We start from the raw sequence: 288,358 nt of genomic DNA, 5'->3' as shown, positions 1-288,358 counted from the left end.
TTCCCCATGAGGACAGAAACCACAGCATTCAGGTCACACCTCTCCCAGTCTGCTGGCACAGCCAGGGCACCCAGCTCCTGCGCTTGTGGCTGCAGCACACTTCCCACTCACCTCCTGGTTCTGGCCAAGGCGCTTCTGCCCCACTAAAGGTTACAGCATAAAATTCAGTTGGGAGCTTCTTTCAACCTGTGACCACTGCCTGAGTTAGTTGGCAGATTTCTGTGAGGTCTCCTGTGAAGCAGAATAAGGAATGGCTTCCTTGGACCATGCTGAAGATGGGAATGCAGGCAAGTTTCTTCCCACTGCCATTCCTACTTTTATATTTCTCACCACTCTCTTACTCAGTTCTGGCACAGGGTAGGGTTAAGACCTTCCCCTGTGGTCTGGATTTCCATTTTCCCGGATGGGGGTGTATATTCTGGAGGCAGTCTCTCTCCTCTCACATTCTGGGGACTTAACAGTTTTTCACCTGGCTCACGGTGTAGGTGGCAGCCTGCTGCTTCTTTAAAAGAATCTATGGATTTTAGTTTTCCTGTTAAGTTCCTGCATTGTTTCTTGGGGAAAAAAGTTCACAGTGTGAATATCTACACACTATTTTGTGTTTTCAAGTGGGAGAGGCATGCGAACATTGCCTTGAATCTGCCATCTTGGGGGGAAAAAACCCACAAGAGATTTTAATGGAAAAATCAAAACTGGACTGATAATATTTTTATTTTCATTTGTAAGAAAGACATAATATCTTCCAGGTAAATCAAAAGGAAAGAGCAATCCTCTGAATTATTCTGATTCATACATTTCAACCTGAAATTGGAGGAGAGTAGATGGTACTAAAGTAAGCCTGACTAAGAAGTTCTAAAGCTTATCAACATCAGGCTATCTCTGCATAGTGCCAGGCATGTGGTTGGAAGCTGAAATATTGAAACACCCAGATGTTTGGCTAAACAACATCAGATTTCTAAATATTTAGGAATATCCAAATTTTTAAATGCTTTGTTTTCAGTTGCACTTCACGTTTAGATGTTACATGGAATCTTAAATACAGAAAGGAAAGAGTGGAGAAAATTTTCCATACAAACCCTAGGCATTTAATTCTGTACTAAGAAAAAAAAGACCTACTGGAGATCAAGCATGAATACTGGGAAAGTTACACATGGTATAACCAATCACAAATGAGCAATTAAGCAAACAAGCAAGCAAACCCCCAGCCATACCATAGCCAAAGCATGAGTAGCTTTGCAAATACCTGTTATTGAAACAACCGAAGTCAAATTGGACTGAACCATAACATAAAAAGTCATTCATACTAATGGTAAAGTCAGTATTACATGGTGGTTAAGAGCAGGAATTTTCAAATCACCAAGACCTAGGTTTAAATTCTGGCTCTGTAATCTTCATTAGCCTCAATATCTTCACCAGTAAATAGGGATATAAATAGGTCTTGCCTCATAGGGCAATGTGAACATTAATGAGATAACGCATTTAAAGTCCTTAGCCTAGTGTTTGACATATGGTAAATACTTGATATATGTTAGCTTTAAAAAATGATATGAGCTTTTTTGTAGAATTATAACATAATAGGAAGCTAGTTTGACTATTTTCACACATGGATAAGTCTTTGTAATTATTCACGATAAACTCATTTACCTACAAATGAGTCACACACCTGTAGATAAATAGAATTTCAATAAATTAGAGACATTATAATTTTTATTTCAAACAAAAACTTATGCAACTTTGTCAACAAAATATAAATATCTAACATAGTGAGATTTTACTATTGCCTAAAACATATTTTGCAAATAAGTTATCATTCCCCATTTGTACTTAAAGAACATTTACCTGAATAAAAATGTTTTTAGAGATAGCATCATACTGTTAGATAATGGAGATTCAAAAGAGATACTATAAAGTTTTACATCTCATATTATGATAGCTTGGCTTTACAATGTCACTAAATAAAGACATACAATATAGAAGAGGGAATAAAGAATAAATTACATTTAAAGAATATGCTCATATTCGTTCAAATCAAGTAACTTGCAGGTTCAACTAAACAAAAAGTACCCTTAATTCATTTTATGCACTGGTTATATTTTTTTAAAGAGATAACCAGTAAACAATATCATACCAAAGTAATACTTTTTTAAAAAAAATAATTTTCCAAGAAATGTCATGTGGACCAAAAGAGTAATACATTCCAAATTTCTGTACTCCACCAGTTATTCCTCCAGATCCCTAGCCAATTTGCCTTCTTAGCTGTAAGGGGGAGGTTTAGTAAGGAGTAGGACTACTCCATGTTGGTTGGAACTGGAAGTCTCAATATTTAATTTTAACAATCTATATAAACTATATGGGAACACCAAAAAAAAAAAACTTATTCAGCTAATTAACTTGAATATGCTTACTTTCAACAAACCATGTTGTATGTATTAAAATTTACTATGTTGAATTAGTCATAGTAAAACATTTTCAAATTGCTTGTCCTCCTCATTTTAAAATGATAGAATTTAAAAAGCTACTATAGTAGGCAGCTTCTAAGAAGGCCCTCAGTGATCCCCACCTCCTGGTATACACATCCTTGTGTCTACTCTCCTCCCCTTGAATGTGGGCTGAACTTCATAACTTGCTTCTAACAAACGGGATACAGCAATAGCAATGGAATGTCACTTCCGAAATTAGGTTACAAATAAACTGTGACTTCCATCTTGTGCACCTTCTCTTTAACCTCTCTCACATGCTCTGAGGGAAGTCAGCTATCATATTGTGAGCATCCCTATGGAGAGGCCCACATGGCAATAAACTGATATCTCTAGCCAACAGCCAGGCAGAATCTGAGGCCTGCCAGGAACCATGTGAGAGAAGTTGGAAGCAAGTCATTCCCAAGTTGAGCTCTGAGATGACAGCAGCTGCCAACATTTTGAATGCAACCTTGTAAAAATCCCCGAGTCAGAGGCTTTCAGCTAAGCTATGCTCAGATTCAAGACCCACAAAAGCCATAACACAACTGATTGTTACTTGTGTTACAGTTGATTGTATAAGCCTCTAAGTTTTAGGGTAATTTATTACACAGCAATAGATAAATAATGTTGCTACTAAAATCAATAATACACCAATTGCAGAGATTCACTGGAGTCCAGGTTTTATTTTCACTCACTTCCATTCCATATTTTACCCATTTGTATCTAAGAGCTATGATAATGACATTTTAATTATGTTTATGTTTTGTTTCCATCATTTATTTCTGATATAGGTGGGTGCACATTTTAGAAAGCTCATGAGCAGTATCTTTTTCACTGACAACTGAATAATATATACTTTTTCTTTTTTGTCTCTATGCAATTTATAAAACATAGAGGAAAAGCTCCTTAGATCTATGAAGGTGCTGGGTAGAATGAGGAAAAGGGATGAGTGATTAGATTACACAAGATGACCTTCAAGTTCCTTTCCATTGCTAAAATTCTATGACTCTATAAGAAGGAAAATTTTTTGCCATGTTTTTCTCTTCCTCCTCCTCTTCTCCTTCTCCTGCTGTCCACTCTTGAGCAATGTATATGCTCAATATGAACTACATGGTTCCTTTTTGGAGGTGAAAGGCTAGAAGCATCTGTGCTCAGGTAGTCTCCCAAGTATGCAGCTGTCACTGTTCAGTACCTAATGTGGCAACTGCCAGAGCAACCTGGAAAGGTGCCAACTTCTACTGAAAGGCTGCTTCAGTTGGGCAAAAGCCCGGTTGGAGCAGAGAATCTCATAGAGTATATCATAGAAAGAAAATGTTTTTCTGCCCTTGACAGTTATGGTAAGCGTATTGTTGCAAGGTTTGTATTTACGAGGGGACAATCAGGGTAAATATTTTTCTATAATAATGATAACTTGCATTTATCTAGTGCTTTATGCTTTGGGGTTGGTCAAGCAAGAAAAGTGAAATAAAGAGATTAGATCAATTGCCCATATACATACACAGCTGTGACCTAATCTGTAGACCTGAGTCAAGCCCAGAACTTGTCTTTAGATTCCTGGTTCACTGACCTTTAATTATTGTGAGGCTCTGTTTTAAACACAATATTATTTTCTAGGAAGGGATAATAAGGCAATCAAACAAATTGCTAATATAAAAACATTGTACTATATTTTTTAAACAGCTAGATCATTGTATCATAGTTTTATTTAAAAGAAAATTGAATTCCATATAAACAAGACGGTAGTCAACCTCAACTTGAATGGCCATAACTCAAGGATGAAACACTAATGGTTTTACGAAGTTTTATAAAATGATGTACAAGAGTCTAAAGGTAAAATAGTAGGGCAATTTATTTAAAGGAGTTAGCACAATAATTAACTCAAAATTTATTTCTAATATTCTGAGAATATTTGCATTCTGATATCTTAGTTGGCCTCTCAAAGTAACATCACTACATCACAATTTTAAATATGCCCTTTGATTAAATGATACCGTGAAATAACAACTGGAAGAAATCTGCAGCCTGAAATACCTTGGAGCATTAAAACAAGTAAGAGGGTTTTATTGAGTACACATGGACATATGTATATTTGAGGATGAATGGTGCAAGGAGGGAGAGAATTCAAAAACTCCTTATAAGGTACTATGTTTATTACCTGGATGATAAAATAATCTGTACACCAAACCACTGTGACACAATTTACCTATATAACAAAACTGGACATGCACCCTTGAACCTAAAATAAAAATAATAAATAAGTAAAATTTTAAAAATTAATAAAGTAATAAGGTTTTGAGGTTGGCCATTTTTAATAGCCAAATGCATTCTCTCATACATATGTGTTTTTAATTCAAGAAACAAAATGCACGGTGTTAAATTTTTTAATACTATCTTTATTGTAGCAGCATTTCAAAACAAAAAAAAGCCTAAGTAATATCAAATTCTAACCTTCACTTTATGCCAAATTCACTTCTAATCATTGCTCATTGGTGGAGATTGTTTACCTATTTTTAAAAATCGATATCATATAATTTGTTATTAAAATGTAATTAGATTTCAAATGATCGGTACTAACAATTGGTACAAATAAAAATTAAATACTCAATGTTGGTTAATTTAAACATTTGCTGGGTGAGTAATTCTTTCAAAATAGCAGCTTAATACAAGATCTTATCTAATAGAAACCATACACAAAAACAACAGAGACAGCTAATCTTATCTTTCAAGTTGGTACTCAACTTGAAATTTTTGAATATTTAGATACCAAGGAATTGGCATCATTGACCTTCAGGGTTAGAGTGGGAAGCAGAGCAATAGTGGAGGATTAGAGTTGTAGAAGTAGTCAGCTCCTTAAGAAGACTAGAGAACTAGAGAATGGTAGGATATTTAAGTAGAAAGACAGAAAATGCAATGATAGTTTTTTTAAAAATTGAATATAATTCAAAACCTTTTTAAAAACACAAGTCAAAAAAATCTTTTTTTGGTCTAGAATATTTTATGTATGAATTTAAATTTAATACTACTATGAAATGATAAATATAATAGTAATAAAATATATGATATACAAGTAAAATATTTTGTCTTTAAAATATTCACAACACATCTGTGGAATGTGCATAAAGAAAATTTAACTCAAGGTGCTCTATGTTTTTAATACCTTCATTTTATAAATGACATACAGATCGTCTAGCCTATCAACAGGATTCTGAACATCTAATACCAATTAATGGCTAGTTGCCATAACACAGATATGAGAAATGGGATCAGTACATGGCATAACAGATGGCATTATTCCATACAGATGGTGCTTTGTGCTATATTAAGTAAATTTGTAGAACTGAGAAACATATATTTATGTTTTATGGTGCCAGTATCCTATAAATTGTGACGCAGATAAAATACAATACAGAATTTGGAGACAAAGGAGGGTGTCTTGTTGACTAAGAATATTTTTTGATAGCTACTAGACTAAAAAGTGATTTTTGGTTATGGAGCACCATCTAGAGGAAATGTAAGAAAATGTCCTTAAGCAAGAATGGAGTAAAATGAAAATCAAATTTGAGGCCAGGCGCGGTGGCTCAAGCCTGTAATCCCAGCACTTTGGGAGGCCGAGACGGGCGGATCATGAGGTCAGGAGATCGAGACCATCCTGGCTAATACGGTGAAACCCCGTCTCTACTAAAAAATACAAAAAACTAGCCGGGTGAAGTGGCGGGTGCCTGTAGTCCCAGCTACTCGGGAGGCTGAGGCAGGAGAATGGCGTCAACCCGAGAGGAGGAGCTTGCAGTGAGCTGAGATCCGGCCACTGCACTCCAGCCTGGGTGACAGAGCAAGACTCCGTCTCAAAAAAAAAAAAAAAAAAAAGAAAATCAAATTTGAAACAATCACATAAAAAAACCCTAAGGAACCAACAACTGTTAGTATTATATATAATTTTGAAGCGCTACCATCATCCAATCATCAATTATTTTTTACTTAAAAAGTAACTTTTTTAAATTATTTTTTCCATAGGTTATTGGGAGTACAGGCGGTATTTGGTTACATGAGTAAGTTCTTTAGTAGTGATTTATGAGATTTTGTTGTACCCATTGCACTGTGTATACACTGCACCCTATTTGTAGTCTTTTATGCCTCAACCCCCTTTTCACCCCTCCCCCCAAGTCCTCAAAGTCCATTATATCATTCTTCTGCCTTTATGTTCTCATACCTTAGCTCCCACATATCAGTGAGAACATACGATGTTTGGTTTTCAATTTCTGAGTTACTTCACTTAGAATGATAGTCTCCAATCTCATCCAGGTCACTGCAAGTGCCATTAATTCATTTGAAAAAGTAAAGTCTTAATAGTGTTTTATATGATGGTTTATTTATAATTTCTATTTCTTTCTGAGGAGTTTTCTACAACACAGTTCTTTTTAGAAGGACGGAACTGAAAAGGACTTTAGAAATCATGTGGGCCACTTTCTTCCTTTTACAGGTGAGGAACATGAGGCTCAGAGTAGAGAAATAGCTTTCTAAGGGTCTTAATTACATTAATGATAGGACAAGGGTTAAAATATGGAGAGTCCTTTCTCATTGTAACACACTACCCTTTAAACTGTATCATGCTGAATACACAGACTTTATTTTTGATTAAACAAAAGATCAACAAGACTACTGAAACTTCTCTAATCCTACTAAAATGTCTACCACAGAGTGACTATATCCTCATCCTCCTAATACAGTTTTAAAACACATCTATTTGTATGTAATGGAAATCAATCTTTTTTCCCTTCTAGTTTAGAAACCTGTTATAGCTGAATAACTGATGAGTTTTTGGTAGGTTATAACATTAAGCAACATAAAAACTGAATTGTCGAGTATAAACTGGATAAAGTTAATAACTGTTTCCCCAATTAAGAATGAGAACTTTTTGATCCACCACCCTCCACTGGTAATAATAATTAACATATAACTCATTTCTACTGGAGAATTACTGAAATGAAAGAAAGGTCGGTCCATGTGATTAGTAGAAGGTATGCTGGTTTTGTTGTCAGAGATCTGGATTTGAAACCCAAACACACCACAAGCTGCATAAATTTGGACAGGTCATTGAAGTGTCCTAAACCTCAGTGTCTTCATATGCAGAAGAATCTTTTAATAATACCAACTTCTAAGGGTTGTTATAGGAATTAAAGTGAGATAATGCCTGCAGAACCCTTAGCACGATGCATGGCTAACAAATGTTTACTTCTAATTGAAAGAAAAGCAATGCCAAGAATTAGTAAATTTCATATTAATTTCTAAAAACAAACGAAGATTTCTTGAGTATAACATTCCCTGCCTAAAAACTGACTGTTACGTGGGTCGGTGGGAGGGGTCCTCAGACCTCTGTTAAAATGCAAATATAGGGGTCCTATTTTGAATATTGGAATCAAGGTCATTGGGGTTGTTTTTAACATAAAACTGCATACCATGAATCTCAGAATAGAGTTGCAGTGGTTCTCAATCAGGGTGATTTTCTCCCCAGAGGATATTTGGCAATGTCTGGAGACACTTTTTGTTGTCCAACTTAGGTAGGGGTATGGTACAGACATCTAGTGGGAAGAGATTAGGAATGCTTCTAAACATGCTACAGTGTACAAGACAGTCCTCACCCAACATACACACACACACTAAATTATGCACCCAAAAATGTCAACTGTGACAAGGTTGAGAAACCCTGGATTAATGTATGAAAGTTATAGTTTATCAGAAACTAATAATGAATACAAGTTTGATAAATATTTGAAGCATTTGCTGTGATAGGCACTTGAACAAAATAAAAGTTTTCATCCATGAAGTCTTAAAAATCAGAATATATTATGCCATTTAATATACGGAACATATATGGAATGTTCAGGTATATGTTCCATATACCTGAAAATGTGTCCATACCACCTAGAGATATTTGTAAAGAACTTTATTGGCCTAAGACTTTCAACTGGCCATCTTGATTTTTTTTTCATTTCTAGTTACTCTAAATAGAAACAGATTCATTATAAAACTTTAGATCATGGCCCCAGGCTTCAAGTAGCTTACAATCGAGCTGAAAAGGTAAGACATGCATTCAAGAAAGTCTACTATTCAGGAGTCCTGTCTATCTCATTCACCCCTATATCTCTTGTGCTTGGCACAGCAGCTTGGAATACAAAATAATAAACAGTCTTAAATGGAAATAAAACAACTAGGGAACAAGGTCCAAGAGTATAGGTTCAAGTAAAATATTAATAAATAATTAATGTTGTAGAATTGAGAGAAGGGAAAAATTTGTATAACTTTAGTAGTAAAAATAGGTCAGGAAAGTTTCCTTTAAAGAGGTAGATGTTAAATAAAATATAAAATTGTAGACAATATAAATATAAAAGATAATTTGAAGTTCTAACGTCTGCTTGCTTAAGTTTAGTCATTCTCCCTTAAACTCTATGGTCTAGCTAATTGATCTGAAACTATATGGTCTGAACTAATTGAATTTCTCCCCAAAACATCATGTTCTCTATGACACTTAGGTTTTTATACATGTTGTTTTTCTGTCTGGAACTGACTTTCCAACCTTATCCACCCCTTCAATCTTCTTTACGTGGTTAACTCCTACTCATCATTCAGGTCTCCACTAGATATTACAGTCTCTGGGAAATCCTCCATGAGCTCCACCAAGATTAGGTTAGGAGATTTTTTTATATTCCAATAATACTTTCTACTTCAACTGCAGCCCTTGCCACACTGTATGATAATATTCTGTTTACATGTCAGTGTTCGCCATCGGTCAATAAGCTTGCCATGTGCAGGAAATGTGCCTTGTTCACCTTTGTATTTCAAATATCTACCACATTGCCTAGCACAGAGTAAGCATTCAGGAAATTTTGTTGGATCAAAAAAATGAATAATATAGAACTAAGATGAGGAGAGATGATAGGACTATAAACATAATTTGGAAGTCATTGAATCAGAGATGGTAGCTAATGCCAAGAGACTATGAGTTATCTAGAGAAGAGAGAAAACAGAAAACAGCCAAGGGCTAAATATTCACACTTCGGTAATAACAACTAAGAAACATGAAAATAAATTAGAGTAAATAAAGAAAACAGAAGGAACAGTTGGAGATTCAGGAAGACAAATGGAATGGTATAGTATAGTAGAAACCAAAGTTGGAATTTCAAGAGGATTCTGTCCCAAGCAGCAAAACCACAGGATGGAGAAAGGTGGTTATATTTCACATTTTTTCCACAGTAGCAGTAGTAATAGAAGCCTGATTGAAGGGATTAAGGAGGAAATTAAGCTAAAAAGGCATAGAGACTTCAGTATGAGTCTTAGTCCAACTAGGAGAGAGAGAAAGAGAGAGACCACACAGTAATTTGAATAGAGGGAAGTTTAAGATAAAGAATGTTATATAATAACAGCAGATGAGAATAATGAGGGATTGATTAGAAAAAAGTAAGGTGACCTCTAAAGAATATAGGAATAGCAAAAATAAGGAGCAACTACTACTTCTAGGATTGAAATAGAGTACCCAAGGAGAGCATTCCCACCCAACTCCAGCCGAGGGCTGAGATCCAGACCTTGTTGGAGTGGACACTACCATGAAAGATCAGTCACTGTGGCATTATGCTGGTGGAACTTGCTAGAAATTAATCCTTTAGGGCTTACTGGAAAATCACCCTCTAAGGATCCTGGGAAAGCTAATCATGCCAATGTGTCTCATTTGGAAGCTGTCTGCTAGAATAATGCCTGAGGGGCAAGGAGTGTCAATGGAAACTGGGAGGTGAGCACTGAAGAAGCTGCCCATGGCATAGAAGCTGGGCAATGGGGAAGCTTCCATATGCCTTAGGTGTCTTCAGGTAAAATCTCCAGTGAGAAAGACGGTAGAGAAACTGATGTCTTCGTGTGAGAGCCAGATTTTGTTGGGGTTGATAAACAGGTTTTAGGATAAAGTGAAATTTGCCTACAAAGAATCAGGGGCTTCACAAATCACCTTACTAAGAAGAAAAAGAGAAAATATAGGACAACTGAGAGTAAAATGAAGTGGGGATGTGTTGAATGAATATTTGTATCTTGAAAGGGGTAACAGAAATAAGAGACTTGCATCTTCATTGAATGGATATCGAAAATTTAAATGGAAGAAGTAATGGGATGGAACTAAAGATTACAGTCATAGAATTTTACAACTAGGAGTACACTCACTGTATAGATATTTTTTAAAAGCTTAAAAGTATTAGGTGATTTTTCCACAGTTGTACAATTAATGAAGGAGCCAGGATTAGAACAAAAGTTTTCTGACCCTCACAGTATTACTCTTTCTACTGCATCATGCTGGAAAGGGCTATTTTGAGAGAAGTAAACTACTAATTAGCTCATCAGAATTTCAAAGGATACACATAAAATGCACTTTGATGATGTTAGCTTAGGTGGGAAGCAAGGTTACTCAAACTAAGAAATTCACATCAAACACATTTGTAGAAAGATTTTAGTATTGTAATGCACTTTGAAGAAAGAGTAGGTACTTGAGGACTAGTGATTTGACTTTAACTATATCATTTAAAATGTAAAACGATTGGCTGGGCATGGTGGCTCTCACCTGTAACCCCAATACTTTTGGAGGGCAAGTCAGGAGGATTGTTTGAGCCCAGGAGTTCAAAACCAGCCTGACCAACATAGTGAGACATTTTCTCTAAAAAAATCTTTAAAAATTACTGGAGCATGATGGTGCACACTTGTAGTCCCAGCTACTTGGGATGCTGAGATTGGAGGATGGCTTGAGCCTTGGAGGTCAAGGCTGCAGTGGGCCATGATCACACTGTGCCCAGCCTGAGCATCTCTTAAAGATGAAAAACCAATGCTGTGGCCAAACTCTCTTCCTGGATGTGCAGAAGCCATCCCAAGATGAGTGGGGTTGCGAAGGAGGCCATCATGGTCCTGAAAAAAGAGCCTAAACCAGGCTTGCTAAGCCTGAATTTGGAGTAGCAGAGACTCCCATTGATGTGAGTTCCTGGAATATCACTTCCTAATTGGAGGTGAAACTCATTGAGAAGATAGATGACCACCTGACCCACCTCTACAGGCTGGCAGGCTCCAGACCTGGCTAGTCAAAAGCTTCTTGTTGACAACTGGGATTCTCCCAAGCCCAGTGACCTATGGCACCCGACAGCCTTCCCATGATCCTTCTTAACTGGAGCCTGTGCCAAAGTCACTTTCTCCAGTGTAAGACAGCTTTTTAACCACCCTAGAACTCTCTCCTAGTTGGTAGACCAAATGAAAACAATAAAACCTCTTTTTTTTTCTGCCATAAATAATACAGACAGACAGATAGGTGATTGAATAAAAGATATATATTTTAAATAGCTTTCTTAGTGCCTAGCAATAACCAATTAAAACAACATAAATTGGTGAGAGAAGACTTCTTTCAGAGGTCTTAACAGAGCCCTGATATTTACCAGCACTGTGGCCTTGAGCAAGCCATGAAATCTCTTGGAGTCTTAATTTCCTTACCTCTACAATGAGCATAATAAATGCCTACTACACAGAATTCTTGTGAGAACTATAAATAATACATGCAAAGGTCTAGGCCAATGCTTAGCATATAATGGGTACAAAGCAACATCGATCTATCTGAATTCCAGAATAATTAACATTACTGAGTGAATTAAAATTTTAACAAGGAATATGTAGAATCTTTGTAAAGAAAACTTCACTAAAACATATAAATGTGTAATTAAGTGAATCAAGAAACATGACAGTAGCCACTGAGTGGAAAAAATGTAAATAAATAAATAAAGCAAGTGGAAAACAGAAAAAAAGCAGGGGTTGCACTCTCAATTTCAGACAAAACAGAGCTTAAACCAACAAAGATCTAAAAAGACAAAGAAGGGCATTACCTATAAAGGGTTCAATTCAACAACAAGATCCTACTATCCTAAATCTCTATGCACCCAACACAGGAGCACCCAGATTCATAGAACAAGTTTTTAGAGATCTGCAAAGAGACTTAGATTCGCATAAAATAATAGTGGGAGGCTTCAATGCCCCCACTTACATTATTAGACAGACTAAGGCAGAAAATTAACAAAGATATTCAGGACCTGAACTCAGCACCGGATCAAATGGATCTGACAGACACCTAAAGAAGTGTCCACCCAGAAACAACAGAATATACATTCTTCTCATTGCCACATGGCACGTATTCAAAAACAGATCACATGATTGGATATAAAACACTGAATGACTTTTGTTTGTTTGTTTGTTTTTATTATACTTTAAGTTCTAGGGTACATGTGCACAACGTGCAGGTTTGTTACATATGTATACATGTGAAATGTTGGTGTGCTGCACCCATTAACTCGTCATTTACATTAGGTATATCTCCCAGTGCTATCCCTCCCGCCTCCCTCCACCCCACGACAGGCCCCGGTGTGTGATGTTCCCCTTCCTGTGTTAAGTGTTCTCATTGTTCAATTCCCACCTATGCATGAGAACATGCGGTGTTTGGTTTTTTGTCCTTGCAATAGTTTGCTGAGAATGATAGTTTCCAGCTTCATCCATGTCCCTACAAAGAACATGAACTCATCCTTTTTTATGGCTGCATAGTATTCCATGGTGTATATGTGCCACATTTTCTTAATCCAGTCTATCTTTGATGGACATTTGGGTTGGTTCCAAGTCTTTGCTATTGTGAACAAAACACTGAATGACTTTTAAGTAAAGAATAAAATTAGGTCAGCAATCAAGAAGTTCTTTTTTTTTTTTTTTTTTTTTTTTTTTTTTTTAATGGAGTTTCGCTCTTGTTGCCCAGGCTGGAGTGCAATGATGCAATCTCGGCTCACCGCAACCTCTGCCTCCCAGGTTCTAGCGATTCTCCTGCTTCAGCTTCCTGAGTAGCTGGGATTACAGGTATGTGCCACCACCCCCTGGCTAATTTTTATATTTTTAGTAGAGACAGGGTTTCTCCACGTTAGTCAGGCTGGTCTCAAACTCCTGACCTCAGGTGATCCGCCTGCCTTGACCTACCAAAGTGCTGAGTTTACAGGCGTGAGCCACCATGTCTGGCTAAGTTCTTAAACCACCAATGATATTCTGCATAGAACTAGAAAAAAAAAATTAATTCATGTGGAACCAAAAAAGAGCCCAAACATCAAAGGCAATTCTAACCAAAAAGAACAAAGCTGGAGGCATCATGTTACACAACTTTATATTACAGGGTTACAGTAATCAAAACAGTATGGTACTCGTGCAAGAACAGATACATAGATGAATGGAACAGAATAGAGAGCCCAGAAGTAATGACACACACCCACAATTATCTGATCTTTGACAAAGCTAACAAGAATAGGAAAAACCAAGATAGAACTCCCTATTCAATAAATGATGCTGAGATAACTGTCTAGTCATATGTAGATGACTGAAACTGGACCACTTCCTTGACTTAAATATAAAACCCAAAACTGAAAACCCTGGAAGGCAACCTAGGCAATAACATGCTGGACATAGGAATGGGCAAATATTTGGTGATGAGGATGCCAAAAGCAATTGCAACAAAAGCAAAAATTGACAAATGGGAACCAATTAAACTAAAGAGCTCTGCACAGCAAAAGAAACTATCAACGGAATAAAGAGACAGCCTACAGAACGGAAGAAAATTTTTGCAAATACACATCCAACAAAGGTCTAATACCCAGCAACTACAGCGAACTTAAACAAAATTACAAGAAAAAAAACATTGAAAACTAAGCAAAGGACAAGAATAGGCACTTTTCAAAAGAATACAGACATGTGGCCAACAGGCAAATGAAGAAAAGCTCAATATCACTGACAATTAGAGAAATGCAAATCAAAACCACAATGTGATACCATCTTGCACCAGGCAGAATGGCTATTACTGAAAAATAACTGGTGTGGGAGAGGTTGCAGAGAAAAAGGAATGTTTATATACTGTTGGTGGGAATAAAAATTAGTTCAGCCATTGTGGAAAGCAGTATGGCAATTACTCAAAGACCTAAATACAGAAATAACATTTGGCTCAGCAATCCTTACAACAAATATACCCAAAAGAATATAAATTGTTCTATCATAAAGACACATATACATATATGTTTATTGAAGCACTATTCACAATAGCAAAGAGAGTGAATCAACCTAAAAGCTCATCAATAGTAGACTGGATAAAGAAAATGTGGTAGATACATACCATGGAATACTATGCAGCCATAAAAGAGAACAAGATCATGTCCTTTGCAAGAACATGGATGAAGCTGGAAGCCATTTTCCTTAACAAACTAGTGCAGGAAGAGAAACCCAAATACCGCATGTTCTTACTTATGAATGGGAGTTAAATGATGAGAACTCATGGACACATAGAGGGGAACAACAAACGCTAGGGCCTATTGGAGGGTGGAAGGTGGAAAGAGGGAGAGGATCAGAAAAAAATAACTAATGGATACTAGGCTTAATACCTGGTTGATTAAATAATCTGTACAATAAATCCCTATGACACAAGTTTACCTATATAACACAACTGCACATGTACCCCTAAACTTAAAATAACATTTTTTTAAAAAAAGAAACATGATAGTAGTCACTAAGTAGTATAAAAGTTAAATAAATAAATAAATAGAAACATGACAGGTTGAGTGCAGTGGCTCATGCCTGTAATCCCGGCACTTTGAGAGGCCCAGGTGGGAGGATCACTTGACGCCAGGAATTTGAAATGAACCTGGGCAACACAGCAAGACCCCATCTGTAAAGAAAAAAGAAAGAAACATAACATACACAGCACAACAATTGCAGTCAACATCCTCAATGTAAAATATGAGAGTGGAGAAGAAAAACATGACAAAATTTTTCTGAAGTTTCTCTGAAAAAACAAATAGAAGATAATGGCTTAAAAATGAAAAAGAGAAAAAAATCTTATGTGTGAAAGCTAGCCTTGTCAGATATTAAAATTTAATGTAACCTACAATGATTAAATTAAAATAATATTGGCACCAGATCAATGGAACAGAATAGACAGTGAAGAAACAGACCTTAGTGTAACACTTTAATAGATGGCAAAGAGAGTATAATGCAACAATTGTGAAAGTAAAGATATTTAATAAATAATGTTGGAACAACTGCTTGGCTATTTCACAAACAATCCTCTCATATCATATAAATTCCAGCTGGATAAAAAGTAGTTAAATTTTCTTAATACAAAAAAATCTAATTATAAAAATTTAAAATAGTAGGAAAAAGGTTGATTATGTAATAAATTCAGGATGAGGGGTCACTTTCTAAGTTTAGGAACAATGGGAAATAAATTATAAAATAAAACAATAGATAGGATTGAATTTTATAAACTCTTCATCATTAACAACATAAATCAAATTTTAAAAAGAACAAAATTGGAAAAATTACCTGCAACAAATATTACAGAAAGGTGGCTACAGTCTTAATATATAAATAGTTCATACAAATTGATAAGAAAAATACAAAAACTCCAGTATATAAATGAATAAAGGACATAAGTAATTAGATGATTCACGGGAGATAAAACATAAATGGCTAATGAAAAAGTAACATGTTTAATTTCACTAAATCAAAGAACTTCAACTAAAAATAGACAATAGCGATTTTACCTAATCTATTAGAAACATATGCATGATGGTTTCGTGATAAAGCACTTTCACACACTACTGGAAGAAATAATAAAATTAGTGGGACACAGTGGCATACCTTGTAGTTCCAGCTACTTGAGCAGGAGGATTACTTGAGCCCAGGAATTCAGGGATGCAGTATGCTGTGATCTTGTGTGTGGATAGCCACTCCACTCCAGCCTGGGCAACATAGTGAGATCTTGTCTCTGAAAAAAATTAGTGGGGGTATAAATTAGTATATTTCTGAAAAGTAGTTTGGTATTATTTTTGGAGAGCTTTTAAAAATGTTCATATTAGGCCAGGCACGGTGGCTCACACCTGTAATCCCAGCACTTTGAGAGGCCAAAGTGGGTGAATCAATTGAGGTCAGGAGTTCAAGACCAGCATGCCCAACATGGAGAAATCCCATCTCTACTAAAAAATACAAAAACTAGCCAGGTGTGGTGGTGCACCTGTAGTCTCAGCTTCTTGGGAGGCTGAGGCAGGAGAATCACTTGAACCTGGAAGGCAGAGGTTGCAGAGAGCCAACATCACACCATTGCACTCCAGCCTGGGCAACAGAGCGAGACTCCATCTCAAAAAAAACAAAAGTTCATATTATTTAACCCAGTAATTTAAGTTTTATGGAACTATCCTAAGGACCTAATCCAAAATACAGACAAATATTAATGCATGATTATGTCTAATAGTGCTTTAGTTATTATAATAAAGGGAAATAAACCAACATAGAATATTAAGCTAAAGTAATTATAGTATGTCCAAATAATGTAATTCTTCACAGCTATTAAAACAAATTAATGAACAGTTTTTAATGACATAAGAAAACATTTATGCCATACTGTCAAATGAAATGAAAGCAGAAATCAGACAATTTTGGAAACAAATAAGGCATAATGTCAGGTTGGAAAGAAATGTGACAAAATACTAAGAGTGGTTCTTTCTGAGTGGTGAGATTTTTCTGTTTTTGTGATAGTGTTGAAATACTTATTTTTATATTAAAAGGACAAACATGTTTACTGTTAAAAATATATTTAAAAGTTCAGAATATAAAAATTGAAAAGTAATCAGAGCGCGGCTGAGCGGCCCCGCAGCCAATCCCGGAGGAGCGTCCGCCGCGCCCAGGAGTTGGGGATGTCCTACAAACCCATCGCTCCTGCCCCCAGCAGCACCCCTGGCTCCAGCACCCCTGGGCCGGGCACCCCGATCCCTACAGGAAGCGTCCCGTCGCCGTCGGGCTCAGTGCCAGGAGCCGCCGCTCCTTTTAGACCGCTGTTTAACGACTTTGGACCGCCTTCCATGGGCTACGTGCAGGCTACGTGCAGGCGATGAAGCCACCCGGCGCCCAGGGCTCCCAGAGCACCTACACGGACCTGCTGTCAGTCATAGAGGAGATGGGCAAAGAGATCCGGCCCACCTATGCTGGCAGCAAGAGCGCCATGGAGCGCCTGAAGAGAGGTATCATCCATGCTCGGGCCCTAGTCAGAGAGTGCCTGGCAGAGACACAGCGGAACGCCCGCACGTAACAGGAAGCGCCTCGGCCTCAGCGTCTGGACCTTTCCCGGCCACTGCAGAGCACCCGCTTCTCCCTGGCCTTCATCCCGAGTTGCATTAACCATCCTGGGCTTCCTGTCCTGTGTCCCTTGGTGGGTCCCCTCCAGGAACCAAGGAGCGGCTCTCACTCCAGGTGGCAGCACTAAGGACATCCCCCCACAACTCAGTGAGTCCCCATGAGTCCCACCCATGACCTGCCAACAGTGTTGCCCCCCGGAACTTTCTGTGGTCCCCACCGCTCAGCCCTTCCCAGCCCTTCTCCCACTTTGTCCCGAGCCTCCTTCTCCCCCAGCAGGGGCTCAGGCCTGGCACCTCACTGCCTTGTGTCCTGAGCCGTAGTGACTCTTTTATCATGCTGAATTCTGCCAAACTTCTAACTAATACCAATAATGCCAAACTAATACCAATACTACTCAAACCAGTTTTTAAAAAATAGAGCACAAGGGAACACTTCCAAACTCATTCTGCAAGGCCAGTAGTACCCTGATACCAAAACCAGACGAAGACACATCATAAAAAGGAAACTACAGGCTAATATCTCTGATGAATATTAATGCAAAAATCCTCAACAAAATACTAACAAACTGATTTCAACAATAAATTAGAAAGATAATTGATCATGACCAGTACCATTTATTCCTGGGATGCAAGGAGAGTTAAATATGTGCAAATCAATCAGTGTGATACATCATATCAATAGAATGAAGGATAAAAACAATCTGATCATTTTAATTGATCCTGAAAAACATTGATAAAATTCAACATCCCTTCATGTTGAATAAAAACCCTCAAAACCCTCAAAAACTAGGACTAGAAGAAATAAATGTCAACATAATAAAAGCCATATATGACAGACCCACAGCTAGTATCCTACTGAATAGAGAAAAACTGAAAGGCTTTTCTCTAAGATCTAAACATGACAATAATACCATTTTCACCACTGTTATTCAACATAGTACTGGAACTCCTAGTAAAAGCAATCAAACAAGAGAAAGACATAAAAGGCATCAAAATTGGAAAGGAAGAAGGTGGATCACTTGAGCTCAGGAGTTTGAGCCCAGCCTGGGCAACATAGTGAGACCCCCTCTCTACAAAAAATACAAACATTAGCCAGGCATGGTGGCACACACCTGTAGTCCCAGCTGCTCAGGAGGCTGAGGCAGGAGAATTGCTTGAGCCTGGGAGGTGGAGGTTTCAGTGAGTCGAGATTATGCTATTGCACTCCAGCATGGGAGACAGGAGTAAAACACTATCTCAAAAAAAAAAAAAAAAAAAGTACAAAAGATTTGAATAGACATTTCTCAAAGAAAACATACAAATGGCAAACAGACATGAAAATGTGCTCAACATCATGGATCATCAGAAAAATGTGAATCAAAACTACAATGAGATATCATCTTACCCCAGATAAAATGGCTTTTATCCAAAAGTCAGGCAATAGAAAATGCTCACGAGGATGTGGAGAAAAGGGAACCCTTGTACACCACTGGTGGAAATGGAAGTTTACATTTACATTTGGAATGGAAATGTACAACCACTATGAAGAACAGTTTGGAGAGTCCTCAAAACTAAAACTTGAGGTACCATATGATCCAACATCCCCACTGTGGGTATATACCCCCACCCAAAAAATAAATATATATATTGAAGAGACATCTGCACTCTTATGTTTGTTGCAGCACTTTTTAAAATAGCTAAGATTTGGAAGCAACCTAAATGTCCACCAATAGATGAATGGATAAGGAAAATGTGATACATATACACAATGGAGTACTATTCAACCATAAAAAAATGAGATCATGTAATTTGTAACAGCGTGGATGAAACTGAATATTATTATGTTAATGAAATAAGCCAGGCACATAAAGACAAACTTCACATGTTCTTACTAATTTGTGGGATCTAAAAGTTAAAAAAAAAAAAATAGATTTCATGGACATAGACAGTAGAAGAATGGTTACCAGAGGCTGGGAAGTGTAGTGGGGGGCCACCAGGGAGGTGAGAATTGTTAATGAGTACCAAAAAACAAAAATAAAAGAATGGTCTCTCTGCCCGGGTAGGTCCAGCAGTGTTGGACACACACATCCCACTAGTGGTTGGGGTCACTGGCATTGGTTGAATATCACCCCCAGCTTTGGCCATGGCCATGGGTGAGATTTGGCACCCAGAGCCTCCAGGGGCCTCAGCTTATTGTGCACTGCCCCATGTGCAGCTGTGGAACCCAGGCCCTGATGGGCACTGTGGCCTCTGCCCCAGTGTGGCCACTCATGTGGTCTAGCCCCTGGGTCTGGCCTTCAACCCCTAAACCTGTCTTCTCTCTGCAGGAAACTGATCCTCTCACACCTGAGCCCAACACTGCCAGGTCTGTGGAAAGGGGGACACTCAGCTGGCTCTGTTTTTCGAATAAAACTGTTTGTCTAAAAGAAAAAATTGAAAAAAATGGATAAAACCTACTATTTGATAACATAACAGGGTGACTATAGTCAATAATAAGTTAACTGTACAGTTTAAAATAACTTCATGGATGTAATTGGATTGTTTATAACTCAAAAGAAGGCCGGGCGCGGTGGCTCAAGCCTGTAATCCCAGCACTTTGGGAGGCCGAGACGGGCGGATCACTAGGTCAGGAGATCGAGACCATCCTGGCGAACACGGTGAAACCCCGTCTCTACTAAAAAATACAAAAAACTAGCCGGGCGAGGCGGCGGGCGCCTGTAGTCCCAGCTACTAGGGAGGCTGAGGCAGGAGAATGGCGTAAACCCGGGGGGCGGAGCTTGCAGTGAGCTGAGATCCGGCCACTGCACTCCAGCCCGGGCGACAGAGCCAGACTCCGTCTCAGAAAAAAAAAAATAAAAAATAAAAAAATAACTCAAAAGATAAGTGCTTGAGAAAATGGATGCCCCATTCTTCATGCTGTGATTATTTTACATTTAATGCCTATATGAAAACATCTCATGTACTCCATAAATATATATGTATACCTACTCTGTACTCACACAAATTAAAAAATAAAAGAAAAAGTGTAAACCAAAAATAAAGTTCTAAGCCCCCCAACTATCTAAACAGACCCCTGTTCTTAGCTGAAGGCATTCCAAAATCAACCTGATAAACTGGTTTTGGTCATGATGGGAAGTGAGGGAGGTGTGTAAGACATGACTCACAGCTGACCAGCATACACATCAACAAAAGACCTTAAGAATGATGGAACAGACTCTTTAAGTCTAATAAAAAAAAAAAAAAAAAAAAAAAAAAACAAAAAACATTTACAATCTATTTTCTCTGAAGTGTGCTACCTGGGGGCTTCATCTACATGATAAAACCTTGGTCTCCACAACCCCTTATTATAATGCAGACACTCCTTTCTGTTGATTCCAGGTCTTCATATAATAACTCTTTCAAACAATTGCCAATCAGACAATCTTTTAATCCACCTATCACCTGAAAGCCCAGTCTTCCAGTTGTCCCACCTTTCCAGACAAAACCAATGTACATTTTACAAGTATTGATCGATGTTTTATGTCTCCCTAAAATGTATAAAACCAGTTGTAGCCCAACCACCTTGTGCACACGTCGTCAGGACCTCCTGAGACTGTATCATGGGCATGTCCTTAACTTTGGCAAAATAAGCTTCTAAATTGATGGAGACTTGTCTTAGATACTCTTTATTTTACAAACTGGTAACCATGAAGGAACTCTGAGTAGAGGTTCCCCTGACCTTTGTCAAATCTCCTATCCATGCTTGGTAACAGTTTGAGCTATCGTTATTGCTCAATCTAATAGAAAAAATTTACTGGCTTTGGAGGCCCTCCTACAGAGAATCTCTGGTCTCCCAAAATTTTGTTAGAATCTGAGATTTATTTTGTTGTATGACTCCTTTTCTGGAGTTGTACTTTTTTCCAACAAGGAAGGTGAGTTTTCCTGATTCCATAACAATGGAAAGCAGGCAACTCCCTCTGGAGTTTCAGGTCGCCGCCAACAGGGAAGATGAGTTTGAGGTTTTTTTCTGCTTCTAAAATAGTACAGAGCAGTCTTATGCATGGGCCCCATTCCTAGATAAGCAGCTTAGTTCAGTTTTTCTGTCTTGAAAGTTCTCCTTAATGACTAAATGTTAAAACTGACAACCAACTGGTTTTAATTTCTTACCATTTCTTACATTGTTTGTTTTGGTTATTCTCCCATTGGATTTGGCCAACTCTACCCAACTTGGTCAAATCTAAATGAGAATTCCAAATTACGGGGAATAAGGCTTCCGAATTGGCTAAAATTCCTCACAGCTGTAGGATAAAAACAAAAACAAAAACAAATCATGTACTTGGTTTCTCCATTCACTGCCTTTCTTTAAAAAAAAAAAAAATGTTCTTTCAATTACTTTTCTTCTGCCCTATTCCTCCCTCCAATTTTGCCATCTTCAGTACAAAGTTAAAAATCTAGAGAGGGCTTCTAACACTCAGACACCTTAGAGAACTCAGAATAAAGGTGCCATTCATGCCCCTTTTGTGGTGTTCAGCTTTCTTTGTGGAGTTGCAAGAGTCATGAGTAGATTCTTAAGTCTTGTATTGCATTAACTGACCTCTTTGGGTTTGGGGGAATCAGAGATTATCTTGTACTGCGAGAATTTGACCTTGATGTGTGTAATGGCAGGCGAGAGCTACAAAGTTAGGGGATGGCTGAGGATAGTTTTCAGGAAGGGGTCTGGGCTGAGTATTTTCTCCTGGGAAGCTGCTGTTTAGCATCCTAATTCTAGTTTGAAAGTGCATTCTAAAAGGTCTTCTCCATTGCCTTTTTCCAAAGACAAAGAGAGTCATCCCCCTTTTGGGTATCCCATTTGGTTTCCAGTTCAGAGGTGCATTTCAAAGGGTCTTCTCCATTGTTTTTTCCACCTGAAATTAAGGTCAGTTGGTTTGTCTGCACATTTGCATGAGGAACTGAACTGTAATTTGCATAGACAAATGAGAGACTGAGCTACTTGGCTTCAAAAAGAAAGGGGATTTAGCCCCTCCCAGCCAAACGGCACCCTTGGGTGACTGGGGACTGAGTGGGAGTGTCTGAGGGTTGACCGCCCCGCCCCCCCGTCCCCGCCCCGCCCCCCCCCCCCCCCCCCCCCCGCCACAATGTGAAGTGGCCCTACAAGGAACCAACAAAATTTGTTTAAAAAGGCCTTGTCCGGAAAATGCATATAAGAGCTGATCACTAGGCATTTTGAGCGCTCTTGGAGGTGGTAGACCTCTGGTGAGAGAAATTGCAACATGTAAGAGGGCAGAAATGACTCAGTGGTGAAACACTGTGGAGTCCCACTCACAATCAGAACACATTAATACACACAAACACACACAGACAGACACAGACACATACACACACACACACACAGACACACACACACACACACACACACCCGTAGGCCACAACTCAGGTCCTCTTTTTTAGAAAAAGAGGTGAGAAACAATCTAAGAATGAAGAAAGAGGCTGGGCATGGTAGCTCGCACCTGTAATCCCAACACTTTGGGAGGCTGAGGCAGGAAGATCACTTGAGGTCAGGAGTTCAAGACAAGCCTGGCCAACATGGTGAAACCCCGTTTCTACTAAATATACAAAAATTAGCCGGGCGCGGTGGTGCATGCTTGTAGTCCCATCTACTCAGGAGGCTGAGGAAGGAGAATCACTTGAGCCCAAAAGGCAGAGGTTGCAGTGAGCCAAGATCATGCCACTGCACTCCAGCCTGGGTGACAGAGCAAGACTCCATCTCAAAATAAATACATACATAAATACATAAAAATGAAGAAAGAGAAGGAGAATGATCCTCTTTTTGGTAACCCATTGGTATTATGGTGCCTCTACTTGCAAGTGTGTGGGTAAAATGGAAAAGTTTGAGGGCATTTCAGGTTTTTTAGTACTCCAGTTGATTACATATTATGGTCTGCTGTACACATTTTAAACTGATGAGCAAATCACATCCAGGAAAAATTCAAAGCCCAAAGATCAACCTGCAGCTATAGAGTTTCTAAGCTCTCTATTTCTCTATTTTTTTTTCTGCCTGCTATAAATCTGTTGTTACTTTTCTACTGAGGTAAAAACCACTGTTTGGATCCAACTATTTCTTTGTGTTTATTTTTTGTTTCTGTAAAGCAATGAGTTTGTATTAATATATAATGGCTAGAGTTCTGAAGTAAAATATATGAGATCCTTGTATGAGTGTGTATGTGTGGGTTTATGTATACATGCATGTATTTTGTTATGTGTTGTGGCTACAAGGTACCAAATTGGATTAAAGTTAAGGAGTATTCATAAATTAAGTAAGTGATAATCCCAAATGCTTTTCAAGTTCATGTGACTTAAGTAAAATTTTCTATAAATAAGCCAAATATAATATTATTGGTAAAGTAATATTAGAAATGTCTTAAGAATTGTCAACATTTTTATTTTTTTTTATTTTTTATTTTTTTGAGACGGAGTCTCGCTGTGTCGCCCAGGGTGGAGTGCAGTGGCCGGATCTCAGCTCACTGCAAGCTCTGCCTCCCGGGTTTTTACGCCATTCTCCTGCCTCAGCCTCCCGAGTAGCCGGGACTACAGGCGCCCACCACCTCGCCCGGCTAGTTTTTTGTATTTTTTAGTAGAGACGGGGTTTCACCGTGTTAGCCAGGATGGTCTCGAACTCCTGACCTCGTGATCCGCCCGTCTCGGCCTCCCAAAGTGCTGGGATTACAGGCTTGAGCCACCGCGCCCGGCCTGTCAACATTTTTAGTTGCATTTATTGATGAAGCAGTTTCACTCTTATGCTTGCCAAATACTATAAAATGTCAAAATTTGGCATAAGGGTTATAAAACCGAAAACATAGCCCCAAACAGAATGATCTTTGCTTGTGTAATTTTTGGTAAGTAAGACAATTAATATTGTTGGTTCAATGAAAAGAGCTAATTTCTGAATTATTGGTAAAATACCCATATACTTCACCTCAAGTTTCTTATGTAGGTAAAAATCTGAAATTTATAGGCTATAAAAATATTTAACAGGGAAATAACTTTAAATAATGACTAACACTGTTTTCATAAATAATCTAGGTAAACCATTAAAAATAAATAAATTGGTCAAGAAAATATAATGGAATAAACACTCATAAATACACTTGTAATATAATCTATGTTAATAGATATTTATTAAATGTCTGGGTAATTTCCAAATTATAAATTTATAGGAACACATTTTTTAAAAGAATGTATTCCTATTAAAAGGTAAATAATTTTTGTCTAATTCAAAAGTTATTTAAAGGTTACATACAAAACACAGTGAAAAGAACCAGGAAGTAAGAGAGATTTAAAGAAAGTTATAGGCCAGATGTGGTGGCTCACACCTGTAATCCCAGCACCTCGGGAGACTGAGGTGGGAGTTCGAGACCAGCCTGGCCAACAGGGTGAAACCTCGTCTCTACTGAAAATACAAAAAAGAAAAACTAGCTGGGCTTGGTGGTGCGCAGCTGTAGTCCCAGCTGTTTAGGAGGCTGAGGCAGGAGAATTACTTGAACCCAGAAGGTGGAGGTTGCAGAGAGCCAAGATCGCACCATTGCACTCCAACCTGAGTGACAGGGTGGGTGAGGCTCTATCTTGAAAAAATAAAATAAAAAATAAATAAGTAAAGTTATAGATATAAAGAGGTATTGTTAGTATGAAAGGTGAAAAGAAAAATGACTTTGTATAACAGAGAAACTTGTCTGGTAAATTTCTGTCCCAAGATAAAATTACTGGTTGTTTAAGAATGGTGGATATTTAAGACAAAACAGATAGTCCAAGCACATCATAAATGTTCTGTGTAAATTGTAATAAGAGTCACAAAAAAATATATTAAAAAAGTCTTGTGCTTAAATTGGCTATAATTAAAGGAAAATGACAACAGAACAGTCTTCCTAGAAATTAGCATTTGATGTTAAAAATACACTAATGTAAAACTCAAGTATTGGTTAGAACAAGATTTGCTTAAAAACATTGACTTATTTTTTATTTATTTATTTTTATTTATTTTTTTTTTTTTGAGACGGAGTCTCACTCTGTTGCCCAGGCTGGAGTGCAGTGGCATGATCTTGGCTCACTGCAACCTCTGCCGCCCGGGTTCAAGTGATTCTCCTGCCTCAGTCTCCCGAGCAGCTGGGATTACAGGCGCCTGACATAGCGCTCGGCTAATGTTTGTAGTTTTAGTAGAGACGGGGTTTCACCTTGTTGGCCATGCTGTTCTCGAACTCATGACCTCGTGATCTGTCCATCTTGGCCTCCCACAGTGCTGGGATTACAGGTGTGAGCCACTGCACGGGGCCTGACTTAATTTTAATGAAAGATGTTTTTAATTTTAAAATTCTGTAATTTGTTATTTTTCTAAATTCTTTAGATTGATACCTTAGAAGTTCAACTTCTACTGCATCTTGCTGCCTCAGCTCTCCCTTTTGAGAAGGCCTGGGATAGTAAATCACTCCTTCAACTTTTATTGGCTCCTGTAATGCTTTTTTTAAAAAAAAAAAAAATTAATAGTCTAAAGTAAGGGAGAGAATTTTTGAAAACAGGGATGTAAAAATGTTATAAGATCTGCCTTTTTCTGTACGTCTGTTATGTCTATATGTTTTATATGTATCATGTGAAAGTGATATTTCACTACCAAACCATATGAAAGAGCTCTAATCAATTGGCTTAAAGAAAAGTAAGTACTGGCCGGGCACGGTGGCTCAAGCCTGTAATCCCAGCACTTTTGGAGGCCGAGACGGGCGGATCACGAGGTCAGGAGATCGAGATCATCCTGGCTAAAACGGTGAAACCCCGTCTCTACTTAAAAAAAAAAAAAAAAAAAAAAAAATACAAGGAACTAGCCGGGCGAGGTGGCGGGCGCCTGTAGTCCCAGCTACTCGGGAGGCTGAGGCAGGAGAATGGCGTAAACCCGGGAGGCGGAGCTTGCAGTGAGCTGAGATCCGGCCACAGCACTCCAGCCTGGGCGACAGAGGGAGACTCTGTCTCAAAAAAAAAAAAAGAAAAGAAAAGAAAAGAAAAGAAAAGAAAAGTAAGTACTTATCAGACTAATAAAAACTAGCTCTGATGCCTTTTAGTTCACATGACTTTAGTAATATTTGGTAAGCTTAATTTGGTAAATTTAATCTTAAAATTCTCTCCAGTAGTTTAAAATTTTAAAAATCATGTTATGTTAAATTAAGTAATCCTCAATTTTTTGCACTGGGAATCTGGTTTACTAAGAGATAAAATAAGAGTAAAAAGTGATTTTGGTGAAGTTTATAAAACACAAGAATGTGGTTTTTGCTAGTTTAGAGGCTAGGGGTTTTTTTGTTTTGTTTTGTTTTGTTTTGTTTCTAGTTTAGAGGCGATTCCAAACTTCTAAAAATATACAGGCAGCCGGGCGCTGTGGCTCACACTTGTAATCCCAGAGCTTTGGGAGGCCAAAGCAGGCAGATCTCCTGAGTTCAGAAGTTCAAGACCAGCCTGACCAATATGGCGAAAGTCCGTCTCTACTAAAAATAGAAAAATTTACCAGATGTGGTGGCGTGCATCTGTAATCCCAGCGACTTGTGAGGCTGAGGTAAGAGAATCACTCGAACCCGGGATGTGGAGGTTGCAGTGAGCCAAGATCGTGCCACTGCACTCCAGCCTGGGAGACAGTGAGACTCCATCTCAAAAAAAAAAAAAAAAAAATATATATATATATATATATATACACACACACACACACACACTCATATATACACACACACACATACATATATATACACACACACACACACACAGACAAAACTAAATGAATAAAGAGAAAATCAAAAGGTGGGAAGTTAGAAACCTTTGATTCCTTGGTTATTATCTGTACAGTGTAAAATGAAATTAAAGAATAATGCTGAGGCTGGGCGGAGTGACTCATGACTGTAATCCCAGCACTTTGGGAAGCCAAGGTGGGCGGATAACCTGAGGTCGGGAGTTTGAGACCAGCCCGACCAACAGGAAGAAATGCCATCTCTACAAAAAACACAAAATTAGCCAGGCGCGGTGGTGCATGCCTGTAACCCCAGCTACTTGGGAGGCTGAGGAAGGAGAATCGCTTGAACCCAGGGGGCTGAGGTTGCAGTAAACCGAGATTGCACCATTGCACTCCAGCCTGGGCAACGACAGCAAAACTCTAATAATAATGATAGTAATAATGCTGAGTTGGACCTTGATGCTAGACAGAGCTCAGATTTAAATCAGTCTGAGTTTACACCACCAGCCTGAAAGCTGCACCCCAAGGGCAGAATTATGCACGGCAACAGAAAGTAACTCTCAAACCTGTGGTTACCAAGAAGATAGTCAATGTGAGGGAAGGGCAAAACCAACCATAGAGTATAATGTAAAGAAATTGTTCCATTTTGTAGTTTTGTGTCATCCACTTCCTGAGAACCCTTTAATAGAATATAAAAATAACTACTTTAAGGGCAGTATCTTATATTTTAAATGCTACAGAATGAAAGAGCATGTTTGGGTTGTTACAGAACCCATAGCTTACTATTAGACAATCACTGATGATTATATGTGATCCAGATGAAGAGCAGGTTATTTGTGAGAGAACAATCAGCCCAGTGGATTGGATGAATGCCACTTAAGGTCTGTTTACCCTGAGAAGGGGATTTCCCACCTCTCTCTATAAAATACCAAGTGTAGCATCCCAGATGAAGTAGCTGATATTCCTTATATGCAAGCCATGTGGGACTGGCTTTATGATAACTAAGATATGTTTCCACTGAATATGCCTATTACCCAGATCATGCTAAAAGCTGTGGTTAAGGGGGCCCCTTCTATATGGGCACCCTGGATGACATTACGTCTGCAGAATCAAACAACTGTTTAAGAAGCCTTATCAAATTTTCTGTCCTTCGTGGGTCTTACAGATGTTAATAGAACATTACAGTAATTAACAACAACAAAAAAGGGAAAGGCAAAAGGGAGTCAAAGGACTCATCCCAGAATGGTGGAAATCGTTAGATGTTTATTAAGAAATGAAATGAAATGAAAATTGATGGAGTTACGGCAAAGGTCTTTACAACACTATCAAAGGTTGGGTGAAACAAAGGGAGTCCCTGCTGGGTCCCCTCTACATTAAAAGGTCCCACATCACTTTCCTACATTTGCCCCATGTTGGAGGTATTTAAGAAAAAAACAAAAGGGAAAAGGTATAATGAGCAAGCTAACATTACCTGGGGGCAAAGCTGAGTTGAGTTAAGGTAAAGATTGACAAATGAGCTTGAGTCTCTTGGCTCAACTCCATGCTGGGAACCCAAATCCTTTTCCACCAGAAATGGTCAAATGGTCTGGTAGTAGAGAAGAAAAGTTCCTGGGACCAGAACATAAAAATGTAAAGACTGATAGGATTATGAAATTTGAGACGCTTAAACAGGCTTTCTGTAAGGTAGTTGTGACTCCTTTACCTAAATTTCCTATGAAAATGGGAATTGTATCTCACTAGGGGATGTTTTCCCTATCTAGTATCATAAAACTGAAGGCATGTAAATCTGACCTTTGAGAAATGTTCATTGGATACACTAAATGGGAACTAGTAAGATTGCCTGAGCCTACAGAATATAGGGTGGAAGCTAGAGTGCTGGTCAGGACAAATCCTTCATTTGATAGCTCTTTGTGGAGCGTTTATTGGGGCTTATGACAAATGCCTGTGAGCACTTTCCAATGATAACTACTGGAAGTTTGGACTAGAGAATTTCCACTTAAGGTATATTTACTGCCTTGCTATGGAATACTAACTAAAGCTACCCCTATGCTAACAAAAATAATAGTGCCCCTAAGATTGCCATGATAAAATGAATGTGGTTTTTATAGGATCATGCTATCTGGGGATGCAAGGAGGAGGTATTCATTAGCAGGGAGCCTCTTTTTCCCTGAGGACTGGCTCTAGCAATGTGAATAGCTGCTAGATTTTTCAGTGCCAGATAAACAGCTCTCATCTGACAAGAGCTGGTTGGCTTGTGAATGGCAGTTCCAAGGTGAACAAACAACATTTTGTTTGAAAGCCTGCTGATTTGGTTAAAGGAGAGTCATGAAAATATTTTTATTTATTTATTTATGTATTTATTAGTTATTTATAGTTTAGAGCAATTGGGTAAAGTATGTTTTTATAAGCAAATTTACCTTTCTCTCTATCTGAGGTCTCCAAAATTTGGAAACTGTTCATGCATATTCTGATTTCATAACAATATAATTTGCATAAGTTTACTAAGAGTCTTTTTTTTTAAAAAAAAATAAGACAATTGGAGACTCTGGTTATTTTTCCAAGGCTTTGACTAGAATAACACATTTTTAGGTAAAGTTCAGCAAAGCCTACTTGAAAAGAGCCTATATCGTCAAACAATTCTTGCTGCACTTTGTGTAAATAATCAGGCCAAGTATAATAAGCCTAAAACTTATTTCACACACAAATTGGTCTTACTGTAATTTCTCCTTAGTAGAAAAGGAGGACTAGAGGAGAGAAATTGTTTCAAAGGAAAACTATAACACCTTTTACTAGACTACAGCCTTGAATTTTGTTTTTGAGTGAAAATTGAATCATGAATTATTTCTGGGCTACAATAATATTCTAAAGAGTATCAGTATAATTTTCTTCATGTTTTTAGTTGGCATCCTAATGGAATAGGTTCCTTTTTCTGTTCTGACACGCACATTCTCTTTCTATTGTCAAACTATTGTTATTTATTTCTCGTAGTTTTACTTCTTCTGAGAAAATCAGAATCATGTATTCAGAAGACTAGAGATGATTTTAAAAGGCCTGCAAATCTTTGTCATTTTGAATCCCACTGGATCCAGTTAGTTTTTCACTGCAAATGTCCTGCTGCTAAACCTATACAAACAACTTTCCTCTAGGCCCAGGGACTATCCCAGAAGAAGTGGGTGTGTGAGATTATAAGGGCCAGTTTTGAGGAACAGAATTAATTCAGACCCTGCAAATCAAGGATGGGTACCTGGATGCCTAAACAGCTGGCAAAATAAGGGACTTTGTCTTCTGGATAATTACATGCATGGCACCATTTCATCCATCACAACCATAAAGAATTTTCTGCTTTCTGTAGAATTAAAAGAAAATTATTACTGAGAGGATATAAAGATACCTGTGATGAAGCCTACTGGGTATAATAGTCCCAGTTATGATATTTATCCAGATAGATATATACTTAAAAACATTATCAGCCACCTTAGGACAAATTGCTAAAAGAGGGCAAAAAGCGTTGTGGCACAAGTCTCTAAACTCCTTAGCCAAAAAGTTTTAACAAGGCTTATGTTTTGTACAGATAATTGTTACATTGTAACTAAAACCAAGACCACAGTGGCTCACTATATAGAAGTTAAAAGTAGATAAATCAGTTTTGTAACCTCACATTTGACTTTTTGTTTGGTGACTTTTATATACAAAATTTTAAGGGTTAATAAATGCCTGTTGATGTCCATTCCTGTTTGGCCTAGAACATTTAAATTGGCTATAAATCTTTTTTTTTTTTTTTTAGTTTAATGTATTTTAATAGCAAACTTACAGGAACAGCACAGAAGACAGACAACATTAAAAACATGTACTTGCATGTAGGACAACTCAGTTAGAAAAGTATAGTGAATGAATGGAATCTACTGTATGATAAAAATGCTACAAACACCATTTAGTTGCCATCAATAAGAAATTTACTTGTTTTAAAAAAAATCCAAATGCTGGCATTGTCCAGAAAAATTTAACAGGTTTATTTATAAGTATTATAAAGTTGAACCGCTGAAACTTGTTCACTGAAACATTTTAACTTGCATTAATGCTTTACGCCTCTGCATTTATATTAAAAATTCACACACAAATGAAAATGGAAAAACTGCCAATACCCGATTTCTGTCCCCTATTTTTCCACTCGCAATCATATACTTAGGTACCTTTTGACCCCATGGAAAAAAAATATCTAACGTTCAGAACCACCAATAACAGGAAGAAGAGAATTTTTTTTTTTTTTTTTTAGAATGAAATGTTTCCCATCATAGTGGATTCTTAAGCACGTTCTCCACGTATGCGCCGTGCTAGCTGGATGTCTTTTGGCATAATTGTTACACGTTTGGCATGGATAGCACACAGGTGGGTGTCTTCAAAAAGGCCAACCAGATAGGCCTCACTTGCCTCCTGCAAAGCACCGATAGCTGCGCTCTGGAAGCGCAGATCTGTTTTAAAGTCCTGAGCAATTTCTCGCACCAGACGCTGGAAGGGAAGTTTGCGAATCAGAAGTTCAGTGGACTTCTGATAACGTCTAATTTCAGGGAGTGCCACAGTACCAGGCCTGTAACGATGAGGTTTCTTCACCCCTCCAGTAGAGGGCGCACTCTTGCGAGCGGCTTTTGTAGCCAGTTGCTTCCTGGGTGCTTTACCACCAGTCGATTTGCGGGCAGTCTGCTTCGTAGGAGCCATGGTACAGAGACCTCCTTACTTACTGGCTATAAATCTTTTGGCTCTAAGTCCCTTGGCCCTAGGGTTCCCACTGAGGGAGAGGATGGACCTGGGCCAGGCAGCCATGCCGCCTTAGTAATACTATGGGTCAAAACAGAAGTTTGGTGGCCATCAATGTAACTTCTGGCAAATCTTGGCCAGAAAGGGGAGGATATCAACCAAAAATAAAATTCTAAGCCCCTCAACCATCTGAACAGACCTGCTTCTTGGTTAGGGGCATTCCAAAGTTAACCTGAAAAACTAGTTTCAGCCATAATGAAAAGTGAGGGAGAAGTGTCAGACATGCCTCACAGCTGACCAGCATTCACATCAACACAGACACCTTAAAACTGATAGAACAAGGCCAAGTGCAGTGGCTCATGCCTGTAATCTCAGCACTTTGGGAGGCCAAGGTGGGTGGATCACCTGAGGTCAGGAGTTCAAGAACAGCCTGGCCAACATGGTGAAACTCTGTCACTACTAAAAATACAAAAATTAGCTGGGCATGGTGATGCGTGCTTATTGTAATCCCAGCTACTTGGGAAGCTGAGGCAGGAGAATTGCTTGAACCCAGGAGGCACAGATTGCAGTGAGCCGAGACCATGCCATTGCACTCCTGCCTGGCCAATAAGAGCGAAACTCAGTCTCAAAAAAAAAAAAAAAAAAAAAAAAAAAAAAAAAAAAAAAGACTGATAGAACAGCCTCTTTAAATCTAATAAGAAATATTTACTATCTATTTTCTCTGAAGCCTGCTACCTGGGAGCTTAATGTACATGACAAAACCTTGGTCTCCACAACCCCTTATTATAACCCAGATTCCTTTCTATTGATTCCAGGTCTTTAAGTAATAACTCTTTTTTTTTTTTTTTTTTTTTTTTGAGACGGAGTCTCGCTCTGTCACCCAGGCTGGAGTGCAGTGGCCGGATCTCAGCTCACTGCAAGCTCCGCCTCCCAGGTTCACGCCATTCTCCGGCCTCAGCCTCCCGAGTAGCTGGGACTACAGGCGCCAGCCACCTCGCCCGGCTAGTTTTTTGTATTTCTTAATAGAGACGGGGTTTCACCGTGTTAGCCAGGATGGTCTCGATCTCCTGACCTCGTGATCAGCCCGTCTCGGCCTCCCAAAGTGCTGGGATTACAGGCTTGAGCCACCGCGCCCGGCTGTAATAACTCTTTCAACCAATTGCCAATCAGAAAATCTTTGAATCTGTCTATGACCTGGAAGCCCCCACTTTTAGTTGTCCTGCCTTTTCAGAACGAACGAATGCACATGTTATGTGTATTGATTGATGTTTTATGTCCCCCTAAAATGTATAAAACCAGTTGTAGCTCAACCACCTTGTGCCCATATTTTCAGGACCTCCTGAGGCGTTGTCACGGGCATGTCCTTAATTTTGGCAAAAGAAACTTCTAAAATGATTGAGACTTCTCTCAGATACTCTTTTGTTTACCAAGAGAATATTAATTTTTAGGCTTTGTATGATAACTTAATTACTGAAGATAAATTGTGCTTCCTCAGTGACAACAAAGATAAACTAAGTCAGCTAACAAATATAATATAGGCTTTTATTTAGATTACTTCACATCATTCCCCACCTAACAATTCATTACATTTTTCCTGTTGTCAATGTGTTGAATCCCTGTAATTTGTACTGAATCCCCTCACATGTACTCTAAATCTTCTGAAATCCATGGTAAATATCTTCATAAGTTTATTAAGAAACCAGGACCAAGGAGCAAACACAGGTTCCATACAAACTGATAAAATCTCGGGCCTTTAAATTAGAGATTTAGGGTTCTCAAAACAGTCACTACAGACAGGATTAGCTACAAACGATGTTAATAACTGTTTCACACAAGCAAATATTGGAGAGATAACTATAATACTTTTCCCCTTGAGAAAGCTATGGTACATGACTAGGGTTATAAAATACTGCAATGACTACTTCACTCAAGACTTACATTATAATTTTACAGAATTAAGATAGTCGATATTAAGATAGAAAAAGCAATGTGCTGGTTACTTCACCATTTTTAATAATAAAATAAATATTATATCATACAATGCAGAGTCTGAGAAGAGGTACAAAAATTAAAATGTAGAAATTTGATTTGTAAAAGAACATCAGAATCAGATACATCCCCTCTCCATAGAGGGCTCTGCAGTGAGGCCACAGGTAGGGTAACACCCTCCTGGCATAAACAACTTGCTGGCAGTGTCTCTCAGGACTGTTGTCTGGCCTCTCCCAGGGCACAGGGAGAGATAAATTGCACTGAAAAAAGAGAGCTCAGCCGGGCGCGGTGGCTCAAGCCTGTAATCCCAGCACTTTGGGAGGCCGAGACGGGCGGATCATGAGGTCAGGAGATCGAGACCATCCTGGTTAACACGGTGAAACCCCGTCTCTACTAAAAAACACAAAAAACTGGCCAGGCGAGGTGGCGGGCGCCTGTAGTCCCAGCTACTAGGGAGGCTGAGGCAGGAGAATGGCGTAAACCCGGGAGGCGGAGCTTGCAGTGAGCCGAGATCCGGCCACTGCACTCCAGCCTGGGCGACAGAGCGAGACTCCGTCTCAAAAAAAAAAAAAAAAAAAAAAAAAGAGAGAGCTCAGCTTCCCAGAATCAGAGTTGTCTTGGGTTGGGTGGTGGTGAAGGCAGATATCAGGCAGAAGTTTTGCAGGGATGGCAGGACACAAACTGCAGCCTGGAGCAGCTAGAGGTCCTCAACCATGCAGAGAAATAGACAAGTTTACCATTTTAAGTGAGTTCTCCTTACTTAAAACACTTTCATCTAGTTTCCTGGAAAATATAACGAAGGGCTTATAAACTGCTTTCACTTGATGCATAAGGCTCAATGTTCTTGGGAGTTAAAAGGAATGTGGTTAACATTGTCCAATGCCTTGAGGAGACAGATAATAAATAGGGGAGATGAGGCACAGATAAATGCAATTGACTCTTAAATAACAGACTACTTTTAAAAAGTAAAAAAGCAACTGAGAAATGTTCAAATGATGAAGGCATCTTCAGGTGGCTTCCTTTGTCATTCCCTGTTTTGGCTTGCACTTATTTTTCCTTTTGGTATTTTTCAAATTTTTTGTTTTTGTCTTTACAATTGTGAAGATATCTGGCGTCTCCAGTGAACTGAGGACTCTCAGCTACTTAGGCTTTTGTGTGTCTGTTTTTCACCTCAGCAGTCTTCATTTTACTTGACTGCTATCCTTAAGAAAAAGCAACAGGTAATTATTAAACATTTCCGGGACATAACAAGTATTAGTAATAGCTGAGAAGCCACTAGATACCAGGTACTTAGAGAAGTATGTAGAATTCAGTAAAAAAGTCCAATCTCTTCATCAAGGAACTGGTATTCCAGGGTATAATGCTCCTGTAGAAAAATGATGTCAAAAATCAAGCTTTAAATTATGTATATGTCATTACCTTCCGAAGTAGCAATGAAAGACACATAAGAGAGCATAAAGAAAAAGAGTGCAGGCCCATGTAAAAAACCCAGAATACTAAACATCCTTCCAACCCCACTATCTTATGGATGAAGACAATTGGCATAAATAGCATTACTTTAATCTATTTATCTAAAACTTTCATGTTTAGAGAAGGTAAACATGAGAGCATACCTCACTGAGTATTCCAGGTTTGAAACTGACTGGTTTTCGGCCGGGCGCGGTGGCTCAAGCCTGTAATCCCAGCACTTTGGGAGGCCGAGACGGGCGGATCACAAGGTCAGGAGATCGAGACCATCCTGGCTAACACGGCGAAACCCCGTCTCTACTAAAAACACACAAAAAAAATTAGCCGGGCGAGGTGGCGGCGCCTGTGGTCCCAGCTACTCGGGAGGCTGAGGCAGGAGAATGGCGTGAACCCGGGAGGCGGAGCTTGCAGTGAGCTGAGATCTGGCCACTGCACTCCAGCCTGGGCGACAGAGCGAGACTCCGTCTCAAAAAAAAAAAAAAAAAAAAAAAAGAAACTGACTGGTTTTCATAATTGTAAAGTTAATTAGGTAGACACAATCTCTTAGTACACCAGTCTTCTGGTGTACAAAAGGAATTAAGTAAAAGGTAAACATGGCAAAGTCATTTGGGGACAGAACACTCTCTGAGTGAAATTAACCCAGCGTATATCACTGGAGGATTATCAGCTGGAGGATTATGTTTAAGAAAATCATTATGGCTTACTTCTACCAGAGAGGGCGGGGAGAGGAAAAGTCCACTTCATATTTAGGTTTGCTTTAGTTATCTGAAGGATCCGGATGGAACTGAAGCCTCTGTCTTACTTATTAAATAAATATGGGAACATAAACATAAATAAAAGAGGGTCCCATAATCTCAAAAGCATAAAGATTTGGAATGGCTGAAAAAAGAGAATGAGTTTGTGAACTAAACCACAAAGCATACAAATTTCCCATAGACTTTTGCCATTATTGCAGACTTGCTCCCTGTGTTTTACTATGCCTGTAGAAATACCCTGGAGGCTTTGAGTGAAAGCAGAGCCATTTCAGGAACATAACCTAGCTATGGATAATCTCTCTACACTGGTGCTACTCTATGCCCATATGGCATTTGAGTGTCCTCAATCTTTTTATTTGTTAGATAGGGTAGTAGTAATGCCAATGTCTACAAAGCAGTTTATTGGTTTTAAAAGATTCTGCTTTATTTATTATTAGATTTAATAAATATAACCACAGGTAGTAAATGCTAGAGGGTAACTAGATACGGTGAATCTAGAGAAAGAAGGGTTATGCTACAAAAAGTACTTAAAATATTATTTTAAAAAATACCTTCAGGCAGAGCGCAGTGGCTCACACTTGTAATCCCAGCACTTTGGGAGGCCGAGGTGGGTGGATCACCTGAGGTCAAGAGTTCAACACCAGCCTTTCCAAGATGGCGAAACTCCGTCTCTATTAAAAAATACAAAAGTAGCCGGGCATGGTGACAGGTACCTGTAATCCCAGCTACTCGAGGAGGCTGAGGCAGGAGAATCGCTTGAACCCAGGAGGCAGAGGTTGCAGTGAGCCGAGATCGTGCCAGGGCACTCCAGCCTGGGCGACACAGCGAGACTCCATCTCTTAGTACACTTTGTTCTAAGTCATTACAGCAATAAAAGACTGAAGTAGAATCTCCTTTCAGTAGGGCTAATTAACAAACATGCCCCCAAATGAAACTGTTTTCTTTGGAGAGAGGAGAGTTGTAATGATAAGTCTTTGCAGAATATATTCTACAATTGTGACCACATATATCTGGTCGAATATGTTTATACTGTTGGAACAAACTAGAAAAGAACTACAAGAAGGTACGGTCTAGAAAATGGAAAATGATAGGGTAATATTAACACCTTTAATTATTAAACTTAATTTTGCCATTACTTTAAAGAGAGTATGTTTAGCTTCCAAAGCTACTCATTATTTAGTGTGTTAAAGCTAATAAAAGGCCAAGTGCAGTGGCTCACGCCTGTAATCCCAGCACGGAGACCGAGGCAGGTGGATTACTTGAGGTCAGGAATTCAAGACCAGCCTGAACACGATGAAGCCCCGTCTCTACTAAAAACACAAAACTTAGCCAGGTGTGGTGGCACACTCCTGTAATCCCAGCTACTCAGGAGGATAAGGCAGGAGAATCACTTGAACCCGGGAGGCGGAGCTTGCAATAAGCTGAGATTGTGCCACCGCACTCCAGCTGTGCAACACAGCGAGACTTCCTTTAAAAAAAAAAAAAAAAAAGCTAGGCCGGGCACTGTGGCTTAAGCATGTAATCCCAGCACTTTGTGAGGCCGAGATGGGCAGATCACGAGGTCAGGAGATCGAGACCATCCTGGCTAACACGGTGAAACCCTGTCTACTAAAAATACAAAAAAATTAGCCGGGCGTAGTGGCGGGCGCCTGTAGTCCCAGCTACTCGGGAGGCTGAGGCAGGAGAATGGCGTGAACCCAGGAGCGAGTTTGCAGTGAGCCAAGATCGCGCCACTGCACTCCAACCTGGGCGACTGAGCTAGACTCCGTCTCAAAAAACAAACAAACAAACAAACAAAAAAGCTAGTAAAAATATCCTTCCCTTTCAAAGGTTTTGCTATATTCTGTTTCCATTACTAACCACCTCCCCTCATATACTTCAGCAAATATATTCCTTATATAAATATTTAGCTATTTACCAGTTTTTTATTTTTATTGAGATATAATTCAATATCATATACTTCACTTTTTTATTTTATTTATTTATTTTTGAGACGGAGTCTTGCTCTGTCACCCAGGCTGGAGTGCAGTGGCACGATCTCGGCTCACTGCAAGCTCTGCCTCCTGGGTTCATGCCATTCTCCTGCGTCAGCCTCCCGAATAGTTGGGACTACAGGCGCCCGCCACCATGCCCGGCTAATTTTTTGAATTTTTAGTAGAGATGGGGTTTCACCGTGTTAGCCAGGATGGTCTTGATCTCCTAACCTCGTGATCTGCCCGCCTAGGCCTTCCAAAGTGCTGGGATTACAGGCATGAGCCACAGTGCCTGGACTTTATTTTTTAGACAGGGTCTCTCTCTGTCACCCAGGCTGGAGTGCAGTGGCACGATCTCATCTCACTGCAGCCTCAACTTCCTGTGCTAAAGGAACCCTCCCAACTCAGCCTCCCAAGTAGCTGGGACCACAGGCATTCACCACCACGCCCAGCTAGTTTTTAAAAATTTTTTAATTTTTTGTAGAGACAGGGTTTCACCATGCTGCCCAGGCTGGTCTTGAACTCCTGAGTTCAAGTGATCTGCCTGCCTCAGCCTCCCAAAGTGCTGGGATGATGGTGTGAGTCACTGCACCTGGCCCCTACTTTACTTATTTAAAATACACAACTCTATGGATTTTAGTACATTCACAGAGTTATGCAATCATAACCACAACCTACTTTAATTTTTCACTATATATTTGACATAAAATTTTATATATTTATCATCTATGACATATTTTGAAGTCTATATACATCTGTTACCTCACATAGCATTTTTGTGGTGAGAACACTTAACATGCACTCTCTCTGCATTTTTCAAGAATACAGTATATCTTCACTAACTATAGCAATCATGCTATAAGTAGATCTCTTAAACTTATTCCCCCTAATTGTAATTATGTATTCTTTGACCAATATCCTCCCATCCCCTCTCCCCCTTAATCCCTTCAGCCTCTAGGAACCACCATTATACTCACCACATATATGAGTGAAAGCATGTGATATTTGTCTTCCTGTGCCTGGCTCATTTCACTTACTATCCTCCAGGTTCATCCATGTTGATGCAAATAGCAGGATTTCCTTCTTTGTATTCCAATGTGTATATACCATATTTTCCTTGTTCATTTATGTGTTGATGGACAGCTGGGTTAATTCCATATCTTGGCTACTGTAAATAATGCTGCAATAAACGTGGGAGTGAAAATACCTTTTGTACATACTGATTTCATTTTGTTTTGCTATATAACCAGTAGTAACATCATATAGCAGCTCTATTTTTAACATTTTTAGGAACCTCCATAAAATTCTCCATAAAGGTTGTACTGATTTATATTTCCACTAACAGTGTTATTACAAGAGTTTCTTTTTCCTTACATGCTTGCCAACACTTGTTATCTTTTGTCTTTTTGACAATAGCTTGTCTTCATTTGCTTGATGTTGCTGTAACTAAATATTTGAGACAGGTAATTTGTAAAAAATAAAGGTTTATTTAGCTCATGATTCTGGAAGCTGGGAAGTCCAAGATTGACAGGCTGCATTGGTGAGAACATTCTTGCCAGTGGGGACTCTGTAGAGTCCCTGATGGTGCAGGAAATCACATGACAAGAGGGCTAACCATGCTAGCTCAGGTATCACTTTCTCCTCTTTTAAACCCACTAATGCTCCACCCAAACACCATAGTCAGATTTCCCACCCTCTTAATACTGTTAAAATTAGTGTGAAATTTCTATATGAATTTCAGAAGGCACAAACCACCAAAATGTGACATAGCCATTCTAACAGGAGTGAGGTGACATCTCATTGTGGTTTTGATTTGCATTTTACTGATGATTAGTTTTCTTGAGTATTTTTTCATATACTTGTTGGCCATTTGTATGTCTTCTGTTGAGAAATGTCTATTCAATCCTTTTGTTTGTTAATCAGGTTGTTTTCTTGTTACTGAGTTGTTTAAGTTCCTTATATATTTTAAATATTAATCCCTTATCATATGTATAGATTGCAAATATTTTCTCTTATTCTATAGGTTGTCACTTCACTCTGTTGATTGTTTCCTTTGCTGTGCTGGAGCTTTTTAGTCTGATGTAATTTCATTTGACTATTTTTGTTTTTGCTATCTGTGCTTTTGAGATTTTATCTAAAAAAATCATTCTCCAGACCGATGTCATGGAGCTTTTTCTCAATGTTAAATTCTAGAAGTTTCATGGTTTCAGTTAATAGTTTCGGGTCTTACATTTAAGTGTTTAATCCATCTTGAGATGCTTTCTGTGTATGGTGAGAGATAAGAATCTAATTTTACAGGCGGATATCTGGTTTTTATGTCACCATACATTAAAAAGCCCCCTTTCCCCATTTTGTGTTTCTGGCACCTTTGTGAAAAATTTATTTGCTCTAAATGCACAAATTTATTTCTGTGAAGAATGTCATAATTGTCTTGATAGAAATTGCATTAAATCTAGATAGTACTTTGTGTGGTATGGATATTTTAACAGTATTAATTCTTCTAGTTTATGAACACAGAATAGCTTTCCATTTATTTGTGTCTTCTTTGATTACTTTTCAAAATTTATTATTATTATTATTTCACTAGTTTTGAGGAACAGGTGGTGTTTAGTTACATGGATAAGTTTTTTAGGTGAGGTTTCTGAGATTTTGGTACACCCATCCCATCACCTGATTAGTGTGCATTGTACCCAATGTGTAGTATTTTATTCCTCACTCCCTCCAACCCTTCCCCCCAAGCCTCTAGAGTCCATTATGTCATTCTTATGTCTTTGCATCCTCATAGCTTAGATCCCACATACAAGTGAGAATATATAATGTTTGTTTTTCCATTCATAAGTTACTTCACTTAGAAAAATGATCTCCGCTCTTTTCCTCCCTGACTGTCCGAAGATAGGCAGCCATCATGAACGACACCGTAACTATCCGCACTAGAAAGTTCATGACCAACCGACTACTTCAGAGGAAACAAATGGTCATTGACGTCCTTCACCCTGGGAAGGCAACAGTGCCTAAGACAGAAATTCGGGAAAAACTAGCCAAAATGTACAAGACCACACCGGATGTCATCTTTGTATTTGGATTCAGAACTCATTTTGGTGGTGGCAAGACAACTGGCTTTGGCATGATTTATGACTCCCTGGATTATGCAAAGAAAAATGAACCCAAACATAGACTTGCAAGACATGGCCTGTATGAGAAGAAAAAGACCTCAAGAAAGCAACGAAAGGAACGCAAGAACAGAATGAAGAAAGTCAGGGGGACTGCAAAGGCCAATGTTGGTGCTGGCAAAAAGTGAGCTGGAGATTGGATCACAGCCGAAAGAGTAAAGGTGCTGCAGTAAAGGCTACCTGTGTCCATTTTGGATTTTTCACAAGCAGATTAATAAACTAAAAACTTTCATGTGAAAAAAAAATGATCTCCAACTCCATCAGGTTGCTGTGAATGCCATTATTTTATTCCTTTTTATGGCTGAGTAGTATTCCATGGTATAACACATTTAGGCCAAGCACAGTAGCTCATGCTTGCAATCCCAGCACTTTGGGAGGCCAAGGCAGGAGTTACAGACCAGCCTGACCAACATGGGGAAACCCTGTCTCTGCTAAAAAATACAAACATTAGCTGGGCATGGTGGCATGCACCTGTAATCCTAGCTACTCGAGTGGCTGAGGCATGAGAATCACTTGAAAAAAGGAGGTGGTGGTTTCAGGGAGTCAAGATCACACAACTGCACTCCAGCCTGGGTGACAGAGTGAGACTCTCTCTATCTATATATCTCTATATATCTATATCTATATATACACACAACAGAATGAGACTCTATATATCTATATAGATATATAGATACACACACACACACACATATGTATATATAATCTTGCATATCACATTACTTTATCCACTTATTGGTTGATGGGCATTTAGGCTGGTTTTATATTTTTGCAATTGTAAATTGTACTGCTTTAAACATTTGTGTGTAAGTGTTTTTTTCATATAATGACTTATTTTCCTCTGGGTAGATACCCAGTAGTGAGATTGCTGGATCAAATGGTAGTTCTACTTTTAGTTATTTAAGGAATTTCCATACTGTTTTCCACAGTGGTTGTACAGTTTACATTCTCACAAGCAGTTCCCTTTTCACCACATCCACACTAATATCTAATTTTTTAAAAAATTTTTTACTTATGGTCATTCTTGCACAAGCACGGTGGTATTGCATTGTGGTTTGGATTTGCATTTCCCTGATAATTAGTAATGTTGAGCATTTTTTATATGTTTTTTGGCCGCTTGTATATCTTCTTTTGGTAATTGTCTATTCATGTTCTTAGCCAACTTTTTTATGGAATTATGTTTTTTTTTTCTTTGCTGACTTGTTTGAGTTCCTTGTAGAGTTTGGGTATTAGTCCTTTGTCAGATGCACAGTTTGCAAATATTTTCTCCCACTCTGTGGGTTGTCTGTTTATTCTGCTGATTATTTCTTTTGCTGTGCAGAAGCTCTTTAGTTTAATTCGGTCCTATCTATTTATTTTTGTTTTTGTTTTTGTTGCATTTGCTTTTGGGTTTTTGTTCACGAACTCTTTGCCTAGGCCAATGACTAGCATAATTTTTACAATGTTATCTTCTAGAATTTTTATGGTTTCAGGTCTTAGATTTAAGTCTTTGATCCATCTTGAGTTGATTTTTGTATAAGGTGAGAGATGAGCATACAGTTTCACTTTCTCCATGTGGCTTGCCAATTATCCCAGCACCATTTGTTGAATAGGATATCCTTTCCCCACTTTATGTTTTGTTTGCCTTGTCAGAGATCAGTTGGCTGTAAATATTTGGCTTTATTTTTTAATTCACGGTTCCATTGGTCTGTATGCCTGTTTTTACACCACTATCAGACTACATTACAAGGTAAGTATAGCCTCATAATGTAGTTTGAACTTGGTTAATGTGATGTCTTCAGATTTGTTCTTTTGCTTAGTCTTGTTTTGGCTATGTGGGCTCTTTTCTGGTTCCAAATAAATTTTAGGATTGTTTTTTCTAGTTCTACGAAGAATTATAATGGTATTTTGATGGGGATTGCACTGAATTTATAGATTTCTTCTGGCAGTTTGGTCGTTTTGACAATATCGATTCTACCCATCCATGAGCCTGGGATATGTTTCCATTTGTTTCTGCCGTCTATGATTTCTTTCAGCATTCTTTTGTAGTTTTCCTTATAGAGACCTTTCACCTCTTTGGTAGGTATGTTCCTAAGTTTTACTTTTCTTAACAGCTGTTGTAAATGGTTTTGAGTTCTCTATTTGATACTCAGCTTGGTCACTATTGGTGTATAGCAGTGCTACTGATTTGTGTACATTGATTTTGTATCCTGAAACTCTGCTGAATTAATTTATCAGATCTAAGAGATTTTTGGATGAGTCTTTAGGGCTTTCTATTTATATGATCATATCATTGGCAAACAGCAACAGGTTGATGTCCTCATTACCAATTTGGATGCCTTTTATTTCTTTCTCTTGTCAGATTGCTCTGGCTAGGAATTCTAGTACTATGTCGAATAGAAGCGATGAAAGTGGGCATCTTTGTCTTATCCCAGGTCTCAGGGGAATGTTTTGAACTTTTATCTTTTCAGTATAATATTGGCTGTGTGTTTTCCATAGATCGCTTTTATTACCTTAAGGTATGTCCCCTTTATGCCATTTTTTGCTGAGAGTTTTAACCATAAATGAATGCTGGATTTTGTTAAATGCTTTTTTCTGCATCTATTGAGATGATCATGATTTTTGTTTTTACTTCTATTTATGTGGTGTATCATATTTATTGACTTGCATATGTGTAACCCTGAAACCCTGGCATAAAACCCACTTGATCACGATGTATTATCTCTTTGATATGCACTGAATTCGGTTAGCTAATATTTTGTTGAGAATTTTTGCATCTATGTTCATCAGGGATATTTGGTTTGTAGTTTTCCTTTTTGTTATGTCCTTTCCTGGTTTTTGTATTAGGGTAATGACTGGCTTCATAGAATGTTTTAGGTAGGATTTCCTCTTTCTCTATCTTTTGAAATAATTTCTATAAGATTGGTACCAATTCTTATTTGAATGTCTGATAGAATTCAGCTGTGAATCCATCTGGTCCTGGACTTTTTTTGTTGGCAATTTTTATTACTGTTTCAATGTCATGAATTGTTATTGGTCTGTTCAGAGTTCCTATTTCTTTCTGGTTTTATTTAGGAGGGTTGTATATTTTCAAGAATGTATCCATCTCCTCTAGGTTTTCAAGTTTGTGCATATAAAGGTGTTCATAGTAGCCTTGAATAATATTTTGTATTTCTGTGGTATCAGTTGTAATATCTCCCATTCGTTCCTAATTGAGGTTATTTAGACCTTCTCTCTTCTTTTCTTGGTTAATCTCACTAATTGTCCATCAATTTTGTTTATCATTTCAAAAAACCAACTTTTTGATTTTTTATCTTTTGTATAATTATGCTTTGATTTAATTTAGTTCTGTTCTTATCATTTTTTTTTCTTCTGCTAGGTTTGGGTTTGGTTTGTTCTTGTTTCTCTAGTTCTTTGAGGTGTTGGCTTAGATTGTCTGTTTGTACCCTTTCAGACCTTTTGATGTAGGCACTTAATGCTATGAGCTTTTCTCTTAGCACTGCTTTTGCTGTATCCCAGAGGTTTTAACAGGTTTTGTCACTATTATCATTCAGTTCAAATAATTTTTTAATTTCCATTTTGATAACATTGTTGACCCAAGGATTATTCAGGGGCAGATCATTTAATTTCCATGTATTTGTATAGTTTTGAGGGTCCCTTTTGGAGTTAATTTCTAATTTTATTACACCATGGTCTAAGAGGATACTTAATATAATTTCAATGTTCTGGCCGGGCGTGGTGGATCACACCTGTAATCCCAGCATTTGGGAGGTTGAGGCAAGTGGATCACTTGAGGTCAGGAATTTGAGACCAGCCTGGCCAACATGGTGAAACCCCATCTCTACTAAAAATACAAAAATTAGGTGGGTGTGGTGGCGTGCACCTATAATCCCAGCTACTCAGGAGGTTGAGCCAGGAGAATTGCTTGAACTCAGGGAGTGGAGGTTGCGGTGAGCCGAGATTGTGCCACTGCACTTCACCCTGGCCAACAGAGGGAGACTTTGTCTCAATAAAAAGAAATAAAATAAAGTAAATAATTTAGATTTTTAACAATGTACTGAGCCTTTTTTAGTGGCCTATCATATGGTCTATCTTGGAGAAAGTTGCATGTGCTGTTGTAAAGAGTGTATACTTTTCAGTTGTTTGGTAGAATGTTTTGTAAATATCTGTTAAGTTCATTTGTTCTAGGGTATAGTTTAAGTCCATTGTTTCTTTGTTCACTTTCTGTCTTGATAACCTGTCTAGTGCTTTCAGTGGAATATTAAAGTTCTCCACTATTTTTGTGTTGCTATCTCATTTCTTTTGTCTACTAGTAATTGTTATATAAATTTGGGAGCTCCCATGTTAGGTGCATGTATATTCAGGATTGTGATATTTTCCTGTTGTACTGACCCTTTTATCATGATACAGTGTCCTTCATCGTCTTTTTAAACTGTTGTTGCTTTAAACTTTGTTTTTTCTAGTATAAGAACAGCTATTCCTTCTCCATTTTTTTTTTTTTCATTTGCATGGAATATCTTTTTCCACCTCTTTACCTTAGGTTTATGTGAGCTCTTATGTGTCAGGTGAGTGTCTCAAAGATAGCAGACTTTCTCTTTGAGACAGCAGACTGTCTCAAAGACAGCAGAATAAAAATTGGTAAATTTTTATTCATTCTGCCATTCTGTATCTTTTAAGTGAAGCGTTTAGATAATTTACATTCAATATTAGTATTCAGATATAAGATACTGTTTTATTCATCATGCTAGTTGTTGCCTGAATATCTTGGTTTTTTTCCCACTGTGTTATTGTTTTATACGTCCTGTGAGATTTATGCTTTAAGGGGCTTCTATTTTGGTGGATTTCGAGGGTTTTTTTCCAAAATTTAGGACTCCTTTTAGCAGTTCTTTTAGTACTGGCTTGGTAGTGGCCAATTCTCTCAGCATTTGTTTGTCTCAAAAAGACTTCATCTGTCCTTCATTTATGAAGCTTAGTTTTGATGGATACAAAACTCAAAGCTGATCATTGTTTTAAGGAGGCTAAAGATAAGACCCCAAACTTTTCTGGCTTACAAAGTTTCTACTGAGAAATCTGCTCTTAATCTGATAGGTTTTCCTTCATAAGTTACCTGATGCTATTGCATCACAGCTCTTAAGATTCTTTTCTTCACCTTGACTTTAGATAACCTGATGACTATGTGTATAGGTGATTAACTTTTTTTTTTTTTTTTTTTTTTTTTTTTGAGATGGAGTCTTGCTCTGTCGTCCGCGTTGGAGTGCAGTGGCCGGATCTCAGCTCACTGCAAGCTCCACCTCCCAGGTTTACGCCATTCTGCTGCCTCAGCCTTCCGAGTAGCTGGGACTACAGGCGCCCGCCACCTCGCCCGGCTAGTTTTTTGTATTTTTTAGTAGAGACGGGGTTTCACCGTGTTAGCCAGGATGGTCTCGATCTCCTGACCTCGTGATCCGCCCGTCTCGGCCTCCCAAAGTGCTGGGATTACAGGCTTGAGCCACCGCGCCCGGCCCCGGTGATTAACTTTTTGCAATGAATTTCCCAGGTATTCTTTGAGCTTCTTGTATTTGGATGTCTAGATCTCTAGCAACACTAGGGATTGTTTCTTCAATTATTCCCTCATATATGTTTTCCTAACTTTTAGATTTATCTTCTTCTTCAAGAACACCAGTTATTTTTATTTTTATTTTTATTTTTGAGACAGAGTCTGGCTCTGTTGCCCAGGCTAGAGTGCAGTGGCCGGATCTCAGCTCACTGCAAGCCCCGCCTCCCGGGTTCACGCCATTCTCCTGCCTCAGCCTCCCGAGTAGCTGGGAGTACAGGCGCCCGCCACCTCGCCCGGCTAATTTTTTTTTGTATTTTAGTAGAGATGGGGTTTCACCGTGTTAGCCAGGATGGTCTCGATCTCCTGACCTCATGATCCGCCCGTCTCGGCCTCCCAAAGTGCTGGGATTACAGGCTTGAGCCACCGCGCCCGGCCAAGAACACCAGTTATTCTTATGTTTGGTTATTTAACATAATACTAAATGTCTTGGAGATTTTGCTTATTTTTTTAATCTTCTTTTTTTGGTTTTGTTTTGTTGGATTGGGTTAATTCAAAAGCCTTGTCTTTGAGCTCTGAAGTTCTTTTTTTCTACTTGTTTGCTTCTATTCTTGAAACTTTCCAGTGTATTTTGCATTTTTCTCAGTGTGTCTTTTATATCCAGAAGTTGTGATTGTCTTTTCTTTATGAGATCTATTTCTCTGGAGACTTTTTCATCCATATTCTGTTATTTTTTAAATTTCATTAATTGGTTTTCATCCTTCTCTGGTGCCTCCATGAGTAGCCTCATAATCAATCTTCTGAATTCTTTATCTGGAAATTCAGAGATTTCTTCTTGGTTTGAATCCATTGCAGGAGAGCTAATGTGATCTTTTGTGGGTGTTACAGAACCTTGTTTGGTCATATTACCAGAATTACTTTTCTGGTTCCTTCTCATTTGGGTAGACTGTTTCAGTGGAAATATCTGGAACTCAAGGGCTGCTGTTCAGATTCTTTTGTCCCATGAGGTGATCCCTCGATGTGGTACTCTCCCCATTCCTTTATAGATAGAACTTCCTGAGAGCCAGACTGCTGTGAGTGCTATTGCTCTTCTGGGTCTAGCCACCTAGCGGGGCTACCAGTCTCCAGACTGTTGCTGGGGAATGTTTGCAAAGAGACCTGTGATGTGATCCATCTTTAGGTCTCCTAGCCATGGATACCAGCACCTGTTCCAGTGAACATGGCAGTGGAGTGAAGTCAATTCTGTAGGAGTCCTTGGTTGTAGCTTTTGTTTAGTGTGCTGGTTTTCTCAAATGCTGGTTATGTTAGCAGTGAAGTTGTCATGTGCAACACTCTGTTTACCCAGGGTGTTGCAGGTGGTGGAATTAGTTGTTGTTTTATCCTTCTTTGGCGCAGGTTTCTTCTGTTATGACTTGTTTTAATTGCTTGAGTTGGTTGGCTTTTAGCCAGGAGGTGGTGCTTTCAAGGGAGTACTAGCTGCAGGAGTAGAAGAGGGATATAATCTTGTCCTACATTGGCCTGAATGAATGCTTGGGTTTCTCAGGTGATGGGCAGGGCCATAGCACTCCAAGAGAGTATGTCTTTGGTCTTCGGGGGTTTTGTCTCTCTTGCAACGTTCCCAGTGGCAAGCCACTTCTTTCAAAGGGTCTGTGAATTTTTTGGTTTTCTTGTTATGCTCCTGCGGTGGTTCTTAGAGCAAAAGTTCACAGTGTGAGTGTCCAGATGCTGTTCTGTCCATCTAAGCAGGAGCTGCATGTTAGCCCTGTCTCCTATCCGCAATTTTTTTCTCCCCTCTTCAATTTCTTTTATCAGTGTGTTATAGTTTTCAGCATAGATCTTTTACCTCCTCGGTTAAATTTATTCCTAAGGATTTTTTTTGTAGCTATTAAAAATGAGATTGTTTTATTTCTTTTTCAGATAGTTCACTGTCTTATTTCTTTCTCTTTCATAATTGACCTGGATAGGACTTTCAGGACTATGTTAAATTGAAGTGGCAAAAGTAGGTATTCTTGTCTTGTTCCAGATATCAGAGAAAAAAAGCTTTCAGTTTTTCCCTGTGGAATACGAGGTTAGCAGATTTGTCATAGGTGGCATCTACTTTGTTAAGATACATATTTTCTTTTCTTTTCTTTTCTTTTTCCATTGAGATGGAGTCTCACTCTGTCATCCAGGCTGGAGTGCAGTGGCACAATCTTGGCTCACCACAAACTCCACCTCCTGGGTATAAGCAATTCTCGTGTCTCAGACTCCCAAGTATCTGGGATTACAGGTGTGCACCATCGCACCTGGCTAATTTTTGTATTTTTAGTACAGATGGGGTTTCACCATGTTGGCCAGGTTGGTCTAGAACTCCTGACCTCAAGTGATCTGCCTGCCTCAGCCACCCAAAGTGCTGGAATTACAGGTGTGAGCCACCATGCCTGGCCGAGATACATATTTTCTATACCTAATTTGTTGAGAGTTTTTATCATGAAAAGATGTTAGATTTTTTTCAAATGCTTTTTTTTGCATGTATTGAAATGATCATAAAATTTTTATACTTTATTCTGTTACTATGATATATTATGTATGTTGATTTGCATCTGTTGACCCCACCTTGCATCCCTGGGATGAAATCTCATTTGATCATGATGAATGATCTTTGTAATATGTTACTGAATTCAGTTTGCTCATTTTTTTTGAAAATTTCTACATCTATGTTCATCAATGATACTGGCCTACAGCTTTCCTTTTTTGTCTGGTTTTGATATTATGGTAAGGCTGGCTTCATAGAATGAGTTTGGAAGTATTTCCTCCTCTTCAATTTTTTGGAAGAATTTGAAAAGAATTGGTATCAGTTCTTTAAATCTTTGGTAGAATTCAACAGTGAAGCCATCAGCTTTGTGCTTTTCTTTAATGAGAGATTTTTCATTACTGATTCGATCTTCTTACTTATTATTGCTCTGTTTAGGTTTTCTATTTTTCATAATTCAATCTTGGTAGGATATGTGTCAAATAAATTATTCATTTATTCTAGGTTATCAAATGTCGGCATGTTATTGTTCATACTAGTCTCTTATGACCCTTTGTATTTCTGTGATATCAGCTCTAATATCTCTTTGTTCATCTCTTATTTTATTTGAGCCTCCTCTCTTTTCTTAGTCTAGTTAAAGGTTTGTTGATTTTGTCTGTCTTTTCAAAAAATCCAACTCTTCATTTTATTGATTTTATATTGATTTTTCATATTGTTTTTACAGATTCTGTTTTATTTCTGCTTCAATCTTTATTATTTCTTTCTTTCTACTAATTTTAAGTTTAGTTTGTTCTTGTTTTTCTTATTCCCCGTGATGCAACATTAGGTTGTTTATTTGAGATTCTTCTTCTTTTTTGATATAGGTGTGTATTGCTACTAACTTCTCTCTTTAGAATTGCTTTTGCTGTATCTCATAGGTTTTAGTACATTGTGTTTCCATTTTCATGGAATAATGACCTTAAGGGGTAATGCAGGTAATATCTGAAAAATAATTTTAATTTCCCTTTTAACTTTTTATTGACCCATTGGTTATTTAGGAGCATGTTGTTTAATATACATGTATTTATGTATTTTCTGCAGTTCCTTCTGTTATTGAATCTAGTTTTATACCATTTTTGTCAAAAAGATATTTGAGGCCAGGCACTGTAGCTTATGCCTGTAATGCCAGCACTTTGGGAGGCTGAGGTGGGAGGGCTGCTGGCGCTCAGGAGGTCAAGATCAGTCAGGATAACGTAGCGAGATCTTGTCTCAATAAATAAATAAATAAATAAATAAATAAATAAATAAATAGATAAATTAAAAAGTTAGGCAGGCATGATGGTATACACCTGTAGTCCCAGCAGAGGTGGGAGGATCACTTAAGCCTAGGAGGTGGAGTATGCAGTAAGACATAATCACAACACTGCACTCCAACCTTGGCAACAGAGTGAGATCCTGTCTCAAAAAAATAAAACAAATACATGATATGATTTCAATTTTCTTAAATTTGTTAAGACTTGTTTTGTGGACTAAAATATATATATTTTCTCCCAGAGTGTTGCACATGCAGTTCAGAAGAATGTGTATTCTACAGCTGTCAGATGGAATATTCTATAAATATCTGTTAGGTACATTTGTTCTAGAGTGCAGTTTAAATCTGATGTTTCTTTGTTGACCTTCTGTCTGGATGATCTGTCTGCTGTTGAAAGTGATGAGTTGCAGTCCCATAATGTTATTATTTTGCAGTCTATCTCTCCCTTCAGATTGATTAATATTTGCACATGTGTAATATGTATGTAGATGCTTCAATGTTGAGTGCATTTATATTTACAATAGTTATATCCTCTTGCTAAATCGACCATTTTATCATTATATAGTATTTTTTGTTTCTTTTTACAGTTGTAGTTGGCCATCAGTGACACAGGCTAAAAGTTGAGTTCATTTTGCAGGGGCTAAGTGTTTTCCTCTGGCATCGAGGCAGGTTTGTAGACTCAGTCCGAGGGACCAGTCTGGAGTCAGATACCATGGGGTGTGCCCAGTGCTGGGTTTTACTGTGGCAGGCTCGGTATTGGGGTCTAAGGCAAAGTTTCTCTCTTTTCCTCAAGAGGATGGTATGTGTCTCCACTCCGTGTTGCGTGAAGTTGTGGAAGAGATAATGCAGGTAATGTCACACTGTTCTTTCTACCCTCTCCAATGCATCTTTTTTATTATGCTATAACCAAGTACTGTGATCTCTCATCTGGTTCTCTTAGATTTTGTGAAGGTATTTTCATGTATGGAGAGTTGTTCACACTGTTGTTTCTGCAGGGAGATGACTGCTGGAGAGTCCTATCCCACCATCTTGCTCCAGTTTCTCTATGTCTTACCACAATCAATTTTAGAACATTTCATCACTTCCCCCCAAAACCCACATCAATTGGCAATCACCCCCATTTTACCCCAAGTCTTTCAGTCCTGGCAACCAATAATCTACTTTCTATCTTAATAATTATTCTAATCTGGACATGTGATATGTGGTGTTTTTTGAATGAATTCTTTTACTTAGTATAGTATTTTCAAAGTTCATTCATGTTTGTACCATACATCAGTACTTCTTCTCTTTAAATTGTGGAATAATATTTTATTGTGTGAATATGCTATATTTGTTTACCATTCATCAGTCGATGGACATTTAAGTTGTTTCCACTTTCTTGCTATTATGAATATTCATGTACAATTTTTGAGATGGGCATATGTTTTTAATTCTCCTGAGTATATATCCAGAAGTGGAATTGTTGGGTAACTCTGTTTAGATAATTGAGGAACTGCCAAATAATTTTCCAAAGCAGCATATGAAGGTTCCAAATTACATTCCTATCAGCATATGAAGGTTCCAATTTTGCCACATCCATGTCAACACTCATTATCTATTTGATAACAGCCTTTATACTGTGTATGAAGTAATTTTGATTTGTATTTCTCTTTTGGCTAAAGAGGCTGAGGACCTTTTCATGTAATTATTCAATGTTTTTGTCTATTTTCTAGTTGGGTTATTTACCTTTTTATTTTTAATTTCTAAGAGTTTTTTTTATATATTCAAGCTCCTTATGTCAGATACATAATTAGCAAATAATTTTCCCATTATGTCGGTTTTCTTTCCATATTCTTGATAGTGCCTTTTGACACACAAAAGTATTTTATTTTGATGAAGTCTAATTTATATATATATATATATGTGTGTGTGTGTGTGTATATACTTTTTTTTAACTTGAGCTTTTGGTGTCATATCTAATAAACCATTTTCAAATCCAAGATTATGAAGATGTACATCTATGCTTTCTTTTAATGGTTTCATAGTTTTAGCTCTTACATTTATGTCTTTGATCCAGTTTGAGTTCATTTTGTATATGGTGTGAAGTAGAGCTCCAAATTCATACTTTTTCATGTGGATATCCAGTTGTTTTAGCACCATTTCTGGAAGAGACTATTCCTTATTCCTTCCCCCATTAAACTCTTTTGAAATTCTTGTCAAAAGTCAATTTACTAGAAATGTGAAGGTGTACTTCTATACCCTCAATTATTTTCTATTGATCTATGTCTATCCTTATGCCAATATTTCACTGTCTTAAACACTAAAGCATTGTAGTAAGTTTTGATACCAAGAAGTGAGTCCTCCAACTTTGTTCTTTTTCAAGTCTCTTTTGACTATTCTGGTACGTTTCATTTACAAAATAGTTTTAGGATCAGTTTGCCAGTTTCTGGGGGGGGGGGAGGGGAACCACCTGAGATTTTTACACGCATTGTATCATTAATACATCTGTAAATTAATGCAATGCCTATAAAAGTATTGCAGTATTAACAATAGTGAGTCTTCTGATACATAAACATAGACTCCCTTTCCATTTGTTTAGGTCTTCTTTAACTGCTTTTAACCATGTTTTTGTGGTTTTTAATAGAGAAACCTTAAATGGCCTTGGTTAAATTTATTCTCAACTATTTGATTCTGTTTGGTGCTACTGTGAATGGAATTGTTTTCCTAATTTTACTTTCAGAGTGTTCATTGAAAGTATACAAAAATACAACTGATTTTTGTACATTGATTTTTTTTAATCCTGAAGATTTACATAACTTGTTTATTTGTTATAATAGATTTTAATGGATCATTTAGGATGTTCTATATAAAAAATCATGGTATCTATAAATAGAGTTTTTATCTTCCCTTTCTAAACAGGATGTCTTTTATTTCATTTTCTTGCCTAATTGCCCTTGCTAGAACCTGACGTAAAATGTTGAACAGAAGTAATGAAAAGAGACATCCTTTTTGAGTTTAATCCCTAAGATCAGTTAAGAATAAGCTCAGTCTTTACTCCATGAAGTATTATGTTAGCTGTGGGGTATTTTATAGATGCCTTTTGTCAAGTTGAAGTAGTTTCCTTTTATTCCTAGTTTATTCAATGTGTGTATGTGTGTGTGTTTGTGCATGTTTATCATGAAGGAGTGTTGGGTTTTGTCAGACTCTTTTTCTGCAACTATTAAGATAGTCAAGGGGCCAAGATGGCCGAATAGGAACAGCTCCGGTCTGCAGCTCCCAGTTAGACTAACGCAGAATGTGGGTGTTTCTGCATTTCCAACTGAGGTACCCAGTTCATCTCATTGGGACTGATTAGGCAGTGGGTCCAACTCACGGAGGGCAAGCAGAAGCAGGGTGGGACATCACTTCACCCAGGAAGTGCAAAGGACCAGGGACCTCCCTCTCCCCACCTGAGGGAAGCCACAAGGAACTGTGCTATCCAGCCAGGATACTATGCTTTTCTCACGGTTTGCAATCTGCAGATCAGGAGATTCCCTTGTGGGCCTAACCACCAGGGTCCTAGGTTTTAAGCAAAAAGCTGGGCGGCTGTTTGGGCAGACACCAAGCCAACTGCAGGAGTGTTTTATTTTTTGTACATTAGTGGCTCCTGGAACCCCAGTGACACAGAAACACTTACTCCCCTGGAAATGAGACTGAAGCCAGGGAGCCAAGTGGTCTCACTGAGTGGGTCCTACTCCCATAGAGTCCAGCAAGCTAAGCACCACTGGCTTGAAATTATCCCTGCCAGAACAGCAGTCTGAAGTCTGGGATGATTGAGGTGTGTGTGGGGGAGGGGGGCGCGGGATGGGGCGGGGGGCGGGGGAGCGTGTGGTGTCAGCCATTACTGAGGATTTAGTAGGCGGTTTTTCCCTGACAGTGCTAAGGAAGCTGGGAGGTCTGGGCTGGGTGCAGGAAAGTGGCTGTGGCCAGACTGCTTCTCTAGATTCCTCCTCACTGGACAGGGTATATCTGAAGAAAAGGTAACAGCTCCAGTCAGAGGCTTATAAACAAAACCACCATCTCCCTGGGACAGAGCACCTGTGGGAAGGGGTGGCTGTGGGAGCAGCTTTAGCAGATTTTATCATGCCTTCCCGCTGGCTCTTAAGAGAGCAGCTGATCCTGACAAGAGGGATTCTCCCAGCACAGTGCACCAGCTCTGATAAGGGACAGACTGCCTCCTCAAGTGGGTCCCTGACTCCCGTGCCTCCTAACTGGGAGACATCTCCCAGCAAGAGTCGACAGACACCTCATACAGGAGAGCTCTGGCTGGCATCCAGTGGGTGCCCCTCTGGGAGGAATCTTCCAGAGGAAGAAACAGGCAGCAATCTTTGCTGTTCTGCAGTCTCTGCTGGTGATACCCAGGCAAACAGGGTCTGGAGAGGACCTCCAGCAAACTCCAGCAGACCTGCAGAAGAGAGGCCTGACCGTTAGAAGACAAACTAACAAACAGAAAGCAACAACATCAACATCAACATAAAGGACCCCTCACTAAAATCCCATCCAAAGGTCATCAGCCTTAAAGATCAAAGGTAGGTAAATCCACGATGAGGAAAAACTAGCACAAAAATACTGAAAATTCCAAAAACCAGAATGACTCTTCTCCTCCAAAGTATCACACTCCTCTCCAGCAAGGGCACAAACTGGATTAAGAATGAGATTGATGAGGCCTGTAATCCCAGCACTTTGGGAGGCCGAGGCGGGCAGATCACGAGGTCAGGAGATCGAGACCATCCTGGCTAACATGGTGAAACCTGTCTCTACTAAAAATACAAAAAAAAAAAATTAGCTGGGTGTAGTGGCGGGCACCTGTAGCCCCAGCTACTTGGGAGGCTGAGGCAGGAGAATGGCATGAACCCGGGAGGTGGAGCTTGCAGTGAGCCAAGATCGTGCCACTGCACTGCAGCCTGGGTGACAGAGAGAGACTCCATCTCAAAAAAAAAAAAAAAAAAAAAAAAAGAATGAGACAGATGAATTGACAGAGTAGGCTTCAGCAAGTGGGTAATAACAAACTCCTCTGAGCTACAGGAGCATGTTCTAACCCAATACAAGGAAGCTAAGAACCTTGATAAAAGGATACAGGAACTGCTAACTACTATAACTACTTTAGAGAGTAACATAAATGACCTGATGGAGCTGAAAAACACAGCATGAGAACTTCGTGAAGCATATACAAGTATCAATAGTTGAATTGATCAAGCGGAAGAAAGTCTATCAGAGATTGAAGATCAACGTACTGAAATAAGGTATGAAGATAAGATTAGAAAAAAAGGAATGAAAAGTAACAAACAAAGCCTCCAAGAAATAAGGAACTATGTGAAAAGACCAAACCTACGATTGATTGAGGTCCCAGAAAGTGACGGGGAGAATGGAACCAAGTTGAAACACACACTTCAGGATATTATCCCAGAGAACTTCCCCAACCTAGCAAGATAGGCCAACATTCAAATTCAGGAAATACAGAGAACACTAATAAGATACTCCTCGAGAAAAACAACCCTAAGACGCATAATCATCAGATTCTCCAAGATTGAAACAAAGGAGAAAACGTTAAGGACAGCCAGAGAGAAAGGTCAGGTTACCTACAAACGGCAGCCCATCAGACTAAAAGTGGATCTCTCTGCAGAAACCCTACATCCAGAAGAGAGTGGGGGCCAATATTCAACATCCTTAAAGAAAAGAATTTTCAACCCAGAATTTCATATCCAGCAAAATTAAGCTTCATAAGTGAAGGAGAAATAAAATCCTTCCCAGACAAGCAAATGCTGAGGGATTTTGTCACCTCCAGGCCTGCCTTACAAGAACTCCTGAAGGAAGCACTAAAAATGGAAAGGAAAAACCAGTAACAGCCACTGCAAAAACAGGGCAAATTATAATGACCAATGACACCATGAAGAAACTGCATCAACTAATGTGCAAAATAACCAGCTAACATCATGATGACAGCATCAAATTCACATATAACAATATTAACCTTAAATGTAAATGGCTAAATATCCCAATTAAAAGACACAGACTGGCAAATTGGATAAAGAGTCAAGACCCATCAGTGTGCTGTATTCAGGAGACCCATCTTATGTGAAAAGACACACATAGGATCAAAATAAAAGGATGGAGGAATATTTACAAAGCAAATGGAAAGCAAAAAAAAAAAAGCAAGGCTTGCAATCCTACTCTCTGATAAAACAGACTTTAAACCAACAAAGATCAAAAAAGACAAAGAAGGGCATTACATAATGGTAAAGGGATCAGTGCAACAGGAAAAGTGAACTATCCTAAATAAATATGTACCCAATACAGGAGCATCCAAATTCATAAAGCAAGTTATTAGAGACCTACAAAGAGACTGAGACTCTCACACAATAATAGTGGGAGGCTTTAATATCACACTGTCATTATTAGATAGATCAACAAGACAGAAAATTAATAAGGCTATTCAGGACTTGAACCCAACTCTGGACAAAGCAGACCTAACAGACATCTACAGAAATCAACAGAATATACATTCTTCTCAGTGCCACATAGCACGTATTCTAAAATTGACCACATAATTGGAAGAAAAACACTCCTCAGCAAACACAAAAGAACAGAAATCATAACAAACAGTCTCTCAGACTACAGTGCAAGCAAATTAGAACTCAGGATTAAGACACTCACACAAAACCACACAACTACATGGGAATTGAATAATCTGCCTCTGAATGATTACTAGGTAAATAACAAAATTAACACAGAAATAAGTAAGTTCTTTGAAACCAACGACTACAAAGAGACAACATACCAGAATCTCAGGGACACAGCTAAAGCAGTTAAGAGGGAAATTTATAGCACTAAACGTCCACAACAGAAAGTGGGAAAGATCTAAAACTAACACCCTAACAGCACAATTGAAAGAACTAGAGAAGCAAAAGCAAATAAATTCAAAAGCTAGCAGGAGACAAGAAATAACTAAGATCAGAGCAGAACTGAAGGAGATAGAGACACAAAAAGCCCTTCAAAAAATAAATGAATCCAGGAGCTGGTTTTTTGAAAAGATTAACAAAATAGATGGACTACTAGCTAGACAAATAAGGAAGAAAAAAGAGAAGAATCAAATAGGTACAATAAAAAATGAAAAAGCGGATATCACAGAAATACAAACTACCATCAGAGAATACTACAAAACCTCTATGCAAATAAACTAGAAAATCTAGAAGAAATGGGTAAATTCCTGGATACATACACCCTCCCAAGACCAAACCAGGAACAAGGTGAATCCCTGAATAGACTGATAGCAAGTTCTGAAAGTGGGGCAGTAATTAATAGCCTACCAACCAAAAAACCCAGGACAAGACAGATTCACAGCTGAATTCTATCAGAGGTACAAAGAGGAGCTGGTACCATTCTTTTTGATACTATTCCAAACAATAGAAAAAGAGGGTCCCCTCCCTAACTCATTTTACGAGGCCAGCTGATACCAAAACCTGGCAGAGACACAACAATGAAAGAACATTTCAGGACAATATCCCTGATGATGGATGCAAAAATCCTCAATAAAATACTGGCAAACCGAATCCAGCAGCACATCAAAAAGCTTATTCACTACAGTCAAGTCAGCTTCATCTCTGGGATGCAAGGCTGGTTCAACATATGCAAGCCAATAAACATAACCCATCACATAAACAGAACCAATGACAAAAACCATGATTATCTCAATAGATTCAGAAAAGGCCTTTGATAAAACTCAACATCCCTTCATGCTAAAAACTTTCAATAAACTAGGTATTGATGGAATGTATCTAAAAATAATAATAGTTATTTATGATAAATACAAAGCCACTATCATACTGAATGGGTAAAAGCTGGAAACATTTCCTTTGAAAACTGGCACAAGACAAGGATGCCCTCTCTCACCACTCCTATTCAACATAGTTCTGGCCAGGGCAATAAGGCAAGAGAAAGAAATAAAGAGTATTCAAATAAGAAGAGAGGAAGTCAAATTGTCTCTGTTTGCAGATGACATGATTATGTACTTAGAAAACCCCATCATCTCAACCCACAAACTCGTTAAGCTTATAATCTACTTCAGCACAGTCTCAGGATATAAAATCAATGTGCAACAATAACAAGCATTTCTATACACCAACAATAGACAACCAAAGATCCAAATCATGAGCAAACCCCCATTCGCAATTGCTACAAAGAGAATAAAATAGAACAATAGAATACAACTTACAAGGGATGTGAAGGAACACTTCAAGGAGAACTACAAACCACTACTCAACAAAATAAAGAAGGACACAAACAAATGGAAAAGCATTCCATGTTCACGGATAAGAAGAATCAATATCATGAAACTGGCCATATTGCCCAAAGTAATTTATAGATTCAATGCTATTCCCATTAAGCTACCATTGACTTTCTTCACAGAATTAGAAACAACTACTTTAAATTTCATATGGAACCAAAAAAGAGCCCGTAAAGCCAAGACAATCCTAAGCAAAAAGAACAAAGCTGGGGGCATTATGCTATGTGACTTCAAACTATACTACAAGTCTACGGTAACCAAAACAGCATGGTACTGGTACCAAAACAGATATATAGACCAACGGAACAGAACAGAGACCTCAGAAATAACACCACACATCTACAACCATCTGATCTTCCACAAACCTGACAGAAACAAGCAATAGGGAAAGGACTCCCTATTCAGCAAATTGTGCTGGGAAAATTGGCTAGCCATATGCAGAAAACAGAATCCAGACCCCTTCCTTAAACCTTATACAAAAATTAACTCAGGATGGGTTAAAGACTTAAATGTAAAACCCCAAACCATAAAAACCCTAGAAGAAAACCTAGGCAATACCCTTCAGAACATAGGCATGGGCAAAGACTTCATTACTAAAACACCAAAAGCAATGGCAACAAAAGCCAAAATTGACAAATGGGATCTAATTAAACTAAAGAGCTTCTGCACAGAAAAAGAAACTATCATCAGAGTGAACAGACAACCTACAGAATGGGAGAAAATTTTTGCAAGCTACCCATCTGACAATGGTCTAATAGCCAGAATCTTCAAGAAGTTAAAAAAAAATTACGAGAAAACAAACAAACAAACAAACCACCCCATCAAAAAGTGGGCCAGGGATATGAACAGGCATTTCTCAAAAGAAGACATTTAGGGCTGGGCACGGTGGCTCATGCCTGTAATCCCAGCACTTTGGGAGGCCGAGAGGGGCGGATCATGAGGTCAGGAGATTGAGACCATCCTGGCTAACATGATGAAACCCCATCTCTACTAAAAATACAAAAAATTAGCCGGGCGTGGTGGCGGGCACCTGTAGTCCCAGCTACTCGGGAGGCTGAGGCAAAAGAATGGCATGAACCTGGGAGGCAGAGCTTGCGGTGAGCAGAGATCACGCTACTGCACTCCAGCCTGGGCGACAGAGCGAGACTGCATCTCAAAAAAAAAAAAAAGACATTTAGGCAACCAAGAAATATATGAAAAAAGGCTCCTCATCACTGGTCATTAGAGAAATGCGAATCAAAACCACAATGAGATACCATGTTATACCAGTTACAATGGTGATTATTAAAAAGTCAGGAAAGAACAGATGCTGGTGAGGCTCTGGAGAAATAGGAACACTTTTACACTGTTGGTGGGAGTACTAATTAGTTCAACCATTGTGGCAGACAGTGTGGCTATTCTTCAACGATCTAGAACCAGAAATACCATTTGACCCAACAATCCCATTACTGGGTATATACCCAAAGGATTATAAATCATTCTGCCATAAAGACACATGCACATGTATATTTATTCTAGCACTATTTATAATAGCAAAGACTTGGAACCAACTCAAATGTCCATAAATGATAAAATGGATAAAGAAAATGTGTCACATATTCACTATGGAATACTATGCAGCCATAAAAAAGAATGAGTTTATGTCCTTTCCAGGGACAAGGATGACACTAGAAGCCATCATTCTCAGCAAAGTAAAACAGGAACAGAAAACCAAACACTGCATGTTCTCACTCATAAATGGGAGTTGAACAATGAGAACACATGGGCACAGGATTGGAACATCACACACTGGGGCCTGTCGGGGGGTGGGGTGCAAGGGGAGGGAAGGCATTAGGACAAATACTTAATGCATGCAGGTCTTTAAGCCTAGATGATGGGTTGATAGGTGCAGAAACCACCATGGCACCTGTATACCTATGCAACAAACTTGCATGTTCTGCACATGTATCCCAGAACTTAAAGTAAAATTAAAAAGAAAAAAAAAAAGATGGTCGTGTGAGTTTTGTCTTGTATTCTGTAAATATTGTGTATTACTAATTGTTTTTCACACGTTATACTTACCTTGCATTCCTTAGATAAATCCCATTTGATAATAGTTTATAATCCTTTTTATATGTTCGAACTTATATTACTGGCATTTTGTCCGATTTTTGCATCTATATTCATAAGAGATAAATTTTTTTTTTTTGAGACGGAGTCTCGCTGGAGTGCAGTGGACGGATCTCAGCTCACAGCAAGCTCCGCCTCCCGGGTTTACGCCATTCTCCTGCCTCAGCCTCCCGAGTAGCTGGGACTACAGGCGCCTGCCACCTCGCCCGGCTAGCTTTTTGTATTTTTTTTAGTAGAGACGGGGTTTCACCGTGTTAGCCAGGATGGTCTCGATCTCCTGACCTCGTGATCCGCCCGTCTCGGCCTCCCAAAGTGCTGGGATTACAGGCTTGAGCCACCGCGCCCGGTCAAGAGATAAAATTGACAGGTTTTTTGGCTGGATGTGGTGGCTCACACCTGTAATCACAGCACTTTGGGAGGCTTAGGTGGATGGATCACTTGAGGTCAGGAGTTCGAGACCAGCCTGGCCAATCTGATGAAACCCCGTCTCTACCAAAAATGCAAAAATTAGCCAGGCATGATGGCACACGCCTGTAATTCCAGCACTTTGGGGAGGCCAAGGTAGGCTGATCACGAGGTCAGGAGTTCAAGACCATCCTGGCCAATCTGATGAAACCCCATCTATACTAAAAATACAAAAATTAGCTGGGCGTGGTGGCACATGCCTGTAGTCCCAGCTACTCAGGGGGCTGAGGCAGGAGAATCGCTTGGACCCAGGAGGCGGAGGTTGCAGTGAGCCGAGATCGTGTCACTGCACTCCAGCCTGGCGACAGAGTGAGACTCTGTCTCAAAAAAAAAAAAAAAAAAAAAAAAAAAAAAAAAAAATTTCTCATGATGTTTTTGTTTGCTTGTGACATCAGGGTAATACTGGCCTTATAGAATGAGTTGGGAAATGTCCACTTCTCTTTCATTTTTTTGAAGAATTTTAAAGAATTGCCATTAATTCTTATTTATTTATTTATGTAGAGACAGAATCTCACTTTGTCACCCAGGCTGGAGTGCAGTGGTGTGGTCATGGCTCACTGCAGCCTTGATCTCTTGGACTCAAGTGCTCCTTCCACCTCAGCCTCCTTAGTAGCTGGAACTGCAGGCATGAACTACCACACTTAGCTAATTTTTGTATTTTTTCTGTGGACATGAGGTTTCACCATGTTGCCCAGGCTGGTCTCGAACTCCTGGGATGAAGCAATATATCCATGTTGGCCTCTCAAAGTGCTGAGATTACAGGTGTGAGCCACTATGTCCAGCCTATGAATTCTCCTTTAAATGTTTGATATAATTAACCAGTGAAGCCATATACGTGTAGGCTTTATTTGTTGAAAGGGTTTTTTTTTTTTTTTTTTTAATTATTAGCTCAATACTTTTATTTTAAATATATTTAGAATTTCTATTTTTTTCCTTGAGTCCATTTTGATAGATTATGTATTTCTAAGAATTTTCCATTTCATTTAGGTTATCTAATTGGTTGGCATACACTTCTTCTCAATATTATAACCCTCTCTTGTTTCTGTGAGTTTGGCAGTAACATCTCTTTTATTCCTGATTTCAGTAATTTGAGCCTTCTCTCTTTGTTTTTCCTTGGTCAGCCTTTATTGTATTCATCTCAAAGTAATTTTCTAATTTCTCTTTTGATTTCTCTTTGACTCATTATTTAGGAATGTGCTCTTTTCTTTTCTTTTTTTTTTTTTTAAGTGACAGAGTCTCACTCTGTTGCCCAGGCTGGAGTGCAGTGGCACAATCTCAGCTCACTGCAACCTCCGCCCCCGGGGTGCAAGTGATTCTCCTGCCTCAGCCTCCGAGTAGCTAGGATTACAGGTGCCTGCCACTGCACCAAGCTAATTTTTGTATTTTTAATAGAGACAGGGTTTCACCATCTTGGCCAATCTGGTCTTGAACTCCTGATCTCCTGATCTACCCATCTTGGCCTCCCAAAGTGTTGGGATGACAGGCATGAGCCACTGTTCCCGGCCTTCATTTTTTTTTTTTCTTTTTTTTTTGGAGATGGAGTCTCACTCTGTTGCCCAGGCTGGAGCGCAGTGGCGCGATCTCAGCTCACTGCAACCTCCGCCTCCCAGGTTCAAGCAATTTTCCTGCCTCAGCCTCCTGAGTAGCTGAAATTACAGGTGCATGCCACCACACCGGCTAATTTCTGTATTTTTAGTAGAGACGGAATTTCACCATGTTGGCCAGGCTGGGCTTGAACTCCTGACCTCGTGATCTGCCTGCCTTGGCCTCCCAAAGTGTTGGGATTATAGGCATGAGCCACCACACTGGCCTTGTTATATTAATCCTATTTATAATTTCTTGTTCTCTGCATCTGTTCCTGTGGCTTTAAGGTGCCATCTGGAATTACTTCCATATCCCAATACGGCTTTGTTCCAATCCATCTTCTTTTTGCTGTTATTGGCAGATACATAATATTTCTATATGTTATAGGGTGAACCATGCATTACATACACATTGTTTCATAAAACTGTTTTCTAAATAATTTAAGAAAGGAGAATAAATACGCATTTATATTCCCTTTTATAATTACATAACTATCTTTACCATTGCTCTTTGTTTTTCGTGTGGATTTGAATTACTTTCTGGATTCAGTTGCTTTCAGCTTAAACAATTCTCTTTGGTATTTCTTGTAATGTAGGTCTGCTAGAAACAAACTTTCTCACTTTATGTGGAAAAGTTTTATTTCATCTTCAATGTTAAAGTTAGCTTTGCTGAATATATGATTTTTGTTTAATGAATGTTTTCACTGGGCACATTGAGTATGTTATCACACTGCCTTCTGGCCTCCATTGTTTCTGGTGAGAAGTCAGCTTTTAATCTTCCTTTGTAAATTTCTAAGTGATGAGTCATTTTTCTCTTGCTGCTTTCAAGATTTTCTCTTTGTATTCTAGCATTTTTATTATAATATGTCAGCTTGTGGATCTCTGCATTTATCTTACTTGCAGTTCATTGAGCTTTCTGCATGTGTTGATTAATGTTTTTCAATAAATTGGGAAGTTTTTAGCCATTATTTCTTTATTTTTTTCTGCTTCCTTCTCTTTCTTTCCTTCTAATAGTCCCCTTACACATATGTTGGTGCATATAATGTCCCATAATTCTCTGAGGCCCTCTTCATTTTCCTTCATTCTTGTTTTCTCTGCTCTTTAGAGTTAATATGCTCTATTAATCTGTAATCAAGCTTGTTAATTCTTTATTCTCCCAGTTCAAATGGACTCTTGTTCCCTCTAGTGAGTTTTTCATTTCAATTATTGTTCTTTTGAACCCCAGAATCTCTATTTCATTTTTAAAAATCTTTCCTCTTTTTATTTATATTCTCTGTTTGATTTGACATTAACATCACACCTTCTTTCATTTCTTTAATACTAGTTTCCTTTAGTCCTTCAAATATATTTATCATGGTTACTTTGAAGACTTTGTCTACTAAATCTGACATCTGGTAATTTTCATAGGCAGTTTCTGTTGCCTGCTCTTTTGGTAGTGTACAGTTTATACTTTCCTGTTTATTTGCATGCCTCAAAGTTTTTTGTTAGAAACTAGATATTTTAGATAACATATTGTAGCAACCCTGGGTACTTGTTCTTCCCACTGCAGGTCTTATTATTTTTGTGTGCTTATTAACTTCATTGTGTGAAACTGCTGATGTTGTTGGTCGGGGGGTACAGTCTTGGGTAGGCACATAATTACCCTGGGATAACACTGATTTTGGCAGGGCTCCCTTTAACTGCCTCTTTCCCCGACCACAGCCAGCTCTTATATCACTCTAATTAGCTGCTGATTGCCGTTTTGTTTTCGACAACACCCTGGGGCATAAACTGCTTCACAGACTGATCCCATCAAATTTGGGCACCTTAGTAGGAATATTTTCTTAGGTTAGTGTTTAGGACTTGCTCTGACTCTTGGAGGACTCTTTTTTGCTGCCTTTTCCCTCTGTCTTCTCTCCAGTAAACTGGCTGGCCTACAGTTTAGCCTATAATTTTAATAAATTTATCAGTTTTCTCCCCCTTCTTTGTTCTTGACAGCACCCGTAGGCTTGAATTTTTCCACACCCAGTTGCAAATAAAGTCAGTTATTTTAAGGAGAGATTCAGAGCTCTCTCTTTTAAGGCCTACCTTTCCCTTAGGGCAGAATCTCTGAGCCACAGTTCTGGTCCTGGAGACTGGAACAATGGCACAATTCTCTCTGATATCTCTGCTTGAGAATACCAGTGCTTGGTGGAGGAAGAAGACAATAGCCCTAAATCTCTTTAGCTTGCCTCTCTTAGAATACATCTACTGCTCCTTAATCCAGGGCCAGGGAGATTGATGCCCTAGTATGCTCAGTACCACCAATGCTCAAGATTTAGCTTTGTCCTATGGTTAGGGGCAGGGTGGAAAAAAGGAGCCACCACCTCTTAGCCATACCAAACCAGAACTTAGCCTCAGCAACAGGTAATTGGGGGAAGCATGAGAAATGGTGATGTCCTGCTCCTCCTAGGAAGATAGCCCTCTAACTGAGATCTAGGAGGAATAAGGAGTCTTGTATTTTTGGATATTTCAGTCTAGAGTAGAGCTCCCCTCTTCACTAGGCTGGGAGGCAAGGTTGGAAGAGTGGGTTTTGGTTCATTTACCACAAACTTTCACTGTTCTTAAAATTTTAGTAGCTTTTTCTTGAATAAATGATTTTTCATTTGTTTAATGTCATTAGAAACATTTCCAGAGACTTTAGATGGTTGTTTATATAATTTTCACCAGTTTCACTATGAGCTGGTTCACAAAGTTCCTCAGGCTGCATGACAGAAGTGGCATGTATCAATTTACATGTAATGTTAGTATTGATGTAGGTGGAATTATACTATATTAATTTGTTTTTGATATCTCATGTCTTTTTTGTTCTATTCCTCCTTTCCTGCTTTCTTTGGTACTAAGTAAATATTTCCTAGTAAAATTTTTTATTTTTTCCACTATATTTAAAAAATTTTCTTAGTGGTTGCGCGATGGTTTGCCATATGCTTCTTAGCTAATCAGAATATACTTCATTTTTTAAAATTTAATTTAATTTTTTTTAGAGACAAGGTCTTGCTCTTTTTCCCAGAGGTGAGTGCAGTGGTGCAATCACAGCTCACTGCAACCTCAAAATCCTGGGCTCAAGTATCTTCCCACCTTAGCCTCCTGAGTAGCTGGACCTACTGGCGTATGCCACCACACCTCACTATTTTTTGTTTTTCTTTGCAGAGACAGGGTTCTCACTATGTTGCTTAGCCTGGTCTCAAACTTCTAGCCTCAAGCGATCCTCCCACCTTGGCCTCCCAAAGCACTGGGATTACAGGTATGAGGCACCATGCCCAGCCTTATACTTCATGTTTCTATTATCTCTTTTGAGGTATACAAATGCTACTCTTTTATAGCTCTATTCCCTCTTGTCTCTTTTTTCCATTATTATTCATATTACATCCATGTAATATGTTAAAATATGTTAATATATTATGATGCATGTAACATATTAAACATAATACATTATTTTATTACTCTATATATTTTTTTTAAAAAGCTGAGATAATAAAAGGAAGCAACTATTTACTTACAGTTATATTAATCTTATTGATTTAACACTTCTGTTCTTCCATCTCAGTATTTCCTACCATTTTTCTTTTCTCCTGCCTTCCTAGGGAGAACCATTACGTTTTTAACATTTATATTCCATTAGAATGTGATTTTTTTCTTTTTTTAATTTGAGATAGAGTCTCACTCTGTTGCCCAGGCTGGAGTGTAGTGGTGCGATCTTGGCTTACTGCAACCTCTGCCTCCTGGGTTTAAGCAATTCTTGATTCTCATGCCTCAGCCTCCTGAGTAGCTGGGATTACAGGAGTGCACTACCATATCCGGCTAAGTTTTGTATTTTTAGTAGAGACAGAGTTTTGCTATGTTGACGAGGCTGGTCGTGAACTCCTGGCCTCAAGTGATCTGCTCGCCTTGGCCTCCCAAAGTGCTGGGATTACAGGCATGAGCCACTGAACCCGGCTTAAAATATGCTTTTTAAAGACCAAAGTAAAATAAAAATGTGTTGGTGGATTGAATTGTGTCCTCCCAAAAGATGTCCATGTCCTAACCCCAGTAATTGTGAATATGATCTTACTTAGAAATAGGGTCCTTGTGGGTGTAATTAAGTTAGGGTTCTGGAGATGAGATCATCCCGGATTAAGGGTGAGCCTGAAATCCAATGACTTATAAGAAAAGGGAGAGGAAGATTTGACATGTCATATGAAACAAGGCCTTATGAAGGTGGAAGAGGACATTAGAATTATGCGCTCACAAACCAAGGAATGCCAGGAGCCACCAGAAGCTGGAAGAAGAAAAGGATTCTCCCCTAGAGCATGGTCTTGGCAAACACCTTGATTTTGGACTTCTGGCCTCTAGAACTGTGAGAGAACAAATTTCTGTTGTTTTAAGCCACCCAGATTGTAATAACTTGTTATGGCAGCCCTAGAAAACTAGTATACCTACCAAGTAAACATTCCAGATTTATCTTCTACGTAAATCAATTTTTGCTTCAGTTTATAAAAACTTTCCTCCCTGTCCATGTAAGACTTTGGCCACAGGGTTTAGAGCAGTGATTCTTTTGTTACAAAATACTTCAAACATTAGTCCTCATTTATTAGTATTGATCTTGAACAACAAACAAACACATTTCATGGGAACACATACATTTCAATAACTTTCCTATTCCCTATCTAGGCATTACAATCAAGAAAGTAGCAGGGAAGTTGTGCCAATTCATCAATTTGTTGCTTATCATCTCCAAATTCACCATTATTGACTGCTCTGTGAAAATGGATCTGAGCCATTTAAGTATTTTTCCTTTTGTCAGCTGGCACTGAAGCTTTTCCAGTAGAGGAAACTGGAAAGATGGTGCAGAAAGAAAAGGTTTTGCTCCCTGCTTCTGGCCGGCTTACTGGGTAGGGTGTTCCTGCAGCTTGTGCAGCTCTCTCCAGTGGCTGGCTTCTGTGCTGCAGTTTTGGCAGCATCAGGCAGCTTCCCCTGGCACCCTCCCTCTTGCAGTTTTTGTAGTAAAGTTCCTCTGCTGAAATACTTCCCTATGAACATCCTTCTCAGGCACTCTAGCAGGCTAATTGCAGAGGGTGGGTTTCCAGCAAGTTCTAGAATGCAGAGTTCCAGTAATTTCCAGAGGTTGGAGTTTCAGCAAGTTCTGCCTGTAAGGAAATACAGAATCTTCCGGCCGTAGAGTGAGTGTCCACTGGCTGTGTTCTCTCCAAGAAGGTCTGGATCTCAGCTAAGGGCAGAGAGTAAACGTGGAGGGTGCTTCATCTCAGTTCCAGGGGTAGTGGCTATCATATCTACTATTATATACTTGCTATATCTATGGTATTTAGAGTTCTCTTTACTTCTTTACTTCTCTTTACTTCTTGCTAGCTAAGCCCTCATCATTCCAATTTCCTGTTATCATTAATAATTATTTATCTTAAACTTCCCTTATTCAAATGATCATGGGCTTTTTCCCTCCTGAATGAACTCAGACTGATACACAGGCGATCATGGAATCGCCACATAAATTTTGAAAGAGTACACAAATATATTTTCACATGAATTTTATAACAATTCCTTGAAGTAGACATGGCAAGTACTATTTATTATTCACATTTTACAGGTGAGGAATGAGGTTCACAGGCTGTGAGTGAACCAAAGTCATAGTCATTTTTATCATTTGTAAAATGAGAATAACAATCGAACCTGTCTCCTAGGGTCATTGTAAAGATTAAATGAGGTAAGCACGTAAAAGTGCTTAGGAGATGATAATGGCTTGTTAAGTGTTAACTGTTACATACAGGTCAAACATCCCTAATCTAAAAATCCAAAATTCAAAATGCTCCAAAATCCAAAATTTTTGAGTGCCAACATGACACAAATGGAAAATTCCACATCTGACCTCAAGTGGAGGATCACAGTCAAAAGGCAGTCAAGACTTTGTTTCATGCACAAAGTTATTGAAAATATTATATAAAATTATCTTCAGTCTATGTGTATAAGGTATAAATGAAACAAATAAAATTCACATTTAGACTTGGGTCCTATAGCTGAAATATCTCATTATGTATATGCAAATATTCCAAAATCTGAAAAAGTCCCAAATCCAAAGTATTTCTGGTCCCAAGCACTTTGGATAAGGAACACTCAACCTGTACATTATACTTGAACTATAAAAGTATTTAGTCTGGTATTTTGCCAAACTACTTGCAATAAGTTGTCTGGGTCTCATGTATCTTTTTGTATCATTTTGTTTTACCAATTATTTGTATTTGTTTTGTCAAGTTGCATAGCAATAACAACCAAAGATAAGCCTATCACTTCACAATTACCTCCTGTGGTTATTGCTTTCTGAGGAGAAAAAAAAAAATTACAAGTGAGAGCTAATCAACCTAGGCTAAGTTTGGTCAGCTTAGAAATTCAAGGCCCACTGTGGTCAATGGCAGAGCTCTGAGTGAGGAAACCCAATTCCCAAGAATATAGTCCTAAATTTAGACGAACCTTCAAATTGGAATATTTCAGTGTAAATAATACATGCAACTTAAAATGCATTTCTAGTATCATCAGGTTTAGGTGAGGGAGTGCGGTGAGGACAGGATGTTAAGGGAAAGTAGGGAAGAAAAGGACCTAGTTTACTAATCTGTGTCAATTATCATACCAACCCCTTTGATCACTGAAGATTTCAGCAACCAAATACTGAAGGTCACTGCGGTACCAAGAGTTGGGGTTATATATTAAACAGTGTAGTCCCGAACCTGTAGAAAACTATTGAAACCTTGCATAGAGATAGGCAAAAATACAGAAAGATTATTGAAAACTCTTGGTTAAAGTACTTCAGTAGTATTTGAAAACACAATAGGAAATTACCCTGTAGGAATGGGATAGATACGGCACGTGTTAAACTTTCAGAAGGGGGAACATGCTTCACGGTTGACTGCAAATTTCTCATGCAATACTTGTCAGAATCCGGGAGCATTTTAAGTGGTCTTCTAACAATATAAGCCCCGCATTTTTGACTGGTAAGTACAACATTTTCATTTGGTTACTACTACTACTACTACTAATTTTAAACAGAAACAAGTCACGACCAAATAGCGACTCTTATCCTCCCCCAGGCATAAAACCCTTTAGCCAGCTAGCCGCCTTTCCACGGGGTAGAGTGTAAACAAACAAATAAAACCGCTTTGGTGCCGGGAGGAAAAAGGGGAAAGGAGTCGAGTCAAAACACCTTCTCTCAAGTTCCTCAGGATCAACCCAGGGGGAAGGGTCCTCCACCGGAAAGGGCCGGATTGCCTTCACAGGAAGGGCAAGTCACTCCGGAGCTCGCAGACGCGAATGCCACCACAGAGTTCCAAGACGGCTGCCAGAGCGTCGGCCGTCAGTTAGCACCTCCCCCTCTTTCCCAGAGCTGTAGCTAAGCAACCATCGGGCTCCGGGAGAGTCTAGGCTCGGCTGCTGTATTAGTGCCTCTAGCGGGGAACTATGAGCACTGCAAAACCCTATCACCATTTTTACCCTCCCCTCTCTCCACCCCCTTTGCCCCCGCCCACCTCTTCGCCACTTCGGCTCCTCCCTCTTCTTCTCGCTCCGTCTATTTCTCTCTCTCTCTCCGCCCCCCCACCCCCCGCGTCTCTCTCTCTCTCTCTCTCTCTCTCTGTACTCTCTCCCTCTCTCTTCTCTCTCTCTGTCTCTCTCACTCACTCTCTCCTTCTCCCTCTCCCTCTCCTCTCTCTCCTTCCTCCTCCGCCTCCTCAGCTCTTGGGCTAGAATATCTATGGGTCGAAACGTGATGCGATGAATTCGAGAGAGAGCGAAACTAGGACGAGGAGTGCGGCGGAAGCGGCGGGACTCCCGGGCATGGGGGCTTCACCACAATAGAGGCAGCACCCCCACCCGCCCCCGCCAGCCCCTCCGGAGCGAAGCCCCCAAACCCCCTCGGGAAAAGGATGGCGGCGGCACCTACCCAGATCGAAGCCGGTGGGTAGCTGTGTCGGGGGGTGGGGGGTGCTAAGGGAATGGGGGCTTAGCGCGAAGGCTGTCAGTTTCTTTTGAAAAAGCTTCTATTTCTCTTCTCTTCATCCCTCTCAACCTCTTTTCCCCCTTCTTCCCTAGAGCTGTATTACCTGATCGCTAGGTTCTTGCAGTCTGGACCCTGCAACAAATCCGCTCAGGTAAGGGGAAGAAAGAGATCTGGGAGTCGTGGTGAATGATCCCAGTGGGGAAATCGAGGCAGCGGGACGAGCAGTTCCGCTGAGGGTGAGGGATAGGCCGGCCTTGACTAGTCAAACAGTCAGCGGCTGGGCTTTAAGTGTGGAGGGAGGAATGGGTTGTTGGCCCGAGCTGCTCCTCATATCTGTGTTTCCCTTTTGCTCAGGTGCTAGTGCAGGAGCTCGAGGAGCATCAGGTACGGAGCCCCTTCGGGAAGGGTGGGGAGGGTTGAGGTGAGACTGGAGGAGAAGGGGAGGGCAAGTCAGGGGCGGAAGACTGGCCGGGATAGAGGCTTCGATCTGGGTACCCGTTGCTGTTGTCACCGGGGTGAATTGGCTTCTTCCCTCAAAAGGGGCAGACAACGCTGGGGTCTTAACTCGTCTCCGCTTTATGCTTGTGGGAGGCGGTTTTTCAGGATTTCCTTTTCCGCGGCCCCCCTTCCCCCCCCATATACTCGTCTAGCTCTGAGCCAATAGCTATCAGGCCGAGAGAAATAAAGACGCTAAAGTGTTGAGGCTGGGACACAGGTTGGGTCCAGTTGATGGGGAGCGGAGGCTTTTCCTTCATCATTTGCCCCCCCCTTCCCCCTTTCTTTTCGTCCGGCCCCCAGCTGATTCCGCGCCGCTTAGATTGGGAGGGGAAAGAGCACCGAAGAAGCTTCGAGGATCTGGTGAGTAAAGTTTTCATTTCAACTTAACCTAACTCTTTCACCACTCCCTCCCCACCTTGTACCCCCAACCCGCTCCCCACCTCTCAGCCGACGAGGTTCTAGAGCTCAGTGCAGAGCCAAAGAACGACTGCCCCTTCCCCCATCCCTGCTAGTCGGAAAAAGGGTACCTTGCCCTCCCCTTGGCCCTGCTTGTTTCCACCCGAAAACTTTGAAGAATGTGAGTTGATTATCAGAGGTGCCGTGTTGTGGATTATGAATATGTTACAAACATTGGGGAAGGCCCATTGTAGGCGGAAAAGGGAGAGAAACCAAGGGGTTATCTTGGGGCACGTACTAAGGTCTGACGCTGGCCAATGACAGCGTTGGTAACAGCCCGGAGTTCCGGATTAGTGGAAGAAAACTGGTTTCTGGTTGGTCCTGGCCTGAAATACGGGAACTAAGGCCAGGCTTGGTCTTTTTTTGGGGGGGGGGTTAAGGGGGAGGCGTGGGAGGAAGGGGCTCTGGAGGGGAATTGACGGACCAGGGATTAGGTAAAACGACATAATTAAAAATAATAAGGAACGTCAAGCCAATTTCAAATTTTGCCGGTTAGGTGATGGTCTACTGAGTAAAAGCATAATCGTTATGTATCTCTGATTTTATAAGCTCATTCAATCACCAGTTAAGTCGCATTTTCATAGACCTGTTTTCACTAAATAAAAACTGAGTTATCACTTTTTGAGAATTGGTGAAACACGATTTTGGGTTTACAGGGAGACAACAATGGACATATTTGAAAATGGAATATACTTTAGTGAAGGACCAAAGGCATTGGATTGTCTGCGTTGTTTCTTCTGCAAATATAATTCATAGTATAAATATACTTTGTATTCAGCATTGACACACAAAAACAGGTGATCCTTTTTATTTTGCGGGGGAGGTTCCCTTGTGTTAGCTGCTGCCACAGTGCATTGGAGGGTAGTGAAAGGAGAAAGGAATGATGTTACTAAAATCTAAATTCAGCTATCTTCCCTTCAAATAAGATCCAAGTGGAGGAAAATCGGACAAAGTTAAAGAAAGTTGGAGGTGTATGGTAGACTCTAAATATAAATGATTTAAAATTTGCTTGCAATAGGACTATATTTAAATTGCTTTAGTGTTCATTTTGTTATTTTTGTTTATATTATAACAGTGAGGCCACATTTTTATCAAGTCTACCGATTGTATAGTTGTCTTATATTTTGCAAGTCACAGAAAATGGTATAATTGTGATAAGGGTAAACTCGACCATCTGTACTATTATTAGTAACAATTTCTCAGATGGAGAAAAATTAGTTTTGAAAAACTTCATGTACTGCCAGGTTAATTTGTAGTCAGTCTTTCTGTTGGACTTAAGTCTTTCCCTCCCCCTAAAAGAGGCAAAAACAACAATGCCTACTAATATGTTTTAACACTTAATGACTGTTACAGGTTTTTGTATATAGTTTCAATACTGAGGTGTATTGAAAATGTTTTCCTTTACATTTGTCCCTCTCACAGCCTATATGTGTTTTTTTAAGCAAGTGACAAAGGAGATTAAAAAGGAAAAGCTTTTTTGAAACTAACTTGACGGTGATAAAAAGGAAATGAAAATCAAAGTAATTAAAAAATAGAGTCTTCTGACCAAAAAAACCCCAACCACCCAGTTTACTAGACTTTTCCTCATATTGTAAAGACATATTTTTACATAATTGTGATCAGTGTCCATTTTATGCTTCATATTTTTCTTAACATTGAAAAATGTACTTGTGTATTTGAATACTCATCATTATTTTAATGGTAAGAAAAAATTCAGTTGTATTTAAGGTACTATATAATTTGAACCAAGCTTCCAGCTGAGCATTTGAGCTACTTCCAGACTTTTACTAATAACTTTGCATAGTTAGGTGGTCTTTTTCTGCTTTTCACTTTCTCCCCTATCCCTTCTGCCCCCAGTTATTTTCCTGGACTTTATTCCCTAAAGTGGAGTTACCAGTTCAAAGGGTCTCATGAGTTTTATAGCTCTTGTCATATATTGTTTGCTCTCCAGAAGACTGTACTAATTTATAATGTCATAATCTAGGTATTTAGAGTGAGTTTTTTAATAGTTTTAAATCATTCGGTTTCTTTAATATTTAATAGATGTCAGTAGCTCTTGGTTGACTTAGGTAGCTTTTTTTCATTACTGGTGAGGCTTGACCTTTAAGGAATTAAAAAAAATTGTTAATTCTTACATATACTCAATTTTAATCTATCTTTTAAATATTTTCTGTTTTTATATTTTCTTATTTTTTTATGTACACAGAGTTTCTTCTGTTGTTTGAACATTATAGTTTAGATACTATGGTTTTGTTTTACATGTCTATGGACTTCTTTGTAAGGGAAGATGGGCAGGGTTGAGTGATAATTTGAACAGACGTGTAGTGGCTGAGAAGGGAATGTGCAGTGTTGGTTTGATTGCTAGTTTTGTCAGTAATATTGTTGATTAAAATTATTTCACATCTGAGCTGATTTTGAGTGGCTTCTTTGTAGAAGAGATGGGATACTTTTTCTTGGGGTAAGTTTTTTTTTTTTTTTGGATGGAGTCTTGCTCTATCGCCAGGCTGGAGTGCGGTGTCGGGATCTTGGCTCACTGCAACCTCCGCCTCCCAGGTTCAAGCGATTCTCCTGCTTCAGCCTCCCAAGTAGCTGGAACTACAGGTGCACGCCACCATGCCCAGCTAAATTTTGTATTTTTTAGTAGAGACGGGGTTTCACCATGTTGGCCAGGATGGTCTTGATTTCTCAACCTCACGATCCGTCCACCTTGGCCACCTTAGCATCCCAAAATGCTAGGATTACAGGCGTGAGCCACCGTGCCCCGCCTGGGGTAGGTATTTTCTAAATTGCCATTGGAATGATGGATTTATAAAGTGTGGTCCTTGATTTAGCTGCATATTTTGGATTGAAATTTAGGGCAAATTATTAATAAATAGTATCATCTTGATTTATCTGGAATATTACATTATATAACAGTACTACAAACTTAAGGTGTATTGAGGTATGAAAAGGAAAGAAGACAAATGTACAATGAAGTGTTAACTAGGATATCAACATAGTAAATTGGGGTTGCATGGCCACGTATACTGCATATACGAGACAAAAATCCTGCCTTTTTGTTCATATGTATACTTGCATTTGAACCGATTGTCATTAATACTTAACTTATTTATCCAGAATAATATTAAGGTAATGATAAATTGGATTTCTTCAACATTTCATTACTGTTAGTAGTAGTAATGAAATCCTTACCTTCTGTTTTCTGAAACAATCATATGATTCCATGTTTACACTAAATTACATATTCTAGAAATCCTTGCCTTCTGTTTTCTGAAACGGTCGTCTGATTTAGTGTTTAGTGTTTTACTCGTAATTTTGAACACAAAGGAAGGTGCTTTTTTCTTAAAGCTGCTGGCAGTTAAGTATTGACGTATCCTGATCTGAAATGTCATTTAAAAAAGAATCTGTACATGAAGCTTCTTGGTCAGTTTATGTTGAACTGTAAGGTTTTTGAATATGGCATTTAAAATATAACACTCTCGGCCGGGCGCGGTGGCTCAAGCCTGTAATCCCAGCACTTTGGGAGGCCGAGACGGGCGGATCACGAGGTCAGGAGATCGAAACCATCCTGGCTAACACGGTGAAACCCCGTCTCTATTAGGAAATACAAAAAACTAGCCGGGCGAGGTGGCAGGCGCCTGTAGTCCCAGCTACTCGGGAGGCTGAGGCCGGAGAATGGTGTGAACCCGGGAGGCGGAGCTTGCAGTGAGCTGAGATCCGGCCACTGCACTCCAGCCTGGGCGACAGAGCGAGACTCCGTCTCAAAAAAAAAAAAAAAAAAAAAAAAAAAAAAAAAAAAAAATATAACACTCTCAATTTCCCAGAATTTTAAGTAATAATAGAGGGAAAATTTTGAAGTTGTGATTGTTTCTGAATTTTGATCTGGGCCCTTTATTTTCTGCTTCCTAGTTGGCTGTTACCATATAATAGAATTAGATTTGCTTCTTGCAATTCTTCTTAAGGTAGATAATTTGAATAATACAGACGTCCTTTCATTTGTGGTGACCCTATTGAGTTGTTGGCTAATTTATTGCTTCCTCCTTGGAGCATTATTGGGGACAACAGAGTAATCAGGGTTGTGTGTATTTAAATGAACAGTTCTTGTTAATCTGTAAGTTTTATATATTGAAATGGTGATTTGGAAACTTTTTAAAAACTACAAAGATTTTAAAATCATTTTTAGGAGACTCCTATCGTAAGATTGAACCAGGGCCTGGTGTGGTGGCTCATGCCTGTAATCCCAGCACTTTGAGAGGCTGAGGCAGGCGGATCACTTGAGGTCAGGAGTTCAAGACCAGCCTGGCTAACATGGTGAAACCCCGTTTCTACTAAAAGTACAAAGATTAGCCGGGTGTGGTAGCTCATGTCTGTAATTCCAGCTACTCAGGAGGCTGAGGCATGAGAAATGCTTGAGCCTTGGAAGCAGAGGTCGCAGTGAGCTGGAATCGCACCACTGCACTCCAGCCTGGGTGACTGAGACTGTCTGAAAAAAAAAAGAAAAAAAAAAAAAGACTGAACCAAAGTTATAAATATGTTTAGGTGTGGTATATAGTTTTACATTTATTTCGCATTTTCATCTGTAAAACTGAAAGCACCAGTTAGTGCTTACATTTGGAATGACATAAATTGTATTACTCTCATTTTATATGCAAAATACTAGAAGTAATTTTATGCTTTTTATGAAAAAACTTTTATAAAGGTTGTTTGTTATTGTCCTTAAAAAGTATACATACATCTATGATTATATGTTGTTGTAAGAACTTGCATCTGCATATAACACATTCAAGTTCAAAAGTGTTTTCACATTATCTCATTTGATCCTCACCAACTACTTTAAAACACTGTATTTAAATTCCAGATATACCTGTGTTCTTTTCTTAACCAGCTGTTGTTCTCCAATTACTAATAATATATTAAATTGTCAATGAGAACAGCAGAATGATCTTTGAGTGCTGGTAGCATAGTTATTGCATCTATAAGTGTGGAAGCAGTTTAAGCATGTGTGATTTATTAACTGCCATGTGGACATAGCCATAGTTAGGAAGAATAGGATGCATCATGGGATATCAAAAAGCATTCTCTGCTCAACCCCAGTGCAGTGTATTGTGCATATAATGCTTAACTGATAGGTATTATGACAGATAGAGGTCAATATCTGGAAATCAGTATTCCTGACTACTCCTGACTACTGACTTGCTTGAGCCACCATGTGCTTTCTGAAATATGTTGAGTTTAGTTATTTGTCTAGATTGATCCTTGGCATTTTTTTTTCCACATATGGGCTCTAAGGAACGTACTTTCAATGATTTAAAATCCTTTTGGAGATTTATCATTAATCTTAGGATAACTGGTATCTCAGTACAAATGAGATATTGTGAAAGTGAAGAGAGCTGGTGTTAGGGACTAATACTTTGGATTCAGTGAATTTGCCTTAATGAAATTTTGCCCTGAGCATCTTTGTCACATTTGAATATTAGTTTTAGTTCCTGTGTTTTAGTTTTTGTTTTACTACTGATGTTGATTACTGATTGATTAATGAACACTTTCCTTTTGGTAGGCAGCAAAATAGTATTCTAAAAAGGCAGTTTAGTGTTTGTGTCATAATTTAGAGATGACCTTGCTTGACATTTCTTACGTGGGATTTTGTGAGTAGTAGAAAAGTCCCTAATATTTAGTATTTAGTAAATATTTAGTATTTACTTGTTGAGTGACCCTAGGGAAATTACTTAAGCTCTCAGAGATTGAATTTCCTCAATTATAAAATGAAAATTTCCCATTTGTTGTGGGGAACAAGTTAGTTAAAGGTGAAAGAATGCGTTTTGTTAATTGTAAAATGCTGTGCAAATGAATTGTTCACTACATTTTAAAATTAGGGTTAGAGAGACCGAACAACCAGCATGGAAATCTGGAGAACTATGACCACAGATGTTATCTTTTCTTAGTTGATGAAATATCACCCCCTAATTTTCTTAATTTTTTAAAATTTATTTTTATTTTTTTAAGATGGAGTCTTGCTCTGTCGCTCAGGCTAGAGTGCAGTGGCGCTATCTTGGATCACTGCAACCTCCGCCTCCCAGGTACAAGTGATTCTCTTTCCTCAGTCTCCCGAGTAGCTGGGATTATAGGCGTGCACCACCAGGCCTGGGTAATTTTTGTATTTTCAGTAGATATGGGGTTTCACCATGTTGGCCAAGGCCAACATTGAACTCCTGACCTCCAGTGATCCACCCACCTCGACCTCCTAAAGTGTTGGGATTACAGGCATGAGTCACCGTTCCTGGCCCTTAATATTTTTATAAAGTAAGGGGTATATAAAACAGTACTATAAAAAAAGAATATTTAAAATGTTAGTGTCAGAATTGAACTCAGAATGAGTGAGCTGTGTCTGTGTTAACACAAACATGAATGTATGTCAAAAGATATTTAGTGTAATTTGCATAGGTGTAGTACTCACTTTTTTTAAAAACAAATAGGAAGTTTATTGTGAGTCTTTCAGATGTCTTATTGCAGGGATTCTCAACCCTTCTGATTGTATCCTGAATTTATTTTCTATATATTATTGAGATTTATTTGTTTATTTATTGAGACAGAGTTTCGCTCTGTGACCCAGGCTAGAGTGAAGTGGCAGTCACTGCAACCTCCACTTCCCTGGCTCAAGCCGTTCTCCTGCCCTAGCTTCCAGAGTAGCTGGGATTACAGGCATGCACCACCACGCCCAGCTAATTTTTTGTATTTTTAGTAGACATGGGGTTTCATCATGTTGGCCAGGCTGGTCTTGAACTCCTGACCTCAAGTGATCAGCCCACCTAGGCCTCCCAAAGTGCTGGGATTACAAGCATGAGCCACCACGCCTGGCCTATTTACTCGTATTTTAAGTTACCCTGTTTAAGGTGTTTTCTCCGCTGGGCTCATGCCTGTAATCCCAGCACTTTGGGAGGCCTAGGTGGGTGGATCATGAGGTCAGGAGTTCAAGACCAGCCTGGCTAAGATGATGAAACCCTTTCTCTACTAAAAATACAGAAAATTAGCCAGGCTCGGTGACAGGCGCCTGTAATCCCAGACTCTAGAGGCTGAGGCAGGAGAATCCATTGAATTTGGAGGGTGGGGGTTGCAGTGAGCGGAGATCTGGCCACTGCCCCCCAGCCTGGGTGGCAGAGTGAGACTCCGTCTCAAAAAAAAAAAAAAAAAAGATGTTTTCTCATGCCCTTTAGTATGTGCCATTGTGCTTTACAGTTAGCTGAGTGTCAATTATTTGTTCAGTTTTCTTAACTTTTCTTAGAAGCATGGTATATGTATTTTTGGTTTATTTTATCTGCTAGTTGGTACTGAGTTCTTTTGTTGGACCTTTCTCTGCTGAGCACCTACTAGAATGTGGGTGGGTCCCCTGTCCTTGTCTTAATTTCATCTACCCTCAGGCTATAGTGCTTTTAAGTGCTTTCTTGAGATAGTATAACCCAGAGAATACTTGACCCTAGGAGGGTCGCTTCTGGTTGTCTCTTTCTTGAGGAAATCTTACAACTAATAAAAAGAAAAAGAAATGCTATGCATAATGATTAGCATTTTCAAAGGAGAGTGATAGGAAATTTTAACATTTTGTAAGTGCGACTAGAGAAAGGCCTGCCTGCTGTCTTCTTCTTTTTTTTTTTTTTCCTGCCCGGTTTTTCACTTCTCTTTCAAATTCAGCAACCATTAAAACACAGCATTTGATTTAGGTTATTGTAGACATGAAAAACAGAAAACCCAGTTTTTTTTTTTAATGTTTTCTTTTATGTGCAAAGAGAAAAACCAGTTAATTTTTTATGTTTTCTTCCAGTCTGGTTTTTTTTTTTTTTTTTTTTGAGACAACATCTCACTCTGTTACCCAGGCTGGAGTGCAGTGGCTGGATCATGGCTCACTGCAGCCTTGACCTCCTGGGCTCAATCGATCCTCCCACCTCAGCCTCTGAGTAGCTGGGACTACAGGCGTGCACCATCATGCCTGGCTAATAATTTTATGTTTTGTAAAGACAGGGTCTCACTTTTTTTTTGCCCAAGCTGGTCTTGATTTCTTGGGCTCAAGCGGTCCTCCTGGGATTACAGACCTGAGCCACTGTACCCTGGGGTTTTTCATTAAAAAAATAAAAATAAAAAGGCCTTCTTAATAAGTATATATTATGCGCTAGCTACCATGCAAAATTTTACTGGGTTGGGGTGCCTTTCTCTTTGTTTGGAATGCCCTCCTTTCTCTTTCTGTCTTGTGAACTTTTCATATATTTTTCAAGGGTGAAACTGGACATGAACCCTTAAACCTCTACGCAAAATTAGGTGTACCTTACTTCTTTGCTTCTTTAGTTCTCTGTACTGACCTCTGGGCACTTGCAGCTTTAATTTGTTTCTACTTACTATTTTGTTTGCTCCTCTGAGACTATGGGTTCCCTTAGGGCAGCGATTTAATCTTTCCATTGCTTTCCTATACTTTAAATGGCTGAATGAATGCATGAGTGAATGACTGTGTTTGTCCTAAACGAATTTTAGGAGATAGTTATCATTACTCTTTTACAGATGAGGAAGTTCCAGCTGAGAGGCTAAGAAACTTTGCCTATGGTCACATAAGTAGTAACTGGGGATGCTGCAAAGATTCAAATCAGTCTCTCTACTAGATCATACTACCAAAAAAGAGTAACAGCTAGTAAATTGTAGAGCCTGAATAATCCAGGCTCTCAGACTTCAAAGTACCCTGCTTATCTATACTGTAGTACACTTACATTGATATAAAGCTTTGCTGTATTTTTCAAAATCCATTTTGTTTTCTGTCTCTAAAGAGCAAAATATTACGTGACTAACTTTTGTATATGCCTGTTCTGTCCTCTAAATGAATCAATCAATCCCAGGCAAAATGTTACATTTTACTTTTTGAGCATGCAATCCCAGTTTGCTTCTTCATTTAGCTTCTGTAGCCACAGTCTAGGAAAACAAATAGCTTATTCTCTGCTATATTTGTTTTTTAGAGTTACTTGTCTGATACTATTATTTTTAAAAGCCAGGGTAAACAAATACTTTTGGTGTTTGAAAATTAGTATTTCAAATGTAGCTCCTGGTGCAGTTCTGGCCTCCTGAGATTCGCTACCTTTCACGTTTTATTCAGTGCCCAGCTGGATTTCTTTTAACTAATTGTGATGAATAGTATCATCTCAGTGAGTTTTCTGGTTTTCTCAGTTGTCATAATGATTCTGAAGTATGGTAATTCAGTTATTAGATTTGCTCTTTAGGTCAGCCAGTCTAACTATCAAGAAGGTTTATAATCTAGGGTTAATTTAATGTCTTTCAGTTTATTCAGATTTACAGTTCTCATTGCTTTGCAGCTTTGTGTTAATGATCTCTATCATCAATTTTTCAACTGCCTTAAGGGGACAGTAGTAGAAAGAGCAGTGGGCAGAGAAACCCAGATTCCTGTCTTGTTTCATTGTAACAATTGGACAAGGCACTTTACTTCTGGATCTGTTCTCTCTTCTGTGAGGTGTGGAGTTAGGTTGATTATACATAGGGATCCTTTCATTTCAGAGATTCTATAATTTAACTTTTAGAGCTGTTTTATAGAATAATACAGAAGTTTGAATTATACTCTTAACAAAAACCTTTTTTAGTAGAGATGGCGGTCTCACTATGTTGCCCAGGATGGTCTGGAACTCCTGGCCTCAAAGTGATCCTCCCGCCTCTGTCTCCCAAGTGCTGAGATTACAGGCGTGAACCACCACACCTGGCCTCGTATTATACTCTGTTCCTCCCCCCCCCCGTATTATACACTTAAACTTTGTTTATAGAGAATGTTTTTCTTCTGCAAGCCTCAGAGCACTTAACTGTTTCGAGTTGGCCGTTATATTCCAGAGAGATAAATGTAGTTAAATGACTGAAATTAGAATGTTTGAGCTTTAAACAAAAAGAGTGATTTATAATATTAAGACATTAATTTTATAGGCCATTATATAACAATAAAATAAATACATTTATTTAAAAATGTAAAAAAAAAAAAAAAACTATTCAGGGTAGGTAAGAGTTCTTATGTCTGAAAAGATCACCTTTAAAAAGTTCCAGCTTTTATGAAAAGCAAATGGATTCAAGTAAACAGTTAACTACCCTTATAAGACCTAAAGTTTGATTTAAAAGAAACATTTTAAGAACTACATCGATATAGTTTGGAAGCCTGCTAAAGTGGTTTGAAGGAGAAGCTAGCTATCATGTTTAAACTCAAAAGATTGTTATTGCCATTATTTTGATCGAATCTGTTTCTCTAGTGTTATAATCATATTTTATTTATTTATTTTTGAGGTGGAGTCTCGCTCTGTTGCCCAGTCTGGAGTGCAGTGGCGTGATCTCAGCTCACTGCAACTTCTGCCTCCCGAGTTCAAGTGATTCTCCTGCCTCAGCTTCCCGAGGAGCTGAGACTACAGGCGCCCACAACCATGCCCAGCTAATTTTTTTTATTTTTAGTAGAGACGGGGTTTCACCGTGTTAGCCAGGATGGTCTCGATCTTCTGACCCCGTGACCCACCCGCCTTGGCCTCCCAAAGTGCTGGGATTACAGGGGTGAACCACCGCACCCAGCCATATAATCAGATTTTTATTGATTTTAGAGAAAAGGACATTTTCATGTAACTGCTTAGAAATCAAGCAGTTTTCTATTGTATAGAGTGAAAATCAAATTTGTTTATTGTACAAGTCTTTAAAGGGATAGTTAGGAGTAAATTGTATTTGCTGAATATATAGACCTCATTTATGACCATTAATGATCCTGTATTTTTGAATTATTACTGAGTGATTGATAAATCTTTTTATATAATTAGCTGAAACTCAAGCATCATTGTTTCAATAAAATGAAATAGACAGGGAGCTTAAGATATCAGTTTAAGATATAACTCCAGCAAATTTTCTTTCTATAGGAGGGTAATGCTAAAAATTCTAATTATATAACTCCCATTTTCTGGATTGTATATGCTAAATATGTTGTATTTCTAGGGTAGTTAAGTGAAGTTTTTATGTAACAACTGAATATCTTGAGTTGGTCCAGAGGATTAAAAAAAGTAATTACCAGTAAAGATGTCAACTACTACTCTATGTAGAAGCCCTCTTACAGCATTTACTTGATGAAAAAATAATGACTGATAACAGAAGCCCAGTTTATCTAAGACAGTTTTGGGAAAAAAGACATAAGCTGTTATAGTTGTTAATATGCAGCACTTAAGAGTTTTTTTCCAGATACATATTTTAAGGGTACTAATTATGTTTGCATATAGTCATATTTAGGAAATGCCTTAATGTACAGGGTGTGAATTATAAACTAGGATTTTAGGATATCACTCTGTAGATGACAGGAAATGATTTATTCTTATTTTTATTTTTGTTTTTTTTTGTAGAGATAGGGTCCTGCTATGTTTACCAGGCTAGTCTCGAACTCCTAGCTTCAAGCAATCCTCCCTCCTCGGCCTCCCAAAGTGCTGGGATTATAGGCGTGAGCCACCGTTCCCAGCCATGAAGTATTTTTTAGATTGAATCATCAGCTGCATTGACTTTAATATTACCTCTATATTTTTTTTAAACATAGCTCTGTATAGTTATTTGCTTGGAAGAAAAACTAAAGATGTGAGAATTAATGGATAGAATTTACTTAATCCTCTGTCCTGATGCATAAACTAAACCCTGGAGACGCAAATCTGAAATAATCTGATTACCATTCTTCCTGAGCATCATGACAGTTGCACAGGCTTCAATTATTTTGGTAGATTCAAATTGTTTTTTGAAGGAACTTACCAAAGATATATAGCAGGATATAATTTAAAACAAAAATAATCACGGGTGATACACTCATGTTACCAGAATTCTGAATACATGTTTGACTGTGGTTCTTTGACCTGTGTTTCCTAGGAAATCAAAAAAGGCAACCTGATACGAGAATTTGAGATTTTTCCTCCAGGAATTCTTACAATAACATCGATTAGGCTGGGCGCAGTGGCTCACACCTGTAATCCCAGCACTTTGGGAGGCCGAAGTGGGCGGATCACGGGGTCAGGAGTTCGAGACCAGCCTGGCCAACATGGTGAAACCCCGTCTCTACTACAAATACAGAAATTAGCTGGACATGGTGGCTTGCACCTGTAATCCCAGCTACTCTGGAGGCTAAGGCAGGAGAATCACTTGAACCTGGGAGGCGGAGGTTGCAGTGAGCCGAGATTATGCCACTGCGTTCCAGCCTGGGTGACAGAGCAAGACCCCGACTCAAAAAAACAAAAACATTGATTATAGTTAGACTTTACTTTGATTTTTATTCATTTATTCAACAAATATTTATTTAGTCCCGCTTTATGCCCAGCACTTTTTTGGGTGCTAGGAATACAGCATTGAAGAAAACATACAAAATATCTTCTCCCGTGGTGATCGCCAGAGATGATTTAGAAAATTATTCTTTTGTGTTTTATTGTTGTTCTTTTTTTTTGGAGATAGGGTCACCCAAGGGCTGGAGTGCAGTGACAGGAACACAGCTCACTGCAGCCTTGACCTTGTGGGCTCAAACAATCCTCCCACTGCAGTCTCCGAGTAGCTGGGACTACAGGCGTGTCACCATGCCCGGCTACTTTTTGTTGTTGTTGTTCTTTTTTTTTTTTTTCACTTATTTTCATTCAGAGCTATAATTTTTACATTTTTTGTAGGGATGAGATCTCACTATGTTGCCCAGGCTGATCTTGAACTGCAGGGCTCAAGTGATTCTCCTACCTTTGCCTCCCAAAGTGCTGGGATTACAGGCATGAGACACTGTTCCCAGCCCTTTGTTGTTCTTGATTGACTTGGTGGTAATACTATTGATGTGTGTCCTATTCAATGGCATATACACACACACACATGCATATGTATATATACATATACATATATACACATACATGTATAGATACACATATGTATTTGTACATATACACATACATATATGTGTATATACATATATGTGTATATATGCCACTGAATATATATATACACATATGTGTGTGTATTGTATATATGTATATACATATGTATATTGTATATATGTATATACATATGTATATGTATACATGTATATACACACACGTGTGTGTGTGTGTGTATATATATACACACACAATTATAGCACTTACAAAAATTGACATTGTAACCAGAAGTAGATTTTAGGACCTATTTCAAGATGAGGATATAAATGTTTACTTTATCTAAAAGATTTTTAATATTCTGGTTTTTCTGTTTATTGTTTTAACAAGTATTTATGAAACACCTCAGGGATTTATACATTAGCTTAATTTAAAAATGCAACACAATTTTTGTTGTTTTATAGTTTCATTCTTATCTATATGTGGTATATAATGTCCAGAATTTTACTTGGTTTTTTTAAAAACAAGTTTTTGTTTCAAGGAATTTTGGCTACATAGCTGAGTTATTAGTTATTTAAAGCATAGTATTTATAACATTCTTAGTTTTATACCCTTTTGGAAACAAGTTAACTTTAATAGGAAAAACAATTTTGCTTTATGGGTTGTGGGTTTGGTGCAAGCAATGCCTTTCACTTGTATTCTTATAATTTGTATAGAATCTAGGTATTCTGGTTTTGGATCAGTTCGTCACTACTGATTGAATCAAGTAATAGAGAGTTTACTCATCACTTGTGTGCTTTTTTGATTTTGGCATGTTAGTTGCTTTATAACACTTATTTCATAAGATTAACAGCTAAGCAAATGACTTTATCAAGACATTTAAATGTATATTAGAGTGCCATGCCATGTAAATGTTGTCATATCATTTAAATGTGCTTATTTTGTGACCGTTTCTTAAATTTGGTTAATTATTAAATATTTAAAATTTTCTCTTCCTGATTCCATATGTATATGGAATATGCACACACATACACACATATATGTATTTTTGTTTGTTTTTGTTTTTGTTTTTGTTTTTAGTCGAGGTCTTTCTCTCTCACCCAGGCTGGGGTGTGGTGGTGCAGTCTCGGCTCACTGCAACCTCTGCCTCTGGGGCTCAAGTGATCCTCTCACCTCAGCCTCCCGAATAGCTGAGACTACAGGTGCAGCCACCATACCCAGCTAATTTTTGTATTTTTTGTAGAAATGGGGTTTTGTTGTGTGGCCGAGGCTGGTATCAAACTCCTGGGCTCAAGCCATCCACCTGCCTTGGCCTCTAAAAGTGCTGGGATTATCTGCCTGAGCTACTGCACCTGGCTCTGATTCCATATTTTATTTATTTTTATTTTTTTATTTCTTTTTTTGAGTCAGAGTCTTGCTCTGTTGCTCAGATGGGAGTGCAGTCGCCCAATCTTGGCTCACTGCAACCTCCACCTACTGGGTTCAAGTGATTCTCCTGCCTCAGCCTCCTGAGTAACTGGGGTTAGAGGTGCGCAGCAACATGCCTGGCTAATTTTGTATTTTTAGTAGAGACGGGGTTTCACCATGTTGGCCAGGCTGGTCTCGAATTTCTGACCTCAAGTGATCGACCTGCCTCAGCCTCCCAAAGTTTTGGGATTACAGGCATGAGCCACCATGCCCAGGCCTGATTCTATATTTTAAAACTGTACTTTGCTCTATAATGGAACAGTTTAGTAGTAGAATAGATTTATATTTTTAAACCAAATAAATGTGTTTTTCCTGTGTACTTTTTTAGGTGGCAGCAAATGCACACATTCCTCCAGACTACCTCCTTAAAATTTGTGAGAGAATTGGTCCTTTACTAGATAAAGAGATCCCTCAGAGTGTTCCTGGGGTACAGACATTATTAGGTGTCGGTCGGCAGTCTCTGCTACGGGATGCCAAAGGTGAGATTTTCAGAATTTAGAACTGTGATATCGGAGGAAGGAGTGGAGAGTAGCTTATTTTTAGGTTGAGTAAATGTTCCCATGCTTTTCTAAATACTAGTTTTTCTTATCTTGCCAATGTTGTTTTTGTTTTCTTAGTGTACAAGTAAATTTTTAGAGACCTAAAAAGGAGTACTTTTGTGTAGAAGTGAATATATAGAGGTAAAGAATATAAAATACCTTTGTAATCATGGAATAGAGATCTCAAAGATTGCTGCTTTGATTAATACAGTATAAATACTTAACATATTCTTTCATTATAATGTTTTTACACTTTATTAGTTTTGATAATGTCATCCTAATGATATTGTGCTTTTTGTAACAGGTAAATGAAAATTATATGTACAGTTTTAATATTTGAAAATATTTAAGCAAAAATATCAACCCATCAGTAATTTTTTTTTTTTTTTTTTTTTTGAGACGGTGTCTTGCTCTGTCACCAGGCTGGAGTGCAGTGGTGTGATCTCGGCTCACTGCAACCTCCGCCTCCCAGGTTCAAGCAATTCTCCTGCCTCAGCCTCTCCGAGTAGCTGGGACTACAGTTGTGTGCCACCTTGCCCAGCTAATTTTTGTATTTTTAGTAGAGACAGGATTTCACTATGTTGGCCAGGATGGTCTCAATCTCTTGACCTCGTGATCCACCCGCTTTGGCCTCCCAAAGTGCTGGGATTACAGGTTTGAGTCACCACGCCTGGCCTCAGTAATTGTTAAATAAGCTTTTCTACTCTGTTCATTTTCAGTGTTTTACAGATTTTTCCCACGTTTTACCTGGAACTTCAATATGTCAAACATATAAAGTGGTATTTGATAAACATAAACATGTAAAAGTAGTCATTAAAGATGTCTATTGGAGTAATAAATACTTAAGGTCTAGCAGCCCATTTATGTCTATGTTTTGTTTAATTAGCATACTATTTTTAGAAATCCTAATTCTCCAAGATAAATAGTTGTGTAATGATACCAGATTTTAAGCATCTCATTTTATAATTTAAGGAAATTCTTAATTGAGTTTATTTGGAAGCTTTCAAGAGAGCTTTTGGCTTTTTGTTTTGAAGCCAAGTTATTAGTAATATTTAATATTTTCTTCCATTTTTTGACTTAAACATGAAAGAGAAAAAAACACAGCTCTTTATAATCAGTTACCGTCTGATATGCGGTGCTCTTATCTGTTATGACACAACTGGCAAGTATTTCATAGTACGAGCATGTACCCAAGTATAAATATGCCTGAATTTTCCCTGGCATACTTGTGCTATAGTTATATCCTTGCTTATACGGTTTTATATGAGTAGACATGTAAGCCTAAAGATCAAGAAGAACTGATGTAAACTTTAAAGCTTATTAATCTGTGATATATTTATATAAGATTCAAATATGTGCATAAAAAAAGCTTTAGTTCAAGGCTAGCTTAGAAATAAAATATCCAGATGATATGTTTAGGTGTTGGTGTTTACCGGTTATAAATTTAGTTTATAACATGTTCAAATAAATACCTATTATTTTCATTTTGGTTTAATAATTAAAAATGTATTCCAACAAATGAAATTAAAATCAGACATTTGCTTCTGAGACATGGGTTAAAAAAAAGAAAAAAACAAACTGCTCAATTCCTTAGCTAACCTTTGTTCTTTTTGTATAGACTGTAAGAGTACACTATGGAATGGGTCTGCTTTTGCGGCTCTACATAGAGGCAGACCTCCAGAACTACCTGTAAATTATGTGAAACCTCCAAATGTGGGTGAGTAATATACCTGTGTGTTATAAACAGGTTGTTGATTCTTTCCTTACTGAACTCAGTAGGAAGACAAAAATAGGTACCAAAATTAAATTGGAAGCATAAACAAACTGTTTACATTCCTGAGGAGTTTCATGGCTAGTCCAGATTTTTTAAACATTTTTACTTAAAGCACGTATAATGTTTTATAAAAGGTGATCTTTGTTTTCTTTATTTCATTTCATTTCACTTCTTTCTTAGCAGAAACTTTTTTTTAATATAGTATAGACGTTTTTAGCCATATGGTTGTCTATTTACATGTCTATGTGCTGAGTTTCCCAAACAAAAATACATTATTTATATGTGTTATTTTCCAAAATTATAATGATGTTATACATTTTTATATGTCTGTATTAAGACAAAAAGTCACCTTTCTTGGTTCCAGTTTAATGAAATTCACGTCTCATTCAAATTATTCTTGGGACATCTCTGGCCAGACCATTATGAAGAAATAATAGTAGTGGTTCCCAAAGAGATCTAGATACAAAACTATTTATATTAAAGTTCGCCCTCACAAAGTATGTGCAAAACCAAGGTGCTGGGTGAGTAATTGCTCCTCTGCTCCATTACTTTCTCACTCTTCTAAAAAATTACATTATTTTATATAGTGTATAGTACCTACAGAATATGCGTAAATTTGAAAGGGATGAATTTCAGATAGAAAAATATGAATACTTTTTAAAAAGGAATATTTCTTATACAATAAGCTTTGTAGTTTATCCTCAGAAGTTAAGTAAATTGAAGCTAGAAATATTTTTTAAGATGTATTTAGACAAAATCATTGATTAGACATTCATGGGACTTATTCAGGGAAATTGGATACTCTGGAGTATATTGATAAAAATACTCTTCCATAGGTTGGATGTTACTTGGAAAAGTTGAGTCTCATTGAACATGGTATTGCTAACTTTTTTTTTTTTCCTTTCAAGGGTAGTTTGTTTATCCACCAGAATTTTCCAGCTTTAGTCATAATTAATATATTGAATTGAGATAACTTTTGTTATTCATGCATTTACTTATTTTCAAAATACAATATTTTTAGCTATACTGTCAACATTATTTTGTTAGTGTGTTATACTTCATGGGTCACATGTGAAGTGCTAAAGAGCAACCATTACAGTATTAGGTTTACAGGCTTTCTTTATCCCTTCTTCCCTTCTCTCGCTTTTTTTTTTTCTTTCAACTAAGCATATACTTTCAAACTTCTGCTGGTTTTGTAAAATAAACTGTTTACACAGATTGGAATCTGTTTGTTATTCTTTTAGTAATTGCTTAGGAATTGTCATGTCCCTGGCATTGATGCTTTTAAATTCATTTTAAATCTGGCATGTTATTTGGGGAGGAGCTTTTAGAACAGAGGCAATTCAATCATGATGTATTTTCACGTAGTACCTGGTACTCAAGATGCTTAAATTTAAGTTATTTAGAATTAAAAGCCTGACAAAAACTCACTAAGATGGATATGAAATCTTCTTTCCAGTTTGTGATTTGAGGCAGTTTTCTCTTTGTGGATCATAGTTCTCCATAGCTACTTTCAAACCAGTCAGTTTTATAGGTTGCCAATCTAAACAAAACTTAATCATGAAGGTATATCTTTTTTTTTTTTTTTTTTTTTTTGAGACAGAATCTCACTCTTGTCTCTTGTCACTCAGGCTAGAGTGCAGTGGCACAATATCTGCTCACTGCAACCTCCCCCTCCCTTGTTCAAGCAATTCTTGTGCTTCAGCCCTCTGAGTAGCTGGTATTACAGGCATGCGCCACCACACCCAACTAATTTTTTTATTTTTTATTTTTAGTAGAGATGGGGCTTCATCATGATGGCCAGGCTGGTCTTGAACTCCTGGCCTCAAATGATCCACCCGCCTTGGCCTCCCAGAGTGCTTGGATTACGGGCGTGAGCCACCGCGCCTGTCTGGTATATCCTCTTGAAAGTTCTGTTGAATCTTAGAACTATAAAGAACTGACACTCTTTTTCAGGGGTGGGGGGGGTGGGTGGGAAAGGAGTTCATGGTCAAGTAAATGTGGGAAACAGCTTTTTAAAAATGGGGAAAAGTTGAATGAATGGAGGAATTTTCATATGTTAAAATGCATTGCTCACCTTAAATAGGGAGCATTTCCCAAGTAATTTAAGCATGGAAACTCTTTCCAGAATATCTGTAAGATCCTGGAAACAGATCTAGAGATCCTGTAAGTTCCTGGGAACAGATTTGGGGAACTTGGTTGAAAATCCTTTTGTTTGCAGCAGAGAAACCCAAAGCTCAGAGAAGTTATTTGATTGGCCTAAGTTACATTGCTTGTCTTCTAAATAGACTATCTATCATATTCATGGTCAGATGTCACCATATTTTCTTGGTATGACAGCTTTACAATCAGATAGCTCCAAAGACAGAGTATATAGCCATGATACTTTTTTAAGTCAACTATATTAGGATATTATTGACATAAAAGGCTGTCTTCTTAAGTGTGCAATTCAATAAGTTTTGACAAATTGTATACATTTTTGTGTAACCACCACCACAATAAAAATATGGAACATTTTTATCAGCCTCAGTATCACTTGCTTAACCCCTGGAAACCAGTAATCTTTTTGTGACTGACTGTGCTTCACGTTATTTAAAATGTCATCTAAATTAAATCATGTAGTAAGTAGCCTTTTGTGTCTGTCTGATTTCACTTAGACCAGTGCTTTTGAAATTCATGCGTGTCATTTCATGTATCAGTAGTTTATTTCTTTTATTACCAAGTAGTATTCCATTCTATGAGTTTACCATAATCTGTTTAATAATTTTGCCTATTATGGATAAAGCTATTACAAATATTCATGTACAGGTCTTTGCATGAATGTCTTTCCTTATTTCTTTGGGTAAATAAATATCTAGGTAGTGCAGTCAGTCGTTGGATCATATGTTAAATACAACTTTAACTTTATAAGAAACTGCCAAACTGTTGTGAAAGTAGCTATTATATGTTGTATTCCCACCAGCAATATATGAGATTTCTAGTCCCACATTCTCACCAGCTTCTGATACTGTCAGTTGGTATCTTTTCATGTGCATATTTGCCAGTCTATAGATCTTTAGTGAAGTATTCACCCGTTTTTTAAATTGAGTTGTTTGGATTTTTTTTTATTATTGAGTTTTGAGGTTCTTTATCTATTTTGGGTACAAATCCTTTGTATTTTGCAAATATTTTCTCTCAGTATGCAGTTGTCTCCTCCCTTCTCCCTCCTCTCCCTTCCCCTCCCCTCCCATCTTTTTTAATTGAGATGGGGTTTAGCTTTGTTGCCCAGGCTGGCCTCAAACTCCTGAGCTGAGCAATCACCTGCCTTGGCCTCCCCCTGGGATTACAGGCGTGAGCCACTGTCCCTGGCCCTATGTTATTAACAGTGTCTTTCAAAGAACAGAAATTTTTGCTGAAGTCTAATTTATCAGTTTTGTCTTTAAGATTGTACTTTTTGTGTTCAAAGAAGTATTTGCCTAACTCATGCTCACAGAGATTTTCTCCTATATTCTAGAAGTTTTATAGTTTTGTTGTATATTTAGACTTTTGATCATTTTAATTTTTATATCAGGTATGTGGTTTAGATTGAATTCCTTTTTTTAAAAATTTTTTATTTTTGCATATGGGTGTCTAATTCCAGTATCATTTGTTGAAAAGGCCATCTTTTTCCCCATTGGATTATCGTGGCACATTTGTCGAAAATAATTTAACCATGTGTATATGAGTCTTTCTGGACTCTCTGCTATCTGAGTCTTCCAACTTTGCTCTCATTTTTAAAAAATTGTTTTGGCTTTTCCATTCCTTAGCATTTTCACATAAATTTTAGAATCAGCTTCTCAATTTCCCCAACAAGAAGGTACTGGGGTTTTGCGATTGCACTGAATCTATAGAGACATTTTAGAATAACTGACATCTTGACAGCATTGAGCGTTCTAATCCAGGAACGTAGTATATCTCTCTATTTATGTAAATCTTTAATTTCTCTTAGCAGCGTTTTGTAGTTTTCAGTGTTGAGGTCTTAACACATCTATTGTGAAAACTTTCCCTAAGGATTTTACGGTTTTTATACTGTTTTAAATTGTATGTTTAAGATTTTTGATTTCCAGTTTGTTGCTAGTAGATAGAATTTTTTTTCTTTTTGTTTTGTTTTGTTTTTCTGTATATTGACCTCAGTACATTTATTTACTAAATTTAATGCCTTTTTTTCCTTGAGATTCTTTGTGATTCTTTACATAGATAACCCTGTTGTCTGTAAATAAAGATAGGTTTACTTTTTCCTTTCTGATTTTATGTGCCTTCTATTTCTTTTTCTTAAATTATTGAACTGCTAGTGCCTCTACTACAATGGTGGATTAGGCCGGGTGCGGTGGCTTACGCCTGTAATTCCAGCACTTTGGGAGGCCGAGACGGGCAGATCAGGTCAGGAGTTTGAGACCAGGTTGGCTAACATGGTGAAACCCCCTCTCTACTAAAAATATAAAAATTAGCTGGGCTTGGTAGTGCATGCCTGTAATCCTAGCTACTTGGGAGGCTGAGGCAGGAGAATCGCTTGAACCTGGGAGGTGGAGGTCGCTGTGAGCCAAAATTGCACGACTGACTGCACTCCAGCCTGGGCAACAGATCAAGCCTCCATATCTATGTATGTATATATATAGGCAAATTAAAAGGGTGAGAGTGTACAGGTTTGCCTTGTTCCTGATCATAGGGTGAAAGCAGATCATCTTTCACCATTAAGTATAATGATAAATGCCTTTTTTTCGGTTGGAGGATGTTCCCTTCTCTTCCCACTATGCATAGAATTTTTATCATAAATGGACATGTCCCTCTTTTCATTCTGCCCATTATATTTGGAATTACATTAGTAATTTTTCAGGGCATATTTTAACTGGTATTTTATATAAAACAGTGCTACTCAATAGAACCTTCTTTGACAATGGAGATTATTGCAAAGAAAGTAAATATTTATTTTATTTAATTTTAAGTAATTTGCAAACACATGTGGCTAGTGTCCTCTATATTGGATAGTGTAGATCTAGAATAATATGGGAACAGGTAAGCTACTCTGGATAGGTGCATACTTTGAAATCATTCTATTTTAAAGATACACGCACACATATGTTTATTGCAGCACTATTCACAATAGCAAAGACATGGAACCAACCAAAACTAGAAGCCATCTCATCCTCAGCAACAAACCTCAGCAAACTAACACAGGAACAGAAAACTAAACACTACATGTTCTCACTCATAAATGGGAGCTGAACAATGAGAACATATGGAGACGGGGCGGGGGCAGAACACACACCGGGGCCTCTTGTGGGGGTGAGGGAAGGGAAAACATCAGGAAAATAGCTAAGGCATGTGGGACTCAATACCTAGGTGACAGGTTAAGTGCAGCAAACCACCATGGTACGCATTTACCTATGTAATAAACCTGCATGTTCTGCACATGTATCCCAGAACTTAAAATAAAATTTAAAAAAAAGTGTCTTTAATGTTTATTTGAAGAACTAGTATTGTTGATATTATCCATCATGGTAACAATTTTAGGAATTTTCCTAATTACAATTTTTATAAAATTACCTAGAAATGGTAGCAGGATGGCTCATTCATTTGAGACTGATACACAGTTTCTAGTTTTTATAGGTACATAGTAGATGTGTATATTTGTTGGGTATGTGAGATATTTTGTACAGGGATACAATGCGTAATAATCACCTGAAGGTAAATGAGGTGCCCATCACCTCAAGCATTTATCCTTTCTTTGTGGTTACATAGATATTCCAATTATATTTTTAGTTATTTAAAAATGTACAATAAATTATTCTTGACTCTAATCACCCTGTTGTACTAGCAAATACTAGATCTTACTCATTCTATCTAACTATATTTTTTTACCCATTAACCATCCCCACTTTCCCCCTCTTTCCCACTATCCTTCCCAGCCTCTGGTAACCGTCATTCTACTGTTTCCATGAGTTTAATTGTTTTAATTTTTAGCTCCTACAAATGAGTGAGAACATGTAAAGTTTGTCTTCTGTGCTTGGCTTATTTCACTTAATATAACGTTCTCTAGTTCTATCCATGTTGTTATAAATGACAGGATCTCATTCTGTTTTATGTCTGAACAGTATTCATTGTGTATATATACCACATTTTCTTTATCTGTTTGTCTGGTGATGAATACTTAGCTTACTTCAAAATCTTGGCTATTGTGAATAGTACTGCAATAGACATGGGAGTGCAGATATCTCTTCAATATACTGTTTTGCTTTCTTTGGGGTATATACCTAGCAGTAGGATCACTGAATTATATGGTAGTCCTATTTTTAGTTCTTTGAGGAGCTTCCATACTCTTAACCATAGTGGCTATACTGATTTACATTTCCACCAAGAGTGTACAAGGGTTCCCTTTTCTCCAAAACCTCACCAGCATTTATTATTGCATGTCTTTTGGATTTTTTTTTTTTTTTTTTTTTTTTTGAGACAGGGTCTCACTCTGTCACCCAGGCTGGAGTGCAGTGGCGCAGTCTCAGCTCACTGCAACCTCCGCCTCCCGGGTTCAAGTGATTCTTTCACCTCAGCCTCCTAGTAGCTGGGACTACAGGTGCATACTACCACGCCTGGCTAATTTTTGTATTTTTTGGTAGAGATGGAGTTTTACCATGTTGGCCTGGCTGGTCTTGAATTCCTGACCTCAGGTGATTTGCCTGCTTCTGCCTCCCAAAATGGTGGAATTACAGGCATGACCCACTGCACCCGGCCCTCATTATAGTTTTGATTTGCATTTCTCTGATGATCCACGATGTTGAGCACCTGTTGATATGCCTGTTTGTCATTTGTATATTTTCTTTTGAGAAATGTCTATTCAGCTCTTTTGCCCATTTTTAAATTGAATTATTAGATTTTTGTTTTCTATTGAGTTGTTTGAGCTCCTTTTACATTCTGGTTATTTTTATTTATTTATTTTTAAATAGGATCTTGCCTTATTCTGTCACTGAGGCTGGAGTGCACTGGTTCAATCATAACTCATTGCAGCCACGAACTTCTAGTGAGCTTCCTGCCTCAGTTTCCTGAGTAGCTGGAACTATAGGCATGCACCACCACTTCTGGATAATTAAAATATATATATTTTTGTAGAGATAGAGTCTCACTGTGTTATCCAGTCTGGTTTCAAACTCCTGGCCTCAAGTGATCCTCCCATCTCTGCCTCCCAAAAATATTGGAATTACAGGCGTGAGTCACTGTGCCCGGCTATATTCTGGTTATTGATCCTTTGTCAGATGAATAGTTTGCAAATTTTTTTCTCATTCTTTGGGTTGTCTTTTCATTTTGTTGATTGTTTCCTTTGTTGTGCACAAACTTTTTTTGCTGTGGTTGCCTGTGCTTTTGGGGTATTACTCAAGAGATCAGAAATCCTTACCCAGTCCAATGTCCTGGAGAGTTTCACCAATGTTTTCTTTTAGTGGTTTCATAGGTGGAGGTCTTAAATTTAAGTCTTCAACCCATTTTGATTTGATTCTTGTATATGGTGAGAGATAGGGGTCTCGTTTCATTCTTCTGCATATGGGTATCCAATTTTCCTAGCACCATTTATTCAAGAGATTGTCCTTTTTCCAATATGTGTTCTTGGGACCTTTGTTGAATATCAGTTCACTTAAGACATATGGATTTATTTCTCAGTTCTCTAATCTGTTCCATTGGTCTATGTTTCTGTTTTTATGCCAGTACCATACTGTTTTGGTTACAATAGCCCTGTAGTATAATTTGAAGTCAGGTAAGTGATTTCTCGAGTTTTGTTATTTTTACTCAGGATAGTGTCGTCTATTCTGGGTCTTTTGTGGTTCCATATCCATTTTAGGATTATTTCTTCTATTTCTGTGAATGTCATTGGTATTTTGATTGGGATTGCATTAAATCTGTAGATTGCTTTGAGTAGAATGGATATTGTAACAATATATTTCTTATAACTCATGAATATGGAATGTCTTTCCTTTTTTGTATCTTCTTCAGTTTCTTTCATCAGTGTTTTATAGTTTTCATTGTAGGGATCTTTCACTTCTTTGGTTAAGTTTATTCCTAGGTATTTTATTTTATTTATAGCTATACTAAATGGGATTACTTTCTTGATTTCCTTTTCATATTGTTCTCCGTTAGCATATAGAAATACTACTGATTTTTGTATGCATGCTTATATTTCTAAACTGAGGCAAGGGTATGATGCAGTAAGACTGTATTTTTAAACATTTTTTTCCCAAGGAAATCTCAACTGCACGACCCCTACTACTCCCCAATTCAGCAGGAAGCAGTTAGAGCGGTCATTGGCCAACCTCCCCAGCAGCACTTGGATTTTCTTGTTGAGAGTGGGAACTGAGAGACAGGACTAACTGGATTTCCTAGGCCGACTAAGAATCCCTAAGCCTAGCTGGGAAGGTGACCGCATCCACCTTTAAACAAGGGGCTTGCAACTTAGCTCACACGCGACCAATCAGGTAGTAAAGAGAGCTCACTAAAATGCTAATTAGACAAAACCAGAAGGTAAAGAAATAGCCAATCATCTATCGCCTGAGAACACATGGGGAAGGATAGTGATCGGAATATAAACCCAGGCATTCGAGCCAGCAATGGCAACCCCCTTTGGTTCCTCTCCCATTTTATGGGAGCTCTGTTTTCACTCTATTAAATCTTGCAACTGCAAAAAAAAAAATTGTTTTTTGTTTTTTTATCTTTAGTACAAGTGGCATGTAGCAATATCCTGTAATTTATATAGTAAGCCTGTAATTTACACTGTATACAGCTCAGGAGCCTTGCATTAATTCTAAAGCCAAATTAATATTTACATGTTGCTCTAAGCTTTCATTTAGCATTGATTGACTCTTGACTTATTGGCCATTGTATCGTTATATGTCACTCTTCATGCCAGAATTCACTTGGACGTGAGGGATCTATCTCTTGTTTATATGTAAATGTAAATGGAAAGAAAGTAGTCTAATTTAAACTGTTTATCGGCTGAGGTGAATGAGTTTCTGCCAGGAATATATGTCACTCTCTCTAATTTTATGTAGTTCCTATATCTTGCCTATGTATCATACTTTTGCTAGGTTTTGCTTTTTGTGGCCTGCCTCCCTCTACTTACCACCTTCCTCCTCTTTGTACTCTCATAATTGTGCCTGAAGTGAGTTGCTTCTGAAGCCATTACTTTTATGTACCTGGAGAAGAGCGAGAGATTCTTGTCACACCTGCAAGTAATTAAACTGGAATGTAAACTCAATCTTTTGTATTTTCTACATTGTAAGTGCTCATTAAATATTAAATAGATGGAAGTGCTATGATTGTTGCCACATGGAAACTGAAGTATCCTTTTAAGATGTGTTTATGGGTTTATATAGCCTATATGTGTTTCTAGCCCCTTATATCCATTTCTGAAATCAGTATTGTAGTAATATTAGGATTAATAATTTAGTAGCTTTTTTTTAAATGAAACATTTTATTATATGAGGGCTTATTTTATTAAGTAAAATATAAGGAAAAAAAGTATTTTCTCTGTTTAATCCTAGTATGAACATGTTTTTTCTTTCCTCATTATTATTTTTCCTTTAGATTTTTCTTTCAGTATACACCAAACTATTAATCTTTTGATGTTTGTTCTATATGTTTAACTCAGTACTTTATAGAAATAGAACTTTATACATCACAAAGGGAAGAAGTAAAACAGTGCTAGGTTTGTTTAGCTGGAGGAAAAGACAGTCTAAAACTTCTGTGTATGTTAACCAAATCAAGTTAAAAAGTTTAGAAGAGGATTTAAAAAAAAATAAAGATTTGGGATGTTTATCATTCCAAATTATATAAGTGAACTTTGCAGAAAGCCTGAAAGGAATTGGAAATAATGTTTCTTTGCCATATTTCACTTAATATTACCCTAGCAAAAAGATGTTCAATGGCCATGAATATCAATAGCCTGTAGAACTTACTAGTGTTATTTAAGTTGTACTGTGGATTGATGTTATGAGATGTGATTGGCATCAACTTTGAAGACTATATACTTTTACTATTGTTGGTTAAGGTTTTAGAGACATAATTCGATCCATAGAATCAAATGCATGAAAGAAGTAATTCTATACTTTTGTAATTTTACTAGAATTATCACATTTTATTCATATTCATTTTGGTCACTTTTGTGGCTTGTTTCAATATTTTAGTCTATATTAATCTGTTTAGTTGTTGGAGCTTTTTTTTTTTTTTTTTTTTTTTTTGAGACGGAGTCTTGCTCTGTCGCCGAGACTGGAGTGCAGTGGCCGGATCTCGGCTCACTGCAAGCTGTTGGATCTTTTTTAGGAAACCCCCAACGAAGCTTCACCAAAAACTAGCTGGGACTACAGACATGCACGGCCATGCCTGGCTAATTTTTTAATTTTTTTTGTAGAAATGGGGTTTTGTTATGTTGCCCAGGCTGGTCTTGAACTTCTGGCCTCAAGAGATCTGGTTTGCTTCCCAAAGTACTGGGATTACAAGCATGAACCACTGCACCTGGCCACTTTCCAATGTTTTTGGCAGTATTTTCTTAGTCTATTATTGTCCTGTTTACTTAATAGAAATATATATGCTTACTACATTTTAACCAATCAGAGGGTTGCATACATTCTGTTTTCTTTCTTTCTTTCTTTTTTTTTCTTTTGAGACAGAGTTTCACCCTTGTTGCCCAGGCTGGAGTGCAGTGGCACGATCTTGGATCACTGCAACCTCCACCTCCCAGGTTCAAGTGATTCTCCTGCCTCAGCCTCCCGAGTAGCTGGGATTACAGGCGTGCGCCACCACGCCCAGCTAATTTTTTGTATTTTTAGTAGAGATGGGGTTTCACCATGTTGACCAGGCTGGTCTTGAACTCCTGACCTCAGTTGATCCACCCACCTGGGCCTCCCAAAGTGCTGAGATTACAGGCGTGAGCCCCCGCTCCTGACCATGTTCTATTTTCTGATGAAATTGTTTGTTTTTGAGATGGAGTCTTGCTCTATTGCTTAGACTGCAGTGCAGTGGCACCATCTTGGCTGAGTGCAAACTCCACCTCCCAAGTTCAAGCGATTCTCATGCCTCAGCCTCCCAAGTAGCTGGGATTACAGCTGTGCGCCACCACGCTCGGCTAATTTTTGTATTTTTAGTAGAGACCGGGTTTCACAATGTTGGCTGGGCTGGTCTCGAACTCCTGACCTCAAGTGATCCACCTGTCTCGGCCTCCCAAAGTGCTGGAATGACAGGTGTGAGCCACTGTGCCTGGCGAAATTTTTAAAAAATAAAACTAATGTTGACCAGGTTATTTATTTGTAAAAGAGAAAATACGAATCCAAGGTTATTTTAGCTCTGCTTAATTACGTACAGCTTGTTTTCTGAAAAACTCTGTATTTGAAGATGAGGATATTGATGATGATAGGTGTGGTACAAGAAGCCTGATCTATGAACAGTAGTCCTTTCAGCCCTATGTCTATACAGCTTTAAGACTATATTTGATCAGTAGTTATTGGCTGAGCCTTGTACTATTTTTTTTTTTTTTTTTTTTTTTTTTGAGACGGAGTCTCGCTCTGTCGCCCAGGCTGGAGTGCAGTGGCGCGATCTCGGCTCACTGCAAGCTCCGCCTCCCGGGTTCACGCCATTCTCCTGCCTCAGCCTCCCGAGTAGCTGGGACTACAGGCGCCCACAACCGCGCCCGGCTAATTTTTTGTATTTTTAGTAGAGACGGGGTTTCACTGTGGTCTCGATCTCCTGACCTTGTGATCCGCCCGCGTCGGCCTCCCAAAGTGCTGGGATTACAGGCGTGAGCCACCGCGCCCGGCGCCTTGTACTATTTTTGATTCAGTCTTAATCTTTTGCTGAAAGCACTCCTCTCCTTGCTTCATCCCCCACTGGGCCTTCGTATTCTTGACTTAAAATTGAGGTAGATGTGCAGCTACTGCTTCTTAGAAGTTTAAAACTTTGTTTTGAAGTTGGTTACAGGATTTTCCTAATCCTATAAGCATCATATTTGAACATTACTTTAATAATAATGTTTTTGTCCTATCCCCTTTAAGTCTGGCCTACTAAAGTTGGGTTGAGATTATTATTCTTTAAAATAGCTAGATTTTCTATTTTCCAAAGACTTATTGGTAACAGGCACTTTTCAACTCTGAGTTTTTTAAAGCTTAAAACACAATAGAATCTTATTTTTTACCTTGTCGTAGATGAAATGTGGCTTCTATGTTTATGAAGTTAGCTTGACCTATGGCCAAAATAATTGGGTTTCTCTTTCAATGCCATTTATTGAAAAATTGGAAACAGTCTATTTTTATATAATTTACATTAAAATTTAAAAATTAGGCTGAATGTGATGGCTGAAGCCTGTCGTCTGGCACTTTGGGAGGCCTAGGATGGAGGATCCCTTTAGCCCAGGAATTTGAGACCAGCCTGGGCAACAAAGTGAGATCGCACCTCTAGCCAAAAAATAAAAAACTAAAAAAATTAGAAAATTACGTAAGGATTTCATATATACTATGTTTAACTTTAATGATTGCAGGTAACAGATAAAATTGCCCAAGAGTTATGTGATTCATTCGTATTCAAAAAATCAGAGGCTGGCCATGGTGGCTCGTGCCTGTAATCCCAACAGTTTGGGAGGCCAGTGCTAGAGGATCACTTGAGCCCAGGAATTTGAGACTAGCCTGGGCAGCGTGATGAGACCCTGTCTCTACAAAAATTAAACAATAAAAAATTAGCCAAGTGTGCCTATAGCTCCAGCTACTCAGGAGTCTGAGGCAGCAGGATCACTTGAGCCCAGGAGGTTGAGGCTGCAGTGAGCTGTGTTCACGCCATTGCACTCCAGTCAGGGTGACAGAGTGAGACCCTGTCTCAAAATAATAATAATAATAATACCACCAATTTGTATACTTCTGGTTTTTTCTGGAACTTGGTGCCAATTTGCTGATAAACTCTCTTTCCCAGCAGATATGATAGTTACCTGGCTTTGGTTAAGTCCTATATCTCTTAGCATTATTGATCAGAATATTTCCTGTGATAATAAACAGAATTCAATGAGTTACTCATCTTTCTTGGGAGTAAAAGTCTATTGTGGTTAGTGATTTTCTGGTTTAGGCTCAGGAGGTTTTTTAGGGGGGTCTTAAGAGTGCTTTTGTTGATAGGAAACTGCTGAATCTGTAGGATAATTCAAAATGCATTTTTTTGTTTAAGCATAATCAACCAAGGACCACTAAGAATTAGCCTGTAGTCTGAGAAAATCAGATGTATTGATGTATAGTAAGTGAGTAAACTCCCAAGTAACAATGAAAGGCCTCTGGATAAGAGGGATGAGGGAAGTTTTTTTGTAAAGTTTGGTTTACATTAAAGTATTCTGAGGAGGGTCTGATGGAAGCCAGGATCACTTCTAGATTGGTGGCTGTTACTGAGGCAAATTGGAACAAGTGGGGATTAACTATGGATCGGGTATCGTCATGAAGCAAGGACCTTTTAGGAACTGGGTATCTCCCTCTGGTAATAAGTGAAAATAGCAAAGTGGGTCCAGGGTCACTGCTGGTAAGAAAGCAGTAATTACTCGAGAGGGAGTCTTCATGGTATTTTACAACTGCCTCATAACCTTGGGAAAAACAATGTTTCCTGTTAATTTAGCAGCTGGTTTTATCTATGTCTGTCTTCCCAAGCCTGATTAATTGCACGGTTGCTTTTTTCTTTTTTCAGTCCTAGCTGATATTCACTCTTTCAGTCCCAGATAGATTTTGACTCTTTAACATGTAGTCTTATAAATATTTCAAAAGCAGTGGTCAATATATAGCATTTTGTTACTGATTTTACTTAAGGACTCTCCTCAATGTTCTTAGTCTGTTGAGTTGAAAATCCTTTATTTTAGCCTAGAAACATTTTTCTGACACCACTTTAAAATTTCATGCCTGTGTGAAATAGTTGTAATGCAAACAGATTTTTTTTCTAATGTAAATAAAGACTGGACTAGTTAGTGGTCTAACAACGCTGATGTGACCATCTTGGAATACTCTTTGAATCTTGATGAGCTTTTCAGTAGAACCAAATTTATTTGAAGCCAGAGCCTTTGCTGATGGTGTTGTCTCTCAGGTGGAGGTAAGATCAAGGGATATTATGTAGAATTTTTGCTGTTAAATTATTTCTTATTGCAGGCTCACAGCAGATTACATTTTGTAAAATGTCATTAAATAGACAACATTGAAAAGCGGGAAGACTATTAAACTAGAATCAGGAGACCTAGATTGAGCCTCTGCTATTTTTTTTTTTTTTTTTTGAGACGGAGTCTCGCTCTGTCACCCAGGCTGGAGTGCAGTGGCTGGATCTCAGCTCACTGCAACCTCTGCCTCCCGGGTTTATGCCATTCTCCTGCCTCAGCCTCCCGAGTAGCTGGGACTACAGGCGCCCGCCACCTCGTCCGGCTAGTTTTTTGTATTTTTTTTAGTAGAGACGGGGTTTCACCGTGTTAGCCAGGATGGTCTCGATCTCCTGACCTCGTGATCCACCCGTCTCGGCCTCCCAAAGTGCTGGGATTACAGGCTTGAGCCACCGCACCCGGCCAAGCCTCTGCTATTTTTTGACTCTGTGATGTTAGGCAACACACTTAGTTTCTTTGGGCCTTAATTTCCTTATTTACAAAGTGAAGAAACTTGCCTTCAAATCTCACAAGACTACTGTGAACTCATGAGATGTCTGTGAATACTTTATAAGCTTTGAAACATTATGAAAATATAATTTGTAATTATGATATTGGATCACAGATGCTGATATATTGGTAATGATAATAGTGACTCAGATTAAAAATTCAATGTTTGTGTTATCTTTATGAAAAGACTTTGTAGCTCATATGTAATGATACTGGGACTCTAATATCCAAACTTTAGTATTAGACCTAAGTGCTTTGACTTCAAATCTAGTGCTCTTTGCACAAAAGTATCCTGGCAAAGTAAGAGGTGTTTTTTAGTTGCCATGATAGAACCTCTTGTCAGGTATTTTAAGTGTTCTGCAATCTTTATAATACACATATTTGCTGTCACTTTCCCAGTTAGTTTCCATCCTCTGATTTCTGTTTAGAATCATAGTTTTGTATGTGTTTTAAATAAGACATGAGATAATATGGTAGGGATTGGTAAAAAGCCATCATTTTATTCAATATAGTTTGGGCCCCAATTGTGTCAAGTAAAGCCCCTTGAAAAACAAGTAGTGGTTTTATTAAGAGGAGAATAGCCTGTTTGACATAACAAAGGCTTAGAGTTTGTGATGGGAGTTGAGACTGGAAAAGGAGGTAGGGGCCCAAATTATTCTACATCCTCTATGCCAGGAGTCTGCAAACTTTTTTGTGTAAAGGGCCAGATAATAAATGTTTTTGGATTTCTGGAACATTTGGTCTCTGTTGCAGTTACTCAACTCTGTTGCTGTGAAAACAGCCATAGAGAAACTAAGAAGGCAAGGTATAGAGAGGCAGGGAGAATCAGAAATGATATCTTGTAAGTCATAAGAGAATTACAGAGTTGATTAACATTTCCTGTAAAGCTTACTCTTACTCTATGGCATTTATTTTTATCAATGGTGTTAGAAGATTGAATAATATTACTTAATTTTCTAGAAATAAGTTTGATTTGATTCAGCAAATACGTGAACACCAAATATATGTAAAGCATTTTCCAAAGTGTTCAGGGCAGTTGTTGCTCTCAAAGAGTTTACTTTTTGGAGAAGATTAAGCAGATGCCAGAATGTGATTGTAGTATAGGACTTAAACTAAGTGATTTAAGGGAAGTATAAAGTGTAATGGGCATTACAAGAAGACCAATTTTGTTGATCTTACCAAAAACCCAGCTCCTGGATTCATTGAAACGGATTAAGAAAAACATGGGAAGACTTCAAAGAATAAATGACCTTTGAGATAACTTTGAAGGGTTCATTGTAACTTGAAATGGAACTTTCCAGGTGAGAAGATACCTGCATAGGACAGTGGAGGAGACCTGTCTATTTCAGGTGGAGAATTTATGCCCTGGAGGAGTAGGAATTTTGGTTGGATATTTTGGTAAGGGTGGGACCAGATTAATTAAAACAAATACCTGAGCGCCTTTCCAAGGGACTGAGCTGGATTAGTGCTGATAGTTACACATTAATCCTTATTCTCAAATGCTTAAAATCTTAAATCAGAAATATGTAACTAGTATAAGATATACCATGGTAAGGGCCAGAACTGAAGCAGGAGAGTTCATGTTTAGCTGACGTGATTGAGAAAGATTTCATGAAAAAGGATGCAATTTTAGCCTGTGCCTCCAAGAATAAAAAGGATATTGATAGGTTGAAATGACAGAGGTGGGCATAAGGCTAAAGGAATAGCAGAAAAAAAGGTGCTGGGGTGGTACACAGGGAGATGTTTGGCTTAAGACTCAGGAAATTGCTTATGGTCATGTCAGATATCCTCAGTTTTACCTGTACTCATTTATGTATATATCTATGTTGCATGCTAAGTTCTGTACAATTTTAGTAATTGCGTATCCACTAGCGCAGTCAAGATAAAGAAGTTTTATGTCCTCAAGGATCATCATGTTACTCTTTTATAACCACATCGGCTTCCCTCCTGCGTGACCCCCCACCCCATGTTTTCAATCACTAATCTGTATTATATTTCTATAGTTCCATCATTTCAAGAAAAGTTATATCAATGGAATTATACACTATGTAACGTTCTTTTGCGCAGCATAATTTCCTGACCATTCATCCTATTTGTTGCACGTGTCATTCATTCCTTTTTACTGCTGAGTGATATTCCATGGTATGGCTGTCCCACAATTTGTTTGGCCATTCACCAATTGAAGGACATCTGGGATGATTCCAGTTTTTGGCTATTATAAATAATGCTGCTATGAACATTTATGTAAGGGTTATTTGTGAACACAAACTTTCATTTTTCTGGAATAAATGCCCAAGTTTGTAATTGGGGATCATATGGTAATTGAATGTTTTGTGGCTTTTTTTGTTTGTTTCTTAGAGTTTTATTATTAATTTCTGTTCTTAATTACTTTCTTCGGGATCATTTTTTTTTCAATTATACTTTAAGTTCTAGGGTACATGTGCACAACGTGCAGATTTGTTACATAGGTATACATGTGCCATGTTGTTGTGCTGCACCCATTAACTCATCATTTACATTAGGTGTTTCTCCTAATGCTATCCCTCCCCCTGGCCCCTAAACCATGACAGGCCCCAGTGTGTGATGTTCCCTACCCTGTGTCCAAGTGTGCCCATTGTTCAGTTCCCGAGTGAGAACATACTGTGTTTGGTTTTCTGTCCTTATGATAGTTTGCTCAGAATGATGGTTTCCAGCTGTATCCATGTCCCTGCAAAGGACAAGAACTCATCCTTTTTTATGGCTTCATAGTATTCTATGGTATATATGTGTCATATTTTCTTAATCCAGTCTATCATTGATGGACATGTGGGTTGGTTCCAAGTTTTTGCTATTGTGAATAGTGCCGCAATAAACATACGTGTGCGTGTGTCTTTATAGTAGCATGATTTATAATCCTTTGGGTATATACCCAGTAATGGGATGGCTGGGTCAAATGGTATTTCTAGTTCTAGATCCTTGAGGAATCACCACATTGTCTTCCACAATGGTTGAACTAGTTTACAGTCCCACCAATATTGTAAAAGCATTCCTGTTTCTTCATATCCTCTCCAGCATCTGTTGTTTCCTGACTTTTTAATGATTGCCATTCTAACTGGTGTGAGATGGTATCTCATTGTGGTTTTGATTTGCATTTCTCTGATGACCAGTGATGATGAGCATTTGTTCATGTGTCTGTTGGCTGTATGAATGTCTTCTTTTGAGAAGTATCTGTTCATATCCTTTGCCCCCTTTTTGATGGGGTTGTTTGTTTTTTTCTTGTAAATTTGTTTAAGTTCTTTGTAGATTCTGGATATTAACCCTTTGTCAGATGAGTAGATTGCAAAAATATTCTCCCATTCTACAGGTTGCCTATACAGTCTGATGGTAGTTTCTTTTGCTGTGCAGAAGCTCCTTAGTTTTATTAGCTCCCATTTGTCTTATTTTGGCTTTTGTTGCCATTGCTTTTAGTGTTTTAGTCATGAAGTTTCAGCTTTCTACATATGGCTGGCCAGTTTTCCCAGCACCATTTATTAAATAGGGAATCCTTTCCCTATTTCTTGTTTTTGTCGGATTTGTCAAAGATCAGATGGTTGTAGATGTGCGGTGTTATTTCTGAGGCCTCTGTTCTGTTCCATTGGTCTATATATCTGTTTTGGTACCAGTACCATGCTGTTTTGGTTACTGTACCTTGTAGTATAGTTTGAAGTCAGGTAGCATGATGCCTCCAGCTTTGTTCTTTTTGCTTAGGATTGTCTTGGCAATGCGGGCTCTTTTTTGGTTCCATATGAACTTTACTTTAAAGTTTTTTTCCAATTCTGTGAAGAAAGTCATTGGTAGCTTGATGGGGATGGCGCTGAATCTGTAAATTACCTTGGGCAGTATGGCCATTTTCACTATATTGATTCTTCCTATTCATGAACATGGAATGTTCTTCCATTTGTTTGTGTCCTACTGTATTTCGTTGAGCAGTGGTTTGTAGTTCTCCTTGAAGAGATCCTTCACATCCCTTGTAAGTTGAATTCCTAGGTATTTTATTCTCTTTGAAGCAATTGTGAATGGGAGTTCACTCATGATTTGGCTCTCTGTTTGTCTGTTATTGGTGTATAAGAATGGCTTTGATTTTTGCACATTGATTTTGTATCCTGAGACTTTGCTGAAGTTGCTTATCAGCTTAGGGAGATTTTGGGCTGCGATGATGGGGTTTTTTAAATATACAATCATGTCATCTGCAAACAGGGACAATTTGACTTCTTCTTTTCCTGATTGAATACCCTTTATTTCTTTTTTCTTTTTTTTTTTTTTTTTGAGACGGAGTCTCGCTCTGTCGCCCAGGCTGGAGTGCAGTGGCGCGATCTCGGCTCACTGCAAGCTCCGCCTCCCGGGTTCACGCCATTCTCCTGCCTCAGCCTCCCGAGTAGCTGGGACTACAGGCGCCCACAACCGCGCCCGGCTAATTTTTTGTATTTTTAGTAGAGACGGGGTTTCACCGTGGTCTCGATCTCCTGACCTTGTGATCCGCCCGCCTCGGCCTCCCAGAGTGCTGGGATTACAGGCGTGAGCCACCGCGCCCGGCCCCTTTATTTCTTTCTTTTGCCTGATTGCCCTGGCCAGAACTTACAACACTATGTTGAATAGGAGTGGTGAGAGAGGGCATCCCTGTCTTGTGCCAGTTTTCAAAGGGAATGCTTCCAGGTTTTGCCCATTCAGTATGATATTGGCTTTGCGTTTGTCATAAATAGCTCTTATTATTTTGAAATATGTTCGATCAATACCTAGTTTATTGAGAGTTTTTAGCATGAAGGGCTGTTGAATTTTTTCGAAGGCCTTTTCTGCATCTGTTGAGATAATCATGTGGTTTTTGTCACTGGTTCTGTTTATATGATGGATTATGTTTATTGATTTGCGTATACTGAACCAGCCTTGCATCTCAGGGATAAAGCCGACTTGATCATGGTGTGTAAACTTTTTGATGTGCTGCTGGATTCAGTTTGCCAGTATTTTATTGAGGATTTTCACTTCGATGTTCATCAGGGATATTGGTCTAAAATTCTTTTTTTTTGTTGTGTCTCTGCCAGGCCTTGGTATCAAGCTGATGTTGGCCTCATAAAATGAGTTAGGGAGGATTCCCTCTTTTTATGTTGATTGGACTAGTTTCAGAAGGAATGGTACCAGCTCCTCTTTGTACCTCTGGTAGGATTTGGCTGTGAATCCACCTGGTCTGGACTTTTTTTGGTTGGTAGGCTATTAATTATTGCCTCGATTTTAGAGCCTGTTCATGGTCTGTTCAGAGATTCAGCTTCTTTCTGCTTTAGTCCTGGGAGGGTGTATGTGTCCAGGAATTTATCCATTTCTTCTAGATTTTCTAGTTAATTTGCGTAGAGGTGTTTATAGTATTCTCTGATGGTAGTTTGTATTTCTGTGGGATCGGTGGTAATACTCCTTTATCATTTTTTATTGTGTCTATTTGATTCTTTCTTTTCTTCTTTATTAGTCTTGCTAACAGTCTATCAATTTTGTTGATCTTGTCAAAAAACCAGCTCCTGGATTCATTGATTTTTTTTTTGAAGTGTTTTTTGTGTGTCTATCTCCTTCAGTTCTGCTCTGATCTTAGTTGTTACCTTCTGCTAACTTTTGAATGTGTTTATTCTTGCTTCTCTAGTTCTTTTAATTGTGATGTTAGGGTGTCAATTTTAGATCTTTCCTGCTTTCTCTTGTGTGCATTTAGTGCTGTAAATTTCCCTCTACACACTGCTTTAAATGTGTCCCAGAGATTCTGGTACGTTGTGTCTTTGTTCTCACTGGTTTCAAAGAACATCTTTTTTTCTGCCTTCATTTCGTTATTTATCCAGTAGTCATTCAGCAGTAGGTTGTTCAGTTTCCATGTAGTTTTGTCGTTTCGAGTGAGTTTCTTAATCCTGAGTTCTAATTTGATTACACTGTGGTCTGAGAGGCAATTTGTTATGATTTCTGTTCTTTTCCATTTGCTGAGGAGTGCTTTACTTCCAACTATGTGGTCAGTTTTGGAATAAGTGTGATGTGGTGCTGAGAAGAATGTATTTTCTGTTGATTTGTGGTGGAAAGTTCTGTGGATGTCTATTAGGTCTTCTTGTTGCAGAGCTGAGTTCAGTTCCTGGATATCCTTGTTAACCTTCTGTCTTGTTGATCCTATTGACAGTGGGGTGTTAAAGTGTCCCATTATTGTTGTGTGGGAGTGTACGTCTCTTTGTAGGTCTCTAAGGACTTGCTTTATGAATCTGGGTGCTCCTGTATTGGGTGCATATATATTTAGGATAGTTAGCTCTTCTTGTTGCATTGATCCCTTTTCCATTGTGTAGTGGCCTTCTTTGTCTCTTTTGATCTTTGTTGGTTGAAAGTCTGTTTCATCAGAGACTAGGATTGCAACCCCTGCTCTTTTTTTTTTTTTTTTTTTTTTTGCTTTCCATTAGCTTGGTAGATCTTCCTCCATCCCTTTATTTTGAGCCTATGTGTGTCTCTGCACATGAGATGGGTCTCCTGAATATATCACACTGATGAGTCTTGACTCTTTATCCAATTTGCCAGTCTGTGTCTTTTAATTGGAGCACTTAACCCATTCACATTTAAGGTTAATATTGTTATGTGTCAATTTGATCATGTCATTATGATGTTAGGTGGTTATTTTGCCCGTTAGTTGATGCAGTTTCTTCCTAGCCTCGATGGTCTTTACATTTTGGCATGTTTTTGCAATGGCTGGTACCAGTTGTTTCTTTCCATGTTTAGTGCTTCCTTCAGGAGCGCTTGTAAGGCAGGCCTGGTGGTCACAAAATCTCTCAGCGTTTGCTTGTCTGTAAAGGATTTTATTTCTCCTTCACTTATGAAGCTTAGTTTGGCTGCGTATGAAATTCTGGATTGAAAATTCTTTTCTTTAATAATGTTGAATATTGGCATCCACTCTCTTCTGGCTTGTAGAGTTTCTGCTGAGAGATTCGCTGTTACCCCTTTGTGGGTAACCTGACCTTTCTTTCTGGCTGCCCTTAACATTTTTCCTTCATTTCAACCTTGGTGAATCTGACAATTATGTGTCTTGGGGTTGCTCTTCTTGAGGAGTATCTTTGTGATGTTCTCTGTATTTCCTGAATTTGAATGCTGGTCTGCCTTGCTAGGTTGGGGAAGTTCTCCTGGATAATATCCTGAAGAGTGTTTTCCAACTTGGCTCCATTCTCCCCATCACTTTCAGGTACACCAATCAAATGTATATTTGGTCTTTTCACATAGTCCCATATTTCTTGGAGGCTTTGTTCTTTTCTTTTTACTCTTTTTTCTCTAAAGTTGTCACTTTATTTCATTAATTTGATCTTCAGTTACTGATACCACCCTTTCTTTCACTTGATCATATTGGCTATTGAAGCTTGTGCATGCATCATGTAGTTCTCGTGCCATGGTTTTCAGCTCCATCAGGCCATTTAAGGTCTTCTCTGCACTGTTTATTCTAGTTAGTCATTCGTCTAATCTTTTTTCAAGGTTTTTAGTTTCCTTGCAATGGGTTTGAACATCCTCCTTTAGCTCAGAGAAGTTTGTTATTACCAGCCTTCTGAAGCTTACTTCTATCAGCTCGTCAAAGTCATTCTCCATCCAGCTTTGTTCTGTTGCTGGCAAAGAGCTGCGATCCTTTGGAGGAGAAGAGGCTTTCTGGTTTTTAGAATTTTCAGCTTTTCTGCTCTGGGTTTCCCCATCTTTGTAGTTTTATCTACCTTTGGTCTTTGATGTTGGTGACCTGCAGATGGGGTTTTGGTGTGGATATTGATGCTATTCCTTTCTGTTTGTTAGTTTTCCTTCTAACAGTTACGTCTCTCAGCTGCAGGTCTGTTGGAGTTTGTTGGAGTTCCACTCCAGACCCTGTTTGCCTGGGTATCACCAGTGGAGGCTGCAGAACAGCAAATATTTTTTCCTGATTCTTCTTCTAGAAGCTTTGTCCCAGAGGGGCACCAGGCTGTATGAGGTGTCAGTTGGCCCCTACTGGGAGTTGTCTCCCAGTTAGGCTACACGGGGGTCAGGGAGCCACTTGAGGAGGCAGCCTTTCTGTTCTCTGAGCTCAAACGCTGTGCTGGGAGAACCACTGCTCTCTTCAGATCCTTCAGGCAGGGATGTTTAAGTGCAGAAGTTTCTGCTGCGTTTTGTTCAGCTATGCCCTGTCCCCAGAGGTGGAGACTACAGAGGCAGTGGGACTCGCTGAGCTGAGGTGGGCTTCTCCCAGTTCAAGCTTCCTGTGGCTTTGTTTAGCTACTCAAGCCTCAGCAATGGTGGACACCCCTCCCCCTGTCAGGCTGCTGCCTTGCAGGTGGATCTCAGACTGGTGAGCTACCAGTAAGCAAGGCTCTGTGGGCTTGGGATCCACTGAGCCCAGGTGCGGGATATAATCTCCTAGTGTGCCATTTGCTAAGATATTTGGGAAAGCACAGTATTTGGGCGGGAGTGTCCCGGTTTTCCAGGTGCTATCTCTCAAGGCTTCCCTTGGCTAGGAAACCGACCCCTTGCGCTTCCCAGGTGAGGCGATGCCCCGCCCTGCTTTGGCTTACCTTCCAAGGGCTGCCCCCACTGTCCAACCAGTGCCAATGAAATGAACCAGCTACCTCGGTTGGAAATGCAGAAATCACCCATCTTCTGCATCGATCACGCTGGGAGCTGCAGACTGGAGCTGTTCCTATTCAGCCATCTTGGAACAGAATGCCTATGTTTTGTGTTTTAAGAGTAACTGTAGCATTTGATGTTCCCACTAGCAATGCATTAGCAATCTAGTTTCTCTACATCCTTGCCAGCATTTGATCTTGTCAAAGTTTTTTATTTTAGCTTTTCTTGTGCATATGTAGTAAAATATCTCATTGTGATTTTGATTTGTATTTCCTTGCTGGCTCCTGTATAGTCAGGGTACGTCAGAGAAACAGAATCAGTAGGATTGATAGATATATTTATTATAAGGAATTTGTTTATGTGATTATGGAGGCTGAGAAGTCCCATGATCTTCCGTCTGCAAGCTGAAGACCCAGAAGAGCTGGTGGTATAAGATCCTGTCCAAGTCCAAAAGCCTGAGAACCAGGAAAGCTGATGGTGTAAGTTCCAGTCCAGGTGCAGAAGAGAGAGATGTCTCAGCTTGAAAATAGACAGAGAGGGAATCCTCCCTTAACCTGCCTTTTGTTCTATTCAGACCTCCAAGGCATTGAATGAAGCCCACCTGATTCATTGGGGAGGGCAATCTGCTTTACTCCATCTGCCAATTCAAATGTAATCACATGCAAACACACCCAGAATAATGTTTAGCCCAATGTTTGTGCATTCTGTGACCCAGTCTGGTTGACACATTAAAACTATCACAGATTCACCCTTCGTCAATTTGGCATCTACACACATTTCCTTAAATTATCTTTATTTGGAGGATTAAGCATTTAATCCTCCAAATAAAGATAATAACAAGGTCATAATTTCACTTGCCATGATACATCTGTTTGCATACAACTGAAATACATTAGACCTCTTCCCCAGGAGAGGAAAGAAAGTCCTTGAGTGGTGTTTACTTTTCTCTGTAGCTTGTAACGTAAATACAATGAGGTAAAATTAACATCAGTTCATATTATTATGTAATATTTAATTAACATTAAATATAAGTTAGTACATCTTATGTTAGATGGTAAAGGAAAGCAAAGAAACTGTTTTATACACACACAGATACATCATTACAAAACAAGGAGGAATAGTCTTTAATAACACTTACAGTAATCAGTTCTATAACTGGTCACATGGTTGTAGCTGGTATGTATAACTACCCTCTTTTACTACCCAGAATAGTAAAATAAGGTAGAGTGACCCAAACCTTCATTCCTGAAATGTCTGGGCCATTAGTCGTTCTCCCTGGATTGTATTGTAATTTTCCATTGACCTTAATCACAGGGCATGGTAATACCAAGAGATGCTCTAAAGGGTCTCTTGTATTTCAAACATTCTCTTTCTTACCTCTATTGTGGAGTAGCAGTCCTGTTTCCTCTCAGTAGTCAGTGTCAATCAATATGGTAACTACCCTCTTTGCCTGTTGACTCAGAGGCATAGGATACTTGCTTAAAGTGATTAGCTGGGCAGCAGTCTTAACTTCCAGCTTAATAGAATTATTGTTGTGTCTCCTGGTAGAAGCATTCCTTCTTTGGGAACTATAAGACCTCTAGGCCAGCAGAGCAGAAGTTTATTGGAAAAGGAAGCAAAAATTTTGCTAGTGGGTCTACTAAGTAATAGTGTTTGATGACACTCTGTTTTTACCACTTAATTCCTAGACCCTTGAATCCTGGCTGTGGGAAAAATAGAACCATGTATTGTATGCTGATGGCCCAAATTGATATATAAAATTAGCTATCACAGCTACTAATGTTGAACATCTTTTTGTATGCTTATTTACCATATGTATATGCTTTTTGGTAAAGTGTCTGTGTCTTTTTCCCATTTTCTAATTAGATTATGTTTAATTTCATTGTTGAGCTTTAAGAGTTTTTCATGTATTCTAGATACTAGTTTTTTGTCGGATATATTCTCTGCAAATATTTTCTCCTAGTCTGTCTTTTCGTTCTTTTCACATGGGCTTTCAAAGTCTAAAATTTAAAAAAATTGATGACACCCTGTTTATCAATTTTCCCTTTTATGGATCTTGCTTTTGTTGTAAAGTTTAAGAATTCTTTGCTTAGCCCCATACTCTGAAGATTTTCTCCTGTGTCTTTTTTTCTAAACGTGTGATAGTTTAATGCCTTAATTTAATTCTATGATTAATTTTGCGTTTAATTCTGTAAAGTGTAAGGTTTAGGTCAGGGTTCATTATTCTTTTACTTCTGGATGTCAGATTGCTTCAGCACCATTTGTTGAAAAGGCTGTTCTTTCTCCACTGAAATTGAGCTGTACCTTTGTTAAAAATCAGTTAAGAAAATTTATGCAAATTTTTGGGGCCCTTTATTCTGTTTCATTCATTTGTGTGTTTATCTCCTCACCAATAGAGTGCTATTTTGATTACTGTAGCTATGTAGTAAGCCTTAATATTGAGAAGAAGACTCCCTCTCATTTTATTTTTGTAAAGATTGTTTTCTATGTTCTAGGGCCTTTCCCTGTGAAGTTTAGAATACACTCCTTGATGTCTACAAACGCTCTTTGGTAGGAATTGTGTTAAACCTATAAATCATTTGGGGAGAATTGACATGTTACTCTGTCATACCTTCCAATCTATGAACATAGTATAGTATGTCTCTCCATTTATTGTGGTCTTTAATTTTTTTCTTCACCATTTTGTAATTTCCAGGATAGAGATACTGTGCATATTCTGTTAAATGTATATTTAAGTACCATTTTCTTTGGTGTGATCGTAAATGGTATTTTGTTTTTAATTTTTGTTTCTAAATGTTCATTTTTAGTGTATAAAAATGCAGTTGAGTTTTGTGTGTTGCTCTTGTTTCTTGTGACCTTGCTGGAACTAATCTCTTATTTCTAGTAGATTTTAAACATCTTCTTAGGGCCTATTCTATCCTACTTTTGTTGCTTTGGCAGATTTATGTTCTAGGTCGGTTTGAGCTAGAATTTAAGATATGGGATGAAATCCGTTGTAGTCATTGGAACATAGTTAGCTATTGGGGTATATGATAATTTTTTTTTCATTTTTCTCTCATTTTAAGAAGAGCAACTATAAAAGCAGCCATAGCAAAGAGATCAACCTTTGAAACCAGATTGCCTGGGTTTGAATCTTGACTACTACTTAATAGCTAAGGATCTTAGGAAAGTGAGTTAACCCTTCTATACCTCAATTTCTACATATTTAGAAAGGAGATAATAATAGTACTCACTTCGTACGGTTAAATAAGGTAAACATGTAATGTGCTTAGAATAGTACCTGGCATATAAAAATCATTAAATATTAACTTCTGTAATATAAAAGGGTATTTAAAAAATATATCATCAACTCTGGTCAGCAAAGTATAGGTTAATTTTTTTTTTTTTTTTTTTTTTTTTTTTTTTTTTTTTTTGAGACAGAGTCTCGCTCTGTCGCCCAGGCTGGAGTGCAGTGGCCGGATCTCAGCTCACTGCAAGCTCCGCCTCCCGGGTTTATGCCATTCTCCTGCCTCAGCCTCCAGAGTAGCTGGGACTACAGGCGCCCGCCACCTCGCCCGGCTAGTTTTTTGTATTTTTTTTAGTAGAGACGGGGTTTCACCGTGTTAGCCAGGATGGTCTCGATCTCCTGACCTCGTGATCCGCCCGTCTCGGCCTCCCAAAGTGCTGGGATTACAGGCTTGAGCCACCGCGCCCGGCTGGTAAAATTTTTGCATATATTTTATTTTCTTTGTAGTAGTGATCACTATTCATTAGAGTCACCAGGCTAATACCAAACTTTTGCCTGGTATTCCTACCCTACCCTATTCTGACATGTGAGAGTACTGAGACCCCAGAGAGGAAAGGAAAGGGTAAAGGAACTAAACTTTAATGAGCAAATGCCTACTGTGCTAGACATTCTACAAAATTCACCTCATTTAATTCTTAGATAGGGAATATAACCTGTTTTGTAGATTTTATAGGTAAGGAAGAAGCTTTGGCCACTTGTTCTTTTTTCAATACTGTATTGCAAGTACATCATTCTACCAAGGTAGGGAGAATTGGTAAAGCCAGAGGTGGTTCTGCCAGCACTTAATTGAACTATTCATCTGGCCTTTTGATTTTCCCACAGGATTGCTTTGTATTTTATGCCTTTATCCCACTCCTTTCCCCATCCCCCCAGCACATACCCTTTTGGTTTATCTCCTGCTATTGAGTAGGCACATGGCACCAAAAAAACTGAGGAGTTCACTGCTTTAGATCCATTAATATCTTTTATTTGGTGGGAGATAAACATTGCTGATATATTTAAACATGAAGCACTCAGCAGCAGCTGTGGTATATGAAAAAGAACATTTGACCCAAGTTCATGCCCCTTCTCTATCACTTATCGCTTTTAGGACTTAAGAAAACTTGCTTCATCAACATGGTCCTTAGTTTTATTATATGTAAAATGAGAGGTTGCATTAAGAATTTATCTTTAATGTCCCTTTGAGGTTTAGCACAATTCTGTAAGAGATTCTAGTTCAAAGAGAGAAAGGCAAAACATGTTTGCTTGTAAACAACTTCCGAGAGCTTCAGAAATGGTGATTAACCCCTCAGTCTTCACTAGGGTTGGTTTGTATCTTTGAGGTTTGCATCTTTTTATTGCCAAAGTCAGCTGATTTTTTTGTCTCTTGCGTTTTTTTAATCTTGAGAATTAAAGGACACAAAGCTCAGTTGCATTTTAAATGTAAATCCCCATGAAAATTTCATAAGGACATAGAAAATGAGCAGTAATATTGTTTCTAATTGTACCTGTGGGCAAATGTGTCTTCATGTGGTTGAATCAGATGCTTATGATTTCTACAAAAATGGGCCTTTCTAATGCACTTTAAATTTGGATTCTGCTATTGATATCTGTGTCCCAATAAGAAATGATGTGATGTGGAGTATAGATTTCATAAAAAATACTAATTTTATCTCTAATATGGAGCCGTTTTTCAATACACAGACAAGGAAGACCCTTAAATACCTAAGAATCTAATTCAAATTTACTCTAATTAAATATGTAAAATATTAAACCTTAAGTTTAGTATAAAATGATAACTGCTTTACACCTGATTACCACTTTTTGTCTTTCCTCAGTACTTAACAATTTTTGGCGTCTTTGCCTGCTAATTCAAATTTTTTCTTAGTAAATATGTAAAATGTTAAACCTTAAGTTTAGTATAAAATGACAATTGCTTTACACCTGATTACCACTTTTTGACTTTCCTCAGTATTTAACAATTTTTGACTTCTTTGCCTGTCATATAATTGCTTCAGTGTGTTTCAGCATAGTCTTTTTGTGGGTTTTTTTTTTTTTTTGGTCTAATAATCTATTTTTCATTCATGAAGATAATAGAAGGAAATGTGCTTTGAGGTATTTTATGCAGAAGTTATGCATTTCCAGTGATCCTTTTATTTCTTCTTATTACTGGCCTAGATGGTGATATGATTGACTGGATTTAGAACAAACTGGTCTTGAACTACAGGAAGGAATAAGTTGATGTACTAATAAGGTATCATTAGTATAACCACTCTGTAATAATTTCTTGATTTGGATTCATTGTTATTAAACATCTTTGTTATTGAGTCTTTTTTTCTTTGGTTTATCACCAGTTAATATTAAGGGTCCAATACTAACTAAGCTAACCAATAGATTTTAAGAGATGGAGATTTTTTAATAGATTTTAAGAGATGGAGTGCAGTGACAAGATCATAGTTCACTGCAACCTTCAACTCCTGGGCTGGAGGGATCCTCCCACCTCAGCCTCCCTACTAGCTAGGATTATAGGTGGGAATTACCACACTCTGGTACTAAGCTTTTAAGTCGGGATAGTAAATTAGTACATCTTGTACTACACTGGCTAAAACACTTTTTTTCTAACACTAATATTTTAGCAGATTACTGGTAATTTTTTTCTAAAATAATGGGTTGCATTGCTAATGGGTAGCACAATGAAGAAAGAAAGAAAATAATCACATCCTTATAATAGATTCAAGATGTCACAGAGTAAGGAAAGCAAATCTATTATTGAAGGCTATATGAAGAAAACCACAGTCTGGTTTGAACTTTGTTAATTTGGGTTACAATATTTCATATTATAATTTTGAAACAAAGCAATTTAAATATGTGAAATGTATTAGTATTCCAGTGCAGATTAGACTATCATACACTTCAAATGGCATTTTCCTCTGCCTTTTTTCAAAGTCCATTCAGTGTTCTTAATTTCTAAAGGTAATTCATTAGCATTTAAAGATATTAGTAGAAAAAATCGACCAATTTCAGGAGAACCTTTATTTGAATTGTATTCATTTAAATTAAATCTTTACTATGTTCTTGATATAATTGGAGGCTTTTATGGGATAACTTTATCCCTGTTACTGTTCATCAGCACTTATAACTGATGTTGAAAAAACACCGAAAATTAAGCTCAGATAAGTTTATTTTGCTGTTTGTTAGGGTCAATGGTAAAAATACCCAGTTTATAAAAACATAATGGATAGCAGGTGTAATAGAAAAGAAATCCACAAAGAAGGAGTTGGTCAGTAATTCACAAGAGAAAACATTAAGGGTTCAGCAGAGTACTTACAAATATTAAGTATAAAGTAACAAAGTAAACTAGAAGCTTTAACATGAAGAGTTATAGAAACTTGACGCGGGATTAGTGTTTAATATATAGTAAGAGTGGCTATTCTTGGTCTTAAATAAATTTAATTGGAAGGTGAGGAGTAGCAGTGCATGTTAAGTGTATTTAGGAATCTATAGACCAAAATGTGGCTGTGAAATATGAAAAACACTGGATGGGGATAAAAGGAGTGCTAAATCTATATGGGATTATATTACAGACTAGACAGTATAGATGATGATTTCCTAATAGGTAAAAAGCAGGATACCCAGATCAAACTCATGCTCGACACTTCCCTTCCCCTCCACACTCCAATTATAGCTATCATGTTGAGCCATATGAAATCACTGCTTTTGTATGTAGAAAGCAATTATTAGCTATTTCATATTGTTTGACCCATATAGAAATGCCCAAAAGGACCTTTAAAGTTCGAATTTGCATATGGGGAAGGAACCCATAGATTTTATTATATGGGAATAGATGGTATAACATTCATAGCTAGAACGTAAGAGCTGGAGAGAATAATATTTTGCTTTAATTTTCTCTATCAAGGATACTGATATATATTCAAAGGGTAGAGCAAGCATAGTTAGAGAAAAGAAAATGCAAGGTAGATTAGTACCTACCTACTTTAAGAAGCCCAAATTAGTTAAAGCCTGCTATACTGAAGTAATTTTCACTGGAAGATATTCTTTGTGAAATCAAAGTAGACAAGAGAAGTAGAAATGGCCCAGTGGGCAAGTATACAAAAAGGAAAAAAGAATAGATTCTAGAAACTATAGATGGTGAACTCAGCTTTAACCCCAGACAAAATTTTAGACAGGTTTATTCACCAGGTGTTTGTGCACTTTCAGAAGATAGTCAAACTAACTTTATTTTCTCTTTCATCTGAGCACTAGATACTGTAAGGCAGCATTTTAAGAAACCTAATGTAGCCTTTGCAATCTTAAGCTTCATTCATAGAAGTGTAGTTTCCTGATGAAGGAAAATAATACACTGTACTCTGCGCTGATAAGACCACTGGAACATTGTGCTCTTACTATTTTAAAAGGTTCAGACATTGATAAACTAGAGACCTCCCAGAAGAAAGTAGCCACGATAATATTTATGGCGAAGGAGTGTTTTTCTTGAGGGGATGTTAGGAAAGAGAAGTAACTATAAATTACAGCTGTGAGTAATGTAGAAGGGACTTAACATGTTGAAAGAAAACTTAAGGTACAAATGATAGCTATCTTTATTTCATGGATTACCATGTAACAAAAGGAATTGACTTTTTTCTTTTTAGTTTATTTTTTAAAGATGGGATCTCGCAATATTGCCCAGACTGGAGTGCAGTGGCTATTCCTACACAGATCATAGCACATCCTTCCACCTCAGCTTCTGAGTAGCTGAGACTACGGGCACCATCATATTATTTTCTTTTTTAATGTCCCTCCCAAGGGTAGAACCTGGACAACTCTCTGGAAATTACAGGGAGAGAGATTAAGTTCAATTAAAGGTAGAGTCTCCCCTAATTAGAGCAACTCTACATATGAATTGGCCATTCCTGGAAAAGAAAAACCTTATCTTTACTAGTGTTCAGGCAGAGGTCGAATGGCCATCTGCCATTTAGGTTATAGAAAGGATAATTTTGTGAGGAGGTAGTTTGGACTAGAATTGATGGTTCCCAAACTTGGCAGAGTATCACCATCACTGCAGAGCTTGTTAGAAAAACATTTTGAGAGTTGTATAGGTTTTTGTAGATCACTTTTTCCCCAATGAAGTGTTTCATTCCTGAAATTGGATAAGTGATACAAGCTTTGCAGAGGAGAATGTAAATTCCATGAGTACAGAGACCTTGTTTGACTTTTTTATTTTTTATTTTTTTGAGATGGAGTTTCACTCTTGTTGCCCAGGCTGGAAAGCAATGGCGCGATCTCGGCTCACTGCAACCTCCGCCTCCCGGGTTCAAGTGATTCGCCTGCCTCAGCCTCCCGAGTAGCTGGGATTACAGGCATGCACTACCACGCCTGGCTTTGTATTTTTGTTAGAGATGGGGTTTCACCATGTTGGTCAGGCTGGTCTCGAACTCCCTACCTCAGGTGATCCACTCCCTTGACCTCCCAAAGTGCTGGGATTACAGGCGTGAGCCACCGTGCCTGGCCTATTTGACTTGTTTATAAGCAGTATCTCCAGGATCTATCACAGTGCTTTAGTTCCTAGTAAGAGGTAAACCAATGTTATGTTTTAAAGAAAGCAGTTAAGTCCATTGATGACTGTTTATTGATCTTATGACTTTATGAATTTGTAAAATATATACAGTAAATCTATTATCCTGTTTTTATTTGAATATTTAAGAAGTATGGTCTATCATTGAGTTAGTTCATTTTGTCTTTTGTTAGAGAACAATTTAGAAGCTTATAGTATGAAATTTTATTTTATTTTTTTTATTTTTTATTTTTATCAAAGGTCATGAATTAACAATGCTTTTATTATCAAACCAGAAAATTAGATTCATCTATATATGTGTTATCCTTCTATATTACATATGAATGAGAATATAAAGTTACATTTTGTTATCAACAAGATGAGAAAAGAAAGTTACAGCAGAGGAAGAAAATTATAAAAGCTCTCCTTTATATCAAGAGCTAAGTCTGGAGAACTTGAATTACAGGGTACTTCCGGCCTTCAATGACATACAGTTCCATGTGACTATACCACTTTATTTATTTATTTATTTATTTTTATTATTTTTTTTTTACATTTTAATTTATATTTAGATTTCTTTTTTTTTTTAAATTTATTTATTATTATTATACTTTAAGTTGTAGGGTACATGTGCATAACGTGCAGGTTTGTTACATATGTATACTTGTGCCATGTTGGTGTGCTGCACCCATCAACTCGTCATTTACATCAGGTATAACTCCCAATGCAATCCCTCCCCCCTCCCCCCTCCCCATGATAGGCCCCTGTGTGTGATGTTCCCCTTCCTGAGTCCAAGTGATCTCATTGTTCAGTTCCCACCTATGAGTGAGAACATGCGGTGTTTGGTTTTCTGTTCTTGTGATAGTTTGCTAAGAATGATGGTTTCCAGCTGCATCCATGTCCCTACAAAGGACACAAACTCATCCTTTTTGATGGCTGCATAGTATTCCATGGTGTATATGTGTCACATTTTCTTAATCCAATCTGTCACTGATGGACATTTGGGTTGATTCCAAGTCTTTGCTATTGTGAATAGTGCTGCAATAAACATACGTGTGCATGTGTCTTTATAGCAGCATGATTTATAATCCTTTGGGTATATACCCAGTAATGGGATGGCTGGGTCATATGGTACATCTAGTTCTAGATCCTTGAGGAATCGCCATACTGTTTTCCATAATGGTTGAACTAGTTTACAATCCCACCAACAGTGTAAAAGTGTTCCTATTTCTCCACATCCTCTCCAAAATAAGAGACATAATGGATTCTGAATAGAATATTTTGTATTCAAATACACTGTATTCAAATCTATATTTGACTAACTTATCTACTAGTGAATTATTCAGCGTTGCTAAATTAAATATAAAGAAATGTTTTTCTGAAAAGGAAAGTTCTTCAAATATTTTAAGACAATTTACATGTTTATATTACCATTCAAGAAAAATCTATAGTTAATTCATGGTTGGAAACTGACTGTAATCTCAGCTTTCAAGATATAAAGGAGTCATAAGTATTATGTATTGTTTTTTATAAGTTGTACATTCTTAACAACAGTGGATGAAGAAGCATACATTATGTTTTCCTGACTAAAATTATGTTGATTGACTGCCCCGTTTTAATGAGTTTTTAGAAGTGTATTGTCATTTTACTTTTGTGACATAGTGGGGTTAAATTTTTTAGTAAATAGAGCCAGGGATAATGTTACTTAACTTTTAGGGTGCTTTTGAAATAATTAAGGTACTTATCAAAGTAACTAATTATATATACTAAAACTTATTACATAACCTTGAAGTATTGTAGATTTTAAAGTTTAACAGTGGGAATGTAATGATGCTATTATAATGAATGCGTCAGGCTAGGAGTATGGGTTTTTTGGTTATTTATTTGTAGTTGTTTCTTAACATTTAATACTTCATTCTACTTACAACAGAAGTTAAATTGCTCATTTCCAAACTTGCATCATGCTTATATTAAAACTAAAAAGAAACAATTCACTCAGTGTCATTTGATAGAGACATTTAGATAGAACACAGTGGTAGCCTTGTGCATGTTTGTGTGTGTGTGTGCAAGTGCGTATGTGTGTGTTCGTTTTTTAAACTGTTATTTTAGATAAAAGGAAAAATGGTTTGGAGCATTCTCCTTCCCCCAGGGAAGAGTGTGATATTCATGCTAGAAGAATGAGATCCAGTTCTTCCCAGTAAAATACTCATGAATTGGTCAGAAGGGAACACTTTTCAATTGTATCTGTATAATCAATTATCAACCATTAACATTTGGGGAACATGTTCCTAATAAAGGCTACCATAGTAAGTAAAGCAAGAATCAGTACTGAAAATTAATGGCTAAATGGAGAATATGTGCAAAAGAGAGTGGTGTTGACCTACCTACCTTTCTTTCTTTCTTTCTTTCTTTCTTTCTTTCTTTCTTTCTTTCTTTCTTTCTTTCTTTCTTTCTTTCTTTCTTTCTTTCTTTCTTTCTTTCTTTCCCTTTCTTTCTTTTCTTTCTTTCTTTCTTTCTTTCTTTCTTTCTTTCTTTCTTTCTTTCTTTCTTTCTTTCTTTCTTTCTTTCTTTCTCTCTCTCTCTCTCTCTTTCTTTTTCTTTCCTTTTCTTTTCTTCTCTTCTCTTTTCTTTTCTCTTCTCTTTTCTCCTCTCCTCTCCTCTCCTCTCCTCTCCTCTCCTCTCCTCTCCTCTCCTCTTCTCTTCTCTTTTCTTTTCGTTTCTTCTCTTTTCTTTTCTTTTCTTCTTTTGACGGAGTTTTGCTCTTGTTGCCCAGGCTGGAGTACAATGGTGCGATCTCAGCTCACTGCAACCTCCGCCTCCTGGGTTCAAGCAATTCTCCTGCCTCAGCCTCCAGAGTAGCTGGGATTACAGGCGTGCACCACCACGCCCAGCTAATTTTTGTATTTTTAGTAGAGACGGGGTTTCTCCATGTTGGTCAGGCTGGTCTTGAACTCCCGACCTCAGGTGATCCGCCTACCTCAGCCTCCCAAAGTGCTGGGATTACAGATGTGAGCCGACATTATTTCTTAATGTATAGAGACTAAGACCTGTTGTATTAACAATGACTGAGAAAAAATATATAGACACCATTTCCAGTACCAGATGAATAAGTAAAAAACTGAACTCGGAGAAGGAACTTTTAATGATATATGTCATATCTTATGTTAGATTTTTCTTGAATAGCTGTTAGGTACTATTGGGAAGAATCTAATAGAACATGTATATTTAAGATAAAAATATATTTTTAAGAGTATTAAGTGAAATTTAAAAAATTTCCTCATTCTTTTAACACAAAGCAGTTGACTTCATTTCTTTTGTTTCTTTATGGTCCTTATCCATACATTTGTGCATAAACTTACATAGTTAATAGTGTACACATAATTTTGTATTTTATATTTTTGCTGTGTAACCCCTAATTTTTTTCACATTGCTTTTTATATTATTGATTCCAATGTAATAGTCTATCAAATATTCCATAATTTATATAATTAACCATTCCCTTGATACTGGACTTGTAGGTTGTTTTTAATTCACTGGCTTTATAAATAGTACTACTTTAAATATTTTATATATGTAACTGTTTTTTGCTACTCACTTATGTCCCCAGGATAGATGCCCAGAGGTGGAGTAATGGATGTGCATATTTTCATGCCTCTTCAAATATATTGCCAAGTTATTTTCCTAAGGGATCATGTCACTGTATGGTGCTTTTAGAAATGGAGGTGTATATCAGTTTTAAGTATTAATTGCTAACATTAGGTTTTTGAATTTTTAGAAATGCTAATTTATTAGGTGTAAAATTATGCCTCATTTTCATTTAAATTTCTTTGATAACTGGCAAAATAGTTGTATCTTTTCTGTGAGTCAGCATATTATTTATATTTCATATATTGTGCCTTATCTATTAACTTTTTTTTACCAAATCATCTTTTGGGTGTTGATGGTGTTCTTATAGCTCATTAGTTTTATATGTATTTTAAAATATTAAGATTTTTCCATCTTGTAAATATTTTCACTTTTTTCTTTTCAATTTTTACTTTTTTTTGTAAAGGGGTTTTTAAAAGTAAACTAATAGCACAGCTAAAAGATAATATACCAGAGATGCGAAGATGGTTCAACATATACAAATGTATAAATGAAATACGTCACATAAGCAGAATCAAGGAGGAAACCATATAATCATCTCAGTAGATGGCAGAAAAAACATTTCTTAAAATTCAGTATTCCCCCCCTTTTTTTTTTAAATTTGATACAGAGTTTCACTCTGTTGCCCAGGCTGGAGTGCAGTGGTGCCATCTCGGCTTACTACAACTTCTGCCTCCTGGGTTCAAGCGATTCTCCAGCCTCAGCCTCCTGAGTAGCTGGGATTACAGGTTCATACCATCACATCTGGCTAATTTTTTGTATTTTTAGTGGAGATGGGGTTTCACCATGTTGGCTAGACTGATCTCGAACTCCTGACCTCAAGTGATCTGCCTGCCTTGGCCTCTCAAAGTGCTGGGATTATAGGCATGAGCCACCATGCCCAGCTTCAGCATTCCTCTTTGATAAAAACCCTCAACAAATTGGGCATAGAAGGAACATATCTCAAAATAATAAAGGGCATGTATGATAAACCTACAGCTGATATCATATTGAATGAGGAAAAGCTGAAAGCATTTCTTCTAAGAATTGGAGCAAGACAAGAGTACCTGCTTTGACTCCTCCTATTCAACTTAGTAATGGAAGTCCTAGCGAGAGCGGTCAGATGAAAGAAGACATGAAAGGCATCCAAATTGGAAAAGAGGAAGTCAAATGATCTCTGCTGATGATATGATCTTATACCTAGAAAATGCTAAAGAATCCTCCAAAGGACTCCTAGATTTGATAAATGAATTCAGTAAAGTTTCAGGTTACAAAATCAAAGTACGAAAATTAGTAGCATTTCTGTATACCAAAAATGACCAAGCTAAGACAAAATCAAGAGGCCAATGATAGCTACAAAAAAAAAAAAAAAAAAAAAAAAACCCAAAAATCTAGGAATATATTTAACCAAGGAGGTGAAAGATCTCTATATAGAAAACTACAGAACACTTAGGAAATTGTAGATGACACAAACAAATAGAAAAATAGCCTGTGCTTATGGATTGTAAAAAACAATATTGTTAAAATGATCATATTGCCGAAAGCAACCTACAGATTCAGTGTAATCTCCATGAAAATACCAATATCATTTTCACAGAAAAAAAAAAAAAACCTTAAAATTCATATGGAACCAAAAAGAGTGCAGATAGCCACAGTAGTCCTGAGCAAAAAGAACAAAGCTGGAGACATCATGTTACCTGATGTAAATTACGTTACAAGGCTCTAGTAACCAAAACAGCATTGTGCGGGTATAAAAATAGACAAACAGACCAAAGGAACAGAATAGAGAACCCAGAAATAAATCCACATATTTATAGCCAACTGATCTTTGACAAAGCTGACAAGAACATGCATTGAGAAAAGGACACCCTCTTCTATAAACAGTGCTGGGATAAATGAATGTTCATATGCAGCAGAATAAAACTGGACCCCTATCTATCTCTAACCATATAAAAAATCAACTCAAGATGAATTAAAAACTTAAATGTAATACCCACAACTATAAAAATAATAGAGGAAAACAGTGAAAACTCTTTTGGACATTGGTCTAGGCAAAAAACTTATGAGTAAGACCTCAAGGCCAGGTATGGTGACTCATGCCTGTTATCCCAGCACTTTGGGAGGCCGAGGTGGGCAGATCACTTGAGGTCAGGAGTTCAAGACCAGCCTGCCCAACATGGCAAAAGGCTGTCTCTAGTAAAAATACAAAAAATTAGCCAGGCGTGGTGGCAGGCGCCTGTAATCGCAGCTACTCTGGAGGCTGAGGCAGGAGGATTGCTTGAACCCGGGAGGTAGAGGTTTCAGTGATCCGAGATCATACCACTGCACTCTGGCCTGGGTGAGAAGAGTGAAACTCTGTTAAAAAAAAAAAAAAAAACCCTGAAAAACACAGGCAACAAAAACAAAAATAGACAAATGGGACTTATTGAAGTCCTAAAGTACTAAAAAGCTTACGCACGACAAAAGAAGCAATCAGCAGAGTGAAGAGATAACCTGTAGAATGGCAGAAAATAATTGCAAATTATCCATCTGATAGGGGACTAATAACCAAAATATACAAGGGACTCAACTCAACAACAAAACTCAGAAACAATCCCATTAACAAGTGGCTGAAGACATAAATAGATATTTTTCAAAAGAAGACATGCAAATGGCCAACAGGTATACGAAAAAATGCTCGGCTGGGTGTGATGGTTCACGCCTATAGTCCCAGCGCTTTGGGAGGCTGAGGCAGGTGGATCACCTGAGGTCAGGAGTTTGAGACCAGCCTGGCCAATGTGACAAAACCCTGTCTTTACTAAAAATACAAAAATGAGCTGGGTGTGGTGGTGGGCACCTGTAATCCCAGCTACTTGGGAGACTAAGGCAGGAGCCTGAACATGGGAGGTGGAGGTTGCAGTGAGCTGATATGGTGCCACCACACTCCAGCCTGGGTGACAGAACGAGACTTCATCTTAAGAAAGAAAGAAAGGAAGAGAAAATGCTTAACATCACTAATTATCAGAGAAATTTTAATTAAAACCACAATGAAATATCATCTTACCTCAGTCAGATTGGCTATTAATAAAAAAAAAAATTAAAAGAAACATATTGGTGAGGCTGTGCAGAAAAGAAATTTTAACACACTGTTGGTAGGATTATAAATAAGTACAGCCTCTGTGGTAAATAGTATGGCCATTTCTCAAAGAACTAAAAATAGAATGTCCATTCAATCCAGTAAACCCATTGCTGGGTATATAACCCAGAGGAAAATAAATCATTATATCAAAAAGATACTTGCACTGGTATGTTTATAATGGCAGTATTCACAATAGCAAAGATGTGAAATCAACTTAAGTGTTATCAGTGGATGAATGGATAAAGAAAATACTTTGGAAGGCCAACGTGAAAGGATCACTTGAGCCCAGGAATTCAAGATCAGCCTGGGCAGCATAGAGAGACCCAATCTCTAAAACAACAGCAAAAAATTAGCTGGGCATGGTGGCACGCATCTGTGGTCCCAGCAACTTGGGAGGCTGAGGTGGGAGGATCAATTGACCCCAGGAGGTCTTGGCTGCAGTGAGCTGTGATAGTGCCACTGCATTCCAGCCTGGGCGACAAAGCGAGATCATGTTTAAAATAATAATAATACTTAAATAAAAATGAATAAATTAAAAAAAATAAAAAAAGGAAAATGTGCTATATGTATATAATCAAGTACTATTCAGCCATAAAAAAAAGGAAGTCATGTTATTTGCAGCAATATGGATGGAACTGGAGGTCATTATCTTAAGTGAAACAAGCCAGGTACAGAAAGTCAAATATCACATGTTCTCATGAACTCGTAAGTGGGTGCTGCAAAATGTGTACATCTGGATGTAGGGAGTGGAGTGGTAGACAATGGAGACTCAGAAGGGTGAGGCTGTGGGAGGGGAATAGATGTTGAGAAATTACTTAATGAGTACAATGTATGATATTTGGGTGTTGTATGCCCTAAAAACCCTGCCTTGACCACTGTGCAATCTTTGCATGTAACAAAATTGCACACATAGCCCATGAGTTTGTATGAATAATGAAATAGTTTAAAAAAAACGCATTTTGCTTATGTACTTAACTGTGTTTCTTTGGCCATTAAGGAACTCAAATATCTGTTAGATGAATGAGTGGATTTTCTTTCTGGTAGTTATTTACTTTTCCCCTCTCTTTCTCTGGCTCTTGCTGTCCTTCTCTTTTTGTTTGTTTCATTCATTTATTCATTTTTATTGGCAAATAATTTTGTATATTCAGGGTGTACAATGTCATGTTTTGATCTATGTATACATTACAAAGATTCAACCAAACTAATTAGCATATCCATCACCTCAACAACATTTTCTTGTGGTGAGAACATTACAAATCTATTCTTTTAGCAATTTTGAAATACGCGTTTTATTATTATTAACTGTGGTCACCATGTAGTACAGTAGATGTCAATACTTATTGCTCCAGTCTGACTGAAACTTTGTGCCCTTTGATCAGCATCTCCCCTTTCCTTACCCCTCTCCTTTCCTTGTATCCTCTGGTGACTACCTTTCTACTCTGTTTTTATGAGAGCAACTTTTTTAGCTTCTACATAAATGATATCAAACAGTATTTGTTTTTCTGTGCTTGGCTTTTTTCACTTAGCATAATGTCTTCCAAGTTCATCCAAGTTGTTGTGAATGGCAGAATTTCCAATTTCTTTCCTTTATAAGACTTAATGGTTTTCGTGTGTGTGTGTATGTTTCTCTGTGTGTGTGTGTGTGTGTGTGTGTGTGTATAAAATACTTTGAACCATTCATCTGATGGACACTTAGATTGCTACCATATCTTGGCTATTGTGACTAATGCTGCAATGAACATGAGAGTGCAGACATCTCTTTGACATTGATTTCAATTCCTTTGGATATATATCCGGAAGTAGGATTAGTGGATCATATGCTATTTACATTTTCAATTTCTTGAGGAACCTCCATACTATTTTCCAAAATATTTCAATTTACATTGCTGCCAGCAGTATGCAAAATGTTTCCTTTTCTCTATATCCTTACCAACACAGATTAGTAATTGTCTTTTTGATAATACCCATTCCAACAGGTGTGAAGTGATATATCATTGTTCCTTTAATTTGCACGTCCCTGATGACTGGAGGTGTTGAGCATTTTTTTCGTATATCCATTGGCCATTTGTATGTCTTCTTTTGAGAAATGTTTGTTCAGATCTTTTGCCCAGGTTTTAATTACATTTTTTTTTTTTTTTTGCTATTGAGTTTCTTATATATTTTAGATATTAACCCCTTATCAGATAGATGGTATACAGGTGTTTTCTCCCAATCTGTGAGTTGTATCATCTGTCTGCTAATTGTTTCCTTTGCTGTGCAGAAGCTTTTTAGTTTGATACTATCCCATTTGTCTGTTTGTGATTTTGTTGCCTGTGTTTGGAGTCCTACCCAAGAAATCATTGGCCAGAACAGTGTTGTGAAGCTTTTCCCTTATGTTTTCTTCTAGTGACCTTACTCTTTGAGATCTTCTGTTTAAGTCTTTAATTCATTTTGAGTTGGTTTTTGTACATGTTGTGAGAATAGGGTTCAGTTTCATTCTTTTGCATGTGGATATCCAGTTTCCCAGCACCACTTACTGAAGAAACTGTCCTTTCCCCATTGTGTGTTCTTGGAATCTAAGTTGAATATTGTTTTATTTTAAATGCTTGGATTAATTTCTGGACTTTATATCCTGTTCCCTTGGTTGGTGTGTCTGTTTCTATGTCAGTATCATGCTGTTTCTATTAAATAAGCTTTATCATACCTTTTAAAATCAGGGAGAATGATGCCTCTAGCCTCATTGTTTTTGCACAAGATTGTTTTAGTTGTTTGAGGTCTTTTCTGGTTTCATTTGAATTTTAGGATTTTTTTTCTATTTCTGTGAAAAATGTCATTGAAATTTTCATAGAGATTGCATTAGATCTGTAAATATCTTTGGGTAGAATGGACATTTTTGACATTGAGTGGCTGAATGGATGAAAAAACGTGACCCAATAATATGCTGCCTACAGGAGACACTCATCATCTCTAAGGACACCCATAGACTGAAAATAGAGAGTTGGAAAGACATATTCCTTACAAATGGAATCCAAAAGAGAACAGGAGTAGTTTTGTTTATATCAGATATAAGAGACTTGAAAAAGTGAATAGTGACAAAAAACGTCACATGTAATGATAGAGATGTTAGTTCATCAAGAAGTTTGGCAGTTGTAAATATATATGCACCCAACATTGGAGCATCAGAGCACCTAAATATACAAGGCATATATGATAAAAACTGAAGGGAGGGAGGGAGGGAGGGAGAGAGAGAGAGACAGAGAGACAGAGAGACAGAGACACTACAACTCCAGTACAATAACAGGAGACTTCACTACCTCACTTTCAACATTGGACAGATTATGTAGACAGAAAATCAATAAGGAAACATTGTACTTAAACCACATTTCAGACTAATTGGACCTAATAGACATTTATAGAACATCTCAGCTCAAGTACATGTGGAATATTCTCCAGGATAGATCATATTTTAGGACACAAAGCAAGTCTTAACAAATTTAAGGAGATTGAAATCATATTAAGCATCTTTTCTAATCACAATGGCATGAGACTAAAAATAACAGGAGGAATCTTGGAAGGCTCACAGATGTATGCAAATTAAGCAACCTACTTTTGAAAACCATGAGTCGAAGAATAAATTAAAAGGGAAATTGAGGCAAATGAAAATGGAAACACAACATACCAAAACTTATGGGATGCAGCAAAAACAGTCCTGAGAGGTAAGTTTATAGCAGTAAACATTAAAAAAGATAGAAAATATTGACATTGAACCTCAAGGAACTAGAAAAAGATGAACAAAGTATGCCCAACCTTAGCAGAAGGAAGGAATAAGGAAGATCGGAGCAGAAATAGACAAGATAGAGACTTGAAAAACAACAGAAAAGATTAACAAATCTTAAAGTTGTTTTTTTGAGAAGATGAACAATATTGACAAATTTTTAGGTAGACTTAAGAAAAAAACAAAAGACTCAGAATCAGAGATGAAAATGGAAACTGAACAGACCAATAACAAATAATGAGATTGAATTGGTAGTAAAAAGTCTTCCATCAAAGAAAAGCTTAGGACCAAATGGCTTTTCTGTTGAATTCTACCAAACATTTAAAGCAGAACTTACACCAGTGTTTTTCAAACTCTTCCAAAAAATTGAAGAGGAGAGAATACTTTCAAATTCATTTTATGAAATCAGCATTACCCTGATACCAAATTCAGACAAGGATACTACGGGAAAACTAAAGGCCAATATGCCTTTTGAGCGTAGATGCAAAAGGCTGGGTGCAGTGGCTCATGCCTGTAGTCCCAGCACTTTGGGAGGCCGAGGTGGGCAGATCACTTGAGGTCAGGAGTTTGAGACCAGTCTGGCCAACATGGTGATGCATCCCTGTAATCCTAGCCACTTGGGAGGCGGCGGCAGGAGAATCACTTGAACCCAGGAGGTGGAGGTTGCAGTGAGCCAAGATTGTGCTACTGCACTACAGCCTGAGTGAATGAGTGAGACTTGATCTAAAAAAAATAAAAAAAATAATAAAAAAAAAAAACAACGCACAAGTCCTTAACAAAATACTAGCAAACTGAATTCAACAGCACATCAAAAAGGTCAATCACTGTGATCAAGTGGGATTCATCCCTGGGATGCAAGATTGGCTCAGGATATGTAATTCAGTAAATGTGGTGCACAATATTAACAAGAGGAAGGGCAAAACCTGCATGATCATTTTAATAGATGCAGAAACAGTATTTGACAAAATTCATGATAAAATCTCTCAACATAAGAGGTATAGAAGGAATGTATCTCAGCTGGGCAAGGCGACTCATGCCTGTAATACCAGCACTTTGGGAGGCTGAGGTGGGTGAATTATCTGAGGTCAGGAGTTCTAGACCAGTGTGACTAACATGTTGAAACCTTGTCTCTAATAAGAAGATGCCCATTCTCGCCACTTATATTCAATGTAGTATAGGAAGTCTGAGCCAGTGCAATTAGGCCAGAAAATGAAAGAAACAAAATGCATCCATATAGTAAAAGAAGGAGTGAAATTTTCTGTTTTCTGATGACATGATCTTATATGTAGAAAACCCTAAAAATCCACCAAAAGAACCCTCTTAGAACTGATATACAAATTGAGTAATGTTGCAGATTACAAAATTAACTTGACAGTCTGCATTGTTTCTATACTCTAACAATGAACTATCCAAAGAAATCAAGGAAATAATTCCATTTATGATAGGACCTAAGAAAGTACTTTGGAGTAAATTTAAGTATAGGCGAAAGAGCTGTATAGTGAAAACTATAAAACATTGATGAAAGAAATTGAAGATTCAAATAAATGGAAAGGCATCCAATGCTCATGGATTTGCTTTCTATCTCCTGCAGCTCCCCTCCCAGAACTGCTTTTCTGTTTGTTTTTTTTTCTTTTTTCCTTCTATTGGTAATGATGTTTTTTGCTTTTATACTGCAAGCAGTGATTTTAATCTGGGGCAGTTTCTTACCCTAGACAACATCTGGAGATATTTTTGTCATAACGTAGTGTTGGGGGGATCCTGCTAGCATCTAGTGGGGACAGGTGAGAGATGCTGCAAAACACCCTACAATGGAAAGTCCCCATAGCAAAGAATCATTCAACAGAGAGTATCAATAGTTTCAAGGTTGAGAAGCCCTGCCATAACCTGTCTCCACTGCATCTACCTGCAAAGTATGAAGAGACAAAAGCCAAGCAGAAGTAATGGTTAATTGTTTTAAGGAACTCAGAGCAGTAAGAAATGTTTCATTGGAGAAGGAAGTTTTCTGAAGTCCCAAATTAGGGTACCAGCCCTTCCTATCTTGGAGTCATAGATTTTCTTGTGATTGAGATGGTAACACCTGCCAAAAAGAAATCCTCTTGCCTGATACTGATGCTTATGCAGTTCCTCCCATTATTTACTCAGCATCTTGCAGTATTACATAACTACTCAGGTCTCTTATGTGTTCTAATTGTTTATATTCAACATGTCACTGATTTTGCTATTCATTATTCATTTTTTGTCATTTTGTCAGTTAAAATGGCCAGTGGATCTGCCTTTGCCTGAAAGAAAGACTTCATTGCTCTTAAAATTGTGAGATGTTGAAAGATTTAATATTTTTGATTGTGGCATGGTTCTAATCATACTAATCTAGCTAGAACTCAGTTCTTGCTTTAATCTTGCCCTGCTTGAACATGAAGCTATTTTCATTTTGTACTGTATTATTTATGCAGTGTGGTAAAATGTCACTTTGCCTCAAGGTGACCTTTGAAGTTATAGGGAGTCTATGTTTTGATTAAAATATATTGTGTGGGGTATTAAGCATTTTTAGTGTATAAGGGAAGATGAAGGTGTTCACAGGGCAAGTGGGTGGCTGTAAAGTTTTACATAGAGATCAAGATTTGTTTTTTAGATATGAGCAGAATCCACCTGGTAATTGGAGAAGAATTATGTAGACTTACGATATATTATGTCATTTTTTAAGAAAATGGAGAACAAGGCAAAGCGAACAAGAAAAAAGAAATGAGACAGGACCTAAAATGACTTCATAGGAGATGAAGCCTTTAAAGTTCAGTGTTAACTAGAGGGAGAGCCTCTAAATTCAGAAACCAAAAGGAAAGAACCCGTAGAAAAACCTAGGTTGTTTGCAACATAAAATCTTTGTAACATCATAGATTCCTTATCTTTTCACTGTATAGTTTTTTTTTACTTGTATTACTCTTGAATTTTTAGGGGCAGTCATACATGTGGTGGATAGGTGTGAGGAGGTAGGACAAGAATTTATGAAATTCCTGTATAATTTTTTAGAGAAATACACTTAACCAAGTACAGTTTTATTCTAAAATTTCTTCATGTTATAGAAAGATTTACGTATGTATTTAAAATGACAGTCTCTTTGACTATAGCATACCAAGAAAAGCAAAGTGAGAATGTGCTTGAGAAACCACAGTAAGCCAAGCAGAATATCAGACCTTTGGGATTTAATGGAAGAGTATTCTTGGTGCTTTCTTGTAGTAAACTGGAGTTCATAAAATCCTGAACTATGTAAGGGAATTTAGACTTCTCACAGGGCAGAATTGCTATAATATATGTACTCTGTTTTGTCTCATCTTAATATTTATGACTTAATTTCATGAAATCAGTTTCACTTTTAAGTTTTAAGTTAATTTCTTATTTTTTTCAGTGAATATCACCTCTGCCAGGCAATTAACCGGATGTAGTCGCTTCGGTCATATTTTCCCTTCATCTGCTTACCAGCACATTAAGATGCATAAGAGAATTCTGGGGCACTTGTCATCTGTCTACTGTGTAGCATTTGACCGAAGTGGGAGAAGAATTTTTACAGTGAGTTTAAAATTTATAATATGGTAACATATATAGAATTACAACAATTGAAGCCAGACTGCATGGCATGGCATTGCGATTTGTAAGCAGTTCACCTTTTTTGGATATATGGGTGCAGAAAAAGATGAGTGGAAATTGAAAAATTTTTCTCATTTTGTATAAGTAAACGAGTGAATGAAAATGTTTACTATCTTCTTGGAAGTTTAATTTAACAAAGTTAAATCTTCAGAAGACCTTATATTCTAGAAGTGGTTAATTGATGTGAACCAAGTGTACTCTATTTCATTTCATTCAATTTTAACAAACATTTATTAAAATGCACTTCCGTGTGTCACTTGGTGTAATTGCTGCCAGTTTTGCCTAAATAATGATTTCATGACATTTTTTTGATTAGATAGTTGAACTACACTGTAATGAAGCTTATAGCTATTTTTTATATCTTTTTCTTCGTTTTAGTACTGTTTATATTTTAAGCTGAACTTTTATTAAGCAGATAATACTGTATGCTTTTGAGTACAAAATTGTAGTACACCAGTATTTCCAAAAAAAAAAGCTTAGTCTCATTGCTTTAGTATTAACATAGAAATGTGGGTAATAGCATAATTTTATTTTTATATTTGTATGCTACAACAAATGAAGCGGAAGTTATTCGGGAAGTTATTACACCTTAGAGTTTATTTTGGACTCTTCCATTAATTACTTAATGACTCTAAATGCATCACATACGTATTTGGATGTTAGTGATCATGATGAGGATGATGAATGCTATATTTTAATAAACAGATAATTGTTAAGTAACTTTTCTACCATAGTAGAGTAGAATTGCTCTTTACAGTTCACTCTTCTGAAATTCTCAAAAGGAACTTTAATATATTTTTACCAGAAATAATCATTAACTGCTAGCCTCATGTTTACTGAGAAATGCATGTAGACTTTAGGTTAAATTCTGAATAATTTGTGGAAAAAATATTTAAAGAATTTAGAAAAAAGGCTGTCAGGTCTAAAGAAAGAAATGATGGTAAAAATGCTTAATGCCAAATCACTAAAAAGTGAGTTTAAAATATCTTGAGTTGTCAGGATTGGTGGTAATTTTGAAAAGTTCTTCATAAATGCCATCGTCACTTTGGAAAATGCTTTGTTATTGCTGTCATTTGGACATCATTTATACTTGCTACTGGATCCCTATTATATGTAGAGAGGAGACTAAAGAGTAAAGACTTAGAAGTAATTTAATAAAATCTTCTTTTTGGCTGTTTTTTGGGTGGGGGGATTGTGGTGAATTTCTGCTTCATTATAAATCTATTGTCCTTTTGTTACTATAGGGTTCAGATGACTGTTTAGTAAAAATTTGGGCTACAGATGATGGACGTCTTCTTGCTACACTTCGTGGACACTCTGCTGAAATTTCTGACATGGCTGTTAACTATGAAAACACTCTTATTGCCGCAGGCAGCTGTGATAAGGTAGTAAGAGTATGGTGTCTTCGAACTTGTGCACCCGTTGCAGTCCTTCAGGGCCATTCAGCTTCTATTACTTCCATACAGGTAAGAAAAGTGATAAAATTTACCTCAAACATATGTAATAAAGGTGAGAATTCTCTGATTTCATGTTACATTGTATAGATAATAGCCCAACTAATAGCAAGAGAAAAATGCTCTCTTCTGGACTTTGCTCCTACCTTGCAGCAAGGTATTTTTTTAAGTTCCTTTTTCATATAATTCTCTTTTTAAAAAAATAAGTAAAAAGATGATTTAAAGAGTCCTATAAATAGAGTGAGACATCTTATTTGTATTTGTTAAGGAGGGAGAAAACCTGTAAATGCCTTAAGAGCACACTCTTTCCTTTTAGAATATAAACGGGTTCTAACTTGAATATTGGCATGCCTTGTATTAATATTTAATGCAAGATGTTTGCCAGTCAGATTTAGTATGTGTGTGTCTGTTTTTAGGTTAATATGAGAGGAATTTTTATTCTTAGTTTCAGTGATTTTTTTGTTTATTTCAATTTGATGTGTTTTATTTTGTTTTGTTGTCACCCATGCTGGAGTGCAGTGGCGGGATCTCAGCTCACTGCAACCTCCACCTCCCAGGTTCAAGTGATCTTCCCACCTCCACCTCCTGAGTAGCTGGGACTACTGGCATGCGCCACCACATCTGGCTAAATTTTGTATTTTTTGTAGAGACGGGGGTTCGCCATGTTGCCCAGGCTGGTCTTAAACTCCTGGACTCAAGCGCAATTCCTCTGGCTTTGGCTTCCCAAACTGCTGGGATTACAGGCGCATGAGCCACTGCACTCAGCCTCAATTTGATTTGTAATGTAGAATATGTTGGCTGCTTTTAATACTTGTCCACATACTGGTTTTACCAGATGTTGGTAGTGAAAGTCATGGATGATTTAAAATATTTTTTATTTAATAAAACTAATGAAACTGAACTTTTGTCCTCTTCTTTGTATTGAGAGGAAAACAGAAATCTTAAAAATTTTACACTTTGGAGAAAGAGACCACTTTTGGAGGAGATAATTACTCCCATTTACTTTTGTTTATTCTTTAGGAAATCATAAGTATGCCATTTTTTGGTGTTATTTAAATAATATGTCATCTTTTTATGGGGAGCTAGCAAGAATTGTGTTCAGTGTATGTTGAATTTGAAAAAGTTCATGTCAAAATTTTGATTATTTGAAATTATTTCATGGATTTTGATTTGGGAGATTATCAGTTACTTGTGATCTCACTATCATATCTGACTGATTATTTCTGGAATTTGGACATACTGTCATATGCCACTGAAAAAAATCATTTTATTATAGTAGTCCCCCTTATCTGCAGTTTGGCTTTCCAAGGTTTCAATTACCCACCGTCAGCCATAGTTTGAAAATAGGTGAATGCAGTGCAATGACATACTTTGGGAAAGAGACCACATTCATATAACTTTTATTACAGTGTATTGTTATAATTTTATAGCAATATTATAAGGTATTATTTGTTAATTTCCTACTGTGCCCAATTTATAAATTACGCTTATCATAGGTATGTAGGCACAGGGAAAAACAGGGCTTGGTACTATTCAAGGTTTCAGGCATCCATAGGAGGTCTTGACATGTGTCCTCTGCAGATTATTTAGTAATAATGAAAAATATTTATGATACTGTTGTTTTTTTTCATAGTTTCATTTGCTAGTTTGTTTTCTCATTTTTTTTTTTTTTTTTGAGATGGAGTCTCGCTCTGTCACCCAGGCTGGAGTGTAGTGGTGCGATCTCGGCTCACTGCAAGCTCGGCCTCCCGGGTTCACGCCATTCTCCTGCCTCAGCCTCCTAAGTAGCTGGGACTACAGGTGCCCGCCACCACGCCCGGCTAATTTTTTGTATTTTTATAGAGACGGGGTTTCACCATGTTAGCCAGGATGGTCTCGATCTCCTGACCTCGTGATCTACCCGCCTCGGCCTCCCAAAGTGCTGGGATTACGGGCGTGAGCCACCGCGCCCAGACTTTTCTCATTTCTTTTACATATTGTAGTGCCTTAGAGATCGGTAGACCTTTCTATCATACTCTTTCTCTTAGTCATCTCATGGTTTTGAATTTCATCTGTAAACTGATGATTTCAAACTTCCATCTCCATTTAGGAACTATCTTTTAGCTTCATACTTGTTTATGCAACTATCTTCTTGGAATCATCACATGTATGTCTACTAGGTATTTCAAACTCATTTTATTCAAAATTGAATTAATTTTTCTTCCTCGTATCTCCCCAAGCCTTTTCATCCAAACAAATGGCAATACCCTGCTTTCAACTGCTCAGAGTAGTCATCCCTTTTATCTTTCTCTTATACTTTGTATCTAAAACTTGTCAGCAAGTCATGTTGGTTCTACCATTAAACTGTATCTAGAATCTGGCAAATTCTCATGACCTCTATTATTGCTATCCTGTTTTAAGGCACTATCATCTGTAGTCTAGATTATTGAAATAGACTTCTAACCGATCTGCCTGCATCTTCCATTCCCTTTCTCCTGCCCCTTCCATTCCCTTTCCCCTGCCCCAGTTTAGTCTCTCAGTTTAACAGACAAATTTATTTTAAAATGGCAGTTAAATCATGTCACTGGTGCTCAGGACCATCAGTAGCTTCCAATCTCAGAGTTAAAACTGAAGTCTCCACAATGCTCTGTATTCTCAGCCTCCTTGGTGCTCTTCAGTCTCATCTACTGCATGTTTGCCTTTTTCACTCTGCTTAACTGCTGGCCACTTTGCTTTTCTTGAACATTCTAGGTGTACATGGCTGCTTTGGCTTTTACTGTTTCCTGTCTCTGGAGTGGTCTTCCCTGGATATTCACATAGTTTGTTTTCTCAGTTTGTATGTGCTTTGTGCACATGTCACCTTCTCAGGGAGACCTCTGACCACCTTATTGCTCTGATTAAAATTGTAAACCACCGCCCCCTAGCCCGCTCCACTGTGTGCACAGCAACTCTGTATCTTCCCTTCTGTTTCATTTTTCTCTGTAGTAATAGTCATCTTTTGGTATTCTTTATATGTTCTTTATTATTTGTGTATTGACTGTCTTTATTAACATCAGTGATATATTATACTCCCACGTTTTGTATTTTTTTAACAAAATTTAGTTAGAATGGTATGATGCTAATAGTGGTTACCACTGAATGGCAGAATTACATGTTACTTTTTTTCTGTTTTTCCACATTTCCTAAATTTTCTACAGTAGGTATGTATTAATTTGTCAGAAATACAAAAATAAATGTTATATTAAACAATCCGTAACATGGTTTCTCATTTAAAACAATTCTATTAAGGCACATTAATGGGCCAGATCCCCCTTTGTGATTGATGAAGCAATTTTAATGCAATGGAGATAAAGGTTTCAATGTTTCTTCACTTTATAAAATTATACTATTTCATATTTAATTGTCTAATTCCTGTAAATCTAAGATCAGCAAATATACAGGCCAGATAGTAAATATTTAGGCTTTGCATGTCATACAGTCTCTGTCACAACTGCTCGGCTCTGTTCCCATAGTGCAAAAGCAGCCATAGACAGTGTAAGGTGACTGTGTTCCAATAACGCTATATTTACAGAAACAGGCAGCAAGCTGAATTTGGTGTGTTGGCTGTATTTGTGGATTACTGCTGTAGATTTTAGAGTAAGCTTTTGTTGTTGTTGTTGAGACAGAGTCTTGCTGTGTGACCCAGGCTGGAGTGCGGTGGTATGATTTCGGCTCACTGCAACCTCTGCCTTCTGGCTTCAAGCGATTCTCATGCCTCAGCCTCCTGAGTAGCTGGGATTACAACCATGTGCCACCATGCCCAGCTAATTATTTTATTTTATTTTTTATTATACTTTATGTTCTAGGGTACATGTTCACAACGTGCAGGTTTGTTACATATGTATACATGTGACATGTTGGCGTGCTGCACCCATTAACTCGTCATTTACATTATGTATATCTCCTAATGCTATCCCTCTCTCATCCCCCCACCCCACAACAGGCCCCAGTGTGTGATGTTCCCCTTCCTGTGTCCAGGTGTTCTCATTGTTCAATTCCCACCTATGAGTGAGAACATGCTATGTTTGGTTTTTTGTTCTTGTGATAGTTTGCTGAGAATGATGGTTTCCAGCTGCATCCATGTCCCTACAAAGGACATGAACTCATCCTTTTTTATGGCTGCATAGTATTCCATGGTGTATATGTACCACATTTTCTTAATCCAATCTGTCGTTGTTGAACATTTGGGTTCGTTCCAAGTCTCTGCTCTTTTGAATAGTGCTGCAGTAAACATGTGTGCATGTGTCTTTATAGCAGCATGATTTATAACCCTTTGGATACATACCCAGTAATGGGATGGCTGGGTCAAATGATATTTCTAGTTCTAGATCCTTGAGGAATTGTCACACTCTCTTCCACAATGGTTGAACTAGTTTACAGTCCCACCAACAGTGTAAAAGTGTTCCTATTTCTCTACATCCTCTCCAGCACCTGTTGTTTCCTGACTTTTTAATGATTGCCAATCTAACTGGTGTGAGATGGTATCTCATTGTGGTTTTGATTTGCATTCCTCTGATGACTAGTGATGATGAGCATTTTTTCATGTGTCTGTTGGCTGCATAAATGCCATAGGCATGGACAAGGACTTCATGTCTAAAACACCAAAAGCAATGGCAACAAAAGCCAAAATTGACAAATGGGATCTAATTAAACTAAAGAGCTTCTGCTCAGCAAAAGAAACTACCATCAGAGTGAACAGGCAACCTACAGAATGGGAGAAAATTTTTGCAATCTACTCATCTGACAAAGGGCTAATATCCAGAACCTACAAAGAACTCAAACAAATTTTTTATTTTTAATAGAGACGGGGTTTTGCCATATCAGCCAGTCTGGTCTCAAACTCCTGACCTCAGGTGATCTGCCTGCCTCGGCCTCCCAAAGTGCTGAGATTACAGGTGTGAGCCACTGCGCCCAGCCAGATTAAGCTTTTTAATGCAAATTTCTCAATCTCAGAAATGAAAATATAGTTAACCCTTTGTATCCGTAGATTCTGCATCTGTGGCTTCAACCAGCTGAGGAACAAAAGTCATTTGAAAAAAATTAATCTTCCTACTGAACATGTACAGATTTTTTTCTTGCCATTATCCCTTAAATAATATAGTATAACAACAAATCACTACAACATTTATATTGTATTAGGTATTATCAGTAATCTAGAGATGATTTGAAGTATACAGGAGGATGTACATATGTTATCTGCAAATACCATACGATTTTATATCAGAGACTTGAGCATCTGCTGATTTTGGTATCCATGGGAGGTCCTGGAAGCATCTCAATGATACCAATAGAGGACTATATAGGCATGAGTCCTGGTTTCTTTACTGCACATCAGTTATTAATGGATAATATTAATGAGTAATTTTTGTTTGAATTCATCTCTGTTGTCTTTAGAAGTTCTGTGTTTCCAAACAAAGAAGCTAAGTAAATTACTTCTAATATCTATAATGATAATTTTCTTTTGATTTGCATTCAAAATGTATTCAAACCCTATACATCTTAATCCTTAGTCATCATCTCAGTGGAAATGTTTAATTATCTTCATTTGGGATTTTAAAAACTCACTGACATGTAGGAAACTCTTGTCCAATTTTCAGCTTTTTCCTGTGTCCCAGACATCAGGAGCTCAGTTGTTCTTTTTCCTTTTCTGTGATTCTTTTCTGAGGATATGTAAAATACTGAGAGTAAGAGCCTGAGAAGCCCACATGATAAAGGCCTTGATCCTTCTGACATATTAGTAGTCCTCTATATTGACAACTTAAGTTTTTTTTTTTAACTTGATCTCCATTTTTCCACAATGATATGATATGAATAATGATTTGACCTATTTTACATTATTTATGGAAACAAATGGCTTACATCTAAAAAGGACAGAATTATATACTTCATTGAATGAAACTGGATTTTAAAGTGAAAAAATAATAAAACCAAATACTTGGATATTAACTTCCCAAGTGTTTTTAGATTTACTTCTAATCCTCTGTCCATCTGAACTATAAAAATTCCACAGTTGTTTCTATAAGTGTATATATAGCACATTTGTAAAGTTTTAAATAGTAATGCGCTTGTGAGTTTATTCTCCACTGAAAGTGATTAAAAAATCTTAAAGTGTAATATTAAATAATTTAAAAGTAATTTTTTTATAACTAAAACATTTTATCCAAAGTTCAGTTACTTTTTCTATAGTTTTTTGATATTTTAAAATTTTTAATAAGGTATTTATTAATCTAGGAAAGTAAAATAGTCCCTTGACAAAAATTTTTAACTGAATTTATTGAAATTATATTTGTTAAATGATTACAATTTAAAAATATTCTGTGTTTGATGTTAGGCTGAACATGAAAACTTTTTATTTGAATCATATATATATATTTTTTTTTAAGTTTTGTCCATCAACTAAAGGCACAAACAGATACCTCACTTCTACTGGTGCTGATGGAACAATCTGTTTCTGGCAATGGCATGTCAAAACAATGAAGTTTAGGTAAGTTTAGAAATTTTGTGAAAAATTAATCATGTTAATTTTTATCTATTGCCTTGATTCTTAATAGTCCATGTATTTAGATATATGTATATATATTTATATATGTGTATGTGTATTTGTGTATACATATCCATACCGACTTCAATAGATAAAGAGATTTTAGGATAAATTTTTTTTGATATTAATGTTGAAGAGACAATTTATATAGAAAATTCTGGTAGAATTTTATTTGTTTCATTTCTTACTTTGGTAAGAAATCTCATAATGGTAGTAGTAAGTAATATGGTTAATAAAACTGTAGTAATACTGATATCATAAATGATGTTTGCAAGGTTAAATGCATTTTTAACCTAATGGATGGGAATAGTACTTATTGACCACATTCCTTTTATTTTTTCTGTAATATTGATGCTAAATCGATCAGTATCCAGTAGTGTGCTAACATTCTGGCCCATTAGCTAAACATGATGAAACATAAAAATACCTTATTTTTCCTCTTTAGAGATCGCCCAGTGAAATTTACTGAGAGATCCAGACCTGGAGTCCAGATATCTTGTTCATCTTTCAGTTCTGGTATGTGTAAAACTAGAATGTTTTGAGCATCTGGAATATTAAACGATCCAGTTGTAAAAACAGATTATGTGATTTATGAATAAAAAGATACACATTTGAGTGTTAATTGAAGGATATCAAAAATCTGAACCATGTGTTATGATAGATAAACTCTTTTGGACTCTAAGTAATGTGTAAGGTTGATTTTTTTTTTTTTCCTTATTCATAATTTAATACATTTTTATATAATGGTGATTTTGCTTGGTAAAAACAGACTCCCTACTCTAAATATCCACTAACAAAAAAATTTACTTCCCCCACAATCAACACAAAAATTCTGCCCTGAGTTACAAAAAAACATGTACTGTTGCTCCATATTGAAAACTCTTTTACAGTGCTTTTTCTACTGCTAAGAATCCTACATTAGTTAACCTTTTTTTTCTCCTTTTTTTGATTGTGGTGAAATATACAGAACTTAAAATTTTATCATTTTAGTCATTTTTAAGTGTACAGTTTGTAACTTTAAGTATATTCACATTGTTCTGCATCTGTCACACCATCCATCTCTAGAACTTTTTCATCATCCCAAAAGCAGTTGACATTTTACACTCAACCACTATGGCCACGGTAAAGAGAATTGTAGATAAATTGTCTTTTTTTTTTTTTTTTTTTGAGACGGAGACTCGCTGTGTCGCCACTATGGCCACGGTAAAGAGAATTGTAGATAAATAGTCTTTTTTTTTTTTTTTTTTTTTTTTTTTTTTGAGACAGAGACTCGCTCTGTCGCCCGGGCTGGAGTGCAGTGGCCGGATCATAGCTCACTGCAAGCCCCGCCTCCCGGGTTTACGCTGCCTCAGCCTCCCGAGTAGCTGAGACTACAGGCGCCCACCTAGTTTTTTGTATTTTTTTAGTAGAGGCGGGGTTTCACTGTGTTAGCCAGGATGGTCTCAATCTCCTGACCTTGTGATCCGCCCGTCTCGGCCTCCCAAAGTGCTGGGATTACAGGCTTGAGCCACCGCACCCGGCCGATAAATTGTCTTATAAATAATTTTGGAACATTACATTTCTAAATAAAGAAATGAATTCCTCAAGGATGTGTTCTTTAATGTTTATGATCATAGGCCTGTATTCAGTGTATATATAGTTTGTAGATTTTGTTGGATGAATGATATAGTTTTACATTTTCTCTGAATCACTAGTATGTCTCCAATAATTAGAAGACAACCTTGTGTTTCTTGAAGCCTTTTTACTAATGCAAGGTGTAGCATACAACTAAGGAAGTAATGAGATGGTTTTTAGGGTTCCTTGGTACTATGTTTTGTTTTGTTTTTTAATCTTCTAGGCGGTATGTTCATTACAACTGGTAGTACTGACCATGTGATTAGAATATATTATTTGGGTTCTGAGGTTCCTGAGAAAATTGCTGAATTAGAGTCACATACGGTAAGAGAAAATCAGAAACAGTTGCTTTATTTTTGAATATCCTTGGAAAGTTTATTTCATTTCTTTTCTGATGTGTACCATAGTAATATATACAAATCACAAAGTTTGGTTTACACTTTACTCTTGTCATCAGTACTATACATACTAGTAAAAGTATGAGTTAATTATTCTAAAAGATTTTAAATAGCAGTCTCTAAACTATGGTACTTATAGACTGTCAGATGATTCCATTGGAAAATAATTAGATAAATGATGTGGGAAACAGGAAATGATTATTTTCAAAAATTAATAAAATTACGTGGAAAATCTAATGCAACTACTATTAAATTAACTATTTTAAGGTGTTATCTTACATTAGTGTGCTGTCTTGTTATGGAGAACGTAATAAACTAATATCTATTCAGAAGTATTTGTCTCTTGAGATATGGTTTATAAGGTTTCCCTATGTCTGGTTTGTTTCCTATTACTGCCAATAAGCAGTCCTCATTAGTTAGTACATTGTTTTGGGCCTCATTGAAATTAAAAAAAAAAAAAAATCTACTTCATGATGTTTTTACCTATGAATTTGAGAGAAAGAGCACTTAATTCATTTTACAAATAAGTCCATTTTAACCAAAAATCTGTTTTATGTCTTAGGATAAAGTTGTTGCTGTTCAGTTCTGTAACAATGGAGACAGGTAATTATGTAATACATATTTGTGTAAACAGATGTTTGATATATGTTACTACCATTCCCTCAGATGCAGCTACTTCTATGATAGATACCTTATTTCTGTCCAGTTATTTAGGTTCAAAGTCCTTGTTTGTCTTTGATGACATCCTTAGCCATCACTTCCACAATCTCATCCAAGTCGTAACCATAGCCTATCAGGTCTTCCTTTCTGAGTGCTTTCTTTTTTGTTTATTTTGCTCTATTTCTTTTAGCACCCACGTTATTCAAGCATTTCATTATTTGACCTGTGACCTGTCCATCTCTGCCAGTGTAACCTTGTTCTTTTTTTTTTTTTTTTTTTTTGGAGACGGAGTCTCGCTCTGTTGCCTAGGCTGGAGTTCAGTGGTGTGATCTCGGCTCACTGCAACCTCCATCTCCTGGGTTCAAGTGATTCTCCTGCCTCAGTCTCCCGACTAGCTGGGATTACAGGTGCATGCCACCACACCTCGCTAATTTTTTGTATTTTTAGTAGAGACGGGGTTTCACCGTGTTAGCCAGGATGGTCTTGATTTCCTGACCTTATCATCTGCCCGCCTCGGCCTCCCAAAGTGCTGGCATGAACCACCGTGACCAGCCAACATTGTTCTTTACAGAAATCTTTAGTGTTTCCTCTTCTCTGCCTATGGAGTAGAATTCAAATGTCTTAGCCTGGCATTCAGAGCTCTTTACCAAATGACTTAGATCTACATTCTTTTCTACTGTTCTCCATATGAATCCTTAGATCCGGCCTAATTGATATACCCTGCTCCTGTTCACATCTCATCCATTCCTTTGCTTATACTTTTCCTCATATCATCTCTACCAAGAAACGCCATTTCCTACTTTCCCCTAACCTCTTTCTCTTTCTCTCCTACTTTCTGTCTTTCTCTTTCCCTCTCATGTCCCTCTCCTTTCTTTTTTTCCCCCCTCTTCTTAACTAGGTCTTATCTTCCTTTTACGGTTCATGCCCTACCTGAAACCTTTCCTGAATGTTCCAGCGTTTAATTGTCTTGACTTTCTCTGAATATCTATATCACTCATTATCCCTATATCCCTAAAGTCAGAAATTATATGCAGATATCCTTGCACTCTCTAAAGTGTCTAATCCCAAAAAGATGACAGCCAAAAAGGCTCTAGCCTAAAAGTTTACCTAGCATAATAGATTTAAAATTTTAAGCACCTAGCATTAATTTGTTTCCAGTACGGGTTATTTCATATCCAAAATACTTGGTACCAGAAGTGGATATTTTTTCAGATTTTGGAATATTTGCATATTATAATGAGATGCTGGGAGATGGAACCCAAGTCTAAACACAATTCATTTATGTTTCATGTATACCTTACACACGTAGCCTGAAAGTAATTTTATACAATATTTTACATAATTTTGTGCATGAAACAAAGTTTTGACTATTTGGTGACCCATCACAAGAGGCCAGGTGTGGACTTTTTGACATCTGGCATCATGTTGACACTCAAACACTTTCAGATTTTAGAATTTTGGATTCGACTAGCTCAACTTGTATGTCTATAAGGACTTTTTTTTTTTTTTGAGGCGGAGTCTCACTCTGTCACCCAGGCTGGAGTGCAGTGGCACGATCTCGGCTCACTGCAAGCTCCGTCTCCTGGGTTCATGCCATTCTCCTGCCTCAGCCTCCCGAGTAGCTGGGACTACAGTACCATGCCACCGTGCCTGGCTAATATTTTTGTATTTTTAGTAGAGACAGGGTTTCACCATGTTAGCCAGGATGGTCTTGATCTCCTGACCTCGTGATCCGCCCGCCTCGGCCCCGCAAAGTGCTGGGATTACAGGCGTGAGCCACCGCGCCCGGCCTATAAGGACTTTATAGGATGATCATGTTCTATTTTTAAATAACTTTTGACTGCAAATAATTACACTGATGGAGTTGTTCATTTTTGTCAAATTTGAGAGTAAATAATGATGGTCTACAAAGAGTGATGTCTATATTAGGAATGAAAAAACCACCAAATAAATTTTAAGGTTGACTTGATTGCATTATACTGAGTTAGATGCTTGAACATTAGTATAGCTACTATTCTTTCATGCTAGAAGAACCTAAATTTTTAACTCCCTGTCTTTTTCTATTAAGGAAAAATTACATTATTGTGGTCTTAATTATTCGTGTGACCAATAAACACATGAGGAGATGTCCAATTTTACTAATAATCAAAGAAATATAAATTAAAATAACAGTCACTTTTTTTTCTTTCAGAATGACAAGATAATGAAAAATGATAATCCCAATATTGCCAAGGGTTTTGGGAAAATGGACACTTCTACAACTTGTGATGAGATTGTAAATTATTAAAAAAACTTTTCAGGGAAACAATTTGGCAGTATGTATCAAAAGCTTTAAAAATACACCTACTCTAACTCAGCAAATATATGTATGAGGTTGTACAAAGATTATATAGAGATGTTCATCACAGCATTATTTATAATGGTGAAGATTGGAAACAACAGTTGATCATTAAGGGATTAATTAAATAAATTTTGGTACATTCATATAGTTGAACACTTATTAAAAGTGATAGTTTTGTACTTGGAAACATAGAAATAGATCAACAAAATACAGTTAAGCTAGGGAAAAACATATATAGTTCAGTTCAATTTTTTGTGGTAGAAACTATTGAAGTGTATATGTCTGTATTTTATAAATTCTGAAAATAGAAACCAAAGTGTTGACAGTGACAGAAGTATGAGTGAATATGTATTCTTTTTAAATGACATCTTTATTGAAATATAATTTAAATAACATAAAATTCATTGGTTTTTAGTATATTCATAGGGTTGTGCAACCATCACCACAGTCAATTTTAGAACATTTTCATTGGCCCTGAAAGAAGCTCATACCCTTTAGCTGTCAACCTCCAATTCTCCTATCCCTTCACTCCCAGCTCTGGGTAACCATTAATCTACTTTTTGTCTTTATAGGTTTGCCTATTCAAGATCCATCTATGTTACTGTGTCTATCATTCTTTCTTTCTTTTCTTTTTTTTTGCTGAATAATATTTCATTGTATGAATATGCTACATTTCGTTTATCCATTTATCCCATTGATGGACATTTGGGTTGTTTCCACTTTTTGACTTATTATAAATAATGCTGCCATGAATATCCATGTACACATTTTTATGTGGACTTATGTTTTCATTACTCTTGGATATATACCTGGGAGTAGAATTTCCAGGTCATATGATGACTATGTTTAACATTTTGAAGAACTGCCAAGCTGTTTTCCAAAGTGACTGTACCATTTTACATTCCCCTCAGTAGTGTGTGAGGGTTAATGTGTTACTTATATTATCAAAAAAAAGTGATTTACATTTTGAGAAAATTAATAAAGTTATTTTAACTCTGTCTAGTTTAAGATTTGTTAGTGGAAGTCGAGATGGAACGGCAAGAATTTGGCAGTATCAGCAACAAGAATGGAAGAGTATAGTGCTCGACATGGCTACTAAAATGACTGGGTAAGAATATATGTTAGATGTTTATGTGGTTCTCATGATATATTTTACATTGAGTTTAATAATGAATATAAAATATCTTTTTACATTAGTAAATAGTTTGAAGTTAGTTGTAGACATGAAGTTTGCATCTGTACAGCCTCTAAGCAAATCATCTTTACTGTTGATTGACAGACTGGATGACAGGAATATTGCTGATTCATTTGATATTCTGGTCTGTTGTGACTCAAAGATCTCTGTGTTCTACTGATGCCTATAGAGCCATTCTCTGCCTTAGATTTTTATAGGTCATTAAAAAATATATCTATATTACTTTCTACCTTGAGAGTTGTCCCTGTTAAATGTCATCATATGTTTAACTTTTTCTTTAATTTTCTAAGGATACTTTTATAATATTTTATATTGTTAGCATTCCTACTCAGTAATATATTTACACTTAATCAGCATTCAGTTTTGTCATCTTCACTGTTCATTGAAAGATACATAATTACTTCTTTGGGACACTACAGCTTCTTTAGGGTATGGCCCTGAAATCAACTGTCTTTCCATTAGCTGCAGTATAAAAAGGACTTTTTCATCATAGCTACCTATTGATAATGTCATATTTAATTACATAAAAATGGTACTAAATTTTCTACTGCTTTTTTATAAGACTTATGGGTTTTCTAAAAAAATTCATATTTAAGAGAATAAATTGGCCATTATGTTTTCCTATTTTCTGATAACCAACATAAGCATGAATTTTATTTTTCAAGGTATTTATAGATTTCTTAGTAGTTTCATAATTTTTGGTTCTCAAGGAACTATTTACCAAATTTTTGTCATTTTAGGGTCTTTTTTTCTCCCTGAATTAAGCTAACAGGTATTGCCCTATGCAGATACATTTACTTTTTTCTTTCATGAATACTTAACAGTATAGTTTAGGATTTTTTAATCTAAACAGTTGTGTACTCCTGGAGAAATTATGTCATAATTTGCTACTTAACATGCACCTTTGTCCAAAATTCATAAGATATGAATACTGCAAATTGTTTTGTTTAGCAATAATTTGCCATCTGGAGAAGACAAGATCACTAAACTTAAGGTGACTATGGTGGCCTGGGATCGCTATGATACCACAGTTATTACTGCAGTGAATAATTTTCTTTTGAAAGTGTGGAATTCTATCACAGGACAGCTTCTTCATACATTATCTGTAAGTATTTTATTTTTAGAGTAATTAAAATGGTCAAAAAGCACATTATTTTAAGACACAGGAAATTTAAGTTCCAGTTTCCTTTCTGTGATATACTATACTAGCCCTTGGAAAAATGATTTTCTGAGAGGCCTCTTTTGACATAGCTGTAAAATAGGGATGACACGCACTATACCTGCTAAAAGCAAGTATGAAATCTTTTCAAGATCTTTTCTAAGTCTAGTAGTTACTCATCTACTGTGTTATTGTATGCAATGAGGACATGTAAGTTATTTTGTTTTTACCAGGGGTTAGCATTTTTTCATTGTTACCGTTATAGGGGTAGAGCGTACCTTATTTTGGTAAAGATATCCTACATAGTCTACCTTTAGTGATTAGTTTATGCAAGGAATAGGGGTAAGAGGAAGAAGTAGGAAAAGAAAGGTATTTTTTCCTCTTTCAGAAAGTGTATATTTGTCATTGTAAGAGGCTACAGTATTTGTGATGTAAAAAGTTGAAAGGATTAATAGCAGAAATCACATGGGTGGTGTTGATGTTTTTCAGTTTATCATAATACTGGTTGACTTCAGATTAAGTTTAATTTAAAAACCTTATTTTGTCTGTTTCAACTATCAATTCATAAGCATTTTAAAGAGAGAATGCCAAATGCTTGCCATGCGATCACTCGTTAGTAAGTGATAAGGTTCAGACTAGAAACCAATTCTTCCGACTCAACTCAGTTGTCTTTGTAGTATATCATGGTGTTTATGTATCAGAGGGATGTAAAGTTCTTCTGTTTTGCAAATGCTGTTTGAGCATCAGCTGTGTGCCAAAAGTGGGTTAGGTGTTAGATATAAATGGTAAATTAGACAGAGTCTTGTCATGCCAGAGCTTATAGCCTATTATGAGAAATACTTTTAATCAGATAAGTGCTAAGAAAGGAAAATGCGAGATAGAATGCAAACTTCTAACATGGTAACCAAATTTGATATGGGAGGCTTAGAGAAAACTTCCTGAGGAAGTGTAGTTTGGGTTAAGTTTTGAAAGATAAGTAAGAATTACCCAAATCTCAACTTAAGTGTCAACTCCTTGATTAGGCCTTCCCTGATCAAACAATCCAAGATAGCCTCCTCGTCTTTGTCTTATTATGTCACCTTGCTTTACTTTTACTAGGTTCATCACTATCTGATATTTTATTGTTATGTTTTCTTATTTTTTTACTGCCTCTACATGGTAGGGTATCAGTAAATATTTGGTAAATCAAATATGTGAGGAGACTGGGGAGTGTTTCTAGAAAGAGGGAATGGCATGTGCAAAGGTCCTGAGGTAGATAGGAGCTGAAAGAAAGCCAATTTAGCTATATCACAAAGAGCAGAAACAGAGTCTCCCCAGATACAATGGGAAAAGTGGACAGGGGCCAGACTAGGATTTTGTAGGATCTATCGTAAGACCAATAGAAAATCATTAAGGGTTTTGCTTTTGAAAAATACCTTTTAATTTTGGTCACAGAAGAGGGAATAGATTGGAATGAGTTGAGAGTGACCGCAGGTAGATTATAGGAGTCTGATAGTAGCCAGGATGAGCCAGGATGATAATTTAGATTTGTGTGGGGGTGGTGGAAATAAAAGTGTGCTTACCAAATACAAATATGGCATTTTAAGATGATAAATTGATAAATTTTAAGACATTACTTATTTTGACTAGATCTTGTTCCCCATGATCTAGTAACTATGTCCTCTCCTAAGGCATGTGACCCAAAAAAAGGAAAATCCCCAGCTTCAAAGTTCTTTTTTTTCCCCCTAATGTACATTGAAGTAGTCATGTCATTATCATTAGAGTTTAGCAAACTCACTTTATTTTTTGCTGGGTACGAACCTGAGAAAATATTGGCTATATCAAATTGATTCTTTTAGCAAGGGATTTTGTTATAGCAAAGAAATAACTTTTTCTGTAGTCGCTGGGAAGAATTTTGGTAAACTTTGAGTTGTGATGGTATTTATCATAAGGGGATTTTTCCTACTAATCTTATCACTACGTTTTGAGCCAGTCTAAAGTTATATTTTCTTTCAGTAAGCTGTATTTTTGTCCATAATCATAATATGGTAGGATACTCTATTATTCTACTTTTTTTAATAGCATGATTTGGGACAAAATGCACTTTTGAGATTTGCAGGATATGATCATTTTTTAGACGCTACTGATGTATAATGTGATAGTGTGTTCCTAAGATAAGTGCAGCTTCGGAATGTTCTCTATGCTTTTCTAAGGCCTGGAGCCTGTTCTTAAACATAAACTCTCTAGTCAGGAGTTAAGTCCAAAGAAAATGAACAATGATCTTAAAGCAGATGTTTGTAAACTTTTCCTTTCCGAGGCATATAAACATATAACATATGTAAACTTGTTATATGTTATATAAACATATAACATATGTAAACATGTTATATGTTGTATAAACATATAACATAAAGCATTGGTTTTCAAACTTATTTCTTTTTAGCAGAAAATGTATTTTCTAGATAACATCTTAAATGGAACTCCCAAATGTAAAGTAGATGTAGAGCAGAACCACTGTGCTTTATCCTTTGAATGTATCATGAGGCTTACTAAAATACAATTTGAATACCAGTAATAGAGAATAGAGTGCTGAATTGTATTGATCATTGTGTCAGAATTGGGTGTTATTGAAAGATTCTGTTTGTCATATATTCTGTGGCCTTTTAAATAGCCCAGTCCTAAATTCCACTTCAGAGCCTTGGTTAATGAGCTGTATTGTTTAGACTATATTTTAAAAACATTTCTGGATCTTCTGTTTATTGAATACTTGATAAAATCAGCAGTTTATAAGGAAATCTCACTGAGGTATATTGTTCATATAGTATCCACGTAGTAAATGCTGTTTATTATTCTGCATAAATCCATTTGAACCAGACTGATAGCACACTGAAGACCTTTTTACCAAATGAACAAGACATTTTGTGTTGCTTTTCATTTTTAATACTGATTTTTATTATAGGGACATGATGATGAAGTATTCGTTCTGGAAGCCCATCCATTTGATCAAAGGATTATACTTTCAGCAGGTCACGATGGGAACATTTTTATTTGGGACCTTGACCGGGGGACCAAAATTCGGAATTACTTTAACATGGTAAGAGACACCTGTGTCTAGTTCACATTAAAACCAACTTCTCTTATGTAATAACTTGGTTAATTAAAGTATACCTGGTACAAAGGAACCTCTTGTCATTTGTGTTTAAATTGGTTAAATAATTCAGAGAATAACTCAAGAACTGAGAATAAGGCCAGTTGAGCCTTTCAAGATGTTAGCATTTTCTTAGGTGTTAGCATTTTCCAAATTCTGTTCCCTAGCCCTAAACTGCAGATACTCAAATGTATTAAGCTTTGGAGTTAACACCTAACCAAAATCACAAAAAGATTGATGTTTAAAATGTAATTCTCATTTATGAATTATAACAGTGACTGTAATACTTGTGTCTGCCCCTGGTAAACCTCATATGATTTAGTAATCAGAAAGTTGTTTGGCAAACATGGACTTGGAGATATGGATGCTCTTAAGATATGTCTCATACAAGCCATGGAAAAATCTGGTGAGCTATCTCTCCTCTCAGAACACCCTTCTATGGTGATGGGAATACTCATATCCTCTTAAGAATAATTCTGACTAAACATTTCTAAATTGTTGGTTGGCCTTTGAGTTTACTTTTATATGCTTTATATAGACCCAAAGCAAAGACAGATCCTCTGTCTTTTATTAGTAAAATTGATTGTGTGCTTTAATTTTAGGATGGTTATTTTAAGGCTTCATTGCATTATAACTTAAGATGTGAAGATAGTATCTTGACTTTGCTGAGGTAGTGCCTTTGTCATTTTGGTTGCATTTAGTTCTATTTTAATCTTCACAGTCACTCATTTAGTATTTCATGAGGTATGTCATTGCTAGCAATGATTGATTTTATCCATTGCAATTTGCCTCTCCCTAATTTCTTTCAGGGATTTACTGTTTCAGTAGGGTTCTGGCTACAGAAGCCAGAGACTGGCTACAGAAGCCAGAGAGTACTTTGGAATGTTTGTGCATCACAGAGTCCATGGTATTAGCAAGGAAAAGTTGTCACCTATCTATTATTTGAAAATTACTCTTAAGATGACTTGAGACTCCTCTGAATTTCAGATTGAAGGCCAAGGCCATGGTGCGGTGTTTGATTGTAAATTTTCACCGGATGGAAACCATTTTGCCTGCACAGATTCTCATGGGCATTTGCTGCTTTTTGGTTTTGGATGCAGTAAATACTATGAAAAGGTTAGCATATTTTAATTTTGCTGTAGAGTATAATTTAGGATTGTGTCATTCACAAATTTTGTTTAAAGTCCTCCAGTTAATAAGGGCTGTTATGTGTCAGTAGATATAAAATAAAAGAAAGTTGTCTTTCTTAGTAAAGGTTCTCAATTGTGATCTGCACTGCCAGAACATTTTGTTTGGCTGTGCAGATCACGATTGAGATAAATTACAGGGTGATGAAGACATAAAAATTCCTTAGGAAATCCTTTTGCTTTGAACATATTTTCTACTGCCTTCCAGGTATAATAGGAGAGTAATTCTAATACATCACATCTTCTACTTCTCATGAATTGGGAATAGACTGCTGGCGACTGAATATGTTTATTTTCTTAGGTGGCTATTTTACTTATTATTGATCCTGTTAAAATACTTTGGGAGCTAACTTAATTAGCTAACTTAATTAGTTCTTTATGTTTTGTTAGCTGTGAATTTGAGAAAGTTTATAGAATTGTAGAGTTGGAAGAGAACTCAATCATTGAGGTCAGCTCAATAATTGTATTAATATCAGGTTTGAGTGTCTTTGATGTGATTGATATTTACCTGTTTTATCATATGTATTATACTGCATCTGTCTTCATTTGAATAAAAATAAGCAAGAAAAACATAATTATATAGGTTTGTGTAATTTTTACAACTTAAATACAAATGCCCAACTATATCTACTGGGTTGTTGCTTTAGTTCTTCTTATCATAATAGAAGAAATATGATATGTCTAAAAATTAATACAGATTATAGGATTTTGTGGAGAAAAGAGAATTACCATCTAGATAATTCAATTCTATTCTACCTAAAGGGGGAATATAGGGCAACAAAGGACTATAAGAGTATGCAAAAAATTATCTGATTTAAAAAATGAATGTGCTCTAGGAATGAAAACAAGTATTTACTTATAAATTCCCTGTGTATGTTAACCCACTAAAAATCTGTCATAAAGATTCCAGATCAGATGTTCTTCCACACGGATTATCGTCCTCTTATTCGTGATGCTAATAACTATGTATTGGATGAACAAACCCAACAAGCTCCTCACCTCATGCCTCCTCCATTTTTGGTGGATGTTGATGGAAATCCTCATCCCACAAAATTCCAACGGTTGGTACCAGGACGGGAAAATTGTAAAGATGAACAGCTTATACCACAGCTGGGATATGTGGCTAATGGTATGTTTCCTCTAAAAGTAAATTTAAAACATTTTGCACAATATTATACATTACTGCTGTATTCTCTATGATGTATACCTCCTGCTAAACTCTGGAGTAGGTTATAATATGTTGCATCTTCTGTTACTGTTAATTTTCAGTTGTATAGTACTTTTAACCTTAGCATAGTACTTTTTCATTGTTTATCTCACCTGGACACAGATAAGTGGGTTAGGACCAACATAAGCATATATGCTCAAGCAGATAATGTATTGACCTATTTCTTTAGAAAACCTTATATATGTATGAACCCGTTGTTTTCTATAGTATTGAGTTGTAATAAAAGCTTTTGTAACTGGTGGAATTCCACTGCTTATATTATTGATATTTTAGTTTGAGAGTTCATAGTTAATTAAACTAAGAAGGTGAAACTTTGAAAAACCACAGACTGGCCAGGAGTGGTGGCTCACGCCTATAATACCAGCACTTTTGGAGGCCGAGGTGGGTGGATTACTTGAGGTTAGGCATTCGAGACCAGCCTGGCCAAGGTGGTGAAACCCCGTCTCTACTAAAAATGCAAAAATTAGCTGGGGGTGATGGTGCCCGGCTGTAATCCCAACTACTTGGGTGGCTGAGGCACAAGAACCACTTGAACCCAGGAGGCGGAGGTTGCGGTGAGCCAAGATTGTGCTACTGCACTCCAGACTGGGCGACAGAGTCAGACTGTCTCAATAAAAAGAAAACAACCCCTACCCTGCAGCTGGAGGTAGCTATTTACCTATTCTCATGTTTGAAATGCAAAGAGTTATTGGGTGTAGAGTAAGCGGATGTGACTATTTAAATAACACTCGGTCTTGGGAGATATTGGGAAAGCAGAGATGAATGTGATATATGATGGGAAGATAGGAGAATAAAACATTGGAATAAGCTATTTTCTATCAAAGAAACTTACTCTCTTCTGGTTAGCATATTTCCATTATTTATTCTGCCCTCTACCCCCACATAAAATGCCTTCATATCTTACTTTGGTACTTGTAGGTTGTCTTCAGGTATGAGCTAGTAAGTTACTGATTTGCAAGTAGAATTTTGTATCTTTGCTAGGGAATTAAGGCTTGAACTGACCCTCATAGAATGAAATGCTGCACATCTTTTTATGTTCTTGCTCATAAAGGTTGTAGAGCAGGGAAATGGTATTACACATGTGCCTGTAGTTACTGTGATGATATATTTATTAGCCAAGGAGAAAAGGTGTGAATATTAATTAAATGGGAGATAAACTTGAAAACAAAGGAATAAGAAAGTCTAATTTATCAGACTTTATTTCTTGTATATTTCTCGTAAGATCTGATCACTTGGTTACTCTGTCAAATCTGACTAGAGGACAAGATGAAAACCAGGGCAATGATATACTTAAGAAAGAAAAAGATTTAACGTTTTCATTCAGAAATAATCATTAAGTTTCAGTGTATATAAAAAATAATTTTGTACTCATTAAACTAAAATGTTATCAAAAGACAATAATAGTTCAAAGATCATCATTTTGACTTCTTTCAAAAAGGAAATTTTCACAAAGAAGGATGCAAAGCATTTTAGGTATCTGTGGTTAAACTTGTTTAATTAAACCTTACTCAAAACTCTCATGGCATAGCTAGTTGCTGTTAGGCAGCAAACCTATACAGCATTTAACTGCACTGAATACCATAGACAGTTATAAATACAATGGTACATATTTACCTAAGCATATCTAGACAGAAAAGGTACAGTAAAAATGTGGTATAAAAGATAAAGAATGGTATACCTGTGTAAAGCACTTACCATGGAATGGAGCTTACAAGACTGCAAATGCTGTGGGTGATTCAGTGAGTGAGTGGTTGAATGTGAAGACCTAGAACATTACTATACAATAGTGTACACTTTATCAACACTGTACACTTAGGCTATGCTAAATGTGTATAAACAATATTTTTCTTTCTTCAGTAACAAATTAACCTTAGCTTACTGGAAACACTTTTTAGGTTTTTTGTTTTGTTTTTTTAACTTTTCGACTCTTTTGTAATAATACTTAGCTTAAAACACAAATACTTTGTACAACCGTATAAAAATATTTTTTATATCCTTATTCTATAAGGTTTTTCTATTTTTAAAATTTTTATTGTTTTACTTTTTAAACTTTTTAAAAGTTAAGACACAAACACACATTAGCCTAGGTCTACACAGAGTCAAGGTTATCAATATCCCTGTCTTCTACCTCCACATCTTGCTTGTCCCCCTGGAAGGTCTTCAGGGGCAATATGGAGCTGTCATCTCTTATGATAACAATACCCTTTTCTGGAATACCTCCTGGAGGACCTTCTTGAGGCCGTTTTACGGTGCAATTTTTTTTAGTAATTAAAAGTAGTACATTTCAAGATGATACGAAGTATGGTATAGTGCATACATAAAACAGTAATATAGTCGTTTACTACCAAATATTATGTACTGTGCATAATTGTGTGTGCTATGCTTTTATATAACTGGCAGTGCAGTAGGTTTGTTTATCCCAACATCACCACAAACATGTGAGTACTGCATTGCACTTTGAGGCTGTGATGTCACTAAACAAGAGTTTTTCAGCTTCATTATGATCTCGTGAGACTACCATTGTATATGTGGTTTATCTTTGACTGAAATGTTGTTATGCAGCACTTGATTGTATTTTTAAAGATGAGAAGGCCCTCATAATAATGTCTAATTTGGGAGCATTGGTTAAGTCAGACACATAAGCTAGTACATCAAAAATATTTAAAGTTTTTAATAAAATGTTTCATTTGATATATACTTTATTTTACATTTAATCCTGTTTTTAATCATTTGTGTAGAAATTTATAGGTTGTTTTTACTATGTTTAAGGTATACTAAAATGTAAGTAATTTTGGGGCTTTGTATCTGGTCTTATTAAGGTGATGGTGAGGTAGTAGAACAGGTAATTGGGCAGCAAACCAATGACCAAGATGAGAGCATTCTTGATGGAATAATCAGGGAGCTGCAGAGAGAACAAGACTTGAGACTAATTAATGAAGGAGATGTTCCACATTTTCCAGTTAATAGAGCATACTCTGTTAATGGTGGTAAGTATTTTTATACTTGTAAAGGGTGTAGTGTATGTACTGTAATTATTTTACTTTTCCCAAATAATTACATGGAAAATATTTTACCTTTATAAATAAAAACATTTTTATTAATTTGCAATTTTGATATCAGATATATCAAAGTCTCATAATCTCATCATTTGTGGGTAAAATGACTTAAGGTCTCCTGAGAAATTCAGGTGATGCATTTTAATACACTGTCTTCTTTTTACTCAGTAATTTATCTGTAATCTTTACATTTGTTTTAAGAAGTGAAGTGCTACAGTATGTCTAGCCCTCTTGTAGGGGAACCAACCTGTACAGTTTTCGAAATTAAAACTACCTTAAGTTTAGAAATTACTGCCAATTCCTCTTTTGTGGAGAGGAAAGCAGAATACCATGCTCCTCTCTTGAATTAAAAAAAAAATACACTGAAGACAAGAAGCTGTCTTAGGGAATACAGATGCAGCTTCTGAATTGACTTATAATAGTTTGATCTTAATACCAGTGGAAGTTATTGTATAATTAATTATCTTAAAATGAATATTCTATCCTTAAATGATATTAAAATGATATCCTATCCTATCTTTTACATTAAACGTGAAAATGAATATTCTATCCTTAAATGATATTAAAATGATATCCTATCCTATCTTTTACATTAAACGTGCCAGGGCATCTGAGTTTTATATAAATCTTAGCTTTTATCAAGAGCTATTAGTTTTATCTTCAAATGTAGTCATCTTATGAGATTTTTTTTCAGATTTATTTCTTTTCATATATTTGTAACTAGAGTCATTTATCTGTGTAACGTTGCATTTTAGATTTCATAGAAATGAATAAGGTGATTTAAATTTGTGGTGATTCACAGAGTATTTTACTAATTTCCTGATTTCTTCAATATCTCATAAAATTAAAAAAATTCATTTGGGTTACTTGAACACCTAACTCAGATAAGCTTTTCTGAACCTGGAACAAGATAACAAGTGGGCTGATAATCCTATCTATCCAGGCCCTTTATTCCTGACATGTGAAACTTTCTCAGAGCCCTGATTTAAATATCCATTAATGAAATCAGTATTCTGTTGTACCTTCAATACTGGGTTTCTGTGGACAGATTAGAAATGACATTAGTCAAGAGACCCCACTGACTTCTATTGGTAATATTCATTTGTTTTGAAATTTTTCTGACATTTAACAGTTGGATGTTTCAGTTTCCATTTGTTTTTTTTTTTTTTTTTTAAATATAAGAAAAATGACATGAACCTTTCTGGAGCATTAAAAAATAAAACTTCTGTTACTTTGTTTTCTTTCTTTCTTTGCTCATCAATCTTGAAAATGAAATTTTGATTTAAAAAAATAATTATTTACACTTTGAATCTTAACATTTTTGAAAGTTTTATTGATGCTTTATCTAGAAACACTGTAATGGAGAGAATAAAGATAGAATTTAGATCAAAAAGCTGCTTCCTGAACTAGCACTAATAAACATTTGTGAATCTCCAAATCATGTTGAATACATTTTTTTATATTCTGTGAGCATTTAGTCGATGTCAGATGTGAAACTACTTTGAAAAAAATTAAAATAATTATAGAAATTTTAAAGATTTCTCAATAAAAGTGCTTACTTTATTTATAACAATATGAAAAACATAAAGGAGGGTACAGAAAATATAGAACAAAGGGATAGCAATTCTTACAGCAGTACTATCTTTGAATCTACTCTTTTATTTAGAGCTGTGTTCTGGAAAACTGTGGTGCCTTTGCTCAGAAAGTGACAATTTTCCTTGTTTTTGTTTTAGCTCTGAGAAGTCCAAACATGGACATATCTTCTTCCCCAAACATCAGGCTTAGAAGACATAGTAGTCAAATTGAAGGTGTTAGACAAATGCATAACAATGCTCCTCGGAGCCAGATGGCCACTGAAAGAGATCTCATGGCATGGAGCAGAAGAGTGGTGGTCAATGAACTAAATAATGGGGTTAGTAGGTGAGTCAGTAAGGTAACATTTAGAAGAAAATTTAAAGCTTTATTCTTAGGAAGTGAATTGAAATGTACTATGTTAGCCTAGTAAATGAGGTATTTTAAAATATAGTTTAGTCATGCATTAGTTTTTCCATATTATTCCAGTGAGTTCACTCCATAACAAATAATGATTATCTTCAGCTTTGTGCTGAATGCTTTGGGGAATATTGAAAATGCAAAACATTATCTCTGTTCTCAGTTTATAGCCTAGGTTTGAAGGAAAGAATACAAGTAGTATTAAGAACTCATGAGGTCTTACGTAATTAAATATGTGAGTGATATATGGACCCTAACATTTGAGCAACCTGGGAGTACAATTATTTGCTAGATGCTAGTGCTTAGAGTATCTTTAGAAATGTCATTTAGGTAGACTTCATTGGATGAAAGAATTTCATTAGGATTAATTTCAAGCTTACAATCCCTATTCGTATTTGTAAACCCTGAAATTTGCTGTAATAACAACTTTCAGATACTCCACAGCAACTGGAAATAGATTTAGAAAAGAGAAAGGATATTTACAGAGAATATGTACAATTCATTTTAATCAAGTATCTTCCTAACCAAGCTTTTACCAGATCAACCAACAAGTAGCAAAATTAATTTGGTTTCTTCTTTTCTTCTGCTTTCTGCTATAAGAAGGCAGCAGTAATAAGAAAAAAGAAAGACATAATTAACTTGTGTCTTTGGAGTAAATGATTATTTACTCAAAACATTGAAAGCAGAATTGAAAGCAGGGACTCAAAGACATTTGTATACCAGTGTTAAATGTGACATTATTCACAATAACCAAATGGTGGAAACAACTCAATTGTCCACCAACAAATGAACAGATAAACAAATTGTGGTATATGTACAAAATGGCATATCATTCAGCTACAGAAAAGAATGTTCTGATACCTGCTACAACATGGATAAACATGCTAAGCGAAAGAAGCCAGAGACAAAAGGACAAATATTATATGATTCCACTTATATGAAATATCTGGACTAGGCAAATTCATAGAGACATACAATAGATTAGAGGTTTTCAGGGGCTAGGAAGAAGGAGAAAATGGGGAGCTATTGCTTAATGGTCACAGAGTTTATCTTTGAAGTGATGAAAAAGTTTTGGAAATGCTGATAATGGTTGCACAACTTTTTGAATGTAATTAATGCCACTGGATTATACACCTAAAAATAGTTCAGATGGCAAATTATATGTTTAAAAGTATTTTTGTTATCTGATTCTTAGATGATTGGTTTTCTTTTTGATGATTTTCTGTTACTTTGACCTTTGACTTGTTATTAGGGTACAGGAAGAATGTCGAACTGCAAAAGGTGACATAGAAATCAGTCTTTATACAGTTGAAAAGAAGAAAAAGCCATCTTATACTACTCAAAGGGTAAGTATAGTTTTACAATACTTTGGGATACACTATTTGCAAATATTTGTAGATAATAGGCTTTTGAGAGGCAGCAGTTATGTATTAAGAGACTATTTTAGTAGGTATCTGCGTATAAGGCACGTACTTTTTGAGCCACAAATTGAGATATATGATTATTATTAATAAGAATAAAGTTATAAGTCCAGAGTGTCCCCCCAAATCTAGGACATGTGGTCATTGTAGGTATAAGATATTTGTATTAAAATAACCATTTTTATATGGTCAAAGTGGAACCTTAAATATATTATCAGATCACTAATTAGAATGTAAAACAAATGATCCAGATATCCTAGGCCAGAGATTGACAAACTATAGCCCATGGGCCAAATCAGTTCTGCTACCTATTTCTGTTAATTTTTATGAGAACACAACCACGTTCACTTATTTATATCTTGTATATGGTTGCTTTCAGGCTGTAAGACAGAATTGAATAGTTGTAACAGAGATTGTATGACTTGCAAAGCCAAAAAATATTTACACTTTGGTCCTTTGCAGAAAAAGTTTGCTGATCCCTACCCTAGACCCATTCCTGGCTTACCAAATCATTTAGGAGCAAAACATGATCTGTATATTGTGATGTACTATAGAAAGAAACTGCTAAGCAGAATACTCTCAGGTACACCAAATGTATAATTTTCTTCCCAAATTTAACCATAGTTTCTGTAGAGTGTGGTAATTTGAAGAGTCTAGGATGATTTTGATGTTGTTAAACAAATCTAGGTGATGGACCCTGATTTTGAATTTTTTTTTCCATAATTGATAAACAGAAATTTAGATAAATATGAAATGGGTATCTTCAAATATTAGATCATTTTGATGTTTGCTTTCTTAACTCTTAACTTTTATTGTTAAGAAATTAACTTTATTTTGTTAGTTTTTTTTTTTTAAGAGATTTTTGAATGACTCAGAACAGTGATTTTTATTCTTTTTTCCTACTAAGCTGATTTTATCAAACATCAGACTTGACTGAGACTAATGGACAGGGTCCTTAGGTCTGTAGATATTTTTGCTTATGTTGAAAATGTGAAACATTTACATACACTTTTAAACTTGTTGGTTCCTAATTACATTCTAGGATTGCAGCTTAGCTAAATGGAATGTCAATAGTAATGTTTTGTATTTGTAAAGGTTAGAATAAAATAGTTTTCACTTCAAATTTTAGTTGTTAAAAATTAAATCTCTATTTTGACCTTTTTACTAAATGAATATACTGCCAATTCTTGTTATAACTACAAGTAAGTTATCCATAGTAACTCAATTTCTTTTCTTCTATATTGTCCACAAATAGTAGAAATAATCCTCAATGGGATATAAGGGATTAAGCATGGCATGAATTTCTGTGCGTCTGTGTGCCTTCGATGAAGAGTCAAATTCTAAAATATTTGAAGAGATTTATTCCGAGCCCAAAATGAGTGACCAGTGGTCTGTGGCACAGCCCTTAAGAGATCCTGAGACTCTGTGCCCGAGATGGTTGGGCTACAACTTGGTTGTATACATTTTAGGGAGACATAAGACATCAATCAATAGATGTAAAATGTATATTGGTTTGGTGCAGAAAAGCAGGACAACTGGAAGGTGGGTAGTGGGCTTCCAGGTCAATTTCCAATCCAAGATTTTCTGACTGGAAATTGGTTGAAAGAGTTTTTATCTAAAGACCCGGAATGAATAGAAGGGAATGTCTGGATTAAGATAAGGGTTTAGATAGCTGGGCATGGTGGTGCATGCCTGTAATCCCAGCTACTCGCAGGCTGAGGCGGGAGGCTGAGGCAGGAGAATTGCTTGAACCTGGAAGGCGGAGGTTGCAGTGAGCTGAGATCGCGCCATTGCACTCTAGCCTGGGCAACTAGAGTGAAACTCTGTCTCAAAAAAAAAAAAAAAAAAAATGACGGTTTGTGAAGACCAAGATTCTTTATTATGCATATGAAGCCTCCAGGTAGCAAACTTCAGAGAAAATAGTTGTAAATGTTTATTATCAGACTTAAGAAGATGCCAGACTCTTACTTGATTCTCTCTTGAAGGGGATCCTCTGCACAATGTAGGTTTTTCCCCACAAGAGACAGCTTTGCAGGGCTATTTCAAGATATGGCGAGAAACATTTGGGGTTAAAATACTCTGATTCCCCTCCTTATCTGTCATGTGATGTTATGCCAAAGTGAGGTTGGAAAAGTAAAGCCATGTTACATAGAGTTAAATAAAACCACTCTGATGGGACTCTATGGTTTGTAAGGCATGACTCTCCAGACGCTTGAGATAGGAATTTGAGCAAGAGAAGAAAAAAGGAACAGAGTTTAGATTTCAGTTCCGAAAATTAAATTGTTACTTTTTGTATGCAGATTGTTTTGAGTCCTTTCCCTTCTGTTGTTAGAAGTAATCTAAGATTTATTATTTCATTTTTATTTTAAACAACTCTCTCCTGGACCTAGTTTTGTATTTCAGAGGTGGGGGGTTGGAGATTGGACTAAATTTATTCTAAAGATACTTTTTAACTCTTAAGAATCTTAAGAATGCTGTTGATGAAAGAATCAAACTCTGTAAAATATTTGAAGAGATTTGTTCTGAGCCATATATGAGTGACCAGTGACTGGTCTCAAGAAGTAGTCCTGAGAACATATGCCTAAGATGGTCAGGCTACTGGTTGGATTTGTGCAATTTAGGGAGACAAGACATCTATCAGTACATGTAAGACAGTACATTGGTTTGGTGCAGAAAGGCAGGACAACTCAGGGGGGTGTGGCAGAGGAGGTTCCAGGTCATAGGTAGATTCTAAAATTTTCTAATTAGCAATTAGTTGAAAGAGTTAAGTTATTGTCTAAAGACCTAGAATCAATGGAAGGAAATGTCTGGGTTAAGATAAGGAGTTTTAGAGACCGAGATTCTCATTACGCAGAAGAAACCTCTAGGTAGTTTTTCCACAGAGAGTAGATAGCAAATGTTTCTTTTCAGACTTAAATAAAAGTGCCAGACTCTTGGTTGATTCTCTCCTGGATCAGGAAAAAGGCCTGGAAAGAGAACGGGATTCTCTACAGAATGTTGATTTTAAGACAGCTTTACCGGGCTATTTCAAGAAATGACAAAGAAACATATTTGCGGTTAAAATATTGTGATTTCTTTCTTTCTCTGTTGTATGATGTTATGCCAGAGTCAGACTGGAAAGTTAAAACATATTATATAGGGTTAAGTAAAACCCCTCTGATGCGACTTCGTGGTTTGTAAAGCGTGGAACCTCCGCTCCCATGCCCACCCCCGCAGAAGGCCTCTTAGATATTCTAGATCTTTAGAATATCTAGAATAAAAAGTATCTAAGAGGCCACCCCCGCAGAAGGCCTCTTAGATAGAAATTTGGGCAAGAGAAATAAAAGATCAGAGTTTAGTCTTCAATATTAATCTAGAATGAACAAAAGTGTAGATTATTAAATCCACTTATATATCTTAGCACTTTAAAAAAGTTTTCTAGATTTTTGAATAACTAAATAAATACATATTATATATACACAAATGTGACTGAAATGTCTTGCTTCATCCTATAATAATTCTGAATAATGTGGCATATGTAAATTATGAATGGGCAAATTCTTGCAACCCAGACATTTCTTTTTTTTTTTTTTCAGGAAGTGAAACAATTTTATATTACAGTTGGCTTTAAAATCACAAAGACACTTACTTTTTTCATATAAAAACATTAGTACAGATACCTGTACTTTCTAGAAAATGATTATATAGACATCTCAAAGAAAAATGTACACCATTATATGGTTTTAGTGAGGTTACTTAGAAAAAGCTCAAATCTGGACTGATACCTAAAACATACCATTCCACTACCATTCTACTGATGATTAGTATCATCAGTATGTTTTCCAGCATTATTACGTATTTGATAATACATACATAGGCTGGCTTATCACTTAATGTTCCATTGGTTCATCAGCCTTTTCTGCTGGTTGATCAGCAGGTTGAGCAGGCTGTGCCAGCTGGATTGTCACTCAATGTTTCATTGGTTCTTCAGCCTTTTCTGCTGGTTCATCAGCAGGCTGAGCAGGCTGTGCCTTTCTCTGTGGCCTTTCTTCAAGACCTTCCAGGAATGGAGACACATCATCATCATCATCATCATCATCATACATTGTAAACTCCAAATTTTTACCAGCATTTCCAATGGGAACGTTTTTGTAGTTATGTCCTGTTCTGCAGGAATTGTCTCTCTTAAGGCATGCAGACCATGTTTAACCAGTTCATTTGAATTGTATTCCATAAATTTGCACATATGTCTCTCCAAGTAAGTACAAGCTGACTGAGAACGGGTCCCAATGGACATAGCTCTGTAGTCAAAATAGTCAGCAGATGGCCAAGTTTGGAAAATGCGAGGCCCATATCAACATACCCAGCAATAAGTGGCCCAACACCATATGGTCTCCAGCCGTATTGTTGTGTTGATATTTGGGTCTTGCTTCCAATTAGAGATACAAGAGAAGACACAGGAAGTGGTCTATCGGATACAAATCTGGAATTGAAACACTCCTGGCACATAAAATTACATAACAGTCTACCATCATCAGTAAACCCTGCAGTTGAGATACTAATATGGTTGTCAACATGGAGAATATTTTCTGATGAGCTGCAAGCTCCGATGGTGCCCTTTTCAATGCAATCAATAGTGCATGGGTTTTTGATTTCAGACCAACTGTAGCTGAACCTTGTTTAACAGCTTCCATTGCATAGTCAGTTTGATGAATCCTGCTCCAGACAATGATATCATTGTCATACTGGTTTCCAAACGTGGTTCCGGCACAGGTCTGGTTGCAGCCTCTGGCAAAACTGAGGATCAAGGAGTTGCTGCCTAAACTATCACTCTGCAGTGTACAGAGAAGTCTGTGGGACTTTGCAACCCAGACTTTTCAGCACTGTCTTTAATTTTTCACAAGGTTTACAAAATAGGAGAGTGATCAATATTAGTGGAAAATGGGTTAAATATGTATAAATATAGTTATATGTTGGCTTTCTTTAGGGGAACTTATTCTCATCTCCTACTCACCCCTACCCCCCACCTAATTTCCTTTATATATGTTCCTTGTGTGTTTACTGAGATTTTCCTTTTTTAAAATTTATTATTATTCTCTTTTACAGAATGATTATGAGCCTAGCTGTGGGCGTTCTTTACGAAGGACACAGCGCAAACGTCAACATACTTACCAAACACGGTCCAACATAGAGCATAATTCACAACCTTCATGTCAAAATTCAGGTGTACAGGAAGACTCAGACAGCTCCTCAGAGGTTAGATATATACTATTATTTATTTGATGTAGTTTTTTGTTTCCCAGTTCGTATCATCCATTTGGGTTTAAGGGTCACTTCTTTAATAGAAAATTATTTTAATTATATTCTTGTAAGAGATTTGTTCATTAATAATACATTTAGTAGGTATATTTGGGCATATTTAATTCCTTTAGGTGTCTTCTCGGATTTGTACCTCAGATGCTGTCTTTGTGAGGGTATCAAATATGCCAGCAAGAGTTTGCCTTTGACACAATGAAAAAAAGAGTTTAAGAGGAAATCAGCCTAGAAATGGAAAGGAGCGAAATATAAAGAACTTTAATAAGTTCCACAGTTTCAGAACTGTTTGGCTATCTAATCAACATAATATACACATTTTTTGTTATTATTGACTTCACCTCTCATGGAGATCATTGAGTGTTGATTTTTCTCAGATCTACCTTTTTCATGGTAATGAATAAAGAGTGTAGCTTCTTTTCATCTTGTTCTTCTGTTCTCCAGTCTTTTTGTTCTCTTAACAGCTTTCATTGTTAAATGCATAATGAAGGTTTAATCATGCATTGACAATATATGGTACTGTCATTCGCGTGCCATTCCCAATTCTTTTTTTTTTTTTTTTGAGATGGAGTCTTGCTCTGTCCCCAGGCCGGAGTGCAGTGACACGTACTTGGCTCACTGCAACCTCTGTCTCCCAAGTTCAAGAGATTCTCCTGCCTCGGCCTCCCCAGTAGCTGGGATTACAGGCATGTGCCACCATGCATGGCTAATTTTTGTATTTTTAGTAGAGCCAGGGTTTCACCCTGTTGGCCAGGCTGATCTTGAACTCCTGACTTCAGGTCATCTGCCCGCCTCGGCCTCCCAAAGTGCTAGGATTACAGGCATGAGCCCCTGCACCTGGCCCCATTCACAGTTCTTAAACTGTTATCAAAGATGTCCTCCATTCATGCCCCACCCCCACCCGTATGAAATCTTGATCTTAAAAGAATGATCACTGTTCAGGAACTGATGCTCCCCCCCACCCTTTTAAAAAAAGACAAAAACAAACAAAACAAGCAGAAGACAGAGTCTTGTTCTGTTGCCCAGGCTGGAGTGCAGTGGCTCAATCTCAGCTGACTGCAGCCCCCACCTCCCAGGTTCAAGCAATCCTCCTGTCTCGTCCTCCGAAGTATCTAGGACTACAGGTGCATGCCACCATGCCCTGCTAATTTTTGTATTTTTAGTAGAGACAGGGTTTCACCATGTTGGTCAGACTGGTCTCGAACTCCTGACCTCAGGTGATCTGCCTGCCTTGGCCTTCCAAAGTGCTGGGACTACAGGGATGAGCCACTGTGCCTGGCCTGATGCTCTCTTTTACATGTAATGTGATAACAGCATTATGGTTGTACTTCTAAAACAAATCCTAATCTTAATACATATTTATGGTTAAAATGGTTTTTTTGGTCATGATGTGCATCAAACTAATGCTAAGAGTATAAGGCAGTGGGTGAGGGTATAGATAAAATAGGAAGTTAATTATTGTCTAAACTGGAGATTGTGTACACGGGTTATCTGTTCTCTCTACTGTATTTAAAATTTTACATAAAAAATATAATTAAAATTTTTAGTGGAGAGTAATTATATTAACTTGATAGAGACATATAGGCATTTTTAAAACAATGTTTCTAATGTATTTAAGAGGGTTATATTTGGACTTAAAAAATCTATTGAGTCTTTGAAATCATAAAAAGATGTTTTATATCAATAAGATAATGATGCCAGAAATTTAGAAATACCTAGTAGACTTAGTTGTGAGTTACAGATATACTTAGAACAATAATTATGTGCATTTTAAGGAGAGTATTTTTTGAGGGCAGAATTCAAGAAATGCTGTAAAATAGGTAGCGGTTTTTTAACTAGAAATACATTAGGTGGTAATATCCATATATCTTAATTGCTGGCTCTTTGTTATAGGAAGACGAAACTGTTGGCACAAGTGATGCTTCAGTAGAGGATCCTGTTGTTGAATGGCAAAGTGAAAGTTCTTCCAGGTAGTTTTAATGATTTCAATTTGGTCGAATTTATTGAACAGTTTTAATATGAAATTATGTTCTTGTAGGAAATTGGTAAAATCAGAATTAAAATAGTGTTTTATAGTAGAAAAGGTACTGGCTGGAAGCCGAGAGACCTGATGTGATCCTGGCTCTCCCAATATCTTTCTGACGTCACTGTGGGCCTTTTAGTTTCTTCATCTACAAAATAAGATTCTTTTTAAATCCAAGATTCTACATCTTGGCAATCATATTCACCCTCTGCATAATGATCTTTCAGCCAATGACGGAGTGCATATGACGATGGTCCCATAATGAAGCTGAAAAATTCCTGTCACCTAGTGACATCATACCCATTGTAACACTGTAGCACAAAGCATTATTCACGTGTTTGTGGGGATGCTGGTGTAAGTTAACTTGCTGAACTGTCAGCCATACAAAAGTTTAGCATATACAGTTATGTACAGTATATAGTACTTAATAAACAACTATGTTACTGGTTTATTTACTATGCTATACTTATATATTATTATGTTTTCTTCATTTCATTTTCTATTCTTTTAGAGATGGTGTCTTGCTATGTTGCCCAGGCACGCCTTGACCTCCTGGGCTCGAGCAGTCCTCCCACCTCAGGCTCAGCCTCCTGAGTAGCAGGGTGTACAGATGCACACCAATATGCTCAGTTTATGCTATACTTTTTGTTGTTATTTTAGAGTGTACTTGTCGTACTTGTAATAAATTATTAACTGTAAAATATCCTCAGTCAGGTCCTCCAAGAGATATTCCAGAAGAAGGCATTATTATCATTGGAGATAAAAGCTCCATGTGTTTTTGTCCTTGAATACCTTCCAGTGGAACAGGAAAAGATGTGGAGGTGGAAGACAGTGATATTGATGATCCTGACCCTCTGTAGGCTTAGGCTAATGTTTGTGTCTTAGTTTTTAAATCAAGTTTTAAAATAAAATTGAAAAAAATTAAACCTTAAAAATAGAAAAAAGCCTTATAGAGTAAAGAGATAAAGAAAAAATTTGCCGAGCGTGGTGGCTCACTTCTGTAATCCCAGCACTTTTGGAGGCTGAGGTGGGAGGATCACTTGAGGTCAGGTGTTCGAGACCAGCCTGGCCAACATGGTAAAACCCCATCTCTACTAAAAATACAAAAATTATCCAGACGAGGTGGCGGAGGCCTGTAATCCCAGTTACTAAGGAGGCTGAGGCAGGATAATTGCTTGAACTCGCAAGGTGGAGATTGCAGTGAGCCGAGATTGTGCCATTGCACTCCAGCCTGTGCAACAAGAGCGAAACTCTGTCTCAAGAAAAAAAAAAAAAAATACGGCTGTACAATGTGTTTTAAGCTAAGCGTTATTACAAAACAGTCAAAAAGTTAAAAAAAAGCTAAAAAGTATAAAGTAAAAATGTTACAGTAAGCTAAGATTAATTTCTTATTGAAGAAATAAAATTTTTTTAAATAAATTTAGTGTAACCTAAGTGTAGTGTTTGTAAAGTCTTCAATAGTGTACAGTCATTTTCTAGGTCTTCACATTCACTCACCATCACTCACTGACTCACCACCAGCAACTTTCAGTTCTACAAACTCCATTCATGTTAAGTGCCCTATGTAGGTATACATTTTTTAAAATCTTTTACACCACATTTTTACTGTACCTTTTCTATGTGTAGATATAAACTTAGTATTGTGTAGATATATACTTAGCATTGTGTTAAAATTGCCAACTATATTCAGTACAGTCACATGCTGTACAAATTTGTAGCCTTGGAGCGATAGGCTTTACTATATAGCATAGCTGTGTAGTAGGCTATACTGTCTACGTTTGTGTAAGTATACTCTGTATGATGTTCACACAATGACAAAATAACCTCATGATGCATTTCTCTGAAGGTATCGCCTTTGTTAAGTGACACATGACTGTATATGACTGTATATGTATTTATTTCAGTTTTAAAATAATCCCATTTCAACATTTCCAAGAATAAGATGCTTTTTTATTTTGAAGAAGCTTTTGTGATTTTGGACGGGATTTTAATTCCTTCTTGGATTTAATGAAATCCAAGAAGGATTTCATTAAAATTACTAAGATAATGATTGAAATTCTATATTGATTTTCTTTTTTTTTTTTTGAGATGGAGTCTCACGGTCACCCAGGCTGGAGTGCAATGGTGCGGTCTTGGCTCACTGCAATCTCCACCTCTTGGATTCCAGTGATTCTCCCCTCTCAGCCTCCCAAGTAGCTGGGACTACAGGCATATGCCACCACACCCGGCTAATTTTTGTATTTTTAGTAGAGACAGGGTTTTGCCATGTTGGCCAGGCTGGTCTCGAACTCCTGATCTCGTGATCCACCCACCTCGGCCTCCCAAAGTGCTGGGATTACAGGTGTGAGCCACCGCGCCTGGCTGATATTTTTTCTCTTAAGTTAGAACAAAATCCAGCCATGTCATTTATAATGCTGTTTGATTACAGTATGATCTTTCAATTATTAAGTAAAACTCCTTTTCTGTACTTAGGTATCCATAATTTTGATTTATTTACAGTGATTCATCAAGTGAATATTCTGATTGGACAGCAGATGCTGGAATAAATTTACAACCCCCAAAAAGACAAACGAGACAGACAACACGGAAAATATGCAGCAGCTCTGATGAGGAAAATTTGAAGTCCCTAGAAGAAAGGCAAAAGAAACCTAAGCAGACTAGAAAGAAGGTTTGTAACTTTATGAGTTATTTTGTTTTTGTTATTTTTTGTTTTTTTGCCTTTGATACTTAAATATTTAATAGTAACATTGACTTTTCTCTAAAAATAACATTTCATCTGAGAAAGTAAGTAAAAGTAGTTTCACTTCAAAATGTAAAGAATTTTTGAAATTTTTCTGTTACCAAAGGTAGAGGCTATAGAATGTTTCATTACAATTTGTTATTCAAACATATTCACAATCATTTGTTAAAATGTGGCAATGTCCTAAAATAAACTACTGTCTCACAAAATTATTATTCTTGTCACCTCTATCTGATAACATTTCTTATCTGACAACATTATTATTCTTGTCATGTGGTATTTTGAGTCCTAATTTTTAACATTTTTAACTTGTAACATGGAAGAGTATGATAAATTGTATAGGACTTTTCCTCCATTCCATTGTTTTTTGGTGTTTTTATTAGAGAGATGGGATCTCGTTATGTTGCGCAGAGTGGAGTGCAGTGGCTATTCACAGGCATAATCACAACACACTGCAGACTCGAACTGCTAGGCTCAAGCAATACTCCCACCTCAGCCTCCTGGTTAGCTGGGACTACTGTTGTGTACCACTGTGCCTGGCTTACCTTTATGTTTTTATTTCATCCCAGTGACAGTTTCTTTTCCCTACTATAAATTGATTTAAATGATTTAAAGACTTGGTTTATGTAGTTATTATAATTTTAACTTCAAAATTGATTATAGACACGTTCTGTAGTCTTTTGCTTTAGTAGACATAATTATTTTCTAGATTATCACTATTTTATGGGCAAAAACTTATTCTTACATTTGAATTCATGTGGTAGTCAAGAGACATATGTAAAAGTTATGGTTTTTAGGTAGTATATAGTGTCAAGTTATTACCTGTCAGTTAAAATTTAGTAACGGGATTTTTTTATTGCCAGAAAAGTTGTATGTAATAAAGCAAAATCATTCAAATTTATATACGTTAGGTTTCATTGTATCCTGAAATTTTTAATCTTCTCTGCCTACTATTTTTCATACTATTGTTTATGTGTTTTATGTATTGGAGAACTGTGTTTTATACATATACTGTTCATGTTTTTATGTTTTAGAAAGGAGGACTGGTTTCTATGGCAGGTGAGCCTAATGAAGAATGGTTTGCCCCTCAGTGGATCTTGGATACTATACCCCGACGTTCCCCATTTGTTCCACAAATGGGAGATGAGGTAATTGTTACCTGTTATAACCTTTTTCTGTGTAGCCTCAAGAGCACTAACCTTAATCAGTCTGAATATATTTATATTCCTAATTCCATTATAATAATATATACAGTATCTTATCTGCTCTGCTTAATTATATATTTCTTGTGGAAGGTGATTGAACAGTATTAATCTTTGTATCCTTCGTAGGGCCTGGCACAATAGCTTCAGTCTATTAGATGCTCATTGAATATGGAGATAAATTAATCAGCTTATGAAGTCATGAAAATAATTGGCTTTATTTTAATCTGAATTGCCACTTAGTAGAATTGAGTGGTATTTTGAGTCCTCATTCATGTTCCAATATTTTTTTTTAAAAGAAAAGTTCAACCTGAAAGAAAGTACACAAGAAGGTATTTACTCCTTTAAATGAGTAGGGGAATGTAATTTTGCAAACAGGTCTTTCTTTCTGAGTCTGTGATTGACAAGTATAGCCATATTTATTATTGGCCAAAAATTAATCAAAATTCTACCTGGTAAAAAAATTTCATTTTATTTTGAAATTTAGTATTATTTTATAAAATAATAAAATAATATTGGAACATTAGAACTCTTTTTGGCTTGGATATTGTCTGATATACTAATTTTTTTTTTATTGATTCAATGTTTTTACACAGTTTTAAATTTAAGAGTGATAGTAGAAATGTAATATTGTCACTGCAGCAGCAGAAGGAGCAAAACCTTGCAAATTGACTCTAAACATTTTGGGAACAATAAAAATTTTACAAAACTTTTTTGTAATTGCCTCATAGAGATCTTATATCAGAGTAGCTATCAAATAGCCTTACAAATAAATTATTACCTGCTGATTATCTTTAGATATTTTTAAATGTTTCTTTTGATGTTTTCTTATAGGTATTGGACTTCTGAGTAATGCTTGTTTGCATAATTATGTTAATAAATATTTTCTGACAAATGCTATACTTAAAAACAGAGAACTTGTAAAATGTTATTGGCATATCTCAAATCACTATTTCTTATAGTTATTGCCTGTTTTTATTTTCTGGAGGCAGAAGAGGAGTCATGTTTAATTACCTTAGAAAACTTTATAGAACAAAACAAGGATCTATACACTCTAGGATCTGATGAGACTCCTGTCTAAGGACCATTTTTCTCCATTCTTTGGTTGAATTCCTTTTCCTCTATGTTGTTAAACTTACTATATCCTTATATGCTTCAAGACTAATGTATATGAGGTGAAGACAGTTCTTCAGGTAATGAGGAAGATGTATGTAAATCAGACAATGAATATGTAGAGAATGTTTTTAAAGAAATTATAAAGGCAAACATACACTTTTTATATAATTCATTTCTTAATGGCAACATTACTTTTTACTTCATCTTACTATTAAGCCTTTATTGTCTTGCCTAGATATCCCTACCCACAGATCATTGCTTCTTAAAATTATCATTTTCAAGGTCTAATTCAAATACTAACTTTTCCAGGATGTTGTCCTTGTTTTTCATTGACCAGTTCCTCTGTCCTCATAAGCTTTTCTACCTCAATTATCTTTCTCTTCTGATATATAATATATTCTACCTTGCGTTATAGTTATATATCCACATGTGCTTCCATATCCTAGAGGAAATGTTTTTATACCTTATCACAGCATCTAGTGCCTATACATAGATGTTCAATGATCAGTATTTGTTGAGTTCAGGAATGAATATATAATAAAGGATATCTTAATGTCATGTGTATTATTGGTTTTTAACCCTTACAATTATTTTATTTACTAATTTTAAACCTTTTTTATTTTCTGCTCAAATTTTTAGCTATTAGAAATTCTAACTTAGTATTGATTGGTAGAGTATGTTAATGTATTTTAGAAATCTCATAATATGGTATTTTTTGTTACTTTCTTCTATTTACTTATCTCTATCACTACTTTTTTTTTTTTTTTTTTTTTTTTTTGACCGACTCTTGCTCTGTTGCCCAGGCTAGAGTGCAGTGGAGCTATCTTGGCTCACTGCAACCTCTGCCTCCTGGGTTCAAAGCGATCCTCCTGCCTCAGCCTCCAGAGTAGCTGGGATTACAGGCGTGCACCACCATGACCAGCGAAGTTTTGTATTTTTAGTAGAGACAGAGTTTCACCATGTTGGCCAGGCTGGTCTCGAACCCCTGACCTCAGGTGATCTGCCCGCCTCGGCCTCCCAAAGTGCTGGGATTACAGGTGTGAGCCACTGTGCCTAGCCTCTATCACTGCTTTTAAACTTGAGGAAAAGAAACTTTTTGTAATAAATACAGAAAACGATAGTAAATGGTGGCTTAAAGAGCTGAAGAATTAAGTAATTGAATTCATTTTCCTTCCATAATATGCCAGTTCTGACATGAACTCCTGTAACAGGCAACTTTTAATTTGCCTTGAAATTACTCCATTTACTAACCTGTGATTTATACTGTTTATATGAAATGTGTAGACTGAATATTAAAATTTTGATAGAGTGTCAGTTATAATTTGAAGTATAGTATAGCTGTCCTTTGGTATCCACACAGAATTGGCTCTAGCACCCCTTGCAAATAACAGAATCTACAAGGACATTATATAAAAGGCCTAGTATTTGCATATAACCTATGTACATCCTCCTATATACTTTAAATTATCTCTATATTATGATACCTAATACAATGTAAATGCTGTATTAATTGTTGTTATACGATACTGGTTTTTTATTTGCATCATCATTTATTTATTTATTTATTTATTTATTTATTTATTTATTGTGAGGGAGTTTTGCTCTTGTTGCCCAGGTTGGAGTGCAATGTTGTGATCTCAGCTCACTGCAACTTCCACTTCCCGAGTTCAAGTGATTCTCCTGCCTCAGCCTCCCGAGCAGCTGGGATTACAGGCATGTGTCACCACGCCCAGCTAAATTTTGTATTTTTATTAGAGACGGGGTTTTGCAACGTTGGTCAGGCTGATCTCGAACTCCTGACCTCAGGTGATCCACCTGCCTCAACCTCCCAAAGTTCTGGGATTAAAGGCGTGAGCCTCCATGCCCGGCGTAATTGTGTTGTTTTATATATCTATATCTATAGAAAATATCAAATATTTTCAACCTGCAGTTGATTGGATTTGATGATGCAGAAGCTGTGGATATGGAGGGGCACATATACTTTAAAATATGACCAGTTTTGTATACATTTTCCGTGATTCTGCTTCTTCAGCACACTTATGAAGCTGATTGAAGGGAAAGGACTGTGTTTACTGTGTTTATATGATGTGGTAATGAGCACAGGGCTACATAGGCGTGAGTACTGAATTAACATAATTTGAAACCTTTATTGTATGAAGTCTTTCAGTATTATAATTATTTCTTTCTGCAAACAGAAGAGGATGTTTGTAGGAATATATATTGGACATACAGTGTTATATAGGATGCTGCTGTTTAATACCTTATGTTTTCTGTTTTAGCTTATCTATTTTAGGCAAGGACATGAAGCTTATGTTCGGGCTGTAAGGAAATCAAAAATATACAGTGTTAATTTACAAAAACAGCCATGGAACAAAATGGATCTCAGGGTAAGTTTGCCAAATTCATAAGCTATGCAATTGAAGTAGCTTTGGAATTAAATTGCTTACCCATGGTTTTTTTCCTCAGTTTTATGAATCTTTCACTGTTGATTGTGTATCCAAGATAAGATGGTGTACTATACTCTTGTAGAACTGAATATTATGGATCACATTTTATATGTTTCTTAAAATTTGTATGCTATTTTCTATTGTCTAGTCTATACTAGTCCATAATTAGAGCAAAGCAGGAGTTCCCTTGTGTGGATATTTTCTCTAATCAGCAACTTTGTATGTTCTGGATGCTTCATAAACTGAGCGTGTAGACTATAAACACTCTCAAGGTTCTGACAGCTTTGGTATATATTAAATATGATAAATCACAATAAGCCCCGAAACTTATGGTGTTTTGTAAAATAGCTGTTTTAATATATTACCCATGTAGCTACATATATAATACCCATGTGGCTCCATACTTTATGGAGAATGATTTTGTCAATAAATATTTCATTCATTTGTGTATATATATGTGTGTCTATATATGCACACGTGCACATACAGACAGACATAGGTATACATTCACCACCATTTCTACCTAGGTTTATTTGTGTTTCAGTTTGGTTTTCTGAACAAGAGACTAAAGGGCCATTTTATGATAGTTTTCCAGGTAAATGAAGGGTTGTGTGATGATTCTTGACAGGAAGGATATAAGAGAGAATATGTATATTTATTTATTTATTTTTTATTTCTTTTGAGACAGAGTCTCACTCTGTTGCCCAGGTTGGAGTTCAGTGGCCCTATCTCGCCTCACTGCAACCTCCGCCTCCAGGGTTCAAGTGATTCTTCTGCCTCAGCCTCCTGAGTAGTTGGGATTACAGGCACATGCCACCACGCCTGGCTAATTTTTGTATTTTTATTGGAGACGGGATTTCGCCATGTTGACCAGGCTAGTCTTGAACTCCTGACCTCAGCGTGATCCACCCACCTCAGCTTCCCAAAGTGCTGGGATACAGGCATGAGCCACCATGCCCAGCTGAGAATATGTATATTTATTAAAATAAAGATTTGATTTAGATGTTTGTAAAACTTTTTATTAATGTCATCAGGTGGTAAAGTAGCTTATCACGTGAGCTTTACATAATCATCTTCTGGAAGATAGGGACAGCTTCCATCTGTTCTGCATCAAGTAAAAGTTGAGTTCTTCTTTAGATTCACAGGACTGAATAAAACATGTGATTTCTTTTTTTTTTTTTTTTTTAAAAAAAACAGAGTCTTGCTCTGTCACCTAGGCTGGAGTGCAGTAGAGCGATCTCCACTCACTGCAACCTCTGCCTCCCAGGTGCAAGCAATTCTCCTGCCTCAGCCTCTCGAGTAGCTGGGATTACAGGCGCCCACTACCACGCCTGTCTAATTTTTGCCTTTTTAGTAAAGATGGGGTTTCACCATGTTGGCCAGGCCGGTCTCAAACTCCTGACCTCAGGTGATCCACCCTCCTTGGCCTCCAAAAGTGCTGGGATTACAGGAATGAGCTGCCGCATCCAGCCAAGTTCTTTCTTTTTATCCTAACCTTGTTGTTCTAGGAAATTGTAGGAGCAGCTTATATGTGGTAAATGAGCTTAGCCTTTGGAATAAGACCTGGATTTCAATTGTAGCTCTGCTATATGCTAGTATATAACTTTAAGCAGGACCCTATACCTACAAAGATCAGTTTTGCCATCAGTTAAATGTGACTAATAATTAGTGAATGTGTATGATTATTGTAAGATCATATCCAGAATCTATAAGGAACTTAACAAGCATAAAAACAAACAATCTCATTAAAAAATGGATAAAGGACATGAACAGACACTTCTTAAAAGAAAATGTATAAGTGGCCAACAAACATGTGAAAAAATGCTAAAACATCACTTATCATTAGGGAAATGCAAATCAAAACCACAAGATACCATCTCACACCAGTCAGAATGGGTATTATTAAAAAGTCAAAACAAACAAACAGATGCTTGTGAGGTTGTGGAGAGGGGAGAATACTTATCCACTACTGGTGGGAATGTGAATTAGTTCAGCCACTGTGGAAAGCAGTCTGGAGATTTCTCAGAAAACTTAAAGTAGAACTACCCAAATTCCATTACTGGATGTATATCCAAAGGAATATAAATTGTTCTGCCGTGAAGACACATGCACACGCATGTTCATCATAGCACTATTCACAATAGCAAAGACATGGAATCAATCTAGATGCCCGTCAGTGGTAGACTGGATAAAAAAAAATGTACATATACATCATGGAATACTATGTAGCTATAAAAAAATGAGATCATGGCCTTTACAGCAACATAGATGAAGCTGAAGGCCATTATTGTAAGTAAAACAGCTAAAAAACAAAAAATCAAATACTACATGCCCTCACTTACAAATGGGTACTAAACAGTTGGACAATTGGACATGTAGATGGAAATGATAGACACTGGGGACTCCAAAGGAAGGGAGATTAGGAGAGGGATAGGGTTTAAAAAATTAGCTATTTGGTACAATGGTTACTCTTTGGAGGATGGGTACACTAGAAACTCAAACCCCACCATTATGCAATATATCCATGTAACAAACCTGCACGTGTACCCCATGAATCTAAAGTAAAACAAAAACAACAAAAAAGATAATGTTGTAGATATTAAAAAGTATAAGTCTTCACCCCAAACATGTACACGTACATATATACCTGTATGCTTACATATTGTGTTTTTGCTAGGGGAGTGATTTTTAACCAGAGCATCATACTGCACTAGGGAGTTTTTCCAAAATAGATATATTACCAAGCTGTACCCCAAACATAGAATTCGATTCTATAGGTATAGGATTTCAGAACATTAAATTTGAAGCATTTCCCCAGGTGATGTGGCTGCTCATTCTTGGTTTAGATCCTTGCACTAAACTACAACCTGCTATTAAGAGTTAAGAGCCATGTCTTATTACCTTTAACACTTAGTGTAGTGCCCGGCATTTAGAGAATCTTCAGATATTAATAAATTATTCAAGTAATAATGAAATACTATGCAAATGTTAAGTAATTATTTATATTGAAAGTAATAATTTATTGGTATTCTCATGAATAGGAGCAAGAGTTTGTTAAGATTGTAGGAATCAAATATGAGGTTGGCCCACCCACACTGTGCTGCTTGAAGCTTGCATTTCTGGACCCAATTTCAGGCAAAATGACTGGAGAATCTTTTTCCATTAAGTGAGTAGTTATCTCTGGGTCTCTGTGTTTGAGTGTGTGTATTTTAATACCTATTGTATATTCTACAGAGTACAGGGCTCAATGGGAGAGAAAACACTATAGCATTCTGTACTACAGGGTTTAGAATTATAAAGACCAGAGTTTAATTCCTAGTTTGTTTCTCCATTTTATTTATATTTGTATGTGTGTGTGTGTGTGTGTGTGTGTGTGTGTGTATGTATTTATGTTATGGATAGTTAGATAGATAGGTTCATAAGCAAGTTACTTAACCTCTCTGAATTTGTGTCTTCATTTGTAAAATGGAAATGGTAATCTCTTCCTAAAGATTGTTGTGAGGCATCAAAGATAAACCTTTATAATTCCCTAATCGAATGTTTGAAACATGGTAGTTGCTTTTTTTTTTTTTTTGAGACGGAGTCTTGCTGTGTCGCCCAGGCTGGAGTGCAGTGGCCGGATCTCAGCTCATTGCAAGCTCCGCCTCCCGGGTTTTTACGCCATTCTCCTGCCTCAGCCTCCCGAGTAGCTGGGACTACAGGCGCCCACCACCTCGCCCGGCTAGTTTTTTGTATTTTTTAGTAGAGACGGGGTTTCACCGTGTTAGCCAGGATGGTCTCGAACTCCTGACGTTGTGATCCGCCCGTCTCGGCCTCCCAAAGTGCTGGGATTACAGGCTTGAGCCACCGCGCCCGGCCGGTAGTTGCTTTTATTTCTGTTAATAATAACAGGAATAATAAGTCAGAGACTCTTTATGTGAAGCTGAGTTTAAAATGTAAGGAGATTAAAGAACATTAATTCATACTCCTTAATATAAAATACCTCATATTAATGTTTATAAACCTCTATTGGCATCTTTATATTTTTAAAGCAATATGACAGTAGGCAGGGCACTCTCAAACAGATCAGATAAGATGGTGTTTAAGTAAAGGCATTTCTAGGGACTGTGAGGTTTGCACAATTTTCTTAATGGGTCTACAATAAACATATATCCTTGGACATTTAGCAACATATATTGTTATATCTCTATATTGATTCATATGTGCTTTATTTTCTGTATAGGTATCATGACATGCCAGATGTCATTGACTTCCTTGTGCTACATCAGTTTTATAATGAAGCCAAAGAAAGGAACTGGCAGATTGGTAAGTATAGAATTGTTTTTTAATAACTATTAAGCTTATGTATAGTAAGTAACTTTTTAACTGTGATTGAACAGAAAGAAACTAGCTTATCATTTAGCTGAAAAAAGCTATCAGAGAAACTAGAAAACTTAAGTTAAAATTTCCTTTTAGTTATTTCTCATGCACATTGTATGTGGCATATAATCTCTAAACCTTCTGCAAATATCTACTCTATTAGTATACAAATAGGAATATAAAGAAAATTCGCAAATGTCAGTTGCCCTAAAACAGAGCACTTTACACTTAGGTTCTAAAACAGATGATTACTGATTGTGATTTGTTTCCTTTTTTCCTTCTTCCATCTTTGTTTCCCTCCCTGTCACCTTCCCACCCTCTTTTGCTCCTTTACCTTCCTTCCTTTTCTTTTTTGATTATAAAAAACAGTATAACAATAATGTAAAGGAAAACATTTTAAAAGTTAAAGAAATTTGCTTGTAGCTCTATTGTGTAACAATACAATACAGAACATAAGGATTTTTAAACTATTGACTTTTTTGCACACTTAATTACTTTGGCCTGAATTTTAAAAATCTAATTGTAGCCATACGTATTAGTTCATTTTCACACTGCTATAAAGATACTACCTGAGACTGGGTAATTTATAAAGAAAAAATTGTTTATTTCACAGTTCCACATGACTCGGGAGGCCTTAGGAAATTTACAATCATGGCAGAAGGCAAAAGGGAAGCAAGACTTTCTTCATATGGCTGCAGGAGACAGAGAGTTAGAAGGGGAAGTGCCACACTTTCAAACCATCAGATCTTGTGAAAACTCACTTACCATCACGAGAACAGCATGAGGGAAATTGCCCCTATAATCCAATCAGCTCCCACCAAGTCCCTCCCCGGATGCCAGGGGATTAGATTTCAAGATGAGATTATGGTGGGGACACAGAGCCTAGCCATGTCATTCAGCCCCTGGACCCTCCCAAATCTCATGTCCTCATTTCAAAACCAATCAACAGTCCCCCAAAGTCTTAACTCATTCCAGCATTAACTCAAAAGTCCACGTACAAAGTATCATCTGAGACAAGGCAAGTCACTTCTGCCTATGAACAAGTTTGTTACTTGCTAGATATAATGGGGGTACAGGCATTGGATAAATACACCCATTCCAAATGGGAGAAATTGGCCAAAACAAAGGGACTGAAGGCTCCATGCAAATCTGAAATCCAGCGGGACAGTCAAATTTTAAAGCTCCCAAATGATCTCCTCTGACTCCATGTCTCACATCCAGGTCACGCTGATGCAAGAGGTGGGTTCCCATGCTCTTGGGCAGCTCCATCCCTGTGACTTTGCAGGGTATATCCCCTTTCCCAGCTGCTTTCACAGGCTGGCGTTGAGTGTCTGCAGCTTTTCCAGGCACACTGTGCGTGCTGTCGGTGAATCTGCCATTCTGGGGTCTGGAGGACGGTGACCCTCTTCTCACAACTCCACTAGGCAGTGCCCCAGTGGGGGCTCTGTATGGGGGCTCCAACCCCACATTTGCCTTCTGCACTGCCCTAGCAGAGATTCTCCATGAGGGCTCTGCCCCGGCAGCAGACTTTTACCTGGATATCCAGGCATTTCCATACATCCTCTGAAATCTAGGTGAAGGTTCCCAAACCTCAATTCTTGACTTCTATGCATCTGCAGGCCCAACACCACGTGGAAGCTACCAAGGTTTGGGGCTTGCAACCTTTGAAACAACAGCCTGAGCAATACCTTGACCCCTTTTATTCATGGCTGGAGCTGGAGCAGCTGGCAAACAGAGCACCAAGTTCCAAGTGTGCACAGAGCAGGGGGGCAGCCCCAAGAAACCATTTTTTCCTTCTAGGCCCCGGGGCTTGTGATGGGAGGGGCTGCCTTGAAGAGCTCTGACATGCTCTGGAGACATTTTCCCCATTTTCTTGATGATTAACATTTGACTCCTAGTTACTTATGCAAATTTCTGCAGCTGGCTTGAATTTCTCCTCAGAAAATGGGTTTTTCTTTTACTTTTTCTTTTTCTTTTTTTTTGAGACAGAGTCTCACTCTGTCACCCAGGCTGGAGTGCAGTGGCCAGATCTCAGCTCACTGCACGCTCCGCCTCCCGGGTTTATGCCATTCTCCCGCCTCAGCCTCCTGAGTAGCTGGGACTACAGGCACCCGCCACCTCGCCTGGCAAGGTTTTTGTATTTTTTAGTAGAGATGGGGTTTCACCGTGTTAGCCATGATGGTCTTGATCTCCTGACCTCGTGATCCGCCCGTCTCGGCCTCCCAAAGTGCTGGGATTACAGGCTTGAGCCACCATGCCGGGCCAGGTTTTTTTTTTTATAGTATCAGTCATCAGGCTGCAAAATTTCTGAACTTTAATGCTCTGTTTCCCTTTTAAAGATAAGTTACAATTCTAAACAATATCTTTGTGAATACATAAAACTGAATACTTTTAACAGCAGCCAAGTCACTCCTTGAATGCTTTACTGCTTAGAAATGTCTTCCACCAGATACCTTAAATCATCTCTCTCAAGTTCAAGGTTCCACAGATCTCTAGGCCATGGGCAAAATGCTGCCTGTGTCTTTACTATAGCATAGCATGTGTGACCTTTACTCTAGTTCCCAATAAGTTCCTGATCTCCATCTGAGACCACCTCAGCCTGGACTTCATTGTTCATATGACTATTAGCATTTTGGTCAAAACCATTCAACAAGTCTCTAGGAAGTTCCAAACTTTCCTACATCTTCCTTGATTTATAGCCTGCCTTGAAGATCTGTAATATACAAACTAGTATGAAGAGATTTTTAAAGAAAGCTAAAAGCAAGATAGAAGAATCAATTGCATTTATGTACATATGTAATACAATAAGAAGTGTGCCTAATGATGATGCTAAGGAATTGAAAAAGTTATCATTTATTTAAGAAGACGTGGTCATATGTAATTTATTTCAGCAAGATTTCTACCACTTGGAAATCAAAATACATGAAGAGGTTAAAACGTAAAATAATCACTTATCTCGAAAACCTAGATGGAAGCTTCTGATAATGCTAGATACAATGTTACTTCTGTAGTCAACAAAAAGCAGTAATTTAGAGTGGGAACAGAGCTAATATTCTCAAGAGCATCCTTTTAAAAATTTTAAAACGTTATAGGTGATAGATTCCGCAGTATAATAGATGACGCCTGGTGGTTTGGAACTGTGGAGAGTCAGCAGCCTTTTCAACCAGAGTATCCTGATAGTTCTTTCCAGTGTTATAGTGTTCAGTAAGTATGTTTATGATCTTTTATGCCTAATATGATATTGTAGTAGTATGTGGACTTTTAAAAACCTCCACCAGGAGTAATGCCCTTTTATCTGACTTATCTAGTCTCACAATACCTGTACCTGTAAAGAAGAAATTTGATGGTAAAGTGCTCAGTTCTTCCCTTGTTTTAGTCAAAGCAAAGTTCTTTGTTTTCTTTGACTAAAACAAAGGAATAACTAAACACTTTATTTCTACCTCTTTTATTGTCTGCATTTTTTATTAACTATTTCTGCTTCAGACAAGAATTGCAACTATTTTTTAATGGGAAATACGGAAACTAATTTACTACTTAAAGTAATTGTTATTGCTGGAATATAGCAATGAATATTAGTACTTAGTCTTTTGTTTAGTCGTATGAATTCTAGGCAGAGGTGGTTGCCTCATGTTTGGAAGTACTATTTGTTTGCAACATTTACTTTAATTCTTCTTGAAAATCCAGAGTTGTAAGATTGCTAATGAATAAATCCTCTCAAGAATGATAGAAGAAATGTTCATTCTATGAGGACTGACTTTCAGTCTCTGTATTGACTAAAAGTAGGCTTTCTGCCCTCTAAGTTTCATAGAGATGGACCATGTTTTCTCTGTTAGAAGTTTATTGTTATCTGTATATAACCAGAGTTGTACTTTCAAGACAACTGTATTGCCCTTTTCAAATCTCACCCCCAAGAAGTCATGTAAAATTGTGGTAGTATATGAAAGGAAGTACTCTATGATTAATTTGATTTGCATCTTCTTATTTTTTAATAGCTGGGACAATAATGAGAGAGAAAAGATGAGCCCCTGGGATATGGAGCCAATTCCAGAAGGAAGTAAATATGCTTTTAAAAATGAATTATAATTCTTTTAAAAGTAAAATGATATTCACGTGATACTGGAAACTAATTTTTTTCTGATTTTTTTTTTAATCTTATACCTAGCTGCCTTTCCAGATGAAGTTGGTGCTGGTGTCCCTGTCTCCCAGGAAGAATTGACTGCTTTGCTATATAAACCCCAGGAAGGAGAGTGGGGGGCTCATTCCAGAGATGAAGAATGTGAACGGGTTATTCAGGGCATCAACCACCTTCTTTCCCTGGGTATGATGAATGTGAAAAAATTTTAGGAGCATGCAGAGGAGCTAGGAAAATCAGCAGAAATTTTAAGTTCTACAAAAGGATATACGGTTTCTCACTGTACACTTTAAACTCAAGAAGCACAGTGATTCTAGTTTTAATATTAACAGTTTTATATGCTTGGCCAAAGTAATAACTGATAATTTTCTTTAAGCAATCTGGGGGATAATAGTAAGGTAACCATGTAAGTGTCTATTTCCTTTTTGCATCACTTTGATTCTCTAGCTATTCCCTGAGCCTGACTTTGGATGGGTTTTTTGGTAAGGACAGTGGATGAGTAATGTATTTTACCCACGTGAATAGTTAAATTTTCTAAAACATGTCACTTGAGAAGTTTGGCATTTATCTAGGAAAGACAGAAATCTGAAGTTAAACCCAGTGCTCCTCTAATTTTGTTTTACCTGATTTGAACCAGTGTATCATGCATGATTCATAGATATGATATCCAAATATAAAGAATAACATTCTGTTTGTATAATGGAATCCTCATGGTTTTAGAAATGTAGTATATCACCCTCCCTTCTTGTTTATATATGAATAAATGTTTGTTACCATGAGATGTTAATGTCCTTTATAGCTACCTTATTTGATTTTGATGATTTTGTAGATTTTGCCAGCCCTTTTGCTGTTCCAGTGGATCTCAGTGCCTACCCCTTGTATTGTACTGTAGTTGCTTATCCAACTGACCTCAATACCATCAGGCGGAGACTTGAAAATCGCTTTTACAGGTCTGTTTTTTTTTAATCACTTATTATAAAATTTATAGCTTTATGGCTTTTGCTTTCCTTTTTGAGATCTGTGTTTTCATAGTATAACATGATCATCCAAAAGATCCACACCAAAATTTTCTTTAAAAATTTAGAACATTAGTTTCCCTTTATTTAGTAGATTCTCACTCTTGGGGATAGAGAAGAAAGGCTGAGAGGAAAATATGGGTAGTACAAATGGTGTGTAAAACAAAAACTACATTTAACTTTAGTTTATTAAAGGCAATTTAAGTGGTTTGTGGATTCATCATGATTAAGGTGCTACTGATTTGGAGCATGTTTAAATCCTCTGTTGGAGAATTTGGTCACAGTTAATTAGATTTAGTTACCAGCCCTGAAATATATACAGGAAAGGAGCCAAGTAATTTTTTTCTTTGTTTTGGTTGGGATGGGAGATGATTATGGGAAGGCAGTAGAGGGCATTTCTTGGTCCATCTCTCATCCACGTCTCCTACTGACCACAGTATTCCATGACTGGTTAATCTGCCTTTGCAATTGAGAACTGGTTATATTTTCATAACATATTATTTTGATTTGATATTTATATCATAACAGTCATTAGATAAAAATCTGTCATTTTTTAGAATCTGGTTTTTGTTGTTGTTGTTGTTGCTCTTCTTGGTTCTTCCCCTGAAAACTAAAGTAAACATTCTTTTGACCTTGTCTAATGACTCTTTACCCATAATGTCCTAGGTCAGTTTAAGTTTTGTATATACATTCCAGTGGTTCAAAATCCCTGCTTGTGCTTTAAATACTGTAACTATATCATCTCCTTTTAGTGCTCATCAGTCAAATATATTGAGTTATATGCATATTGGAACACCTTTGACATATTATGTTTAAGTACATATTTGTTCCATATTGTATAATCCTAAAATATACTCTAAATATATCAGCCAAGACTAACAGAGTATTTTTTGTTTCACAGGAGAATATCAGCATTAATGTGGGAGGTACGCTATATTGAGCATAATGCCAGGACTTTCAATGAGCCAGACAGTCCTATAGTTAAAGCAGCTAAAATTGTAACTGATGTCTTACTTCGATTTATTGGGTAAGAAGCAGTTTTAGCTTCCAGAGAATCTAACTTAAGGTTTTTAAAAAATGAATTTAAAAAAAATTAATTGAAAACTTGTAAAAATTACTGAAGCTATTGACTTGTTTCTTAGGGATCAGAGCTGTACTGATATACTGGATACTTATAATAAAATTAAAGCAGAAGAACGAAACAGTACTGATGCAGAGGAGGTAAGAATCACAGCATGATTAGTAGGAATGAGTTACTTTTCTCTTATTTGAAGTACAGTATTATGTGTAAATGTTGTAATTGGCCATGAACAGCAAAACAGATTTTTGAAAGCTGGCTGAATACCAGCGTCTTTTAAAGTGTACTTAGATGGCATATATCAAAAATAAAATAGTGCTGCAGGGTTTATTCAGAGACAGGGGGCCAGTCATCATATTTGACACAGTGGGTGTAAATGATGAGAAATCAACACTTTATTTTCAACGTTTAGAAACAAGACAAGTGCTCAATATTTTAAAAAAATGCTTAGTTGATGGAAATTTCAGTAAGGATGTTATTTTCTATATGCTGTATAGAAAATATTAAAGTATTTTAAAGTTTCAGGCTTGAAAGTCTAAATTTTCAGTAGTTTCGTGAAATTGCTACTCGATTTCCTTTCTGAAAATGTATAAAGATAAACCAGTCTCTTCTGAATGAGATGGAAGTAGCACGCAGCAGACCCTCATATTCCTGATTTCCCCCTGTGTTTCTAATTTACACAAAGCCATATTTGACTGGAGGTTATGATCGAAACAAAAACCAAAATAGAGGTTGGAACAATATTGGAAAGTGGCAATTCACAAATCTTTACTGGAAAACAATTCATCCCAGGGATGAGTGACTCACATGTGCTAGATTGTGTTGCAGTGGCATGAGATATTTTGCATGTTTATATTATTTATACTGTTAATCTCCAGAATGGTAAATCTCCAATGCTGTTTTTTAAATTTTTTCATGAAAGTGTGTCTGACAATGAAATATATTATTACAGTTAAATGTTATTTACATAATAAGGAAAACATGATATACCAATGAGATATTATTATAGTTTCTTGACACCTAAGAAAAATCTATCACTAATATTTTTTATATTTTCTTATATATTCCTTATATTTTCTCTGACCTTTCACATAAATGTATTTTAGCTCGAAATTTGGTGTAGCAGGAATTTCACCTCAGAGTAGCACTGTTTGGGTTAAAATAGAAAACTTAAGTAAAAATATAACTCAACAGCTTTATTTTATTAGAAAGGAGTACCAATATCTCATGAGCTACTTTTGATTTTCTACTACATATTACCCAGTATTTCACCATCACTAGTGGTGCTTGGGTCTTGACTCTTCGTATTAAAAAAATTATGCCTTCGAGAGATACTTAACTGAAATAGATCTCTTTCCTATAGGAAAATATAAATGCATATTATATGATATCTATTTCTTGAAATGGCAATGGAGTAATCATGAATAATTAATAATTGTATATTAAATGAGCATGTCATATAGAATAAGGTTTTTAAAAATTACTAACACTTAGGTACAATTTTAGCAAATAGCAACCACTATACTGTTCCCCTCCTTTCCGATTCTTATTTAAAGAGAAACCTTGTTTAATTCTTCTTCCAGTATATTTTCCAGCTTGTACACTGCATATTGGGAAAGTTTGGCGTGAGTCTCCCTCTATCTTTTGTTCTACTTGCTGCTTCAGTGGGGGAAGTTAACTGTGATTTTATTTCCCATTTATTTGTAAATGTCCATCTAATTTATATGACTTTGAATGTAACTTACAGTCTTTTCCCACTCTTCCTTTTTAATTTAGGATACAGAAATGGTTGATTTAGATTCAGACGGTCCTGGTACTTCATCTGGAAGAAGGGTGAGTAAATAAGTGAACTGCTGAGGAGATGCGTTTTCAGGTTTCCTGTGTCAGTGATCCCTAAGACCAACCCCATATTTGGAGAATTGCTAGAAGGATTCTTGTAACTAAGTATATTAGGTATGCTCATTGATAAGATTTACTACAGTGATGCAGTAAGGGTACTCAGTTGAGTAATGGGGGAAAAGACACCGGCAGAGTCTGGAGAAATTTATGTACAGGCTTCCTTATGCTATTAATATCTTTCCCCTGTGTGGGGTCACATATCACACTCTTTTTCCAGCATGTGTGTGATTAGAGACTCAGTCCCCAAAGATTTTACTGGGGGCTGGTTATTTGGGTACCCTCTAACTATCACATACTGAGATTCCAGATTCCCAGAAGAAATCAGGTATTCAGCACAAATCACATTGTTTATACTGTCTAGGGGCAGTAAACTGTCTTAATAATTTAGGAAGCCGTTCAAATGCCAAGTTCCCAAATGCCAGCCAAGGCAACCTTGGAAGCAAGCTCTGGCCTACTTTGTTAACTCTTTTGTGCAGACTTCTGCTCTATAATAATTAGACATGTAGTTATTTTATATAAGGAACAATATATTTTGAAATACTGAAAGAGATCGTAACAAAATCAAATGGTACAGAACAGAATTTATCATGACCTCAAAGGATTTCTGGGAAACAAAAATCATTCAAGTGTTCTTTTGAGAAAAATATGATGCCATTGTCAAGTATACTTAACTACCAGCAAATATTAAGGCATTATAACTTGATCTTGTAGAGGAAGGAAGCATTTGTTCCTCTGTACCTTATTTGAAGTTCAGATTTGAGTACTAGAATTCTTGCAATTTCCATGAATATAATGTCTAGGTTTTTTTGCTCATTAATTATTTTTGCCAGTGAAAATACTGTCTGATTTAAGCTAAGAATCTAAAATAGCAGCTGCGCTATATATATACAGATAGATATATTAACATTAGGGACTCATGAGAAAATCAATTGAGTTAAGGAAGGATCTTTTACATATAACTCTATTAAAATCTGTAGGTCAAATGCCGAGGCAGAAGACAGTCTTTAAAGTGTAATCCTGATGCTTGGAAAAAACAATGCAAAGAACTATTGAGCCTCATTTATGAACGTGAAGACTCAGAGCCATTTCGACAGCCAGCCGATCTTCTTTCTTACCCAGTAAGCATACAGTAGTTTAAATAATCATCAGTATGATAATTTCCCATAAATGTCCATGCTAAAATCTAGATAAGAGCAATGTTCTCACTCCCTGCTTTCCTTTCTTTTTTTCCAATCTTTTGATTGTGAAAGTAGTAGTGTGACTAGTTGATTTTTTTTAAAATGCCATTGTGTCTTCAGTGTGTAAATTATACAGTTGTAAAAGAAAAATTTGAATCAGAGTTCATTTGCTATTCTTTCCCACTTTTATTTCAGATGTTTATTTAATACATTTTAGTAAACTCGAATACACCTCTGTACACTGTAGATGTTTGGTGACATGTCAATCCTGTGTAATTTATACGGAACGTGTTATCAATATGGCCACTTAGAGTAGCCAGTATACCAGTATGACTTTTCTTTTCAATGAAGGTAAAAGGATGACAACTTTGATTGTAGGATTTATTTTCTGGGAGTGTATCTATTCACTGAGGTAGTATAGATAGCAAATCTATTTTAACTTTTTCAGAGAAGAGGTACAGCACTAGTTTAGAAATACATCAGACCATCCTATGAGCTTACTACACATTGGTATTCTCTGTATACTGTGAGTCTCAGTTGGGAAAAAATATCATTCAAATAAGGAACAAGATTGTGTTCAACAGAATTTGTTTGTTTGCTTGTAGGGAGTTTGGGTAAAATAAATTAGTCTTGTGTTTTTCATAGCAAAGGAGAATGACGAATGTATAATTCCTTCACCTAAAAGTACAGCCAATAAAAACATGATTCCAGTGTATGAATCTTTGAGACTTAAGTCATAATTGTATTACATGTCTTGATATTTTGTTATAGTTGTCTGGAAACCAGTATATACTCTTTACCCTAATAGGGTTATCAGGAGCAAGAGGGAGAATCCTCAGAGTCTGTTGTTCCAGAAAGACAACAAGATTCATCTCTTTCTGAGGTAGGCCTGGTAGTCTCTTAAAAGACGTACTGATTGTTTTTACTTTCTAAACTCTCCATACTGTACATGAACCTTTTATAATTTGTTAAGACTGCCTTCTAACTCTGCACCCTTTTTACCTTTGTTTGATTTTTTGATCATTTATTTTTTGTTCCTCTTTCTGAATCAACATGTGTTCTCAAGATTGTTCTTTGTGTCCTCCTTGTAAATGTTTACTTTTTAATGTAGATCTGAAGCTACTGTAGCAGAGTAGAAAACATCAATTACACAATATAATTGTGTCTGTATTGCAGCTGATTATTCCCACTGGAACTTCATTCAGCAAGCAGGCTGAGTCTCTTAAATTTTGTTCATCGTACTACACAAGTTCTAACATAAGCCATACTGTGTGTTAGAATACACTTCTTTTTTTTATGATTTAAGAAAATAAGATATATTTAGAACATTTGTGATTTCTCATACTTTGAAAAATATTTTCTCTCTGTTTATAATACCTTTTATCTGTCCCCTTCTGGCTTTTTGGCTTTTCCTAGGAGGGAAATGTGGAGATTTTACTTCTTGATGATTCTAAATACAATAAGGAATCTAATACTGAGTATGGTTTTCACTCTGAAACTTGTTTTTGAGGCTTGTAGCATATATAAGAATTAAATTTCAGATGTAACTCCATCTGATAACCCTAGGAAAATCTTTACTGGATTTAGGTTAAAATGGAATCTCTCCTCTTCCCTAATCAAAGTCAAATGAATTATGGACCTATAAGATGGAATCCCTTCGATGAAGCAAAGGTATCACATTGATTTAAAATCAAAAAGGAGAAAGGCACAAACATGACCAACTTGACTTTGTCCCTTAACTAATGACACTTAAGTAGAATGTTCTCATAGCAAGGAATCGTGGAAATATGTAGCTAATTTGTAGAGTGGAACAATTTAATGATATGTGAATAATCCCATCTTTTATCATTGTATCAGCCTTTAAGCAAGACATGGAAGCTGTAGAGATGAAGCCAACGGCTATGGATTTTCTATTCTTTCCCTTCTTAGTTATTTATGGTTATTACTGTAGTGTGAGGGCTAAGGCTTTCCCACAGACTTCTGCTGTTTTTATGAGCCACCGAAAGATGTTTTGGGGTTGTGGGGAGGTAGGTGGCACATTGAAAAGCAATGTGTTTATCTCATGGTGGATGGTAGTAGGTGATACCAATTGTAGTCCCATTGTATTCCTTAATATTGCTATGCAGTTTGAGTATTTAATAACACATTCTTCTTTGTAGGATTATCAAGATGTTATAGATACTCCTGTGGACTTCAGCACTGTGAAAGAAACTTTGGAAGCAGGAAACTATGGTAGTCCTCTGGAATTTTATAAGGATGTTCGCCAAATATTCAACAACTCCAAAGCTTATACCTCTAATAAAAAGTCAAGGGTATGATTATTAGTTGGGTTAATTATCAGGCAGTTTTCTTTAACCAGTTACTGAAATTTGATCCTCAGTATCTTTTTTGAAATATGGATTGCTTGTTAGGCATGCATAAAGATATATTTAGCAGTCATTCTGAAATTAACCGCCTTTTCCTTTCTCTTACTTGTCTCTTTACTCTTTAATAATGATTATTTATAGCTACTAGAGAAAGAACAAGGAGAGGAGAGATAGTAATTTGAGTACACTTTAATATGTCTAATAAGTGACTTAATAAATAGAAAGGGGATTGACAGTGTTAATTTATGTGAAATATTTTTATTAGCTCTGAATATGTATGTTCCATTTATTCTAACAGATAATAAACCATCTTGGGAAGTTGTAACTGCTTATTTATATTCACATTTAATATTTTCCCTATATTTTGTCAGAACTTAAAGTATATTCAGAATAGAAAAATAGTCATTATTTTTTTCTTTTGAAATCACTGGTATCTGATTAACTTTTAATCAGTTGCACAGTAAATATATACTTGCGTACTTCCACTTTGTGGAAAATGCATTTCCACTAATTTCTGCAAACATAATTTGTTTACACTTGCTTCCCCTCCCCCTTGATCCTGATTGCTAGAGTGAAATTTTCTATAGAAAGTTTGGGAAACACAGAGAAGTATAAAGAAGGAAACAAAAATCACCTGTGAAACCTATCACCTATTTTTACTTACAGTTACTGTTTACTTCCAGGATTTTCTACATTAACACATACATCTACATATGTTTATATATTCTTTATAATATTAGATTTCGTATTTTGAAGCATTTTTTGTTACTTAAGTATTATGTTTTCCTGTGTCGTCATGACTCTTTGAAAACAAGGTTTTTAATGGTATTCTGTTGTGTGGTTGTTTTATGTTATACTATAACCAGTGTTCTTTGGCTAGAGATTTAGGTTGTTTCCAGTTATTCATTTTACATGAATAATGCTATAGGTAATATCTTTAACATTCTTGAATATAATTTTTTATGTATATAATTCTGTGGTATTTCCTAGGGACAAATTCCCAGAAGTAAAATTATTAGCCAAAGGATGTGTGTATCTTTAAGGTTTTTTAGTACAGACTGTATATTGTCCTTTAGAATGCTGTTTCAATTTATATTCTCTCTTGCATTGTATCAGAGTCTTTTTTTTCTACCCTTTAGAACATTGAATACTATATTTGAAAAACATTTATTTTTAGGTGAAAATGGTATCCTACTTTAGTTATTTGAGAAGAATTTTTCAAGTGAACAAATATTTTGTCCGTAATGATGATGCTTAATGTTGGTCTAGGCATGTTTATACCTTTTTAAAAAATACAAAACTAGTTAAGACTATATAATTTCTGCCTTCTCAGATTTATAGCATGATGCTGCGATTATCTGCCTTATTTGAAAGTCATATCAAAAATATCATCTCTGAGTATAAGTCAGCAATCCAGAGTCAGAAGAGGAGAAGGCCACGGTACAGAAAACGTCTAAGAAGCAGCAGCAGTTCGTTATCTAGTAGTGGAGCACCTAGGTATCATTACATTGATACAACATTTTTTTGTTCTCCAAGCATTTTGTGTGTATTACCTAATTTATGAAAGTTGATGAATAGTTTGAGGAGATCCCAAGAGGTCTTTTTGTTTGTTTCCTAAACTCTTATGCCTATGTAGAGTTAGTAACCAAAAGAACTATTTATGTGGATTTTACTATCCCAGAAACTTTTTTTTTAATTTTAATGATTGAAATTTCACTGTCAAATTATCTACTTCAAGCATTTTACATGAACTTTAGGGCATTTCCTCTTTGGTCAGCTAATACCTGACCTTGATACCTCTTTGTATCATACTGTCTATCATAATATGTTGCTAACAGAAAAAAAAAATGCTCGTTGTTACGTATTTTTACTTCCAGTCCAAAAGGGAAGCAGAAACAAATGAAGTTGCAGCCTAAAAATGACCAGAATACCTCAGTATCTTATGCCAGGACTAGCTCTCCTTTCTCATCTCCTGGTAAATATGTCTTTTGTTTTTGGTGTTCTGTATCTCAGTTTAATTCTGATGTTAGGGATATGGAAGAGGCAGCGTGGTTTATAGTGCAAAGAACAATGGATTTAGATTTTTAAACGTTGTGTTTTATTCCCAATTCTACTTGCTAGTTTTGTGTCCCTGAGTATGACATTAGGCCGTATGATTAATTTTCTTTATTAGACTACATGAAAAGTCTCTTAGTTTTAAAATTTTATGATTAAATGATTAATGTCTATAATATCTCAGAACACTCATCTATAATATATTTACCAACGTAATATTTGAAAATTTGTGATGTGCAATTGGACAAGTTTTTCTGACATTCAACCATTTGTTCTCAAAATATTCATATCATTTTGTTAGAGAAATTTATAATTTTGGTTATAGATTTGGAATAGAGAAACTTATAATGTTGGTGTTGGAATAAAATAAGAGAGATATGGTTTTAAAAAGGAGCCTTTCCTGAAAACATGATGATTATGTTAGTATTAAAATCTTTTAAAATGCAAGTTTCAGATGCTGCTGAAGGGCTTTCACTATATCTACTTGATGATGAGCCAGATGGGCCATTTTCTTCATCGAGCTTTGGTGGATATAGCCGAAGTGGAAACAGCCATGACCCAGGGAAAGCCAAATCATTGCGGAATAGAGTTTTGCCAGTTAAACAAGGTAGGAAATAAATGCGGGACAAGACATTTATTATTTATTTCTTTATGACAGAAGATAAATCATTTAAAAGCTGACATATTGGCATAGTAAAAACTAGTGTATCCTTATAGTTAATGAGAATTTTGTCACATATGAGTCAGATAGCATTTCATATTCATAACTGGGAACAGGCCATTAATAGATTTCCAATAGCTATTTTCAAATGTATTTTAGTCATAAAATAAAATGTAAAATGGGGCCAGGTATGGTGGCTCACACCTGTAATCCCAGCACTTTCAGAAGCCGAGGTAGGAGGATCACTTGAGGCCAGGAAATTGAGATCAGCCTGGACAACAAAGCAAGACCTAATCTCTACCAAAAAAAAAAAAAAAAAAAAAAAAAAAAAAGTAAAAATTATCCACATGTGGTGGCACACAACTCTCAGCTACTTGGGAAACTGAGGTGGGAGAAGCGCTTGAGCCAGGAGTAGGAGACTACGGTGAGCTATGATTGTGCCACTGCACTCCAGCCTGTGTGACAGAGTGAGACTCTATCTCAAAAATAAATAAATAAAATAAAAGGAATTGGGAGAAAAAACTAAATGAAGAGTTCTTTCCCCAAGCACATGAAAACACATTTAGGATTTTTCATTTATTAAACCATATTAATAAGAAAGGAGAGTTTCCAAAGTCATCTTTAAATAGGTCTCATATTTTTGTGGCCCACTGCAGTAAAAATATGAGTCTGGACTGAGAAATGAGCCTTCTTTCAGTCAACAGCCGCTTCTACCACCTTCCTTAAGGTTTTCCAGTTATGTAAGTCAGATGTCCTCTTCCCTAGGGGCTTGCTGTATCACAAAGTCAGTGGTTTTCAGACTGTGCCCTGCCCGTTTCTGGGGCATCCACAAAAGTACTTCAGGCATTCTCAGAAGAACCTTCTGCATTTAACCAGACAGTTCTGTTTGTTATTTCATATAAGGAAATGCTATTTTACTTTTTATTAGGAGAAAAATGTTCACTGCTTGAAAAGAAATCACTGACCTAATTCATTATGTGCCTCTATTTTGGACCATACAAGGGACATCAATTATCATAAATATTTGAAGTTTATTGTTACCCAAACTTTCTTCTTATACTTAGTCCTATATTAGGGACTTTGAATGTATTCAAAGAAAGTTCTAACATGTTCAGCTATTTGAAGTTTGTGAATAATATTTAATATGCTTTTTCAAATAATTTTATTGGAATATACGTTTAATTTTATATACATTTTAATGCAAGATTAAGTAGCTTATCCACTGTTATTTAACTATCAAATAACTTAAAAATAGGCTTTTCCAAAGATATTTTATAGTGGCTATGTAAGAAATATTGAAACATATTTGATTACTTGAAAATAATTAGTGCCTTTGTCTTTCCCAATTTATATCTTTAGTGTCTCCTCTGATCTTGCATACTTATGCCATTGCCTTTTTTTCATTTTACTCTTCCTTCCACTGCCAAGATTAATCCATGTTTCCTTCATCTATTTTGCTTTTCCCATCCACAGAGTCGTTTATCCTTTGTAGTATGGTGTCTGTCCCGACCACTCTTCAAAAGCTGTTCTCGAACTCATCAGTACTCTTCAGTGGCCAGCTAGTGTCGTTTTTTAGTTTTTAACTTCTCAATCTCTGTATCATTGCATGTTGTTGATTACCTTCTCTATGAACTCTACTCTTAAGCTTCTATACTCTATTGATTAGCTTATATCTTTTATTTCTGTTTCTTCTCTTTGCAGAGTTTGCCACTGTTTTTTGTTTGCTTGTTTTTGTCTTCCACAAATAAAGGAATCTAATGACTGCATCCGTCATCTTGACGTGATGACTCTCCAAATGTATATGCACCGCTTAGATATCTCTTTATTCTATTAGAATAATTTCCAAGTGCTTCCTTAAAAAATTAAAAAAAAAATCTTCGGTTGCTTATCATCTTTGCATCTCAAACTTGCTTCTTTTTCTTTGCTCACTATTTTAGTTAATGGTATCACCATCTTTCTTGCCACCCAGCTTAAAATTGCAGTGTTTTTTGACTCTTCATTTACCCCTCATACCTAGTCAGTTGCCAAGTTTTGTGAATTCCACAACTCTTTAATACCACTTAAACCTTCTGTGTAGTTTCTACTGCTATCACCCTAGTCTCCAGCCTAGAGTATTAGTCAGCTTGGGTTTCCATAACAAGATACCACAGACTGGGTGGCTTAAACAGCAGACATTCATTTTCTCACAGAGCTGGAGGCTCGATCCAATGTCAAGGTGCCATATAGATGTGTATCTGATAAGGGCTTTTTCCCTGGCTTCTATATGTCCACCTTCTTGCTTTGTCCTCATGTGACCTTGCCTCTACAGAGAGACAGAGGGAAATACCTCTAGTATCTCTTCTTCTTCCTGTAAGAACGTCAGTCCTGTTGAGTTATAGTCCCACCCATATAACCTCATTTAACCTTAATTACCTCCTTAAATGCCCTAATCTCCAAATGTAGTCGCTTCAGGGGTTAGGGCTTCCATGAATTTTGAAGGGATGCAATTCAGTCCATAACACCCAGACTTATTAGATTAATCTTGTAATTATCTTCAGCCCTAATCTTACTTCTTTTCAATTCTTCCAGTCTGCTCTCTTGATTCCTTCCTACCTCACTGGCTGGTCCTCCATTTTATTTGTTGGTTCTTCTTTATCTTTAAATGTTTGAACATCTCAGGTCTCAGTCTTCAGCCACCTTGTCTGTCTTTACTTACTCATTCAGTGAGCTCTCCTAGTTCTCATTACCCTAAATATTATCTCTACTGAAAATTTCCACAATTATATCTCCAGCTCCACCCTCTCCCCTGAGCTCCAGACTGGTGTTTATTTCTTTTTCTTTTTTTTTTTTTAAAGTCTTTCCTGGGATCTGTGTCAACATCTAAAATGGAATCTTGATTTTTCCAGTGCCCTGCTCAAACCTGTTGCTCCTTCAGTGTTCTCTACCTCAAAATATCTCTACCATTCACCCACTTGCTTAGACCATAAAACCTAGGAGTCAGTCTTCATTCTGTGCTTGACACTTGACATATGGTCTGTCAGCAAGTCCCATCAGTTCAGCCTTTGAAATGTTTCTCTAGAAGGAAATATTCCAAATATAGTCACTTATCATCACATCTATTGACATATCCTTCATCATGTCTTACCTAGAATACTGCACTGGACACCCAAACAGTCTCTCCTTCCACTTTCAGTCTTGCCTCCTCTGTGATCTTTTTTATATACAGCAACCATACCGTTTTAAAAATATAAATCAGATTCTTTCTCCAGCTTAAAATTCTCCACTGGCACTCATCTCCTACCACTCACTGTTTTTCTATTCCACTATGGTTATACTGGCTTGCTTTCTGTTCCCTCCTCTGGAATGTTCTTTCCCTACATCTGACTTCATTCAGTTATTTCTTCTAATACTACCTCTGTAGAGAAGTCTTCCCTATCTAAAATACACTCCCTTCTACACATAAATACTCTTTTTAAAAATCCTCTTTATAACATGTCTGTGTGAAATTTTATTATTAATTTATCACTTTATTATCTTTCAAGGTATTCCCACTAAAATACAGATTCCAAGAGCAAGGACTGTCCCTTTCATTGCCATATTCAAATCTTCTAGCAATGCCTTGCTAATAGTAGACAATGAATAAAAATTTATTGACCAAATGAATGAAACTAATTCATGTTCTCAGATAATTCTTCCTGAAGTAGGCCCTTAAAACTTCTGCCTAAACCTCATTGCCATCATTCCACCCCCATAATCTCCTCCCCCTCCCAAAAAAGCAGACAAAAATGAACACTTTAATATCTTATATTTTGAAGAAATTTAAATTCTTACTCTGACACCCTCTGTGATTTTATTCCACGTATTTTTGGGAACTGTAGACTGTTTTTGAACCTAAATAACCATTTTGTCAATGTTGAAGCTTAACAATTAAAAATCATTTATTTTAATTTAGATCACTCCCTTGATGGACCCCTTACAAATGGTGATGGCAGAGAGCCCCGGACAGGAATCAAGAGAAAACTACTTAGTGCATCAGAAGAAGATGAAAACATGGGAGGAGAAGATAAAGAGAAAAAAGAAACAAAAGAGAAGTCTCATTTATCCACCTCAGAGAGTGGAGAGTTAGGATCCAGTTTAAGTTCTGAAAGTACCTGTGGTTCTGACTCTGACTCTGAATCAACTTCCAGAACAGATCAAGATTACGTAGATGGAGACCATGATTATAGCAAATTCATACAAACCAGACCTAAAAGAAAACTCAGAAAGCAACATGGCAATGGAAAAAGAAATTGGAAGACCAGAGGCACAGGAGGAAGAGGCAGATGGGGAAGATGGGGTAGATGGAGTAGAGGAGGCAGAGGAAGAGGAGGCAGGGGACGAGGGAGTAGAGGAAGAGGTGGAGGTGGCACTAGGGGGAGGGGAAGAGGGAGAGGAGGAAGAGGTGCTTCTAGAGGAGCTACCAGAGCCAAACGAGCACGTATTGCAGATGATGAATTTGATACCATGTTTTCAGGACGTTTCAGTAGACTGCCTCGAATTAAAACAAGAAACCAAGGCAGGAGGACTGTTTTATATAATGATGATTCTGATAATGACAATTTTGTGTCCACTGAGGATCCTCTGAATCTTGGTACATCCAGATCAGGCAGAGTGCGTAAAATGACAGAAAAAGCCAGGGTTAGCCATCTCATGGGATGGAATTATTAACAGTTAATAAATTTAGAATAACTTAAAAAATTCAATGGCCTTCTACTGCAGGGAATTTACCAGGAAATCTACAAAGCAAGTTGTGTGGGGACTTCTGCTTCCTTTCACATTGGTGCTTTTCCATTTATGCCAGTATACATTTGTTTCAAGACTTTTGATCTCCACACTTCATTTGTTCAAATAAGCCTTACTCATTAGGCCTTAAATTAAAAGAAATTCTGCCCACACACACACACACACAAACACACACACACACGAAACACAACACAGACACACTACAGATTTACTACATTAAAGGAGCATTCAGCTTCTTAAGAGTAGCATGACATTTTTATCTCAATAGAATAGCCCTCTTTTGCTTTTGTATCACAGAAGTATAGCACCTTCTTACAGAGTTTTATATAGTTTGTTTTTGCCATTTTGATTCCTATACCCAGTAATAATAACTTTTGCACAATACACCAATCCTAAAGGCAGCTATTAAATGTTTACAGTTTCTATATTGTAAGAGCGATCTGGATTATTTTACTCTTCCCAGGCCAAACTTTCATGACTTGTACTGAACTGAAGTATATATTTATACTACAGTTTTTTGGGGGGTGGGGGGATCTTGATATGCTTTTCATTGATTTGCATAATTCACGTTAAAGGTGAGAAAGGGTTGGTGCCTTGTAAATATGTAGCAGATCTTCGTGGTGTGTTCTGATGTGTGCATTAACTTTATTAAAAAAGAATACTTGAGGTATCAATCTAGACAAGGTGCCAAATGCAAAAGTTTCCTGCATCAATTTTTTTTCCTATCACATTTTATTGCATTAATAGAATTTGTGTAGCTTAAATAACTTAAACATTTGAAAAATCCTCATCCACAAAGAACAACTTCTTTGAACAGTAGCTCAGCTACCTCTTAACTACAACTACTGGAAACATTAAGGAAAATAGATGCTGTTATTCCTTACTGACTAAGGAGAAATAGAACAAGCTTAGTAGGAATGAATACCCATAAGTTATAAGCTGAGAGGTTGTTAATAATTGTATTGGCTCTCAAATTAATAATTGTAATTAACAAACTTTCATAAGTATAGTATGCTCTACCTTAGACTTTCTTAGAACATGAACATATTTGTGTAAGTAGACTTGGGCTACTGCTCATATATTTCTGCTCCACTTACCATTTAACAGCTGTGAGTTACTGGTTTTCATTTGAATCTTAAAATTTAACAAAGCACCTAGTTTGAGTTGGAATGTTTTGGCTAGCTAGTATTATGAATCAACTTATAGATTCTGCTCATATCATTCCAAAGGGTTCTTCTGTTCTAGTCTTTCAGGAAAGAACCTAATTGCACTGCACACTGATGTTGTGAATCATTATTTTATAGATAAAAAGCATCTTTAAAAACCCTTATTGTCTTGTTTACAGCAGTAGAGTGCACATGGTTCCATAAGTGAGCTTGAGTTTCAAGGTCAATTTTAGTCCCCAAATTTAATATTACAGATTTGTTGATTTGTTAGATACTTACATTTCTGAGGTAAGAGGGATAATATCAATTTATGTTTCTGTAACAGCAAATTTGTTGCACTTAGATCAGGCTCATGGGATAAAACAGACTTCTTAGTGTATACCTAGCTATCCCAGGATTTTTCTTAAGCTAATGTGTTTGTCTCATGCTTTCAATCATTTCATGCATCTGAAAACCCTTAAGTGCAGAGGAAGGTGTACACACATAAAACTTTGCTTTTTTGGTAGGGTCGGCAGTAGGGTTATTCTTGGACTAACATCTTTAAGCAGTTTTCACTTGCAGTAGAAATGATGTTCAGGCTTTAAGAGAAAGTATTGTTGTGAATTGTTAATGGCACTAACTTCTGTTACTAGACAGCAGACCAAGCTATTTTTTTGTTGTAGTCTTTTTTTCACTAAACCAAAACTACTACTGGTTGTAACTCAGCTGCCACTTTTAACCATAGTAGAGATTCAAAACGTTCCTATTTGAAACTACATTTGGTTTTTCCTAAAACGTGCTGTTTCAGTTATTTATCTCTTGGGCATTTAGACTAAATCGTGCCTGTATTCCTGAAATCAATAATACTTTGGCCTATCCTGATCTAAGTAACATAGTTACTTAAATTCCTGGATATACCCAAATATGGATCACATGTATCATTTTAGTGTGAAATTTTTTGTTGACATTCTTCTATGAAGAGCTGACCTCTTGAAATGTAGAAGAATTGACATTTGTGTGATTTTGCCTATCTGGAGCTTTATTTATAATTTATTTTGAAAAATAAAAATGCCACATTTATTTCCCAAATGTCAAGATTTTCTAGAATTAGATAATTAGAATAATAAGGCTGAAGACATTTTAAAGCATATTTTATATGTAGTGAAATACTGTGAAAATATTAGTGAACAGCACTTTGCTGTAATGTTTATTTCAGTTATTAAGATTTAAAGAGTTAGTCATCAGGGTATGTTAGATAAACATAGTTATCATTTATTAAACAAACAGATAATTTTCTGTTTGCATGCAAATTATTTTAATAAGTGTGAAAAATAAAAGTTTGGAAGATAGTATTTTTACTTTTATATCTGGACTTTTTTCCCCCCAATTTACACTTTGCTTTCTTGTAATACCACCTCCTGTGAATGTGTTGTAATTAGTATCACATTGATTACTTTATCATTTTAATTTCTTTGAGGCCCTTTAAACTTACGTGAAATCTGGGTCCAGCCATAGCAAAGCAAGTAGGAAATGAACAAAGAATTTTGAAGAAAAGCCTAAATCTTAAATTGCTAAGAAAAACCACTGTTATATTTAGGCCCATGAGAGCATATACATGTATAAACCTAATCCTATGCTAGATATGAATAGTCAGTGAGCTGTAATATTTCTCATAAATGCTAATAATGTTTAAATTCCCAGCTTTAAGATCTTAGTGTGTGTATATATTTATAAAATCTGAACTGTGTGTTTCTTCTATGGCTTACTGTGTGTTTCTCTTTCAGCAATAGGATGCTCTCTCAAACATTCACTAGCCTACTAGCCCAATTACTAAATTTTTGTATATGTGTGTTTGTGCACTTGTATATGTGTAAAGTTTTTTCCCCAACTTGACACACCTTATCTCCGACATTGAAAAAAAGAGAACATTTTGTATGGAGGACAGTCTACCAACTTTTTGCCTCTGTACAGCTCTTAGCCTGTATATTTACTGCTTGATCATCCATTTCATTATGCCTTCTAGATAACCAGTCCAGATTTTATCATGTATCTGTGTCCCTCTATTCTTTTTGTTTCCCTTTTTAATTTTTTTTCTTTTTTTTCCCCTCCCCAGAAATCAGACTTGTGTTGGAATTCTTCTCTACAACACTTTGTTTCACCCAGATGCAAAGTAACAAAGTAACTGAGTAAAATTATAAATCTCATTCTGCACAACTGTGTGCTCAGCTATTTAACTCAGCCTTCTAATGCTTTGAAGTACATTTCAGTTATTTATGTTTTTGTTGTTTTTGTTTTAATCCCATAGATTGTCATCAGACAATAATAGAGTGATTGAAAGAGAAAGATGTAAATGCCACTTCTAACTTTTTGATAAAACTTTTTTGAGCATTTTTCAAAAATTTGTGTGTTTCTGGTAATGGGGAATTGAAACACCTTTTGCTTGTTTATGTATGTTGGGAATCATTTTATGTACATTTACCAACTGGTACGTATCTTCAAGTTGGAATTTTCACATCCATAAAAGGGAGACTTGCATCATATATAATTTTCAGTATACTTTGCTGTCCAGCCTTTTAAACAATTACAGTCATATTTTGAGTTCTGAGATGAATAGTTCTAGGGGAAGGGATGGAACTTTTGACATGTAAAGTCCATTGTTTTAAATGCTAACCCCATCCCCAATATTTTTGTGGAGCGTGAGGCTTTATGAAAGGTTTATCAGAAATAGAATATTCTAAGGTCACTTTTATGGCTTGTTTCAAAAATTAGTATGAAAGTATTTTCATGCTTTTTTGTTTCTCATCTTTTAGCAAAGCTTCTTTACCAAGTTTTGATTAAATTCCAACATAAAGTTAAGTTTTTTCATGGTGCTATATTTTGTGGAATATGGGTAGCACTCAGGTTTCTTTTCTCTTTTCCCCTTCCTTCCTTCCTCCTTTCCTTCCTTCTTTCTTTCCTTTGTTCCTTCGTTCTTCCCTCCCTCCCTCTCTTCCTTCCTTCCTTCCTCCCTCCCTCCCTCCCTCCCTCCCTCCCTTCCTTCCTTCCTTCCTTCCTTCCTTCCTTCCTCACCTCGGCCTCCCAAAGTGCTGGGATTACAGGCGTGCGCCACCGTGCCCGGCCTATATACCCTTATTATTGATTGTTTCTTTTTTCATCTTTTCAATCCTGCTTACTTTTATCCTCACTTTCCTTTCTGCCATGAAAACTGCACCTAATTTACCACACTTAAGATTGGCAATTTTTGATTCATTGATGGGAGAAGTATAGTAGAAAGGCCCTGCAGTTTAGAATTAAGTTGTGTTTGTTTATTTACATGTATGCCCATTTCTTCTAAATTAAATCTAGAATATGAGACTTTGACATATAAAAGCATGATAAGTATTTTCTTAAAAAATAAAACTATTGATAACATAATGAAACCACCATTGGTAATTGAATTTTAAAATGATATGCAAAAATATTTAGAAATCCAGTTGGGAAATGTGTTTTTGCATATGTCACCAGATACACATTAGGCAGTACTTCAAATGTTAACTCTTAAACAATACTGTGGTGATGGCAATCAGTAATTTATTTCTTTGTCCTGTAACTTATCATTCTTGTCTTTTGTAATCTCTTACACAGTATTAACATAACTGTACCTTTTATTTGTTCTTGGTATCCATACATTTTAAGATGGAAAAATCAGTTCATAGTTGATATGATATTGTATATGGGCAAAATGTCCATTAAACTAAAATTCAGTAAAAAAGGTAATCTAAACTGGCTTGATTTATAAAAGATGTTTTGTTTGGCAGTTGTCAGTCATTAATAAGCAATTATCTTCAAAGACAAAAAACTGGACTAATTTGTTGCCATTCTTTATGGGATGTTTACAATAAAATTCCAAGTTGTTTGGAATCAATTGCACTCTTGCTGCTTTATGCCTTAATTTATGTACCAGAGAAAAATTAACCAGAAGAAAGAAATATGGAGTTACCTATTCAGCTTTAGAGATTGTAACATGTAACTCTTAGGTCTTGTTTCTTTGTCATAGAATATTTTATTACTATTATTTTTTAATCTGAGAAACTAGGATGCTTCTTCCTATCAAAGAAAAGGTTTTGTTTTTTGTTTTTGTTTTCATCTTAGACATTGCAAATATTCTTTGGGTCACTTTTAGGATAATAAATATGATGTTTACACTTTAAATGGGGGCTGCTTGGTGCATTCAATAACAGCCTGCAAAGCATTTGTCAACATTTTGTTTTGCAGAGCTTTTCAAAATGAATAGATCTCTAATATATTTATGACTTATGACTTTTAACAGCTGAGCTATATATCCCTGGCATTTTAAAATATATGGTCAGATTACCTATACTGTAAATGGTGCTTTAATTCAGTATAAGTGTAGGAGGGAGAGAAGTGAGGTGAAATGATCTGAATGCTCTAACAGGAACATTCATAACCTATATAGTTACCAGAATTTGTCTCCCAATGGCAAACATTCCACTAGATACAAGATAAATAAGCTGGCCAAAGACTGGACTGTATCTTTGATGTATATACTGTCTATTTTGTGTATTTAGAATAAAAAAAAATGTATTTAGGACAAAAGTAGCCTGATTTTTTACAATATTCAGAGATTGAAGTGGAGATAAGTTGTTTGGTATTTTGTTTAGTTGCTTAATTGGTTAGAGATAGTCCTCTTTAAGGATATAAAAATCTTACATTAAAAAGTTTTGGTTAAGGCCAGGCACAGTGACCCACACTTATAATCTCAGCATTTGGGGAGGCCATGTTGGAAGGATTGTTTGAGCCCAGGAGTTCAAGACCAGCCTGGGCAACATAGTGAGACACCATATCTACAAAACAATTTTTTTTTTTTAATTAGCTGGGCGTGGTTGCGTGTGCCTGTAAGTCCCAGGTACTTGGGAGACAGGTGGGAGAATCACTTGAACCTGGGGGGTCAAGGCCGCAGTGAGCTGTGATCATGCCACTGCATTCCAGCCTGAGGATCCGTTTTTTTTTCCAAGTTGAGAAGGTCAAGGAAAAGGTGCTCTCCATTCTCTCTCAATTATATGTTCTTGACAATTTAAAGCTACTTTACAAAAATGTGCAAAATAAAACCAATATATTGAGCCTGTGAGTTGATCTTTTAAATGGGATTTTTGGTGGGATAGTTAAGCCTATAAGCTTACAGTGGCTTTCTCAGGTCATTTATATAAATACTTAAGGGCTTTTTAATGCTACAAAACATAGGTAGATCAAACAATAATATTAAATGAAGTAAAATTTTTATGGTATCAATTTTTTCCCCAAAGTTTTAGGGACATGTTTTTCTTTCCTTTCTATGTTACTTTAATAGATTTTTCTTTGCCAGCTGTGACAATTGCCTTAATGAAGTTCTTATCTACAGATTATAAACATTTAATTATAATTATAAAATCTTATAATTTTATTATAATTCTAGACATCTAATTTTAACAGTTATTAATTAACAAATATTTAATTTGATGTTGGAGACTTAAAAGTCTTTCTGATTCTAGTATTAATTTTGAATTGCCGTGTTGCCTGGTCAGCATCTTTGCAGTTCTCTTCAATTTTATAAGTTTTGTAAGTAAATATATGAAGAAATAAAAACATTTTAAATTCTTTAATTTAGGTGACTAATATTAATTGGTGGAGCTTATTCATTTTTAAGGATTTTTGTGGTTGATTTTTGTCATGTTGCAATTATAGTTAGAATTTGTATAACAACGTGTTAATTTGTATTGGCAATTTTGTATAGTCTGTTAAGTAATTTAAGTCGAGGAAACTGCTAACATGTTCCGTCCTCCCTTGGCTTTTAAAAAAAGCTTACAATATGTTTAAATGAAATTTGCATACCAAATTGTGTAATCATTTGAAAAGTACTATTTTGTTACCCTTGAGTATTATTCATCTAAAATATTAATAATGAAGTGCTGGTAGTTCTGAATTATTTCCATATGTTAAATTTTAATTTATAAATTAGATTCAGTATTGTTTATAAAACAAGTGTTTTTGTCTAGTCTGACCCTATAGAGCAAAAAATATGCCCATGATATCCTCATAGTCATGAAATTACCAAGTCATCCTTTTACTTTTGTAGATTTGTGTTCATTTTTATTCTAAATGTGGTTTGTCATTTTCATAAGAAAAAGAAGTTATTAAAACAAAGCAGTAGTTGAAGGTTGTGGTACATACATTTTTGCTTTCCAGTTTTCTCAAAAATTTAAGACTGCTGAATAAAACGACAAGTTTTTAACACTAAAAATACCTTTTATAACTTTGCTTATAAGTATTCAAGCAGAAATTCTCGGAGAATTATCTGAGGTAATGAGCCACATTCTTTCTCTAAACATGTGTTGGCATCTCCTTCAAAAAAGATATTTACCAGCGGGAAGTTGTAGCCTGTTCTCTTCATATTAGTGAGAAGAAACAGCTAAAAAAAAAAAAAAAAAAAAAAAAAGACTGACTGTTTCTACCTAGATTTGTTCACTTTTTTATTCATTCATTCAGCATTTACTGAGTGTCTTCTATGTGCCAAGCACTGGAATTTTATAAAGAGCTTTACTGTTCACAGAGTCCATAATCTCAATCATCAGAATGACATTATCAGTTAATTTGATTTTTCAGATCAGAAAGATGAGTTTTAGTGAAATCAAGTAATTTGCCTAAGCCTACATGGCTACTCACTAGAAAAGCCTTGATTCATCCAGCATATCTGCTTCCAGGTTTCTAGTCTTAACTTTTATTAATAAGATGTTTTGTTCTACTTTCTTTCTTCCCAATCTCTATGAAATGGAGACTTCTAAGTCATGCATGTGTATCTTGAAAATAACCTTTGTTTTTGCTTCTGGCTCAAATCTTTTAATAAAGAGGACCTTGAGATATGGATCTTCAGACCTCTCAGTGCTTTGGAATTTTTAATACTACCAGGTTTGGAAGTAGAAAAATGATTGAAGCTCAAATGATTGAATTGTATATCTTACACACTCTTACAAAAAAGTAAATGCCCAAGAAAACTGTAGAGGATTTACTTCTATCTTATTTTGAAGATTGTGCTAATATATACAAATGTGCTTTGCAATGTGTGACTTTAAAAAATGATCTGTTATTGCAGTCTTCCCTACTCTGTGCTTCCTTGCCAGTGCAAAACCTTGAAGTTTGAGTTCAAACGGGTTTCAGGTACAGTTCTCAGAGAATGCAACAGTGTTCCTGACTTAATCCCTGAGTTTAATTTAGGGTTTTTGTTTTACTTTACATCCTTTGAACTATCTCTCAGTTTTACTCATTATTTAATGTATCACTCCCCTTCCCTTCCCTTCCCTTCCCTTCCCTTCCCTTCCCTTCCCTTTCCTTCTTCCCTTCCCTTCTTCCCTTCCCTTCTCCCTTCCCTTCCCTTGTCTTCTTCTTCCCTTCCCTTCCCTTGCCTTCTTCTTCCCTTCCCTTCCCCTCTTCCCTTCCCTTCCCTTCTTCCCTTCCCTTCCCTTCCCTTCCCTTCCCTTCTTCCCTTCCCTTCCCTTCCCTTCCCCTTCCCTTCCCTTCCCTTCTTCCCTTCCCTTCCCTTCCCTTTCCTTCCCTTCCCTTCCCTTCCCTTCCCTTCCCTTCCCTTCCCTTCCCTTCCCTTCCCTTCCCTTCCCTTCCCTTCCCTTCCCTTCCCTTCCCTTCCCTTCCCTTCCCTTCCCTTCCCTTCCCTTCCCTTCTCTTCCCTTCCCTTCCCTCCCCTCCCCTTTTTTGAGACGGAGTTTAACTCTTGTCACCCAGGCTGGAGTCACCCAATGACGCAGTCTCGGCTCACTGCAACCTCCACCTCCCATATTCAAGCAATTCTCCTGCCTTCAGCCTCCCAAGTAGCTGGGATTACAAGTGTGCACCACCACACCCGGCTAATTTTTGTATTTTTAGTAGAGACGGGGTTTCACCACGTTGCCCAGGCTGGTCTCAAACTCCTGACTTCAGGTGATCCGCCCTCCTCAGCCTCCCAAAGTGCTGAAATTACAGGCCTGAGCCACTGCAACCGGCCAGTGTCACTCTTTTTTTACACCAATCCATATACCAGTCCTTTGGAATTGTTTTAATTATTTGTGGGTTTTTTTTTTCTAATTAAGACTTTGGGACAGGAGTGTTGGTTGACAAAGGTCGAGTGGCCCTATAAATATAGTAAAGTGAACTTGAACCACTGCTGATTTAAATTTTTTTATAACTCTTCTGTCACAGTATATGTTGTTATTAGGGGCTATTAGGAGAAAATGTTTCAAGTAATTTAACTCAAAGACTTGTGCATTTTCTCTCTTTATTCTCAAGAAATGGGGTTTTGCAGTGGTCCTTGAGAAGACATTAGGCCTACTCAAGTTGCATTTGGTTCATAGCATTTATGTTAATCTCATTCATATTTCACAATGCCATCTTTTCTCCTCTCCTAAACAGCTTCCACTTGGTCTGATCATCATCCAAGGAAAAGTGTTGGCTTTCAGCAGATAGACTATTGAATTATGTCAACAAAGATCTCTGTAAAAATCAAAGAGGGAATAGAAAATAAAATAATTGGGTTTATTTTTCTAGCTAGATAAAGTACAGCAGGTTTGACTAGCTGATTATACCTACACTAATCTTTGCTTGTATTAGGAGAACATAAGCTAGAAATCTAGGTCAGAGCTTTGTTCTGTGGTTAGATACTGTCATACAGCCTTGCTTATATTCCTCACAATGTGTATTTCGATGGAAGTAGCCTGACCTGGAGTCAGGTACTGTAGTTATTATGAGAGTTAAGGGGATAAGGGAAGCCTTTGAGATCTTTCTAAGAACCATGTTAACTAGAGGAGAGAAGAGAATGGGGTTTGAAGGTTTAATGAGGAATGAAATTCCATAGTGTTCAGGGTTTGGATGTCAACGCCTTCAGTGAGCACAGCAGCCTCAGATCACTGGAAACAGGTTTGGGGAAGGCCCCACGTAAGTTTTGGGGTATTTTTTATTGTTGTGTTGTTTTTTGTTTGTTTTGTTTTGCTTTTTGGTAGAGGTGCAGGTGCATGAAGGGAGAATTTGCAGAAGGATTCTTGATAGGGATAGGGACATTTTAATGTTATAATTATTGCATTATAGTAGTTGTGTTTCTTGAGGTCTCAAACCTATTAGGTATTATTGTTAACACTCTTTTACAGATGAGGCAACTGAGGTTTAGAAAGGCAAAGGAATTGACCAGATATCACATTGCTGTTAAATGGCAGGATTTATCCTCAGATATGTTTCCAAAACCTGTTTGCTTAACTATGATGCATGCCACTTCTCATCGGGCTAGTTTTAATACTAGCTGTTGGAGACTTGCTGAGTGGCTTTAGCCAAGTTCCTTGTTCTCCTTGGTCTCAGTTATCTTTAGTTGTGTAAGGCTGAAGTTGATCACTAAATGATTTCCAAGGTCTTTATGTTTCTATTTTTAAAAAAGCTTATCCTTATGCACCTTCCTAGTCTAACATACTTCCATTGGAGATTCAATTTTCTTATAATCTTTATAAGCTCTGTATCCTACTTGTTAAAGTTATTTATTTGAAATCAAATCCCGTATGAACTGCTTTAGGTTTCCGTTTTCATAAGAAAGCCTTATCAAATTCAAGTTAGGAAGTGTAAAAGTCATTGGAAAGATTGACTAACGTCATGACCGTGAAGAACTCCAATAACTCACTCCTCAGTGACACTGACACTTGTGGAAACTATGTTTTAAAAAACACAAGCCTCTGGAGATGGTCCACAGGGCAAGCAACAAGAGAATCTGTGAAAATTTAGTAAGAAAGGTGAGAATCTGTGGTATTCGAACCAAAACTACTCTCTTTATTTTCATCGCATCCCAGACTTCACTTTAAACTGCTTCAGCCAAGAACACAAGGCACACTCTGTCCCCGGAAGCTTGCCATTGTCCCCATAACCAGCTCCAGAACCCTGGCTCAGACATTTTGCCTGGGGGGAGAAGCAGACTATAAAACATACAGCTTATAATCTCTTTCCAAAGGAATTGACTTTAGTTACAACAGGCCTTAAGAGTGCTCTTTAAGAGCAATGGAGATTGTGGAGAAAGGCGAGTGAAGAGATTCAACCTACAGACTAACCTGTAGGCAAGCTAGCTTGCCGGAAAGAACCAAGGAGTAAGACAGTTGGGAGGAGTCCTCCTAGGGTCAGAACAATATCAAACACTAACCAAAAACTATTCCTTCAAAAGAACAAGCATTTAGTTGGATTTGTTTAGAGCAATTTATGCCACAGGGCATTACTGAAAACAATTAAATAATCGGTTTGTGACTAGTGGATTCTAACAGCTGCGTGTGGGCATGGAAAGAGAGGAAGAAAGCCCTACCCAAGCCACTGTCATCCCAGGTGGGCATACCAGAAGATGAGCCTCCCTGAGGAGCAACATAAGATTCTTAACACCTGGGAGGATAAAGAAACTTCAATAAAATAATCCAGCCTTTTACTAAACACATAAGCAAATAAGAATACCAAGCATGGAGGGTTAGGAGTGTCAGTACCAAGAATTACTAAAATACATTATCTAAAAATCCAGTTTCCAACAAAATAGTCATAAGATGTAGAAAATGAAAAGGGAAAATGGCAGAAGTAAATCCAGCTATATAAATAATGAAATGTGAATGGATTAAATGATCTAATCAAAAGGCAGATTTTAATAAAAATTTTTTTTAAAAAACTCATTTACAGGAGACATTATAGATTTAAATATACAAATAAATGAAAAGTAAACGAATGGCAAAGACACATACAATGCAAGCAGCAATCACAAGAAAGGTAGAGAGAATATGGTAAATACAAGCAGTGGACTTTAAAACAAAAACTTAGAGTTCCATTTATAATAAAAGTCCCTCAGGGAGAAAAAAACAATTATGAATATATGCACCTAACAGCAGAGCTCCCAAAAAGTAGACAGAATTGAAGGAGAAATAGTTCAGCAGTAAATATTTGGGGACTCACTACCCCACTTTTAATAATGTATGGAATAGGAAGAAAATTAACAAGGATATAAAGGGCTTTAACGACACTATAATCCAACTAGACCTAACAGGCATAGAACACTCCACCTAAGAACAGCAGAATACACATTCTCAAGTGCATGTGGTATATTCTCTGGAATATACTGTAGGCAAGACCATAAAACAAAGTTTGATAGGTTTAAAAGGATCAGAATTATACGAAGTATATTCTTCCACCACAGTGCAATAAAATTAGAAACTAATGACAGGAGGAACTTGGGAAATTTACAAATACGTGGAAGTTAAACAACACACTCCTAAATAACCAACAGACCAAAGAAAAACCATAACAAATCAGAAAATACCGCAGTCCACCCTTATCTGTGATTTTGCTTTCCTCAGTTACCCCATAGTCAACTGTGGTCTGAAAATATTAAATGGAAGATTCCAGAAATAAATAATTCATAAGTTTTACATCGCATGCCCTTCTGAGTAGTGTGATGAAATCTTACACATCCCACTCTGTCCTGTCCAGGATGCGAATCATCTCTTTGTTCAGCATATCCATGTTGTATATGCTACCCACCCACAGTCACTTAGTAGCTCTTATCACATTTTATATATATATATATGTATATGGTTTGGTACTATCTGGTTTCAGGCATCCACTGGAGTTCTGGTATGCATCTCCTGTGATTAAGAGAGGATTACTGTACATTGAGAGAAAAATACATATACCAAGACTTATGGGATCAGCAAAAACAGGGCTGAGAGGGAAATGTATGGTAGCAAGTACCTATATATAAAAGGAAGAAAGTTCTCAAATCAATAACCTACCTTTCCAGCTTAGAAAATTCGAAAAAAAAAGGAGAAAACTAAACCCAAAGCAAGCAGAAAGAAGGCAATAAGAAGAGCAGGAATAAAAGAATGAAATAGGGAACAGAAAGCAGTAAGGAATGTTATACAAAGAGACTCAAATTATTAAAATCTGAAATGTAAGACAGAACATCACTACTTACCTCACAGAAATTAAAAGGCTTATTAGAGAATACTGAGAACAATGGTATATTCGTCTGGTAGGGCTGACATAACAAGATACTATAGACTGTGTGGCTTAAACAGCAGTCATTTATTTTGTCACATTCTGGAGGCTTGAAGTCCAAGATCAAAGTGCTGACAGGGTTGGTTTCTCCTGAGGCCTCTCCCCATGACATGCAGATAGCCACTTTCTTACTATATTCTTCCATAGCATTTTCTCTCTGTGCATGTGCACACACACACACAAGTCTAGTGTCTCTGCCTCTTCTTATAATAAAGACACTAGTCATTGGAGTAGGGCCACAGCCTTATGACCTCGTTTAACCTTAAGTACCTCATAAAAGGTTTTGTCTTCAAACAGTCACATTGGTGGTTAGGACTTCAACGTGTGAATTTAGGTAGAACACAATTCAGTCTATAACAGCATGCTAACAAATTCGATAATGGAAAAAAACAGATAAATGCCTAGAAAGACACTATTAAAACTGACTAAAAATAAAATAGAAAGTCTGAATAGACCTATAACAAGTAAAGAGATTGAATTAATGATTTTAAAACTGCCCCCCCCCCAAAAAAAAAAAAAACCCAGTCCTAGATGGCTTTACTGGTGAATTCTACCAAGTGTTTTTTTTTTCTTTTTTAAACACCAATTCTTCACAACTATTGCAGAAAATGTAAGAGAAAGGAATATTTTCCAACTAATTAACATGATGCCAGTATTATGCTGATACCAAATCTGACAAAGACATTACAAGAAAATTACAGGCCAATAGTCTTTGAATATAGGCACAAAAGTCATCAAAAATACTAACAAACAAAATCCAGTAACATATAAAAAGTACGTATACCATGACCAAATGGGATTATCCTAGAAAGGTTGATTTAAAATATAAAAGTCAATCAATGCCATACTAAAATAATAAAATCAAAATCACATAATCATAATCATTAGAATAAAAAAAAGCATTTGATAAAGTTCAACAGCGTTTATGATAAAACTTTGCAGCAAACTAGGAATAGAAGGAGACTTCCTCAAAAGATAAAGAGCACCTATGAAAAATTCATAGCAAGTAACACAATAGTAGAATACTGAATACTTTCCTTTTAAGATCAGGGGATCTCCTTAAGACAGGATTTCTGGTCTCACTACTTCTATTCAACAGTGTCTAAGTTTCTAACATCAGCAATTTAAAAAAAAATAGGCGGAATGGAAAGGAAGTGAAACTATTCGCAGGTGATATGATCTTATATAGTGAAAAATCTTAAAGAATGAATGAAAAAAGTTTTAGAACAAATGAACAAGTATGCCAAGCTTGCATGATACATGAGCAAGATAGAAAAATCAGTTATTTATTTACTTTAGCAGTGAAGAATACAAAAATGAAATCAAGAAAGCCATTCCCTTTACAATAGCATCAAAAAGGGTACAATACTTATAAATAAGTTTAGCAAAATAAGTGCAAGACCTGTAGACTGAGAATTACAAAACATTGTTGAAAAGAATACCTAAATAAATGGAAAGTAATTCCATGTTTACGATTTGGAAGACATGATATTGTTAAGATGGTAATATGCCCCACATTGACCTACAGATTCAACACAATCTCTAGCCAAATTCTAGCTGGCTGTTTTTTGCAAAACCTGCAGAAATTGATATGGAAATGCAGGGAACTCAGAATGGCCAAAACAATCCTGAAAAGAAAAAGTTAGAAGACTCACACTCCCCAAATTCAATCCTTACTAAAAGTTACTATAAGGAACACTATGGGGTACTGAAATGAAGATGGGCATACAGATCAATGGAACAAAACTGAGAACACAGAAAATAGCCCTTACATCTATGATTGATTTTTGACAGTGGCGCTGACAATTCAATGGGGGAAATGAATAGTCCTTTCAACAAATGTTGTTGTGACAACTGGATAACCAGATGCAAAAAAAAAAAAAAAAAAAAAAAAAAAAAAAAAAAAAAAAAAAGTTGGACCACTACATCACACCACATATAAAAATTAACTCAAAATACATCAAAGACCTATAGGTAGGAGTTAAAACTATAAAACGCTTTGAAGAAAACCCTGGCATAAATACTTGTTAGATTAGGCAATGGTTTCTTAGGTATGACACCTAAGGCACAAACAACCAAAGGAAAAAAATATAAATTGGACTGCATCGAAATTAACCACTTTTGTGCATCAAAGAACACTATCAGGAAAGTGAAAACCCAAAAATGGGAGAAAATGTTTTGCAAATCATGTATCGATAAGGGTCTAGTTTCCAGAATATATGTGAAGAACTTAAATCTCGACCACAAAAAGATAACCCAATTTACAAATGGGCAAATAATTTGAATAAACATTTTTCCAAAGAACATAAACAAATGGCCAATAGTTACATGAAAAGTTGCTTAGCATTATTAATCATTAGGAAAATGCAAATCAAAACCACAATGAGATACCACTTTTCATCCAGTAGGATGGCTATAATAAAAAAGACAATGACAAATATTGATGAGGATGTGGAGTAGTTGGAACCCTCATACCTTGCTGATGAGAAGGTAAAATTGTGCAGCCACTTTGAAAAACATTTTTGCAGCTCCTGAAAAAGTTAAACTGAGTTACCATGTACCCAAGAGAACTATAAACATAAGTCCGCACAAAAAGTTGTACACAAGATGGGCATTGTGGCGCATGCCTGTAGTCCCAGTTACTTGGGAGGCTGAGGTGGAAGGATCGCTTAAGCCCGGGAGATAGAGACCGCAGTGAGCCATAATCGCGCCACTACACTCCAGCCCGAGCAACAGAGCAGGACCCTGACACACACACATAAACACACACACACACACGTGCGCACACACAGGTGTACACAAAAGTTCACAGCAATATTATTCATAAAAGCCAAAAAATACAAACAACACAATGTCCATCAACTGGTGAATAAACAAAATGTGGTATACTCATACACGGGAATATTATTTATCCTAAAAAAGACTGAAGTACTGATATATGCTACAACATGGATGAACCTTGAAAATATTATGCTAAGTGAAATAAGCCAGTCACAAAAGGTCATATATTGTGTGATTTCACCAATCGTCCCTTGCTATACATGGGGGATTGGTTCCAGGATTGCCTGAATATAGCCAAATCCGCACATAATCAAGTCCCAGAGTTGGCCCTCGGGAAGCTGCGTATATGAAAAGTTGACCCTCCATATATGTAGGTTTTGCATCCTGTGAATACTGCATTTTTGATCCATGTTTGGTTGAAAAAAAATCCGCGTATAAGTGGACCAGAGCAGTTCAAACCCATGTTGTTCAAGGGTCAACTGTATATTAAATGTACAGAATAGACAAATCTATAGCGACAGAAAGTAGATTAGTGGTTGCCAAGAGTTAGGGTGGAGGGAGTGGGGATGTGCTAATAGGCTTTGTGTTTCTTTTGGGGGTCATTAAAATGTTCTATAATTAGATTACAGTAATGGTTGTAAAACTGTCAATATAATGAAAACCACTGAACTGTACATATTAAAGCAGTTAACTTTATGCTATATAAGTTATATCTCAATAATGATGTTAAAAATGTAAAGAGCCTCGAATAATGACAGACTAATCAGATTTTCTTTAAAATTAAATAAAAAGAGTTTTGATTAAGTTTAAACCATGATTCTGGCATCTTTTAAAATATTTTTCCTCTCCCACATGTAATTGAAATACTCAAAAGTGACAGCTTAGAGGAATGCGCTTTTCTGTTGATAATTTGTCACCATTACCCCTCTTCTACAACTTCCACCTGTTGTGAGTCAACCACCAACATAGTGTGAAGAAATATGAATGGTATTCTGAAATAGGTGTGTGGAAAAAAGTAATAGGTATTTGGCTACTGAAAATAATTTAGTGAAAGATACTTACCGCTGCATATTCCAATTATTTAGTTGCAAGATGGAGGCTATCGTAGTCTGTTTTCTGTTGCTCATAACAGAATACCTGAAGCTAAGTAATTTATAAAGAAAAGAAATTTATTTTTCACTCAGACGCTGAGAAATCTAAGGTCGAGGAGTTACATCTGATGAGAGCCTTCTTGCTGATAAGGACTCTGAAGAGTCCCAAGATGGCATAGAACATCACTTGGTGAGGGGGCTGCTAATGTGCTACCTAAAGTTTCTCTTCCTTTTCTTAAAAAGCCATTGGTTTGCCTCCCACGATAACCCATTAATCCATTAACCCATTAATCCATGAATGGAACCCTCATGACCCAGTCACCTCTTAAAGGCCCTACCTCTGAATACTGCCATATCGAGGATTCAGTTTCAACTTGAGCGTTGGAGCTGACAATAAAACCATAGATAACAGAGGTCTAGTCCCATGACTGGAAGGCTACCCAGAGCTGTGGCAAGAACTGAGCGATTTTCATCTCTAGCTTCCTGGGGAGTACAGCAGGGTAGTCACCAGCAGTAACACCAAAGCCCTTTTAGATGAGTTACTCCCACAGCCCAAACTTCAAAAATATTGGGGAAAAAGGGCGTTCCTTATTCATTATGTAATGTGGCTTTGTGAGATTGTTAATAAGCCTTATCGAAGAGATGAAATGGCAGTATTTCAAGTTCTGCACACCTCCATTATTCCTCTGTTAGATATTAGAAACTAGCCCTTTTCTAAGGTCACGTTCCGCCCTCACAACACTCATTGTTCCTTCCTCCTAAAGCAGAACAGAAAGGAAACTCGGGTAGAGGAGTGAGGACGTGGCCATACAAATGGTGAGACCCCAATAGCTATATAAATTCCTTTCATTGACTCCAAATTTTATCTGTTTCAAAGTATTAGAATCAACTGGAATATGTTAAGGCCTGTAAGCTTTGTATTGCAATTCACAAATGGTTTATCACCTCTGCCTGGCTCAAAGTTTCTAAGGCTTTACCACTAAATCCATAAAACTATGTGGTTTTAATTATTTTTAAATCAAATTCCATTTTCTCCTATTGTAATACACTTCATTTGGAAAGGTTAGAAACCAGTTTCTCTCCGTTTCATCAATAGTGTCTGAGCTTATTATTCCAACCACATGTTTGTACAAAAAAAAGATGCAGAGATATGATCACTTAATTGACTGTAATAAGATTTACTTCCAGTAGCTTGTTCTTCATCACAGGAGTGAGGAAATTGTCACTTAATTCCGTAAACTTCTGAACTGAAATGTAGAATCATTCATAGTTTAACTGTATTGATATAAAGTGAACTAAGGATGATCATGTAAACTTTTTTTTTTTTTTTTTTTTTGCCTAGGCTGGAGTGCAATGGCGCCATCTCGGCTCACCGCAACCTCCGCCTCCCGGGTTCAAGCGATTCTCCTGCCTCAGCCTCTCGAGTAGCTGGGATTACAGACATGTGCCACTACGTCCGGCTAATTTTTGTATTTGTAGTAGAGATGGGGTTTCTCCATGTTGGTCAGGCTGGTCTCGAACTCCCGACCTCAGGTGATCTGCCCGCCTCGGCCTTCCAAAGTGCTGAGATTACAGGTGTGAGCCACTGTGCCCAGCCAATAATCTAAACTTTTTACCATAAGTCACAAGACCCTAGATGATTTGGGATCTCCCTGCCTTTGTTGTTTTGCTTCATTGCCTTTGAACTTGCTGTCCTTCTGTCTGAATTATATTTTGCATGGCTGCTTCCTACTTCTTATTTAGGTTTCAGCTCAAATATCATATCTTTAGAAAGGTCTTCTCTGGCAATCCTATCTAATAAAACAGCCCTCCCCACCTTGTGTTCTCATCATTATTTGAAATTATCTTTGCTTGTCTGTCTCAATGCATTAGACTTGCAGCTCCGTGAAGATGAAGACCGTGTTTCTCTTGTTAATCTAAAAGATTACTTGGCACAAAGTAGATTTGCAAAAGAAAATTTTTTTGGTTAATTAATTTCTTGAAATTGTTACTATGTTGGTAGCATTGTCTTTTAGAAACCAGTATATCTAAGGATACTTTCTTCAAGCAAATTTATTTTTGTCATACTCACTGATATCAGCAATAATAGAAGAATTGTAGAAATGTCTTGATATCATATTATGCGTCTGCTTGATGGATCCTTTTCGTATTCTTGCTTGAGGTGACAATAAAGGCAACATTTAATCTGTACCACAGAGGCACATCAGGTAAAAGACACAATGTGATATGATAGTGTAAGTTGGTAATTTGGTTTAATTTATTAATAAATCAAGTGAAAAATTTTAGATGTTGAAAATCATGCTTCAGGGAACTTGAGAACTCGACACTGAGGTGGAGCGTTTAATTTTTCAAAAGTAACTCCAAGAAAATAGTGCGATAAACAAATTTTATTATTTCACCTTTTGGAGGCAAATCTGCTTAAATAAATGCCAGGAGTGCTATTAAATTAAAGTCTTGTCAAAATAAGTTGCAGAAGGTAGACAAAAAGGAAAAGATTCCCAAGAAGTGTGCCTTCATAGTCAAAATGGGACTTCTAGATCTCAGCGTCAACTGTCGCCAAAAACTTCAATGCCTTGTAACTTTATATGTAGAGCAAAATAATCTTCAGTATAAGCAGGAGTAAAACATCATAAGGTGTTCTTGATTAAAGACAACAAAGTTCTGTGAAAAAACATTTTAATGTAGATGGAAAATATTTTTGGTAGTGGTAAATGCATTATATGCAAATACATTGTATAAATTTATAATACAATCATTTTAAAAAGACTTCCTTATTATAGACAGCAGTTTGATAGTTTCTCAAAAAGTTAAATATAAAAATATCATATGATCCAGCCATTCCATTCTGAGGTATAAAAGAATTGAAAGCAGGGACTCAAATGAATATTTGTACACCAACTTTCGTAGCAAAATTATTCATGATAAGCAAAAGGTATAACAACCTAAATGTCCGTGAATGGATAAACAATACACGGTATATGTTCCATACAATGGAATTTTATTAAGCCTTAAAAGGGAAGGAAATTCTGACCCATGTTACAACATGAATGAACCTCAAAGACATTATTTTAGTGAAATAAACCAGTCACAAAAGGCCAAATACTTTATGATTCCACTTACATGAGGTAACTAGAGAATTCAAATTCATAGAGTATTTGGTTTTGTCAGGGCATAGTAGAGGGGAGAATAGGGAATTATTATTATTTTTAATTATTATTTTTCAATAGTTTTGGGGGGTACAGTTTGTTTTTGGTTACATGGATGAGTTATTAAGTGGTGAATTCTGAGATTTTAGTGTGCCCATCACCTAAGCAGTGTACATTGTACCCAATACATAGTCTTTTATCCCTCACTTACTTCCCAACCTTTCCCCTACATGAGTTCCCAAAGTCCATTATGTCACTGTATACTTCTTTGTGTCCTCATACTTTAGCTCCCACTTATAAGTGAGAACATACAATATTTGGTTTTCCATTCCTGAGTTACTTTAGTTGGAATAATGGCCTCCAACTCCATCCAAGTTGCTGCAAAAGACATTATTTTGTTCCTTTTTATGGCTGGGTAGTATTCCCTGGTATATACATACCACATTTTGTTTATCCACTCATTGGCACTTAGGTTTGTTTCATATCTTTGCAATTGCAAATTGTGCTGCTATAAACATGTGTGTGCATGTGTCTTTTTCATATAATGACTTCTTTTCCTCTGAGTGTAGTTGCTGGATCGAAGGGTAAATTTACTTTTAGTTCTTTAAGGAATCTCCATATTGTTTTCCATAGTGGTTGTACTAATTTACATTCCCTCTAGCAGCGTAGAAGTGTTTCCTTTTAACCACATTCTCACCAACATCTATTGTTTTTTGACTTGTATTATGGCCAAAAAGAATTATTGTTTAATGGGTATGTAGTTTCTGTTTAAGATAATGAAAAAGTTCTGGAAATAGATAGTGGTGACGGTTACACAACATTGTAAATATACTTAATGACACTAAGTTGTATACTTTAAATGGTTAAAATGATAAAATTAATGTTATGTATATTTTACCACAATTTTTAAAAAGGCCTTTGTTTTCTTGCCTATTTATTTGTTTTAGCTATCTGGATTTAATTTCTTTTATTATAACCAACTCCATTGTCTGAGACGCCAGCTTGAGCCTTGGTATCAGGCTGACCTGGGTTCCAGTCTTTACTCTGCTACTAGATAACTGTGTGACCTTTTACTCATGACATAATCTTTCTGAACTTCAATTTTCTCAGCTGTAAAATGGATTTTCAATTTTTAAGGAGTGAAATCTTGGCTCTGGACAAAACTATATGCAGAAAAAAAATTACATAGAACCCCAAAAGATAGAACATATAAAAGTAGTAAAACAGGCCGGGCGCGGTGGCTCAAGCCTGTAATCCCAGCACTTTGGGAGGCTGAGACGGGCGGATCACGAGGTCAGGAGATCGAGACCATCCTGGCTAACACGGTGAAACCCCGTCTCTACTAAAAAATACAAAAAACTAGCCGGGCGAGGTGGCGGGCGCCTGTAGTCCCAGCTACTCGGGAGGCTGAGCCAGGAGAATGGTCTAAACCCGGGAGGCGGAGCTTGCAGTGAGCTGAGATCCGGCCACTGCACCCCAGCCTGGGCGACAGAGCAAGACTCTGTCTCAAAAAAAAAAAAAAAAAAAAAAAAGTAGTAAAACAATGCTCTTAGATATAGGAGGTATGTGTCTATTGTGAGGTGGGGACAGGGGGTGCTGATGAGGAAATATCATCAGCATTATCCCTCCCCACAAGTCACCTCCGTGGAATCCTCCAGGACAGAAAGTAGCATGGTTTAAAGATGAATTCCCATCTAAGTCTACTTGCTAGGAAGGGCAATGAACATTTCTGAAATACTGATACATTTACTTAAATATTTTCAAAATTGTTAACATGTATACTTGAGATGAAGATTGAACAAAAACTTATTGACAAATCAGAGTATTTATTGATGGGAAATGTTTTTATTGACTTAAGGTTTTAATTCATGTTTATCATATGGGATTACTTTACCCAACAACTTTAATAGATATTAGCTATATATATACACACACACACACTAAATAAAAAAAGATAAAAACCACTTGGCTAGCTGTGCTCTAATAGCTTTTCCACCTCTGACATGCTATGATTATTTTCCTTAGAAAATTTGTAGTTGTTGGACCATGGAAAAGCCACCGTCAGGAACAATCTTCTGAGATGATAAGAGTGTAAAAGCACTTTGTAAACTGCAAAGACTTTCACAGCTGGGAGCTACAGTTGTCGTTACTATGGCATATTTGATCCTAAGTGTCATGAAATAGAACATTGAACAGAAAAATCAGAATATGCAGATCCCTTCCTGCAGTAATATTTAGGAATACAGAGAGATACCAGTTGATGCTAAAAAGCAAATGCAGACAGCACAGACAGAACACTAGATGGCAGCAGCAGAAACAGGTTAAAAAGTAGAAACAATAGTGTTAGATGCTTCGGCCCACCCTTCCTCTCCTTCTTTAAGATACAAATTCTCATCTTGTTTTCATTAACAAACAAACAAACAAACAAAAAAATCGTTATCGAAAATTCATTAGGTTAACTTTTAGATCTAAAAATGTTAATATTTAACACTAATCTAAGAACCCATCTTCATTGTGTAATCAGAAGAAACAAATAAAAGTAGAAACTTAAAGACAGGTCCAGAACTCCTTAAGTAAATAGTTACCAAGATTCTCCTACTTCCGTTGCTGATAAAGGCTTAATAAGGTATGGTCCATATCTGATATGGACCGTATCAGTGCTGATAAGGCTTGATAAAGGTATGGTCCATACACCATAACTTTAGTATTCTTGGCACTAGAGTATGAAGTTAATTGAACTCTTTGTAACTAATTGAAGAGCAGAAATGGGCTGAGATCAGCATATACTACACTCATACATGCATTAAGGTTAGATGTGGAATAAATAGTTGGCCAGAGGGCTTAAAGCACTTGCACATTCATTTTGCTCTTTCTCAGTACGGTTTGCCACAGTATGCTACAAATAAAGCTAAAGTAGCAGGCTAGCTTTCTTCCATTTTCTCGTTGCAAACATTTGTTGAATGCCTCGTACGTTTAGGTGCTGTGATAAATGAGGCATAGACCATCCTTAAGACACAGTCTAATGAAGAAGACAGAAAGTATTTACAGTGCAATAAGACAAACACAAACTAAAGGTAAATTCAGGATATTAAGAGAACACCTCACCTAACTATGAAAGATAACAAGTAACAGGATTAGAGAGAGAGAGAAGAGTAAGTACAGAGGCACTTCTGTTTGAGAAAGCATATTTGGCAAACTGGAAGTAACTCAATATTCCTTCAAGTATTGTGACAGCAATGGAAGGGGAATGTAGTATGACAGAGACATGAGGCTGGATGACAGACAGAGGCCAGATCGCAAAGGATCTTGGGAAAATAATTTGAATTTTATCCTGTAATCAATCACTAGTTGTTCTTTTAAGTAAAATAGTAACACGATTATATTTTAGAAAAATTATTCACTGTAGTATGGAGGCAGTATTGGGTGGTGGGAAGGAGACAGTTCAAGAGGACAGGCAGAGAAATCAGTTAAGAGGCTGTCACTATACTCCCAAGCAAGAGATGAAAGTGACTTATTTTTACTAGGGGAATTACATTGAAGCTGGAGAAAAGTAGATGGCTCCAGAGATGTAGAATAGTCAGACTTGGTGGTTTATTCAATGTGAAAACTTGAAGAGAAGAAAACATTATGAATGATGGCCTGGTTTCTGGCTTGCGCAGTATGAATAGAGAACACAGGAGAAGGAAGGAGTTGGGAGTATGACAGCAAGATGATAAATTTAGTTTTCAACATGTTGAATATAAAGGAACTATGGAACACTCAAGTACTGCAGGCAGTTGAATAGATAGGTTTGTTCGGGATGAAGACAGTGTTGGGAGTTATCAATATATAGATGGTAGCCAGAACCAGAAGAATAAATCAGATTAATCATGGAAAGTGTGTGGGTTTAAAAGTGTGTGGGTTACGATTAAAATTCCAAAGAACATAAACATTTAAGGGATGGATGATATTACAATTTACAAAGGAAACTGAGATAGACAAGGGTAGATTGAAGGTCAAGTGCTGACAAGGACAGAAACTTCTCTTAGATTTAGTACTGTGAAGCTCTTAGGTAATCTTTGTGATGGCAGTTTCTGATAAAAGGTGAGAGAAATCCAGATACCAGTTAATTGAAGCAAGAGTGGGAAGAGAATGTCTAGTTGTATAGTGGACTAGATATGTTGAGGAACTTTCTCACAATGCATCAAGTATATTCTCAATAAAACAGATGTTTAATGTATTGTTGGGCTCAGAAAGTAAGAGAAAGTTTCTAGGCATCTTCTCTGCTAGCCAAAAAGTGGGTAAGCTGAAAAAATGCAGCTAGCAACAAGTAAGCAGAAAGATGGCTTAGATATCAGGGTAAATATTATTATTAGTGCTGACATGGATAAGGACACTAATATTGAACCGGCAGAAATCAAAGGAGCTGAATTTCAGCCTGTGGGCATTAGGCCAAGATCCACCCCTGCAAAAGAGCTACAGTGGTCTCTGGTTTGTAATGTACCCTGGCACATGCAGAGGCAAAAGCAAATCTTCTCTGGAGGAAAACATCTTGAATCTAAATTCCTTGCAGTCTCACAGATAAATATTAATTAACTGTGATCTCACTATAAAATATTACCAAACACACAAGGACAAAACCATTATGAGTGGAGGCAAACAAATCAAAAGCAAATGATAGGCTTAGATTCCAACAGACTTCCTTTAGTTACTTGAATAATCACATACAGATTATAAAACAACTGTGCATCATGAACTGCACTATGGTTTGGTCATGGTTTGTTTGTCCGCATGAAAACTCATGTTGAAATTTGATTCCCAAAGGTACAGTGCTGAGAGTTAGAACCTAGAGAGAAGTGTCTGGGTCATGGGAGCATATCCCTCATGAATGGCTTCATGTTGTTCTTGAGTAGTAAGTGTGTTTTAACTCTTGCAAGACTCTATTGGTTCTCATGGGAATGAATTAGTTCTTGCCAAGAGTCGGTTGTTATAAACTCTGGATGCCTCTCAGGTTTTCCCCTTATTGGATGGTTCTGGTTTTCCTTTGATCTTCTCCACCATGTTGTGACATGGCATGGATGTCATTGCCAGAAGCCAGAGCCATGCTCTTCATTTTCCAGCCTATAGGACTGGAAATAATCCAATTTTCTTTACAAATTACCAAGTTTCAGTTATTCATTTATAGCAGCACAAAACAGATTAAGACAAACTATTTTATGAAATGCATGCCAACATCTAAAAATAAGTAGGCAACAAAATTATATACCTACATATATACCTCCAAACGAAACTTGAAACACTGAAAACAATCATTAAAAAATCAACATATGTGCTAAACATCATATTAGACAGTGTTAAGAACATATTAGCAAACTAGAAGATACATCTCAGGAAACTATGCATAATGCAACAGAGAAGGAAAAATGGAAAATATGAAGGAGGAGTTTATGAGACAGAGGATGAGAAATTTTAATATCTGTCACATAAAACAATAAAGAGAATGGAAAAAATATAATATTTGAAAAGATAATGACTAAGAATTTTCCAAACCTCATAAAAGACATGAATCCACAGATATTGGAAGCAAAAAATATACAAAGCAGGGTAAATAAAAAGAAATTCTTGTCCAGACGTTTGGTGACATACCCCAAACAAAGAGAAACTTTTAAAAGAAGCTAGAGGAAAAAATAGATGATGTACAATGGAAAGCAATTAAACTAACAGCCAACATCTTAAAGCAAAAATGAAAGACAGAAGATAAATTATGTATTCAAGGTGCTGAAAGAACATAAATTTCAACATAGAATTATGTAGTCAACAAATTATCCTTTAAGAACAAGTGTGAAAGGGAGGAGGAGGAGCGAGATGGCAGAATGGAAACTTCCAGAGAATGTCCCATCCCACAGGAACACCAACTTGGAACAACTATCCACACAAAAAATATACCTTCGTAAGGGCCAAAAACCAGATGAGTGTTTACAGTTCCTGGTTTTAACTTCATATTAACTTCATATTACCGAAAGAGGGCCTGAAGAGAGTAAGAAAGAATGTCTTTAATTGTTGACCCCACCCCACCCCCATACCCCCAGCAGGGGCTGCATGGCATAGAGAGAGAATCTATGCACTTGGGGGAAGGAGAGCTCAGCGAATGTGAGACTTCGCATTGGAACGCAGTGCCGCCCTGTCAGAAAGCAACACTGGACAGAACTCAGATGCTGTCCATGGAGGGAGCATCTAGATCAGCCCCAGACAGAGGGGAATCGCCCCCATCCCAGTGGTCAGAACCTGAGTTCCAACAAGCCTTGCCACTATGGACTAAAGGTCTCTGGGGTACTAAATAAACTTGAAAGACTGTCAAAGTCACAAGGATTGCAATTCTTGGGAAAGTCCTGGTGCTGTGCTGGGCTCAGAGGCGGTGGACTTGGGATAACATGACTCAGTGAGACATCAGCTGGGTCATTGAAAGCAGGGCTTGTGCCACCCCTTCCCCAACCCCAGGTAGCAACACCCAAGAGAGATTCTTTCTTTCTACTTGAGAAGAGGAGAGGAAAGATTAAAGAGGACTTTGTTTTTTTGTTCTTGTTTTTAATTTTTTTTTTTATTTCAATAGATTTTTGGGAAACAGGTGGTGTTTGGTTACATGAATAAGTTCTTTAGAGGTGATTTCTGAGATTTTGGTACACCCATCATCCAAGCAGTGTACACTGTACCCAATGTGTGGTCTTTTATCCCTTACCACCACCCTCCATTTCCCCTAATTACCCGTAGTCCAATGTATCATTCTTATGCCTTTCCATCCTCATAGCTTAGCTCCCACATACGAATGAGAACATACGATCTTTGGTTTTTCCATTCGTGAGTTACTTCACTTAGAATAATCGTCTCTAATTCCATCCAGGTTACTGCGAATGCCATTATTTCATTCCTTTTTATGGCTGAGTAGTATTCCATTATATATATATATATATATAAAGAAAATGTTATATATATATAATTATATATATATTATTATATATATAATATATTATATATAAAACATTTCTTTAAGAACATGTTATATATATATAAATGTTTTATTTATATATATAAAAAATATATAAATAAAACATTTTCTTTATCCACTTGTTGACTAATGGGCATTTGAGCTGGTTCCGTATTTTTGCAATTGCAAATTGTGTTGCTATAAACACGTGTGTGCAAGTTTGTTTTTCATATAATGAATTCTTTTCCTCTGAGTAGATACCTAGTAATGGGATTGCTGGATTAAGTGGTGTATCTAGTTTTAGTTCTTTAAGGAATTTCCACACTGTTTTCCACAGTGGTTGTATTAGTTTACATTCCCACCAACAGTATAAGTGTTCCCTTTTCACTGCATTCCTGCCAACATCGATTAGGTTTTGATTTTTTGATTATGGCTATACTTGCAGGAGTGAGGTGATATTGCATTTTGGTTTTGATTTTCATTTCCCTGATATTTAGTGATATTTGGCATTTTTACATATGCTTGTTGGCCATTTGTGTATCTTATTTCAAGAATTGTCTATTCACGTCCTTAGCCCACTTTTTGATGGGATTGTTTGTTGTTTTCTTGCTGATTTTTTTGGGTTCTTTGTAGATTCTGGACATTAGGCCTTTGTTAGATGTATAGATTATGAAGATTTTCTCCCACTCTGTGGGTTTTCTGTTAATTCTGCCAATTATTTCTTTTGCTGTGCGGAAGCTTTTTAGTTTAATTAAGTCTCATTTATTTATCTTTTTTTTTTTTTTTACATTCGCATTTGCTTTTGGGTCCCTGTTAATGAAGTTTTAGCCTAAGCCAATGACTAGAAGTATTTTCCCAATGTTATATTCTAGAATCTTTATGGTTTCAGGTCTTAGATTTAAGTCTGATTCATCTTGAGATCACTTTTGTTTAAGGCGAGAGATGAAGATCCAGTTTCATTCTTCTACATGTGGCTTGCCAATTCTTTCAGCATCATTTGTTGAATAGGGTGTCCTTTCCCCACTTTATGTTTTTATTTGCATTGTCAAAGATCATTGGCTGTAAGTATTTGGCTTTATTTCTGGATTCTCTATTCTGTTCCATTGGTCTACATGCCTGTTTTTATACCAGTACCATGCTGTTTTCATGACTATGGCCTTATAGTATAATTTGAAGTCGGGTAATGCAGTACCACCAGATTTATTTTTACTGCTTAGACTTGCTTTGGCTATGCAAGCTCGTTTTTGGTTCCATATAAATTTTAGGATAATTTTTTCTAGTTCTGTGAAGAATGATGGTGGTATTTTGATGTGAATTGCATTGAATTTATAGATTACTTTTGCTTTTGGGTCCCTGGTAATGAAGTCTTAGCCTAAGCCAATGCCTAGAAGTATTCTTCTAGTCATTTTCACAATATTGATTCTATCCATCCATGAATATTGGATTTGTTTCCATTTGTTTGTGTTATCTACTATTTCTTTCAGCATTGTTTTGTCATTTTCCTTGTAGAGGTCTTTCATATTCTTGGTTAGGTATATTCCTAAATATTTTATGTTTTTTGCAGCTATCGTGAAAGAAATTTAGTTCTTGATTTGATTCTCAGCTTGGTTGCTGTTGGTGGATAGCAGAGCTACTGATTTGTGTACATTAATTTTGTATCCTAAGTTTTCTGAATTTATCTACCAGTTCTAGGAGCTTTTTGAATGAGTCTTGGGGTTTTCTAGGTATACAATCATATTATCAGTGAACGTGACAGTTTGACTTCCTCTTTATCTATTAGAATTCCCTTTATTACTTTCTCTTGTCTGATTGCTTTGTCTAGGACTTCCAGTACAATGTCGAATAGAAGTGGTAAAAGTGAACATCCTTGTCTTGTTCCAGTTCTCAGTGGGAATGCTTCCAACTTTTCCCCATTTATTAGAATGTTGGCTGTGTGTTTGTAATAGATGGCTTTTACTACCTTAAGGTATGTCCCTTCTATGCCAATTTTGCTGAAGGTTTTAATCATAAAGAGATGTTGGATTTTGCAAAATGCTTTTTCTGAGTCTATTGAGATGATCACATGATTTTTGTTTTAAATTTTGTTGAAGATTTTTGCATCTATGTTAATCAGGGATATTGGTCTGTAGTTTTTTGTTGTTGCTATGTCGTTCCCCGGTTTTGATATTAGCGTGATACTGGCTTCATAGAATGATTTAAGAAGGACTCCCTTTTCCTCTATCTTTTGGAATAGTGTCAACAGGATTGGTACCAATTCTTCATTGGATATCTGATAGAATTGAGCTGTGACTCTGTCTGGTCTTGAACACTTTTTTGTTGTCAATTTTTAAATTACTATTTCAGTCTCACTGCTTGTTATTGGTCTGTTCAGAGATTCTATATCTTCCTGGTTTAATCTAAAAGGGTTATATTTTTCCAGGAATGTATCTATCTCCTCTAGGTTTTCTTTTTTATGTGCATAAAGGTGTTTATAGTAGCCTTGAAAAATATTTCGTATTTCTGTGGCATTAGCTGTAATATCTCTCGTTTCATTTCTAATTGAACTCATTTAAAACTTCTTTTCTTGGTTAATCTTACTAATCATCTATCAATTTTATTTATTTTTTCAAAGAACCAGCTTTTTGATTTGTTTGTCTTTTGTATTGTTTTTGTTTGTGGGTTTCAATTTCATTTAGTTCTTCTCTGATCTTTGTTACTTATTTTTTTCTGCTGTGTGTGGGTTTGGATTGTTCTTGCTTTTTTCAGTTATGTGAGGTGTGACCTTAAATTATCTATTTGTGCTCTTTCAGACTTTTTGATATAGACATTTAATGTAATGAACTTTCTTCTTAGCACCACTTTGCTGTATTCCAGTGGTGCTGTACACCACTATGCTGTATTGCATAATCAGAATATGTATGTCCCTGTATGGCACCAGGGACAAATCCTGTGGAGACAAAGATGTGTGACCTTTCAGACAAATAATTCAAAATAGCTGTATTGAGGTAATTCAAATAAATTCAAGATAACACAGAGGAGGAATTCAGAATTCTATCTGATACAGTTAACAAAAAGATTATAATAATTCAAAAGAATCAAGAATAAATTACAGAGCTGAAAATGCAATTGGCATACTGAAGAATGCATCAGAGTCTTTTAATAGCAGACCTGATCAAGCAGAAGAAAGAATTAGTGAGCTTAAAGACAGGCTATTTGAAAATAGACAGAGGATTACATTGATAGGTTTTTTTTGTTTGTTTGTTTACCACTTAGTTTTTTTAAAAATTTTTTTAAATTTAATTTTATTTTTTTAATTATACTTTAAGTTCTAGGGTACATGTGCATAACGTGCAGAAAAACATTTTAATCTAAAAAAAAAAAAGAAAATACACAGAGGAGACAAGAGAAAAAGAATAAAAAGCAATGAAGCATGCCTACTGGATATAAAAAATAGCCTCAAAAAGGCAAATCTAAGAATTATTGGCATTTAAGAGGAGGTAGAGAAAGAGCTAGGTGTAGCAAGTTTATTCAAAGGGATAGTAACAGACTACTTCTCAAATCTAGAGAAAGATACCAATATCCGAGTACAAGAAGGCTATAAAACACCAAGCGGACTTAACAAAAAGAAGACTACCTCAAGGCATTTAATATTCAAACGTCCAAGGGTCAAAGATAAAGAAAGAATCCTAAAAGCAGTAAGAGAAAAGAAACAGCATCCAAAAAAACTACACTAAGTCTGGCATCACACTTCTCAATGTAAATTTTATAGGCCAGGAAAGAGGGGCATGACATTATATAAGTGCTGAAAGAAAAAAATTTTTGGTCTAGAATAGTAAATCCAACAAAATTATTCCTCAAACATAAAGGAGAAATATTTTCCCAGACAAAAGTTGAGGAATTTCATCAACACCAGACCTGTGCCACAAGCAATGCTAAAGAAAGTTCTTCAATCTAAAAGAAAATAATATTAATGAGCAAAAAGAAATCAGCTGAAATTACAAAACTCACTGTTAATAGTAAATACACGGAAAAACACAGAGTATTATAACACTGTAATGGTGTTATATAAACTATTCATATGTTGAGTAGAAAGACTAAAAAATGAACTTACTAAATATAAAAACTACAATATCATTTAAAGTCATAGTACAATAAGATATAAACAGAAACAACAAAAAGTTAAAAGTGTAAGTACTCAGATAAAGTGTAGAGTTTTTATAAGTTTTCTCTTTGCTTGTTTGTTTATGCAGTCTATGTTAAGTTTTCATCAGTTTAAAATAATCGGTTATATTTGCAAGACTCATGGTAACCTCTGATCAAAAAACATACAACAGATACACAAAATATAAAAAGTAAGAAATTAAAGCATACCATCAGAGAAAACTACCTCCACTAAAAGTAAGCCAAGAAGGAAAAGAAGAAAAAGAAGACCACAAAACAACCACTAAAACAAATAACAAAATGGCAAGAGTAAGTACTTATTAATAATATCAATGAATGTAAATGGGCTAAGTTACCCAATCAAAAGATACAGCATGGCTCAATAAATTTTTAAAAAAAGACCTAATGATCTTTTGCCTGCAAGAAACATATGTCACCTATAAAGAAACACATGCTGAAAAATAAGGTATGGAAAAAGACATTATATGCAAATGGAAACCAAAAAAGAGCAGGTGTTGGTATACTTATCTCAGACAAAATAGATTTTAAAACTAAAACTATAAAAAGAGACAAAGGAGGTCATTATATAATAATAAGGTGGTCAATCCAGCAAGAAGATATCATAATTGTAAATATATATGCACCCAATATTGGAGCACCCAAATACATAAAGCAAATATTATTTGATCTATAGAGACAGATTCTAAAGCAATAATAGCTGGAGACTTCAACACCCCACTTTCAGCATTAGACAGATCAACCAGACAGAAAGTCAATAAAGAATTATCAGACTTAATTTGCATTATAGACCAAAGAGACTTAATAGATATTTAAATAATATTTCATCCAATGGCTGCAAAATATACATTATTCTCCTCAGCACATGGATTATTCTCAAGGATAGACCACCTTTTAGGCCAGAAAACAAGTCTTAAAATATTCAAGAAAATTGAAATTATATCAATCCTCTTTTCTGACCACAATGAAATACAACTAAAAATCAATAATAAGAGGAATATTGGCAACTATACAAATACATACAAATTAAACAATATGCTCTGAATGGCTAGTGAGTCAATGAAGTAATTAAGAATGAAATTAAAACATTACTTAAAACAAATGATAATAGAAACACAACATACCAAAGGCTATGGAATACACCAAAAGCAGTACTAAGAGGAAAGTGTATAGCTATAAGAACCTACATAAAATATAGGAAAACGTAAAATAAATATAATGATGCATCTTAAAGAACTAGAAAAGTAAGAGCAAAACCAGCCCAGTATTAGAAGAAAAGAAATAATACACATCAGAGCAGAAATGAATGAAATTGAAATGAAGAATACAATATTAAACATCAACAAAATGAAAAGTTGGCTTTTTCAAAAGATAAACAAAATTGATGAACGTTTATCCAGACTAAGACGAAAAGAGAAGACCCACATGAAGAAAATCAGAGATGAAAAAGGAGACATTAAAACTGACATTACAGAAAGTCAAAGGATAATTAAAGGCCACGGTGAGCAACTATATGCCAATAAACTGAAAACCCTAGAAAAACTGATAGATCCCTAGACACATACAAACTACCAAGATTTAACCATAAAGAAATCCAAAAGCTGAGTAGACTGATAACAACAAATGATTTCAAAGACATAATACAAAGTCTTGAAGAAAACAAAATATGGGGATCTGATGGCTCCAGTGCTGAAGTTTTCCAAGCATTTTAAGATTAAAAAAAAGGTGCCAATCCTACTCAAATTATTCTAAAAAAGCAGAGGAAGAAGGAATACTTCCAAACTCATTCTATGAGGCCAGCATTACCCTGATATCAAAACAAGACAAAAACACCTTAAAAAAAAGAGGAAAACTACAGACCAACACCTTTGATGACAATCTATGCAAAAATCCTCAACAAAATACTAGCCAACTGAATTCCACAATATATTAAAAATATGATTAAATATGACCAAGTGGGATTTATCCCAGAGATAAATGGATGGTTCAAGACATGCAAGTCAAGCAGTGTGATACATCATATCAACAGAATGAAGGACAAAAACCATATTACCATTTCAATTAATGCTGAAAAACATGTGATAAAATTCAGCATCCTTTCATAATAAAATAGCTCAAAAAACTTGGTATAGAAGGAACAGCCTCAACGTAATAAAAGTATGACAAACCACAGATAGTATTATAATGAATGGAGAAAACGGAAAGCCTTTCCTCTAAGGTATGCAACACAAAAAGTATGCCCACTTTCACCAGCTATTCAATATAGTACTGAAAGTTATAAACAGAGCAATCAAATGAGAGAAAGAAATAAAGGGCATCCAAATTCAAAAAGAAGCAGCCAAATCATCCTTGTTTGCAGATATAATCTTTTATTTGGAAAAACCTAAAGACTCAAACAAAAAAATATTTAGAACAGATAAACAAGTTTAGTAAATTTGCAGGGTACAATATTAACATACAAAATCAGTAGCATTTCTGTATGCCAACAGCGAACAACCTAAAAAGAAAATCAAGATATTAATCCCATTTACAATAGCTACAAATAAAATATCTAAGAATTAACCAAAGATGTGAAAGATCTCTACAATAAAAACTATAAAATATTGATGCAAGAAATTGAAGAGGGTTCAACAAAATGAAAATATATTTCATGTTCATGTATTGGAAGAATCAACACTGTTAAAATGTCCATAATACCCAAAGCAATGTACAGATTCATGCAAGCCCTATCAAAATGCCAATTAAATTATTTACAGAAATAGAAAAAATAATCCAAAAAGTATATGGAACCACAAAAGACCCACAACAGACAAAGCTATCCTGAGCAAAAAGAACAAAACTAGAGAAATCACATTACCTGACTTCATATTATACTACAAAGCTATAGTAACCAAAACAGCATGGTACTCGCATAAAAACAGGCACATAGTGAATGAACTAGAATAGAGAACCCAAAAACAAATTTATATATATACAGTGAACTCATTTTTGACAAAAGTGCCAAGAATACATTGGGGAAAGGACAGTCTTTTCAATAAAGAGTGCTGGGAATACTGGTTATTTATATGTAGAAAAGTGAAACTAGACCTCTATATTTTTCCATATACTGGAATCAAATAAAAGAGAACTAAATACTTAAATCTAAGACCCCCAACTATGAAACCACTTAAAGAAAACATTGGGGAAACTTTCCAGGACATTGGACTTGGTTTTTTGAGTAATACTGTACAAGCACAGCCAACCAAAGCAAAAATGGACAAATTGGATCACGTAAAGTTAAAAAGTTTCTTCAAAATAGAAGAAACAATCAATAAAGTGAACATACAACCCACAGAATGGGAGAAAATACTTGTAAACTATCAATCTGACAACTCTATGGGAAAAAAATATTTAATCAGATCAAAAAATGGACAAAATAACAGAAGATACACAAATGTTAAACAGGCATATGAAAAGGTGCTCAGTATCATTGATCATCCGAAATTCAAATAAAAACTACAATAAAATATTATCTCCCCCTGGTAAAAATGACTTTTTTTTGATAAGACAGGCAAAAACAAATGCTGGCAAGGATATAGGAATAAGGTGGGAATACAAATTAGTACAACCACTATGGAGAACAGTTTGGAGGTTCTGCAAAAAACTAAAAATAGGACTACCACATGATCCAGAAATCCCACTGCTACGTATATGCCCAAAAGGAAGAGAATTAGTATATTGAAGAGATATCTGCCCTCACTTGTTTGTTGCAGCACTATTCACAATAGCCAAGATTTGGAAGCAACCTAAATGTTCATCAACAAAAGTATTGAGAAATAAAATTTGGTAAAATACACAATGGAGTACTATTCAGCCATAAAATAATGCGATCTTGTCATTTGTAACAGCATGGGTTGTTAAGTGAAATATACCAGACAGAGAAAGATGAACTTCACATGTTCTCCCTTATTTGTAGAAACTAAAAATTCAAACCATTGAACTCATAGAGATAGAGAATAGAATGATGGTTACCAGAGGCTGGGAAGTGTATTGGGGTGGGAGGGAGTGAGGATGGTTAGTTGGTACAAAATATTATATAGTTAGATAGAATAAATGAGATATAGTAGTTGATAGTACAACAGAATTACTACAGTCAACAATAATGTATTGTATATTAAAAATAACAAAAAGAGTATAATTGCATTGTCTGTAACATAAAAGTTCTTGAGGTGACTGACACCCCATTTACCCTGATATGATTATTACACTTTATATGACTATGAAAATATCTCATGTACCCCATAAATATATACACATACTATATACCTACAAAAATAAAAATTAAAAAATGGGAAAAACAAGTGTGAAATAAACACCTCTGAATAATTTACCCCTAATAGACCTTTACTAAAGGAACTTCTAAAGAATATAGTCCAGTATATCCTTCAGAATGAAAGTAATCCCTGAAGGAAAGTCAGTGATGCGAGAAGAAATGATGATCAAGAAATTTGGTAAATAATTAGATAATTATAGATAAGCAGTTTGCAAAATTAAAAATAATGTCTAATTTGTGGCATTTTAAAATGACAGAAAATCAATAATTTAGAAAGCATACAATTAGAGTAAACATATTTTAAAGTTTATTTCTTATTCAAGTAGGAGGTTAAAATATTTTTTTACTGTATTTTCTTTATCTAATTCACCAATAACTGCAATTTTTAGAATGTAATGACTACTTTGGAACATCTGGGTAGTCATTTATGGCTTGATTCTGCTTCCCTACAAGAAGCTGAGTAAATAGAATGTTTGGACCACTGCGTCCTCCTACACAGAGTTAAATTGCAGGTGGAATAAGATTGCAGAGTTCTGCAGACCACCTTCGCATCAATGCACCTTCGCATCAATGAGCGGTGACTCATGCCTGTAATCCCAGCACTTTGCAAGGCCAAGGCAGACAGATCACTTGAGGCCAAGAGTTAGAGACCAGCCTGGCCATCCTGACAGAACCCTGTCTCTACTAAAAACACAAAAATAGGCTGGCATGGTGGCGCCTGCCTGTAATCCCAGTTACTCTGGTGGCTGAGGCACGAGAATCGAGAATCGCTTGTTGCAGTAAGCCAAGATGGAGATGGCACCACTGTACTCCAGCCTGGGCCGCAGAGCAAGACTCTGTCAAAAAAAAAAAAAAAAAAAAAGTCAATTATTTGCTAGAATTGAGGGAGTAGAATCACAGATAGGTAGGCTTTGATGGGACAGTGACAGGTTCAGATAGAAGCAGCTACGGAAGAAAGGCAGTCACGGCGCCAGGTCCATAACTGACTAATCTGAAGTACCATGTCACAACAAGGTATTAGTGGCTGGAAATGGCTTAGCAGTTACTTTGAAGAGAGAAGAGGAAGCTGTAGTTTAACAGGGGAAATCAATAACAGAAAATTTAAACTCAACGGAGTGAATCTGTAAGAGAGTAATTTTAGGCATTTTGTCAAGAGATGCATGAGAGATAACTGAGTTAGGAACAGTAGCTAGAACATCTTTGCTAGAATGGGGCCCATCAACAACCATTCATTATATTTCACTTTTTTTCATCTTTCCTCTCTCACTCATTCTATTCTGTTAAATAACTACATTTCTATAGTTTCAAGTGAAGAAGGTCATAGTCACAGCTTAAATTATATGCAAGCAGAAAAGGTAACTACCTCCAGGTAAGTGAGGGGCTTTGGTCAATAACAGAAAATTTAAACTCAAAGGAGTGAATCTTTTAAAGGAGTAATTTCAGGCATTTTGTCAAGAGATGTATAGGAGATAACTGAGTACAAAATTTATGCCAAAACCCCTCAAAATATGATTTTTTTTTCTTATTAAGTAGAGAACTTTCATTTTTTCACTTAAGGGAAACACTTTGAGGCTTCTCTTTGTCATATTCAAATAGCCATCATTACTACTCTTGCAACCTGTGGCCACTATTTAGTAAAACTTGGGTTACTTGAAAATAAGCACAGTGATATTTAGACAGTTAATCCAATAACTGACATGGCCACTAAGTAACTAATAGCTGGGTAGGATATACAGTGTGGATTTTTATCATGTTAACTGGATCCCTACCTATGACTACAGACAAAAGTAAACTCAAAGTAGATTATAGGCTTAAATGTAAGATACAAAACTGTGAAGTTACTAGAAGGAAACATAGGGAAAATACTTCATGACATTGGACTGTACAATGATATTTTGGATAAAACCTCAAAAGCACAGGTAATAGAAGCAAAAATAGACAAATGGGATTATATAAAACTTAAAAGCTTCTACACCACAGAGAAAACAATCAGCAAAGTGAAGACAACCTACCACATGGGGGAAAATATTTGCAAACTATACATCTGAAAAAAAGGTTAATATCCAGAATATATAAGGAACTCAAACAACTCAATAGCAAGCAAACAAAAAATCCCCAAATAATTGGATTTAAAAATAGGCAAAAGGCCTTAATAAACATTTTTCAAATTAAGATATAAAAATGGCCAAGAGGTATGCCTTAGTCCATTTTGTGTTGCTGTAACAGAATGCCTGAGACTGGGTAAATATATATAAGGAAAAGAGGTTTATTCAGCTCACAGTTCCACATGCTGGGAAGTTCAAGGTCATGGCCCAGATTTTTGGTGAGAGCCTTCATGTTGTGTCATAACATGGCAAAGAAGGTCTAAGGGAAAGTGAACACATGCAAAGAATAAAAATTCAAGGAGTGTCCTGGCTTTAAAGCAACTCACTCTTGTGGGAACATTCCTGTAAAAACTAATCCAGTCTCAAGAGAGCAAGAACTCATTACTATGAAAACAGCAGCAAGACATTCATGAGAAATCTACCCTCATGACCCAAACAATTCCTATTAGGCACTGCCTCCAAACACTGCCACACTGGGGATCAAATTTTAATATGAGTTTTGCTGGGGACAAGCTTAAACCACAGTAAAGTATATAAAAAATTCTCAACATCACTAATCATCAGAGAATTACAAATTAAAACCACAATGACGTATCACCTCATTCCAATGAGAACTGCTAATATAAAAAAGACAACAGATAACAAGTATTGGCAAGAATATGAAGAAATGGGAACTATTACACACTTTTTTGGAAATGTAAATTAGTACAGCCATTTGAGGAACACTATGGAAGCTCCTCAAAAAACTAAAAACAGAACTATCGTATGATCCAATAATCTCACTACTGGGTATATATCCAAAGGAAATGCAATCACTATGTTGAAGAGATATCTGTGCTGCCATATTTACTGCAGCACTATTCACAATAGCCACAATATGGAATCAAGCTAAGTGCTCAAAAATGAATGAATGGATAAGAAAATGTGGTATATATAAACAATGGGATACTATTTAGCCATAAAGAAGAATAAAATTCTGTGGCAACATAGATGAGCTTGGAAGACATGACATTAAATAAAATAAGCCAGACACAGAAATACAAATATCACATATTTTCAATCATAGGAATATGTTTAAAAGTTGATTTCATAGAAGTAGTAAATAGAATAGTAGCTACTAGAAACTGGGGAGGAGAAGGGAGATGAGGAGAGAAAGTCCTCTTGGTACAAAGTTACAATTAGAAAGGAAATAGAATTTCTGGTGTCTTACTGCATAGTGGGGTGACTACGGTCAATAATATGATATTGTATACCTCCAAATAGCTAGATGAGAGGGATTTTTATGTTCCACCACAAAGAAATGATAAATGTTTGAGGTGATGGATATGCTAATTACTTGAATTTAATAATTACTCAATGTATACGCACATTGAAACATCACATTGTGCCTCATAAACATGAAAAATTATGTGTCAATTAAAAACATTAAATAAAAAATAAAACTGTAACTTAAAAACTTATGAATTGCTTATTTCTGAAATATTCCATTTAATATTTTCAGACTGCGGTTGGTCTTGGGTAACTGAAACCATGAAAAGTGTAACCATGGATGAAGGGGGACGACTGTACTTGCAAACCACAGTTGATTCACAATTTTTCTCCAACTGAACCTTTGTTTCAGAGTGGTTAAGATTAAAAGGTATCTCACAGCCAATATCATACTGAACGGGCAAAAACTGGGAGCATTCCCTTTGAAAACTGGCACAAGACAGGGATGCCCTCTCTCACCACTCCTATTCAACATAGTGTTGGAAGTTCTGGCTAGGGCAATCAAGCGAGAGAAAGAAATAAAGGTATTCAATTAGGAAAAGAAGAAGTCAGATTGTCCCTGTTTGCAGATGACATGATTGTATATTTAGAAAACCCCATCATCTCAGCCCAAAATCTCCTTAAGCTGATAAGCAACTTCAGCAAAGTCTCAGGATACAAAATCAACGTGCAAAAATCACAAGCATTCTTATACACCAATAACAGACAAACAGAGAGCCAAATCATGAATGAACTCCCATTCACAATTGCTTCAAAGAGAATAAAATATCTAGGAATCCAACTTACAAGGGATGTGAAGGACTTCTTTAAGGAGAAATACACACCACTGCTCAGTGAAATAAAAGAGGACACAAACAAATGAAGAACATACCATGCTCATGGATAGGAAGAATCAATATCGTGAAAATGGCCATACTGCCCAAGGTTATTTATAGATTCAATGCCATCTCCATTAAGCTACCAATGAGTTTCTTCACAGAATTGGAAAAAACTGCTTTAAAGTTCATATGGAACCAAAAAAGAGCCCGCATTGCCAAGACAATCCTAAGCCAAAAGAACAAAGCTGGAAGCATCATGCTACCTGACTTCAAACTATACTACAAGGCTACAGTAACCAAAACAGCATGGTACTGGTGCCAAAACAGAGATATAGACCAATGGAACAGAACAGAGTCCTCCGAAATAATACCACACATCTACAGCCATCTGATCTTTGACAAACCTGAGAAAAACAAGAAATGGGGAAAGGATTCCCTATTTAATAAATGGTGCTGGGAAAATTGGCTAGCCATAAGTAGAAAGCTGAAACTGGATTCTTTACTTACTCCTTATATGAAAATTAATTCAAGATGGATTAGAGACTTAAATGTTAGACCTAAAACCATAAAAACCCTAGAAGAAAACCTAGGTAATACCATTCAGGACATAGGCATGGGCAAGGACTTCATGTCTAAAACACCAAAAGCAATGGCAACAAAAGCCAAAATTGACAAATGGGATCTAATTAAACTAAAGAGCTTCTGCACAGCAAAAGAAACTACCATCAGAGTGAACAGGCAACCTACAGAATGAGAGAAAATTTTCACAATCTACTCATCTGACAAAGGGCTAATATCCAGAACCTACAAAGAACTCAACCAAATTTACAAGAAAAAAACAAACAATCCCATCAAAAAGTGGGCAAAGGATATGAACAGACACTTCTCAAAAGAAGACGTTTATACAGCCAACAGACACATGAAAAAATGCTCATCATCACTCACCATCAGAGAAATGCAAATCAAAACCACAATGAGATACCATCTCACACCAGTTAGAATGGCAATCATTAAAAAGTCAGGAAACAACAGGTGCTGAAGAGGATGTGGAGAAATACGAACACTTTTACACTGTTGGTGGGACTGTAAACTAGTTCAACCATTGTGGAAGACAGTGTGGTGATTCCTCAAGGATCTAGAACTAGAAATACCATTTGACCCAGCCATCGCATTACTGGGTATATACCCAAAGGATTATAAATCATGCTGCTATAAAGACACATGCACACGTATGTTTATTGCGGCACTATTCACAATAGCAAAGACTTGGAATCAACCCAAATGTCCATCAGTGACAGACTGGATTAGGAAAATGTGCCACATATATACCATGGAATACTATACAGCCATAAAAAAAGGATGAGTTTGTGTCCTTTTTAGGGACATGGCTGCAGCTGGAAACCATCATTCTCAGCAAACTATCACAAGAACAGAAAACCAAACACCGCATGTTCTCACTCGTAGTTGGGAATTGAACAATGAGATCACTTGGACACAGGAAGGGGAACATCACACATCGGGGCCTATTGTGGGGAGGGGGGAGTGGGGAGGAATAGCATTAGGAGATATACATAATGTAAATGACGAGTTAATGGGTGCAGCACACCAACAGGGCACATGTATACATATGTAACAAACCTGCACGTTGTGCACATGTACCCTAGAACTTAAAGTATAATAATAATAATAATAATAAAGGCATCTTTCCTACTGTTTTGCTTACTCTTACTAACCTGCCAGGTTTTGATAGAGGCTTATCAGGTAGCTGCCCAAAGTTAGGTAACAACAGGCTGAAGAATGACTGGAAGGCTCAAGTCCTTCTGAGATGGACTTCGTAATGAAAACCTTAACTAAAACATCTTTGCTAAAGTTTGAAACCAAAAGAAAGAATAAAGGGCAAATCTATTCCCAAACAATCAAAGTGATTGTTGTCATGCACTGTTTGTGAAGTGTGGAATACCACACCTCTAATTTACTGAAAGAGCTTTTGAGTTGAGTCATGGCTAGTGTCAGCTTGGAAGTTAAGCAAGAGCTGATTGTGAATATGACATACCCTTTATTTTTTGCCCACTGACATGAAGAGAACTCCAAAATTGTTTTTGTGTCACTGACACTTTTGGATGCCTCTCTTATGGGTTCATGAACAAATGCAACCTAGGGCTTCCACTACGCTAGTTTATTTGTCTTATTTCTGAAAGATCTGACTGATTCAACTCACACCTTAAGTGAAAGATTAATGGCTTAGTTTGATAAAATAAGAAGAGTAGTTCTTCGGAATTCCTAGGTTAGAGTCAGTCTTATTTATATATTGTTTTGATTCAATTATATTGCAAGGGTAGGGGGAAGGTGGAGTTTGAAGGAATTTTCTGGATCCATAGATAAGAAAAAATGTTCATAACTTGGTTGAAACACAAGTTTTAAAGATAACAAGAGCTATTAATCTGAGGAGTGTTTTTGGAGTATCTGTGTCTATAACTTGGTTATGTTTTGTTTTGCTTTAATCAGGTGGCAGAAGTTTTTCTTTTTTTGCAAGAGTTGTGAACACAAATTAGCAACAACGTGAACATATGTATGTATTATTAATATTGTGAAAGAATACATAATAATAAAAATAGTCAAAAGTTGTTTCAGAAAGAATATATTTCAGTAAAATAATAAACATAAACATTAAAAAACATTATAAAAAAGAAGGAAAGACAATGCGAAGAATAAAAAAGGAAGAAATGAGCAGAGTGTAAGTTATTTCATTCTAGTGGGACTGCAGAATATAAAATAATGATAGCTATCATTAATTGACTTTTTAAAAATGTTCTGGGTACAGTTCTAAGTAATTTAAATACGCTAACTCACATAATCCTCACAGAGGTAGGTATGATTATTTTCCTCACTATGTAGTTGAGGAATAAGCAAACTGAGACCCAGGACTGTTAGGTAAATTTGCCAAGATAACACAACCAGGATGCTGAAAAGTTTAGAATCTAACATAAGCAATCTGACTGCAGAGCTCAAGTTCTTAATGACTGCAATATAATGTGAGAAACAAACTTCCTACTCATACTACTAAGAGCCTCTTTTAGTACCTACTTTTAAAGTTATGCTAGTGACACTTGAAAAAAAAAGATGAATATTTTTGGCAAACCAATTTTTAAAAACACTGACCAAGTTACTATTTGGCTCAAATACTAGGCAAGTGATCTTACTTGTACCCTTGCATAGAGACATAAATATGAAACGCAAGATAGCAAGGTGCAATGGTTGTTTACTAATGTTATATGTCCAGATGTAGACATTTTGATTTAGCCACTATCATGGTCACTTCTTGGACTTTGTTATCATCTGGATAGTTAAATGTAACATATATAGAAGAAAAGTTGAATTAAAATAGCAGAAGAAAAAAATCAGTAGAAGCCAATGACCTCCTCCTCTGGCTATAATGATGCAATTTGTATCATATTAATTTTCCCACTGAAAACACTTGTAAACACTGGATAAAAACCAACCATTCCAAACCAAACCAAAATTCTTACTCATGGGAAGGCATCAGAGAGCAATCAGGCATCTAGGACCTGGGAGACTGAAATCCCAGAGAGAGGGGAAACACTGAGGTAAGCCAAACCATACCTGATGCTTTTGTTATTTGGGGGCATTTGCTCATACTTATGTGGGACATGTAAGTTAAAAATAAATTCATAATATAAAGTGTTCAGCAGTCTTAACAAAAACCAGACTTCATATCTTAAGATATTAAGAGAGACAAAAACCAGACTTAATATGTTAAGAATAAAAGTGAACTACAGAGAAGTAAGCAGAACTAATAGTACTGTCACAAAACAAAATAAATAACAATTAAAATTTAGGGCTTGCCGAGGAAGAGGAGGCCAGGAAAATCCTTAGGATTTTAGTTGAGATCATTAAAGGGCAAACAAGAAATAGACCAGCTGTCAAAATGCCTGATGACAAGCCTAAAACCATCTCAGTTCCTGATTGAATCAAGGTGTTTTGTCCTTCTTATAACTACAGGAGGGGCAAATTCTACCTGGAATAAGATAGCATCCAGATTATCAACAAGTTTTTATATACACTATCCAGCATGCAATCTAAAATTAGTCATCTTTGAACAATGTAGGACCGAATGAGATAAAACCAAGAGATAAAAATACACAATAGAAGCACACCAAGTGGTTTATATATTGGAATTTCCAGACACTTTAAAATAACTTTGATTATGCCTGTACCATGATCCTATGTATATACTCAAAAGAAATCAGTGTATATATAACAAAATACATAAATAATAATGTTCATTGCAGCTTTATTCATAACTAAAAGTACAAACAAACCATATATCCATAAGCAGTTGGAATTAGTATACTTTGTATATTTAATGTATGAATATTACATTTTAATAAAAAGAAAGACTAATAAAATAATTATGATTAATGTATTCAAAATACGAAAAGAAAACAAAAAAATTAGTAGAAAACTGGAATCTATATTACAAATTAAGATTAAAGAACCAAACAATAAAATATTTGAAAGGAGGGTGGGGCCAAGATGGCCAACTAGAAGCAGCGGCAGTTGGAGGCTCCCACTGAGAAGAACCAAAACAACATGTAAATCCTGCACCGGCAACTGAAGTATGCAGGTTCTATCATCAGAACTGACTAGATGGTTGGTATGATCATCAAAGATCAAGGAAAACAGGGTGGTGTGTTGGCCCACCCGAGAGCCACATGAGGCAGGGGAACCCCCACTCCCTAGCCAAAACAGGCAGTGAGTGAGCATGCTACTTAGCCTGGGGAACCATGCTTTATCTGTGGAACTGTGCAACCCAAAGATCTGAAGATCCTACTTGTGAGCCCATGCCACCAGGACCTTGGGCCCCAACCACAGGGCCATGCAAATTCTCAACAGCCACTCAGCTGAAATCTGCCTAAGATCACCAAGATCAAGGGGGAGAAGCAGCTGCTGCCTGCTGTTTAAGATGTCGGAGCTCCCTGAGGGAGGGGTGACAGTCATCACTGTGGCTGCTACCTAAAATGCTGAACTCCTTGGGGGGAAGAGTGGCAGCCAGCACTGTAGCTCCAGGCTGAATTCTTCCCCTGCTGGAGCTGGGGAGACTGGATGGCTTGGTTCCAAGAGGTATTCCCCACAGTGCAGCAAACTGGCTGTGGCAGAGGGTGACCAGACTGCCTCTTTAGGCCAGACTGACCCATCCCTTCTTACTTGCTTGGGCCTCCATGCAGGAACTCCAGCAACTCCAGCCAGCTTCCCAGGGACAGAATTCTGACCTCCCTGGGCCTGAGACCCTAGGGAGAGGGTTGGCCATAGTCTCCACAGACCAGCAGGTTTAGTCTTTCCCCCTGCTAGCTCTGAGGAATCCAGGCAGCTGAGACAAGTGGATTTCCCCTCAGCACAGCACAAACCCTCCATGAAAAAACAGTCAAAGTGCTTTGTTAAATGGGTTCTGGTTCTCCTGCTCCCCAACTAGGTGAGACCCCCCGCACAACAGGGCCACCAGAAACCTTATACAGGAGTATTCTTATTGGCATTAGGTCAGTGCCCCTCAAGATCAGCGATCCCAGAGGAGGTAGCAGGCACAAATCTTTGCTGTTCTCCAGTCTCCTCAGGTGACATCTCTAGGTACAGGAGCACCCCAGATGAATAGGGTCTGAAGTGAACCCCCAGTAAACTGCAGCAGCCCTGTAGAACAGGGACCTGACTATTGAAAGAAAAACAAATAAACAGCAACAACAACAGAATCAACAAAAAAGTCCCCACAAAAGCCTCATCTGAGGGTCAGCAGCCTCAAAGATCAAAACTAGATGAACTCATGAAGATGATGAAGAATCAATTAAAAAAACTCTGAAAACTCAAAAGGCCGGAGTCTGTTTTCTCCTCCAAATGATCACAACACATCTTCAGCAAGGGCACGGAACTGGAAGGAGGATGAGATGGACAAATTGAAAGAAGTAGGCTTTAGAAGGTGCGTAATAACAAACTTCACTGAAGTAAAGAAGCATGTTCTTACCCAATGTAAAGAAGCTAAGAACCATGATAAAAGGTTACAGGAGCTGCTAACTAGAATAACCAGTTTAGAGAAGAACATAAATGACCTGATAGAGCTGAAAAGCACGAGAACTTCGTGATGCATATACAAGTATCAACAGCCAAATCAATCAAACAGAAGAAAGAATATCAGAGGCTGAATACTATCTCACTGAAATAACACAGGCAGACAAGATCAGAGAATAAAAAAATAAAAAGGAATGAACAAAACATCCAACAACTATAGGACTATGTAAAAAGACCAAAACTATGACTGTTTGTAGTACCTGAAAGAGACAGAGAGAATGGAATCAAGTTGGAAAACACACTTCAGAATATCATCCAGGAGAACTTCTCCAACCTAGCAAGACAGGCCAACATTCAAATTCAGGAAATACAGAGAACCCCAGTAGGATACCCCACAAGAAGATCAAATACAAGACACACAATCATCAGATTCTCCAAAGTTGAAATGAAGGAAAAAATGTTGAGGGCAGCCAGCAAGAAAGGCCAGGTCACCTACAAAGGGAAGCCCATCAGACTAATAGCAGACATCTTGGCAGAAACCCTACAGCCAGAAAAGAATAGGGTTCAATATTCAAAATTTTTTAAAACAGAAATTTTCAACCCAGAATTTCATATCTGGCCAAAATAAGCTTCATAAAGCAGAAATAAAATATTTTTTAGATAAGCAAATGCTGAGGGAATTTGTCACCACCAGGCCTGCCTTGCAAGAGCTCCTGAACAAAGCACTAAATGGGGAAACAAAAAACCAGTACAAGCCTTTGCAAAAATGCACTGAAATGCAAAGACTAATGACACAATGAAGAACCTGCATCAACTGGTGTGCAAAATAACCAGTTAGCATCATGATGACAGGATCAAATTCAAACATGACAATATTAACCTTAAATGTAAATGGGCTAAATGCCCCAATTAAAAGACAAAGTGTGTTAGAGTCAAGACCCACCAGTGTGCTGTATTCAAGAGACCTATATCATCTGCAAAGACACACAAATCCACAAAATAAAGGGATGGAAGAAAATTTACCAAGCAAATGGAAAGCAGAAAAAAAAAAAGCAAGGGTTGCAATTCTAGTTTCTGGCAAAATAGACTTTAAACCAACAAGAATAAAAAAAGACAAAGAAGGGCATTACATAATGCCCAAAATTCAACAAGAAGAGTTGACTATCCTACATGTAGGATATGCACCCAATACAGGGGCACCAAGATTCATAAAACAAGTTCTTAGAGACCTACAAAGAGACTTAGACTCCCAAGCAATAATAGTGGGAGACTGTAACACCCCACTGTCAATATTAGACAGATCATCAAAACAGAAAATTAACAAGGATATTCAGGACTTTAACTGAGCTCTGGATCAAGTGGATCTGATACCTATCTACAGAACTCTACACTCCAAAGCAACAGGATATATATTCTTCTCAGTGCCACAGGGCACTTACTCTAGAATCAATCAAATAGTTGGAAGTAAAACACTCCTCAGCAAATGCAAAAAAAATTGAAATAATAACAAATAGTCTTTCAGACCACAGTGCAATTAAATTAGAACTCAAGATTAAGAAACTCACTCAAAACCACACAACTACATGGAAATTGAACAACCTGCTCCTGAATGACTCCTGGGTAAATAATGAAATTAACGAAGAAATCAAAAAGTTATTTGAAACCAATGAGAACAAAGAGACAACACACCAGAATCTATGGGACACAGATAAAGCAGTGTTAAGAGGGAGATTTATAGCCCTAAATGCCCACATCTGAAAGCTAAAAAAATCTCAAATCAACACCTTAGCATCACAACTAAAAGAACTAGAGAGGCAAGAACAAACAAACCCAAAAGCTAGCAGAAGACAAGAAATATCTAAGATTGGAGTGGAACTGAAAGAAATAGAGACACAAGAAAATCATTCAAACAATCAATGACTGCAGGAGCTCGCTTTTTGAAAAAAATAATAAAAGAGACAGACTGGCCAGGGAGGGTGGATCACTTGAGGTTAGGAGTTTGTGACCAGCCTGGCTTGTGAAACCCCATCTCTACTAAAAATATAAAAGTTAACCAGGTCTGGTGATGCGTGGCTGTAATCCCAGCCACTCAGGAGGCTGGAGAATTGCTTGAACCTGGGAGGCGGAGGTCACAGTGAGCTGAGATTGTGCCACTGCACTCCAGTCTGGGCAACAGAGGGAGAGTATATTTCAAAAAAAAAAAAAAAAAATAGACTGCTAGCTAGACGAATAAAGAAGAAATGAGAGAAGAATCAAATAGACACAATAAAAAGTGATAATGGCTGTTATCACCACTGACCCAACAGAAATACAAACTACCATCAGAGAATACTATAAACACCTCTATGTGAATAAACTAGAAAATCTAGAAGAAATGGATAAATTCCTGAACACATACACCCTCCCAGCAAGAAATCAGGAAAAAGTCAAATCCTTGAATAGACCAATAAAAAGTTCTGAAATTGAGGAACCAATTAGTAACCTACCAACCAAAAAAGCTCAGGACAAGACTAATTCACAGCCAAATTACACCAGAGGTACAAAGAGGAGCTGGTACCATTCCTTTCGAAACTATTCCAAACACATGAAAAGGAGGAACTTCTCCCTAACTCATTTTATGAGGCCAGCATCATCCTGATACCAAAACCTGGCAGAGATATAACCAAAAAAGAAACCTTCAGGCCAATACCCCTGATGAGGCTGTCAGTTGTTTCTAGGAACTTCATGTCAGAGAAACACAAAGCTGCTGCCAATGGGAATGTTTAGCTGGAGGTGGGGTGTCTGTACTGCAGGCCCAAGCTGGCAGCCTTGCCCGGTGAAAAGCAAGGGGTCAGAGGCTCACAGGGAAGAGAGACTTGTCTCTTTGCATGGTGACTGTGGTGTGCTGGAGTCGTGAGTAAAGTAATCAGGGTCATTGTTTATTCCCCAGCTCAAAGGCAGCAAGGGCAAGTACCACTTCAAGTACCATTTAACAGAGAGCCTGTTGGCTGTCTCTTAGAATTTCACCCCACATAAATACAAAGCTGCCACTGACTGAAGTGTTCAGGTGTGGGTAGTGTGGCTCCCATGGGAGTTCAGGCCAGGAGGCCTTGCCCAGTGAGAAGTAGAAGGGGCAGGGACCCACATGGAAAACAGCCTAGTTGTTTTTCTGTATGGAAGCTTCAGTGTGCTGGAGCCCCATGACAGTTCTTGGGCTCTTTGCTCCCTCCCCAACAAGCGGAGTAGGAGTGGAGGCTGCAGCAGTGGCAGAGGCTGTGGCCTATGTAGCACCTCTGGGGGCTCTGTCCCAGAGAAATGCAGAGCTGTGACTGGCCCAAGTGCTCAAACAGAGGTAGGGTGGTTGCACTGGAGTCCTTGGCCAGTGCTCTTTGCCTGGTGAGGTGCAGTGGAGGTGAGACCTGCAGTCCATCCACTCCTTAGCATCATGGATGTATCCCCTATTCTGGCAGTGTGTAAGAGAACCTGGTTTCTTTTGTTGACAGAGCTACAGCAGCTGACACCATGGGGCTCAGAGATCCAAGGCACTTGGGGCTTCACATGGACCCAAGCAGCAGCTCTGTCCACACTTCATGCAGCTTTCTGTTTCAGTCTGGTGATCTCAGAGTGTAGGCATCAAGGAGTATCTCCTGTCCCCCGGATTGCAAAGGTCCATGGCAGAAGTGTGGGTCCCTGGAAGCTGTTGCTCACTCACCCTTTCCCTATGGTGGGGAGCCTCTCAGCTCCATGCCAATCCCGAGTGGGTGACTGTCCTTCCTCCCTCCACTCTGCTCTCTATGGGTCAAAATTGCTTCCTTGTTGAATTTCAACATGGCCTCTGGGATGATTCAGTTGAGAAGCTAGTGCTTATTTACCATTCTGTCTCCTCTCTGTGAGAGCAGTGCACACTAGTTGCTTCTAGTCAGCCATCTTGGCACCTCCCCACCAAGACAAAAATCTTAAAAGCAGCCAGAACAAAAGAAATATTAAGGGAACAAAACAAGAATGGCAACTGTCTTTCATCAGAAACTATGCAAGCCAGAAAACAGTGGAGTTACATGTTTAAAGCACTGAAAATAAAAATCAATCTGGAGTATTATATCTAGTAGAAAATCTTTTTTTGTTCGTTTTCAATCAGAGAATGAAACAGCACATGTATTTTAAAAATGAAAGTGAAATAAAGATATCTTTGACAAACAAAGGCTAAAAGAATTAATTATGAGCAGACTTGTGTTGTGAAAAATATAAAACAAGTTATTCAGGGAGAAGAAAAAGTATTTCAGGTGGAAATTTGGATCTACGCAAAGAAATAAAGAAAGCCAAAAATGGTAAATATGTTAATGAATGATATATTTGTCAGGTGATGAATATGTTAATTAACTTGATTTAATAATTCAACATTGTATACATTCATTAAAACATGATGTTGAACACCAAAAATACAGGAGGGTTTGTCATTTAAAAATAAAATTAAATAAATAAAAAATTATGAATCATTTGAAAATCTTTTAAAAAGATGTTTGAATGGCTAAATGTTTATTCACTGAATAAGCTATGAAAGTATAATTTTCAAAAAGATAAAATCATTACTTTTATAAAAATATAATATGAACACATGTGAAAGATTTTATTCAACTCACCAATTAATGAGGGAACCAGAAATATGGTAAAAACATGTTTGAGAAGCTAATTATGTATAGGCTACTTTATAAAAAGCTTTTAGAATTGCTAGATTAGATAAAAAGCTGGTTAAGTATTACAAAACATAAACTGTAAACTTTGGGATTAACTGTTCTAACAGGCAGAAATTAGTTGTATTGCCTCTACACAAATAATCTATAAATTAGCATGTACCTTCGGTAAGTCTGTGGCTTTTAATCAATAACAAGGAGTTAAACTACATTAGTTATTCTAAATAATCCTGGGATAGTCCTTGACCCTGTATGACATTAAAAGACATGCTGCATACATTTTCCTTGTTTTCAAGTTTTGGATAATATTTCGTAGTAGAATAAATGGATAAATAAAATTCCCTTCTTAGTACAAAAGTCGATTTTTAAATATCACAGTGAAACTTGGATTGGTGGACTGAAAAAGTGGGAAAAAGGAAAACCACTAGACCACTGAACAAAGAACATTAGCTTTACAGGCAACATTCAGCTTCAAATTCTAGTTCTCCTAGTTTCTAACCACATGGCCCCCAAAATAATTTGCCCTACTTGAGCTGAGTGACCCAATTTGTGAAATGGGAATGATAATGATCATAACAACAATCTCGTCACATGTCTCATAATGTATTAAATTACATGACATGAAGTTTGGGAAATATACTCTCAATACAAATGGCTCTTCAAATTAACAGAATTGTTAACAAGAATAACATGGCCAATTGAAGCTATAGGTAAATTTAATTACAACCTTAGTTTCCACGTGGATAAATGCCTCTTAAGAAATCTTCAGCTTTAAAAATATAAAGCAGAGAAGTCTTAGATTCAGTTTCCTCTCATAAACTCTCAACAATCTTTCTTAGCATAGTCACCTCCCTCAGGCCATATCAATCTCTCCATTATCTGGACACTTATTACACAAAGAATCCAAAGACTACAGTTACTTCATGTAGTTTTGTGCATAATCATATACAGGATTATCCTGTGTATTTTTTGATCTAGGTGTGCTCTCCTGATTTCTGCAGCTAGATTGTAACCTCCGATAATCTAAACAGAAATATCAAACACTTGGCTTTTTAAATGCCTCCTGTTGCCTCATGCACAGATCTGGGCACAGAGTTGTTCACTAATATTTTCAACAGATAGCAAAATAACTAAGATATGGCCAATCAGTTTTAAAAAGTAAAACTTCTACCCAGGCTATATGGTATATGAAGACATAATGCACTGAGACAGTATTGTGCCGTGGTTAAAGATACAACTTGAGTATTCATCATCTGCAATGTTTGGGACCAGTAGTGTTTTGGATTTCAGAATATTTGCATATACATAATATAATATTTTAGGAGTGGGACCCAAGTCTAAACATGAAATTCATTTATGTTTCATATGTGCCTTATACACCATGCTGAGGTAATTTTATACAATATTTTACATAATTTTGTGCATGAAAAAAAGTTTGTGTACACTGAACCATCAGGAAACTAAGATGCACAGCCAGCCATATGCACAATCTGTGGTTGTTGGCATTACCATTATTCCTGACTCTGAATATATATGCTGCCAATATGTAGTCATTTTCTTATAGTTATTCACACATAAGTACCTAACAATAAAAAAATATGACTGTGGCCTCTCACATGAGGTCAGGTGTGGAATTTTCCACTTGTGGCCTTATATTCATACTCAAAAGCTTTCATGTTTTGGAACATTTTAAATTTTGTATTTTTGGATTAGGGCTGTTCAGCTTGTACATGCTTTAGACCCAGAGTACCAAGATTTAAATCCTAGATTTTTTACTTTTTAGCTGTACACTCTTTGGCAAGTGACTCTTTGTGTTTTGATTTCTTCATCAATAGAATAGATAATATAATAAACGTACCTCAAAAGTGTGATGATAAAATTAAATAAAATAATATCTATAAATTAATTTTAGAATTATGTGCCTGGCACATAGTAAATGCTTAAAAATGTAAACTATTATAGTATTCATATCTACTTCCTACCCAATACTTTCAGATATGGAATAAAGTTTATGCTCTAAAGATGGTTTTAAAATAAAATAAAATAAATGGATAGCATTTGTGACTTAAACTCTTTAGAGTATTCCAAATACATTATTTTGACCTAGGGAGCATGGAAGATGAGGGAATGAAAGTCAGAGGGAATTTGAGAGAAGTTTCAGTATTAGTGGGGTTGGTGGTTGTGAGTGAAAGTTGAAGAATGGAAGTTTCTAGGATTAGAAAATCTTCATAAAAATTTGGTTTTATGTTAAAATTCTAAAGATGACAAGCGATTGTTTCTCACTGCTCTTCTTCTGTCTTTATATTTCCAAACCGTTGTTTCTAAAGTGTTGGCTTTTTCTGTCAACACACACCCATTAAACTCTAGTTAAATTGTTTACATTGTAGCTGATAATTGACATTTTATCAGCATTTCAAGTTTGGTTGCTGTGAACAACAGGTACACAGTGGAACTGAGCTGAATTTAATTTTCAGTAATTTAGAATATACTGGAAAAACCGGTGCCACTTTGTAGCTAGGAATTGACTCATTCGGCATCCTTAGAAGTTGGGGAAGGATATTCTCTAACTTGCATGGGAGAAAGTAGTTGAATGGTGGGTACTGTTGTTCAGTCAGCCTAAGACTACTGGGGACAACCTTGCAGTCTGACAAAATCAGGTTTATTGACCCATTGCAATGAGGGAGACCCATTGCAATGAGGGAGATCCTTACACCAGAAGAATCATGGGGTACTTCACAAAACCAAGGGAAAAAATAAAATTACTATAGGATTTGAGAGAAGGGTGGAGTTTTTGTGAAATTTAAATGAAGCAGTGTTGTCATAGACAAAACAGGGCTGTTTGTAAAGGGATCAACATCTGGTCTGAACTTCAAAGTGGACTCATAATCCTGTTTTTTTTTTTTTTTTTTTTTAAAGTAATTGTAATGTAGATGTGGAATATTATATCCAGAAAAGCCTTGTCTGAATCTCTTGTACCTTGGTTGGAACTCAAGGCTGCTTCTCTGGGGCAAAGTGATTTAATTCTCCGGGCAGACTTGGGATATTTTATTCTTTCTGATAGAGTTTCAAACAATGATGTTTTTGGTAGCGTATGATTTTAGAGAAAGCAGTAGTCACTCAAAAAAAGGGATTGTCCCTGTTTGCAGATGACATGATTGCATATTTAGAAAACCCCATTGCCTCAGGCCAAAATCTCCTTAAGCTGATAAGCAACTTCAGCAAAGTCTCAGGATACAAAATCAACGTGCAAAAATCACAAGCATTCTTATACAGCAATAACAGACAAACAGAGAGCCAAATCATGAATGAACTCCCATTCACAATTGCTTCAAAGAGAATAAAATACCTAGGAATCCAACTTACAAGGGAGGTGAAGGACCTCTCCAAGGAGAACTACAAATCACTGCTCAGTGAAATAAAAGAGGACACAAACAAATGGAAGAACATACCATGCTCATGGATAGGAAGAATCAATATCGTGAAAATGGCCATACTGCCCAAGGTAATTTATAGATTCAATGCCATCTCCATTAAGCTACCAATGACTTTCTTCACAGAATTGGAAAAAACGGCTTTAAAGTTCATATGGAACCAAAAAAGAACCCGCATTGCCAAGACAATCCTAGCCAAAAGAACAAAGCTGGAGGCATCATGTTACCTGACTTCAAACTATACTACAAAGCTATGGTAACCAAAACAGCATGGTATTGATAACAAAACAGAGATATAGACCAATGGAACAGAACAGAGTCCTCAGAAATAATACCACACATCTACAGCCATCCGATCTTTGACAAACCTGAGAAAAACAAGAAATGGGGAAAGGATTCCCTATTTAATAAATGGTGCTGGGAAAATTGGCTAGCCATAAGTAGAAAGCCGAAACTGGATCTTTTCCTTACACCTTGTATGAAAATTAATTCAAGATGGATTAGAGACTTAAATGTTAGACCTAAAACCATAAAAACCCTAGAAGAAAACCTAGGTAATACCATTCAGGACATAGGCATGGGCAAGGACTTCATGTCTAAAACACCAAAAGCAATGGCAACAAAAGCCAAAATTGACAAATGGGATCTAATTAAACTAAAGAGCTTCTGCACAGCAAAAGAAACTACCATCAGAGTGAACAGGTAACCTACAGAATGGGAGAAAATTTTGCAATCTACTCATCTGACAAAGGGCTAATATCCAGAACGTATAAAGAACTCAATCAAATTTACAAGAAAAAAACAAACAACCCCATCAAAGAGTGGGCAAAGGATATGAACACACACTTCTTAAAAGAAGACATTTATACAGCCAACAGACACATGAAAAAATGCTCATCATCACTCACCATCAGAGAAATGTAAATCAAAAGCACAATGAGATACCATCTCACACCAGTTAGAATGGCAATCATTAAAAAGTCAGGAAATAACAGCTGGAGAGGATGTGGAGAAATAGGAACACTTACACTGTTGATGGGACTGTAAACTAGTTCAACCATTGTGGAAGACAGTGTGGCGATTCCTCAAGGATCTAGAACTAGAAATACCATTTGACCCAGCCATCGCATTACTGGGTATATACCCAAAGGCTTAGAAATCATGCTGCTATAAAGACACATGCACACGTATGTTTATTGCGGCACTATTCACAATAGCAAAGACTTGGAATCAACCCAAATGTCCATCAGTGACAGACTGGATTAAGAAAATGTGCCACATATATACCATGGAATGCTATGCAGCCATAAAAAAGGATGAGTTTGTGTCCTTTTTAGGGACATGACTGCAGCTGGAAACCATCATTCTCAGCAAACTATCGCAAGAACAGAAAACCAAATACTGCGTGTTCTCACTCATAGGTGGGAATTGAACAATGAGATCACTTGGACTCAGGAAGGGGAACATCACACAGTGGGTCCTATTGTGGAGAGGAGGTAGGGGGGAGGGATAGCATTAGGAGATATACCTAATGTAAATGACGAGTTAATGGGTGCAGCACACCAAGATGCCATACGTATACATATGTAACAAACCTGCATGTTGTGCACGTGTACCCTAGAACTTAAAGTATAATAAAAAAAACAATAATAAAAACAACAACAACAAAAAAAGGGATTGTTACGACATTTTACAGCTGCAGTGTGTCTTTGGGAAATACATTGTTTCCTGTTAACATTAAATGGCATTATCTTTGTCTTTAGTTAGGTGAATAGCAACTGAAGGCTTTTATAGTCCAAACTAATTTTTACTCTCTCAAAACCATTTGGACAGCTTCATTCCACAAGTTGGGTACTTAATGTTCAAAGAGTGCTTGATTTTCTAAGGTTCTTTTAGTCAACTGAATTTTCCAATTTTTACTGTAGTCTCGATCCCTTTACCCTCTACCCAGAATAATAACCTCTTGTAATTTTGTCTGGATTGGTATCTAGAGTTTAGGGTCATCAAACAAATATATACATGCATGACTTTTAAGAGGAGATCAATATGCTGAGGAATAGCAATAGTGAGTCAGACTTGTTTATGAGTTAAGTGGGGCCCCAAGTAGTAACTAGTAATAGCCTTGGTAAGTAAGTGGAAAGGAGAGGTTGTACTTACCTATCTGCCCTGAGGTTTGCAATAGATAAGGTTATTCACTCGGAAACTGCTTTTGGGGGCCATGGCTGTGTACACTCTGAGAGGCTGTGCAAATTTATAGCAGAAGACAAATATTTACAACAGTAATTAGGAGAGTACTTGTGCATCAGAATCACCTGGATAACTTTTTTTTTACCTACCTGTCACTGCCCATTTCTCTTATATCTTGTCCTGAGGGCATGCCTCTGATTGAGAAAAACAGATTGAGAGAAAATGATGAATAATTTCAGAACTGCAAATGTGACTAAAATAGTTTAATTTTCTGTGTGCTTGATTTTAAATTTTAGAATACTGCAATATTGAATTTATAAACCCATTGTACTTTCCAAAAAGTTTAGTTTCAAGTAGGATATTTTCTGTCATAGCTAAAGTGTCTCCATTTAGTTTAGTTCTAGGAAGTTCTTAGGTTCCCTGCCTCCAGATCTTATTCTTCTGCCTCATTTCCCCCCTGAGAGATGTAATCCCCATAAATCTTTTTTTTTTTTTTTTTTTAATTTATTTATTATTATTATACTTTAAGTTGTAGGGTACATGTGCATAGCGTGCAGGTTTGTTACATATGTATACTTGTGCCATGTTGCTGTGCTGCACCCATCAACTCGTCATTTACATCAGGTATAACTCCCAGTGCAATCCCTCCCCCCTCCCCCCTCCCCATGATAGGCTCCGGTGTGTGATGTTCCCCTTCCTGAGTCCGAGTGATCTCATTGTTCAGTTCCCACCTATGAGTGAGAACATGCGGTGTTTGGTTTTCTGTTCTTGTGATAGTTTGCTAAGAATGATGGATTCCAGCTGCATCCAAGTCCCTACAAAGGACTCAAACTCATCCTTTTTTATGGCTGCATAGTATTCCATGGTGTATATGTGCCACATTTTCTTAATCCAATCTGTCACTGATGGACATTTGGGTTGATTCCAAGTGTTTGCTATTGTGATCCCCATAAATCTTTATGGGAGGTGGAGGGAGTGATGGTCTGTCTTCTGTAACTACTTCACACTGGCTTGGGGCATAGTTCCTACCTATTGGGGAACACAGAACTCTCACCCTGCTCTGTCTAGTGGAGGCAGGGTAGCTCCTTGATAGCCGGGGGTGGTGTCTTTACCTGTAAATTGCTGCAATCTTCATTGCATAATCATCTGAAGCTTGATGGTCTCTAGGCGAGAGGAAATAAATTTGGTTAAAATATTTAATGGGAACTTTATGGGGTGAATGGATACCTATGCTGTCAGGGATGTTTCTTATGGGATTTTTAGGAGAAAAACAAAACCTGGTTTGTGGTCTGTTCTAGGACCTATGTGTTTCTTTAATGTGTTCTAGGACCTATGTGTTTCTTCTTAGCATGAGTGACTCCATTTTGCTTTGATTTGGTCTGTTGGGGCCTAGCACATGAGTTCAGTCCAAAACAATGGCCTCCCATAATTTGTTTAAAAACATACCCCATTTTTGGTCAGGTTCTCACTTAGGTGAGAGTTTACCAAAATTTAGGGCCTTAGTGCCACTCTCAGTTACCATCACTATGGGTTTCTGGTCTCAGCACATCATTCATAGGTTACAATGCCCTCATGGTTGCACATTTCTTTCAACTCTTGTCATTCCAGTTGAAGAGAGACCATTTGTCATTCTACAGATGGCTGCATGCAAACATTTAAAACCTTCGAGACAATACAGTGCACCAAGAAGACTATTATTATGACTGTCAGGAGGATAATACCAACAGTTTGGAGTATGTTCTTTACCCAGGATCCTCATAAACTAAACTTTCTAAAATCAAATAATGAGCTAAAGAGTCTACTAATTTAACTAAGCAGTCTCTTTGTTAATCCACCATGAATGAATATAATACTTGCTGTTTTTTCCACAGGCCACGAGTACCATCAGCTGCACAGATACTTCTCTGTTCAGCCAATACTTTTTTTTTTTTTTTTCTGACAGTCTTGCTCTGTCACCCAGGTGGGAGTGCAGTAGCATGATCTAGGCTCACTGCAATCTCCACCTCCTGGGTTCAAGCAGTTCTCCTCCCTCAGCCTCCCGAGTAACTAGAATTACAGGCAAGTGCCACTATGCCCGGCTAATTTTATATTTTCAGTAGAAACAGAATTTCACTATGTTGACCAGGCTGGTCTCAAACTCGTGACCTCAAATGATCCACCTGCCTCGGCCTCCCAAAGTGCTGGGATTGCAGGCATGAGCCACCACACCTGGGCTGTTCAGTCAATTCTATTATGACCTTCACAAGAGAAGTTAAAGTCTGTTGTGTAACTGTAGCCTTTACAGTAGAATTTGCTATAGAACCTATCAGGAGAGATACATTGCTAATCATTGCTTCTTTTACTCCGAACCATGGAACAAGGACCTAACAAATGATGCCCTTCTAGAAAAGTAAAAGCCTCCTGGCAATGTTCCCTTTAACCCATGATGTGGTTTAAGAGAAGTGAACCAATGTTCTGTCTCTGACTGATAATGGGGTAACATATGTATCACTAGAGTTTTTCACCTACATTGCACCTTAATCTTTTCTCTATCAAAGTATAAGATTATCCATGTTTAAGACTGGCTGCAAACTCCTTTGCAAATGGAATTATACCCCATAAGTGCACATAACAGACCCCTTTTTCACTTCTATTATTCATAGAGGGCTAACCAATAAAAAATATTCAAAGATAGGAGTCTCATGATAGTAGAAGTCTTTTTCTGTGATCTTGGGAAAAGCTATTCACATCAAGGATGTCATCTTCTTCTGGGAAGGAATTTCCCTGGTTAGCTTTACTTTAAGGGTTCTAATAGGTAAACAGTTCCAAGAGCATGGAGGGGCCCTTCTCAGTTGAGAGATTATGAACCCAAAGTTCAAGGTCCTGAAGTTTTGCTGCAGTGTGGAGGGCAAGGACAGTTTTTCTCTGATGTTCTCAGAAGATCGAAACCATAAAAAGTTTTTTTACCCTGTGAAAATACACCTTACCATAATAATCTACTGTTATAACATCAGTCCTCTTGCATGGAAAAGCTTTTATACAACCAGAAAACATGCATTGAAAATAACAATTTGATGAAATCCCTTCATAAAATGTTTAAATGGCCCATCGAGTGACAGATATAGCTGAAGTTTTGATTGTTTCCCAAGAAATATGGGACCAAACATTGGTTATAAACTGTTTTTGCAGTTTGTAGGTCACCACACCAATATATTAAATTTGGATCATTTTATCTTTTCCATGATGAGACATGGAATGCAGGAGTTTTAACAATGAAAACTTTAAGAAAACTCAGGAAAGACAAGGTGAACATCCTGGTTCTCCATGAGTTCATACTTAATTAACATTAGATTTATATCCTCTTGAACACCCAGTTGTTTCTCCAAACTAGAGGCATAGCACTGATAACTGATGAGTTATCCTAAGTAATTTGACTTACACCATGGAGTTCATTCAAATGTACGTCTAAATAATTTCAGTATCAGCTTGTTTAACATGAAAATTTGACAAAGTATTGCCTTGGTATTCAGTTAATTTTTTGTTCTACTTGGATTCCTTTATACAAGGATATTTGGTTATTTATTTGATTTACAATAACTTAACATAGTAACCATAATTATGATTGATAGCATGTATTCAGACATGTTAGGATTTTAGAAATCCCATACAATTTTGAACATATATTAATATTTCACACACAGAATTTATTACAAGATTAATTTTTGGCTGGGTGCAGTGGCTCATGCCTGTTATCCCAGCATTTTGGCAGGCCAAGGCTGGTGGATTATCTGAGGTCAGGAGTTCAAGGTCAGCCTGGTCAACCTGGTGAAACCCCGTCTCTACTAAAGATAAAAAAAAATTAGCTTGATGTGGTGGTGGGCACCTGTAATCTCAGCTACTTGGGAGGCTGAAGCAGGAGAATCACTTGAACCCAGGAGGTGAAGGTTGCAGTGAGTGGAGATTAACCATTGCACTCCAGCCTGGGCAACAAGAGTGAAACTCCAACTCAAAAAAAAAAAAAAAGATTAATATTTTATAAACTTTCTACAACTTACTCGAACCTTTAGTTTCATCCTAACTTAAAACAATCATTTAACCCTTTAGGAAAAAAAATTCACATTCCCATGCCTTCTAATGATCTTTCACAAAAAACTTTTCATTTTTTTTAACATATATTGCACGTAAAAGTCTTTCTTTAGCAGTCTCAATTACATGTTACAATGTTAATTCTTAGCAACTTTTAATTTTGGTGAAAACCTTGGTAAGTTCAGAATTTTAATTATGTACTAGGTGTGGAGCCTAGGACCCAGACAAAAGTGTAGATATGGTTTGACTCTCTCCAGCATCTAACTCCATGTGGCCCAGGCTTTACCTACATGCAAAGCAGGCAAGCTGTACAGTTAAGAGTTATAGTGGCATTTTATGAAGCATTTAGGAGTCCTAATTATCTTTAAATTGTACATTTCTTGCATATATTCTCTTTCACAAATCATTTCATGACTTACACAGACCATACATGACATATTTGGATATTCTGACTTTTCCAAAACATCCCTCTTTTAAACAAACAGTTGTTTTACTGTAGGACAAAAATTTACCATACAAGATCCTTTCTTACATAAAATATCTCTTCTTTATAACCTTCTTTGCATAGCTAGAGGACACGGCTAATTTCGCAGGTCCCCAGGCCTTATTTAGAATCTAATGCTCCAAAATAAATTGAACAATTTTTAGAAGCCAAAGAAGCAGTTTATGACCTAAAGCATTTAGCAGACCTAATATCTGACTTGCATAATTTATACCAAATGTTTACATTTTGAAGATATTTTTATTTTAAGTCACATGAACTAAATAAAAGACATTATACTTTTTACTTTTCTGACAAAATATTTAATAAGCTGTTATTATTATTAAAATAAGCTCTTATTATTAAACCAATTAAGTACGCTTTTAAAAATGTTACACATACAATACATATAAATACACAGACAGAAGATAAAGGATTCACTCCTCAAGCCAGGAATTGAACCCTAAACCTGGGCTGCCATTGTGAAAAGAGAAAGCACAGGCACATGGTTACAAAGTCAAGCTCTCAAGGATATGACTGACCAGTTTGCTGGGCCATCTTAAATAGAGAACATATGCGGGTCCTAGGCATGCATTTTATCCTAATGTACCCCTCTTTATGACCAAACAATACAGATAGACACACAAAGCATACTAGATTCACTACAGCGTAAGACCAGCCTCAGAATTCTTTTTTTGTATTAATCAAAACTTTACAGAAGAGATAAACAGTGACTTTTACCACTCATTTTTTTTTTTTTTTGAGACGGAGTCTCACGCTGTTGCCAGGCTGGAGTGCAGTGGCGCGATCTCGGCTCACTGCAAGCTCCGCCTCCCGGGTTCCCGCCATTCTCCTGCCTCAGCCTCCTGAGTAGCTGGTACTACAGGCGCCCGCCACCGCGCCCAGCTAAGTTTTTGTATTTTTAGTAGAGACGGGGTTTCACTGTGGTCTCGATCTCCTGACCTTGTGATCGGCCCGCCTCGGCCTCCCAAAGTGCTGGGATTACAGGCTTGAGCCACCGCGCCCGGCAACTTTTACCACTCATTTAACCAGTTTGCAGAGAGAAAGAGAGGTCAAAGTCTGACTGGTAAGAAATTGTTACCCTTTTCCTGGTATTCCAGGTTTCTTGTTTGTATTTCCCTGAGTGACCCTAGCAATCCTGTTCAACTGTATGCAAATACATTCCCATGAATTTACAATATTTACAAATAGTTCACAATTTTTTGAAACATTAGGCAGAGAGAGAAATATGACTCAAATTCTGTTTATGAAATTATACTCAACACACTTAAAGTATCAGGAAACCTGAAATCCAGAAAGTTAAAGTTTAAAAAGCTGCTGTGCTCCATTAATTCCTGCAGGTCTGACAAAGGTAGCCTAGGAATTCCTGATTAATGGAACAATTACTTGCTAAAAATGCATAGGAAACAAACTAACTATTCACATAACCAAATAAAAGCCTTCCCCTAAAATCTAAAAAAAAATTCCCACCGCTTTATTTATATGCATACACAAACAAGGCCTAGAGGAAGATACACAGCAAATGAATAAAAATTAGAAGCGAAAACAAACAAACAGAAAACCAACCCTAAATTTTCCTATTCAATCTACCCTGGAGGCTACAGTGTTACTCAGAGCCTCCCAAAACCCACATAATTAATAATTTATTCCTAATACACACTTAAATATCCTTAGGTCCACCAACATCACTATGCATTTTATGCGATCAAGAAATTCACTCTAGGCACATGACCAATAAGTACTCTAGGGCCAGCACTACCCATGCAAAACAGTAAACATAGTGTCAAGCAATGTAAGTATGTATGTGAAATTTAGCTCCACGCTAAATCTGGTTTCATGCCTAACTATATTAAAAAATAATAATTGCCAAACTGCCGATGCATTTCTTTACAATATTTTTCATTCAACTTTAATCAAGACGAAGAGCTTTAACTATGAAAATGTTGAATAGCCAAATGTCTCCAATTCTCTATCAGGTTATAAAGAGTATTTTATTATGGAAACCTTTTTAACTTCTTTCTCCCCTACTTACTGATCCTTACTACATTGTTTCATAAATAACCTTTTCAAATCTGTAATTTGAACTAACTTTTAGGTAACTTCAAAATTAGATGAGATTATTGTTTTTCTCGCAAATAACACAACCCTTTCTGGCACATTTTGTATACAGAATTATGTTTATGTGTTAACTAGAACTCTTATCCTTAGTAACCTAAAACTTTAGCAAAATCCTAAAAAGCAAGAAATCCTGAACCATCAGATATGGGCATTTATAGATAAGTATTTTTCTACAATTTTTAGAAACACATTTCCCCATATCACAAACTTTTAAAATTGGAAATGACCCAGATATTCAATGAGCATCAAAAATAATTTTAATATTTTAATTTACACAAAAAGTTTACTTAAAACATTTATCCCATTCACTGGACTCAATTCTTTCACTTTTTTTTTTTGTTTGTTTGTTTTTTTGAGACGAAGTCTCACTTTGTCACTCAAGCTGAGGTGCAGCGGTGTGATCTCGGCTCACTGCAGCCTCCACCTCCTGGGTTTGAGCAATTCTCTTTCCTCAGCCTCCTGAGTAGCTGGGATTACAGGCACACACTACCACGCTTGGCTAATTTTTGTCTATTTAGTAGAAATGAGGATTTACCATGTTGGCCAGGCTGGTCAACAACTCCTGACCTCAAGTAATCTTCCCACCTCAGCCTCCCATAGTGCTGGGATTACAGGCGTGAGTCACCATGATAGACCAATTCTTTCGCTTTTAAGAGTTTACTTAGACTACTTCTGTAAACAGATATTAGACGCTATCATTTAAAGTTAGTTATTTCCTTGCTAACCATGTTTTTAATAGCCACTGAACATCAGGTGTTCAACTCAACCTAAGAGCGAGCCTCAAATTTAAATACGTAGGTATTTTTGCCAATAACTCAGAAAATTAAGCTAACATTAAATTATTCTCATTTGTCAAGAGAAAAGGCAGACAAACCAAGATTATTTTGTTTTGTCTGGGTTCATCATTTCTATGTCAAACACTGACATCACAAAGTATCTAGCAAAGACAAACATAAAATCCAGACAAATATATGCTGACAATTCTGAAGGCATTTCTATTTTTATTTTACCAATAATTTTAAAGCCAACTTGTTTAGTAAAGTTATACTTAAGTCACGTGAAGTTGAAAATTGCCTAAACTTATTTACCTAATTTATGAGCGTTCTTTTACTTATGAAAATGTGCACAGAGCCTGGAGGTATGACTGACAATTTACCAAGTGAAAATATCTTCACTTTTCTTGGGGGTGAATCACATTTTTGTCATGCGCGTCCATGTGAAGAGAATCCACCAAACAGGCTTTGTGTGAGTAACAAGGCTACTTAACCTGGGTGCAGGCGGGCTGAGTCCGAAAAAGGAGTCAGCAAAGGGTGGTGGGATTATCATTAGTTCTTATAGGTTTGGGATAGGCATACAAAGTATATTTTAAGGATGGGGGAAAATATTACAAAGTACCTTCTTAAGGGCAGGGGAGAATATATTGTATCAGTTAGGGTGGGGCAGGAACAAATCACAGTGGTGGAATGTCATCAGTTAAGGCTATTTTCACTTCTTTTGTGATCTTCAGTTGCTTCAGGCCATCTGGATGTATACATGCAGGTCACAGGGACTATGATGGCATAGCTTGGGCTCAGAGGCCTGACAGTTATGAGGTATTGGCTATTTCACAGAACATAGTTTAATAGTTTTAATTAAGAGAAATATAATGATAGATTTCATGTGCTTGCTTGGAGGACACAGAATTACTAGTAGATTCCCTAGAAAATGAGGAAGCACTAGTGAGTAAGTAACTGTCAAGTTTCATTTTTGATTTTGTTTACATCTACTTCAAGTTATTAGGTAATTCTGGAAGTTTGTGGACAAAGAAATATTAATAACACATTTGAACAATTGGGCTAGCTCTATTTCTTTCTCTGACACTGCTGGGTGTCTAACGGGTTTGTCTTTGCATCTCTTTTTTTAATGCACCGTTAGATTGAGCTTTCCTTCCCCCCACCCCCACCAACCTGAAAAGGAGAAAGATGGTGTGTCATGTGACAATTTAGAATTTTATTTGAGCCTTGTGCTCCTGGAAAGCAGGGACAGTCGAGAATCCCTCACAAACAAATACCCTTTTGTGTTCTGAGCAGCTAACCACAAAGGATCACTTTGCCATGGTGTATGCTGAGAATTAACTGCCTCTGTCCTTCAGATAAGACTCACTGTGCACCTTTTCTCATGGCAGATAAATGGATAAACAAAATGTGGTATATATGCAATGGACTATTATTCAGAATTAAGAAGGAATGAAATTCTGATATATGCTACAACAGGGATAAGCCTTGAAAACATTATACTGAGTGAAGTTGAAAGGACACAAAGATAGATGTGTACCCGCCCCCCACCCGCTACACCCTTGTTCTGCTCTCTAATCTTTGCACATACCAGAGATTTCGTAAGTTCTGTGAGTACCTGGTTTTCTGCACGTACCAGAGATTTTGTTTTGCACGTACCAGAGATTTTGTAAGTTCTGAGGCAAGGTCACAAGACGTGTTTAAGTAAGATAAACTCTTGCTGCCATAAACCTGCTCTCCCGCCTCAAAGTTTGAACCAAAATATCAGAAATGGCGGGAACCAATCATAGTTAGCCAAATCGCCTTGTTCAAACACTAGCCAATCATATATCTGATTTGTATAATAACTCTATGCCCACTTTTCTTAGACTATATAACATTGTTCGGAGCGGAGTGGGGGAGCTCTCCTGCCCGTCTCGTTTCACGAGCGAGGGAGAGTTCCAGGTTCGAACCTGTAATAAAGATCCTTGCTGCTTAGCTTTGACTCTGGACTCTGGTGGTCTTCTTCGGGGAATAAACGGTCTGGGCATAACAAAGTCTTACACAAAAGGATGAATATTATATAATTCTACTTGTATAACGTACCTAGGATAAGCTAATTCTTAGAGATGAAAAAGAAGAATAGAGGTTACCAGGGGCTGAAGGGAATAGAATGGGGAGTTCTTGTTTAATAGGTCCAGAGATTCTATTTGGGTTGATGAAAATGGATAGTGGTAATGGTTGCACAATGTGGTGAATGTCATTTAATTGTAGGCTTAATATTATTAAAATGGTAGATTTCATGTTATGTATATTTTACCACAATAAAAAAATTAAAAGCTTAATATGAGATTATTTATAAATATTTCCAGCAAAGCAAACTTTTAAAAGGCCTATATGGTAAATTACCGTTCTTTTTGCATCTATCTAAATAGTCAAATTTCATGATACCAGCCTTATTTCATGGTCAAAAATAATGTTTCTTTGAGAGTCACATTGATCAAAAATGGGGCAACTACAGAGATAAATTTTGTGTTTCAATAGAAAACTAAGCATAATCTATAGCACAACATTTGGAGTTATCGATTCTACCGTTGTTATTTTATCTTTGAGTTATTTGCACATTTTTATAATTCAGGGTTACTAATGGGTATGCAAACTCTGACTTACCTGGTAAAGATATAATTGAATTTCTTAAAATCTCCATTTTAGCCACCCCTCGCCCAAATATAGTTTTGGTACCTAACAGTAAATTGGACTAGATTTTAGGTATCCCTTTTTTAAAGATGCCTAGGCTTTAGGACCCTAAAACAACTGACCTTTGCCACATCCTTTCAATAGATGATTCAACCAGTTTTCCAGGAAGATTGCCAACAAAAGTCATTGAGAGACTATTTCATGAACACTGGTAGGGCAGGCTTTAAATTACTTCTGAGTTTTTCAGTGACAAACTTAATTTGTCTCCAACAAAGGGGGAATTGACAATGTTAAACTTTATCTGAGCCCTGTGCTCTGGGAAATCAACTCAAAACTTTTCTCAAGCTTTTTTTTTTTTTTTTTCCTTTGCTTGTATGTTTTGAGAACTGACTGAGGCAGAAGAATGTGGAGAATGAGGCAGGAGAATAGCAATGGAATTAAAAGTTGGATAAAGGGTGGAATGAGTAAAAGCATTGAGCAGAAGCCAGGTGAAGGGGCGGGTAATCAAGAAGCAAGACAGGAGGTAGAAATTAAGTGGCCAAAACAAAAAATAAGATGAAGAAGCCAGCAAGGACCCCAAAGCCGGCAGGATCTGGACCAAACTACTAAGGGGCAACTCTTTAGGAATAGGCATGCGCATTAAAGAGATGAAATATCCTTAAAATGAATCTGTACGATAATCAGCTCATTAAAGCTCATGCACATGGACGGTATATCTTTCATGTAGTTAAAATTATGGGATAGAGGCCTGTGAAAGTGCACATTGGTCAAAGTAACTAAGCAACACACCTATCAGTCAAAAAGGCAGACACTGGCTAGAGATTAAGCAGCCTTGGGAAGAGAAGGAAAAAAACACATAAAAGATACAAAGTACACCAAAGTAATGCTGATCACATCTTGCAGAGGTCAGTTCGTTCTCTTTCTCTGAGAGTGTAATACTGTGCTTAATAAACTTTTGCTGCTTGCTTTGCTATCTGTGTGTGTCTCACTCCATTCTTTGTTTGGGACACCAAGAGCCTAGAACTGCACGGTGGCATCCAGTAACAACCACCTCCACCCTTTAAATAAGACTTATCTTTCTCAAGATAAGTCTTCCTCAAGACTCCTCTCTCTAACCATCTTTATAAAACTTCAGGCCCCTTTCTTTTTCTTAATTAATAAGTTGATTCTTTGTTGATAAACTTTGTATGTATGGCAATAGCCTGAATAAAATAACCTCCTTCAACTGTCTGCTGCATTTTTGACTTTTATACAAGAGAATAAGAATAACCCCTGGGAAAATGTGCAGGTTGTGAAGTTTGTTTTTGGGTCTCACACCTTCCCTTTCAGAGCTCAATTAAAGTGGACTCAATAATGCTTACTGAAATGTACTAGTATATGTACTGATGAATGTATGAATTTTTCTTCCTCTCCTAAATTTACTCTTCTTTTTTCTAATCCTTAAGCATCCACTTTTTAACTTCAATTTTTGGTAATTCTTGCTACAAATAGAATGACAAGGAATTTCTTCTGCTCTGAGTCACACTTTCATTTTGATAGATTTGGCAAAAGATAAATCTGAGAACCAAAGAATGAAATAGAAGGACTCCGGTGGTAGTAATGGTGAAGAGAGAGGTTTGGGAGCTGGGTATTCTGTTCCTTAAAGCCTCAAATTCCTCCACAGAGGAGGCTTTTTATTCCACTTATCCTTGAAAATATATCTATATGTAGAAATAATGGCTAGAGAAAGAAAGGGAGTTTGAGTGGAAATGTATGATTCCTATTCATCAGGGTGACTCCAGGGCAAGTGCCTCTGCAGTCCCAGGACATGTATCTTCATTAGGTGCTCTCCATAATAAAACAGTAAAATTATTTAAAGCCTTAGGACAGTGGTTTTTAAGTTTTGCATGAGACTCTTTTTATTTTATTTTATTTTACTTTAAGTTCTGGGATACATGTGGAGAACGTGCAGGTTTGCTACGTAGGTATATGTGTGCCATGGTGGTTTGCTGTACCTATCAACCAGTCATCTAGGTTTTAAGCCCTGCATGCATTAGGTATTTGTCCTAATGCTCTCCCTCCCCTTGCCTCACACCCCCTGACACGTCCTAGTGTGTGATGTTCCCCACCCTGTGTCCATGTGTTCTCATTGTTCAACTCCCACTTATGAGTGAGAACATGCAGTTTTTGGTTTTCTGAGAATGTTATAAAATAATTTTGATAAACTTTTCTCTCCATTACATATTTTTAGTTTGATATCGAACATTTGTTATAAGTTTAAATAGTTGTAGGGGATGCAATTTTTAGTGTTTTGCAAATATTGAGATTTTTAATAAAAGTTTTACATCATAAATGCAACAAGTGACATCTAACTACCATAGTAATTTGATACACACCATCATCAACTTAGAAAATAAATAAATGAGCTTTTCCTTAACAGTCAGAAAGCTTTTATTTTTTATTTTTCTCTTTGAATTGTATGTTTGTTCTATTTTCCCCACATAACTTTAGGCTAATTTAATATATTTATATGCTTGAAGATCTGTTATTTATAATAGGTATTGATATGCAATAAGTTAAAATATAGCCGTGTTATAAAACTTTTAAAACTTATATTTTAATTTCAGGTGTACATATACAGGTTGGTTATATAGGTAAACTCTCGCTATGGGAGTTCATTGTACAGATTATTACATTGCCCATGTATTAATCCTAGCACCCATTAGTTATTTTTCCTGATCCTCTCCCTCTTCCCACACTCCTCCCTCTGATAGGACCCAGTGTATGTTGTTCCTCTCTATGTATCCATGTGTTCTCATTTAGATTCCACTCTCACTTATAAGTGAGAAAATGCTGTATTTGTTTCACTCTTTCTGTATAAGTTTGCTAAGAATAATGGCCTCCAGCTTCATCCATGTTCCTGCAAAGTACATGGTATCATTCTTTTTTATGGCTATGTAATATTCCATGGTGTATATACACCATATTTAATTTATCCAGTCTACCACTGATGGGTATTTAGGTTGATTCCATGTCTTTGCAATTGTGAATAGTGCTGCAATGTATATACATGTGCATGTGTCTTTATGATAGAATAATTTATATTCCTTTTAGATAGGACTTGAAAAAAATGGCAAACAGTAGGCAGGAATAGATTGCAGCTCCCACTCAGACAGACAGAGCAGTGTGTGGAGACTTGCATTGTGAACTTTTGCTTCAGAACTACTACAGGAATAGATCAGGAAAGCCAAGAGAACCCACACAGACTCTCTGGAGGAAGCACATTGCTCTCGCAGGACCTGGGAGACAGCCCAGATATGGTCCTGGTATTCATGGCTGACAGATCTGCAGAAAATTCACATCACAAGACTCTGTGCAGACAACCCCCAATACCAGCCTGGAGGCTGGTAGATCTGCTGCGTGGCTGGATCCAGAAGAGAGATAACAGTTACTACAGCTTGACTCTCAGGAAGCCATATCCCTAGGAAAAGGGGGAGAGAACTAAATCAAGGGAGCACACCGTGGTACAAAATAATATAAAAAGCAGCCATGAGCCCTAGTTCTTCCCTCTGACATAGGCTACCCAAATGAGAAGGAACCAGAAAAGCAATTATGGAAATATGACCAAAGAAAGTTCTATAACACCCCCCAGAAAATCACACTAGCTCACCAGCAATAGATCAAAACCAAGAAGAAATCCCTGATTTACCTGAAGGAGAATTCAGAAGGTCAGTTATTAAACTAATCACAGAGGCAACAGAGAAAGGTGAAGTTCAATTTAAAGAAATCAAATAAATCATACAAGAAATGAGGGGAGAAATCTTCAGTGAAATAGATAGCATAAATAAAACAGTCACAACTTCAGGAAGTAAAGAACAAACTTAGAGAAATGGGAAATGTTCTGGGAGTCTCAGCAATAGAATCAAACAAGCAGAAAAAAACCTTCAAAACTCAAAAACAGGGTTATTGAATTAAACCAATTCAACAAAGACAAAGAAAAAAAAGAAGAAAAATGAATAAAGCCTCCAATAAGTTTCAAACCCTTTTAAATGATGAAACCTAAGAATAACTGGCATTTCTGAGAAAGAAGAAAAATCTAAAAGTCTGGAAAATATATTTGGGGAAATAATTGAGAAAAACTTTTCCAGCCTTGCTGGAGACCTAGACATTCAAATACAAGAAGCTCAAAGAACACCTGGGAAATTCATCCCCAAAAAGATTATTACCTAGGCCCATTATCATCAGGTTATCTAAAGTCAAGATGAAGAAAGGAATCTTAAGAGCTGTGAGGCAAAAGCACCAGGTAACCTATAAAGGAAATCTTATGAAATTAACAGCAGATTTCTCAGCAGAAACCCCACAAGCTAGAGGGAATAGGAACCCTTTCTTCAGCCTCCTTAAACAAAACAATTATCAGCCAAGTATTTTGTGTTCAGCGAAACTAAGGTTCATAAATGAAGGAAAGATACAGTATTTTTCCGACAAACAACTGCAGGGAGAACTCACAACTACTAAGCCAGCCCTACAAGAACTATTAAAAGGAGCTCTAAATCTTGAAACAAATCCTAGAAGCACATCAAAACAGAATGTCTTTAAAGCATAAATCTCACAGGACCTATAAAATAAAGTACAATTAAGAAAATAAACAAGGTATACAGGCAAAAAACAGCATGATGAATGAAATAGTACCTCACATCTCAATACTAGCATTAAACAAAAATGGCCTAAATGCTCTACTTGAAAAATACAGAATTGCAGAATGGATAAGAAATCACCAACCAACTATCTGCTGCCTTTAACAGACTAACCTAACACATAAGGACTCACAGAAACTTATGGCAAAGGGGTGGAAAAAGACATTCCATGCAAATGGACACCAAAAACAAGCAGAAGTAGCTATTCTTATGTCAGACAAAACACACTTTAAAGCAACAGCAGTTAAAAAAGACAGAGAGGGACATTATATAATTATAACGGGACTAGTCCAACAGGAAAATATCACAATGATAAATATATATGCACCTAACACTGGAGCTCCCAAATTTATAAAAAAATTACTACTAGACCTAAAAAATGAGATAGACAGCAACACAATAATCGTGAAGGACTTCAATATTCCACTAACAGGACTAGACAGGTTGTCAAGACAGAAAGTCATCAAAGAAACAATGGATTTAAACTATACCCTGGGACAAATGGACTTAACAGATACTTACATAACATTCTACCCTACAACTGCTCAAAATACATTCTATTCATCAGCACATGGAACTTTCTCCAAAACACACCATATGACAGGCCGCAAAACAAGTTTCAATCTATTTGAAAGAATTAAAATTATATCAAGTACTCTCTCAGACCACAGTGGAATAAAATTAAAAATCAACTCTAAAAGGAACCTTCAAAACCAAGCAAATACACAGAAATTAAATAACCTGCTACTGAATAATCATTGGGTCAACAATGAAATCAAGATGGAAATTAAAATATTATTTAAACTGAACAATAATAGTGACACAGCCTATCAAAACCTCTGAGATAAAGCAAAGGTGACACCAAGAGGAAAGTTCATAGCCTTAAATACCTACACCAAAAAGTCTAAAAGAGCACAAATACACAATTTAAGGTCACACCTCAAAAAACTGGAGAAACAAGAACTAACCAAACTCAGCAGAAGAAGGGAATTAGCCAAGAGCAGAGCAGAACTAAATGAAATTGAAACAAACAAAAAAAAAATACAAATGATAATTGAAAGTAAAAGCTGGTTATTTGAAAATAAAAATAAAATTGATAGACCATTAGCAAGATTAACCAAGAATAAAAGAGAGAAAATACAAATAAGCTCAAATAGAAATGAAACAGGAAATACGACAATTGACACCACAGAAATACAAAGATCATTCAAGGATACTACTAACATCTTTACATTCATAATCTAGAAAACCTAGAAGAGATGGGTAGATTCCTAGAAAGATGCAACCCTCCTAGCTTAAATCAGAAAGAATTAGATACCATGAATAGACCAGTAACAACCGTGAGATTGAAATGGCAATAAAAAATTACCAACAAAAAAAAGTCAGGATCAGACAGATTGAGAGTTGAATTCTACCAGACATTCAAAAATGAATTTGTACCAATCCTATTGACACTATTCCACAAGATAGAGAAAGAGGGAATTCTCCCTATATCATTCTATGAAGCCAGTATCACCCTAGTACCAAAACCAGGAAAGGACATAACAAAAAAGAATACTACAGACCAACATCCTTGATAAGCATAGATGCAAAAATTCTTAACAAAATACTAGCTAACCAAATCCATCAACATCTCAAAAAGATAATCCACCATGATCAAGTGGGTTTTATACCAAAGATACACGGATGGTTTAATACATGCAAGTCAATAAATGTGATACACCACATAAACAGAATTAAAAACAAAAATCACGTGATCTCAATAGACACAGAAGAAGCACTTGACAAAATCCAGCATCCCCTTATGATCAAAACCCTCAGCAAAATCGGCACACAAGGGACATACCTCAAGGTAACAGAAGCCATCTATGACAAAACCATAGCCAGCATAACACTGAATGGGGAAATGTTGAAAGCATTTCCTCTGATAACTGGAACAAGACAAGGATATCCACTCTCACCACTTCTATTCAACATAGTGCTGGAAATCCTAGCCAAAGCAATCATACGAGAGAAAGAAATAAAGGGCATCCAAGTCAGTAAAGAGGAAGTCAAACTGTTGCTGTTTTCTGATGTTAAGATTGTATACCTAGAAAACCCTAAAGACTCATTCAAAAAGCTTCTAGAACTGATAAATAAATTCACCAAAGTTTCAGGATAAAAAATTAATGTATACAAATTAGTAGCTCTGCTATAAACCAACAGCAACTGAACTGAGAATCAAATCAAGAACTCAACCCCTTTTAGAGTAGTTGCAAAAAAGTAAAATACATAGGAATATACCTAACCAAGGTGATGTAACACCTCCACAAGGAAAAGTACAAAACACTGGTGAAAGGAATCATGGATGACACAAAGAAATGGAAACACATATAATGCTTATGGATGGGTAGAATCAATATTGTAAAAATGACCATACTGCCAAAAGTAATCTACAAAATTAATTCAATTCCCTTCAAAATACCACCATCATTCTTCACAGGACTAGAAAAAAAAATCCTAACATTCACGTGGAACAACAACAACAAAAAAGTGTGCATAGCCAAAGCAAGACTAAGTAAAAATAACAAATCTGGAGACAGCACATTACCCAATTTCAAAGTATACTACAAGGCTATAGTCACCAAAACAGTATAGTACTGTTATAAAAATAGAGACATAGACCAATGGAATAGAACAGAGAACCCATAAATAAACCCAAATACGTACAGCCAACTGATCTTTGGCAAAGCAAACAAACACATTAAGTGGGAAAAGGACACTCTATTTAACAAATGGACTTGAGATAACTGGCCAGCCACATGTAGGAGAATGAAACTGGATCATTGTCTCTCAACATATACAAAAATCAACTTAAGATTGATTAAGGACTCACATCTAAGACCTGAAGCTATACAAATTCTAGAAGATAACATTAACAAAAACCCTTCTAGACATTGGTTTAGGCAAGGATTTTATGACTGAGAACCTAAAAGCAAATGCAATACAAAGAAAGATAAATAGGTGGGATTTAATTAAACTAAAGAGCTTTTGTATGGCAAAAAGAACAGTCAGCAGAGTAAACACACAACCCATAGAGTGGGAGAAAATGTTCACAATCTACAAATCTGACAAATGACTAATATCCAGAATCTACGATGAACTCAAATTAGCAAGAAAAAAAAATTCCATCAAAAAGTGGGCTAAGGACATGAATAGAAAATTCTCAAAAGAAGATAAACACATGGCCAACAAACATATGAAGAACTGCTCAACATCATTAATGATCAGGGAAGTGCAAATCAAAAGCACAATGAGGGCCAGGCGCGGTGGCTCAAGCCTGTAATCCCAGCACTTTGGGAGGCCGAGGCGGGCGGATTACAAGGTCAGGAGATCGAGACCACAGTGAAACCCCGTCTCTACTAAAAATACAAAAAATTAGCTGGGCGCGGTGGCGGGCGCCTGTAGTCCCAGCTACTCAGGAGGCTGAGGCAGGAGAATGGCGGGAACCCGGGAGGCGGAGCTTGCAGTGAGCCGAGATCGCGCCACTGCACTCCAGCCTGGGCAACAGCGTGAGACTCTGTCTCAAAAAAAAAAAAAAAAAACAAAACAAAAAAAAACAAAAGCACAATGAGATACCACCTTACTTCTGCAATAATGGCCATAATCAAGAAATCAAAAAATAGTAAATGTTGGCATGGATGAGGTGAGAAGTGAACACTTTTACACTGCTGATGGGAGTGTAAACTAGTACAACCACTATGGAAAACCGTGTAGAGATTCCTTAAATAAATAAAAGTAGTATTATCATTTGATCCAGCAATCCCACCACTGGGTATCTACCCAGAGGAAAAGAAGTCACTATATGAAAAAGATACTCATACACACATGTTTGTAACAGTAAAATTCACAGTTGCAAAAATGTGGAACCAATCCAAATGCCCATCAATCAGTGAGTGGATAAAGAAATTGTGATATATATATATATATATATATATGTATGATGGAATACTACTCAGCCATAAAAAAGTATGAAATAATGGCATTCACAGCAACCTGGATGGGATTGTAGGCTATTATCCTAAGTGAAGTAACTCAGGAATGAAAAACCAAACATTTTATGTTCTCACTCATAAGTGGGAGCTAAGCTATGAGGATTCAAAGGCATAAGAATGACACAATGGACTTTGGGGAATCAGGGGGAAAGGGTGGGAAGTGGGCGAGGGATTAAAAAAATACAAATTGGGTTCAGTGTATACTGCTCAGGTGATGGGTGCACCAAATCTCACAAATCACAGCTAAAGAACTTACTTATGTAACAAAATACCACCTGTTTTCCAAAAACTTATGAAAATAAAAAAATAAAAAAAATTGCATTCCTTTGGGTACATACCCAGTAATGAGATTGCTGGGTTGAATGGTAGTTCTGCTTTCAGCTCTTTGAGGAATCACCACACTGCTTTCCACAATGATTGAACTAATTTGCACTCCCATCAACAGTGTATAAGCATTCATTTTTTTCCCCACAACCTCATCAATATCTGTTATTTTTTGACTTTTTGTAATAGCTTCTGGGTCAAAACTTTTTTTTTTTCTAATAGCCATTCTGACTTGTGTGAGATGTTATCTCGTTGTTTTGATTTGCATTTCTCTAACGATCCACGACGTTGAGCTGTTTTTTCCATGTACATTTTGCCACATATATGTCTTCTTTTGAAAAGTGTCTGTTCATGTAATTTGCCCACTTTTTAATAAAGTTGTTTGTTTTACTCTTGTAAATTTAAGCTCTTTATACATCCTAGATGTTAGACCTTTGTCAGATGCATAATTTGCAAAAATTTTCTCCCATTTTGTAGGTTGTTGGTTTACTCTGTTGAAAGTTTCTTTTGCTGTGCGGAAGCTCTTTTTTATTTTTTATTTTTTGAACTGGGATCTCCCTCTTTCCCCAGGCTGGAGTGAAGTGGGCTCACTCCAACCCCCACCATCTGGGTTCAAGCAATTCTCCTGCCTCAGTCTCCTGAGTAGCTGGGATTACAGACACCCACCACCAAACCTGGCTAACTTTTGTATTTTCAGTAGAAATGTGGTTTTAGCATGTTGGCCAAGCTGGTCTCAAACTCCTGTCCTCAAGTGATCCACGCACCTCAGCTTCCCAAACTGCTGGAATTACAGGAATGAACCATCACGCCTGACCGTAAAAGCTCTTAAGTCTAATTAAATCCCATTTGTCAATTTCTTTTCTTTTCTTTCTTTCTTTTCTTTTTTTTTTTTTTGAGACGGAGTCTCCCTCTGCCGCCCAGGCTGCAGTGCAGTGGCCGGATCTCAGCTCACTGCAAGCTCTGCCTCCTGGGTTTATGCCATTCTCCTGCCTCAGCCCCCCGAGTAGCTGGGACTACAGGCGCCCGCCACGTCGCCCGGCTAGTTTTTTGTATTTTTTTTTTTTAGTAGAGACGGGGTTTCACCGTGTTAGCCAGGATGGTCCTGATCTCCTGACCTCGTGATCCGCCCGTCTCGGCCTCCCAAAGTGCTGGGATTACAGGCTTGAGCCACCGCGCCCGGCCAAATTTCTTTTTTTGATAATTTTTTTGGTGTCTTTGTCTTTGCCCATTCCTATGTCCAGGATGGTATTGCTTAGGTTGTCTTCCAGGATTTTTATAGTTTTGGTTTTACATTTAAAATTTTTAATTTAAAAATTATCTTGAATTGATTTTTGTATATGGTTTAAGAAACGGGGCTAGGCGCGGTGGCTCACGCCTGTAATCCCAGCACTTTGGGAGGCCAAGGAAGGCGGATCATCTGAGATCAGGAGTTCGAGACCAGCCTGGCCAACATGGTGAAACCCTGCTTCTACTAAAAAAAAAAAAAAAAAAAAAAAAAAAAAAAAAAAAAAAAAAAAAAAAATTAGCTAGGCATGGTGGCAGGCGCCTGTAATCCCAGCTACTCAGGAGGCTGAGGCAGGAGAATCACTTGTACCCGGGAGGCGGAGGTTGCAGTGAGTGGAGACTGCGATATAACACTCCAGCCTGGGCAACTGGAGCAAAACTTCATCTCAAAGAAAAAAAATAAATAAAAAAAGAAAAAGAAAAGAAATGGGTCCAGCTTCAATCTTCTGCATGTGGCTAGCCAGTCTTCTCAGCACCATTCATTGAACCGGAAGTCTTTTTCCCATAGCTTGTTTTTGTCAGCTTTGTGAAAGATTAAATGGTTGTAGGTCCGTGACCTTATTTCTGGACTCTCTATTTTGTTTAATTGGTCTATGGGCCTCTTTCTTTTGCCGGTACCATGCTTTTTTGGTTACTGTAGCCCTGTAGTATACTTTGAAGTCAGGTAATGTGATTCCTCCAGCTTTGTTCTTTTTGCTTAAGATTGCCTTGGTTAATTGAGCTCTTTTTTGGTTCCATTTGAATTTTAAAATAGTTTTTTTTTTCCTAGTTCTGTGAAGAATTTCATTGGCAGTTTGATAGGAATAGCATTAAATCTGTAAATTGCCTTGGGCAATATAGCCATTTTAATAATATTGACTCTTCCTTTATGTGTTCATGGGATGTTTTTCCCTCTGTTTTTGTCTTTTCTGATTTCTTTGAGCAGCGTTTTGTAATTCTCATTGTAGACATCTTTTATCACCCTGGTTAGCTGTATTCCTGGGTATTTTATTCCTAGGTGTTCCTAGAATTACCTCTCTGACTTGGTTCTCATTTTGGTTGTTGTTGATGTACAAAATTGCTAGTGATTTTCATACATTGATTTTGTATCCTGAAGCTTTGCTGAAGTTGTTTATGAGCTGAAGAACCTTCTGGGTCAATTTTTTTTTTTAAGATATAGAATCATATCATATACAAATTGGAATAGTTTGACTATGCCTCTTTCTATTTGGATAACATTTATTTCTTTCTCTTGCCTGATTGCTCTGGCTAGGACTTCCACTATTATGTTAAATAGGAGAGGTTAGAGAAAGCATCATTGTCTTGTGCTGGATTTCAAGGGGAATGCTTTCAGCTTTTGGCCATTCAGTATTATGTTTACTGTGGATTTGAAATAACTGACTGTGGGTTTTCCACGGTTCATTATATTGAAGTATGTTTCTTCAATACTTAGTTTATTGAGAGTTTTTAACATGAAGAGGTGTTGAATTTTATTGAAAGCCTATTCTGTCTCTGTTGAGACAATCATGTGGTTTTTTTTTATTTAGTTGTGTTTATGTCATGAATCACATTTACTGATTTGTGTCTGTTGAACCAACATTGCATCCCAGAGATGAAGCTTACTTGTGGTGATGGATTAGCATTTTGATGTGTTGCTGTATTTGATTTGCAAGTATTTTGTTGAAGATTTTTGCATCTGTGTTAATCAAGGATATTGGCCTGAAGTTTCATTTTCTCATGTCTCTTCTAGGTTTTGGTATCAGGATGATACTGGCCTCACAAAATGAGTTGGAGAGGAGTCCCACCTCTTCAGTTCTTTTGGAATAGTTTCAGTAAGAGTGGTATTACCTCTTTGTACATCTGGTAGAATTCATCCTGAATCTATTGGTTCCTGGGCTTTTTTTTTTTTTTTTTTCTGGCAGGTTATTTATTACTGATTCAATTTTGGAGTTTGTTATTGGTCTGTTCATGGAATTAATTTATTCCTGGTTCAGTCTTGACAAAGTGTATGCTTTCAGGAATTTATCCTTCTCTTCTAGGGTTTCCAGTTTTTGTGCATAGAGGTTTCATAGTAGTTTCTGATGGTTATTTTTGTTTCTGTGGTGTCAGTGGCAACACTCCCTTTGTCATTTCTAATTGTGTTTATTTGGATCTTCTCTCTTTTATTCTTTATTAGCCTAGCTAGTGGGCTATTTGCCTTTTTTTTTTTTTAAAAAACCAAAAACTCCTGAATTTGTGCAATATTTGAATGGTTTTTTCATGTCTTGATTTTCTTTAGTTCAGCACTGAATTAGGTTATCTCTTGTCCTCTGCTATCTTTGGGGTTGATTTCTTCTTGCTTCTCAAATTTCTTCAGTTGTGACATTAGGTAGTTAATTTGAGATCTTTCTAACTTTTTTATGTGGGCATTTAGTGCTATGAAGTTTTCTTTTAACACTCCCTTAACTGTGTCCTAAAGATTCTGAGATGTTATCTTTGTTCTTATTAGTTTCAAAGAATGTCTTAATTTCTGCTTTAATTTCATTATTTACCCAAAGATCATTCAGGAGTTAGTTGTTTAATTTCCATACAATTGTACAGATTTGAGAACTTAATTTTTTAAAGTGGGCATCATTTGTTTTATTTTATTTTAATTTCAACTATTTTTGGGGAACAGGTCATTTTTGGTTACATGGATACGTTCTTTAGTGGTAATTTCTGAGATTTTGGTGCACCCATCACCCAAGCAGTGTACCCTGTACCCAATGTATAATCTTTTATCCTTACCTCCTTTTCACTTTTTTCCCCAAGTACTGAAAGTCCATTATATCATTCTTATACTTTTACATCTTCATAGCTTAGCTGCCACTTATTTGTGAGGACATGCAATATTTGGTTTTTCATTCCTGAGTTACTTCACTTAGAATAATGGTCTCCAACTTTATCCAAGTTGCTATAAATGCCACTATTTTGTTTCCTTTTATGGCTAAATAGTATCCCATTGTGTATATATACCAGATTTTCTGTATCCGTTCATTGATTGATTGACATTTAGGATAGTTCTATATTTTTTGCACTTGCAAATTGTGCTGCTATAAACGTGTGCAAGTGCATTTTTCATATAATGACTTCTTTTCCTCTGGCTAGATACCCAGAAGTGGGATTGCTAGATCAAATGGTAGTTCTACTTTTAGTATTTTAGAAATTTTCATATTCTTTTTCATAGTGATTGTACTAGTTTACATTCCCACCAGCAGCGTACAAGTGTTCCCTTTTCACCACATTCACACCAACATGTATTATGTTTTGATTTTTTATTTATGGCCATTCTTAGAGAAGTAAGATGATATTTCACTGTGGTCTTAATTTGCATTTACCTGATAATTAGTGATGTTAATCATTTGTATATATTTTTCGAGAATTGTCTATTCATGTCCTTTGCCCACTTTATGATAGAATTAATTGTTTTTGTTTTTTTTTTTTTTCTTGCTGGTTTGTTTGCATTCCTTGTAGATTCTGGCTATTAGTCTTTTGTAAAATGTATAGTTTGTAAATATTTTCTCCCATTTTATGATTTGTCTGTTTACTCTGCTGATTATTTCTTTTTTAATTAGGTTCCATCTATTTATGTTTGCTCCTATTGCATTTGCTCTTGGGTTCCTGGTCATAAACTCTTGGCTGAAGTCAATGTCTAGAAAAGTTTTTCCAATGCTATCTTCTAAAAGTTTTATAGTTTCAGGTCTTAGATGTAAGTCTTTGGTTCTTGAGTTGATTTTTATACAAGATGAAGGATGAGGATTCAGTTTTATTTTTTTACATGTGGCTTGCCAATTATCTAAGCAGCATTTGTTTAAGAGGATATCCTTTCCCCACTTTTTGTTTTTGTTTGCTTTGTTGAAATTGTAAACCCTCAAACTTTGAGACAGGTGTCAAATAATTTTAAAAGTTTGTTTTGCAAAGGTTAAGAATGTGCCCATAACACAGCCTCACGAAGTCCTGATGACATGTGCCCAAGGTGGTCAGGGCATAGGTTGGTTTTATACATTTTAGGGAGACGTGAGACATCCATCAATATGTAAGAAACACATTAGTTTCGTCTAGAAACAAGCCTCATACCAATTGGGTACTTTCTGGTCATATGTAGGTGAAAGACAGATGGTTGTATTCTTTTAGTTTATGATAAGTCTTTCCAAAGGAGGCAGTCAGAATCTGCATCTATGTCTGTGAGCAAAGGGATAGCTTGAATAGGAGTCAGACTTGACCTGAGTGGTTCCCAGCTTGAAGGGGCCCAAGATATTTTTCTTTCACAATTCCCCCTTTTTCTTCTTAACAATCTTTTGGAGAAAGCATTTCATAAGAAAATGAGTCTCTGTCTCACGTTTCATCTGATCTGTCATGCATAAGATCGTTTATTTTTAGGTGAATAGGTCCAGAAAGCTCATTTTTAGCAGGTGGTGAAGTCTCATGTCTTATGAAGAGAAAATAGGAGGAAGAAAAGGATATAAAACAACAAAAGAACAGTTTTGGACAAATCAATATAGGCCACATTACTCTGAAAACCATACAATAGTAGGCAGGTATAAAAGTGGCTTATGTATGTAAATAGATTATTGTTATTTTCTTCTGAAGTTTAAGTTGCCTGGCTTCACTTCACAGGGTTTTAAAAAAAACCATAGCTTAGTTTTCAGTGACCCCAAATTACGAAAAATGAAAAATATAAGAAAAAATTGGAAACATTATTTTGAAGACTTGTAGCCAAGAAAAATCAGAATTTGGTCCAAACTCTAGAAAATAATAAAAAATGAAAAAAAAAAAAAAAGAAACCCTATTAGGCAAGACTAGAATCTAACAACAGGTGTACAATTGTTTTTAAACATAATTTATTATCTCCAGTTTCTCATTTTACTAAAGACAAATCATGGTAGGACTGGTTTGCTTATTATACTTGGCTTAAATATTTTTATACAGTACACCAAGAATATTTTTTACATAGGCTTTTAAATTGGCTTTGATGGATTCTTGGGCAAGATGGCCAAGTAGGAAAAGCTCTAGTCTGCAGCTCCCAGTGAGACCAACACAGAAGATGAGTGATTTCTGCATTTCAAATTGAGGTACATGGTTCATCTCACTGGGAATGGTTAGACCGTGGGTGCAGCCCATGGAGGGCAAGCAGAAGCAGGGTGGGGTGTTGCCTCATCCAAGAAGTGCAAGGGGCTGGAGAACTCCCTCCCTTAACCAAGGGAAGTAGTGAGAGATGGTGCTGTGAGGGACAGTGCTATCTGACCCAGATAGTATACTTTTCCTATGGTTTTTGCAACCCGCAGACCAGGAGATTCCCTCGTGCGTCTAGACCACCAGGGCGCTGGGTTTCAAGCACAAAACTGGGTGGTTGTTTGGAGAGACACTGAGCTAGCTGCAGAGGTTTTTTTTTTTTTTTTTTTTTTTTCCCCCACACCTCAGTTGGGCCTGGAAACCCAGCAAGATAGAACTCCCCTGGAAAGGGGGCTGAAGTCAGGGAGCTAAACGGTCTCATTCAGCGGGTCCCACTCCCATGGAGCCCAGCAAGCTAAGAACCACTGGCTTGAAATTATTGCTGCCAGCACAGCAGTCTGAAGTCGACTTACGACAATCAAGTTTGGTGAGGGGCGTTTAGCATTATTTAGGCTTGAGAAGGTGGTTTTCCTGTCACAGTGTTAAGGGAGACACAAGAAAGTTTGCACTGTGTGGAATTCACTGCAGCACAGCCAAATGGCTGTGGCCAGACTGCCTCTCTAGATCCCTCCTCACTGGTCAGGGCATCTCTGAAAGAAAGGCAGCAGCCCCAGTCAGGGGTTTATATATAAAACTCCCATCTCCCTGGGACAGAGCACCTGGGGGAAGGGGCAGCTGTGGATGCAGCTTCAGTACACTTAAACATTCCTGCCTGCCAGTTCTGAAGAGGGCAGCGGATCTCCCAGTACAGCACTCAAGCTCTGCTAAGGGATACATTTCCTCCTCAAGTGGGTCCCTGACCCCCATGCGTTCTGACTGGGAAACATGTTCCAGCAAAGGTCAACAGACACCTCATACAGGAGAACTCTGGCTGGCATCATTCAGGTGCCCCTCTGGGATGAAGCTTCCAGAGGAAGAAGCAGGCAGCAATCTTTGCTGTTCTGCAGCCTCCACTGGTGATACCCAGGCAAACATGGCCTGGAGTGGACCTCCAGCAAACTCCAGCAGACTTGCAGAAGAGAGCCTGACTGTTAGAAGGAAAACCAACAAACAGAAAGCAATAACATTAACATCAACAAAAAGGATGCCCACACAAAAAACGCATCCAAAAGTAATCAGCATCAAAGATCAAAGGTAGATAAATCCATGAAGATGAGGAAAAACCAGCACAAAATGGCTGAAAATTCCAAAAACCAGAATGCCTCTTCTCCTCCAAATGACCACATCTCCTCTCCAGCAAGGGCACAAGACTGAATGGAGAATGAGTCTGATGCATTGACAGAAGTAAGCTTCAGAAAGTGGGTAATAACAAACTCCTCTCAGCTAAAGGAGCATGTTCTAACCCAATTCAAGGAAGCTAAGAACCTTGATAAAAGGTTACAGGAACTGCTAACTACAATAACCAGTTTAGATAAGAACATAAATGAACTGATTGAGCTGAAAAACACATCACATGAGAACTTTGAAGCATACTCAAGTATCAATAGCCGAATCAATCAAGCAGAAGAAGGGATATTAGAAATTGAAAATCAACTTAATGAAAAAAAAATTTGAAGAGAATATTAGAGAAAAAGAATGAAAAGGAACAAACAAAGCCTCCAGGAAATATGGGACTATGTGAAAAGACCAAACCTACGTTTCATTGGTGTACCTGAAAGTGGTGAGGAGAATGGAACCAAACTGGAAAACACACTTCAGGATATTATCCAGGAGAACTTCCCCAATCTAACAATATGGCCAACGTTCAAATTCAGGAAACACAGAGAACACCACTAAGATACTCATCGAGAAGAGCAACGCAGACACATAGTTGCCAGATTCTCTAAGGTTGAAATTAAGAAGAAAATGTTAAGGGCAGCCAGAGGTAAAAGTCAGGTTACCTACAAAGGGAAGCCCATCAGACTAACAGCAGACCTCTCTGCAGAAACCCTACAAGCCAGAAGAGAGTAGGGGCCAATATTCAACATTCATAAAGAATTTTTAACCCAGAATTCCATATCCAGCTAAACTAAGCTTCGTAAGTGAAGGAGAAATAAAATCTTTTCCAAACAAGCAAATGCTGAGGGATTGTGTTACCACCAGGCCTGCATTACAAGAGTTCCTGCAGAAAGCACGAAATATGAAAAGGAAAAACTGGTACCAGCCACTGGAAAAACACAGCAAAATATAAAGACCAACACCACTATGAAGAAACCGCATCAACTAATGTGCAAAATAACTAGCTAGCATCGTGAAGACAGGATCAAATTCACATATAACAATATTAACCTTAAATGTAAATGGGCTAAATGCCCCAATTAAAAGACACAGACTAGAAAACTGAATAAAGTGTCAAGACCAATTGGTGTGCTGTATTCAGGAGATCCATCTCATGTGGAAAGACACACATAGGCTCAAATTAAAAGGATGGAGGAATATTTACCAAGCAAATGGAAAGCAAAACCAAGCAGGGGTTCCAATCCTAGTCTCTGATAACACACACTTTAAGCCAGCAAAGATCAAAAAAGACAAGAACATTACATAATGGTAAAGGAATCAATGCAACCAGAAGAGCTAACTATCCTAAATATATATGCACCCAATAGAGGAGCACCCAGATTCATAAAACAAGTTTATAGAGGCCTACAAAGAGATTTAAACTCCTACACAATAATAGTGGGTGACTTTAACATCCTACTGTCAATATTAGATAGATCAACAAGACAGAAAATTAACCAGGATATTTAGGACTTGAACTCAGCTCTGGACCAAGAGGACCTATTGAACATCTACAGAACTCTCCACCCCAAATCAACAGAATATACATTTTTCTCAGCACCACATATCACTTACTCTAAAATAGACCACATAGTTAGAAGTGAAACACTCCTCAGCAAATGCAAAAAATGGAAATCATAACAAACAGTCTCTCAGACTGCAGTGCAATCAAATTCAAACTCAGGATTAACAAACTCACTTAAAATCATAAAACTACATAGAAACTGAACAACCTTCTCCTGAATGACTACTGGGTGAATAACCAAATAAAGACAGAAATAAATAAGTTCTTTGAAACCAATGAGAACAAAGAGGCAACGTACCAGAATCTCTGGGACACAGCTAAAGCAGTGTTTAGAGGGAAATTTATAGCACTAAATGCCCACATCAGAAAGTGAGAAAGATCTAAAATCAGCACTCTAACATCACAATTAAAACAACTAGAGAAGCAAGAGCAAACAAATTCAAAGGCTAGCAGAAAAGAAGAAATAACTAAAATCAGAGCAGAACTGATGGAGATAGACCCAAAAAACCCATCAAAAATCAATGAATCCAGGGGCTGTTTTAAAAAAAATATTAACAAAGTAGATAGACTGCTAGCCAAACTAATAACGAAGAAAAGAGAGAAGAACCAAATAGACACAATAAAAAATGATAAAGGGGATATCACCACTGATCACACAGAAATAAAAACTACTATCAGAGAGAACTAGTAACACCTCTACACCAATAAACTAGAAAATCAAAAAGAAATGGATAAACTCCTGGACATACACACCCTCCCAAGACTAAACCAGGAGGAAGTCAAAGCCCTGAATAGACGAATAACAAGTTCTGTAATTGAGGCAGTAATTAATAGCCTACCAACCAAAAACAAAACAAACAAACAAATAAAAACAAAGCCCGGGACCAGAAGAATTCACAGCCAAATTCCAACAGAGGTACAAAGAGAAGCTGGTACCATTCCTTCTGAAACTATTCCAAACAATTGAAAAAGAGGGACTCCTCCCCAACTCATTTTATGAGGCCAGCACCATCCAGATACCAAAACCTGGCAGAGACAGAACAAAAAAAGAAAATGTCAAGCCAATATCCCTGATGAACATCAATTCAAAAATCCCCAATAAAATATTGGCAAACTGAATCCAGCAGCACATAAAAAGCTCATCCACCACAATCAAGTTGGCTTCATTCCTTGGATGCAAGGCTGGTTCAACATACACAAATCAATAAATATAATCCATCACATGAACAGAACCAATGACAAAAAACATACGATTATCTCAGTAGATGCCGAAAAGGCCTTCAATAAAATTCAACTCCCTTCATGATAAAAACTCTCAATAAACTAGGTATTGATGGAACATATCTCAAAATAGTAAGAGTTATTTATGACAAACCTGTAACCAAAATCATACTGAATGGGCAAAAGCTGGAAGCATTCCCTTTGAAAACTGGCACAAGACAAGGATGCCCTCTCTCACCTCTCCAATTCGACATAGCATTGGAAGTTCTGCCTAGAGCAATCAAGCAAGAGCAAGAAATAAAGCATATTCACAATGGAAGAGAGAAAGTCAAATTGTGTCTGTTTTCAGATGACATGATTGTATATTTAGAAAACCTCATTATGTCAGCCCCAAAACTCCTTAAGCTGATAAGCAACTTCAGCTATATCTCAGGATACAAAATCAATGTGGAAAAATCACAAGCATTCCCATACACCAAAAATAGACAAACAGAGGGCCAAATCATGAGTGAACTCTCATTCACAATTGCTACAAAGAAAATAAAATACCTAAGAATACAACTTACAAGGGACTTGAAGGACCTCTCCAAGGAGAACTACGAACCACTGCTCAAGGAAATCAGAGAGAACACAAACAAATAGAAAAACATTCCATGCTCATGAATAGGAAGAATCAATATTATGAAAATGGCCATACTGATGAAAATAATTTATAGATTCAATGTTGTTCCCATAAAACTACCATTGACTTTCTCCACAAAATTAGAAAACACTACTTTAAATTTCATATGGAACCAAAAAACAGCCCGAATAGCCAAGACAATTCTAAGCAAAAAGGAAAAAGCTGGAGGCATCACGCTACCCAACTTCAAACGATACTACACGCCTACAGTAACCAAAACAACATGGTACTGGTACCAAAACGGGTATATAGAACAGTGGAACAGAACAGAGGCCTCAGAAATAACACCTCACATCTACAATGATCTGATCTTTTGCAAACATTACAAAAACAAGCAATGAGAAGTGGATTCCCTATTTAATAAATGGTGCTGGAAAAACTGGCTAGCCATATGCAGAAAACAGAAACTGGACCCCTTCCTTACACCTTATACAAAAATTAACTCAAGATGGATTAAAGGCATAAATGTAAAACCTAAAACCACAAAAACCCTAGAAGAAAACCTAGGCAATACCATTCAGGTCATAGGCATAGGCAGAAACTTCATGACTAAGACACCAAAAGCAATCACTACAAAGGCCTAAATTGACAAATGGGATCTAATAAAAGAGCTTCTACTCAGCAAAAGAAATGATCATCACAGTGAATAGGCAACCTACAGAATGGGAGAAAATTTTTGCAATCTATCCATCTGACAAAGTTCTAACATCTAGAATCTACAAGGAACTTTAACAAACGTACAAGAAAAAACAAACAAACCCATCAAAAAGTGTACGAAGGATATGAACAGACATTTCTCAAAAGAACACATATATGCAGCCAGCAAACATATAAAAAAAAAGCTCATCATCACTGGTCACTAGACAAATGCAAGTCAAAACCATAATGAGATGCCATCTTATGCCAGTTAGAGTGGCAATCATTAAAAAGTCAGGAAACAACAGATACTGAAGAGGATATGGAGAAATAGGAATGTTTTTCACTGTTGGTGAGTGTAAATTAGTTCAAGCATTGTGGAAGACAGTGTGGTGATTCCTCAAGGATCTAGAACCAAAAATATCATTTGACCCAGCAATTCCAT

The 288,358-nt window shown here is 36.9% G+C and overlaps 2 protein-coding genes, 1 non-coding gene and 3 pseudogenes across 9 annotated transcripts; 4 read left to right on the top strand and 2 right to left on the bottom strand.

Annotated features, from left to right (window-relative positions):
- Positions 1-17,207: 17,207 nt before the first annotated feature.
- On the top strand, positions 17,208-17,807 carry LOC102136340 (cyclin-dependent kinase 2-associated protein 2 pseudogene; annotated as a pseudogene).
- Positions 17,808-19,760: 1,953 nt separating this feature from the next.
- On the top strand, positions 19,761-19,887 carry LOC123571529 (small nucleolar RNA ACA64). Its single transcript, XR_006695678.1, has one exon. It is a non-coding gene; the product is annotated as a small nucleolar RNA ACA64 (small nucleolar RNA).
- Positions 19,888-31,146: 11,259 nt separating this feature from the next.
- On the bottom strand, positions 31,147-32,112 carry LOC102135944 (histone H3.3A-like). Its single transcript, XM_065538868.2, has one exon. The coding sequence runs from the start codon at positions 32,091-32,093 to the stop codon at positions 31,683-31,685; it is 411 nt and encodes a 136-aa protein (XP_065394940.1). The 5' UTR covers positions 32,094-32,112; the 3' UTR covers positions 31,147-31,682.
- A 9,070-nt stretch (positions 32,113-41,182) lies between these two features.
- Positions 41,183-41,731, top strand: LOC102135559 (small ribosomal subunit protein eS24 pseudogene; annotated as a pseudogene).
- A 29,138-nt stretch (positions 41,732-70,869) lies between these two features.
- Positions 70,870-205,795, top strand: BRWD3 (bromodomain and WD repeat domain containing 3). Of its 7 annotated transcripts, none has more exons than XM_015443968.4 (41): positions 70,870-71,213; positions 71,349-71,407; positions 71,611-71,640; positions 72,055-72,114; positions 86,875-87,025; positions 88,704-88,802; positions 134,796-134,956; positions 136,279-136,500; positions 142,890-142,990; positions 143,493-143,563; positions 144,885-144,985; positions 145,622-145,662; positions 149,064-149,168; positions 150,207-150,360; positions 153,353-153,487; positions 154,529-154,657; positions 155,632-155,857; positions 158,776-158,943; positions 160,746-160,932; positions 162,257-162,350; positions 167,511-167,660; positions 169,611-169,687; positions 172,240-172,408; positions 173,515-173,628; positions 177,078-177,185; positions 180,287-180,411; positions 181,468-181,550; positions 184,697-184,808; positions 185,597-185,658; positions 185,767-185,922; positions 186,566-186,686; positions 187,654-187,779; positions 187,895-187,973; positions 189,607-189,663; positions 190,707-190,847; positions 191,716-191,790; positions 193,067-193,219; positions 194,607-194,770; positions 195,151-195,248; positions 195,783-195,935; positions 199,921-205,795. In XM_015443968.4, the coding sequence occupies exons 1-41, from the start codon at positions 71,183-71,185 to the stop codon at positions 200,673-200,675; spliced, it is 5,403 nt and encodes a 1,800-aa protein (XP_015299454.1). In that variant the 5' UTR covers positions 70,870-71,182; the 3' UTR covers positions 200,676-205,795. The 7 variants fall into 7 exon arrangements, with proteins under 7 accessions (XP_015299454.1, XP_005594078.1, XP_045240062.1 ...); XM_005594021.5 differs by having other exon boundaries at positions 195,777-195,935; XM_045384127.3 differs by lacking the exons at positions 193,067-193,219; positions 194,607-194,770; positions 195,151-195,248; positions 195,783-195,935; positions 199,921-205,795 and adding an exon at positions 192,495-192,733.
- LOC102139001 (proteasome subunit alpha type-1 pseudogene) lies at positions 166,373-167,407 on the bottom strand (annotated as a pseudogene).
- Positions 205,796-288,358: the final 82,563 nt, after the last annotated feature.

The sequence above is a fragment of the Macaca fascicularis genome, chromosome X (genome assembly GCF_037993035.2).
Source record: "Macaca fascicularis isolate 582-1 chromosome X, T2T-MFA8v1.1".
Taxonomy (NCBI): Eukaryota; Metazoa; Chordata; class Mammalia; order Primates; family Cercopithecidae; genus Macaca; species Macaca fascicularis.
Note: the sequence above shows the minus strand (reverse complement) of the source record. Positions and strands in the feature narration are given on the sequence as shown.

Coding starts and splice junctions, on each gene's coding strand:
- LOC102135944 (XM_065538868.2), bottom strand. CDS start 32,093: ATGGCTCCTACGAAGCAGACTGCCCGCAAATCGACTGGTGGTAAAGCA.
- BRWD3 (XM_005594021.5), top strand. CDS start 71,183: ATGGCGGCGGCACCTACCCAGATCGAAGCCG. Junction 149,169..150,206: donor ATGGCTACTAAAATGACTGG/GTAAGAATATAT, acceptor TGTTTTGTTTAG/CAATAATTTGCCATCTGGAG. Junction 177,186..180,286: donor GGAACAAAATGGATCTCAGG/GTAAGTTTGCCA, acceptor TCTCATGAATAG/GAGCAAGAGTTTGTTAAGAT.